The 288358-nt window shown below is 42.7% G+C and overlaps 7 protein-coding genes, 2 long non-coding RNA genes, 1 other non-coding gene and 2 pseudogenes across 18 annotated transcripts in view; 6 read left to right on the top strand and 6 right to left on the bottom strand.

The window, feature by feature from the left end:
* Nucleotides 1-933: 933 nt before the first annotated feature.
* SLC25A28 (solute carrier family 25 member 28) lies at nt 934-10588 on the bottom strand. The gene is given in 5 exon segments (XM_028512278.2): nt 934-1783; nt 2916-2972; nt 4060-4288; nt 10202-10384; nt 10387-10588. Coding segments are annotated over 5 exon segments (1098 nt in total). The 5' UTR covers nt 10498-10588; the 3' UTR covers nt 934-1265.
* A 4494-nt stretch (nt 10589-15082) lies between these two features.
* LOC118500887 lies at nt 15083-29029 on the top strand. The gene is made up of 3 exons (XR_004903468.1): nt 15083-18141; nt 22598-22600; nt 28885-29029. It is a non-coding gene; the product is annotated as an uncharacterized LOC118500887 (long non-coding RNA).
* A 177-nt stretch (nt 29030-29206) lies between these two features.
* On the top strand, nt 29207-81845 carry ENTPD7 (ectonucleoside triphosphate diphosphohydrolase 7). Of its 2 annotated transcripts, none has more exons than XM_036027135.1 (13): nt 29207-29322; nt 29601-29693; nt 30775-30957; nt 52626-52831; nt 53096-53246; nt 56162-56265; nt 60459-60515; nt 63554-63687; nt 66400-66566; nt 69136-69460; nt 71338-71423; nt 73449-73610; nt 75048-78974. In XM_036027135.1, exons 2-13 carry the CDS (start codon nt 29686-29688, stop codon nt 75277-75279), a joined length of 1815 nt encoding a protein of 604 aa, XP_035883028.1. In that variant the 5' UTR covers nt 29207-29322; nt 29601-29685; the 3' UTR covers nt 75280-78974. The 2 variants fall into 2 exon arrangements, with proteins under 2 accessions (XP_035883028.1, XP_028367696.1); XM_028511895.2 differs by having other exon boundaries at nt 29209-29328; nt 75048-81845.
* Nucleotides 68020-69113, bottom strand: LOC114496191 (annotated as a pseudogene).
* Nucleotides 81846-83152: 1307 nt separating the features above from the next.
* LOC114497930 (cytochrome c oxidase assembly protein COX15 homolog) lies at nt 83153-99003 on the bottom strand. 2 transcript variants are annotated; one of them, XM_036027136.1, is made up of 10 exons: nt 98793-99003; nt 96915-96944; nt 96225-96415; nt 94550-94672; nt 94073-94259; nt 91533-91700; nt 89342-89423; nt 87366-87520; nt 85697-85810; nt 84323-84531 (listed from the first exon to the last, which is right to left on the bottom strand). In XM_036027136.1, the coding sequence occupies exons 1-10, from the start codon at nt 98880-98882 to the stop codon at nt 84400-84402; spliced, it is 1272 nt and encodes a 423-aa protein (XP_035883029.1). In that variant the 5' UTR covers nt 98883-99003; the 3' UTR covers nt 84323-84399. The 2 variants fall into 2 exon arrangements, with proteins under 2 accessions (XP_028369736.1, XP_035883029.1); XM_028513935.2 differs by lacking the exon at nt 96915-96944 and having other exon boundaries at nt 83153-84531; nt 98793-98997.
* Nucleotides 84121-84257, bottom strand: LOC114498310. The gene has a single exon (XR_003684741.1). It is a non-coding gene; the product is annotated as a small nucleolar RNA SNORA2/SNORA34 family (small nucleolar RNA).
* Nucleotides 99004-99040: 37 nt separating the features above from the next.
* On the top strand, nt 99041-119509 carry CUTC (cutC copper transporter). The gene is made up of 9 exons (XM_028512496.2): nt 99041-99239; nt 102006-102077; nt 103171-103230; nt 105936-106145; nt 106798-106833; nt 108813-108946; nt 114777-114804; nt 118155-118260; nt 119001-119509. Exons 1-9 carry the CDS (start codon nt 99179-99181, stop codon nt 119113-119115), a joined length of 822 nt encoding a protein of 273 aa, XP_028368297.1. The 5' UTR covers nt 99041-99178; the 3' UTR covers nt 119116-119509.
* Nucleotides 112305-113065, bottom strand: LOC114496190 (adenylate kinase isoenzyme 6-like). The gene is given in 2 exon segments (XM_028511489.2): nt 112305-112768; nt 112771-113065. Coding segments are annotated over 2 exon segments (525 nt in total). The 3' UTR covers nt 112305-112538.
* A 5872-nt stretch (nt 119510-125381) lies between the features above and the next one.
* On the top strand, nt 125382-126288 carry LOC114497051 (annotated as a pseudogene).
* Nucleotides 126289-132791: 6503 nt separating this feature from the next.
* Nucleotides 132792-194825, top strand: ABCC2 (ATP binding cassette subfamily C member 2). Of its 4 annotated transcripts, none has more exons than XM_028512915.2 (32): nt 132792-132960; nt 134749-134922; nt 150772-150897; nt 152817-152951; nt 153176-153283; nt 153733-153788; nt 155249-155483; nt 155958-156121; nt 156928-157105; nt 160085-160339; nt 161424-161489; nt 163826-163963; nt 164496-164642; nt 166240-166324; nt 167021-167087; nt 168564-168690; nt 170491-170667; nt 172145-172312; nt 175365-175545; nt 177924-178047; nt 178321-178456; nt 179152-179371; nt 179524-179678; nt 182344-182499; nt 183991-184190; nt 185879-186005; nt 187764-187865; nt 188291-188434; nt 189580-189738; nt 190640-190806; nt 193259-193453; nt 194134-194825. In XM_028512915.2, the coding sequence occupies exons 1-32, from the start codon at nt 132928-132930 to the stop codon at nt 194261-194263; spliced, it is 4635 nt and encodes a 1544-aa protein (XP_028368716.1). In that variant the 5' UTR covers nt 132792-132927; the 3' UTR covers nt 194264-194825. The 4 variants fall into 4 exon arrangements, with proteins under 4 accessions (XP_028368716.1, XP_035883030.1, XP_035883032.1 ...); XM_036027139.1 differs by lacking the exon at nt 132792-132960 and adding an exon at nt 135015-135189 and having other exon boundaries at nt 134797-134922; nt 152783-152951; XM_036027138.1 differs by lacking the exon at nt 132792-132960 and adding an exon at nt 135015-135189 and having other exon boundaries at nt 134797-134922.
* Nucleotides 194826-201819: 6994 nt separating this feature from the next.
* The window catches only part of LOC114496468 (dynamin binding protein), a 97118-nt gene continuing 10579 nt past the window's right edge, over nt 201820-288358 (bottom strand). For 2 of the 4 annotated variants that reach the window (XM_028511910.2, XM_036027140.1), the window contains exons 2-17: nt 272017-272170; nt 268999-269121; nt 260614-262602; nt 224691-224884; nt 223775-223874; nt 218833-218980; nt 218019-218036; nt 217448-217647; nt 216144-216274; nt 215035-215139; nt 210844-210972; nt 209896-210228; nt 209230-209409; nt 207526-207724; nt 205010-205563; nt 201820-203476 (exon numbers count right to left, since the gene is read on the bottom strand). In XM_028511910.2, the coding sequence (XP_028367711.1) occupies nt 203291-203476; nt 205010-205563; nt 207526-207724; nt 209230-209409; nt 209896-210228; nt 210844-210972; nt 215035-215139; nt 216144-216274; nt 217448-217647; nt 218019-218036; nt 218833-218980; nt 223775-223874; nt 224691-224884; nt 260614-262602; nt 268999-269121; nt 272017-272161 (4734 nt within the window). In that variant the 5' untranslated portion in view covers nt 272162-272170 and the 3' untranslated portion in view covers nt 201820-203290. Of the gene's footprint in view, nt 203477-205009; nt 205564-207525; nt 207725-209229; nt 209410-209895; nt 210229-210843; nt 210973-215034; nt 215140-216143; nt 216275-217447; nt 217648-218018; nt 218037-218832; nt 218981-223774; nt 223875-224690; nt 224885-242042; nt 243818-260613; nt 262603-268998; nt 269122-272016; nt 272171-288358 lie in introns of those variants that run through there. The other 2 variants (XM_036027141.1, XM_028511911.2) reach the window with 2 other exon arrangements.
* On the top strand, nt 207722-221176 carry LOC118500888. Its single transcript, XR_004903469.1, has 2 exons — nt 207722-208582; nt 214943-221176. It is a non-coding gene; the product is annotated as an uncharacterized LOC118500888 (long non-coding RNA).

The raw sequence follows: 288358 nt of genomic DNA on the forward strand, positions 1-288358 counted from the left end.
TCTCCAGACAATAAGCTCCCTGAGGGCTGAGAAGGTTTTGTGTATCATCACACCCCCACAGAGACACTAAATGGTTAATGAATGACTTAAGGATAATAGATGCAAGTTTCATAAATTCAGATTTCTAATCTGTGCACTGAAGAAGTTGCTAATAACTACTGGTATCTCCAAAAAGGAACAGGCTGACCCACAAAGCACAGCTAAAGCCACTTCCCTGAAAATCTCTGAGCACAGCCTAAGTGCTTACCAGGCAGGGAGCTTCCTTAGGAAATGCAGGTTGGAGTACATGCCCTCTGCCCCTTTCCTATCTGCAGGATGGCACACTTAGCTTCATTCCTGGGGACAGGAGACCTGGGCTGGGGTCCCAGTTTTACACTTACTGTGACACCCTGAGCAAATCATAGCTTCTATAAGCTTTGCTTACCTATAGAATAGGTACCCTCATTGCTGAGAACAGGCGAGATCATGGATGCTAAAGTACTTGTAAGAGCCTTCCAACCAAATGAGAGTTATTCTTTACTGCATAATTTTCGGGACTTGCAGCTTTGCTAAATAACTGTAGCTTTGCAATGACATCAGAAAACAAAGTGCCACCTGGGAAATTTCACAGCTGCAGGCAGAGCTGAGAATTAGAAGGGAGATTGACCTTTCCGGTGCTGCCTCAGGGAAAAGGCGGCAGTGGGACAGGAGCACCTCTTTGGCCAGGATCTGTCAGAGGCCCGCTGTTGCTGCCATCAGGGAGTCCTTAGAGCCTAATTACCAAAACAAGGGGAGTAGGGCCCCAATGTCTTAAATCACCACGAGAACGGCAGAAACAAAAACCACAGACATATGCAGTAGACCTCCCCCTTGGGCCCCTTGATTTATGCTTAAAGTCAAGAATAGTCAACAGCATTTTACTTCCCCTTTGGCAAGACAAACCCAATGAAACCATTTAATTTAAAGGCTTTTTATTAGGAACCAGGGGAATGAGCTGCTTATCCCTCTATAACAGTCTAGAGCAGGTCATCAGGCCCAGGATGGACAGAGGTTGTCAAAGGTGCTGTGGTGTGCTTTGCTGCATTTGCTTAGGGCCTGGAAGGAAAGGTGGCAGCAACGGAGGTTGGCAGGAACCGGTGTTAGCCAAAACACCAATAGCCTGGGGAGAGCCCTCTACCTTCCTTCCAACTCCACTCCAGGCTGGTGCATGCCAGGAGAGAGAATGTGGTTGGAGTGGGTGGGGCACAGCAGTATCATCTGAGCCCCTGGTTTCATTCAGTGCTACTTCACTTGCCTGCCCTCCACTCCTCTTGCCGTTTAGTGATTACGTATTTGAAGAACTCATACACAGACCATGCAATGGCTGTGGAGGGGATCTGGTAAATTACTCTAGCTTGCACCCCTCGGAAGTAGGCGGTCACCCCGCCTACTTGATATACCGTCCTGAAGGCACTAGCCATGCCTGTAATATGTCCTGTGAAGTTTGAGTTCAAAGCCAGGGATTCCTGGGTGTTGAGCAGTGTTTTGCAAACGTCCAGTGGGGTTGTGACAGCGGCAGCTACAGCTCCTGCACAGGCTCCGGAGAAGACGTGGGAGCTGGGGTTGTACCGTCTCTGGGGGTTAAAGTGCTCCTGCAGGAATTCGTAGGTCATGAAGTGAATGGCTTGGAAGGGAACGTTCATGGTCAGCTGGGTGGTGTAGCTGCGGTAGAAGGCCCCGGCCCCTTCATTTTGCCACACTGCCCGCACACAGTCTGTCACCCGGTGGTAAGGTGAGTTGTACATCTGCATCCTTTGCTTGACCACTGCCAATGCCATCAACGAGAAGGGAGACGTGGAGATAGCAACGGACCGATGAACAAGTGTCCAGTTCAGAGTCCCAAGTCAGCGGATCAGCCAATGGAATGGAGACAGAAAAAAATATGAGTGAGCTGTCAGCCTGATAAGTCAAGGTTTCTCCTTTTTGACACAAGGGGATCAGAGAGGGTTGGTAAAAAGCCAAGAAATAATGGACTGCTTTAGTTCATTTTAAAGAGACCCTACTGGATTTCTTTAAAATAAACTAAATATCACAGAAGATAGAGGATTTCCTTGAAGTACCTATGATTAAATAATTATTATGTTAACTTTCTGTAACTCCCAAAACAAAAAAAGAACTCAGTGGCAGTGAACACAACAGTGGACACAGAGCCCTAACATACCAATCCCCAGGCACTAAGAGCGCATGACTCTTACAACACAAGGATGGTTACAGGACTGCTACCAAAAAGAAAACAAAATTCTTAACCAAGGAGAGTGTGGCTTTCGCTTCCAAATATCTCCTACTCCCTCAAGTGGATGGCCAGGTGTGGGCTCTGCGGATCCTCATTGTAGCGCTGGCCCTTTCTACTCCACGGCCTTGCCCAGACATGCAAAGAGCTGGAAGTTAAGGATCGCTGCCATTATGCTATCTCTTCATATTTGTTTGAGTACCTCATTATCCAACTAAACTGCCAACATCCAAGCCGCAATGCAGGGACTGAGCTCCACAATTTACCCTTTCATTCCTATCTCAACTACCTTCATTCCAACAAGGCAGTATTTTCAAATGTTAAAATCCATCTTCATCTATTTGAAGTGAAATAATCTGCTAATATTTCAGGTGAGATCAATTCCACTGCAAAGGGGACTTCCAAGAAGGTCCAGGAACAAGCCAAGTAGAGCATATCTTTTCCAGGGAAGCCACAAAGATGAATGAAATCTCAGTGAATATGCTATCTGTCCAAGGGGCTCCTCCTATATTCGAACATGGGCGGAGCGCCATCTAGTGGTAAGACAAGGTAACGTGGCAGCGATTTCCCACTGAAACTCGGCTTTCTTCTGCAAACCAGAAATAAAGGAAAAGCCCGGACAGGGAGGTGCAGCTGCCTGCAGAGGGAAAGGTTGAGGAATCATTACCTTCAGCTGGATTCATGGCTGCATCATGAAGTAATGTTGCTACACACCCAGCTGCACCTGCAAAGGAGAAAACAACTGCCACATGTAAGGCCTGGAGAGGGTGACATTCACTGAGGCCCCACACTGAAGGGAAGTGGCCGTGCTAAACCACAGCGGATGAGGGGTGCTAAGAGCCAGCTCAAAACTTGGGAACCCACTACTCCTAAACTCCTGGTCTGAGAAATGAAGATATTTGTTCCCAACAACATAGTAGGGTCACCAAAGTGCATTCCACATCTGCAATACTATGAGCAGGAAGAACCAGACAGTCCAGGCTTTATCAGTAAATTCAGTTCATGCAGATACACTGCGGCCAAGGGATGCCTGCACGTCCACTGCCTTCAATGGAGGGAGAACAGCAGGGGCCGGTGGCCACATCTGCACAGAACCTCACCTTCTATCCTGATGCCCCTCGGCTGCCCAATCCACCTCCAAACCCTAACATCTGTCCACCTAGACTTTTCCTCAGGTCCGAACTACCATATTTCTCACCCTCTGCTCTCTACTTTCACTTTGGTTTTCAGACAATCCTCAGTCTCCAGGCTGCTAGTCACTCCCTTACGTCCACACAACTTCCAACCCTCTGTTTTTCCATTCTGAAGTCCCTTGGCTCCACCCCCATTCACTCGGAGGCCTTGTCATGTCCTCAGTGACAAACACTAGTCAGCTGGGGTCCTGAAAAAGTGAGGCAAAGAGCTGGGTTTCCATTAGTGTCTCTCTTGGGTGGCTGGGTCACCTCCAATCCTGCCCTGAGGAGCAAGACAGCAGCCAACTCTCAAGAAATACACCACAGGGCTAGTGCAAAGTGTCTCTACATTACCAGGGTGCTAGGGTGCTAGAAGTTGAGACCAGTGAGAAAATGAAAGAGTTAAACAGGTAAGTTAAGGGAGGATATTATAACCCTTTGCTGAGGTGCCCCAAAGCAAGGGTGGGGTTGAAATGGCCTGTTTTCTGAGAACATCAGGTTTGGAAGTCCCTACCCTGAAATCTGGCCAACCCAGCCCAAAGCTTCAGCTCCGAACTGTGCTAAAACCGCAAAGCATTGACAACAGCAAAGCCCAAAGAGTTGGGAAAATGGGGGAACCAGCACAGGAAGGCTCAATACCATTGGCAATATGGCTATTGCCCCCAGGATGGATTATATCACTCAATGTCTTTTTTAACTTTTCGTAGCAGGCAAAATAGAGGGCATGGGCAGGCCCTGCGCCTGTTGCTGTGACATTCAGCCCCCGCATGGGCCTCCACAGGCCCTCCGTTCTTATAATCCTCCAGAGGGCCTCCAACACATTGCGATAGCGGGCTGCTGGGTCGGGCTGTAGGCTCTGCATTCGGGTCTGAAATCACAGAAAGGAGAAGTGCAATGTCAGTGATGCCAATTTCTCACTCACCCTTAACACTTGGGATTTGGGCACTGGGCAGACCTTCTTCGTGGAGTCAAGCCAGTGTGCAGGAGTGATGGCTGGCATCCAGTTTTACCTCCTCCCAAATCTATATCCGATCTAAGACTTGAGCCTTTCTTTTTTTAGTCATTTATGTCTCTAAGAACAGAATACCATTATTTTCTTGAGAATATCACCCCTTGGTAAGTGTCCTTGAACTCCAAAATGATTCATAGCTTCAGCAATAAATATGAAGCCTATGTTTCAGAAGTCTCTTTTTTGCCTTAACTCGGGCTAAGAATTCTGTACATATGGATTCTAAAGTCAAGTATTTATTGTCTACACATACTTGATGCGTTTCTGAAGACTGACCCTGGGCCTGCTTCCTAACCAAATACTACACTGACTAATGAGATGATAATGGCTCATCCTTTGATAAAACAGATGCAATCTGACTTTTTCACAGAATTTGGCATTGGCAGCTGGGTCTGTAAGATAGTCTTGGCTGAAGTAGCATTCCAAATAGATGCTGCTCTAACTTCCTGGGAAGAAAGTTTACCCTGAAACTATGAAGGTGGATCTAGTCTCTCAAACTGAAGGGGCTTCCAGATTTCTAGACTGCATTGACAGAATCCCAAAATTGTATCAGTGAATAAAATCAGTCTTGGTGAAATATAATCCTTAGAATCTCTAGAGGGTTCACAGATTGAAATAAAAGTTTATGGTCGATACTTCTGTTACATGTAATACCATAAGTGAATCTCACAGGCATAATGTTAAATGAAGTAAGACACAGGAGTATACACTGTATGATTCCATTTATATGAGTTTGTCAATGTAAGAAGTGTCCAAGCCTGTAGAGAATTTTTATGACTTTATTTGAGCCAAAGTGACAGCATATGCCAGGCACAAGATCTCAAATGCTTTCGGTACACATTTTGTATGATATTCCTTGACAAAGTTTTATTAAAATTTGGGACGTGAATCTTATTGGAACACTACCACAAGGGGGTAGTATCTCTGAAGGTGTGTCTCCCAATGAAGATCTCTTGTCTATCGATCTACTTCAAGGCTATGGTGGCATGGGACTAACAGAATATAAAATCAATATCCAGTGCCTGGAACACAGTAGGCACTCAAGATATGTTTGTTGAATGAATAAATGAAGGAATGAATGAAACTTAGCTGTGTCTGCACCAGTTCAAAAAGCAGCAAATCAGCCATTAGTGACCAGTAGGGGGTGACCGATATCCAAATACAGTTTAAATTTGTGCTTCATTCTAATCACTGATTGAATCTGCACTTAAAAGCTTGAACCTTCTTGTTGGCCATCTGGAACCCAAGAGTAACACCTTTTCTCAAGGGCATGGGAGAAAGAAAATTAACTGGACTAATAGAAACTAACCAGATTAACAGGTCCTAGTTAGACATAAGCAATCCACATTCCTCTATATGTTTTCCTGCCTGCTACCAACAAAGAATTGGAAGCTTGAAAGATTACTGGAAGTTCAATCAGAAATAAACAGAATCACTTAACACAGTGTAACACATTTGTCTACACTTCTCAAAAAAAAAAAAACCACCCTCATAAATATCCAATAAAGGATGTGCTTGCTGATCTTTCACATCACCCAGGAGGTATAAAATCCATCAGATGAGTTATTCAAAGAGACTGCCTTTGTTGGCTATGGCTACTGATAGATAAATTGGGCCTAGTGGCTTAATAATTACGTGTTTCTGTAAGTTTGTTCGAAACTGATCTTGTATAGGGGCAATGTTCAGAAATTACATTGCTTTGGCAGATCAGGATGATGCTCTAACACACTGAGCTACCAGGCCAGGGCCACTGCTTCGCTGGAGTCAATGGTATATTTAGCTAACCAGTCTTGAAAGGTCTGGCCTCAGAAGCCTGAAACCCTGCACCCCCAAGAGAAACCTGGACTAGGTATGTTCCTCTGACCATTGTACACACATCTAAATCTAACTCACTGAAAATAAACCCTGAGAGGACCTAGGCATAAGCCATGCCAAATATAAAAATATGGCTCCCCATATGTGTGGGTCAATAAATCTATATTTTGGAAAAGGTGAAATCTAAGAATTAATAGCCTTTAATATAAAAATCCTGGCTTTGAAGAAAAGCCAGATGAACAAGTAGGGAGATAAGTGGTTTGGTAAAAGACAAGCCACCTTTGAGTCAGAAAGCCTGAGTTTAAGCCCCAGCTTAGCTAGGTGTGTGGTCCTGGGATGTCGGCCTCTCTGAGCTTCAGTGTTACCATCAATAGCATAAGGTTTAGAATGGCTGGCTCACAGGGCAGTTGTGAGGGTTCAAGGAGTTTAGGCATGTAAAAGCCACTGGTAATTTATAAGGTGCTAGAAACAGAAGGCTTTTTATTGTATTCAAATACTATTCTCAAAAATACTAGTTCATATCTTAGAATTTACAGATCACGGCAGTGTTGTCTGTCGTATGAGTCATTTCACAAATGTGCGTGGGCAGCTAACTAGTCTTTAACCACTAATAGATCAGGTTTAATTTAGTATTTTTTGTTTTAATTTTAAAATTTCTTTGTGGTTTAATTATTTATATGTCCAACTATTAATCTGAAGGTCATGTTAGTAATAACACTATTGTGAGATTCTGTGCCTTGCTTGGTTCTGGGAATGTTTTGGGGGAGGCTGAGTGGAAGGCTTGGGAGTCAGACTGGGTTCAAATCATGACTCTTAACACTTAAATTATGTGACTTAGTGACTTAGTAACTTGGACAAGTTACTTAATTTGCCTCCTTTTCTTCATCTGTAAAATACTAAAAATGGTGTCTATTTTGTGAAGTTGTTCCTAGGATTAAATGAATAAATAAATATAAGGCACGTGAGATAGTACTGGGAAAGTAAGAACAATTGCAATTTATTTATTATTAGCTGCAAGACAATAAACCGACGTTTCCATTTCACAACCTTTCATCAAATGTGTATAGATAGCAATTTACATCTAGAATTTGGAAAAAAATTCCCCTCTTTAACTTATGCTGGGAGCAGATTATTTACTTTACCACTACAGAGCCAAAAAGCAGCACCTTGGTGACAGGTGGGTATTTCACCAGATGATTCTGGAAAGAGTTGCAGAATGTGTGTATCTTTATAGATAAAGTCTGGTGCTTGCCTCCAAGGCCCAGAAAAGGAAAACTGGGGTTTATTTGGGTTCTCAAATCGCCCTATGACCATGGACATAGCAAGGCTATGTTGACTTCCCATGGTCCCTCCCAAGGATATTTTAAGTCGACCTGACCCTGGTAAGTGGCTGGGGGTACACAGGCTTGCCAGCTGAGAAGCAATGTCAGCTTTCACTTGCTAACACTGTGACTGCCTAGAGGCTCCAGCGCAGACACCTGCCTCTAGTCCTTAGGGGACAGTTGGGCTGCTCTTCCCTCTCTACCACTCATTTATGGAAAGAGGAAGAAGAGCTGCCCAGGGACAGTTAACTGTGAAGACTTTTCTGAAGGAAGAGATCTGAATTTTACTCTCATGTCTGTACAACATACTTACTAACATTAAATCCTACTGGTCTCATCTAGTTTTTCCCTTGTCATTTAAACCCCAGCATTAATGGCACATGAAAATGATTCTTCTAAAATAGCTTTTTATTTAAAGACACCTGAGCACTTTTTCCTCCAAATCAAAAAATTGTTTCTTTAAGGTAGGGTGTTGAGGCATAAATAAGTTTTAAAAAATTCCAAAGTTTATCTAAATGAGTAAGAACTGTTCTTCAAAAATACTGTAGTTAACTTGGAAAACTAGAAGTGACTCGCAGCAATGATGTGGTCATGCAAAACATTTCTGGAACTCTTGTTCAGAAATGGTTCCCTTAGTGGATTTATCAGTCTCTTTGCTTTTGGCCCCACCTTATCTTTGACCCTGATTCTGAGTAGTGTCAGGTATTAAAAAATCAATTTTATCTTGTCACATGACAAAGATTTGTCCCAGTAAGGATATATACCCAAATATTCTAGAGGCATTCCTAACAGAGGAATTTGTAAAATGTTTACAGCAACAATAGCACTATGTAAATACATGGAGTAAGGAAACAATCTCCCAAGGTAATGAGACACACTTAGAGGGTTAAGTTGTAGGGATATTTCTAAGTCAGTTGCATTATATTTCTCAAGTTATTAAATAATTGTCATTGTGTTCCTGATCTAGTTTTCATTTGATACCTATCCTGAAATATAGCACTCTCCACCCTGCTCTTCACTCACAGTCTAAGTATAGTGTCTTTATTTTGCAGTTAGATCATATTAACTTTTGGATATTTAGCATTAACAATTCAGTCATTTAACCTAGACCCTATTACATAAATGTCTGAAACTTTTTCACTTGTAGTTATCCACTTTACATTTCAGTATTGTTAGAGCATTAACCATCGTCTTACCTCTCTCTGATGGATTTTACTGTTTATTTCTATTCCTCCCAGTTGACGAGGGCATTTAAAATTCTAATGTCCACTTTAGCCAAGGGCATTTACCACCCTTTCAAAGCATATGGTCCTTGTTAGGAGTTACCTTGCAATGTACTCCTGCCAACTCAAATGTCATCCACAAAGCTTAATGAGCCCTTTCCCTATTTCCTCATCCACATTACCAATGAAAACATGAGATGGTACTGGAACCAGGGAAAAGCAGAAGAGGCAGGCTTTGCATTTCCCAAGTTGATACACTCCTCCTTTCGAATATAGTATCTCCCTACTTTGAGGAGAAAAAACATGCATCAAGGAGCTGACAGGATTTATTTAACTATACCCTTAACATGTAAAGGTGCCATGAGTCTCTGTCATTATATTTATTTCAAGAGACCCCTCGAGGTTACTTCAGTTTAGTTCTTTTTTTTTTTAGTGGTTGGTACCTTAGCTCACGCACAACAACAAGAACTGTCAGGAATAATCTGTTCCCCTCTTCACCCAGCTTTCTTCAGAAGCACCTGACTTCTGTACCCACTAATCGGCCTGCCTGACTGTGGATGCAATTACTTACTAGAGGTACCTTCATCAGAATCATGCCCTCACATTGAGCCCATTTCATCTTCTTTCACACTTGCATCTACTTTCTCACCATACTGCTTCCCTTCCAGGCAACTTTTTCCTTTCTGTCAACTTCAGGTGGCTGAAGAAAAAAATACGCTATCAGTTCCATCTCTTGGTTGGGAACTGATGTGCTCCCTACATATACGCAACCCTAATCCCAGCTCAAATTTCATGATCAGGAAATAGGTGGGGTGTCACGCTTACTGAAGAGAAACCGAAAGCTTTTCCTGGACAAATCTTTCCCACATTATTCTCAGTCTGGTACTCTGAATTATAACTGCACAATGATTTCCAATCACTCATGGGTTTATTAAGTAAATCTTTTATCTGAGAGAGCATAGATTCTGGTTCCTGCCCCGCCACTTTTAAGGGAAGACACAGCAAGGAACTTGTAAAAGCACTCGCCCAGAGGACATCTCAAGCCCCTGAGGGTCTGATTCATGCCAGTTGGCTTCATCTTAATCAAGTTGGTAGCACTTACCTGTTCTCATCCCATCCCACCCTATTCCTGTTTAGTCCCAGCTGAGATCCAGAGCTTGGGCTGACAGATTTTCGTTCCAGAGTCCCGATTCAGATCTCACTGACGGTTACAAATGGGTCCTGGTTCCTGACTGGGATCAACTCCCTGCCGGGACCTTGCTTGCATGGAGTATCGGTCGAATTGTGTAGTGATGGCAGGAGCCAGGAAGGAACTCATGTCGGCTCCGGCTCTCGGCCGGGATCCTGGCTCCGGACTGGACCCAGGGGTCGGGTCAGCCCCAGGTCGGGTTCGGAGCCGGTCCAAGTCTCACCTTGACGCAGTCGATGGGGTACATCACGCAGTGCTCCAGAATCCCTGCCACGGCGCCTGCCACCATGTGCGTGGTGACAGTGGCTCCAGCCGGTAGCGCCTCGTAGTCCGGGCCGGAGTCCGGATCCTGTCGTACCGGGGGCCTGCAGGCCCCGGCCTCCCCGCCGCCGGCCCCCGGCCCCACGGCCCCGCTGCAGGCCACCCGTCCAGCAGCGCCAGACTCCCCGGGGCTTCCGCCCCGGCCCAGCCGCCGGCCCCCCCGCCACAACCGCCAGCACCCCGACCCTCTAACTCCATCCCCCGGGCCAGCTGCGGCGCCCACCCTCGCCGGCCGCTGCCGCCGCTGCCGCCGCCGCCCCCCGGCCCCGTTTGCGTCTGCCTCAGGCACGGCCCAGAGAGCCCGGGCCTCCTGCTCCCGCTGGGCCCCCGCGTACACGCCCCCCAGCCAGCCATTGGTGCCGCCGCCAAATTAGCCCAGCCCCCTTGGTTACGTAAAAAAATGTGTCTACGGTATTAGTGAAGCTGTCTGTCATTCTTCCGCCCCGCGGTGCTGCTACCACTGAGATCCCACCCCTTCCCCTTTGATCTTGGAAGCTTCTTGTTTATTGGCCACTGATTGGCCCGACCCGTAAAACTTAAGGCTGAACTTTGATAGGCTCAACCACCCTTGATACTCGACCGCGGCCACGTCGGGATCCTATTGGCTACTGAAAAGAGAGCGAAGCGCCGCGGCAAGATAGAGGCTGGATTTGGGCCTCGGAGTGGCGCCTTGTGGAAATCTCGGCGCTGAGCGTCGGCTCGCTTTGGGGAGTGGTGCCAGGCCTCAAGGTCGAACTGCTGACTGCTACCGTTAGGACCCACACTCGAGCGCCCTCCCCAAACCCGAGGACGCGCGGGTCTCTAGACCGAGAGCTCTGTTCCCGCGGTGATCTCGGGCCAGTGTGAGGTGGAGCCAGCCTGAGCCCCGCTTCCACTGGCATGGCCTGCAGATCTGTTCCGGAACCTGTTGCGACATGCGGCCGGCGGCCCATTAGACTCCGGTCGGTTCTGGAGTGTTGCCCCCCCCCCACCCCCCACGTCCCAGTCGCGCGTGAGCTGACTCCAGAGGGCCCGGTAGCCCTCAGGATCCCAGCGCCCCGCACTGAGCTTGCGTCTGAAGCCCCGCAGTTGAATGAATGAGTTCCCCGGGTGCCCGCTATCAATAGGCCCTGCGCCCGCGGAGAGCTGGAGGCGGGGAAGGGAGATGTTGAAATCGGGCAGTATGATTCTGAGATGTCAGCAGGTGGAAAGGCCGGACTGGAGGCAGCTGCTCAAACAGCGGGGGAAGTACCGCAACTTGAGGAAGCTCGGAAGTACAGCTAGTCCCTGACCTGACGCTCTGCTGCGAACTCCATTGCCTGGTGGTGATGGTCTTTAAAGACCGCTCCCTGCCTGGCGGTTCGGCTGGAGTCAGAGTGGTGCTCAATGGTTTAAAGAACAATGCCCCAAATTCCCAGTTTTGAGCAACACCTCCTAAGCCGAGACGGTGCACAGGACCTCGCAGGCTCGGTTGAGTAACACAGGCACTTTCCCCACTCAGATCTTCCGGCATCCATTCACTGGAGCGTGTTTGCGCAAGCCTCCACACTGCTTCCCGCTGTCTTCACTACCTAATTTTACTATGACGATGATGCAATTGTGAACTTCTCATTTTGGTTATAACTTTTCCTTAGGTAAATAAGAGGTTTTCCTTTTTCTCTAAACCTTAACCCTTCTCTGGGCTTCTAGATTTTTGTATTGTTTCTAATTTATTTTTAACTCATCCATTATCTTCCTCTTCAGCAGTGGTTATATTAACCTTTGAGTCTCGACCTTTTGGAAAATAATGAAGCTGCAAATCCTTGTCTCCCCTCCACTTCCCTCCTGCTATGCACACACAAAATTTCACATGTAATTTCTGAGTTTGCAGAGTCTCTGAAAGTGACTTGTGGAGCCTTAAAGGTCTCTTAATCTCAGATTAAGAATCCTCCTCCAGATCATGTCCAGTCTTCCCTCTTCTCTAGCTCATTTCCCTTGGACATGAATAGGTCTCGAAATGAAACCCCCTCAGCCTGCTAGAGAATACTAATTCTCTTTATTCAACTATAAATGATTTATACCTGCTATGTCCTTTCTCTTCTAAAGCCCTACATTGTTATACCTTTCCTCAGTGATCACAAATGACCTTTCCAAATCTGATGGTCTTTTTCTTATTCCCATCTTTCTTGACAAAGAGATAACACTTGACCCCTATTGACCCACCCCCCAGTGAAACTTTTTCCTAGTGTCGGGAACCACTCTGTCCCACTTGTCAGACATCTCAGTCTCCTACACTTCTCTACCCACTGAGGGGAGCATTCCCAAAGGTTTAATGCTCCTTGTTCATCTTTAATATCTTAGAGAATTTTACCATTCCAAATCTGTTTTCTTCATTACAGCCCTATATGTACTTCTTTTATTGCATACTTTTTAACTGAAATTTCCACATGAACATTCAGTTAGTATTTACTGAGTACTAACTTTGTGCCTGACAATACTTGAGGTTGGTAGTATGGGATAGACTCCATGCTTTCATGGAGGGTTTTTTTTTCTTGGCTGGTTGCTTGTCATTTGTTTTCCACTTGGTGCAAGGCACAAGGTTATGGGTTGTTGGGAAGACTGTGTGTGGCTTGGATAGTAAAGAGTAGGGCTCTCTCAACTTCCTTTTTTGTGTTTGGTTGTTTTTGCTATACAAGAACCCAACTGCTTTGGCTTGTGGCAGCCTGCCTAGTCTATGGAATGTGGTGGGGCTGGGAGAAGGAGTAAGGGGGGTTGGAAGAGGGAGGGGCTGAAAAGAGCCTAGGGCCTCTGGAAATCTGGTGGCTGGTGGAGGCCACTCAGGATGGGGCCCCAGCATTGGCTTTGCTGTGCTCCCTGCCAGGCTGCTTCCTTGTGGCTTTTTGAGGCAGGTCACAGGTGATCGCACTGCTGCTAAGTGCTCTGGGCACTCCAGCACTGGCCATGAACAGGAAAGTAGACTTCCCCAAAAAGAAGCTTGCCCACCAGTGACCTGGGGTGGCATTGGGGTGGTGGGGAATAGCTTCCCAGGGCACTAGTGCCTACACAGGAACCGTCACTGGAAGTGGAACAAACAGCGCTGGTAGTAAGCCGTGGGTGGCACAAGCAAGCCGCTGAGGGATGGCTGCCCTGCTCTTGTGGCCTGGTGGAAAACCTGGGCATCAACCCCTTGAGGGCCTTGGCACATTTTCAAGAATGGCAGGGACCAGCCTCGAGCCCATTCTCAGAGAGATACACCAAAGGCCGCTTCACGACTGATACAGGTGGGGTCATGGAGCTTATTTTTTAATGGGGGGAAGGAGATAGGCAAATAAGAAAAATATCAGGTACTAAGCCCATAACTGAAATAGGGAGATGTGATAAAATGTGACTGGTTGGCTACATTCGTATGACCAGGAAAGGTCTTTCTGAGGCGATGACACTTAGTGTCAAGTTCTGAGTGACAGGTAGGAGCTCATGATGGACCCAGAAGAGAGCATTCCAGAAGAATCAGTGGCTATAACAACCCAAAGGTGAAAACAGGCTTGTGTGTGAAAGGACAGAAAGAAGGCCAATGTGGCTGGAGCTCAGTGAGTGGGGGGAGGTGATACAAGACGAGGCTGGAAAGCTAGGCAGAGGTGAATACCCACCTTAATTCCTGACTCAGCATGTCCATTCCGACCTCAGTCTTTCCACTCCCACCCCTACCAATTCCTCCAAAAATTTTCCTTTTCTACAAAAGTCTTTCCGATTTGTCTACTAAATCAGACTCTAAAGCTGAGAACCTTTTTTGACTGCTTCAGAATAATTGGTCTGAAATGTTCCTTTTTTCATGCCCTCCTTTTCCTTCCTATTGATATACTTTCTCAGTATCTGATCACTTTACATCTATATTGTAATAACTCTGTGAAAGGCCTCCCTACCTCGAGAGTCTTTTAGCTTTGCCAGAATTATGATTCCCTTCGAAGCTTCCAGGTACATGGTAAGATTATTCTTCCCACCTCCCTGAAGATAGGCATGGTCACGGGATTTGCTTTGGCCAATGAAACATAAGACAAACATGAGAGCAACACAGTAACTTCCCCTGCCACATGAGTGTTGATGTTCAAATGGTGGAGGCTCCATCAGCCAACTGAGGATGACGAGCAGAGCCCCTACTTGCCACCTACTTGCCAGTCCATTCCAGATGGACTTTTAGTATGCACAAGAAATAAATCTTTGTTGTTTTTAAGACAGGAAGATTTTAGGATCACTCCACCCATAGCATAATCTAGTCTACTGCTGCTCAAACTTTAATGTGATATTAGTTACCTGAAGAATTTGTTAAAATGCAGATTATAATTCTGTAGGTCTGGCTGGAGACTGAGATTCTACATTTCTGACAAGCCCCCAAATGATGCTGATGCTGCGAGACCTGGACCACACTTTGAATAGCAAGGACCTAATCCATTCTGACTCTCTGGTATACCCCTCTCAGTACATCTACACACACTCTATCCTGCATCTTAAAAGCAGTAAACCTTCCTAAAAAAAACAAATTAGCAAGCAAAGAAACAACTTTCTTGGTGATTCCTTCCTTCTCTTCTTTTCCTTTCCTTCCTTTCCTTTCCTTTCCTTTCCTTTCCTTCCTTTCCTTTCCTTTCCTTTTCCTTTCCTTTCCTTTCCCTTCCCTTCCCTTCCTTCTCCTTCTTCCTTTCCTTTCCTTTCCCTTTCCCTTTCTTTCTTTCTCCCTTCCCTTCCCTCCCCTCCCCTCCCCTCCCCTCCCTCCTCCCCTCCCCTCCTCTCCCCTCCCCTCCCCTCCCCTTCCCTTCCCTTCCTTCTCTAATATTCTTTCTAAAGCCTAAATAGCTTCCCTCACTTTGCAACTCCTCAGTCAGGCACTGTCAAATCTTTTTTCCAGTATTCGTAGGACAGTTGTTTTCTACATTCTCCCTTCTAGATCCTGTCATTTTCATTTTTTCATCTATCCATGAGATTACTAGTGGTCTCAATCTCAAGTCCCATTTATTTTCTTTAGTAATCAAAACCCCAAGTTTTAGCTTGGGCCCATGGCTTCCCAGCTGAAGTCTACATTATCCCCAGCTTCCCTTGCAGCTAGCATTGACTGTGTGATTAAGCTTTGGCTAGTGAGTGTAAGTGACATGAAACCTCTGGGTTCTGCCTTTAAAAGGAAAGATTGTGTCTTCTGAATATTTTTCTCATTTTCTCCCTTGTCATCTAGAACGCATACCCACAAGATGCCAACCATTTAGCAAAAGGTAGAAGAAACCTGTTGCCTTTGGATAACAATAGTACCATTGAACTGCTCATGTCCTAGTACATGAGAGGACTTGTTCAAGTGATTGCTATTAGTCTGAATCTTTGTTATAGCTGCTAGCTGCTGATTTAGTATATCCTAACTGATACATGTTCTTCCCCAGAATGCATTTCTCTCTTTGTTCTTAACAAAATTTTCATTGTTGAAGATTCAGAAAAGTTCCTACTGTTCTTTCCAGCTTATATTACTCTCTTTCCATCAACTGCCATTGTTCATGACCAGGCATGAGGTCTGATTATAGTGTGGACTGATATGATTCCAGCAACCACACATAAAAATAAGACTGGTTTCTTTACAGTCGCTTAAAGAAAAATTGCTTCTGAAATTATGAAGAATAGATCATAAAAGCTGTAGGAATTCAGAGATGGGGCAATTGGTGAGGACTGAAGGATGAGAAGATGCTGTATATTGAAGCAGTGTCAAACTGAAGAACGGATACAGGATGGCTTCCCAAGGAGTCTGTGGGGAAAAATTTCAAGGGAACCAATTTGCTATTACTCATCTCCTGCATCTTTCCTAAAACTCCTCTTCCTGAAAAAGCAGTTGAAGCAGTTCTCCTTTCCTTCCTCCCATTTCTCAGTCTGTTCTTCCACCTTACAAAAGAAAAGTGTGCTTTTACCCATACTTCACCTAGTTCATTGCTCTCTCTAACCCAAGTACAACTGTAGACTTCATGTCTTCTCTGACTTACATATATTTCTCTTAGGGCAAAACATGGCTTTGGGAATGGGTATTTTAGTCTTTGTGGAATATTCAGTGCATGTATATATATATAGTACAGTGGAGCAGTGGGTTTTTAATTTACATTACCTATTCTAACCCCTGACTTTTATCAAAGAATACACTGTTTCTTAGGAAGATTCCCCTTAGAACAAAGCAAAAGAAATAATTAGCTATTAAAAGTGGTACAGCCTTATTTCATTCAGGTGACACATTCATGGCAAAGTCTATATCATCTATCTTGGGACCAGGATACTCAAGATTTTTAGAAATGCATCCCGGGAAGTAATAATGTGCTACAAAGTACAATGCTCCTTCCCTGGTCAGGAATAAGAAAGAGCTGAGGGGTATACTCTTCATTTACTAATGTCTCACTTGGATGTCAATTTTATATCGCGCATTATTGCTAGAAGTATAGGGTAAGTATGTGTTAATTTTCACAGATTAACATCTTTAAAATGGTTAATTTTATGTTCTGTGACTTTCACCTCAATTTAAAAAAACAAAAGATTAACTAGCATCTAGCAGATGAACTAAATAATCTGATTATCCTCTCAAAAGTCTATGTCCAGGCTGCCCACAGAAACTTGAAGAAGATCTGCTTTGGGCCAAAGCAAAAGATCTGGGAAGTGACTGCTACTGGCTACCAAGTTTCCTTCTGGTTGATGCAAGTGTTTCAGAATGATATTGTGATGACGGTGGCACAACACTGCGAATATACTAAAAACCATTTAATTTGGTGAATTTTACTGTACAAGAGTTATATCTCAGTGAAGCTATTTAAAACAATAAAACATCTAAGTGAGGTACATTGAAGACTATCTTCTTTTGGAACTTCAGTTTCATCAACCTTGAAGCAATAAACGGTTTCCCTTTGTACAACTTTTTTGCAGATGTGGTTACTGTAATCACACCATGCTTTTTTTAATTAAATTTTCTCCTAAAGGGTCTTATTTCTAAAAGGAAAAACAAAGTAAAATACTAATTTTCATTTACCTAAGAAACAAACATAATGTCATCTTTGGATCATGGGCAAAAATCCAGAAAAATTACTTTAGCTTCACTGGTTCTTGTCTAGTAGGAAGTTTCAGTTCATTTCACATTCAAATTAAGTTGAAACAGATATAGTTAGAAAAAAAAATATTCAATATGCTAAGTACAAATTCATTCTTATTTGGGCACAAATCTCACTGCTATCCATTCTCCACCCCCGTCATTGATTAATTTCTATCATATCTTCATTATCTAGGCAAAAATGTGTAAATTCTGTAAATAATGCCCCCAAGTAATTATTTTTACACTGCACTTACTAGTCATATAAAACCTTCTCTTCTTTTTTCCTATTTATTCCCACTCTTAAAAGCTTCTACTTATGTACCTGGTAAAAAAATTTCCCCAAAATGTAATCTAGGATACAATGTCCTGAACTTTTAGGAAACTGTTTCATTTAATTAAAATTAATTTCTCCAGATGATGACATGTTCTTTTAATGATGTCAAGTGCATAATTTTAAACTTGTATAAATCTTGAAATGAAATTACAAACCTGTATGTAATATTTTTACAATACCAATTTCTGCCCATCTTTAATGTCTTAAGGGATTTGAACATAGCCTAAATAATTGAAATAGGTCTTTGTTTACAGTCAACAAACTTTGTCTTACTGGATGATGAGCCACCAAAGAGACTTAACTAAAATGATAAAAAGGAAGAAACAGACAGCCTTATGTCTGACTCATCCTGCCTTTCTTCACCCTGGTCAGGACTCTATCAGAAAAACATCAGAACAAAGAGGGAAACAGAGGGTCGCTGAAGCTCCATGACTTGATCTAAGTTCCTGTTACCCAATCTGTGAAACGTAATAGTCACGACATACATTTCATTGGATTGTTTGAGGATTAAATCAGAACAAGAGTCAGTTCTCACGACACTAGCAGGCATATAGCTAGAACTCGGTAAATGTTGATTATTGTTACTATTGTTATCATTATTATTAACTATTTTTCCTTGATGACTGTCTGTCCACCCATTACAGAAATGGATCCCATCGTGTTACCTAACCACCAAGCTGGAAACCAAGATGACCAAGCCTACTCCCCGTCACTCGTTTGCACAAGCAACGTGTTGATCAGCTAGAGCACCAAATTCGGGCTGTCTCACAAATAAGCCTTCTTTCCTCTGAACAATAACATCCTTACTCCAGGTATGTCAGAGTGACTCAGTTATTGGACGAGCGTTGTATCATAAAGAGTAGATTTAAATATTTTTAATACCTTAAGTAGAATGACTAGAATTACAAAACTTTCCTTGAATCTTAATAATGTAATGTCTGTTGTCCTTGACATACAAATAAGATAAGCTGTCAGCAGGGGATGAGGTTTGGCTTATTTATCTAAGTACTTGTCATGTATTTTTAATGCTTTGTGGTATGGAATTCTTTATAAATGTAGGATGTATTCTCAAAGCAACTATCCAGGGTTATGGAGGCAGCAAACATTATCAACAACAGCATTGACAAAAAACTAATGATGGCAACAAATGTGGACCTGAAACCCATGAACCTTGAAACCCTGAGTTAGCTGTGTGATCTTCCTGGCTTTTCTTCAGGCCCTAATCCCATTTTCCACTCTGTTTACTACGGGTGTATTGTTGACCCTTTTACCAGGTCTTCTGCCTTATCCAGTGCTCATTTCTTCATTACCTCCTTTTCTTTCTTGCCTTTGCAGCTTACTCATTACAAACTAGCATGTCAGAGCCAAGGCAGTTACATGGGCTCCAACAAAGGAGATAATCAGATACTTTACAAAATGGAAAGTTATCCTCACAGAGACAAAGATAAATTGTTTCACCTTTGGATTTAAATCCCTCCCTTTGAGAGTTACTTGCAGGACTCCTACTACACGTGTGCCTGGCAGTGCGCTAAAGGGCAGAGCAGGATGAGGAGAGGCAGAGAGTGCCAAAAAAGGGAATGAGCTGTACTTCTCCTTTTTAAGAAAGTTGCAATCGCTGGTAAAAAAGGACATGCATGCACTATACAACAACGATTACAGCTAACTTTTATGAAGGGCTTATATTACATGCCCGCCGATGTATATATTATTTCTTTTACTCCTATGTGGCTCTGTATTAGTTATCCACTGCTCCAGGATACACGACTAGAAAACATTCTGGATTAAACAGCAATAAACATTCATTCATCACCAGTTTCTATGGGTGAGGAATTTGATAGTGGCTTAGATGAGTGGTTACAGCTTTGGGTACCTCATAAAGTTTTAGTCAAGATGTTGGCTGGGGCTACAGTTATCTGAAGGCATGACCAGGGCTGGAGAATCCACTTCCACAGCAACTCACTCATACGGCTGTCAAGTTGATGCTGGCTGTTGGCAGGAGGCCTCAGGTCCTCTCCAGAGAGCTGCTTAAGGGTCCTCATGACCTGTAGCACATGGCACCACATTCTTGGCAAATTATTGCCTGTCTTCTTTATTATAGCCGTTCTAGTGAGTATTAGTGGTAAGTCACTGTTGTTTTAGTTTGCGTTTCCCTGGTGACTAACGATGTTGAACATCTCCTGTGCTTATTTGCCATCTGTGTATCTTTTTTGGTGAGGTATCTAAATCTTTTGTCCAATTTATAATTGTGTTGATTTTTTCTTATGACTCAGTTTTGACGAGTCTGTTTATAGTCTAGACACAAGTTCTTTGATTTGTGATTTGCAAATATTTTTCTCTCCCGATGTGTGGCTCATCTTTTCATTCTCTTAGCAGAGTCTCTTGAAGAACAGATCTTCGTTTGTTTTATTTTTAAGATTTTATTTATTTAAGAAAAGGATTTTATTTGAGTGAGGGGAAGGGAGGAAGGAAAAGAGGGAGAGAAACATCAGTGTGTGAGGGATACATTGATTGGTTGCCTCTCGTGTGCCCCCAACTGGGGACCTGGCCCACAACCCAAGTAATGTGCCCTGATTGGGAATTGAAGGAGCAACCATTCGGTTTGCAGGCCGGTACCCAATCCACTGAGCCACACCAGCCAGGGCCCCTGGGTTAGTTTTAATAGAAATCAAGTTATTACATTTTTCTTTTGTGAATCTTGCTTTTGAGCCTAAGAAATCTTTGTTAAACCCAAGGTCACTAAGATCTTCTCCTATTTTTCTCTTTTACAACTTATATAGTTTTAGCCCTTACATTTAGGGCTATGATTTATTTTGTGTTCATTTTTATATGTGATATGAAGTTTTTCATTAGCTATCAGTTTTTATTTAACAATATTTTTTGAGATATTGTCATATATGAAGAACTTCCTTATTCATTTTTAGAGCCAAATTCCTGCTCTGATGGAGAGTAAATTCTAGTTGCAGGGAGACAGACAATAAACCAAATAAGTAAAACATTGTATGTAAAATGGTGTTTGGGCAAGGAAAATGGTGATACAGGAAGTGTGAGTGGGAAGGACAGTTATAATTTTAAATAGGGTGGTCAGGGTGGGTAAAGAGGGGTTCCTGGACCCAATTCCAGTGTGTGTGTGTGTGTGTGTGTGTGTGTGTGTAGGTGTAGGCTTCCCCACACCGACAAGCAATGCTCAGGACACCAGCAGGGTGTATAGGAATCCAACTCCATTCTGGCACAATTTACCCAGAGGTAGCATCAAATTCCACAGGGAAAGGGCTCAGTTCCACAAGACCACCCTCCACTTCAGACAGCAGTCGCAAACTCGGGCTGTTGTCTGTGCTTCTGACCGACTGGCTACAAATCAGAGCTTCCAATGCCCCCCTCCAGCTCAGGATGCCAACCACAAGTTCAGGTTGTTACCTGTACTACAAGTATAAGTCAGAGTTTCCCAAGACCCCCTCCCTGGGTTTGATTAATTCCCTAAAATAGCTCACAGAACTCAAGAGAACCCATTTGATTACTAGATTACTGATTTATTACAAAGATTATCGAAGGGTATGAATCAACAGCCAGATGAAGAGATATATAGGGAGGGGTCCTGCACGAAGGAGCTTCTGTCCTCATGGCACTTGGGGCCTCGCATGGTGGCACACAAAGCATTTTGTTTCCCCGATGTGAAAACTCTCAGAAGAAGGACCAATGAGTGGTCCTTTTGCCTTTTTATGTGTTGAGATTGACTAAGTCATTGGCCATTGGTGATGATTCAGCCTCCAGCCCCACCCGCATCCTTTGATGTCAGGGGTAGGACGGGCTGTCCCAATCCTCTTACCTAATGGTTGACGCCTACTGGCAACCAGCTCCCAGCCTGGGGTGGGGTCCAAAAGTCACCTCGTTAACAGAAGAGACACTCCAGTTGCTCTCATCAGGAAATTCCAAGGGGTCTGGGAGCTGTGAGCCAACAACTGTGTGTGAAAACAAAATATATCTGAGAAATATATTTGGGTCATCTGAATGACTGTATTTCTTATAAATCACAATATTACAGTGGGTCTCACTGAGAAGCTGATATTTTACTAAAGACTGAAGGAGGTAGGAGAGCAAGGTTTTAGGGAGGGAGAGCAGGTGTATAAAGTCTCTGGAGAAGAGAGCACTAATCACAAAGATGTAAAGCGAGAGAGGACCAGTCATGTTCCGTAAACAGTAAGGAGGCCATGTGGCTGAAGTAAAGTGAGCAAAGGGAAGAATAATGAGAAATGAGGTTGGAGAGTTAAGAGGTGTGTATGTTGTAAGTTGTTATGAGGACTAGGGCTTTGACTCTGAAATGAGAAGCGACTAGACTAGAGTTTGGAGTAACACCATCTGGCTTACCCTTGAAAGGATCCTGCAGATTGTAGTGTTCAGAATGGACTGTAAGGCGTAAAGGTAGCCGCAGAAAGACCAGGTAGGAGGCTGCTGCTATACTTCCGTGAGAAACGGTAGTAGTTTGGCCCAGGGTGGTAGCAGTGAGGTTAGTGAGAAATGACTGGATTCTGGATACATTTTTAAGGTGGTACCAACAGAATTTGCTCATGGAATGGAGGTGGGGTTGGGAGCAAGAGAGGGATTAAGGAGAACTCCCACAATCTTGGTCCTGAGCATCTGGAAGAATGGAGTGCTTTTTATCTCTTTACTAACATAGTACATTATCCAACAGTTTAATTTTTCCAGCCTGGTAGTTGAAAGATAGTATTAAATGTTAGTTTTCCCCTCCTACATTTTGATTGTGAAAATTGCCAAACATATAAACAGTCAAAAGACTAGTACTCATTTCATATGTACTTAATAAAAGATATTAGCTCAAATAATTGGATGCCCAGACATAAAATGAAATTCAGGTTTGGTCTGACTCAGTGGCTTGCTTAATCATGTTGTTAAGAATCTAGGGAGTGGAGGGGGGAAGAGAGAGGAAGTTGCTCCCTAATACACTCTCTAACGAAAGCAAATGAACTTCTCATTTGCCCTAGCAAATGCCTCTTTATTTGGAATTGAGCTATACGTGTGCTCCTAGAAAACCAGATGTGGCCACTGGATGGAGGTTTGTCTGTGTGGGGCCTGGCTTCTGTGTCTCACTCCTGGAGGTGGGGCGGAGTCGGAATCCTCAAATGCACAGGAGCACTCATGGGGACAGTGTCCACACCCAAATAAAATGAGAATGGACGCTAGGAGAAGGGGTCAACATCTTTCTCCCATGCCTGCGTCTCCGTACTACGAGCATTTTAGAGTTCCCCGTACTGCACCTTGCCTCCCCTGCTGGCACCCCCAAAGCATGGCCTTTCACTTCTCTGAACGACTACTGATTTCCTGTGATTGTCAAATTTTCCATCATGCTACTTGTTAATTCACTTCCCACAGCTGTTGTCATCTTTTTGTGCTGCTACCCTTCATTTCTCAATGTTCTCTAGCACACGGCTGTAGTGTTATCAGACTTTTTAAAAAATTCTGGGGTCATGGAAAGGATTATGACATAGCACAGAACTCAGAATTAAACCCTAGATGTCAACACTATTATTTGAAATTTCTTTGACCATTTTGTCTTGGCGACTGTGGTGCCTGTAAAATGTCTACAAATTGTTTTGATACTTCTCCCTTCAAAAGGTAGAGCCTAACTGCCCTCCCCTTAAATATGGGCTAAGAGTTAGTGACTAGCTTTTAACAAATAATATGTGGCAGAAGTAAAGACATGTGACTTTTTTTCCACTGAGGCATTTTATTTGCATGTATGTATTACATCCCTAGAAAAAGAATCCGGGATTTTCCCTCCTGTGTGTTTTTGTTTTGCTTCCTTGTAGTCCATCGTGCCCACTTAGGTTGTCAGTATAACGAAACCAAACAGACAGGATGACCTAATGAGATTCTGGCATTTTCCTCTCTTTTTGGTATTGTTGGTGCCCTGGAGAGCATCAGCCAGGACTTAAATGTGCACCATTATGACGACAGAAAGAGCAATATGTGACTTCTGAGGCTAGGTCATAAAAAGGATAGAACTTTCCACCAGGTTCTCGTTCTCCCCCCCCTCCCCCATATCACTCTGGGAGAACCACGTGCCACGTCATGAAGACACTCAGACATCCCTGGAAGTGTCCCACGCAAAAAGGAACTGAGGCCTCCCCTGACAGCCAGCATCAACTTGCGAGCCGTGCAGTATGCCACCTTGGAAGTACGAGTATGTCTTTGAGTCCCAGTTAAGACTTCAGACAATTATAGTGCTAGCTGACATTTTGACTGCAGCCTATAAGAGACTGTGAGCCAGCTGCTCCCAAATTCCTGACCCAGGAAAACTGTGAGAGATAACGGTGCTTGTTTGTGCAGGCCACCATGTGTTGGTGTAATATGCGACACAGCTATAGACAGATAATACAGGGAATCTGTCATAGGCCCTTCTCTTCAGTTCTGCCTGCCACTGCTTTGCACAGGTCCCTTTTCTTTTCCTTTATCTTTTTTTCTCTTTTGTTTACCAGAGCTCCCCAAATCCAGCCTCTAGAGGGAATGCTCAGAGTTATTGTATTTTACTATGCAGAGTAATTTAAGTACCTTAGTCTAAACCTCTCTCCTTTTGGCTAAGCCCAAGGGATGCTGCTTTCTCTGACCAGACATACTGACTGAGGTCTAAAATCTAGATGTTCTGTCCTCCTACTAGGCCAACTGGTAGCAGGTCCACTCACACAGCTGACAGCTTATGAAACAATTATTCTTGCCCTGATGGAAGTATACGTGAGCAAAGTGCTGCAAGAGCAAAGGCGGCAAAGTGCCTAAGCTGCCTGGGGGAGCTCACCGAAGAGGTGTCTCTGAGCTGAGTTGTGAAGCATAAGCAGGAGTTCATTCGGTAGATAAATGAAAGAAAGTCTTCTATGCAGAAATAACAGCAATTACAAGGGCTCAGAGGTGAGAAGAGGCATAATTCTGAGAACTGTAAACATATCAGGGATGTGGTAAGAATACCTGTTGGGGTGCTTGGAAGATATTGGGGACTAGGTTATATCAGGCATTGTAAGCCACATGTATCAGTTAGAAGACCACAGACAACAATTCCCTGAATCCAGTGACTTAAAAATAAGAACAATAATGAGTTTAGTATCTCAGATAGTAAGTGATCTTACTATCTGAGTACAGATAGTAAGTGAATCTTACTATCTGTCCAGTTTTTTTTTTAGTCCAGTGACTTTTAGTCCAATTTTTAAGTCCAGTGACTTAAAAATAAGAACAATAATGAGTTTAGTATCTCAGATAGTAAGTGAATCACAGGGTATTAATCAAAGTTGGTAATGTGTATAGAAGAGGTTTGGGTAGATAAGGTGAAAGTAAAGAGAAAATGAGGCTGGTCTTGGACAATGAGGTGCCTTTAAGACACACATAGATAGGAGTGCTCCCACGTTGGTTAACTTAGCAGCTTAATGACGTTCTCAAAGACCCAGGTTTCTCCTGTATTTCTCTTGTTATTCCCAGGCTGGTCCCCCCACTGTAGTTGTCAGAGGCTGTAGCAGCTCCAGGCATCATATCTTTAACAATCACTTGTGGAGGAAGAAAAGGGGTCTTCTGTTCTCTCTCGTATGTAAACTTTTTATTGACTTATACTCTTTTCCGGATGGAGAAATCCCTTCCCAGAAATGTCTTCTCTCCTCCTCTCATTCATCCCAACAGCTGACTTCCCTTCAGTATCATTGCCTAGAATTGCATGCTATGTCCAGGCTTAATATTAGGTGAGGGAATGGGCCACCATGGTTGACTCAGACCAACCATAGTTTGGGGCTGGGGTTGGAGCCTAGCACTCTTTAAGCACATGGCCAAGTGTAGGAGTATAGTTACTCAAGTGAAACTGGGATTATGTTAACAAGGTGGAAGAGAGATTGTTGGCTTTTTGGGTTGGTAGTCAGCAGAATCTGCCATGCCACACCAAGGAATTTGGCCTATATCCCATTGGGATGGAGAACCATAGAAAGATTTTAAAACGGGAAGCTGTATAATTACATTTCACTAGTGTTATCAGAATGGAGGGGCACTTAGGCGGGGCATGGGTCTGGAGGCAGGACTGCAAGTTAACAGGCTTCATCAGAAGATATTAACAAGGATTTTAGAAACTTGAATTAAGAACACCTAGTGACTAATCGGATAGAATGGTGAAAGGAAATAGAAGGAGGAGATTCTAGAATGACTTGCAGATTCCCGCGTGAGTGAATCACAGGGTATTAATCAAAGTTGGTAATGTGTATAGAAGAGGTTTGGGTAGATAAGGTGAAAGTAAAGAGAAAATGAGGTTGGTCTTGAACAATGAGGTGCCTTTAAGACACACGAAGAGAGACGAGTAAACTTGCAAGGGACAGTGAAGTCCACATGACTTAAACTCCTTCAGAGGTAAGGGCTTGATGGAGTGTGGAAAGAAGGAAAATTAATGACAGAAATAAAGCAATGCAGACGAGTGACTTCTAGTGTAGGACTGGTTTGGCAGATTTTGTTCAGGGCTAGGTAGAATCAAGGACTTGCAGAGAAAATTGCAAATGTGATTGTAGACAAGCCTTTAAAAAGCAGTTAAAAACCTGTTTTGAAATATGGATTTCTGTAATTTGTTTCAACATGTTGAGTTACAGCAAATGAGATGGAGAAATGATCTCAGCCCATTTATATATATATTTTTAGCCATCTGACTAGAAATGTCAGAACTTAGCCCTGTGAGCCGTTAATCAGATAAACACTGCAGGCTTTTGTAAAGAATTATGTTTTACAAATACCTGCGGGCATGTGGACTTTTCGAAGGAAGCATTGTCCAAACCAGGCTGACAAAAAAAGCATGAGGACAAAGTGCCGAGCTCTGGGCACAGTGGCTCAGGGGGTAGGGCACCCTCTTGTGAACCAGAGGGTCACCAGTTTGATTCCCAGTTGGGGCACATGCCTGGGTTGAGGGTTCGGTCCCTTGGGGGCACATATGGAAGGTAGCTAATTGATGTTTTTCACATTTTTCTCTCACATCAATGTTTCTTGTCCTCTTTTCTCCCTCCTGTACCCTCTCTCTAAAATCCAAAATGAAATATTTAAAGAACACAGTATTAAAAAAGAAAGTGTTGATATTAAAATGTAGGCTCCTGTGTAAATTAGAAGATGTTTCAATGTACCTTCAAGTTCTAAGTTAATATAGTTCATAAACCATCTGAATTAAGTACTGTTTAAAACATAAATAGGAATTCTATTTCCATTAAAAAATCTCCCATGTGGTGGAACACTGGAGTTTGAAATACACATAGGTTAGACTTAGAACTACACAGTTGGCAGACAACTACAAGAATTTTTTTTTAAAGCTAAAACATCTGTTGAGTGTTTTTCATGTCTATGTGTTCCAGGTACTACGTTGGGCTCTGGAATAATAAAAATACTTGATATTTGTATCATTTTGTGGTTCATCCTAACTTTATGCAACTGTTTTACTCAATGTGGCTTTTGGGGGTCCAGATAAAATGTACCCCTTGAAGAACAGGAGGGACTGAGGAACAAAGAAGAACACTGACACTGAGAATTGAGGGAGAAAGGCAAGTTGGAGAGCCAGTTAGGTTGGGAGGATCAGGGAAGGAAAAGACAATACAGGAGATCCTTGAGTAACACGGGCTTTAGGGACATGACCCTGCTGTGTCAGAAATTTGCATATAACTTTTGACTCCCTCAAAACTTAACAACTAATAGCCTACTGTTGACCAGAAGTCTTACAGATAACATAAATAGTCCATTAATAATTTTTTTGTATGCTATATGAATAAATACTGTTTTCTTACAATAAAGTAACTAGAGGAAAGGAAACTACTTAACAAATTGTAAGAGAAAATACATTTACAATATGGCACATATCTGTTGAAAAAAATCCATGTATGGGTGGACTCATGCAGTTCAACCCATGTTGTTCAAGGGTCAGCTGTGGTCATGAGACAGTGAATGTAGAAACCAGACAATGGCCAGACCGTATGTGATGATTAGAACTCCGACCCACAAACTCTGCAGCTATCAGCCCAGAATTGTCGACTGGTTAATAACTGTCTGCTTCCTTATTTTTTGCCCCTCCCCTTCCGACACAGGACCAACTAGACAGAGCCAAATATGCTCCCCCAACACAATTACAAAAGATGCTCTGCTCCTGGTTAGCCCGCCTCTAGTTTCCTCAAGCTCATTCTCTCAAATCAGAGCACACATTAAAACCCCCTCCCTCCCCCATTTTTTTTTTCATTTTTAGTTTTTCCACTCCCCTAACACCCTTTGAGTCTGCCGGACACAAGTGATAGCAGCTGACTGCCTTGTTATAGCAGGCATGGAATAAATAGCCTCTTTTTCTCATTCAGCTTGTCTTCATTTAATTCCGCAGTTATTGGTTCACATATATTAATGGTTTTATGTGCCAGGTGGTGCCCAGCATTGATATGGAAGCAGACAGTCCCTGCCCTCAAGGATATTCTGTCATTTGGACAGACAGGCACATAAATATACTTGTAATTTAATGTGGTGAACAAAACAATAGGCATGTATAAAGGGGGTGTAGGTCAAGTAAGGCTTTTTAGAAGAGGCGACGCTTAAACGGAGTGCTCAGGGATGAATTGTGAGTTGGCCTGGCTAAAAGTTAGGGAAGGATATCCAAGGCAGTTGGAGGGGTTGGGGAGGTCGACGGACACAATGAGCAAAACCTAGGGGGGTGGAAACCAGAGGTGCGGTGCTGGAGAAAATAACGTAGGTAAGGAGCAGGCAAAATATGCTGCACTGACGGCTCGGCTCGTATATGGCCACGTATGTGCCACGTTTGTAGGGACTTGGACTTGACCCTTTCCAGCTGGCTCCCTCCTGGAAATGAAACAGCTTGTGTAAGCAAGAAAATAGCATTAAAGAAGTACTACGGTTGTATGTATTACTGTAAGGTCCGGGTGGGGAAGAACAGCTGCTCACAATGTCTGGAACACAGTAGACATTCAATTAATGTTGAATAAATGGATCTAAGCGCTTTGGTGTAGACGTCATTGTGCCGAATTTTATGTTTTTCTCACGGGACAAGACAATGAGGCCGAGATATCAGTTTGGGAGGCAATAGGAAAGGTTTGAGGCGGTAGAACTGCCATTCTGCCGGGCAGGGTTGGTGGACACAAAACCTCCGATAGGTTCTGGACAAGGTTGCACTATTGACGCAGACACCCCAAGACCCACCCACCAGGGCAGCCACGGAGAAAACAGCCAGTGGAGAATTCGCACAGCAGAGAGGGGCAGCGCACCCCGAGGCCCGCCCCTCTCCCGTGGACCCCAGAGTGTCACCGCACCACTCACCTGTACGCTCTCTGCCAGCTCCTCCAGGCGGGGCCAATGCACGACGCCCTTCCGGATTGGGTGCACTCGAGATCTTGGGGCGGGCAATCCCCTCTTGGGGATTGGTCACCCTGGTTGACAGACGTGCAACCAACGAAACTGGTTTGATAGTCGATGGAGGACGGGTTCCTATCCGCGGGTCCCCTGTCAGTCATTGGCTACTAGCGGTTTCCTTGGGGACGTGGCGCCGCCGTGGGCGCAGGCCTTTTTCCGGCAGAGCTAGAGACTGCGGGGTTTTGCGGTGGACCGAGCCCAGAGGTGGCGGAGGGGCCAGTGGGCCGCTCAACCGGTGAGTGTAAGTGCTGGAGGGCTGTGGAGCCAGGAGGGACGGGAAGGGAAGGGGGTACCTCATCCCCGCCACCTGGGTACTGCCTTTCCCTCAGGACATCGCTGGCCCTCGAGAACCCCTCTCTCAAGGGAAGCCGGGTTAGAGTCCTCTGGGCGCCAGGAATGACAGCGGGCGCACCTGGAATGGGAGTTTGGGGAGTGTGTGGCCACCGTGGCCTTCTCGAGGTCTGTTCTCATGGGTATTGAAGGTGAGCCTGAAACCCAACCAACTCTTTTCAGGCTCAGGAAATGCGTGGGACAAGGAGACCACCTTCTCAGGGCAAAAGGAAAAGGAGGTGACAGGCGGGACCGCTGAAGGGACCCCATGGCTAGGTAAGGCTATATACTTTCTTTTCAGCTGGCGCTCAGTGGGGGTGGCAGGCAGGTTGAGGGGCCTTGAGAGGTGAGTGAAGATAGGACTGCATCTGGACTTTGCATCTGAACATATGGTTGCAAAGATCAAAGTTGCATTCTTTTGAGGGCAGAGACAAAAGTTTCCAGCCCATAACCCCGGGCTCAGGTCGCAAAGGGCTAGATTGCAATGTTCTTGACGTATTTCCACTTGAGTGGAGGCTGTTTGATCTCCTTGAGATTAAACAAAGATTTTTTCTTTTTTGCAATGAACTTTGAAAACAGACTGCGGTCCTTATGAATAAATATAGAAAGTGAACTTCACAATTGAATACACTTATCCATACATTGTGGTAATACTCTGAAGCTTTCAGAAACTATTAATGTGGTTCTGTGGATATGGGACAGTTGTCAAATAGAGTAAGTGGGGAAAGGCACAGAGCAATATGTGTGGTGTAAAACCAAAGGAATGGAGAGACACACACACATGGATCTGTTACCACATGTGACATATCTCTGTGATTGTGTATATATAAAATATCCCTGGAAAAACACACAAACTGGGTAGTAATGGTTGCCTCTAAGAGGGAAATAGTTGCATTAAGGCAAAAGACGCACTTCCCACTATATATCCTTTTAAACTGATTTTTTAAAACAATGTGCATATATTACCATTAAAGTATTTTAAAAATCAGTTGAATAAACTTTCTAACTATCCAGTTTTTTGACAGCATTCTTGATGGCACTGTTGTAGTACTCTGATTCCTCAGTGTTAGGAGGTTGCTCAGGGAGACTGGTGATCCTTTCATTAAAATAAGATTAATTTTTTGATTGCACCTCAAAGTACAGACTTGAAAAAAAGATTTTCCAAGCTTTTCTGATTTATATAGTAGAAGCGCCATGAACTATATAGGTCTTTTTTTTTAACTTGAGACTAAAAGAACATTTGAATTTCTGGTGGCATGAATTTTTGCCTTTATTAGGAAGGCTGTACTCAAGTTTAAAAGCTGTTTTTTATACTCAGTTGTAGAGGCTTTCCTTACTAATGTTTGTATCATTTCAGGATCAGTTTTTCCTACCTCTGCCCAGCCTCCTGGTACTTTACTGTGCCCACAGTGAGCCCATTTCCCCGTCAGCGGGCGGCATTCCTAGGACTCTTCTGCATATCCTGTCTCCTTTTACTTATGTTAATCATGGACTTTCGACATTGGGGTGCTTCATTACCTCGAGATAGGCAATATGAAAGGTGAGTCAGCTTTAGATAATTTTGATTAGCTTTTCATTGAAGTCATAAGTATTTTGACAAGCTGTTTATTAACACCTTACTACCTTTGACCCTTTTGGGGAATACTGCACTTCTATTAGTAAAATTGCATGCTACTTATTACATAAACATCTTGACAATTTTCAGTTTTGAATCAGGAATGACGATGCTGTGTTTTGCATCTTTCTTTTTTCTTGTTTTGGTGGGCTAACTTATTGGGTACATAAATGTTAGGATTGTTATGTACTCTTGATGAATTGGCCCTTTTTGTCATTATTAAACTACTATCTTTATCTTTGATTATATTCTTTACTCTAACATCTAACTGGTCTGGTATTCATATAGGAACTTGAGCTTTCTTCCGGTGAATGTTAGCATGACAGATCGTTTTCCATCCGTTTAGTTTAAGCCTATTTGTGTCTTTACATTCAAAGTGGGCTTGTTGTAGGCATCATTTAGTTGAGTCTTGCTTTTTATCCCATCTGACAATGTCTGCCTTTTATCTGGGGTGCTTAAGCCATTTGTATTTAATGTGATTATCAGTTATGTTTATATTTAAATCTCTTGCTATTTCTTTTCTGCTTGTCACATCTGTTCTTTTTTTTCCTTTCTTTTTTTTTTGAATTGAGTATGTATTTTATGATTCCATCTTGTCTCTTTTGTGGCTTATTAGATATAACTTTGTTTTCACTTTTATAGTGATTGTTTTAGGATTTAGCCTTTATACTACACATCTGTAACCGATCATAGTCTACATTCAAGTGATATCATACCTCTTCACACACAGTGTGAGAACCTGTGCCTTTGCCCTTGGCCTTTGTGCTGTTGCAGTCATACACTTTACTTCTCTGTATGTTATAATGCCACTATACATTGTTTTTTATTTTCCCTTTAAATGTTCAATTATCTTTTAAAGAAATTTTAAAAATAAGAAAAGAAGGGTTATATATTTACTATGTCTGGGACTCTTCATCCCTTTGTGTAGATTCATATTTCCATGTGGTACCATTTTTCTTTTACCTAAAGGACTTCCTTTAATGTGTCTAGTAGTGTGAGTCTGTGATTGGTGAATTCTTTCAATTTTGTATTATTGAAAAAGTATTTATTTTGCTTTCCTTTTAAAATAAATGCTCACTGGGTTGATTAGTTTTCTTTTATTACTTTAAAGATGCTGCTGCCCTGTCTTTTGGCTCGAATTCTTTCTGAGGAGAAGTCTGCTATCATTTTTATCTTTGTTCTCTCCGTACATGTGTCCTTTTCCCCTGGCTCTTAAGATTTTCTCTTGTCACAGGCTTTAAGCAATTTGCTTTTGCTGTTCATTTGTAGAGTTTTCTTCATGATTCATGGGCTTGTGATTTGTTGAATCTTAAATATACGGATTTATAGTTTTTAATCAAATTTGGACAAATTTTGACCACTATTTTTTTAGAAACTTTTTCTGTGCTCTCCCACTTCATCTTTGACATCTCCAAACACATATATATTGAGCCATGTCGAAGGTTTTTTTTTTTTTAATTTTACTTATTTAGAGAGAGGGGAAGGTGATGTAGACCCTGGCCAGCAGGAGCCATGTGTTGTGGCCATGAGAGACAAATTCACACAGACTACAGAAGTCCTGTGGAGAAAAAGGGACGGCATGGCCGCTCTCTAAGAGAGAGAGAGGGGGGGGGCCCCGACCCCGGCCTGGACAGGCTTTTATTGCTTTTCTGGGTACATTACATCGAGGATGGCCCTCATTTACTGTACACAGGCTCACTGTAGGTGGTTGCCTTTTACAGATAACAAAGGAAAATGTTGCTTATTACTTCAAAGAGAAGGATGTTACAGATCAAGGGGAAAAGTGGTTGAACTGGTTACACTCCATACTTGGGAGGTTTAGCACAGACTTTAGGAAGTTAAAGACATATAGTAAACATTTGCTGCCTCAGTCCAGGGTGAGGGAGTTTTAGCAAAAGTAAGTCTCATAGGAGCCTAAGTACAATGCAGGCCTGATTCCCCACGGAAGAACCTATCTGTGGGTATGGCTCCTGTGTGCTGAACCTCGCTCCTCACTGGCCTTTCCGAGTGGGAGCTGGGCTACATTCCCATGCCACGTAAAAACAGTTCCCTATAGGAAGGGAGGGAGAAAGAGGGAGAGAAGTGCTAATGTGTGAGAGATACATGGATCAGTTGCCTCTTGCAAGCCTCCAACTGTCCTGGCCCACAACCCAGGCATCTGCCCTGACTACAAATTGGACCAGTGACCTTTTGGTTCTCAGGCTGGCACTCTGTCCACTAAGCCACACCAGCCAGGACGAGCCATGTTGAAGTTTTTTCACAGCATACCAATGCTCTATTCATTTTTTTTCAGTCTTCTTTTCTGTGTTTCTTTCTTGATATTTTATGTTGCTGTGTCTTCTAGTTAATTATTTTCTTCTCTAAAGTCCATCCACTGAGATCTGAATAATACCTTTTTTCACAGAAAATACATCTGAATTATTTGATATAGTTTTAATGTCTTGCCTTAGAACATCTATATTCCTTTATAACGATGATTCATTTTGCTATTTTTTAAGCTTAGTTTCTGATTAGACTATAAATGAAACAATGACATGTCGTGCTCCTCATCTGCAACATGATTTTTTCTCTGTTGCTTCTCAGATATATATCAGTTAGGAGGCCTTGGGCTGCAAGTAACAGTCAAACTGACTTAAATAACAAGAAAGTTTATTGGCTTACATAACTAGAAGTCTAGAGGTAGCAGAACCATAAGTTCAACACTTCGTGGCAGGATGGGAGTTTCTGTCTCGATTGTCCATACTGTCAGCTTACTTAATTGTTGCAAAATAGCAGCCAGTAGCAACAGGGGCTGCGTGCATCCTTATTCGTGTCCTGTAGGAGTGACACAGGTATTCCCTACTCACTTATAAGAATGAAGACGACCCTTCCAGAAACCTTTAGTCACTTTTTCCTTGAGTCTTTTTCGGTTAGAATTGGGACACATGCCTACTCCCCTTAATATTTCTGGGTTGTTTTGTCTCCATACTTTTCTATTTCCTATTTACTTGGTTGTTCATCCATTCATTGGACAAATATTTATTGAGTAGCCACTATGTGCCAGGTGATAATAGCATGAGGACATGGTGACTTTGGTACCTTTTCTCAAGAAGTTTATGTTTTTAACGTTTACTTCTCTAGCAGTGCTGTCGTATTTTTGAATCTGCCTTTCCATAAGAAGTAATACTTGTTTAGATAACCACAGTTGTCAATAATTGGCCTTAAGCTTGTTGGCTTTGGAGAACTAAATCCATAATTTGAGTTTTCTTAATGCTTACTGGGATTTTTTTTTTGACAGACCTGAGCATAGTTTCCCACTGGAAGACAGTGTGGTCTACTTATTGTATGCTATGTAGGTTGATATGGCTAGAGTGAAGACTATTAGGGAGTTAGCAGTGAGCCATATAACTGGAAAGGCAGATCAGGCTGAGGTTGCTAAGCCATTTTAGGGAGTTTAGACATTAAGGCTTTGAAGAAGACATGGTCTGAAATGCTTTTTAAGGGAAGCTTATTTTGGTGGCATTGTAGAGAATAAAACAGAGGGGAATAAAAATGAAAGGGAGATGAATTGGAATACTCCAATAGAGAGATGATGGTGGCCTGAACTTGGGAGGCAGCAATGACAATGTAGAGCAGTAAATAGATTTCAGGGATACCTGGAAGTAATCCAACAGCTCTTGTCTGTCACTGTACCCCAAGTGGGCAGATCTAATAAATACTTGTTAAGTTGAATTAATTGACACAAGTTAGCTATAGTGCTAAGGAACACACAGACTGTGCTGCTGTGGTGACCTTACCAAAGTCTTGACACTGTATAATACTTTCACTGAGCAGCCAGCAGCCATGTAGCCTAAAGTTTCCTATTCTTTTTTTTTTTACAGATTTTATTTATTTATTTATTTATTATTTTTAAGATTTTATTTATTTATTTTTAGAGAGGGAAGGGAGGGAGAAAGAGAGAGAGAGATAGAAACATCAATGTGCAGTTGCTGGGGGCAGTGGCCTGCAACCCCGGTATGTGGCCTGACTGGAAATCGAACCTGCGACACTTTGGTTCTCAGCCTGTGCTCAATCCACTGAGCTACACCAGCCAGGGCTATTTGTTTATGTTTAAAAGAGGGGGAAGGGAAGGAGAAAGAGAGGGAGAGAAGTATCAATGTATGGTTGCCTCTCCCATGCCTCCCACTGGAGACCTGACCCACCACCCAGGCATGTGCCCTGACTGGGAATCAAACTGGCAACCCTTTGGTTTGCAGACTGGCACTCAATCCACTGAGCCACAGCAGCCAGGGCTCTTCTTTTTTACTCATTTATTCTATTACGGTTGTCCCAATTCTACCCCCCGCCCTTTGCCTTCCTCATTCCAGCCCACCCCCACTCCCACAGTCAATCCCCACACAGTTGTCCATGTCCATGGGTCATTCATACATGTTCATTGTCTAATCCCTTCCCCTTATTTCCAACATTCCCCTCTCCCCACTTTCCTCTGGTAAGCTGTCAGTCTGTTCCATGTTTCCATGCTTGTGGTTCTGTTTTGCTCATTAGTTTATTTTGATCATTAGTTCCTCTTATAAGTGAGGTCATATGGTATTTGTTTTTCACTGACTGGCTTATTTCACTTAGCATAATGCTCTCTAGATCCTTCCATGCTATCCCCAAAGGTAGGAATTCCTTCTTTCTTTCTGCTGTGTAGTATTCCATTGTGTAAATATACCAAAGTTTTCTAATCCATTTATCTATTGATGGGCACTTAGGCTGTTTCTAGCACTTGGCTATTGTAAATTGTGCTGCTATGAATACAGGGGTGCAAAGTTCTTCTGAATTAGTGTTTGGGGATTCTTAAGGTATTCCCATCAATGGAATTGCTGGGTCAAAAGGCACATCCATTTTTAATTTTTTGAGGAGATTCCATACTGTTTTCCACTTGGCTGCACCAGTCTGCATTCCCACCAACTTTGCATTAGGGTTCCCTTCTCTCCACATCCTCACCAGCACTTGTTGTTTGTTGATTTATTAAAGATAGACATTCTGAGAAGTATGAGGTGATATCTCATTGTGGTTTTAGTTTGCATTTCTCTGATGGCTAGTGATGTTGTTCATTCTTTCATATGCCTATGGGCCCTCTGTATGGCCTCCTTAGAAAAATGTCTATTCAGGTCCTTTGCCCATTTTTTCAATTGGGTTGTTTGTCTTCCTGGTGTTGACTTGTATGAGTTCTATATATATGTTGGAGATTAAACCCTTGTCTGATGTATTGTTGGCAAATATATTCTCCCATATGGTTGGTTCCCTTTTCTTTTTGATGATGGTTTCTTTAGCTGTACAGAAGCTTTTTAATTTGATGTAGTCCCATTTGTTTATTTTTTTTGCCTTTATTTTCCTTGCCCTAGGTGATATATTGGCAACAAAATTGCTACGTGGGATATCTGAAAATTTTCTGCCTATGTTTTCCCCTAGGACTTTTATGGTATCATGACTTATATTTAAGTCTTTTATCCATTTTGAATTTATTCTGGTGTATGGTATAAGTTGGTGGTCTAGTTTCATTTTTTCACATGTACCAGTACAGTTCTCTTAACACGATTTATTGAAGAAGCTGTTTTTACTCCATTGTATGCTCATGCCCCCTTGTCAAATATTAACTGACCGTAGAGACATGGGTTTGTTTCTGGGCTCTGTTCCATTGATCTCTGTTGTATTCTGTTCCATTGATCTATGTGTCTTTTTTATGCCAGTACCAGACTGTTTTGATTTCAATGGCCTTATAGTGTAGTTTGATATCAGGTATTGTGCTCCCCCAACTTTGTTCTTTTTTTCTCAAGATTTTTGTGTCTATTTGGGGTCTTTTTTGGTTCCATATAAATTTTTGAAATATTTGTTCTAGGCCTGTGAAATATGCCATTGATATTTTAATAGGAATTGCATTGAATCTATAAATTAAATTAGGTAGTAGGGCCATTTTAATGGTGCTAATAAATCTTATTCTTTAATAAAAATGTTTGTGTATATTGCTAAAAATTACCATATATTGTTAAACTACTCATGGTAGCCTCCATGAGCCACTTAGGAAGCAAATGTTTGTTCAGAGCTTGCTGTGTTTGTGACTTTGCTAGACACTGGGGTATAAAGGTGAATAAAATGTGGCCCCTGAACTCATGGAGTTCATAATTTCCCAATGAGAAAACAGTTTATGTATAGCTGAGAACCAGGATTTCTACTGTCAAGAATCAGGAACAAAGTTTAGAATCAGAAATAATCAGGCGAAGCCCATGAGCAACCAAATTTGATATCGCTAATTTCATGTACCTGAAGTTCATGTACTTTACAGATAAGATAGCCTCTCGTCTAGAGCCTGTTCACTTTTATTTACATACAGTTTTAATTAGCTGGGTTCTCTTATCTCAGTGCACAGCAGGTAACAGCAGATTAGAATGGTGGTGGTAGAGAGTGTGTGTTGGTCGTGAGCTGTATGCACACTGATAACAATGATTAATAATATCTGGCATCTTGCCCTGGCCAGGTTGGTTGGAATGTTGTCTGTTCACCAAAACATTACAGGTTTGATCCTCGGTCAGATCACATACCGAGTTGGGACACATACAGGAGGCAACCGATTGATGTTTCTCCCTCTCACTCTCTCACCCTCTCACCCTCACCCCCTCATCCCCTTCTGCCACCCTCCCACTCACTCCCCTTCCCCTCTCTCTCTAATCAATACATATATCCTCTGGTAAGGATTAAAAAATATGCATATTTGGCATCTTGATGGCAAGGCGAAAGAGGAAATTTATTAAATGTGGACTTACTCAAAATTTCTATAGATCATTTTTTTAGTGGTGAACAAGTCTACGTATTTCTGTTAAAACTTTTATTACACAGCCTAACAGTTATGTAACAATGACCTGAAATCAGTGGTTTTCAGCTTCTGTGCATCTGAATCACTTGGGGACCTTTAAAAATGCAAATCATTGGGCCTTTTCACAAGGTGAGAGCATGCAGCCTGAGTTGAGAGCCATTGCTCTAAGGAAGTGATTTTCACTGGTGCCCCGCAAGAGTTTTTAAAATGTGCGATACCTGACTATTCAGGGGCATTTCCCTGAGATTGTCATATAAAGAAATGACAACAGCCAATACACCATAGCTGTCAGATCGGCAAAAATACATTTTTTGGTGTGCCCTAGAATTTTGGTAGTCAGTTGATGTGTGCCATGAGATGAAAAAAGTTGAAAATCACTGCTCTAGTGTTTACCTCTTTGGGGAGGAGATGTTATGGTGCAGGGAAAAAGGGATTGATTTTAGAGTTAATCAGCCCATCACTTGCTGGTTAGGTGCCTTAGGCAGGTGTTGGATTGTGGAATGCCATTTTTTTTAAGGTATTATTTATTTATCTTTAGAGAGGGAAGGGAGGGAGATAGAGAGAAAGAAACATCAATGTGTGGTTGCTGGGGGTTATGGCCTGCAACCCAGGCATGTGCCCTGGCTGGGAATCAAACCTGGGACACTCTGGTTTGCAGCCCGTGCTCAATCCACTGAGCTACGCCAGCCAGGGGTGCCATTTTCTTTATGTATAAAGTGAGGTAGTCTTGTCCTTTGGATTAAAAGAGAAAAAGCCTGTTGCATCATGGATGTTAGTCTTATAATATTATTTGACACTTTGGGGTTTTTTTTTTTGTTGTTCTCTAATTCCCTTTCCTGCCCTGCAAATATACACTGAAGACAATAGGTAGCATTTTCTCCATTTAAAATTTTCCTTGCAGAATTCCTTTTTTTGTGGCAGCAGCTACTGCTTAAACACATGTGACCACTAGCTGATGATAAAATCATTAAGCAAATAACTAGGAATTGATGGCAACACCTATCATTTTAGTTCAACAGCTTATAAAAAATGTTTAAGATCATGCTTGCGGTTGTGGTTTTTTTATTACAGACATGTAATATAGTCATATTTATTCTTATTTAAATTGTTCCTAATTTGTACGATGAATTGTCAGTACTTTGTGGTGTTCCACAGGCGTGTACAGTGTACAACAGGTCCTCGAATAACGTTGTTTTATTCCAACGTTTATTTACCCAACGCTTGTGGGGGTGGGTGCGTGTTACAGCTTTCTGAGACCAGGCAGGGCAGACCCCAACACCTCCCCCTTTTTGTTATTAAAAACCGAATTGTTGTTGTTAAGCCTGTGAAACCTACTATTTGCTGTTTTTGAATGCAAATCACAAGAAGAGCAATATCTATATATCATCATAAGTCACAAGTAAAGATTAAAGCAGAAGAGGGGGCCTAGGGGTTGTCAAAACCCAGGCTCCTAAATTCAGTCTAAGAAAACATATTACAGATACAAGGGAATAACAAGAGTAACAGGTCTGATTACGTTTCAATCTTTGGGAGAAATTACATAGATTTCAGGAAGGGCAAATCACAAGGCAGCCTGAGTATAATGCAGGCCTGATTTCCTACGGGAGGATTTCTTTACCCGTGCAGTTCTGCGCACCGACTCATCCATCCCCCACTGGTTTCTTACGTGGGTGTTGAGTTACATTTCCACGTCTGGCAGAGTGGTTTTTCATATCTCCTCCCTTGTTCTTAGTTAGGACTGCTAAAGGTTCCGTAAAGGTTGCTGCTTGCTGGTCTCTTATATGACCCTGGGAAAACAATTTGCAGATACACCGAAGTACACAAAGCAATATAATCAGTAAACAACCAGCTGCTCCGAAAACCCAAATTCTCAATTCAGGTCCATCAAACCATGTTCTGGGATTCAGCCAACTAATATTTTCATTAAGGGCCCAAAAAACATCCTGTTTGGTTAAACGTTGAATGTCCTGCAGCTGCTGATGCAACGCTAGCTGCAATTTATCAATTTGTCCCTTTAAGTTGGTAGAAAAAGTCTCTCTTAGGTGATAAATATCGCTCCAGGAGTGCTGGCTAGAATTCTGTCCCAGGGGGATGACACATAGCTTGGAGAAGTCTGGATGGGGAGACTCCAATGGGTGGAGGTGGGTCACAGCCGGGGAAGCCTTTTCTGTGATATGGTCTCACTGTCTTTGCCGGCAGTTCCCAAGGTCATCCTGGAGAGTAAACACAAGCATACCCTCTTCCCCAAGTTAAGAGGTGAGCCCATTCTACAATTGGCTGACCTATTGGATTGTAAGGTATTCCTGTTAAAGCAGATGCATGTAGGGCACCAGAGTAAGTATTAATAGAAATATGGATATATTTGAATCTTCCAAAAGGAATATAAAGGGTGACATCTGTTTGCTAAATTGTATGAGAATTTAGTCCTTGAGGATTAACTCCTGTAAATGGGAGTCCCTTGCTAAGGGCTTAGCAATCAGGACATACTTTAATAATTTGCTTAGTTTGGAAAGACAGGCCCCCTGCTGTTTCTGAAAGCCGCAATGAGTTTTAAGAAGCAAGTTGTTCTCAAGACTTGGGGGCTCCTAGGTTTAGAGTTTTCAAGGAAGATGAGGGGAGGGAGGTGCCTGCTTAAATATGTTTTAGACCAAAAAGGTTATGTGCCAAGGGCCTTTTGTGACATGATTAACTAACTGTTTTCTTTGGGGGGTAGCCAGCTCTCCCCAAGAAAACGATCAGCGTTCACAGGTATTGAGTTAAAAAGTGGTATTTTTTTCTTCCGTGGAGAAGGACTAATTCTCTCCAGGAGACAGTGTACCTACATTTCATTTTTATAATAAAAGATCACAGCTCTGGCATAAACAAAGATGATTCTTAATATATTTTTAACACATCACACCCTTCATCTCACTTATAGCATGCTTTAGATTGATAAATTTATGAACACATACACAACTTTCAGAAAGTTTTTTCTCTACTGGCAAATGCATTTTAAGTAGTAGTTTTGACCTGCTCCGTTTCCGATCTGGGCTGGTTCACCTCTTTTTAGGCAACTTGGCAATGCAGCCACGCAGGCCTAGGCCTCTTTATCCATGCTGCGCTCAGCCTCCGGCAGCGGCAGGCAACGCAGACTGAACATGGGGGCCACTGGGCCTCTTGGCACTCCTGTTTCGGGGGGGGGGGGGGGGGGGGGGGGAGTGCAGGAGCCCTATGGATATAGCGTACTGTAGCCCAGAACTCCCAGGAGTGCTGCCTTCCTGCCTTAGCCTCCCAAGCAGCTGGGGCTACAAGTGGGTGCCATCACGACTGGCACGTGGTGAGTCTGGGACTGCACCCAGTGCACGCCGGGGAGTGGCGAGGGAAACTAATCTCCCCTCGGTGCCACCACCCATTCCAGGCAGAGAGGCGCAGCCCCCACTCGACTTCTTGAGGGAGGGTGCTTGAGTGAGCGCGCGCCCATACCTGCACCGCTGCTGAGTACACCGGGGTGGGCCATGAGACTGACGGCAGTAGGTGCTAACCACGAAAAAGATCCGAGTTGGTGTGTTGTCTGCGCCTGCCCGCTCCCTCCATTCCTCGACTGCCTCCATTCTTTCCACCCTGGAGTCGACAGCGCATGGGGTCCCCAGCAGCCGCTGGGGCCTTATACTTACGTAGCCAGAAGCTTGCGAAATCCACTATCTGGGTTGGTGTGTTGTCTGCAGCCATGGCTCAGAGTCACTGGGTTAAAATGCCCTATGTTGGGCGCCAGCTGTGGCGGATACCAGCCAGCAGTATCCATCCCCGCTGCAGATGCTTGAGATATGAGGAAAATACACACACACTACCAAGTCCTGTGGAGGAATAGTAACGGCATGGCCACACTCTCTAGTGGAGAGCGCCAGCCGAGTCGCTGCCTGAGTAGGCTTTTTATTAGGCAGTATTGGGTAGGGGTACGGATACAGTCTGTGGATTATAGTCTGGCAGGGAAGATCAAACGAGTAGGTATCTGTCAAAAGAGTTGACAGAGCTGACTTTGAGTTTGGGGCTTTATCACCTAAGAGCTACAAGGTAGTTTCGTTTCTTGCCCGTGCCTTCATATTCAAGGGCATCCTCAGCAAGCAGGTCTCCCAGGATCTTGCATATCTTCTGCCTCAGGTCTAATTACCCTGGGGTCCTCAGACTTTAGTCTGGACTGCACCGCCCCTGTTATTTCCGGAGGCCTGAGTCAGGCAGAGGAGACAAAGGCAGCCGGGAGACTTGGATTTCTCACAGGCAGAACAAGGACTCAGGCTTTGTCAAAGCTGAGGGGGCAGGGGTCAGTGTTGATCACCCCCTCATTTCCACAGCCCCCTGAGTCTCTTCCCTGGGGCATCCACATGATCATGCCTGTCTTAGATTATTCCCCCTGGGGGAATCTTACCCCTCATTGGCTAACTGATCAAACATTGAGGGCCAGGCAAGGAGCAGAAGCAGTGCTCCTGCCAGGGAGATAAGCTTGTCTCCTTAATGGCTCCAGGTCCAGAGGTCTCTCACTCAGCATTAGCCACGGGGGCATGGTTGGGGGAGGGGGTTACAGCTTCCTGACACCAGGCAGGGCGGACCCCAACAAACGCTGATGGGAGAAATGACTGAATCCCGGCCGGAGCCACTGTCTGTGTGGGGTTCGTGCGTCCTCCCACGTCCCTGTGGGTTTTCTCCTAGTACTGCGGTTTCCCCCACATCCCAAAGACACGCACACGAGGTGAACTGGCATCTCTCAGTGGTCCCAGTCCGAGTGAGTGTGGGCGTGTGCCCGCGTACCCTGCATGGGGCGTGTCCTGAGCAGGTGGGTTCCTGCCTTGTGCCCTGAGCTGCCAGGTGGATTCCAGCCACCTGGGACCCTGAACCGGAATCAGCAGGTTGGAAAGCGATCATCTTTCACTTGTTTTTATTAATTTTTCTTAAATGTGTGTATAGTTCACATTTATTTCAGTGTTTAATATTAGAACTGTTTTGGGACTTATTTAGAAGTTGATGATGGTTTGGTGACCAGAAATATGCATCAGGAACTTAACTCTTGTTTATATCATGAGCCTATGGTAAAGTTGGTTTTGTTCTATGTCGTTTTGCTTAAAGTCTCAGTTTCCGAGAACCTGCTGATGACGTTAAGTGAGGACTTCCTGGGCTGTGTTGCCAGGAGCACACTGACTTACAGGTGCCTTTTTGGGAGCAAGTCTGGAAGCCCTCGATCAGGGACCTGTGCCCACCAGAGCACTGAACTCATCCTGTGGTCTTGGTCAATGAGGCATTGCTGTAGTTAGAAGTCATAATGTGGCTTACATTGCGTCTTTGTGTTTTAATACATGTATGTATGAAAGTGTCTAATGTTTAAAAACTATTTTCATTTGTTTTTATGTTGAAAAACATTGTAAGTCTAGTTTTTCCAGCCATTCATGGGACTTAGATGATCGCTTCGGAAGTGATAATGTCCCAGAACTTCAGAAGCCTGTGTGGGGGCTTTTCCCTCAGTAGTTTCAAAACTAAAGAGTCACATTTTTTGTTTTCTTATTATGGACACGCACCCACACTGCTTCTGAAGGGAGAGAAGAAGAAGGTTTGCGTTACAACTAGAATTTAGGGAAAGGTAAATTTAGAGAGTGATGGAATGTCAGTAAGGATTGAATCCAGAGCTATTTTGTTTTGTTTTAATAGATGTTACTTTTTTAGCAGTTTTAGACTCATAGCTAATGGAGCAGAAAGTACAGAGATCCCCCATGTAGCCCCTATATACCACCTTCCTCATGCACAGCAAAACTGTTTTTAAGAATAATTTTGGTTAGATGTGTGTTTTCATTAACTTATCTGGCATGTGCCATATGTTATAAGAGGTGCACCAGCGACTTCTCCAGACTTAATAAATATTTTACATTCATTGATTCATTCACCTACTCACTCACTCAACAAATAATATTGAGTGACCACAATGTGGTATCGAAATAAGGTAGCCACTACACACAGGTGGCTATTTTAAACTTAAACAGTAATAAAATAAATTTCATTCCTCACTTGTACCAGTCACATTTCAAGTGCTCGCTGGCCACATGTAGGCCAGAGCTGGCCTTCCTTAGGAGTTTGAATTCTGTTTAAAGCAAGTCATAAAGATGTATTATTTGGGGTTAGAAAAAATTATTAACTTTAGGCTATATGTATAAGTTAAGTGTTATGACATACAATAGAATAATTCAGAGATTTTTGTTGGTGAAATTGAAGACATTTGTTCTTATTTATTCATTTATTCCCTTACTTGTCCTTACTAGTACTTATAAGCAGAACTTTAGCTCATAAATGTTCCTCACTGCTCTGATTAATCTTGTTAGGAGATGCAGAGTAACCTTATGAGACGCTTTTCTGGGCATGTGTTACTAAGATCAGTCATGCACAGCTGCTTTGGCTATAATGTGATTATATTTGGTTCTGAGTCTCGAATGGAGTAGAAGAGTATGTGACATTCAGCACAGAGCTGGCAGCCCCGTGCTGATGAGGGCCACTTTAATTGACCTGCGCATTATTGAGTTCTAGTTGAACTCTAGAAGTGGTATAATTAGTTTTGATTCTGTAAGCTAAGTAATGGTTTGGTCAGTTACCGCTCTAATGCTGTTACTGTTTTCAGAATAATGGCAGTGAAAAGTGGCTTTCACTTCTACCTTGGGTGATGTTGTGGGTAACTTTCTTTTCGTTGACCCAGCAGTGACCAGAGGGAAATCATGTGTCTCAGATAGAGAGACAATGTTTGTGTGAGGGGGAGGGAGGTAAGTGTGTGGTGGTGAATCAGATCTCTCCTAGGAAGGTGAATGTGAGGGATTCCAAGGCTTTCAGAATTTTTCTCTTGGGCTTTAAGTTCCTCTCTAGGGATTAATTTAGTGCAGCATCAGCAAAGCAGGAGGGTCCATCCATGTAAGTAATTGACCACGATGGTGAAGGTCAGGACTGCAAATTACAAACGAAGACATCCAAGAAGGACCAGTGATCCATGCATGTTAGGAGCCTTGCCAGAGGAAGACCTTCAGGTTGTAGATAAGTGTAAGGAGCCTGATTAGGTCACAGGGTGTCAGAGTTCCAGAAAGAGGTGACATTATTACTTACCAGGGTAGAAAATCGTTCTTCAGTTTCTTATTTGTATGCCAGAGGAGAAAAATGGAGACTGTCTGCTGCCTGCAGCACTGACCAAAGGCTCAAATGGGAAGTGTAACCACCTCTGGTCCTGTCTTTCTCCCCTGTGTTCTGGTGCCAGCTGACATTTTCTGCCAATGTGTACAGGAAGACTTCTGAGGGAAGAGAAAGAGAAGTTGCGTTGCACCCAAATTAGAGCTATAAAGTTGTTTATCTTGACAGGAACCAAAGAGGATGACAGAATGCTTTGGGAAGCCATTGGAACTGTCTAAGGAGACCAATCGATTCTGAATATAGCAATAGGAAGACATTGAGGAGTTAGTAACAAACCAACAGTTCCACATGGTGAGCTCTAGGGCCAGACTAATCAGGATCGATTGATACGTATCAGAGAAATGTGAGGAACACTGTGACAATATCGAGGTACTGCAGCTAAGACACCTGCTCTTGAGACCCCGATGGCCTAAACGGAGAGGTGGAAGAACACGCGTGAAAGATGGCTGAGGGTTCACAACGAGATCTCATTGATCACAGGGAGTAACGCCACGCCATGGGTTACAGCGGAAGGAGGAGGAGGCCTTTTCAGGTCACTGTGGCTGCTAGGACTCAGCGCCATGGGCGGAGGCTCCTTAAGGAACACAACGCCATGTCAAAGAAGGGAAAGGGGAGTGAACAGGAAGAGAAGCAAATGGATGTTAAGAAAAGGAGGTCTTGTTGGAGCCTTGGTTCTCAAAGTGTTCACTGACCCTTTAGAGTGTCTGAGGCCCTTTCAGTGGGTCTGGGAGGCCAAAACTGTTTTCATAATAATATTAAGATATTTGCCCCTTTAAAAATTGTGTTAAAAACATGTAAAATTTACCATCTTAACCATTTTTAAATGTCCGGTGAAGTATATTCACATTCACACAAATAATCTCCGAAAGTTTTTCATTTTGCAAATCTGAAACTTTGTATCCACTAAATAACTCCCCCTGTTTTCCTCCCTACCCCACCCCTGGTAACCATTATTCACTTTTCTGTTTCTACAAGTTTGACTACTTCACATACCTCATAGAAGTGGAATTATATAGTATTTATCTTAATGACTGGCTTATTTCACTTAGCATAGTTTTCAAGGTTCATCCACGTTGTAGCATGTGGCAGGATTTGAATAATTTCCCATTGTGTGTACATACCACATTTTGTTTATCTCTTCATCTGTCAACTGACCTTTGAGTTGCTTCTACCTCTTGGCTGTTGTGATGTTACTTGACCTTTCCACTGAGTTGATGTTTACATAGACAATGTACAAGCAATGTTCAGGAAGACTGGGACACCTTAAGGCAAATCATGATTAGAAGTCCCAGATTGTACTAGTCAGTGTAGTTGTCATTGCAATGGGGGAGAAAGTATAGTTTCACTTAAGAATATCAATATTCTGTGTGACAAAATGGGAAATGTACATTAAGCATTTCTGTTGAATACTTAAGTTGTCTTGAGGAAAAGGTCTTAGGTGATTGTTTGAGTGATGAGCTAAACCTAGCTACTTCATCATGCAATGTTATTTTTATTTAAAAGAATGACTGCCAGAAAAACTGTGGTTTTCACTATTCGGTATTTCATAGACACTTTCTTGAAAATCAATGAAGTAAAAGCCTGTCATTTTAAAGAAAGCAACTGTTAGTATTTATTGCCAATGATAAGATTTGAGTTTTCAAGTGAAAATTGGAAGCTTGAAAAATGTGTATCTGCCACTGTGAATTTGATAGCTTCCCAATATATAAAACACTTTTTTTGATAAGATTGGTGGTGATGTTGATGTGTTTTTTAAATACTGTATAATGAAATGTGTGGACATTAGGAAAATTTGCATAGCTCATTGAACCAGTATTTTCCAATACATGATTTTACAAAATTATGCATGGGTAAAAGCCATTCAAAGCTCAAGATAACCAATGGATTTTTATGTTACAGAGCATGAAAAGCCCCTAGATAGGGTTTTAGATTCCATATTGTAGCTAACCTTTAAGAAAGTCCACTTGTTGAGTTTTAGTGTGGTATCAAAGAAGATCCACAATGATCTAAAAAGTTGTTGAAACACTCTTCTCTTTTCCAGCAACATGTCTATGGGAGGCTTTATTTTCTTCATAAACTTCAACCGGAACATATCATAACAGATTGAGTAGTGAAGCAAATAGGAGAATCTAGCTGTCTTCTACTAGTCCAGACACTAGAGGGATTTGCAGAACTATAAAATATCACCACTCTTTTTTTGTTTATGATAGTTATCTTTCATAAAATATGTTAATATAGACTTACTATTATTATTTCTAAGTTAATAAATATTTAAAATTTTCTGTTTTATTTTCTAATAAGGTAAATATAGATAGATGTAACCCAAGTACACACATGCTCTTTGGGGTTCATTAATTTTTAAGAAAATAAAGGAGTCCTTGGCCCCAAAAGTTTGAAAACCAGTGTACTAGAGAAAAGTTATTCATTCAGCGGGAGGTGATGGGATCCAGAATGTTGTCTGAGAGAAGTAGAAAGGGTGGCTTTCAGAGAAGCAGAGAAAGATCTGTGAAGCACTGAAGTACAAAGGTTACTCAGATGGGAAATGAAAAGTCACTTTGGGTTGGAGATGGATTATCTTGCTTATATCTTTTCTATCTATGGTACCTTTCAAGGTGAGTATTTGCACGTGTTCTGTAGTGAACCCAGGCCCCTGCCCAGGTTTCATGTGATAAAAGTGAGCTGTCTTGAGTTGATTGGTGGATTATGAGCCCGGTTCAGCAGTAATTTGACTGGCATGGGAAAGGATGTAGTGCAACGGAATCTTTAGGACTGTAGACTTTCTGTTGTGTGGTAGACTTTTACCACCTGTTTCATTTCCCATAACTTGCTTTCATATCAAATCCAGAAAAAAGTTCTATCTGACCGTATGCTATGCAATAATTTACAGCATTATAGTGAAGCTCAAATATATGTTCTTTTTTTTTTCAAACTATATGAGATAGTTTATTTAGGAAGTTACAGAGGTGGAAGAAGTGAGTCACAGGAGAAATGGGCTCAGGAAACAAGTTACAGAGGCAAAGGAAAGGCCCTTGGAGCTTAGGGGAGACAGAGACAAGGAAAACGCACCCAGGGGTGGGGTGGGGAAGGGCGCAGATACACTCCCTAGAGACGTTGCTATCTCCTCTTTTTATGAAATGCACATTGCATTGGAGAATAGGAAAGGTACTTACCTTTTGATTTTAGAACAGTTTCTACATGTTCTTCTTTTAACAGGTTTGCTTTTCTGTCCAAAGTAAGGACAGAAAACCTCTGTGGTCTGTATAGCAATGTGAAGTCACCAGTAAACACAGTCCTGAGGGGCACAGCACGTGGCTTAGTGCCCTGAACAAAGGTGGACTCACTACAAGCTACTGATGCCTCCATTTTAAGGCCCCTCACTTGCATAGGCCCCTTTTGTATTTGTAATGTTGAGTCTTTTTTTAAAAGACTTCCCCCCGCCCCACCCATTGTATTAGCTTCAGGCTTCATAAAACTTAGTCCTGAGGAGTTCTGTGTAAGGGTCTTGGAGGTGAGTAGAACACATATCTATAAGGAAGGGAGCTTACTTACCCATAATACCTGAAATAATCCACAGCACTGCTTTCGGGGCATTTATTCAATTATTAGCTCATTTACTTAGAAGACAACATTTTAATCTGTTTGACATGCAGTACACAAGGTCCGTCTGGAAAAAAGTGCAGCCATCGTTAATATAATGAGAACAGTTTGTGCGACCGTTATGTAACCTGGCAGCCAAGAAGAGTGGACTGGAATGCACATGTGTGAACAATGACAACTTCATTTTACTAGTCAGTGGGGGCAATAGACACCGTTGAGTGAGCATGTGTACTGTGTGGCCATCACATTCAAAATGATTGAGCAAGTAGAGCAAGGAATCTGCATCAAATTTTGCGTTAAGCTTGAACATTCCTCCACGGAAACTATTCAGGATGATTCAGAAGGCCATGGCTATGGGCACTGGTGATTGGCAGGTTCATCACACCAATGAGCCCACTCCTGCATTTCATCTCGTGCACTTTTCTTGGTGAAACATCAAATCACCCAGGTGACTCAGCCCCCCTACAACCCAGATTTGGTATCCTGTGGCTTCTGGCTTTTCCCAAAACTAAAATCACCTTTGAAAGGGAAGAAATTTCAGACCATTGATGAAATTCAGGAAGATACGGAGGGAGAACTGCGTGAGGTCCCACAATGCCTACTTTGAAGGGGACTGAGGTGTTGTCCTATGTACAGTGTCACTTGTATCTTGTGTCTTCTTCAGTAAATGTCTCTATTTTCCATATTATATGGCTGGATACCTTCTGGACAGACCTCATATATCCTGTTATATGTATATAATAGATATAAAATACACATAATATAATACATATTTATATATAAATATATAAAATATAATATATATTTTATTGATTCTGCTATTACAGTTGTCCCATTTCCCCTCCTTCACTCCCCTCTGCCCTGCATACCCCTCCCACCCACATTCCTCCTCTTTAGTTCATGTCCATGGGTCATACATATACGTTCTTTGGCTTCTACATTTCCTAGACTGTTCTTACCCTACCCCTGTCTATTTTCTACCTACCATTTATGCTACTTATTCTCTGTACCTTTTCCCCCTCTCTCCCCCTCCCACTCCCCTGTTGCTAAACCTCCATGTGATCTCCATTTCTGTGGTTCTATTCCTGTCCTAGTTGTTTGCTTTTGTTTTTGTTTTAAGTGTGGTTGTTAATAACTGAGTTTGTTGTCATTTTACTATACATGTTTTTATCTTCTTTTTCTTAGATAAAGTCCCTTTAACATTTCATATAATAAGGGCTTGGTGAGGTGAACTTCTTTAACTTGATCTTATCTGAGAAGCACTTATCTGCCCTTCCATTCTAAATGAAAGCTTTGCTGGATGGAACAATCTTGGATGTAGATCCTGACCTTTTGTGACTTCAAATACTTTTTTCCAGCCCCTTCTTGCCTGCAAGGTTTCTTTTGAGAAATCAGCTGACAGTCTTATGGGCACTCCTTTGTAGGTAACTGTCTCCTTTTCTCTTGCTGCTTCCAAGATTCTCTTCTTCATTTTAATCTTGGGTAATGTAATTATGATGTGCCTTGGGATGTTCCTCCATGGGTCCAACTTCTTTGGTACTATCTGAACTTCCTGGACTTCCTGGAAGTCTATTTCCTTTACCAGATTAGGGAAGTTCTCCTTCATTATTTTTTCAAATAAGTTTTCAATTTGTTGATCTTCTTCTTCTCCTTCTGATATTTCTATAATTTAGATGTTGGAACATTTAAAGTTATCCTTAAGGTTCCTAAGCCTCTCCTCATTTTTTTGAATTCTTGTTTCTTCATTCTTTTTTGGTTGGATGTTTCTTTCTTCCTTCTGGCCTACACTGTTGATTTGAGTCCCAGTTTCCTTCCCATCACTATTGGTTCCCTGTGCATTTTCCTTTATTTCACTTAGGGTAGCCTTCATTTTTTCATCTAATTTGCAACCAAATTCACCCAATTTTGTGAGCATCCTGATAACCACTGTTTTAAACTGTGCATCTGATAGGTTGGCTGTTTGTCACTTAGTTGTATTTTTTCTGGACCTTTGATCTGTTCTTTCATTTGGGCCATTTTTTTTTTGTCTTGGCGCACCTGTTACATGCACAGTAAGGGGCAGAACCTTAGGTGTTCACCAGGGCAGGGCAATCTACATGGCTGCGTTGTGATGCTGTCTGTGGGGGAGGAGTTCAAGAGGGAACAATGCCCCTTGCTCTGCTCTCTGATGGTTTTCAGTCACCTCCCACACTGCCCACAAGCAAATTGGACCCTTCTGGTGCTGATTCCCTGGGTGGGTGGGTTTGTGTGTGTTCTAGGACCCTGTGAGTCTCTCCAGCAAACTCTCCTGTGAGGCTGGGAGTTTCTCCCGCTGCCACCTCAACCCCCATAGGTGTTTTCAATCAGAGATTTGAGGCTTTATTTCCCCACTGGAACCCTGGGTTGTGAGGTTTGTCTCGCCCCCCAGTTGTTCCTCCCGGTTTATCTGCCTGCAAAGGTGGGACCGCCTACTCCATCAGTTGCCATCTTGCCAGGTCCACCAGCCACCGCCTTGCCGCGAGTCCTCTCCACCGGCTGCCCTTCTCAACCCCTCCTCCTGGTCTGGATAAATACGTTGTCTTTAACTCCTTGGTTGTTCGACTTCCATACAGTTCAGTTTTCTGTCAGTCCTGGTTGTTTTTTGTTTTTAAATTTGTTGTCCTTCTTTTGGTTGGGTGAGGAGGCACAGTGTGTCCATCTATGCCTCCATCTTGGTCGGAAGGCCTCAGACCTCATATATTCTCAGCACCAAGGAAAAGCTCTTCTTTTCTGAATAACAAGCTAAAAGCCATTCTCACAGGGCTCCTTTTCAAGTGAAACTTTGAGGAGGAGGCAGTGTTTGTACTCTTCAGACCCTCAGGCTCTGAGGGAATTTTGATATTATTTAAAGCCTCAGGGCTCAGAAGTATTTACCAACTCTTAACCTTTTCTTTCTGGATTTTTCAGCCCCTTTCTCCAGAGAGTCTTCTGTTATTTTCTCCCCAGTCTATCATGTGGTCAGAGCAGGGCCACAGCGGCACAGCACTGTGCTGACTGCTGGGCAGGCACAGTCTCCCTGAGGGCGGAGGCTCCGCTCTCCTAGCGCCGCCGATGAGGACACAGTCCGAGAAGTTGAGTAACTTGTTGAGGTCCACAGCATGGAGAGTACTGGAGCTGACACTCAGACTTCGGTGTTGCTGGCAACATCTTCCACTTGTTTCATCTTCCTGCTGTCAGTCACATGTCTTGGGATGAGAATCTAAGGAAACTCAACACAAAGTACCTCCTTACGGCCTAGAAGCTCTTATTGTGTTACAGTGTAATGTTTTATTTTTAATCTGGGTGTTAGGCACGCAGGCATTGTTTCATTAGTCTTCTTTATACCCTATACTACATATTTTATGAACATTCTTTTTACAGTTACAAAACTTCTAAAAGACTGTAGAAAATAATAATTATTCTTTTCATGAAATACATGTGTAACGATGCAATTGTAGCAATTTAAAATGCAAACCAAAAAGCCCCATAAAAATGTGGCCACACAGAAATATATATTAAGTGTGATATATCATTCCATAGTATTCTTATGTTTATATAGAAACAGGATAAATAGATAGAAAAGAAATTACTAGGATTGTTTTAGTTATTTAGTGCATATAACAAACCACCCCAGAAGTTAGTGGCTTATAACAACAAAAACCAGTTATTTCCCCAGGCCTAGAAGATCTTTAATGCTTGGTAAAAGATTTGTTACCACAGCCAGTTCCAGAACTTCCCCCAAATTTGGAGGAGTCTTAGTTATCTAACTTCATTGTCCTCTAGGCAAATAGACCTGCAGTTGCCTCGTATACATCAGTGCATGAGGTCACAGTTGTTTCACTCCTTTGTCAGGGCCCGTGGTCCCAGGTGCCTGGCACATTAGTCGCTGAATGAAGATTCATAAACAATGGATTCAATGGCTGTGCCTTTTGTGGACCTGGTGTTTTCTTCATGCTGAATTTTTTCCTTTCTGGCTTAGGTATCTGGCTCGAGTAGGGGATCTTGAAGCTACCAACACCGAAGACCCAAATCTGAATTACGGGCTTGTTGTGGACTGTGGCAGCAGTGGCTCCCGGATTTTTGTTTATTTTTGGCCGAGACATAATGGGAACCCCCACGACTTGCTGGACATCAAACAGATGAGAGACCGCAACAGCCAACCAGTGGTTAAAAAAATCAAGCCAGGTATGAACTGGAATTTGTTCCTTTTTGATCTCTTTTATTAGCTATAGGCATGAGAGAGGAGAGGAGAAGGGAGGAGAGAAGGGGGTAGGGGGAAGGCAAGCTGCCCTTTTCTCTGGAGATTCTGGATAATGGGGGGGTCTCTCATTCATTGCCTCCCTCTCTCAAATAAATAAATGTTTAGGACCTTAAGCAGAGCCTCGTGGGTATCAGTCTTCTAAGTGTATGTGATCTATTTTTTAAAGAAGGTACTTTATCTTTTTTAAGGAATCTCTGCAATGGCAGATACTCCTGAACATGCCAGCGATTACCTTCGCCCTCTGCTGAGCTTTGCTGCTGCTCATGTGCCTGTGAAGAAGCACAAGGAGACCCCCCTTTACATTCTTTGCACAGCGGGCATGAGGCTCCTTCCTGAGAGGTGAGATGCGGGGTCTGAGAAACACAGGGGAGTGGCTGGCATAAGAGTTGGGAGACCGATTCCATGCATGTCCTCTGTGGTCCCCTGGTCTGAAGACGGGATGTGGGTTCACCACAGAGCAGACAGGTGGCACTGAAAGACTCTTTGCTCAAAAATAGAGCAGATCCTACCCCTACACCCAGTGATTTCACAATCAGTTGTTGTCACAGTCAGGGGGTGGAGAGAAAGAGGGGGAGAAAATCAGTGTGTGGTTGCCTTTCACATGCCCCGGCCTGGGGATCTGGCCTGCAACCCAGGCATGTGCCCTAAACTGAGAATTGAACCGGTGACCCCTTGGTTTGCAGGCTGGCAATCAATTCGCTGAGCCACACCAGCCAGGGCTTTAAAGGAAATCTTATAAGTGAAAAACAAAACAAAAAAAAGCAAAAAAAACTCAAATAAAAAATTTATAATCCTACTACTCTACCAAAACTACTTCATTTTGCCATATCCCCTTTCTCTCTGTACATCTGTGCGCAATTTCTACAATGTTGCAATCATACCCCACATGCGGTTTAGAATTTTTGCTTTTGACATAAGTAATATTTACATTGTTCAAATTTTTAGAAAGCCAGGGAGGAGTATAGATGACACAGGTAGTGCCACATCACAAGTCTGTGAGTATCCTGATGACTCGCAGTGAAGGAGGGGCAGGGTAGGAGGGACTGTAGACAAGATGTCGGAGGTCAAAAATCAGTCCAGCAGGGTGATGGTTTGGCCAGCCTTTGTGTGTTGGGAGCAAAGGAGAGGTTTGCCTCATCTCCTAGCACTGCTTGCTCAGCACCGCCTCTGTCTGTCAGAGAAATCCTCTTCAAACCAATCCCACTGGTGTAGCTCCACCCCATTTGTCTGAATGTTCATTGTTAGCCTGGAAGCTCTGAATATTAATATTTATTTTGTCTTAAGGATTTGTAAAGAACTCTCCTTTTCTTTTACCTTGTTTTCTGATCACCTGTCTAATGCCCAGCTCTATCTATCCTAGGCTTATGAAACCATTGCTACCTCTATGGCAACTGTGGTTGTTGACATTAGTGTAACTATCACTGCAAAAACCTGTTTTGTAGAAATAATATTTTGCTAATGTATTAGCATTTGTGAGCAATATTCAAAATGGATTTAAATCAGCTGGAATGTATTTTGAATTTATTGGCACTAGGTTTTGTTTCTTGGACAATGACTTGAATTAACAAAATTTGTTCTACCTCTTTTTTATTTTGTAATGGAAGAACCCTTAATGAAATACAAAAAAATACCAAATACATTGTGATATTTAAGGGGAAAAAAACCCTTTTTATTATGGAAATTTCAAATGCATATAAAAGTAGAGAGAACAGTGTACTGAATCCCCATTCACCCACCACCCAGCCTCAGTAGTTAATGTTTTGCCATTAAAAAACAACAGTATTGTTTTGCCATAAAAAAAACAGTATTTTACAAAATGAAAGTTAGTGTTTTTTAACATAAATTGGGATCATAATATATGTTGTTTTGTAACCTATTAGACTCAAAAATATATTGGATACATTTGCATGTCAATACATATAGATATAAATTGTCCTCATTTTTTAAAACATATTTATAGTATTACATTGTGAGGATGTACCGCCATAAATTATTTAACCAGTGCCTATTTATGTGTTTTAGGCTATTTCTAGTTTTTCATTGTTATAAATAATGCTGCAGTATCCTTCCTCTTTGTATTTTTATTAGATGATTTCCTTGCAGTAAATTTCCAAAAGCATAATAGCTGGGTCAAAGGTTAACCACATTAAAATTTTTGATGCATAGTTCTGGGTTGTGTGTTAGAAAGATTGCACGAGTAATTTACATTCCAAACAGCAGTGTATGATGATGCCCATTCTTCCATATTGTAACTAAAACCAGCAAAGCCCTCTTGTTTGGGAAGTTAAGCAGATCCACTAGGAAGGGAAAAATAGCTGCTCCTGTTCCCCACGTGAAACTCATACTGCATGAATTCTACATGTATAACAATGAACTTTTTTAGTGACTGTACGTGACATTAAATTGGAAGTTATTTCATTAAATGTAATTCTTCACTTTGAAGTGCCAGCCGCCTTCCTCACTGAGTCACGCTGACAACTGTCTGAACTGGTCAAGTATTTTTGTGATCAGTAATGTTAAAAATTCAAGCTCGTTGGTCTTGTTTTTAACCAACATTTTCTCTAGATTCATCGTATTACTTCTAGCTTTGTTTCTTTGCTTTTCTTTGTCTGATAATACTGACAACATAAAACTTTAGAGGAAGAAACAACCCTGTAGACACTAAGCTTCCAACGTTATTCCCAAATTGTTCTGACCTTTGGATTTTGATCTGGATCTGGGATTTTCAAATGATAAGATTTTTATGAGAAAATTTAACTGTGGAATATGGAAAAGGAGATTAAAGAGTTTATTGTAAGCTTACGTAAAGGATTATGAAACACCTGTGAACCTGACAGCGCTTCTTGGGTGGTGGAGTGAGGCGTTGTTTCTGAGGATTGTGCTCCTCAATTTAGCAGCTGACTTTCACAGCAGTTAGGAAAAATGTAATTAAACCTATTTTAATAGGTTGCGAAACTGTGCTTCAACTTCCTGTGGCTTATGCAGCCTGTGAGAGGCACAGAACCATAGTCTTGTCTTTTAACACCATTTGAATTGTAACATCATAGAAAGGAAAAGTATTACTATTACCATAGTGCCTTTTAAGTAGGAGGCTATATTTTGAAGGCAGTTTAAACCTTTGGAATGAAAGGAGGAAGAAAAGCAGGGCTTGACAAGGGATGAGGTAGATGAACAGTGAGGTCATATAACAAGGCTAAGTAGAAGGTCAAGTTGAGAAGAGAATTTAACAATTAACTTTTGGTTCTTTCTTGCAGGAAGCAGTTGGCTATCTTGTCTGATCTAGTGAAAGATTTACCACTGGAGTTTGACTTCCTCTTTTCACAGTCTCAGGCCGAAGTGATCTCTGGGAAGCAGGAAGGTACTGGACCTTGCGGGGGCGCGCTGGTTCCCCTCCCAGCCAGTCCTGTCACAGTCTCTCCAACGGTGTCTAGATTACTTTATAGATCTGATTTTTGTTTTTCTCACAATAATTTTCTTGATTCTGCTGTCTAGTTTATTTGATTATTTGCATATTATGCATTGGTATCTGCTTTAGAATGCTGCTTCTAGAAGACATAAATTTATGTTTTTAACTTTATGCTAAGGACTGTGTTTCTAAGAATATATTAGTATTTAATGGTGATTCCAAATGGATCTTTGGTTAGCTAATGATAGTTTTGAAAACATACATACATTCAGGAATTGTACTGAGTTTGTCAAATTCAAATGTAAAGCAAATAATTACAGCAAGGGGAAACTTTAATTTCAGGGGCTGATCAGGCAGGATGAGTTCCTTCTGTTGGGCTCTCCCATTTTCACACTTTCTAGTATTGGTGCTTCCCTGAAACCCCACACTGTTGGGTTTGTAGTTTTGGGGTGGAGGAGAGTGAGTGTCCTCAGGTAGCCCAAACGTGGCCTGCGTGATGAATTATGTTCTCATTTCTTGGAAAAGAGGATCTTTTATGTCTTCTAGTTGCCATCTACATAGAGGAAAAGATTTGCCTTTTTTCAATTTTAACATTGCATTTTTCAGTCCCCAAATTTTCATTTAATTCTTTTTATTTTCAATTTCTTTATTGAGACTTTCTGTCTTTCCATTCACTATAAGACTGATTTTATTTCTTGGTTATGTAGCTGCTTTAATATCTTTGCCTAAAAATTCTGACATCACTGTCACATCAGGGTCAACATCTTTTGACCGTCTTTTCCCTTATGAGTTGAGATTTTCCTAGTTCTTTGTACACCAAGTAAATTTATATTGCAATCTGGACATTTTGAATATTACGTTATGAGACTTTGTGTCTTGTTTCAATCATAAGAAGAATATTGATGTTTGTCTGTTTGTTTGTTTGTTTGTTTGTGCAGACAGTTGACCTGGCTAGGTTCAGGCCTCAAGTTCTGTCCTGCCTTCTATGGGCTGTGATTCTATTCATTCATTTTTTTCTTTTTTTTCTTTTTTTTAATATATTTTATTGATTATGCTATTATAGTTGTCTGATTCCCCCCTTTACTCCCCTCCACCCTGCACACCCTCTCCCACCCACATTCCCCCCCTTTAGTTCATGTCCATGTGTCATAATTTCTTTGGCTTCTACATTTCCCATACTATTTTTGCCTTCCCCTTGTCCATTTTCTGCCTACCATCTATGCTACTTATTCTCCATACCTTTTCCCCCTCTCTCCTTCTCCCATTCCCTTGTTGCTAACCCTCCATGTGATCTCCATTTCTGTGGTTCTATTCCTGTTCTAGTTGTTTGCTTAGTTTTTTTGGTTTTGTTTTAGGTGTGGTTGTTAATAATTGTGAGTTTGCTATCATTTTACTATACTATACATGTTTTTTTTTATCTTCTTTTTCTTAGATAAGTCCCTTTAACATTTCATATAATAAGGGCTTGGTGATGATAAACTCCTTTAACTTGACCTTATCTGGGAAGCACTTTATCTGCCCCTCCATTCTAAATGAAAGCTTTGCTGGATAGAGCAATCTTGGATGTAGGTCCTTCCTTGCCTTTCAGGACTTGGAATACTTCTTTCCAGCCCCTTCTGGCTTATAAGGTCTCTTTTGAGAAATCAGCTGACAGTCTGATGGGAACTCCTTTGTAGGTAACTGCTTCCTTATCTCTTGCTGCTTCTAGGATTCTCTCCTTCATTTTTACCTTGGTTTATGTAATTATTATGTGCCTTGGTGTGTTCCTCCTTGGGTCCAACTTCTTTGGGACTCTCTGAGCTTTCTGAACTTCTTGGAAGTCCATTTCCTTTGCCAGATTGGGGAAGTTCTCCTTTATTATTTGTTCGAATAACTTTTCTACATGTTGCTCTTCCTCTTCTCCTTCTGGCACCCCTATAATTCGGATGTTGGAATGTTTAAGATGTTCTGGGGGTTCCTAAGCCTCTCCTCATTTTTTTGAATTCTTGTTTGTTCATTCTTTTCTGTGTGGTTGTATCTTTCTTCCTTTTGGTCCACTCCATTGATGTGAGACCCAGCTTTCTCTCCATCACTATTGGTTCCCTTTGTATTTTTCTTCATTTCACTTATTGTAGCCTGCATTTGTTCATCTAATTTGTGACCAAAATCAACCAATTCTGTGAGCTTCCTGATCACCAGTGTTTTGAACTGTGCATCTGATAGGTTGACTATCTCTCGGTCGCTTTAAAGGATGGGTTTTGGGGCTTTTATTTGGTCTTCTGTTTGAGCCATCTCTCTCTCTCTCTCTCTCTCTCTCTTTTTTTTGGTCTGGTTGTGCCTGTTACGGTGAGGGGCTGAGCCTTAGGTGTTAACCAGGGCTGGGCACCCCAGTTGCTGGGTTGTGATGTTGTATGTGGGGGCGGGGTCAAGAGGGAACAATGGCTCTTGCTCTGTTCTCCGTGGGACCTCAGTCCCTTCTGCAGCTTCCCCCAAGCAAACTGGTCCCCTCTGGTGCCAATTCCCATGTGGGTGGGCTTGTGCACACTGTGAGACCCTCTAAGAACCTCTCTTGTGAGACTGGGTGTCTCTCCATGTGCCTCAAATCCTATAGGTATCCTCAATCAGTGTCCTGAGGCTCTATTTCCCAGCACTGGGATCCTGGATTGCACGCAGTGCTTTGCTTCACTTCGAAATCGTGGCTTCACTGGGACTGCCAGTTGCCACCCCTCGGCCGGGGTCTGCCAGCTGCTGGTTACACACTCAGGATCCACCTGCTTCAGTCTTGCACGCCTCGGATGCCTTATGTGCCGGTCCCCGCGCTTTCTGCTCTCCGTGCCGTGCCCAACGCCGGCTGCCCAACTCCGCCCCTCCTACCGGTCTGGATGAACGGGTCAATTTCAACTTCTTGGTTGTCCGACTTCCATTCAGATCAATTTTCTGCCAGTTCTGGTTGTTATTCTGTTTCTAAATTGTTGTCATCCCTATCTTGGGTGTGTGAGGAGGCACAATGCATCCACCTATGCCTCCATCTTGGGTGGAAGTCCCTATTCATTCATTTTTTAAAAGCCATGGCACTGCTATTTGGACTTGTCTCCTGCATGTCCCAGCCATTGGCCAATAGCCCATACAAACTGGTTGTCTGGCCCCTACCTCAGTTCTCAAAACCTTCGATATATTGCTTACAGTCAGATCCATGCATGTATCACTTGGAGATGAGCCCAGGAGTTCGTACACCACTTTATTCCCTTCTTTCCATGATCTCCCGACACTCTCTTGTTCCCCAGGGCTTACTTTTATGGTCTTCCATAAAAGTCAGAGAGCTAGAGTTTTAATTTGTGCACTCTGTCATGCATTGGCGTGATTGTATCTGCATCCAGGGCCAAGTGGGAGAGGACAGAGGGGAGAAAAATTAAGCATTAGGGATTCGCTGCAACCCTTGAGGCACAGCTCCACTGGTCAGAGAGGCGGATTCGCATCCCTCCGAGTTTTAGGTGCCTGCCCAGTGTTCACTTCTGCTGCTGCAGGACTGCCAGGCAGGAGAGAACAAAACAAAGAAAAAAGAGCAGGGGATTTTCCCCACTCTCACCAAACCTTTGGAGTCCTCTTTCCGGCTGCTTGGAACAGAAGGCAAGCAAGTTCCTTCTGTCTACACCCCGTGTGTACTTTTGTTCCAATCAAGCTGCTTTAGGGTCCAGGCCAGGCAGTATAAGTGGGGAAAAAATGGAAAGCTCATTACCTCATTACCAGTTTTGTGGTCCTTTAAATTCTGATGTCTGTCTCAGCGTGTCTACTATCACTTACTCTCCGAGTTCTCAGAAAGCTGTGCCCTTACACTTACACTTACATTCAGTGGAGAGGCTGGGTAGGATGTGTTTACTCCGTCTCATCCAGGATGAGAACTCCAAGATTTACCTCATTTAACATTTGTTTCTACATAATAATTCCTACTCATTGTAGGAAATTTAGAAAGGCAGGTGGTTTTAAAAGGAAAAATATCACAAGATAAAAAATTTTAAATTCATATGCTGAGCGTGTGGAGTAAAAAACTGTTAGCACCTTTTCCAAGCAAAAGGAAAAGAAGAGCAGTCCCGTGGAGAGAGAGGTGTGCGTGTGGTGTAGCAGTAGAGAATTAAGTGAGGACTTTTACTCATGTATTTCTTTCTTAGGGGTTTATGCGTGGATTGGAATCAACTTTGTTTTGGGAAGATTTGACCATGAGGATGGTGAGTGATGTGGTCTTCTTATGAAGTTCTTTAATTAAGAGCTGAAAGGTTAAGTCATACCCTATTAGTAGCATTTTATTTCGTTCTTTTTTAAAACTTAACTTGCTTCGTTTTCTAGCCTGATGTCTTTTATTTCTTTTTCACTTTTTAGTATGGAAAGTGTCAAACTATCATAAAAGTAGAGCAAATAATAAAATGAACCTCTAGGAATCTGTTACCCAGACTCAACACTTACTAACATTTTGCCATTTTTCAGTCCCTACACTCCCTCCACACAAGGATTTTTTTCCTATTGGATTTTTTTTAGGACAACAAACACCTTTATTACATGAGCTAAGATGGGAGGGAGGAGCATATGTTTGCCTTTCTGGGCCTTGATCTTCCTCAGAACCCCAGCTCCCTGCCCTCCAGCGCACAGCCACCTGCTCGGCCACACCGGCCACACCAGCCACACCGGCCTGGCCATGGAGGATGCATGCGGGAAGCTTGCCCTGCGGGGATTACCCCTTTAGAAGACTCCCGATTTTGGTATTCTTTTTCCTTTCATTGCACTTCTGAATTTTCTTTAGTCGTTTTTGTTTAAAATGTCTTCCTCCTCAGGAGTCAGCTTGGGCCACTTCTTGTGGCCCAGAGGCAGTGCCCAGCAGGGCTCAGATCACTTCAGTGGGTGCCGTGTACTGTCAGTGGACACAGTGCAGTTCTTTTTTTTTTTTAATTTATTTTTATTGTATTTTTCCAACAATGCTGCTCTTTACCGGGTTCTTAGGGAGAATCATTGTTGGATGCACTGTAGACAGCATCAATGCTCCTTGTTCTGTGTGTACAACGCTCTGAGCCCCAGGAGCAGTTAGTTGCCCACGTCCGGCCTAGGGCCCGGCACACAGGCAGACGGTGTGTATGCGGTGGGGGGGCTTCCCAGCTCTTGTGTTCGCTTATGGCTGGGCTTTCTCTTGCCTGTCTTGTGGGGCTTACACCATTTGTTCTGAGAGATGACCATAGCTCAGCACCAGCTGAGAAGAGCTCTCCTATAGGATTTTAAAAAGCAAACTCCGGACATATTTTACCTTCACATACTTTTGTATATATCTCTAACAGATAAGGAGTTTCAAAACAAACATGTACCCACTGTGCCATTTTTATATTTAACAAAATTAACAATTCCTAATAGGTAATACCCATCTGGTACCCAAGTAGAGACTTCCCTGATTGTCTCAAGAATATTTATTTGTATCTATCTTCTTAAATCAGAACCTGAACAAAGATCACAAATTTCATTTGATTGATATGTCTCTTTTAATTTATAACAGTTGACTTTCTCCCTATCTCTTTTTTCCAAATCATTCATTAAAAAAAAAAAACCCAAAAACTAGTTGCTTGATAGAATGAATGAATGTGCCATGTTCTAAATTTGGTTGACCGCATCTTTGTGGGGCCTTTAACGTGTTTCTCATCCCCGTATACATCCTACAAACTGGAGATGAGATACAGAGGCTTTATTAGACTCCAATTCAATTCTTTTCCCAAGAATAAAGCATAGGTGGTGCTAAGTGTTTCTTCCTCCATCACATCAAGAGTCTGGCTGTGACGTATGGTTGTCTCACTTGTGGCCATGTTAAGACTGATCAGGTATTCATGGTTCAGGTATTGTCAGCCTGATCTAATCTATTCTAAAAATTCCCCATTCACTTTTCACCTAATGGTTTAGTAGCCAATTATGATCTGTTGCTTGGATCTGTTTTACTGGAAGTTGCAAAATGATGATTTTGCTAATTCTGTCATTCCTTCTGCTTTTAACAGCTGGAATTTTTAAAAAAGATTTTATTTATTTATGTTTTGAGAGAGGGGTAGAGAGGGAGAAGAAAGGGAAAGAAACATGTGTGAGAGATACATCTGTTGGTTGCCTCTCTCATGCCTCCAACTGGGGAACCTAGCTCGCAACCCAGGCCTGTGCTCCTACTGGGAATTGAACCCATGACCCTTTGTTTCACAGGATGGCACCCAATCCACTGAGCCACAACAGCCAGGGCTGGAGTTTTTATAAAATGAAATCTTCTTCATCAACTATTTGGTTATCCTGAAATACCAAATTCTGAGAAATTCTGTCTTTATGGGAAAGACAGAATAAATTTTTGATTCTTTCCCTTTATTTATCAAAATAATGAGTCTGTGTCCTAGCAGCTTCCAAAGGTAACCAGTGAAGTTTATTTTCAGTATTATTATGAACTTATAGATTTTTAAAGTAGTTGATGCATTACTGTCCACCATGTCACTATTTTTTTGGTGCTTTGGTACCCAAAATACACCATCATTGATGAGTAGGAGCACATTTAAGTTCGCTCTTTTTAACATGATCTCAGTAGTTTTGTATTTCCTATGCTGTCGGCACACCAGGGGATTCCATGCTCACCTTGTTTACCCTAGACCTGGTTATCAGGCCTTTTTTTTAAAGGAGCCCTGGTTTGTTTTAGTGGAAAATGGTATCTAGAGGCTGTGGTCTAAATACCAGGGATGCTCATTGCTCCTGGATTATCATTTCTAGGCCGAGGAAATATGTATTTTTTAGAAAGTAAAAAAAATAAACCATGAGTTCAGAGTGACATCGCCAATTCATATTTAAGGTTATAAAGTTATTATTTAATTTCTTTGATTTTATACTTTTATCCTTTTTCTCTTATGCTGAATATTTGTTCCTAAAGATGTTAACATAAATATTTATTTGCTTTATTCCATAATATATGTTTAATGGTTTTAAAATTATATCAATAATATGAATAATATTACCAATAAGACTACTAGACTGGTTTAAGATATTTACTTGTTTCTTTTGTCATTAAATATATTCTACAAGGAATATTATCAAAATACCATGTTTTAAGTCACTTGAAATAATTCTCAGTGTAATACACAGTTAATACAGTTCATTTCTTTCAGTTTGCTTTCAATTTTTTAAGGTGTTGCTGTTTTTTGTATTTTTTTCCTTTTTGACCTAATCTTGGTTTTAAATGACTGGACCCCTTCTGTTCCCTTGTTTATTTCAGAATCAGATGCTGGAGCTCCCCAGGAACTGGCAACAGGGCGCAGAAGGACAGTGGGGATACTGGACATGGGAGGAGCCTCTCTTCAAATTGCTTATGAAGTTCCTACCTCAACCTCTGCCCTTCCTCCAAAAGAGGTATTTCACCCTTTAGGGAAAATCGCTAGGGATGCCAGTATTTGAAAAAGAAGGGCACTGTCTTTGGGTACAGACCAACTTGCCTGGGGACAAATACTTGTTCAGTACTTGCTAGCTTATGCTATCTCTCTGAGCATCAGTTTCCTTGTATGTGGAAAGAGAATAATAACAGTATTTATGTCCCAAAGTTGTGAGGATGAAATACCACCAAGTGTGTAAAGTGCTAAGCAAACTACCAAGCATATAATAAATGTTTAATACATTTTAGCAATTATAAATATACTACCTATATCCCTGGGTTGCCTGAGATTTAAACATGGTAATACATATAAATCCCAGAGCATAGTATACTTGATGCATACTTGTTCATTAAGTTTATTCCCTTTTCCTTACCAAATATTCCATTCTTACAATACCCCTTACCTGACTAGAATGTAAAGAATGCACTTTGAGGGAGATATTTTATCATAGAGAGGGAAAAAATATACTTGTGAGCACCTATTATGTGTCGGGAATGAGACGTATTACACTGGCCCCCAAAGCTTGTAATCCGTCAGCGGAGACACCTGCAATAATGGGCCAGCCATGACAGTGCTGTGATATGAGGTAAGCCAGGTTTTCTCGGCACTGTTGACATGTCGGCCTGGATGAATCGTTGTTGTGAGGACTGTCCTGTACCTCGTATGATGTTTAGCAGCATCCCTGGCCTCTGCTAGATGCTAGTAACACTGCCCACCCCCAACTCTCAGTTTTAACAATCAAAAGTATCTCCACATGTTGCCAAATGTCCCTTGGGGTTACAAAATCACCCTGGCTGAGAACCTCTGGTCTAAATAAAGCTGTGGCAGTGTGTGCACTGGCAGGGTGGACTGCATTTGCAAGGCTTGAATAGGAGTCATGCCAGCTTCCACCACTTCCCGTTTACCTGGGCCTTGGATGATGGTAGGGTTTTGCATAGTGGAGGTTGGAGGAAGGCCATCTGCATGGAGTGAACAAAGTGCACAAAGGCACAGACAAAGCAAAGCACCCAGAATATCCAGGGACTGGTGAATAGCCTGTTGAAGCACAGGATTTGCAATTATGGTAAAAGGTGAGGCCAGGGAGAGAAGATGAAGTTAAATCATGAGGAGTCTTGGGTGCCATGTTGGGGTTTGGCTTTCATATCTACAGGTAGTGGGGAACCAGCAAAGGTTTTCAGCAGGGCATTTGTATGGGCCTCAGTTTCATCATCTATGAAATAATTAGGCCCTGAAGGCCCTTCCCAGCTCTGAACTTTATGGCTATGTTAATTGTATGGCTGTGATCCAATCAATGTATTTTTTAGGAAAATAATTTTGGTGTTAGAGAGAGAAATGTAGGTCAGGGAACCTTGGTTGAGAAGTAATAAGGGGCTGAACTAGACAATGTAAGTGGAAATGGAAGGAAAGAGACAAATTCGGGACATTTTGGAGTGAAAAACCAGTGTAATGTGGTGGTATGGGTAGGGCAGGGGGGTTGGCCAGTAATTCCGAGGGTCCAGCTCAGAGAGTAACTGGCAGTGGGAGGAGCCCAGTCACTGAGACAGACCACGGGGGAAAGGGCAGGCTTGATGCTGAGCAAACCAGGATGTCCAGGTGGTTTGGGTGAGGGCGTCTGTTTGGTTTCTGGCTGAACTCCTACAACCACTGAGTTCAGTTTTGGGTGTGTGGAGTTTGAAATATCTGATGAGCACATGTGTCTGCATGTCCCACGGGGCATTTTGTGTGTGAGGTTTAGAAAGCAGCACTGATACAGAAATGGACTCAAACAACAAATGGTCGTACATATAACAGTATAATGGATTGTAAAGATGGATCTTAGTGTGTGATAAAAAAAAAGGTAAAAACAATGAGGCATCACACAATAGCACTTCTAAAACTTAAATAATCCTAAACGTCTGATGTACTTTTGTACAATTCATAAAATTGTGCACATTCATAAAATTACGCAACCACCATTGTTGAATTCCAGAATGTTTTCATCACTCCAAAAAGAAACCTCTTACTCATTACCAGTTAAAAATAAAAAAAAGAGAGAAAGAGAGAGAGAGAAAGAAAGAGGAAGAAAGAAAGAAAGAAAGAAAGAAAGAAAGAAAGAAAGAAAGAAAGAAAGAAAGAAAGAAAGAAAGAAGGAAAGAAAGAAGGAAAGAAAGAGAGAAGGAAAGAAAGAAGGAAAGAAAGAAAGAAAGAAAAAATTTTCATTGGAGGTACAATAAAATTGAACTTTTTCAATTCCAGATCTGTCACAGGGAACATTAGGACTTTTTGAATAGTTTTAGAAAAGGTCATAGAATAGATCTCATGATGATCTCCCAAATTCTTTTAGTTCATTTTTATCAAAGATTTTTTTATTCTAATTATAAAAACAGTACATTCCCATTTTGGCGAACTGGGCAATGAGAAAAGTACCACACGTGTGAGAAAATGCAACACCTGTAACGATTCTACCTTCTGTAAATCTACAAACAGTGTTTTAGTCTTCACCTTGGTGTCCAGCTTCTGATTTGTGCTTTTTTTGTATAGTCTTGTCATTTTAGGTGTTTGTTTAAAATAATGCTATGAAGATGAAAGAATGCCACAAGATATGTTAAAGAGTAGTCATTATGAATGAAGCCTGGTGTATTAGCAATGTCATAGCTTTCTAGAAATCAACCTAAACTGAAATTCCCTTTTTTCTCTTTGCATGGTGTGACAGGAAGAAGCTGCAAAGGTCCTGCTGGCGGAGTTCAACCTGGGTTGTGATGTGCAGCACACTGAACACGTGTATAGGGTTTACGTCACCACCTTCCTGGGTTTTGGGGGCAACTTTGCCCGACAGCGCTATGAAGACCTTGTGCTGAATGAAACTCTTAACAAAAACAGGTATGTTTGACATGGGATCTGTGCTTCTGAAATAGAATGTTGTCAGGTTGTGGATATTGGAAATATTCATGTTCTACTGAGGCACATCCTTGCTTTCTTCTTCCTGACCAGCCCTGCCAATGGGGGAGCATCTCTCAGAGACCCTCCATTAGCTGACTGAGATGAGAGTGTGTTCTAATCTTTGTTATGAGGATTCATAAAAAAGTATAGCGGCTCACTGTGGTGACTGCTTGCTGGGTCCCACTTGAGACATCACAGCATAAGGTGAGATTAGTTAATTAGATTATTAATTGTCATTTTTAAATGTGCAGTATAATGTAGACTCAAGAAGTTCCTTCTACATGGAAGTGCTCGTGACAGGCTTGTTGAGTTATTAGTAGAGCAGAATTGCATTTTATGCAGGAGTTATGTTCCATAGTGCACTTAAAGGGTAAAAAGCATGTAGTCAAAATTACCCTTTTTTTTTTTAATCCTCACCCAAGGACATGCTTATTGATTTAGAGGGAGGGGATAGGAGGGGAAGAGAATGGGAGAGGAACATTGATGTGAGAGAGAAACATCAGTTGGTTGCTTCTTGTACATATCCTGACTAGGGACCGAACCTACAACCTGGAATCAAACCTGCGACCTTTCAGTTTATGGGATGATGCTCCAACCAACTGAGCTATAATTGGCCAGGGCAAAATTAATTTTTAAATTGTTCTATCATTACTTTCAGAATCACCAGTTTTTCCTCCAGCATGGACCAGATCACTGATTTTTTTTTAAAGATTTTTAAAATTTATTTATTTTAGAGAGATGGGGAAGGGAGGGAGAAAGAGAGGGAGTGAAACATTAGTGTGTGGTTGCCTCTAACACACCCCATACTGGGAATGTGGCCTGCAACCCAGGCATGTGCCCTGGCTGGGAATCAAACTGGTGATGCTTTGGTTCACAGGCCTGCGCTCAATCCACTGAGCTACACCAGCCAGGGCCAGATCACTGATTTTTTTATTTGAGTGTCAGATAAAGCAGACCATAATATACAAACAGTCGTGGGGTTTTTTTAGTATTTAAAATTATTTTATCATCATGTATATTGAAGGAAAGCATAATAGATGGTAGAGTTCTTTCCACCCTACAATTATTTACCCCTATTTGTTTAGCTACAAACACTAGTTTGAAAAGGTATTGCTATATGCCATTGGTAGGGGTGATGGTATATCCCAGTTCTCTACAGAACTCAATTATCATATGTTGGGACCATGTTAAAAAATACTGGCTCATAAGTCTTTTTTGTTTTTGTAAGTAAGAGTTTAAGAAATTTTGGGAGAATCCTGTTATCCTGGATAATTGATAAATGAATTAAAATTGGGCCGTGTGTTTGTATTTGAAAATGCTCTCAAATCCATACAAGTGTTGCTTGGGCGGTGGGGCTCCGATCCCTCCTGCTGACACTGTGACATCCAAACAGTTATTGTGACCGTTTCACACCAACTTTGTTACTTCTTCATTAGCCACTCTGTTCCCTTTTCCATTTTCTTCCTTTGTCGTTCTGCTGTTCTTTTTTCTCCAGCTGCTGTTTTCTGCAGCCTCAGTCAGACCTTGCCAGGCTGTGCCATCTTCTTCCCGGGCATTAGCATTTTCTTGCCATGTATGTAAGTCACATAATTCAGAGAAGTGACTGCTCATCTTGTGTAGTTGCTGACCTACTAGAGAAACCTGTGCCTCCTGAGATGTCAAAACTGGTTCTCTCTTAATGATGACTTTCTAAGTTTTCCTTGTAGCCGCTGTTGCCTCCTTCAAACAGGTCCTGGTGTGCCCCAGCATTTTGTCGTGTTGCCATCCCCTCTTCCGTCTCTGTCCTCGTGTGTGCAGCCTCATCCCAGGAGTCCACTCTTCAATGTCTGTCTCTTTAGGAACTGAGGCATGGTTAACTGCAGTGGGCAAAGCTACTTGACCTCCAGTTAACTTTCGTTCTTGGCAAGGTCTGCACATGGGTCTCTTTAGGAATGGGAGTCCTGCTGCTAGGCTAGTGCAGACCTGCACTCCCAGAGCTGTGTGATGGCCGTGGTGGGACTCACTCAAATCTGTCCCTTCCCTCGCACCTCAGAGCCAGGTGCGTGCACCTTCCTGTGCCTTTGATACTGCACTACAGCCAGGGCCTTGGCACCCTCCTCAGGAAACGCCCCCAGCCCCTCCCACTTCACCCCCTCCCAGTGGTTATTTTAAACATTAACCACACTCAGCAGGGTGAGATCTTTGCACTTTTAAGAGGCAAGTGTGAATGAAGCCCTGACACAGAATAGCTGATTCACATCTCCAGTTGTACCTTACACTGAGAAATACACACGTTGACTAAGAGGTTGAACAAAATTGATCACTGCCATATTTCTCTCTTTTTCTGTTTTGCTAAATTGAATTTGCTTAACAATATGGTCATTCTCCACCCTTGTTTCTAGGGGCATCATGTAAGACAGTAACAAGGTGTCTGTGAAGCACATTCTTAGACGGGGTTGCTTCCATCAGGTGTTTCTTAGAGTAGATGGAGCACAGTAGTTGATGCATTTTGTTCTCGACACCGTGATAGGTTGCTGGGCGAGAAGACAGGTCTGAGTACTGACAATCCGTTTCTGGATCCTTGCCTGCCCGTGGGACTCACCGATGTGTTGGAGAGGAACAACCAGGTCCTGCATGTCCGCGGAAAGGGAGACTGGGAGACTTGTGGGGCAAGGCTGAGCCCCCTGCTTGCACGCTCCAACACCAGCCAGGCCTCACTGAATGGCATCTACCAATCTCCAATCGACTTCAACAACAGCGAGTTCTATGGTTTCTCCGAGTTTTTTTACTGTACAGAGGATGTGTTGCGCATCGGTGGCCGCTACCACGGGCCAACATTTGCCAAGGCTGCGCAGGTAAATTATTAATAAAAAGGACGACTCATACCATCAGTGGCTATTTATGAGATGCCTAACAAGGCACAGTGCACAGAGCTCTGCATGCACGGTTTCACTTGACTCTTTTCAAGAGCTATATCAGCTCATGTTTTATAGACGAGGAAGTATAGTATTTAGAGAACTTAAGGACCTGCTATGCTATACTGCCTTCAGTGGATTAAGCTTAGCTTTCCAGGGTGTCTTGTCACCCACGTCTAACATTGTTGTGGCAGCTAGTAGTTTTTCCTCCAGCTTACCAACAGTCCTGTTTCATGTTTGTGGCCAAGTAGTGTCACCTGCAGGGGCTTTTCCCCTTGCTGGTGTCCCCAGTTGTACTGTGCTTTTGGAGATGATGTCACATACGTGGGCGAATCCATTTTCATTTTCTTGGTTTGAGCTGTTTAAAAAGTTGGAGTAGTAGAGGATCACTCAGAATATTAGAAAGATGCAAAAATGTGCAATGATGGTGGAAGAATTTTTTAAATTTAAAATGCAGAAGAAGTAAAAATTCATTTTGAACATCTATAAGACTTAAGCATCCTATAGTCTTAAATCATTAGTTACCTGGACAGGTGAAAGTTCAGTTAGCTTTCTATAGATCCTCCTTCAATTTGGATTCATCACTTTGAACTTTTGTGTGTATCTCTCTGATCTCTCTCTTTTATCAGAGAAACTTCCAGGAAGAATCTGTTCTCTTATATTTTTTATTCTTTGCTTTGTTATAATTCTCTAGGGCTCTCTTGGTGGAAGACTTCCAGTAGAATAATATCTGCAGTATGTGTACTACTGTGTTCCCTGAAGGCAGTCCCTAAGGAATATTGAGGAAAACCGGGTTTGTGTTTGCTTTTTCCTCTCCAGCCTCCAGGAATACCCTCATATTCCCTTTCCTTTTCCTGTGTCCCAGGCTCCCTGACTGTTCATGGCTTGAATCTTTCTCTCATTTTAAAACTGTTTCAAGTTCTACTCCTTTGAATACCAAAGAGCTCAAATTATTCTTTGCCTGAGTTGGTCACTACCAACTTAATATGGCTTAATATGTTCTCTTTCCCATGTAAATTATTTCCTTCCTCTACTTTTTTTTTGTCAGTTTGACTCTTATTTTATCTTTCCAGGGGCTCCTTCCCTGGCCATGCTACCCAAAATTGCAGCCCTCCCCATTTTTACATCTTTCCCTTTCCTGCTTTATTTTTCTGTGAGCATTTAGGTCATTTAACACATACTACATGTGTATGTATGTATGTATATTTGGTTATCCTCTGCCCCCACCACTAGAGCATAAGCTTCCGAGAAATGGAGAAAACTCAATAGAAATCTTTGTTGTATTTACTGCTGGTGTCCCCGGCATGTGGAACAGCACCTGGCACATAGTGAACATTCAGGAAGTGCTAGTTTACCGAACACACTGAGAGGAATGCTTCCTTTGGTGAGAATTACCACTTGGAGGCAGGCCAGTGCCAGGTTTTGAGCCATTCTGTTCCATCTGCCTCACCTGCTTGTGTCGGCCTTTGTAGAGTGGCGTGAAGTTGTCTTTGGATTTTGATGTTGATATTCCTGGTCCTAAACTTACCCGTTTCTATAGCCTGAGAGGCTCAGGCTGGCTTTGTGCTGGACCTGGAGGTGCTAGGAGTAAAAAGCAGTATTTCCAGTCCACTCAATGCTCGCAGAAGCCCGAGGTCTGGGGCTTGCCTTGCACAGCACATGACACAGTACTGAGTGAATGAATATGCCATTTCTGTTTTCCTTTGTCAACTAGTAGCCCTCAGCTCACTGTAGAAATGGAACAGTCGTGACTGTGGAGGGAGTTATAGAGTTTGCGTCCAATCTCATGTTGCACCTTTTCTCTGTGGTTTTCTCAGGATTACTGTGGCATGTCTTGGTCAGTACTGACGCAGAGATTCAAGAATGGCCTTTACTCACCACATGCAGATGAGCATCGACTCAAGTAAGTTACTTCCTTCTGCCCCTCAGACGTGACCTTAAAATGTGGGTGGAGTATAAGCAGAGGGAACAAGCAGCAGCACTGACTGGATTTCACGTGGAATGAGAATTTGATTATATCAGACTTTGATTTTTCTAAGTGATAGGGGCCAAATAATGTGCTAGTTTTAGTGAAGGCAAAGAAAACCAGTGGTTACAGAGTTCTCCCCAAGTGGCTTGAAACCAAAAGTGGTGGCACTTAAAAAAAAAAACAAAAAAACCTTTTCATTAAAATATCAAACATGCAGAAAAGTAGAAGTAACATAAACACTCATGTAGCTATCACTCAGCTTCAACAGGTATCAGTATTTTGTCAGTTTGGTTCATTGGTCCTATTTTATAAACATTTTAGTTTAAAAATTTGAAAACATAAAAATAATGAACTTCTGTGTACCTATCAGCCAGCTTCTCTGGTGACAGTTGTCAACTCTTGGCCAGTCATGTCTCATCTATTTTCCCACCCACAACTCCCCTCTGATCATGACTGGGTTATTTTGAAACAAATCCTAGACTTCACCTAAAGGAGAACATAGGCAGGGAAATCTCAGATATTCCATGCAGCAGTATTTTCACCGGTATGTCTCTTAGAACAAGGGACATAAAGAAAAGAATAAACAAATGGGACTTCCTCAAAATAAAAAGCTTCTGCACAGCTAAAGAAAACATCAGCAAAATGAAAAGGGAACCAACTGAATGGGAAAATATATTTGCAAATGATACCTCAGACAAGGATTTGATCTCCAAATTATATAAAGAACTCACGCAACTCCATTGCAGGGAGACAAAAAACCCAATTAAAAAATAGGCAAAGAACCTGAACAGACACTTCTCCAAGGAGGAGATACAGAGGGCCCAGAGGCATGCTTAGCATCACTAGCCATCAGAGAGATGAAAATTAAAACCACAATGAGATACCATTTCACATGGGTCAGAGTGGCCATCATAACCAAATCAACAAACAAGTGCTGAAGAGGTTGTGGAGAAAAGGGAACCCTAGTGCACTGTTGGTGGGAATGCAGACTGGTGCAGCCACTGTGGAAAACAGTATGGAATTTCCTCAGAAAACTAAAAATGGAACTGCCTTTTGACCTGGCAAGTCCACTGCTGGAATTATATCCTAAGAACCCTGAAACACCAATTCAAAAGAACCTGTGCACCCCAATGTTCATAGCAGCACAGTTTACAATAGTCAAGTGCTGGAAGCAGCCTAAGTGCCCATCAGTAAATGAATGGATGAAAAACTATGGTACATTTACACAATGGAATTCTATGCAGCAGAAAGAAAGAAGGAGCTCCTACCCTTTGCAAGAGCGTAGATGGAACTGGAGAGCATTATGCTAAGTGAAATAAGTCAGTAGGTGAAAGACACATACCATATGATCTCACCTATAAGTGGAACCTAATCAACAAAACAAATAAGCAAGCAAAATATAACCAGGAACATTGAAATAAAGAACAAAATGACAGTAACCAGAGGGGAGGGGGAGGGGGAGAGTGAGGGGATAACAGGGGAAAAGGGGAATGGTCATCAAAGAACATGTATAAAGGACATGTGGACAAAGCCAAAGGTGGTAGGACTGAGGGTGGGAGGTGGGGGTGGCTGGGGTAGAGGGGAGTGGGGGGCAGGTGGAAATGGAGACAACTGTACTTAATTTAAAAGACAACAATTTTTTAAAAACCTGAAAAAAAAGTCCCAGACTTCATAATTACATATATAGATATTCCAGCATATTCTCTGAAAATAAGATCTCTTTTAAAAAAAGAAAAGAAAACATAGCCATAATATTATCACTGCATAAAGGTACTCTTCCCGTATGTAGTAAATGTTAAGATAAAGTAGACTCAAAAGTAGACACCTCCACCTAGAGGTGAGGAAGGGAAAGCTGGTAGAGAATTTTTTGACATCCAGTGGGAGTATGCAAAGGAAAGCATTAAAAGATTTTTTCTAAATCTTTAAAATTTTTTAAATTATTTATTTTTTGTCACATAGATACCAGTGTTTTAAATCGGCTTGGATGTACCAAGTTCTTCATGAAGGATTCCACTTCCCTTACGACTACTCAAACCTACAGACAGCCCAGCTGGTGTATGACCGAGAGGTTCAGTGGACACTGGGGGCCATTCTGTATAAGACACGATTCCTACCACTCAGGTGAGGTGGACTGACCAAGCTGGCATCTTGAGCTCAGAAGACGATAGTGTCTCAGAATAGGTTTTTTAAGCGATAACCCGAAAACAAACAAGCAAGCAAATTCCCTTTATTACTACCAGGTGAACTGTTGTTCCTAACCAGGCATGTTGAAACAGAAAGAAGGTTAAGCATTATGGGTCTGGAGTCTGTTCCTTAGGTTTGAAATTTCATAAATTCAGTTTTATTTGTTGATCCACAACGAATAAACCTTTAGGATTGAGCTCTAACTACTTCCAAGATACTGACTGATAAACTAAAATGTCATTCATTCTTAATTTACCCTGGAAAACCTATCTGACTAGAGAAATGCGGTAGGCTGTCTGTGTGGAGCCATCTCTCCTGATGGGAAGCCCCCCTCCAGAGGTGGTGTCATTGCCTTGGAGGGCTTCTTGTGGGCCCAAATGGGCAAAGGATGTGAGGTGCTCCTAGTGGGGTATTTTCATCAAGCGATGGTAGCCTGATGTCTTGCTGTGAGAATCATAAGATGTTTAGGATTATCTTTAGGTATTCTCTCCCCTGGATTATTTCCGGTAAAGTAAAATGAATTCTTATTTGGGGGGTGGGGTTGGGGGTACTACACTCAGTACTGTCAGAAGCCTGCAGGTGATAGAAGTCAGAGAAGTGGGGAAGTGGAGCGTGTGTGCCCCCCCACGGGCCGACAGCTGCCATGCAGAAGTGCTGTCCCAGCATTTGCCCATTCTCATTTGCCAAGAAAAGCCAGGAGTCCATATTTCATCCGCAGTCTTTGTTTGGAGAGTCACATTAAAAACACAACAAAACATCTGCAGGTCAAACCAAACAGACACCGATCTGGTATCTAGACCACCAGAGAGTGGCTTCTGTTCTAGACAGGCAGACCACTGCACTTAGCTTTACATGCCTCTTCATTTTTGTGTGGGTTACAATAGAATTGATCAGGTGTCAGCTTTCTTAAGCCATAACCTAAATCCTCAAAAAGCATAGCAACTTTTTTTTAAAGATTTAGACATGCTCTGATTTTTTTTATTGGATTCAGGGGCCACCTATTCTCACTAGTACTATATTTAGTACTAAACTGTATATAGGCCAGAGTGTTATGGGGCCACTCTTAAGACTAATGTGACAGATGACCAGCCTTGCCTAACTGTTCAGTTTTTTGGCATCTGATTTGTCCCCAGATTCCAGAGGGTGTAAGTCTGTGAGGCTTCCTCTTCAGGCTTGGAAAGAAGGGTTCAGGAAGAATCACACAGCAGCCCTGGGGCTGGGGACATGCTTCAGCTTTGCTTGCTCTATGGAGCTGGTGTCATAGAATGTTTGCATGAATGGAATAAATGGACTAACATCACTGGGCCTTTTAAATCAGCTTAAAGTGTTCTCTCTGAAACTAACATTTCTTTTCACCTTCAAACTGTTCCCTAGGGATCTACGGCAGGAAGGCGTCCGGCAGGCCCATAGTAGCTGGTTCCGTCTCTCTTTTGTCTACAACCACTATCTCTTCTTTGCCTGTATCCTGGTGGTGCTATTGGCCATCATCCTGTACCTTCTGCGGCTGCGCCGAATTCACCATCGACAAACTCGAGCCTCAGCTCCATTGAACTTTCTGTGGATTGAAGAGGTGGTGCCCATGATGGGGGTACAGGTGGAGCCATGAGTTGGGCAACGGCTACGGAAGCTTGACTACCCCAAAGCTGCTGCTCATCGGATTCCACCACTTTCTTGTACTGGCTTCAGATGCTGCTTTGCCTGACCTTGTGGATTTTTGCCCTTGGAATTTCTATTTTAATATCTTCTTTAATTCCTTCTCAATCTCCAGGTCCTCTTATCTACAAGAAGCTGTAACTTAGTCTGTGAAGAACTAATGAGAGATTGGTGCTAACAAAGATGACCAACCTTAGTCCAATCGATCTGCTCCTTTATCTGGGAGATCTGGTGTGTTCCCGGGATTTAGACTTTCCTCCCGTTGCTAAAGCATGAAGTTTGGCATTGGGCACACTAGAAGCCAGGCTGAAACCAAACTTGGAGCATCTGATACAAAGTCGAAGACATTCTAGCAAGTGCAGCATCCCCTTCTTTCTCTGTAACAGAGATATCGTTTATGTGGAGATCCACAACCTTTACAAGAGATCCAAGATAATTTGCAATTCAGTGGAACAGATATGAATTTCCAAGCAACCAAAATAACACAACTTTCTTGCTTCCTTGACAAAGCCATTTTGAACATGGTCCAAGGTTCCTGACTTACTGTTGCTCATGTTAGTATGTGATTTTAAAGGGTTAGAACCCCTTCTAAATGGATGGTCCATTGAAGATTTGACTCAATCTTATCTGATATCTTGTATGATCAGGATAGAAAATTTTTCCGTGTCTACGTGCCTCAGAGCCTGGGCATTAATTTTTCTTTTTGAGCCTTGTAGGGTGGAGAGACTGATGGGGACTGGAGCCCTGGGTCTGGCTCCAGGTCATTGTCCTCTAGGCCTGTTTTTATTTTTTATTGAATTTATTAGGGTGATATTGGTTAATAAAATTATATAGGTTTCAGGTGCACATCATCTGTATATTGTATTGTGTGTTCACCAGCCCTAGTCTCTAGGCCTGTTTCTATGAGTCCATATACAGGAAGATTCAGGAGTTTCTTTATTTCACTGCTAAGATCAATATATACTTTGGGAAGGGATATATTTGGGTTATCTTTCAAGGAAGGAACAATTCTAGGATAGTAGGCAAAATGAAATCCAAACTCTTATTTATTAAGTCTTTCTGAGAAATAGAAAAATGTTCAATTTGACTCTTAGAATGTCTTAGACGAAGCAAATTCTAAACTTTGCAATAAATAGATAAATCTGTTAATAAGCCACTTGGAAACTTTCAGAACCTTTGTTAAGAGATTTCTTAGTCCCAAACAGCATTTCCATTAATAAGGAGAGGAAAAGTCATAATAATTACATTTCCATCCACGACACTCCAGGAGCTTTGCTCCTCCTTCTCACTTAGCCTTTAAACTGCACGAGCATTTCTGATTCACCGACTTCCACCTTCCCTCACGGAATCTTCTTTATACTCTACCCCCTCCTGTGTGTCGCCTGGAGCGTCCTGCCCAGGAACACGCTCCCCGAGTTGGGAGAGCTTGCTTTTCTTTTTTTGTCATCTGTGATTTCTAAAATTAGATAAATAGGGTTATGGGCCCTGACTTTAAAGGGGGAAAAAAAGTAAAATTCTTAAAATGTAAATTTCATATTGGGAGCAAAAGGAATAAAAGAAATCAAGATCCTCTTAGAAATAAACAGAGGAAATTGAGTATGCGGACTCTTGGTTGGTAGGTGAAAATGAACAAATCTTGAATTGTTTCCAAATTAGTTAATGATGGGTCTAACAAAATGTCTTATAGTGCCCTTTTGAAATTTTTTTAAAACTCATCACAGCAATTTCCACAAATTTTTAAGACTTCTAAATTGCCTTGATTTTCTTTGACTTATCTTTCTGTCACTGTGAGTGAGCCTCACCTTATGAATGCTGGTTATAAATGATATCAAAATATGGTTTTTTTTGCCAGCCATTGCCCACTTGGGTGACTCTTTTCCCCTCACCTTGATTTCCAAATACTGTTTGTGTTTTTACTGTAGATCTAGTCAGTGGTCTAGCCAAAAGCTTCGCGGTTGGCTAACCGTTACACCTTTCATGTCTCGAAATGAAGTTGGAGCAGACAGCAGGTGGTGATCAGTCCAACTTGACAGCTCCTATGAAGTCATTCTTCGTCCTGGTCGTAACAGCACAGCCACCGTTCGTTAAGCACTTGTGTGCCAGACACTCCGCTAAGAACCTTATGTGTCAATCATTATGATTGCCTTTCAGATTGATATTACTGTGTTCTCTTCATAGTTGAGAGACTCAGGATACCTCTAGTCATCATTTTTTCACTGTAAATGTTTTTCATATTCTTAATTTGATTAGTCTGATTTTTTGTTTAGTGTGCTATATCCTGAATATTATTTTACTATTATAGGATGTAGGCATGTCTTTGTTACCACGAGTAAAATTTCTCAGAGTTCCATGGTTTAAAAATATGGAAAATTTTTATCACACCCCTCAGACAAACTGAATAGATGCTCTTAGTATTGGTTCCAGTGCTTCTCCATTACTCCCAATTAATGATCTTAAATGCAATCTCATTAGCTAGAAACAGAAGCAATTTATTCCTTGCTGAGGGTGAGGGGCAACTACTTATATACAGTTGTCAGCTTCAGAACTCATCAAATCCCACGCTTGTTGCTTTTTGATCAAAAAAAAAAAGTGTCCTCATTCCTCACTTACTTGGCACTCGTCAGTTTCAGCACTCATCAGGAGTTCTGGAATGAATTCACGATGAGTACTGAGGCGCCACTGTATACGGTTTTCTGTTAATGAAATATTCTTGCTTACAGAGTCAATTTGTCTTGCTTTTAACTCTCTTTTAGCCCTCATTTTCTAAAGATTTTAAAATATTTCTATTTGCATTTCTGCATTTTGAGCGGTTCTCCTGTGAATAGAATCCTAGTTTTTGTAAAATTCACATTCCACCAGTTCCTCTGAATCCTACGAACCAGACTTTTTGATGATAGTGACAATGAACCTGAACTGGTTTAGTACTTTCATTATTACTGAAACAGGTCACAGATGTCAGAACCAGAGTCAGTGGCTTTAAGGGTAGTGTTTCATGAGTCTCACGATGGCACAGCCCCTCACTTTTCTCTAAATTCTTGTCACTAGGACGTAAGGAAAATATGTGTAATATTTATATGGCATTACATTCACTTAAGTTGCAACTAATTCTAAGCAAAATTATACCATTTCCGTTACTTAGCTCCTTGAATTGATTTTCTCTGGTCAAGGAAATTTTAATCACTTTCCACTAGCCTTGTATTTATTCTTCTACTGTCATCTGAAGTATTTTGACTTTCCCCTCCACAACCTAAGAGCTTCCTTTAACTCCAAAGGCAGTGCTTATTAAAAGGTGGTTGGAATCTGCCACCCATTGCTAAGCTAGTTTTTTAGGCATTAACATTTTCACATCCATATTTACTTTTTTGAAATAAAATAACTTACACTTCTTGCTGGTGTTACCTAAATAGGTGCCCCTCCATCCCTGTTCTCACAGTTGTGTGTTTTGCTTTTTGTCAGGAGTGAGACGGGTGGGTGGTACGATTTAGGGGAAGGAACATCAGACTTCATGCACAGCAGACTTGGGTTCTAGTCCTGGTTTTGCCATTAACTAGCTCTGGTTCTCCAGGCAAGTCACTTGTCCACTCTGCTTCATTTTTCATCTATAAAACAGGGTGGCTAGACAAGACGATCTGAAGTTCTTTTTTTTTTCCCAACATTTCAAAAATTGTTACTCTATTACAGTTATCCCAATTTCCCCCCTTTGCCCTCCTCTGCCCATCTTACCCCCCACTGTCAGTCAATTCCTACCCTGTTGTCCATGTCCATGGGTCATTCATACATGGTATTTGACTAGTCCTTTCCCCTTCTTTACACATTATCCCCTCCCACCTCCCCTCTGGTCATTGTCAGTCTATTCCATGTTTCCATGCATGTGGTTCTATATTGTTCGTTTATTTTGTTTATTAGATTTCTCTAATAGGTGAGATCATATGGTATTTGTCTTTCACTGACTGGCTGATTTCACTTAGCATGATACTCTCCAGTTCCATCCATGCTGTCACAAGGGGTAGGAATTCCTTCTTCTTTCTGCTGCATAGTATTCCATTGCATAAATGTACCAGTTTCTTGATTCACTCATTTACTGATGGGCACTTAGGCTGTTTCTAGCGGAGGTTAATTCTAAAGGGAGACCCATTGACCTATGGCACTAAAAGCAGGAGAGAAGCTAGAAAAGGGATATGGTTTCAGGAAGATTTTAGTCTTTGGTTTAGAAGACCAGGCTGTCCAAGAGCCACGGTCATCTTCTACTTTACCCATGACCCCTGACATTCCCTGATGGGAAGGGCATCTCCAATAGCGATTGTTATACATGCATTTCAGACATGAGATTTTAAAAGGAACTTTAGAGGTCCCTTGAAAGTGAGTCCCAGAGCAGTAGTAACATGTACTGTTGCTACACCAGCAGTAGTGACAGCTGCCATGAAATGCTCATGGACAGCTCTTCCCACAAACTGTGTATTTTGATAGAATCAACTCTGTATAATTCGCTGGCTGCAACTAATCATACCCAGTCTTTGTAACTGCTTCTGATATTCATTTGTGATTGATTTGCTCGTATTTAGGAATAAATATGACTTTGCCAGAAGCAGTACCAAGTCTTCACTACATCTATTTTAGCTTCTGTATTTAATACTTCAAAACTTTAGATGTCTTTTACACAATTTGCTTAATTTTATACAATTTCCGTAAGCACAGCATCCAAGCAGTTCACGTGATGGTTACAATCCAGATTATTTAAGGTAAATTGCCTATTAGATCTACCTCATTAAGGACCTTGGTTGTAATTCTTGGGCAGTGTCCAGACTCCCTTCTAGAAACAGTGCTGTTTCTCTTTGCTGTCTTTAAACTAAACTTCTTCTCAAGTTAATTCAGAACTGGTATCTAATTTCTCTTTTTGCTGTGTGACGTCACTTCAGTTGGGATCAAGAATTGAGGTAAAAGTAGCAGTGGATGTTTCAAATTCTCCCCAGTCTTTTCAGCTAGGCCAGCTTCAGAGTCCTGCTACAGGGCCGTATGCTCTCTCAGACTGGTGAGGATTTCTTTGGTGTTACAAATCATATTTGTTGAAAAATGAGGACTTAAAAAATATTGTAATAGACTTCCTTTGTAGTGTTATCCAAGTGCTTCCTTTGCTCTAATATTATTTCTCAGGACTTTTATTGGAAGGACAGGAGAAACACATCTGTTGACTATTTTGTTTCTCTGGAAGTCTGAGCAATAAGGAGATCCTTTTATTTGTAAAATCAAATTATTACTCATACTATAAGGGCTTTCTACTTTTAAAATTCAATCATTGCTTGCCATTTTTTAAAAAGACCAAAGTTGAAACACAGTTATGAATCACAGGATGTTTATAGCCACGCATGTATGACTCAGGCAAGCCTGAAGACAGGTCTGCATCTGAGCCTCTTCTTTGTAGGCCATTCAGCCACTCGCACACCCTCCGGCGGCCTGCCCCACTCCTCCACGCTGCCCCACTGCACTGCGGGCTCGCCCTGATGCGTTCCTAAGCAGCCCCTCCCGCAGAGCACTTGCCAGAGTCTGGCCTGTTATGACTACCGGTGCTGAAGGCTCTGCCTTTTATTAGCTTCATGTAAGTCTTTCTCTGCAAGGATCCCAAATACTTTGCTCTCTGGTATTTCTATTATTATGTTGTGTTTGACATTTTTACCATACGATTCTTCTTTAGTTGACGCCATGAAGTGTATGCCTTGTGTCCTTCATTGTTTCTGCTATGAGAGATGGACTGCAGTGTTGAAGGGCAGCTTTTCTGTATGATCCACAATAGACACTCCCTTCTTGCTTTATAAAACCAAAGGCTGCCTGTATTGCATCATTTTTGGGGTTACTAAGACTGTTAAGTTGTTCTAAAGCTACAGATTAATAATTTTGATGAACAGGTCTTGTAATTCTCACTGATAAATACTGTTAAATCGTTGAGCAAAATACGTAAGGCATGTCAGAGAGGGGGGCACTCTCCCTTACGCCAGGCCGTGGGTATATGCGTTACACATGCTAATATATAACCCACCAGAAGGACCGGAAGGACTGCTGCAGGTACACTGGTTATCCTAGTATCGTGATCATCACTGTTGTCTTTGCAATGGTAGCAAATGGTTCCCCGTGCCATGTGTGCATCATTTGTCACTGTATGTTAAAGATAAAACTATTCCAGGTCGATTAAGAAGAAAGGCAGGTGCTTTAATTGCCTTTGATGTTTTAAAAACAATTGACAGAATTGTTGAGGGACTTTTGAAAATATTATGGGAAATTCATTTAATCTTCTAGGTATGTAATGACATTTTGAAAGCGGTGTCTGTGGTATCTGTAATCATCTTGCCCTCATTCTGCATGTTTCGTATGTCTGATGCTGGGAATAATGCAAACAAAAAAACATTTCAGATAATCTCCACGCACCAGGAGCTGGTGGATAGGCATTGAATGCAGTTACATTGCTAAATGTAACCTGATCTGTTTTTCCAAGCGTATCATCTTTAATAAAATAAAAATAAAGTAAAACATCTGAAACTTGACCTTACTCATTTGTTGCTTTGTTGGAGGGAACTGGAGAAGCATTAGCACATGGTTCTTTGGCTTGGATTGTACTGCCCTCTGCTGACTTCTCAACTAAGGACACCCTTAGTTTGGGGATGAGGAGGTAACGTAACGGTATGGGAACCTACCCTGGTGACCAAAGTTCCCCTTACAAAAGAATGTCTAGAAGAGGTGATATCCCATTAACAGGATCAACAAAGCAGATTTAATGAGATATGGTGGGGATGGAGATTCAGAGGGAATGGGAATAAGTGGTCAGAACTTTTTCTAAGGTAATTAGGTTATTAGAGCCCAGGCCTGTGGTTCCCAAACTTGTCTGTAACTGGAATCATTTGTGGACCTTAAAAATCTGCCTATTACTGCATCCAGAGATTATACTTTGATTTGGTCTTGGGTGGCCTGGGCTGTAGAATTTTTAAAGATTCTAACGTGAGAGAAGTTGGGCTGGCCATAGCATTAAGTCTCAGGGTCTGAGATCTTCTAAAAATCAAAGACAAACTGTCCATTTCTGTCTTGCTAAGAACCACTTAAGAATGGTACACTGAGGTCACTGAAACTCTCAGAATATTGAAGTTGAAAGGAAACCGAGACCATCTAGTGTAGAGACCGTAAATGGGCAAAACTTAGGTTATGTATGGCTCCCAAATGTGTTCCACCTGCATAATGTTCTAAAGAATTTGAAATTAGTTGCCAGCACTTAATTGAGAGTTTTCACACAAAAATCTAGATGTTTGGCTTCTTTAAAAAAATCAGATCTGACAACCCTGGACATGCAGAACAGCAATAGGGCGGAGCTCAGAGGTGGTTTAACCTGTTAGCTGGGGCACTTGCTCAACGGTCCGCCACTGTTTCAGCCAGACTGGCCTTAGTGGGCATTGGATTTGGTCCAACTTTCTTTTGCCTTCTACAAAACTAAAAACTAGCTTTCTGCAATTTCCCCCCACAGCTCCAGTTTTGCAGCACAAAGGGAGCTCGTTGCTTCTGCAAGAGAAGGCTTCAACTTGTCAAGGACAGAACTTTGGTTCTCTCCAGATATTCTTTCTCCTCCAGTCAAATACCCAGAGTTCCTTCAAGTATTTCCAGTGGTATGGGTTCTGGACTCCTCACCATCCTGGCCCCTTCCTCTTGATACACACTTCATGGTCAATGTCCTTAAATTTGGTACCCCTAGTGAAATGCGGCCCTTGCATTGAAGTGTTCTGACCTCAGTCAGAATATATCATCTTACCAATATAAATGTCTACAGCTATGACATTTATATTGATAAAATCTAAACCAGCACTAATTTTTATTGGAGTCATCACATTGTTGGTTCACGCTGAGTATGTGGCCAAATAAAATCCCTGTCTTTTCAATGTGAAATCATCATGAAGCTAGGTTTCTCCACCCCAAACCTACACAACCTATTTAATGGAAATGAGGTTATTATATTTATAATTAATTTCAACTTTACATGTCACTCTTGGAAGCTTTGAGCTGTGACTGTCATCTATTACATTAGCAATGTTAGGTTGCTCTACACTCAAATCTGATCTGATGCCTTCATCCAGACCCTGATTTAAAAAATAAGGTTGAACAGGACAGAGAGCCCTGTGAAATATTAATAGAGACCAAAATCACAGCAATTCATTAGTCAGCATTTGTTTAAATTGTGCATGCCCCCCATTAAGGCCACATTTTTTTTTCGTCCATGAGGAAACCCTTTCAGGAACTGATTTACGCAATCTAATCCATTCACCTGAGCTAGCAATGCAACGGCACTATGCACGTTTGAGCTTGGTGAAGCCAAGGGGGTTACTAGTGACTACCTCCTGTTCTCTAAGTACCTCTACACCACTCTGCTGCACGTAGATATGAAGCTTGTCAAAATCTACCTCATTGATAAAAGTCAGGACACTAGAAGACAGTAGCTATTTCTTGTTGAAGGCTATCTGGCTACTTCCAGGGGTGCCGATCTCTCCCTTTGAATCTTCACCGGGTAGAAGTGAAGATCGTAAAGCATTTCTATGTAGGCAGAATGCAGGACTCAGGAGGCTGAGGGAGATGATGCATGTAGAATCCAGAGCTTGCCAACATTCCAAACCTGAGACAGAAACCTACCAGGAAGCAGCAAATATTTCTTCTACACTAAACCCAATTTCAACGTTAAAAGTAACAGATTTAAAAAGGAACCTTTAATGACATTCTCCATCCAGTGACTATTTTAAAAACAGGCAAAAACTTTTGTTTTCCTTTTTCCAGATGCTTCTTTGTAATGAATTGACCATTACATTTCCTAAGTTCTAAAATGGCCAACAGACCACAGAAAGACAATGCTTTAGGCTCCTGCTTGAAACCAGCAGCTTCAGCAAACTGCTGGCCTTAATTCAGGGCCAACAAAAACATTTTTAATACTTAACAAATTTGGAAACCACTTGATAAGCCAAGGTCATCCCTCTTAGCAAAACCCAGGTTCCTGTGCTCTCTCATGAGCTTTCAAGAACACAGTTTCAGTCCTGTGCAGCTGCTCCTCTTAGAGTTATTTTGGGACTCTTCGGAGTTCGTTCATGAGCCAAAGGGCAACACTGAGCAGAGCCAAGGAGCCCGACTGGTGAGTGGCGGCCAGAGGAGTCGGCACGTACATCAGCAGCGTGCTGATGCCCAAGCCCACCTGTTACGGAGGAAAGACAGCAGTGAACAAAGGAGGAATCACAAATTCAGGGCTGCAACGAGCGGCACCAACAACCAGACACACAAACCTCTATATTCTTCCATCAGAACATTAAAAATATATTTTTAATTTCACAAGTATACTTACAACGAAGTAAATTCTAACAAAACAAAAAAAATAAAATTTCCCTTAATTATCCTTTACCCCATCCCAGTTCCCCTCACCAAAAGTAGTCACTATTACCAGCTACTGCACACTTGTACTTTTGTATAAATGTTTTTAGAAAAACAGTTTTGTGCTTTAAAAAATACATTGTTCTGTCCCTTGCTTTTTTTCACTTAATACAGACCATGAGATCTTATTATTTTAAACTCTTGTAAGTGTTCCACAGTATAAATTTACCAGAGTTGTTTATTTAACTACTTAAATTGTTTCCAATTTTTCACAGCAATTCTTTCAATTTTTTTAAGATTTTATTTACTTATTTTAAAGAGATGGAAAGGGAGGGAGAGAGGGAGAGAAACATTAATGTGTGATTGCCTCTTGCACACCTCCTACTGAGGACCTGGCTGCAACACAGGCATGTATGTGCCCTGTCTGGGAATCGAACCAGCGACTCTTCTGTTCACAGGCTGGCCACTCAATCCACTGAGCCACACCAGTCAGGGCATCACAGCAATTCTATAATGAATTTCTTTATAGACATAGCTCTTTGTACATTAGAATATCTCTAGGGCAGGCATTGATAAGTAAGTCAATTTGCTGGGCCAAGGACATACACATTTAACATTTTAAATGCCCTCTGAAAAATGCCAAACTCACGCTCTCACCAAAAATATAGGAAGCATCCATTTTCCTATGCCTGTGACAATACCTGGTCATCTTTTTACTTCTTTATTATTCTCCAATCTGACAAGCACAAAATGACATGCATTGTTTTAATTCACTCCTCTGTGATCATAAGTGAGACTAAACAGCTTCTCATATTTATTGGCCATTCATCATTCCTCTTGTGAGAATTGTAATTGATAACTCTTACTTTATTCTCTGGTTATTAATTTTCTGGTCTATTTTAAGTATTGAAAATATTTTCTCCTAGCCTGTTACCTTTCCTTTTTAACCTTGTTTTGGGGACACCCTCAGGCCAAAAAGAAGTGGTTTGTACCTGTGTATACGCCAAAGCCAGCAGAGTCGCTGCTGCCATCTTGGTCCTTCGAGGCAGGGGAATTCTCCGGGACAGGAAGTAGAGCGCTGTGACGGCAGTAACTGAAGTGATTCCCTGCGAGGGGGAAAGAGTCTCATCAAGTGCCAGGAAGAAACATTCCACCCTCCTGATTTCCGCTCACTTCCCACATACCCCCTCCAGAACCGTACCCCCTCCAGAACCGGTGAGTTACCACTAGGCATTTCCCTGTCCCAGGCAGAGACCACCTGCAGTTCCAGCTCTGATGACTGCCCCTCGGCCCCTTTCCTGCTCCTCTTCTGCTTGCCACTTGAATGTCAATGTTCCCTGGGGCGCTTCCCGAAGTTTCTGTGCCTATCACTTTATATCACAGTTGTACACACTCCCACTGATCTCATCCACCTTCCACTGCAGGTATCCCCCAGGCATGGCCCTAACATTTCAAATCATTCTTTGCACCCTTTCCCCTCTATTCTAATCCTCTATTGTTACAGCAGGGATAACCCCAGCCCCTGAGGGTTATTATTTTCCTGGGCTGTGAGCAGAGGAGGTGATAGTGTTGCCAGCTAGTGCTAAAAAAATTCAAAGTCTCGTTTTCATTCTCGTCCCTCATAGAACGAGGGTCTGGAACTGACAATAAGGTCTCCATGCCCCTTCTCTGATATCAAGGAGAATGTTTTTCTATCATATTCGCACACCTATTTCACTTCTTTTCCGCTTCAGAGCTGTCCGTGACAATTTCAACCAGACTTTGCTAATTCTAAAGTGTGCGGTGGTGGGGACTGAGCCCACCGCCCGGTAACGGGTGCAGCCCCAGCATCACCTTCGGATGTCTGAGTCCTCTGGGCCCCTCTGTTTGGTGTCCTCTGTCCTCTCACATTCAACACACCCAACCTGACGACATCCTCCCACCTCTAGTTCAGCACACACTCCAGCAGTCCCGTTCTTGTCGGTCGTGTCTGAAGCATGCCCAAGAAGAAACTTCAGGATCTCCCTGTATCTTTCCTCACCTTCCCTTCTACAGCCGATCCCCTGCTCCTTACAACTCTCTCAGATTCATCATTCTTCTTAAACCCACTCCCACCTTGAACCCCCTCACTCTCACTTGTGTTACTGCGATGGCAATATTGCTTCTCACTGGTCTCCTTGCTGCTGATCTCTCCTTGCTCCAATTTATCATGCCCAGGCTACCAGGCCAGTCTTAACACAACCCATGGCAGGCCCTTAAACATTAACTTAAATCAAATAAAAAGTAAGTATGGTGCTCCTGGCCCCTTGGAGTTGCGGTTTAGCTCCAGCAGCCATGTGCTCAGCTACTACTGTCTTTGCACTGTCTTTTCTCCTCAGCCTTCTACCTGCTAAAATGTGTGTGCAACATTGAGAGAGGTTGTCCTTTGCTACCTGGTAAAAGCAGATGCAAACTTTTGAGAAGCTGGCAGTATCCTGAAAGCTAGAATCTGGATGGAGGGTGTATGGGCAAGTGGAAAAAAAAAAAAAAAACGACAGAGAGCTGGTACTCAATTTCTTCTAAAAGGAGAAAGAAACCTAGTGCCCATTCTACCCTCACTGTTCCCATCAGTGCTTCCAACACCCCAAAACCTGTGAGAGGCTCCCTGTTGCTTAGTAGCCAGTAACCGCCAGCCGGACTTACCAGAACCCGGTGATCAAACTGCACCATAGTGGGATTCTCAAAAACGTTCCTCAGGACAGGGGAGAAGGTGAAGAGGTCCTCTGGGATCCAGGATTCTCCCATCTTGGGGAAGGAGTTGTAAACAAGCCCGGCATCCAGTCCTGCTACAAAAGCCCCTGTAGGCCGAGGTAAATGGTATTCATTAAGATGAGAAAAAGAAGAGGCCACATACTGTCCTGCCACAGAAAAAGTTTATTGTCCAGAGTTACGTAAAAGGAAGTGCCAGAGAAGAACAAATATTTACAGTCAGGGTTCTCAAACAGGGAACATACATCACAATCACCACAATAACTTAAACGAAAAACAACTGTATCCTCACTTGCTCCCACCCCAAGGTTCTGGCACGCCTCCCCTGGAGAAGTGAGCTGGGAGTTCCGAGAGAAGCACACCAGTCTGGAAAACCTCCCTCAGTGATTCCTCCACTGAGAACTGCCGATCTGTTCTGGAAGTGTTCTTCCCCCAGACTCGGCGTAATTTATTCCCTCTTCCTCAGGCCAAAAAATGTTCGTTGAATGCACAAAAAAAAATGAAAAACCTTATAAACTAAATCCTGGATAAACACATAAACAGGGTATTTACAAATAATTATTATTATGATCAAATTGTTATTCTGATTCCATTATTTATGGATGTTTCAGGGAATTCAGGGATGTTTAGGTCACATTCTTTATTTTGTAAATGCCATTTATCAAGTCAAAATCCATTTTCTTTCACCATAAAAGGGGAAGAGTGAGGGTTGCATAGGTCACTGGTTTGATGGTTTTATTTAAAAACAACTTTAATTGATTCTAGAGAGAGGGGAAGGGAGGAGGAGAGGGAGAGAAACTCGATGTGAGACAGAAACATCAATCAGTTGCCTCTAGCACAGGCCCCAGCTGGGGACGGAAGCTGCAACTGGGGCAATGTGTGCCGAATCAAACCTGCAACCTTCAGTTTGTGGGATGGTGCCCAGCCTCACGAGCCAGGGCTGATGGTTATAGATTAAAGCAATGCTGTCCAGCCCTGACCAGTGTTGGCTAGGTGTCATTCTGCATAGTGAAGGTCACCAGTTCAATTCCTAGTTAGGGCACATGCCTGGGTTGCATGTTTAGTCCCAGGTTGGGGCATGTACGAGAGGTAACTGATCAAGTAAATAATTAAAGCAGTTCTGCTTGAGAAGTTTCTGGGATGATAAAAATGTTCTGTATCTGCCACTCAATACAACAAGTGCTAGCCACATGTGGCTACTGAGCCCTTTAAATGTGGCTAGCATGACTGAGAAACTAAGTTTTAATTTTTATTTCATTTTAAATAATTTAAATTTAAGTAAGTCACATGTGACTAGTGACTATTGTACTGGGTAGCAGAGTTTTAGATTAAGAGAGGTAGAGGTATGATTTAAAGAATGAGAAAGATCTGTGTGGGTCTCTTTGCCCAAAAGAACTCCCTACATTGGACCATTTTTGAAGGAAGGCCTTCTGTCTGACCCATCTTGGTATATGTAATAATAACAATAATGAAAAAATAATAATAACAATAATGCCTACATAATAACAGCTAACACACAGTTTTTGCTACACACTAAGCACTACTGTAAGCACTTCATGTATTCTACTCATACTATGATCATTATCCCTGTTTCACAGAAGAGGCCACTGAGGCCCAAAGAGGGTCCCTAGCATGTCCAAGGTCATAGCATGTCCAAGGTCATAGAGCTCACAGGTGGTAAATCTGGGATTTGAGCCTAGATAGTTTGGATCCAGGAAGATGCTCAATATTTTTGTTCACTGACTAGAAAGCAGGACTGGTGGAAGGGAGGAAGGAACAGTAAAGATGATGGGTACGAGAGAGGCAGGTGTGAAAGGGAAATACGAAGACACAGGAAGAAAGGGAAAAGCACTAGGCAAGAGGTCCTACCTGAGAGCGAGATGAAAATAGGCCATCTTCAGGAGTCCTACCTGAGAGAGCTGTAAGGAACACTAGGCCTGTTGTTCCGTGAGCACATCGTCTCAGCCACAGGAGCTGACGGGTTTCAGGCAACTAAAGAAGAAAATGGCTCAGGTTAACTGTACTTCAGAAACTACAAGAGGCAGCGAAGATCTCCAAGACTAAATCTAAGGCACAATTTGAGGTCAGATCTTGTCCGACCCCAAAACTAGGTTAGGTACTCCCAGTGATATTCTGTTCTGACGAATGCATCACATCTTATTAAAAGAATACATTTACTGTCTGTCTCTGCTGCTATCCTGTAAGCACTGTGAAGGCAGGAACTGCCATCTGTCCAGCAGTAGTACCAGCCCAGGGCTTGGCGTTTGCTGTGTTCAGGGGAAACCGCCTCACCATGGCTGAAATGGTGTGGCCTAAGATACAGGACTGGATTATCATTTCGTGTGAGATGTTCAGTGCTTAACAAATATAGTCAGGATCAAAACTGCATAAAATGCCTAACATGGAGATTCTTGCATTTAGTGTTTTTGGTAAAGTCAAAATTTGTTTTTATCTTCACTATAGCCCACTTCTGCTACTAACCAATGAATCAACAAATATGTATTAAGAACTTCATGAACAGATAACCGTAAAGATACAAAAATGCTTTACAGTCTAGTACGTGCAGAATCGGGTGCCGTCGCTGAGATTCTGCAACGCACCACGTCAGAGCTGTCAAATAGAACTTCCTGTGCTGCCCAGCGTGTGGGTAATGAGGACTTAATGCAATGCTGGGGCAACTGAAAACTAAACAAAAAGTTAATTTTATTTACAGTTGAAGTAAATCACAAATTTTTACATTAATTTTATTTAATATTAATTAATTAAAATTTAAATAGCTGCATGTAGTCAGTGAGCAGCTGTGTTGGACAGCACAGTCCACTATGTGTGACGATCACCTCAAAGCCTTTCTGTAGTTAGTGGAACATAGATACATTTTAAAAAGACAGAAACAATCAACTGGTAAGTAAAATCTCATTGCTAACCTTTAAGAGTACCACTCCAGTGGAGTGGGAATGTGTGTGTGCACATGTGTGGCGTGGGTGGGGAAATCAATGACAAGAACTGAAGAGGGGCAATGATTTGTCAGGATGAACATCTATAGACACAGGCAATTCATCTCAGAATTTCGGCTCTGAAAGTCGGGAGAACTATTCAGATGCGGACTTGTCTAACCACACTAACATTTCAGCTCCGTCTGGCTTCCCTGTGGGGTGACCGTCAAGTCAACATCTCCTGTCCTTACTGGGACCCAGGCCACTGGCTCCAAGTACCTATTGGATAATTCTACTTAAAAGTCCTATTATCAGCCCCGGCTGGTGTGGCTCAGTGGATTGAGTGCGGACCTACGAACCAAAGGGTTGCCAGTTCAATTCCCAGTCAGGGCACATGCTTTGGTTGTAAGCTGGGTCCCCAGTTGGGGGCGTATGAGAGGCAACCCATTGATGTTCCTCTCTTTCTCCCTACCTTCTACTCTCTAAAATAAATAAATAAAATCTTAAAAAAAAAAGTCTTATTATCATATCAAAAACCACTCCATGAACAGGTTATTCAGGCCTACCATGACTTCAGTATCTAAAATATTATTAAGAAAAAAACTAGAAAAACCTTTAACCAGCCTACTGAGAAAATACTCTCAGGCAAGATCACTCAGGTCTACTGTATTGTTCGACCTGATGAACGGGAGGTCCCCCTCCACAGGACAAACCAACCAGCATGCTCCGTGCGCTGCCACAGGGCCCGAAATCGCTCTCCCGAAATCGCTCTGGTTCCAGCCTTCCTCACCCCACCACCCACCATCCCTCTGGGAGCCAGGAGTAGGGTGGTTGGGGTATCTCTTGTTGTTTGTACACTTTCCTACTTTTTCTAAAATTCATGTTTTCACCTTTCCCAACAGGCAACGCTGACAAATTACTTGGCTCCTATACTATTTCTCCTTTGAATGAATTGCTCCAGCTCAAAAGAGTAACTACACATTTTACTCTGCAGTCCCGAAGTTCAATGTTCCTCTAAACTTTGGTTATATCTAGTTTCTGGCAAATTGGCAGGTGTCACTAAGGGAATGTGCATTCTGACCCAACTTCCTATCAGAACCAGAATTACTGTGTCTCTGGCCTTGTCAGCCTCCGTGCAGGTGTGGTAAGAACAGAGACTGGCTTTTACCTTGTGCTGAGGAAGCAGCAGGGAGAGCGAGGTCCACAGGCTGGCGCAATAAAGAACAAGGGCTGACCCCAGGTGGGCAGCCAGGCGGTACTGACTGACCCGAGGGATGTCATGAGAATCCGGTTTTTCTTCCAATCCACTTTTCACCATGTACCATCCCAACAGACCCTAGAACCCAAAAGATGAGAGGCAAATAAAACAAGGCTGAAACTGTCTGTTGAACTTTATTCAACAGAGAAAGTAAGTTACCAATCATCAGACACACTCTCTGCCTGACCCCTCCTGCCCTTACCCCTCTGTATCCTCCTTAGTGTCCCAGAACCCGGGCCTCTCCGCATTTCCACACACAGCACCATGAACGTTTAACCACTGATTAGATTAACATTTATTGAAATGAGTCAAATAAGGTATACAAAAGTTTATCTGTGGGCAAAACCTTACCTATTCCTGATCTGACTTAACATTATGTAAACCAGTGAAATAAGGGAAAAAGAGAGCTGTTTCTATAAAAACCAGACTGGATGTTTTGGAAAGCTTGAGAAAGCTTAGAGACAACCACTGTCAAGTTAGATGGAAACAGAAAATAAGGAAAGTTTTGTGGGGGAAAGTCATTAAAATCTGTAAGGCTCTGCAGTCAGATTGCTTTACAAGTATTTAAGTTCTCACTCCGCTTTGAGGAGAATGTGAAACAAAATGATAGTCTATGGGGGTGCAGGAGATCTGAGGTTGAGCTACAATCAGAGGACTAAAGAACAGGCCTTGGCTCTTCATTAAAAAAAAAAAGATAATAAAACTACATGTTTAAAAGTTGAAGGTATGTATTATTATTCTATGAATCCCTGCTTTTACCAACTTTCTCAAGTAACCCAAAGAAACCTCAGTTCCGATCATATCAGATGAGATATGGACCTTTCATCCCCTACCCCGCCAATCTAACACGATCCTGTCAAAAAGAGGGATTTTCCCCACCTGCTCCTCTTCTTTTCATTTTTTAATCATCACCTGAGGACATGTGTTTCACTGCTTTCAGAGAGAGGAAAACATCAATGTAAGAGAGAAGCATGAATTTGCTGCCTCCCAGATCAAACCCCGCCACCTAGGTTTGTGGCCCGACTGAGAATGAAACCCACGACCTTTCTGGTAAGAGATGACTCTCCAAGCAACTGAGCCACACTGGCCACAGCTTAAAAAAATTTGTTTTAAATTTATGTATTGATTTTGGAGAGACAGAGGAAGGGAGAGGTAGAGAGGGAGAAGAGAGAGAAAGACAGACTTTAATGTATTATTCCACTTATTTATGCATTCACTGGTTGCTTTTTGTTTGTGCCCTGACTGGGGACTGAACCCACAACCTTGGCATATGGGGCAACTCTCCAACCAGCTGAGCTACCTTGGCCAGGGCTCCACCTCTTAAATACATGCTCCTCAGGAACCTTTTCTGGGCATTTTCTCCCTTCATGACTGTCGTGGAAGTTCTAACCATCTTGACTTCATCTGCTAGGACACTGGAAGATGAAGGAGTATACAGTGCCATCTACCAGCCCCGACTTCCTTCCTTCCATAGCCTATCTGCCATCTTTCATCTTCTGCCTCCCCGGCGGTCTGTCTTTAGTGGTCTGATTTTACTTTCCACTCTAAAACAAACTTTCATTTTGTTTTTCCCCCTGCCCCCAATTTCTATCAGACTTTTATTAATGTCTAATTCCTTATTATCTGTTTCTATTGCCTCTGTTACATCTCTTCCATCTCTCTTCTTAATTCCTTCTATTTGGTTCAGAGTCTCCCCACTTATAGGCTAAATTAACCACCTCACTTCCTCCTGATTGAATTTTGATATTTCTCTGATGCTCTGATTTTCTTCCCTTAGGGTTTGTACATTTGGACCCAAACACTCATGTGTCTTCTCTAATATTCCTTTTCTTGGCTCTCAGCCTTACCTAACTCCTTAACTGCGAGAGTCATTCCATGCTCTTTTCCTTAATAGGAGTTCAACTTACGTGATTTGAGCCACCATTTATACAGTACTTGACTATCTCTCAGCTATATCTATATTTTAAGATACCTCATCCCAAAAACTGTTTCTCTCCTTTGGAATTTTCCCATTCGCTTCAGTAACCATTCTACCACAGCAATCCCAGTTTCACACTGAACAGTCGAGTTAGAAAAAGGGAGGACATGAGAATGCAGGAGGAGAGCCACGGTGGGGAAAGAACTCTAATTCCTGTGACACAAGAATATATTTACTGAGCGCTTACTGATTCCAGGCACTAACCTAAGAACTTTACATGCATGATCTCATGTAATATTCATGCAAGGTAAGTAGCAGGCAGTCTTATCATCTCTGTTTACGGGTAAGGAAAGCGGAGTCTACTTAGGTTAGAACTTGCCCTCCTAAGAGGTAGAGCTGGGCCTTGAAGCCAGGCATGTGACACCAAAATCCACATTCTCCCCTACTCTGTTATAAAATTAGTTCCTTAAAAACAATACCAATTAGGAAACATGGGAGCATCTCTGGTTTCCCATACTTGAACAAATCTCACCTGGAAGCACACTAACCCACAGAGGGCAAGAACACGTCCTTTCATGCCGCGGCTGAGCCAGCCCTTTCTCCAAAAGTAGGCAGCAGGCAGGATGTACGCGAGGCCTACCAGGCGACCCCACATTCGGTGTGAGTACTCCATGTACCAGATGAACTTGAATTCTGCCAATGTCATATCATGATTCAATCTGGGTGAAAAGGGAAGTCAAAAAATAAGAAAGCAGAAATGTCCACCTGATTTTAATTTCTCAGTGGAATGCAGGGACATTCTGTGTCTTGAAGCTTGACAGGTCTGCCCTCTTCCTCATCAGGTGACCTTAGGATCGCTTGGGATTGGACGTTTAGAGTAGGAAGCTCACTGAAGATAATTGAGCCACATATCAAGAAATGATGGAATCTAATCATTCTGACATGTTTAAATAAGCAAAACACTGAGTGGACCTTGTGGGGTGTTGGCCTGATTTTCTCTAATACTTACATTTTAAATTCTGGAAATTGCTGGTATTTTTGGAATTCTGCTTCCCACTCCTCTTGGCTGGTCGGTGGCTTCATCTCCTTTATTAAATGCCAGTCTACCATCGAGAGGCCAGACTCTGTCAACCTGAGGGAAGGAAAGAAATCTGAGTGAGAGAGTGAGTGTGTGTGTGTGTGTGTGTGTGCACGCAGTGCTGGGTTACTCATAAATGGTTTACAGCAACCAGTAGATCTAAACATCACGCCTCCAAAGGCAAACACACCATTTCACTATTTCCTCTCTGACCCGTTCCTCTTCTCCTACTGCTTAGAATTTTGATGGAAACAGCAAAATCAACCCTTAGACCAAAGAAGTTTACCCTAAATGCATAAACAACATTATACAAGGAAAAGATATTTGATATGGGTATAGAACATTTTAGGTTCTTGAATGAATTTAAAGACAGTGAAACTCAAATTTGTCAGTTTCCCATAACAGCCTATGTACGCACAGTATTTTGAAATAAGGGCACAGGAAATGTGGAGAGAATCTGAGAATACATACTTTATTAAAACTAAAAGTGTTTTCACGAAAACGAGTTAGGATTCCTACAGTAAAAGGTTTATTTTTGGCCTGAGGCAAGAAATGTACAAGAGCCTGGAATATCTTACCAACCAGAAAGCAAGGATTAAAGGTTACTAGGGTCTTGTCCAGAACAACTCTGGAGCCAATTTGAGAAGGTTTTCACTGACTGAAGATGGGACAATTTGAGCAAAACACCAAGTATGATGGACTGAAACACACCAAGTACATTTAAACCCATGAGCTCAGAATGATACTTAAAAACTCAAGCACTTTACTGGTTACTTTTGGAGGATGCTTGGGAACCAATTTATTATTTTTAAAATTGGTAAATAAAGGGAAAGAATCAAGTATTTACCCTGTCTTTCCTGTATACACTGTATCTTAGGATAACCTAATTATTGATGAGGAAGCCTTTCTCTTTAGAGCTGAGCTAACAAAATGTTACACATTTGCAACTCTAATGGAATAATGAATGTAGGCAATGATCATGATTGGTGGCTGACATCTGTACTAGACATCAGATACCTATAAACCTATAAACGTTACAGTCACCTATGAAGCATTTTGCTCCCCTCCCCCCATCACCCCAACCAGAATCTGATCAAGCAACAACCAGTTTCCAGGAAATACAGGGGACAGCGGCACTTGTTGAACACCACCACAGAATGCAATCAGGACAATCCAGACTGGGAAACTCTGCAGGACAAATGATTTGGGTTTCTTCAACAAAACCCCCTGCAAATATGGGGGTGGGAGGAGGTTTAAGAGACCTAAGAGGCATATGAACTGTGATATATGGAATTTATCTGGGTTTACTTCTAAGTAACTATATAGCAAATGTTGAGACAAATTTGAACTCTGGCTGTAGGGGAATATACACAAAGCATGTATAGCTAACAGTTAAGATCTAAACCAGTGTTTGTGAAGGGCTCCTACTAAAAAAGCCCGAAACTGTTCTATGTCAGGCAAACCATCAGACATGTCCCCTCTCTGGGCCTCAGTTTCTGCGTTTGTAAAATCAGGGAGCCAGACTACATGATTCCTGGGGTCCCTTCCCCCCTTGGTCATCCTGTGCCTCTACTGATGACCCAAACACTATGAGCCAATTACTCACCTAGTCACTCCACCGAGAATAACTGCTCCAGCCACTGTTCCGCTGCAGACCAGGAGCCATCGGCCCACCACCCGCTCAGCAGCCTTTGAGGGAAGGGACACTGTACCCCTTCCAGACTGTAAAGCTACTTCAGAGATGGTGCTGTACTGCCCTGGCCTCAAGGGGCGCCTGATCCCACAGCTGCAACCACACTAAGGATCAAGACAGATAAATTACAGCTAAAGAAAGAGGATAAGACATCAGTCTGCTGCTACTCACACTGTCCCTCTGGAGTCTGAGTGCCCTTCCCTATATGGCATGTTCCCTACATGGCAACATCTCCACTGCTCCAGCAAATCTTCTCTTCATTGGATCACTGCATCCACCTTCCAACTACTTTTCCTGCCGCTAGTCTTGGCCTCATCCCAATCCATTTCCACACGAAAAGAACCTTCTGGTCTCTGCCTACTTCCCCAGGCTTAAGTCCATACCTACATATGGGTCATTTTCTTCTTCTGTGGGTCTTCCAACCAAGATTTCTCTCTGGTTGGGATACTACCTGTCCTCTGATGTAAAACACAGGCATACCTCATTTTATTGTGCTTCAATTATTATGCTTTGCAGATATTGCATTGTTTTGTTTGTTTTTTAATTGAAGGTTTGTGGCAACCCTGCATTGAGCACATAGAAAACCTCCTGGAAAGGATTCACCTTTCTAGATGCTATCAACATTCCTGATTCCTGGGAAGAGGTGAAGATATCAACATTAAACAGGAATTTGGAAGAAGTTGACTCCAACCTTCATGGATGACATTGAAGAACTCAAGCCTCTAGTGAAAGAAATAACTACAGACGTGGCAGCAAGTGGAGCCTGAAAATATGACTAAGTTGCTGTAACCTCATGATAAAACTTTAACAGATGAGGAATTGCTTCTCATGGATGAGTAAAGAAAGTGGTTTCTTGAGGTGGAATCTACTGCTGAAGATACTGTGAAGATTGTAACAAAGCCTGGCTGGTGTAGCTCAGTGGATTGAGCACAGGCCTACGAACCCAAGAGTTACTGGTTCAATTTCCAGTCAGGGCACATGCCTGGGTTGTGGGCAAGGTCCTCAGTAAGAGGCACGCAAGAGGCAACCACACACTGATGTTTCTCTCCCTCTTTCTCCTTCCCTTCCCCTCTCTGCAAAAATGAATAAATAAGTAAAATCTTTTTTAAAAAGACTGTAACAAAGGATTTAGAATATTATGTAAACTTACTTGGAAAAGCAGTGGCAGGGTTTTGGTGGACTGACTCCAATTTTGAAAGAAGTTCCGCTGTGGGCAAAATGCTACCAAACAGCATGCCACAGAGAATCATTCTCACGAAAGAAAGTCAATCAATGGAGTGAATTTCATTGTTATCTTATTTTAAATAATTGCTGTAGCCACCCCAGCCTCCAGTAACCACCACCCTGATCAGTCAGCAGCCTTCAATAAATACCAAGGCAAGACTCTCCATCAGCAAAAAGATTATGACTCACTAAAGGCTCAGATTATGGTCACTGTATTTTTAGCAATAAAGTATTTTTAAATTAAGGTATGTACATTGTTTTTTTAGACATAATGCTATTGCACACTTAATTCACGCAACTTGCTTTTTTGCAATATTCGCTTTATTGAAGCACTCTGGAACCCGACCTACGATATCTTTGAGGTATGCCTGTAGTACCTACTTGCAGACCTCGGCTTAGATGTCACCTCCTCTGGGAAGTGTTCCCAGACTATTCTAGGTGTGCAACAGGTCACTTTCAGTACACTTTACCTCCCCTGTCAATCCTTACTATACTTCTGGTTCCTCTCCATCTCCCACTGAACTATGAGCTGTGGGACAAGGGTGTCTGGTTAGCCGGGTTCTTTCCCTCCTGCTTCCTTTGTTTCAAACACAGTTCCTTTACATAAGAGCTTAATAAAGATTTAATAAATGAATTATAAATAAATAAACTGTGGTTTCCTCCAGGGCAGTAACCTTTTGGTGCTTAACTTTCGCTTCCCAGTTCCTAACACATAATCATTCAATAATAATCATTCAATACAGTTATTCGTTGAGTGGATACACACCCTCTTCTCACCCTAGCCCTAAAATTCAGAAGACCCATTTTGGTTTCCTGCTTCTAATTAAGTAATTTTAGACAACTTAAGCCTCATTTTCCTTCTTTGTAGAAGGGAATTATAGTAACTAATCTGACTACCTGGGGATTTCTGGCAAAAAATAAATATTTGGGTAAAATTTACTGAGCATTTACTTTGTGCTAAGTCCTTGATGTATATTACATTTAATCCTTCCAGCAATCTTATGAACTAAGTGTTGCTGTCATCCCCATTTTTACAGATGGGGAAATTGAGGCACAGAAAGGTTAGCTAACTTGGCTAACACCACACAGCTAGTAACTGACAGGTCCAGTTCAGGAGTCAGAGGCTCTGGAAACAAGGAAATGCGTTTTGAACTCTTAAGGAGCTACGGAATCGTGAAGTGGGTTATCTATTAGCTTCCTCCAAGCTCTTTCCCCTACGCCCGCTTCCGCGACACGGAGTCCGCTGCGGTGCGGTACCTGCGTTCTAGGCGCCGCCCTCGGAACCAGGAGTCGGAAGCAAGGGCTCCCCATCAAGGCCTTCAAGGGCGGAAACAGTAATCGCTGCATTCTGAGCACAGCGAACAGCCGCCAACTCCAAACCCCAGCAATCTCTGCAATCTCCTGTTCTTGCAGCGGAAAGAAGCACTTCCGAGTCACAGAGCAAGCCCCTCCTCCTCAAACGGCCGGGGTGAGCCGCGACTGCGCCTGCGCTGGCGACTAGGTTTTCGCCAGGGCTGCTGGGGTGTGCAGGTCCGGGTGCGCAGGGGCGCGCGCAGCAGTGAGAACGCGCTTTTCTGGTCCTGCGCGCCGAACCGGGACTCTTAGTGGAAACCGAAGACGCGCGTGGGAGGAGTGCCTGGAAGATGAAGAGGCAGGGGTCCTTCTCGGAGCGGAAACTGGCTCGGACTGCGTCTGGGAAGGCCGGTGCGGAAGAGGGAGGGGAGGGGAGGGGACCGCAGACCCCGCGGACCCAACCGCTCCCAGGGGCGGGCCGGCGTGGGTTCTGACCCGAGGATTAATCGCGATTTGCCTAAAAGCTCCCTGCGAGACACGTTCTGTCATTCGGCTTTAAACGCGTGGGAACGGGTAGCCTGAGCAGGGGCATGTAGCGAAAGTGGCCCAGCACTGGAGCCAGATGTGTGGGTTTGAACCCCGGCGCCAGCGTGTGTCGTCATGCCGCCGTGTTCAAGTTGGTTAACCTCTCTTAGCCTCACGTTTCCAGTCGCCACACGGGGATCCCTGTCCTCTCTTCGCGGCTTCGCTGTGATAGTTAAACGTCGAGTGCGGAGCACAGTGCCTAACCTGTGGTGACCGCTCAGTAGCGAGGGGGATTGTTCCCAAAGACACACAACTACCAAGTGGCAAAGCTTGTGGCTGCCACCAAGTCCCGAGTTCTTCCGTCACGCCGGGGTAGGATATCATGGCAGGTGCTAGGGATTTGGCAGATCCCTCCCCCACGAACCAGTGGTCCTCAATTTTGAGGAGCCCTTTACACTCCTAAAAATTGAGAACCTCCAAGACCTCTTGTTTATATAGGTTAAGTCTATTGATAACTGACTGTATTCGAAATTAAAACATTTTAAAAATATTAACTAGAAGGTGACCATAATAAACCTATTACATGTTAACGCAAGTAACATTTTTTATGAAAAATATTCTCCTAAACAAAATAGTATAGTGCCAATGTTTTGTATTTTTGTAGATCTCTTTACTATCTGGCTTAATGGAATTCTTCTCATACCTGTTTTCTTATACCTGCTTCTGCATTCAATCTGACACATCAGGTGGCCTACCCAAAACTCCACTTGTTTTGAAATAATGACAGTAAAAAAAGCAAATAAAGTTTTAATGTCATTATGAAAATTTTCATTGCACAGATTGAAAAGGATCTTAGACAATCCTAAGATTCCTAAGGTCCCCAGAGCCAACTGACCTACCACACTTCGAGAACTGCTGCTCCAAAGAAGTATCTTTGTCTTGGTTTTCTACAAGTAACTTCTTTTTTAGGACAATTGCCTTATTCTGCCTTCTCTCCTAGTCTTGCGTGTGCATCCCCACTCTCTGCTGTCCAAGGCTCTTTCTTGCACGAGAGGCAAATGGTCCCCCTGCAGCACCGTCCAATTGGATTAGTCTGACGGCTGGTGCGGATGGCTCTGTCAGGGAGCTCACGGAGTTAATGCAGCACTGTTGGGTGAGAGCAAAGGGCGGCACTTAACTCCCTCAGAGTTTGAGGCTGATAGTCTTCTCTTAAATAAATGAGGCAGTTGCAACTTGACATTCGTAAGTGATAGATTTTTGCTTTTCAAATTAAAAATTGCTTTTTAAAAAATAATAAAAGCAGTATTGGGTAGAAAAAAAGCAATGTAGGGAAGTAAAAAAGGAGAATAAAGGCGTTCCAAATCCCAGCACCTAGTTATAAATCATTATCAGTATGTGCTAACCATTCTTGTGGGTATTACTACATTAGGTGTGCATTCAAAAATCTTTTTTAAGCTCTGGCTGCTGTGGCTCAGTGGATTGAGTGCCAGCCTGCGAACCAAGAGGTTGCTGTTTGGATTCCCTGTGAGAGCACATGCCTGGGTTGATGGCCAGGTTCCCCTTGGGGGCCATACAAGAGGCAACCAACTGATGTTTCTCTCCCTGTCTTCCTCCCTCCTTCCCCCCTCTATGAAAATAAATTTAAAAATGCTTTAAAAATTTTATGAATTTGTAATTATTCAGTCTTTAATAAATCTTTGCCTGACTGTTGTGTACCATGGTAGACACTGTGCTTTGCTGTGAGTGATAAAGATCTCACATACAGGCCTTGAGAACTTTAAAACAAGTAAGAGTGATCAGACACCTATCTGCAGAAATAAAAATAATAGCTAGAAAATAATTAGTATTTTGAATAGATACAAGTAGTGTTTTAAAGAAGAACATATAACATATAAAGAGTTAATGAGTTCAAAAAAAGGAGATACAATGTCCTACTTTGGGAGTGGAAGTATGGAAATACTGTATGACTTAACATGAATCTTGGAAGAGTTTAGAAGTCAAAGATGAAGCTGGAAGGACTTTGTGGATTGAGGAGGTGGCATCGGCAAGAACAGGGATGGGGATTAGGGAGAACAAGGCATACAGAGAAAATACTGTGTGGTCAATGAAACTAACACTTCTTATACATTTAGTTAATAGTATCCACTTCCCATGAATGATCTCTATGCTTACTGCTCTGAGGTAGATAGTAAAACCCCCTCTGTTTCATAGGAAATTTAGGCTAAGTAATTTGTCTAGAATCAAACAAGTATGTGGTTCAGGGCTAGGATTTGAAGTCCATCCCAGCTCTCATACATTCCTTGTAAAGAAGTTTAAATGCAGTCTGCAGGCATTCATTGAGGAGCATTGAAAGAATCGTGACCTGGAATGGGATGATGAGGTCTGTGTTTTAGGAAGATTGGCTTGGCATTCAGTGTTTATTTTTCTCAGTATAATTTCTTATACATATGTGTGTGTTCTTATTTTGTAGTCCACAGACATCAGTTTTATAATTAATATGTTATTTTATTGCACTCATGGGCCCTAGTGTACTTACCTACTTTCCTATTATTGGACATTTGGATTTTGGCAGCCAACTATAAAATGTTAGTGATAGATTGGTCTGGATGAATAGTCCTATTATGGTATTGCATTGTTTTTCATGTATTTTAGGAACAACAAATGGATGTCTCATGGAAGTGTGTGTTGATTCAGTGGAGTCAGCTATAAATGCGGAAAGAGGAGGTAAGAGAAATGAGAGAACGAATGACAGTTTATAGTCCTTTTGAGAGTCCGAAAATGAATCCTGTGAACTGATCTTGCGAGCCTTCGTGATTTGGAAGGATCCTAGTAATCCTGCTGAAAACAACCGACCAACTAGAAAACCTACTTGAAAATTATGATCTTCTAGTCATACTCCCCTAGTAGGTCACATTTTGAGTCAGTGTCCACAATAGTGCTTACTCACCAACTTCATATTTTTATTGAACTTAGCAAAGATTTAATGTTTTTCAAACCATTGACTTAAAGATGATTTTAGGGATTTTTATTATTAGGACTTCTATCTTATTTTTTTTTACATTATTTTTATGTCAAGGTTACTTTTGCACTGTGAACCTGCTGTAATAAAAATTCCCATCATCCCAGGATCAGAAAAATTTTTTAACTTTTTATTATGGAAAAATTCAAACATGTACAAAAATAGAATAGTATGATGAATCCCCATGTACCCATTACTCATTTTCACTCATTTTCAGTACATGGCCAATCTTTCCTCCATGTTGGGGATATCAGCAAACTTCTTTGTAAAGAGCAACATAATATACAATATATTTTCAGCTTTCCTGGACATGTTTGGTCTTTGTTGCATCTTCATTTTTTTTTAAATCCTTTGAAAATGTAAATGCCATTCTTAGTTTGGCAATAAAAAACAATGAAGTACTGATACATGCTCCATCATAGATGAATCTTGAAAGATTATTCTAAGTGGGACAAAACAGTAAAAAGTATATATTGTATGATTCCACTTGTATGAAGTATCCAGAATAGGCCAATTTATGGAGACAGAAAATAGATTAGTAGTTGCCTAGGGCTTAGGAACCTGGGGACGGGGAAGTGGCTGCTGGAAGGATGCCAGGTTTTCTAGGGGGTTGATGAAAATGTTCTAAAAATGGTCATGGAAATGGTTGCAGAACCCTGTGAGTATACCGAAAGTCATTGAATTAAACACTTTAAGTGGGTGCATTTTATGGTATGTGAATTATACGTGTTAATTTATTTTTCTTCGTTTAAAAAAATTTGTGCTGAGCAATGCTTTTTGTTTTTTTTTTAATCACAGGTGCTGGTCGGATTGAATTATGTTCAGGTTTATTGGAAGGAGGAACCACACCCAGCATGGGTAAACAACCATTTTTTGGATTGCCAAGAGACAGTTGATCATCTGTTTCATTGGAATACTTTACTGATGCTACTACCACATTAACTATGCTATGGATATTGTATCAGAAGTGCTTATGGTTGTAAATAAGCTTGTCTATCAAAGATGTGATCAAGTTGATTTTTTTTCCTTATGCATCAAAAAGTTGAGAGATAGGTAATTGCTCTTAATATTGGTTTAGTTGCTGTGCAGTAATTTATCTTTCCATTTTGGCATCCTTGGTTTATTGATTTTTGTCTTCATTTCTCCCCTTCTGGTCTTTGTGTTGTTGTCTTATGTTTTACTTCTACATATGTTAAAAACTCTACACTGTGTTGTTTGTTGTTATTTCCACTGAGGCATTTTATTTGCACATTTATGCATCACATCCCTAGACAAGGAGTCCCAGGATTTTCCCTCCCATGTGTTTTGGTTTTGCTTCTTCATGGCCCGTAATGCCTGCCGACGTCAGTGCAGTGAAACCAGACTGACAGGCCGGGAGCAGGTTGGTCTGCCACTTTGTACGTCTTTGAGTTGCACGTCAGATCTGAGGCCACTCCACGCTTGTTTAACTTGCCCATGGGGTTCACAACAGTTTTACAGCTGTGGTTTTTGTTTCAAGAGTCTGAAATAATAAGAGAACAATCACATTTATGCATACATAGTTACCATTTCTGGTGTTCTTAATTCCTTTGTGTAGATCTATATCTCTGGTTTTATTTTCCTTCTGCCTGAAGTAATTCTTCTATCACTTTTTTATAATGCAAGTGTGCTGGTGATGAATTCAGTTTTTGAATGTCTGAAAACATCTTTTCTTATTTTTTAAAAGATATTTTTGCTGAGAGTAGAATGCTAGGTTGACAGTTTTTTTCTCTCAGTACTTTGAAGACGTTTCTTCACTCTCTTCTTGCTTGTATTGTCTCTGATAAGAAACCCGCTGTCATCCATACCTTCGTACTTTTCTGTGTAATGTGTCACTTTTCTCTGGTTTCTTTTAAGGTTTTTTTGGTTGTTGTTCTTTATTTTTGGCTTGTTCTTTATTCTTAGTATGATGTACCTGAGTGTAGTTTTCTTCATGGTTTTTAGACCTGTGCATTTATATTTTTTATCCCATTTGGAAAATTTTCAGCATTCAATGTCCTCTACTCCCTCCTTCAGAGACTTCAATTCAAGTTACTCAGTTACGATAATTCAATTATTCTTGTAATTGATTATTTTCAATTGAATATTTGATTATATTTGTTCTACAATTCACTGATGAACTACTTGTTTTTTTTACGTCTCCTTTTTCTTTGTGTTTCATTTTGCACAGATCCTATTGCTTTGATTTCAAGTTTATTAATATTTTCTCTGCAATGTCTAATCACTGTTAATCCCACCTCATGTGTTTTTCATCTCACACACAGTTTTCATCTCTAGAAGTTTGAGTCTGTTGTTATATCTCCCAAGTACCTTGTTAACTTTTTTGAACAAATGGAATAAATAATAGCTTGTTTAGTGACTCGGCTGCTAATTCTAACATCTATCAGTTCTAGGTTGGTTTTGTTTGATTCATTTATCACCTCATGATGCATCTTATTTTCCTGCCTGATGATTTTTTATCGAATACGATATGTTACTTTGAGGTTGATGATAGTATTTTTTAGTGTAAATATATATGCAATAGCCCTTTGAAATCTCACTGAAGGAGGGTATTCCACAGCCATCTTATGAAATCTCTAGAACGTATCTGTAACTTTGACTGCAGTCTGTTTTTTGCAACAGCTATCATAAATCAGTGCTTGGTGTTGGGCATGTTGACATCCCGTGCAAAGTTGGGGTTCTTTTAGCAGAGAAAGAAGTCAATTCATGTTGGGTAAACTCTAATGGTGCTAGCCAGAAATCATAACTGTTGAAGAGTTCTGAATTGTGTCATCCTTAGGTACTTTTATTCATAGATCTCTGCGTAAAATCACACATAAGTAGAATTTTGTTCCCTCTTACATATCTCTCTCTCAAAAAGGGTTTTGCTAAAATTAGAGGGTCATAAACTTTAACCCTGTGACCATGTCTGGAGGAGGTTTTAAATAAGGCTGTCATCGGTTAGGAAGGAGAAACGGATCTTAGGGAGCACACCGGCAGAGCACTGCGCTCTGGCTGGTTATTACATTTTCAGACGTTCCGTACCAGTGAAAGGGTTTTTGTGGCGTCAACTGACAAGTGCTTTTAAAAGGCAGTAACTTCTTTCTGTTTTCCAAGTTGCTTCTTTTTTACCTTTGATTTTTTTTAATTTACTTTTTTTTAAAGATTTTATTTATTTATTTTTAGAGAGGGAAGGGAGGGGGAGAGAGAGAGAGAAACATCAATGTGCGGTTGCTGGGGGTCATGACCTGCAACCCAGGCATGTACCCTGACTGGGAATCAAACCTGCGACACTTTGGTTCGCAGCCTGTCCTCAATCAACTGAGCTACGCCAGCCAAGGCTACCTTTGATTTTTTACTTAGCTTATTCTGTGTATACTTTTTTCTTCTCAGTATCCTCCTTCCTTTTAGGTCCACTTTTCTCTGGTTTTCTGTCAACTCTTCCTTTTCCTACAGAAGTGATACTATCATAAGAGCATACCTAAAAGACCAATAATATTTTACTGACTTCCTTGAGCTTTTAGCTCATATTTGCATCTTAATTAGTCTGGTTCCCATTCCTGTAGGTGTCCTTCAAGTAGTGAAGCAATGTGTCCAGATCCCAGTTTTTGTGATGATTCGGCCACGCGGAGGTGATTTTTTGTATTCAGATCGCGAAGTTGAGGTGATGAAAGCTGACATTCGTCTTGCCAAGCTTTATGGTGCTGATGGTTTGGTGTTAGGGGCACTGACCGAAGATGGACACGTTGACAAAGAACTGTGCACGTCCCTCGTGGGTAAGAATTTGTGTCTGAGACCAAACAGCTTTGAATGATGATTGCATTTAATATTCCTGACGCAGAAAACCACAGTCACAAAACTGACTTTTCAGTCACGTCTGCAGGCACTTACAGTCACCTACACATAACACACAATAGTTACTGAGACGTTTGGGCAGAGGGCGTGTGTGGCATAGCCTTCCTGACTCTGTTCAGTTGCTGTAGATCCGGTTTTGCTACTACTATTCCTGATCTGTTAAAGGAGAGTTTACCTTGATTCCTTTAATTATTGCACCCAAAACCACAAAAGCTGTTGCATTGGGTGAGGATGGGGAGATATGGAGAAGACAGAAGTAAACTACCTGTTACTAGGTCAAAGTATTGAAGATTCTCAGAAGAAGAGTAATAAATATAATGAATGCTGCCCTTATAGTTGCCAGATTTTATAACTTTAATTTGGTGCTTCTAAGGAGAGGGTGATCCTTTGTTAAAATATAATAATTAGATTAGTGGAAACATAGGACTTCTGAATTTAGAGGGCTGCCGTTTTGTTATTATTTTGGTTCACTTGGGACAGGAAGCTGTATGAGTCCCATGTAATGTGCAGAATGCTGTATGTAGCGGTCAGTGATGATCTCTTCATTCATGTTGTTCTGTGACTCTTCCATAGCTATGTGCCGTCCTCTGCCAGTCACTTTCCACCGAGGTGAGTCATTTCCATTTCAGAAGTTCTCTTGAATAGTGTCACTTATCTGATTTCACCAAATGCCACAACCTTTTTTTGGAATGAAATTCTATAGTGTTACAGTGTTACCAATTGGTTTCTTTATACTGATCTTGGGACTAACAGTTGTAAATTTAGAAATGCACAACTTCTAGATGTATGAAGTCTTAGTTGTGAAAAGTTGTTCAAAATACATGGTGGTGAAAAAATAGATGGTTGTGGTGGGGGGTATAAATAATAGAGGGAGAGAGAAAGCATGGCCTACAAGTATATGTACTTGTCACAGCATTCCAAGCAAGAATCCTGGACTCATTTTTATTAGATTGCCTTAGGTCATACGCAACCCCCAAAGGAATAAATTTACTGTGGCCAGTGAAGTGAAATTTACTGCCTGGCTTAAGCTAACAACACCATTCCTGAAGCTAGAAGTGAGGTCAGCTTTTCCAGGAGAATATATGGTTCACGGGCAGAGAGGGCATGGATATCTGAAGAATGAGATTCTGTTAGGAAGGAAGAAAGAGGATACAGATGCAGGACAGTCAGTGAACAGGTGGATGTAAAGCAATTTTAAGCTTACATTATAAGCTTCTGATGGAGCTCATCTTCATCAGAGTAATTTCGGAAACGAATCTAATTTCATATGAAAATACTTCCTGTCTATAAATCAGATAGTTATAATTTCCATACACTTGCCAAATATTGGTAAAATGAAGGAACAAGCGTCAGTTTTGCCTTCAGAGGGCACTGCTACTGCACAAGAAAAGAAGGAAGTCTTCAGTCAATTTTTTTTTTATTTGATAGTATGCTTGAGAAATTGTCGAATGTTTTTCTGACCTTTGAGTAAGGATTCAGAGATTAGGATATGAGTAGACACCAGCACTTGCATCTATTTATATAAACTAGAGACAAAGCATTTATTACCCTGTTTTTCTTTAAATGAGTAATACCACCAGAAAACTGTTTTCTTGACTTGCTATTTAGCTGTGCTTCTCTCATTGACTAACAATAACTAAAAGATGTTAGGATGCTTAAAAGTCAGAACCTTGAGGCTAGTCAAAAAATTTTTGAAATACGATGAGTAATTTAAATGAATAAACATCTGAAAAACACAGTTTAAAATTTGACATGCTAAATAATTCAAAATAAACCCATCATATTGAATGTATTTTTGTTCTAAAACTAAGAAAATCATCCCAAATTTCTGTTCTTTTCTTTTGCAATCACAAAACTGACTTTTCAGTCACACCTGCAGATACTAACTTATTTTATATAAGTTTATTAAATTTTTCAGTAAGTTCAACAAAAATATTTTCATGTTCTCAAAATTTTATGTTGGCCTGGGTTCACTCATGTATTTAAATGAGACAGTGTGTGAACCAATGCCTTGTCTAGAATTGGTGAGTAATGTTTAATTCTACTTGTTTTGTTTGTCTGAGCCTTAAGGTAGACTTGACCAATTTTGTGTCACTTGCCTATTATATTTACAATTTTATCATACCTGATTGCTACCTGTGCAAATTTATTTAGTAATTTTCTTAAAGTAAATCCTAAATAAATTTATTTTAAAGAGAAATTTTTATAATTAATGAAAACTGGAAACTTCTCACTCATCTGCACTTCATTTAATAAATGCATCTATTCAAATGTGTACCACCTAAATGATCGTGCACACCACCAGTGGTGTGCACACTGTGGTGTGCTGGTAAACTGGCTCTTGGGGAAAAAAGAGCCCCAATCAGTGGCATTTGTTCATTGTCGTGGTTTAAATACTTTCACCTTCAGTGATTTCAGGCTGCCAATGGATTAATGATCATGTTTGCAAAATTTCTGAGTATTTAACAATTGGCTCTTGCAAGCCAGCACAAGCCAAGTCCAGCTCACCACTGTGTATATACTGCATTTTAGAAAGCACTGTGTCAGTGAGGTCTGTTCAGAATGCAAATCAGTTTTATTTATTTCAGCCTTTGACATGGTTCACGATCCAATGGCAGCTCTAGAGACTCTTTTAACCCTGGGATTTGAACGAGTACTGACCAGTGGATGTGACAGTTCGGCTCTAGAAGGGCTACCTCTAATAAAGCGGCTCATTGATGAGGTACATAAATTTCTTTCTTTTTTCCTGAGACTATTGTGGTTACTCCTGATATTCTGTTGTTCAGCTAGGTTGTGAAACTAGATATTACTGACTTCATGTGTACTATCTGGAAAAAGCAAACATGTAGTAATATATTTATATAATTCTTATTTCTTTTGTGTGAGCATTTTTAGTAACTAAAGCTCTTAAGATCAGATTATAGACAGTGCCTAAGGATCTTATCTAATTTGGGTAAGCAGAGCAAATTTTACTTTTTCTCTGCCATCAGGATTGTATAGTTTTAATCCACATCTTCTCACTGGTAGTCTATGTATACTCAGGGGATCCCATATAAAATTTGAGATAATTATCGTTTTTAGGTGAATTCTAAAACTAAAACTATATTCTTCTCCCATCTCTTTCTATGTATCAAGATAGGAGGAAATATAATATTTTTCTCTTGTACACCTTGGTGTGTTAGCATCACTGTAGAGCAGTTGGAAGATGGTTTTGTATTGGGGTGTGTTTGTGTTTTTCTGACATCAGTCCAGAGGCGTTCTAAGTTAGTGAGTATGGACTTCGAGAAGAAAGGGTTTTGGATTTGAGACTCCAGTTTGAAATTTATTTGCTGTGTAATATTGAATAGATTACTAGCCTTTAAACCTCTGCCCTTATTATATGAACTGTTAAAAGGACTTATCTAAGAAATAGAAGATCAAAAACTATGAACAGTAAAATGACAACAAACTCACAACTATCAACACCTGAACCTAAAAAACAAAAACAAAAACTAAGCAAACAACTAGAACAGGAACAGAATCACAGAAATGAAGATCACATGGAGGGTTATCAGTGGGGAGGGAGAGGGGGACAATGGGGGGAAAAGGTACAGGGAATAAGAAGCAGAATAGATAGGCATAAAATAGTCAGTGGGAAGTTAAGAATAGTGTAGGAAATGGAGAAGCCAAAGAATTTATATGTACCACCCATGGACGTGAACTGTGGGGGGGGGGGGAGGTAGTGGGGGAGGAGGGGGACAAGGGGAGGAAAAAAATGGGACAACTGTAATAGCATAATCAATACAATATACTTAAAAAAGAGTAAATAACCAAAATAATAAAAAAGCATAGAAAAATTTATTTAAAAACAATAAACCTCTGTTTCCTCAAGTGTGAAATTGAGATAAGTTTAATTCTTCCTGTGTAGGGTTGCTCTAAGGATTGGTAGAGACAAGCTATCTAAGAGCCTTAGCACGGGGCTTGACATATAATACATTTTAATACATGTTAGTTTCTATTTTTACTACTACTGGTATTATTAGTAATATTATTTAGTGTTCCTGGGTAGACATTTGTTTATGTTTGCTTTTCTATAGCCATGAAAACAAGTTTTGGAAATTTCACATAACGATCTGATATGACTTTGCTAATCTGGAACTTGCTGATTTTACAAATATTAAGTATATAGTGGGAGCAGGGCATTTGATTATGGTGATGACAAAGGGTGTGTGTGTGTGTGACCACTGCTGTTACAATCTAGTGCACAACAGGCACTTTTAATAGAGCAAACAATTGTCATGGAATGCTATAAAAAAAGGTACTGTGGGAACACATGAGACAGGAATTAACTCCAGATCTGAGGGATGGGAGTTGGCAGTAGTTAGCTTCCCAGAAGAAAAGACGTCTGCACTGTGAGGTCTTGCTCATTTGAAAGACGATTAGGAGTTACCCATGTGAACGGGGGTGGAGGCGAGGGAGAGTGGGGCAATGCTCCGCGTGGAATAAGTAGTTTATGCAAGGAAGTGGAAACAAAAGTGAAGATAACTTAAGACATTGAAGAATTACTATAATATTGAATATGAGGAGAAGAAACTGTCCAGAGTCTTGAAAACTATTTAAGAGTTTGTATTTTATCCCTTGTGTACTGGGGAAGCCTGCAGGGTTTTAAAATAGAAGAGTTGATGTATCAGGTTTCCATTTTTAAATTGTTGCTTAGCATGGAGTAGAGAATTATTGCCATAGCACCATACTGCATTTTAAATCTCTCTGGGTATATAAGAGATTTATAGATTAATCATGGCTTGGCAGGAAGAGTTGAGTTAACTTTTCTTATACACTAACTTTAAAAAAAATAAAAATTGTGCGATTTAAGGTATGTAACATACTTTGATATACATTATATAAGGATTACAGTCAAGCTCTTATCTGTTTATATAGTTACTGTGTGTGTGTGTGTGAAGCACACCTGAAATCTGTCAGTAAATTTTCAGTGCTATTAAATATGGCATTATTATTATTATTATTATTATTATTATTATTATTATTATTACTGAAACCAGAAAAGTCAGCATTTGGGCTGCCTGTCACTACCAGAATCAGTGGAGACGAGGATTGAATCTTTCTGGGTGCTTTATTCATATGCTGGCGATCTGAGAAGAGGCAGGCTATGTGCCCTCACTTACTGTCTTAACATCTCATCTCAAGCTGACCATTTTATAGGGAGAAGAAAGGGTAGGTAAGGGGTTTAGGGAAAAGGTTACCATATTTTGCTCTGTATAATGCCCACTGATGTCTTTGGCCCAAGCTTTCAGGAAAAAAACCTCTCGCTTTAATTTTTTAATTCAATTATTTATTTATTTATATTTAAGTACTCATTTTTTATATTATAAAGGAATTTTAGCATTTATTTGTGAACATATGGTACAAGAAATTTATATAACAAATAATTACAAAACACAAGAACAGACTCAAGGTATTCCAGGCACCACCCATTTATAATGTGCATCCTTATTTTTCCTTCAAAAATTTGCACAAAAAAGTACACATTATAGATGGCAAAATACAGTAATTAGATGAGTTGTAGGCCAGCAGTGATTTTTTCCTAGTACTTCTTTGTCTGTTGGTCGACAATTCTTTATCTGCTTCACAGCAGTTCCCTCCCTGGAACACAATGGGTACCATCTCCATCACTTGCAGACGCCTGGGGTGTGAAGGCTGAATTGCTGGTCAGCCTCCTAGAGTCGTGCAGGTCATGCGTTCCAGTTCCTGGAATAACAGCTTTGCACATGCATTAATCATTTAAGGCTATCAGCTATATCTGAAACTAAAATCTTTAACTCTTGGGTTCCCCTATCAGTCTCTGTTACTTAAATACTAGTCTTGGGGTTCTGTTTTTGCATGGTGTAGAATATAATTTGTTGTTGGCTCATACTCTACAAAAGAATGGGGTTTTTAGTACTTTAATATTGTAATATGCAACTAAAACAATTTTGCAGCAATTCATCATTTTTTTCTATGACCACTCTTTCCAAGTCATTTACTGGTTTCTGTTTCTCCTTTTGCACCCACATAGCATTTCTTACCCTCACTTTTTTGGGGGGTCAGATTTATTTATTCTTTAGCAATTGAAGTATTAAATGATGACAGTTTTTGTTCTATCTTTAATAATGTTATATTCATTATACTTGAAATTGTTTAGCTTTCTCATAGAAAAAAGAAACCCAAACATAAACATTTATACTATCCACCTACTAGTTCTGCAGCACAATTTTAATCGAAGTTTTTACTAATTGGACAATTTATATGACATGGGCAGAGAAATATTAAGAATGATTCTAAAGTGGCCAGTCTTGTAAGTCAAGAGCTCTGATCTGTTGCTCAGTCCATATCAGTATCTGAGTGCTGTTATGCTCTAGATCTTCTGGTTTATTGCCGGGCAGCTGATGCACTGTTTCTTTCTTATAGGATGCTGATACTTCATAAAGAACTTGAAAAGTTTCACGCTCAACATTATCTTTTAGTTTCTTCCTATTATAACCCCTTGTTTCAAGTCTTGTGTACAAACACTGTTTTCTGTTTTCAGCACAAAAACGATATGAAACCAGCATTCAGGGAAGAAATCACAACCATGATAATGAACAGTAACGCCTTCACTCACTTGGTTTTCTAACGCATCAACTGCTCTATCTTCATCCAAAATGAGACAATCATACTCTTCCTCATAGCCATCATATAACTGCCCTTCTCGAGCTAAATCACCCACATTAATGTATATCCGTCCTGATCTTGACACAAGTTCTTTGCCTCGCGTGGTTTTTCCTACCCCTGGTGTACCAGTGAGCAGGGTGTTCGGAAGCAACATGGTCCTCACCATGATGGCTCCTTACCCTCACTTCTTTAAACTAAAAAAACTTGGAATCCTTTTCATAGGCTTCTACAGTATATCCAGCTCTCTAGAATTTGTTGCCTTGCTATGTAAAATCCCTCAAGGAACAGTCATATTGAATGTGCACCTTAACTGTACACTGCTAGTTACTTAAAGCTCATTCAAGTATGTGTTGTCTTGAAAGTAAGGAGAAAGTTGTTCTCCCTCTCCTCACGACCATCACTGGACTCTTCCTGCAGGTCTCCCCTTCCCTCTTCAGCGCTTCCATGCCCTCACTGCTTTTGAGACGACTTTATGCTGCTCCTCCTTGTTTTGGTGGTTGTGATTGCGGGTGTTGGTCAGTTTTTACTTTATTCCCTTCTTTTGGTTTCTGTTCTCTTCTGTTCCCAAGTATCCTCTTTCTTCTTTTCCCTTCTGCCCCCTTCTCATACCAGACATGAGACCTCTTCTCCCCATTCGTCTCCCACACACTAACCCCATCTTTCAGTTTTCTCATTTGTCCTGACTGGACATGACATAGAATTAAGTACATTTTCAACATTAATCATATTGAATACAGTAGTTGAATGTTTCATTGTTTTATGGAAAAAGAAACTCAGTTATGGGTGGTTCCTGATGGAATTTTTTCCACTGTTCCGCAGCACTCAGTGGAAGATTGTCTGCCTAACCCTGAGTTGGGTAGGGTGTAGGATGAGTGCATGCACAGGCTGAACAGTGGGGCAGATGACTTGGGATTGTGTCGGCTTGGCTGTTTGGCTGTCCAGTGTTAAAAACCCATCTCAGGGAATCCACATGTGAAAAATTTCAATTTATGTATAATGTAAAGATTTTATTCTGCAAATTATTATAAGCCTGACATAGTACATACTTTTTTTTCTGTTCTTTTTCTGAACAGGTATCTACCTGTTCCTAATAGTTAACTAGTTAGTGGTTAACTACTAGTTGTAGTTAACTAGTTGGAATTAACTACTACTAGTTAGTAGTAGGAATTAACTACTAGTAGTTAATTCCACTACTAGTAGTTCCACTAAGCATGCATTTGTAATGGGGTAATTTCCTTTTGACTTTCAGTGATATATCACCAAAATTTATTTAGGAAATGTGATGGAGATTGGAATAAAAGTAAGGAAATTTCAATACTTCTAGAATTATCATTAATGAAATCAATCCATATAGTCCAGTATTATTACTTAAAACCTAGCTAAGTGGACCTATGGTTTTATTTAATTGGTATAATAAGCTAGGGAATTTAGTTGAGGATTCAAAGTGTGAGTAGATTTTTTCTAGTAATTTACAGTAAGGCTATGCTCTTTCTCTCCTGCCGAAATCTTGTTTAAGTTCAGCTGCTTCTGTCCCATCATATACCAAGAACTCAGATTAGTGTTATTTTTCAGTAATGGCTTTTCTTAAGGTGGTGAGATTATTCAGTATTTATATTGTATTCTCCTATTCTTTGTGTTTATAATAGTACACATTGTTAATGTAATGCAATAAAATAACTGGATAGAAAGAGTTACTATGTTGAACATCTTAGTTATCCAAGATCCCAAAGAAACAGAAAAGATCTATTGAAAATTAAACACTTAATAGTAATTTTTAAAAGTTAACTTATGTTTCTGTTCTCACTGCCTTATTATCTCATTTAGAGAAAGATATTAAAATTTACTTGTTTATTTTTTTTTTTCAGGCAAAAGACAGGATTGTGGTAATGCCAGGTATTTATTTATCCATCCGTTCCCCAGTGTACCACTGAACTGTAGTGGAGAGAGAGCAAGGAGGCAGGGCGGTATGGGAGAGAGTATTGTTAGTGTGGTGTTCAGAAAGAACATATCATTCGATTAACATGCTTAAGATTGGAAGATCTCTGCTGGAATGTAAAGCTTTAGATAAAGAGGAGAACACTCTAGAAGGGATAAACTCAGAGAAAAACAAGAGAAGAACTACATTAGGATTGGGCTTTCTCCATGTTTGCTCTCCCACGGTGTAGAATTTTGTGAATGTGGGTATTCATCCCTGGTAAGGCACACTCATTTTGCTGCTGCACTATGCTAGGGCCAAATGTCCAAGCTGTTAACAAGGTGTGTGCAGATAATACCCTGGGTAAATATAATACTCAGGTCCTAAAAGTCTCTGATTGCCAAATTCTTCTTGTAGTCGGAACACTCAGATCACACGCTCCTGATGATAACTGAGGTCAATGAAGTAAACACTGGCTCATAAGAAATGAAGTTTCTAAAGAATTAAATAGGCAACCTAGAATCAGAGGGAAACAAATATAAAGAGCGTCTTAATTTTTTATTATTAATTTCTCAAACATATAAGAGAGTATAAAATAGCATATATTCATTTCATAGATTTAACATTTTGTAACATTGGTCTCATCATCTTGAGGTGTTTTAAAGTTCAGCTAAAGGCACCATGACACTCTGTCTTTGTGCATCTTTAAAAATCAGAGCATTTTACTGTGACCACAATACCGTGATCATGTTTATCAGAATAAACGCTGATTCTTTAATGCTGTTTAATACTCAGCAGTACTCTCCTTTCTCTAGTTGTCCCCAGAGTGTTCTTTAAAACTGGTATGTTCAGGTCAGGAGCCCATTGGGGAATCAGTATTGCACTTGGTTGTTATCCTACTATTTTTTAATATAGAAGTTTTCCTTTTCTTTTTCTTTTTTTTTTAAATGACATTTAAAAAGTTTGGGCATTTACTCTGTAAAATGTCCTACTTTCTGGATTTATCAGATTGTTTCCTTTTGATATCGTTTAGCTTGTATATCCTAGCCTCTGCTTTTCCTATAGACTGGTAGCTAGATCATAAGGCTTGGTTGGATTCTGGTTAAATACTTTGGCAAGGCTGCTTCATGGACGTTCTGTGTATATCATGTTACATCACATCAGAAGGATGTGATTCGGTGTCTGGTTGTCTCACCACCAGTGATGCCAAGACTGCCCAGGACTGCCCACCAGTGATGCCAAGACTGCCCAGGGGTCAGAATGGTAATAGCTAAACAAAGGCCAGCTTTAAAAAGAGGCCATGTAAAGGGATAGTGTCAGAAATTTAGGAAAATTTGTCCTTGTAGCAAGTCCCTGAAACATGAGCACATAGAAAGTGTATGTTATCTGTCAAATTTGAGACCTTTTGTTAATTAATCCGGGAATGTTAAAGAGACTTAACTGAGTGTGATGTGTCTCCATTTAAGACTAAATATTTAGTCTTGATAACTCATAACCAACTTAGATAATTGTTAATATTAAGATTGCCTTTGCTTATTATATAATTATTAAGTTGCCTGCTATGTGCAAGGCATTACTTGGGATGCAAAGTTACACAAGAAGCTACTTCCTCAAGAGGCTTAACAGTCCTAGGTGAGAAGACGCTGTATATGAAAATATTTGTGGCCATTTAACAAACTTTACCAAGCAAATGATAATTATATGCCAAGTTCTTTGGAGATATGAAAAAAGAGGAATGAATAAAAAGTAATCCTTCTACTTGAGGAGCTCACAGAATAGATCTATAAATTATTACTGTCTCATAAAAATAAATACCAAAAAGTAAAAAATTCCTAGGTAAGTGAAACTGAATGCCTGATGAGTATTCATTATTGAGAAATATAAAGAGAAGTAAAACACAGTAGTTTTCCTGCAGGGGTGTCCAACCTGCAGCCTGTGGGCTGCATGAGCCCAGGATGGCTGTGAATGTGGCCTGACACAAAATCCTAAACTTACTTAAAACATTATGAGATTATTTTTGTAATTACATGTCTCAATGTATTTAATGTGTGGCCCAAGACAACTCTTCTTCCAGTGTGGCGTAGAGACGCCAAAAAGTTGGATACCCTTGCATCTAGGGACTTTCATAATGAAGCTTCCAACAAATTTAGGCACCAGTTTTCCCATCTGTGAAGGGAGGATGTTCAACTAATTGTCCTCTCAGGTTCTGACTGTAAAGATGTGTCACTCTGTGTTTGGAAAATGCTTTATCTATGTCCTAAAATTGCTGATAACTGGAGCAACATGATTTCAGTGGCCAGATATCTTGTTGTCTGTTAGAAGGAAATAACATGTTTGTATTTAACCCTTATAATGAGCTCTGGGGTAGGCAATTATCCCTCTTTTATTGGGGGAAAAAATTGAGGCTCAGTGGTTTAAAGTTATTTATCTGAGATCATATAACTGAAGAGTTAAAGTGGTGAAGCTGGAATTCAAATCTAAATCTGACTTCTCAGTCTGTATTCTCTTTACTTCTTAGAGCTCAGTGATGTTACTGTACCACTAAGAAAATAAAGTTTATGAGTCCGAAAAGTGTGTGAAGTCAAGTTACTTCAGCAACCTGAGCAGCTTGAGATACAAAGTACATATTTTATCAGTCATTAAAAATATTTATTGACTATTCCTATACATTAGGAGATAAGGATAAAAGATGAATAAACTAATTTTATATTTATAGTCTGGTATCAGTTGAGAATATGATTATATATAAATATTTAAGAGATTGTTCATCAAAACAAATGAATGATCATAAAGTATTTGAATGTACAGTTTTAATAAAGAAGAGGTAGATTTGTGAAATGAAACAAAAATCGATATTATAATAATCAACTGTATGACACTTGGCATTGTTCCCATGTCTGATGACATCAGTGTGGTCTTTGAATTCTGGTCACAGACAGAGTCTTGGAGGTTCTCTTTCAGACGCATTTCTGAGGCTGTGCTTTTGTAGCTCTGTCCTCAAGTCTATCCTTCCTTTGTTTTAATTTGATTTTTTCTTTAGCTGAGGGGGAGCAGGGATAGAATTCTTGATGATTTTCCTTGCCCTAGAGTAACCTTCTTAGATTTAAAATCTGTAGCATTTGACATTGTTATGTAAACCAGTGGGCATAGAAGATTCCATCATATGTTCAATGACCTTACCAGTTGTTCTTTAGAATTTGTAGTTTGTCTTTCATCGTTCTTTTCTAACTTTATTCTAGCTTAGTAGGTAGAGCAAGCAGTTGTTATTATTCATTAAATTGTATGCAAAATTCTATTCAACTTAATGTATTACTTATTTTTCCAACAGGGGGTGGTATAACAGACAGAAATCTACAAAGAATCCTTGAGGGTTCGGGTGCTACAGAATTCCACTGTTCTGCGCGGTCTGCTCGAGATTCAGGAATGACGTTTCGGTAAAAGTGTATTCCTCGATGCGCACAAGAAGGGATGAGATTAATCTTTACTTCCCCACGTAGGAAACCGTAGTTAATAGCATAATGAATGAATGGAATGTGGTGATTAGTACATAAGTCTTGCAGTCATTCTTACCCTGCTCTGAATAAGCAGGCTCTTCTGAACATAGGTGAACCATTTAATCCTTAAGTCACTGTCCAGCTTAGACCAGTTAATAGTCAACTGATTTAACAGCTAAGCTTCACATGAGTTAGATAGGTGTGTGTTCCTCCTCCGGGGCTTTCCTTTAGCAAATGTAATAGCTGTGGGGTGAGGATGGAGAGTCATAGTTATTTTCATCCCGCCTGCCTTTAATATTTAGTCTTCCCTTACCCTTGCTCTATTTTCAGTAATTTTGAAATTTTATTACCATTAAGGAATTGAAACTGTTATGTGACTTGAGAGGACTCTTATAATTTAATGGTTAGCAGTTGATTATAAGCTGGGGGAAAATGTGATGTAAAAGAAGCAAGAGTCTTAGAACTTACATTTCTAGATACAAAATCAATTGCACTGTTTGGTAGATTTGGCTACTAGATGTTTCAAGTAATTAATTAATAAAAATTATGAATTATAGCAGCCCGGGGTCCTTGATTTACCCTTCTTCTAGGCCATGAAGTAGCCAATAAAATGAAGTGCCAGTAGGAGGGCCTATTTAACAACTCTATAATTATCTGTGCCTTTATTGTTTCTGTTGCAGAAATTCCTCTGTTGCCATGGGAGCCTCTCTTTCTAGCTCAGAGTATTCTCTGAAGGTAACAGATGTGACTCTAGTAAGGACTTTGAATGCTATAGCAAAGAATATTGTGGTTTAGCTGGACCTCCTGAGAGACCTGGCTATCACAGGATGAAGACAGAAGAGTCCTTTACAGTTGTCTGCAACACAACTGTAGCCTGCTTCTCTGGCCAGGACAGTCACAGTCTGTAAGTTTCACATGGCTATGGGGAACGTTTCCAAGAAGAAAAAGAACTTGAAGCAGAGCTACAATCATTGCTTTGGCTTAGTCTGGCCACCCATCTTCATCGCCATGACTAATCTGGTCTGTGCTTCTTCTGTAGACAGAGGCTTAGTCTGTTTTCATTGGATTAATTGATGAACTGAGAAAATTCAACTGCAAGATGTGAATTTAGAGTGTGACTTCAGGGTCAATTTCATAGGAGTATTTTGCTTTTTTTTTTTTTGTAAAATAAAAATGTCCGTGCTATTAATGGCAGAGTCTCTTATTTTTTTACCCTGAATACAGTCTAGCCAAGTATGAAAGGGAAGGTTTTTGTTTTGTTTTTTCCTCCATTTTCTCTTTATTATGTATTCATTGGATATGGTACCCCAGGCAAGATGCTAAGGATACACAGCAAAATGGTACATCATAAAAATCCCCAGACTTGGGAAGCAGGGTGTAAAAGCTCCCTGACTTGAAAAGGCAGAAGTGATGTATTCACCAGGTTACCTCTACCTCTGTTTCCAGGTAGAGGAGTGGCTTAACCATAACGTTCATCTGACAGCTGACAAAGACCTATAGTCTTTCAATTGAGGCTACAGATCAGGAGAATGTAGTCTAATGATGAGCAGGTGCCGAATGCTGAAGTTCATTACTAGCTTTATCTGTCACTTTGATATTTGTAATATCATTTTATACTAACACACTAATAATAGAACTGTTGTTTCTATATTAGGGGAGTAACTGAAGCTTAATATAAAGAGCCTGCCTTTCATTAGGAAGCTAGTTAATGGAGCCTCTATGATAGCATGCAAAGATCTGGGTACTTATGAATGTATACACTAAGAGCCTTGCCTTCATTTAAATGTGTCCCTTCCCTCACCTTCAATTCTTAGTGCCTTTCCTCACTTTTTCAGGTACAATTTCAACGTAGAATATTTGTTAAGTAAGTTATGAAAAATGAGAGGCAAACTATTTAAAAATCAACAATAACTTCACTGGGATTTTTTTCTTGCTTATTCAGACTACTACTAAAGATAATAAATATTTCAAAAACAGTCTTCATGATTGGCTCTGGAATATAGAGGCAGAGGTGTAAGTATCGTACACACATGCACATACACTCATGTTTAGTATTTTGGCCTAACCCTCCCCTCTGCTTGGACCTCACTGCACTCTAAAGAAAAGAGCAGACCATCTCTATTTTATTAAAACAGGTTAGCTAGGGATTTGAGAAGTGGTGGAAATTGCTCAAAGTTTAACAGCAAATTAACATTGTTTGAATACTAGGCTACTAACCGCAAGTCCTCTGCATTAAGGTGCTTCTGGAACATTGATGTGGTACAGAGAGCGACACTACTGGGCAAGTCAGACACACCTGTGCTAACCTGGCTCCAAGGTTTAAGCATGAGAAAGTTAACTTAATTCCTTGAACTTGGATTTTCTCATTTGTAAATCAGGAATAATAACTAAACCATGGCTTCTGGTTAAATGATATATTAAAGCACCAAGTACATAGCACCAATTAAACGTTAGTTCTTTTCTTCTACATTAACTTTCTAGTATCAGTCTCTGATAGTTTAAAAGCCCTTCCCAGGAAGCCAGGAATTGAGTATTGAAACTAATACTTTGTGCCTTCTACTGTATAAATTAAAAGCAACATAAGGGCATCCCTACCTTGATTTTATTTTTCTACACCTTAGTCCTGTTTTAAAATATTTACTGATTATTTCATGTGTATAAGTTTCTTCTCAAGAGTACTGTAAGTATTTTGAGGCTAGAGGACAATGTCTTCATATTTTTATATGTGCCTCATTATACCCATCAAATTTTATACTCAAATTGATTATGATGCCAGTGGGAAAAGAGCATTGTCTTTGGTAATTATGCTAAATATCTTCTGTTTGCCCCTCCAGATCCATTCTTCACTTTGCTCTGTAAACTGAGTCCAGCAACATTAAAGAAATTATACACTGTGACCAAGTAGGATTTATACTGTACCAGTAATGCAAAGCTGGTTTAACATCAAATAATCAGTGTAACACTATATTGATAAAGTACAAAAATCCCGTGATCATCTCAACACAGAAAAAGCATTTGACGGGATCCAGTACCCTTTCTTAATGAAAACAAACTCAACAAAGTTGGAATAGAAAGGAACTTCCTCAACCTAATAAAGAGCATCTATCAAAAACAAAAATAAATCCTACACAGCTAACATCATACTTAATACTTTCTCTCTAATATTAGACACAAAACAAGATATCCACTCTCACCGCTTGTACTCAACGTTGTACTGGAGGTTCTAGCCAAAGGTATTAGTAAAGAAAAAGACATAAAAAGCACACATATTGGGATGGCTGGGGTGGGGTGAGTGGTTGGGGGGGGGGAAATGGAGACAACTGTACTTGAACAACAATAAAAAAATAAGGGAAAAAAGTACACAGATTGGAAAGAAAAGTAAAGTGCTCCATTTACAGGTGACATGACCTTATACATAGAAAATCCTAAGGAATAGACACACACGAATAAATGAGTTCAGCAAGTTTGCAGATTATAAAATGAATATACAGTATTGATTATATTGTTATATACTAGCAATTAGCAACCTAAAATGCAATTAAGAAAACAATTCCATTTATAGTAGCATCAAAAGGATAAACTACTTAAAGAGTAAATTTAACGAAAGAAGTATAAGACGGTACACTGAAGACTATAAAGCATCGCTGAAAGAAATTTTAAAAGATAACAATTAGTAGTCATCCCATGTTTGTAGATTGAAAGAGTATTGTTCAGATAGCAATACTCTGCAATTGATCTTCAGAATCAATGCGACTCCTATCAAAATCCCAACTACCTTTTTAAGTAGAAATGGACAAGCTTATCTAAAATAATCTGGAAATACAAGGGACCCAGAATAGCCAAACAATCTGGAAAAGAACAACAAAGTTGAAGGACTCACACTTTGTGATTTCAAAGCTGACCACAAAGTGCAGTAATTAAGACAATGTCATAGTGGCATAAAGATGAATGTATAGCTCAATGCAGTAGAATTGAGAATCCAGAAATACTTACATTATGTCAATCAATTAATATGTCAGTTGATTCCTGACAAGAATGCCAAGACAACTCTTGGGGCAAGAATGGTATTTTTAACAAATGACTCTGGGAAAACTTGACATCCACATGCAAGAGAATGAAGTTGAAGCTTAATGTCATGTACAAAAATTAACTCAAATGGATGATAGATCTAAAAAAAAAGCTAAAACATTTCAGAAGAAAACAGGAATAAAATATGTGACCTTGGGTTAGATAAAGCCTCAGATATGACACTGAAGCACAAGTGAAAAAAGAAAACATTGGACTTTATCAAAATTGAAAAGTTGTGCTCTAGAGGATAACATCAAGAAAGTGAAACTACAACCCAGAAAATTGGAGAAAATTTGCAAATCACACATTTGAGAGGGGGCTTGTATTCAGAATACGTGGAGATGACTTGCAACTCAACAATAAAAAGACAATCCAATTGCAAAGGATTTAAATAGGTGTTTCTCCAAAGAAGGTACACATTTGGCCATGAAAAGATGCTCAACGTTAGTTATTAGGAAATGTAAGTCAATGAGATACCACTTTATACCCACAAGGATGAGACTATAACCTGAAAGCCTGACCATACCAAGGATGTGGAGCAAGTAAAACCTTCTTATACCGCTGGTGAGAATGTAAATGGTGGAGCTGCTCTGTAAAATGGTCCGGGAGCTTCTGAAAAAGTTAAACAGTTGTTACTTGACCCAGCAATTCCACTTGTATGTCTATACCCAAGAGAATCGAAACATGCCCATATAAAAACTTATACATGAACATACATAGTAACATTATTCATCCCTTAGAGAATAACCATTTTGCACTCTAATGCTAAAACTATTAGGTAAAAGGTAGGAGCTGAATATCCACATGGTGCCAAAACATTGGCCTCTAGTTTATTTGCTAGTCATAAAAGTAGGAACTTAACCTCATAAGGGAACTATCTTGTTAACACCTGAACACAGTAACATATTGCTAGCGGTGGAAGACCACACTGCTGAAGGACAGGATTTGAGAGGGGAAGAGGTCATCCGGAGTACATAACCTGTGTTAGGAAATTGCAGTTTGGAGGTCTCCAATGTTAGAAAAGCTAAGGGTTGGGAAGGAGCTGTAACAGAGTGTGAGGGTTAGCCATTGATTAAGCAAGAGTGAAATACAAATGGCGCCAGCTCAGAGCGACCAGCCATCCAGTTTGCTTGGGACTCTTCTGATGTTAGCCTTGAAATTCCCACATGCTGGGAAACTGCTCAGTGCCAGGTAAACTGGGGAAATTTGGCCACCCTACCAGCTCAATGATATTATCTTTGCCTCTTGGTCCTCACCTCCTTGCCCTAATCATGGAATTAGGAATTGGGAGGAGAGGCTGGAATAACAAGGAAAATCATAAAAATGACACTTTTCTCCCTAAGCCAAGAAAGGGGAGGGACTTTAAATTAGATGCGAGTTTGTTTTGTGGGTGATAAAAATATTCCAAAATTATACAACTATGAATATGCTATAAACCATTGAATTATACACTTTAAATTGGTGGATTGTATGGAATTCATATCAATAAAGCTTTTTTTTAATGAATGTGTTTTAGGTTAGATTAGCCTGGACCTTTTAATACCTGAAAGATGAAAAAGAGTGTGGGATCTGCCTGAGATGTGGGTGAGGTCAACGAAAGAGGTTTGATATAGCATGATTGAAGACAATGATGGAAGCAAAGCATTTCTTGTTTTCTGTTTAGTTTACATGCTTCAATAAATTGTCTACACTAATTTGAATGGATTTCTGTTCCCTGCAACCAAGAATTATGACCTGAAGAATAACAGGATGGAGCAAAAGTAGGTTTATAGTTGTACGTGAAAGTTTGTTCTTGTATTACTATTTATTTATTGTGTTATTTTCCATACAAACAACTATAAACCTACTTTTGCCCCATGCTGTATAGATACTAAATATCCTTGGATAAAATAATAAATAGTTGTATGTTTGTATTGCATTGCTTTGGTCCCTCAAAGCATTGGGGATTTTTGTTTGTTTTTAAATCAAATTACCTTGGTATTATGTGCCACTGGTCTATATTGGAGATGTAATAGAAAAGAGTTATATAAAATATTTATAGAGGTGTGTTATTGAGGACCTAGGGGAGACATTTAAAAAAATATTTTAATTCTCACCTGAGGATATGTTTATTGATTTTTTTAAGAGAGAGGAAGGGGGAGAGAAAAAAACATCAGCTGCCTTCTGTATGCATCCCAACCAGGGATCGAACCTGCAACAGTGGTATGTGCCCCCACTAAGGATCAGACCTGCAGTCTTTCAGTGTATGAGGTGATGCTCCAACCCACTGAGCCACTCTGCCAGGATAACATATTTTTTCTTAAGTGTCAGCCTGAGGAGTAACTGGGCTTCTAAACAATTGATTTGTCTATTTTATGTACATAGAATTACGTCAGTATCAAGACTTTCTTTATTAAATTTCTTGGGGGTGACATAAGACTTTTTTTTTTAAGTCTGCCTCTTTTTTTCTACAGTTTCCTGGAAGATGATACTTTCCTGGTGGGATTGTCAGTCACTGAGCTTCACTTCCCTGCCCATGGGAGAGAGCACATAACCCAGGCTAGGCGGTCAGAATGCCTCATTCTTTTGTCCACATTTGATTGGTCCAGAGATGGGAACACAGCACAGACAGGGGCATTCAGAATCCTACCAAGGATTTTTTTCTGGAACTCTCAGAAAATAGACTCTGTGCTTACATTAGAATTATTGGCCATGAGAACCCTGTAAGCCTAGAGCTTCTGGGGCTCTCCGCCAGCAGGTGAAAAGAGCGTACTTGAGAATGAAATCAACACAAAGGTAACTGTTCTGAGGACATTATTTGAGTCTCTGGACCATCTGTGCCTAAAGCTAATTCCATTCATAGTCTTTTCTATTAAATGAGTCAATTAATTTCCCCTTTTTGCTTAGGTCATTTTGATTTGGATCTCGGTCACTTGCAACCAAAAGAGGGCTGGCTAATACAGTCACTGATGGGAAGCCCAATTAACATTAATTATTATTAATGAGACTTATTAATGAGACTCATTAACATTCACGTCACTGGACATGTAGATTTGGACAAGTCTACCACTACTGGAGAGCTGATCTACAAATGCAGTGGGACTGACAGAGGAACAATCAAAAAAGTCATGAAGGAATCTAGTGAGATGGGAAAGGGCTCCTTCCAGTAAGCCTGGGTCTTGGGTAAACTGAAAGCTGAATGTGAGTGTGGTATCACCATTGACAGCTCCCTGTGGAAATTCAAGACCAGCAAGTATTATGAGACCATCACTGATGCCCCAGGACACAGAGACTTCAGCAACAACGTGATTACAGGCACATCTCAGGCTGACTGTGCTGTCCTGACTGTTGCTGTCAGTGTTGGTGAGTTTGCAGCAGGCATCCCCAAGAATGGGCAGACCGGTAAGCACGCCCTTCTGACGTTCACACTGGGCGTAAACAACTAGCTGTTGGATTCCACTGGGCTGCCCTACGGTCAGAAGAGATATGAGGAAATGATTAAGGAAGTCAGCACCTACATTGAGAAAATTGGCTACAACCCCAACACAGTAGCACTTGTGCCAAGTTCTGGTTGGAATGGCGGCAACATGCTGGAGCCAAGTACTAACGTGGCTTGGTTCAAGGAATGGAAATCCAGCCTAAAGATGGCAATGCCAGTGGAACCCCGCTGCTTGAAGCTCAGGATTGCATCCTGTCACCAACTCGTCCAATTGACAAGCCCCTGCGTCTGTCCCTCCAGGATGTCTGCAAAGTATTGGTATTGTTCCTGTGGGCTGAAAGGAGACAGGTGTTCTCACACCTGGCATGGTTAGTAAAATCTGCTGAAATGCACCATGAAGCTTAGAGCAAAGCACTTCCTGGGGACAGTGTGGGCTTCACTGTCAAAAACATGTCTGTCAAAGATGTTCATCTTGGCAATGTAGCTGGTGATCACAAAAATGACCCACCAATGGAAGAAGCTGGCTTCACAGCTCAGGTAATTACACTGAAGCCTCCAGGCCAAAACGGTGCTTGATACGCACCTGTGCTGACTTGTCTCGCAGCTCACACTGCTTGCAAGTTTGCTGAACTGAAGGAGACTGATCATTGCAAAGAAGCTGGAGCATAGCCCAAAGTTTTTTGAAATAGAATCACTGCTGTGGTTTCTGGAGAGCCTCTGTGTGTGAAGAGCTTTGCTGACTGTCCTCCCCTGGGCCATTTTGCTGTTCCCAATACGCGGCAAACAGTTGGTGTCGTCAGAGCCATGGAGAAGGAGGCAGCTGGAGCTGGCAAAGTCACCAAGCCTGCCCAGAAATCTCAAAGACTAAATCAATACTATCCCCAATACCTGCCCCCCCCCCTCAGTATTAATCAGGGGTGAAAGAACGGTCTCAGAAATATTTGTCTCAATTGGCCATTTAGGTTAAAGAGCAAAAGGCCGATTAATTATAACGATGTACTGTGACATCTTCAGAAGGGAAGGAGAGTGTTTGTGGACCACGGGGGACTTTCTGTGTGGCAGTTTCTAAGTTAGTAGTTTTTAGAATCATTACTTTTTAAGAGAAACAACTTGACCAAAAATCTTTCACAGAATTTTGATACCCATTAAAGCAAAGTTGAGTGAGAAAAAATGTAAAGAAAAAAAACACAATCTTTTTATTGTTAGAGCATAAATTTGGACATCTGCTTTAAGATATTGCACAAGAGAGGAAACTTTTTAAGTCTACTTGTAATCATTAACTAAAAGTGTACAACTCTGGTTTTTGTGAACATTGAACTTTTGTAGATTTTTCAAAGCTGTGCTTACTAAGTACAAATGATACAGTAGACGTTCTCCCTGAGTCATTGTGATCAAGCATTCCTTCCCACTGACTCATCTTTCTGCAGTCAGTTGTTTATGGCATGCACACGTGGAATCATTCAGAAGAGATTTGTGGAGACCACTGCGAAGAGAAGAAGAAAACATTTTACACAAGACCAGCAGAGCTAAGGCCAGAATCCAGGTTTTCTGGCTCCTGTACATCTTGCAGTCTTTCTTAGTGCCGTCTGTAAATATCGATAATATTTTGAAGCAGGGAAATCACAGAACGCTTCCTCTGACAGAACAGGACCATCCCTGAAAACTTGCATGTATTTGGCACACTCAGATCACATTTTCAGGGCGCTAGAAGAGCTTGTGATTGAAAGAAATCTGTGGTACATCCTTTTTTTCTTCTTTTTTAAACTCTTCACCCAAGGACATGCTTATTGATTTCAGAGAGAGAGATGAAGGGAGAGAGGGAGGAAGAGAAGCATCAGTGTAGGAGGGAAACATCTGACCAGGGACCAAACCCCCAACCCGGCATGTGCCCTGACTGGGACTCGAACCCGTAACATTTCGGTTTATGGGATGACTCTCCAACCAAACAAGCCACACCAGCCAGGGTCCTATGGCGTATTCTTGGTAAATGGAATCATCATAGTATTTTGTCTTTTGTGTAAGTATTACATACATTAAATCATAAAATCTTCAAGTTTTTCTAACTAGATCTTCCCTGCAGAGCATAGGTACTCTTTCTTCAATGTTCAATTTTCTTAACCTTCCTGAGCCTCAGTTTCCAACTGGGAAAATTGCAATAAAAATACCTACCTCATAAAATTATTGTAAGGATTAAATGAGATGAAAATTTTAGAATGCCTGATGCAGGAATATATTCATTATTTAAGAAACCTATGTGAGATTTCAATTGATATGTAATAGATGTTCATTAAATGTGAGTTCCCTTAAGGCCCATCAGTCACTGACACAAATGTTGAAGGCGCTGGAGCTCCTGCTGACCCTTGTGGAATGTGGGTAGAGGTCTTTCTAGGGTTAAATCGTTCTTTTAGTTTCTTTAGATACATACAGGGTCTGGCACAAATAATGCCCCTTTTATTACAAACTCTTTTATTACAAATCATAAATATGGAATTTTCTAACATAACAATAGCATACTCAAGCACATCTTATGACATTTTAGGTGAAATGTTCAAATTAAAACCATAAACTATCACACCCATGTTATTACCCTACCAACCACACTCAAGCAGGCCTTACTTCTGCCAGACCCTGTATAATTATTCAAACAACTAAAGACCTTGCTGAGCTCAGGATACACTATACCAGCTGCCAATGTAATAATCACATCAAAAGAGGAAATTAAATTAGGTTGCCTAGTTTTTTTCTTGAAGTATTCATTCTGGTTCTTAATGATCATCTTCCTTCCAAAATTCCAAAAATGTTTGTTCTTTAGCAAAACTGTCTAGAAACTTCCAGTGGTTAACGTCAGGCTTTGTCTGATTTTCAGCACCTTCCTACTAAAAAAATCAAGGCATTTGCCCCATCCAGTCTTTTTTTTAAGATTTTATATTTATTTATTCTTAGAAAGAGGGGAAGGGAGGGAGGAAGAGGGGGAGAGAAATAGCGATGTGTGGTTGCTTTTCATGTGGCCTCCACTGGGGACCTGTCCCGCAACCCAGGCATGTGCCTTGACTGGGAATTGAACCAGCGACCCCTTGGTTCACAGCCTGCACTCAATCCATTGAGCTACACCAGCCAGGGCAACCATCTAGTCTTTTGATACTTTTCTTACTCTCAGTGATTTAAAGAGATTTCAGATAATGGTCCTGCAGTTATCTCCATAAGTTCTCCCTGGGCCTACGCTGGCCTGCAGAAACTTCTTTGACGTTGACTCTACCCTTGCCAATGTATGATGTAAACAGTGAGGTCTGCAAAGCCCCTGCTGTCCCTTGCTCCAGGAAAAATCAATATTGATAGTTCATTTGAATTAATACATAGTATTTGAATGTATACATACAAGTATACAAATTTTATGTCAAAATGGAATCACACATACTATGCTGCCAGTTGCTTTTGAATTTTTTGCTTTTTAAAAAATAGTCTATATTTTAGAGCAGTTGTAGGTTCACAGGAAAATTAAACATAGAGCTTTCTCATATATTCCCATACCCACACATGCAGAGCCTCTCCTATTATCAACTTAGTTAACAGTCCCCGACAGAGTGGTGCATTTGTTACAGTTGTACCTACGCGGACACAACATTATCACCCGTGGCCACACTTTATATTTGGACTCACTCTTAGCATTGTACATTCATTGGCTTTGGGCAAATTTATAATGACAGGAACTCATCAGTGTCATGTGGAGTTGTTTAACTGCCCTAAAAAATCCTCCCTCCTCTCTAACCCTGAGCGACCACTGACCCTTTTATTGTCTCCATAGTTTTCTTCCAGAATGTCATAAAGTTTGAATCATACAGTATATAGCCTTTTCTGATTGGCTGCTTTCATTTAGCAATATGCATTTAAGTTATCTGAGGGAGGAGGGGACTTGTTATGTCTTCATGAATAATTGACCCTTCACCATTATGTAATGTCATTTTTATCCCTGATCATTTTCCTTGGTCTGAGATCTGTTTTGCCTGAAATTACATAGCTATTTTCCCTTTCTTTTCACAAGTGTCAGCCCTTTATAATGTTCCTTCTCTTTAAAAAAAAAACTTTTTAAAAACAATTCTTGCATGGCAGGTATACTGGCAACAAATTTTCTCAATATTTTTTGTCTGAGAAAGTTTTTATTTATCCTTCACTTTTGAAGGATAGTTTTGCAGGGTACAGAGTTCTAGGGTTTTTTTTTTCTCTCAACATTTTAAATACTTTACTCTCTTCTTGCTTGTATGGTCTCTAAGGACAAATCAGGTGTAATTCTTACCTTTGCTTCTCTATAGGTAAGATATTTTTTCCTCTGGCATCTTTCAGGATTTTTTCTTTACCTTGATTTTCTGAAATTTAAACATAATATGGCTAGGTATGATTTTTGTTTGTTTGTTTGTTTGTTTTGCATTTATCCTGCTTGGTGTGCTTGGAGGTTCCTGAATTTGTACTTTGGTGTCTGCCATTAATTTAGGGCACATTTTTAGTCACTATCCATGTCAGTAGATATTCTGTAACCAAAACATCTGTTTTAATGACTATTCAGATGCTTCACCTTCTCCTTTTTTTGGCTACTCAAAATGTTTGAAGCACAAACAAGTACAAATCCTGCTTGTTTTAAAACGTGATTATAGTTCCTATCAGTCACCTTTTGCTCCTCTTATTTGCCGTAGATGTCACAGGGGACTTACACTTCATTTTTAGAAAATGACCCCAGCTCACACCATACCACTCGCAGGTCTTCTGTTCAGGCCCAATGAACATTTCCAAGCATAGCCAGTTTGTTCTTACAACTACTTGCTATACAAGCCCAGTCAATACATCCTCTTTTATCTGCCGATTAGCAAGGCAGAGGACCCACATCTTGTCAAAGAACAGCTCAGATACTTAGTTAGATATCTGTATGCAAGTTCTTTTATACACGAGGGAGATTGTTATTGCACTGTTGTCAACACACAAAGGCAAAACCAGGATTTATAAAAGAGACGGGGAGGGAAAAAACATAGAGTTTGGGACAATTAAGGGTTTTTCTTGACTAAGCAGATCAGCTGGAGGGCATTAAAGAGGCAAAATATGGAAGGCCAGTGTGGAGTGCGCTGACTGAGTCATCACGGAAAACAATTTGAGATATTTGTGAATTTTCTGAAAAGCCTTCGGAGTTTGGCTTTGAAGCATGTCTGACAAGCTGTCTGGTGCTTTCTGTGAGCCACTCGCATGCCCACTTCAGGTAAGCCAGGTTAGTCCCATTAATTTCTCTCAGCAGAATTTCTCATTCTCCCTTTTGGTCAAAATAAGCTCCCAAAGGAATGGATTCAGGTGTGAGGATTTCATTCTTTTTTTGAGCAAATATCATCAGTTGGATAGGACATGATACTAATGTCTCAAACTTACTATTATAAATACCAGGAAATACCAGAATCTTCAAGACAGAAATAAACAAATAAGATTATCAAACTCATTTTTCCTGTTGTCTGCCACCTGCCACAGAACAGATCCCACTGGTAGAAATCACTGCCAATGGTCAGACAACCAAAATCCCACATCACTGACACCAGAGGGCAAAAATACTCACTAAATGCACATCTGAAAAAGGACTTGGCTTGTAAGAGCCAAAAAACTCAATCACTATCTGCAGCGCTCACCACAGGAGCCAGGGAAAGTGAGCTGCGGACCAGAGGGATCCAGGCTGGGACAAGGTGCACCTTCAGGCTACATGTTTCTCTTGGGGTAGGACTCGGGTGAGGAAAATCTTGATAAAATTGTCTGGGTAGTTGTGGAGCTCTCTTTGTCCTGAGTCCTGCCTCCTGCTTTCTATTTTCTTGGGGGATTTCATTCAGCCCTTTGCCACTGCTTCCCAAGGTAATTCCAAGAATGATTGGGGCTGCCATACTCTCTGTGAAGGTCCGGATTGCACTGGAAGGCTTCCTGTCAGCTCTTTTTAAGTCTTCCATAGGTGAAAGCTCAGGGTACGTAGGGGTTTTCTCTCAACTCTCCTGACTGCTCCCTCCCATTCTGCAGTATTGCAACACTAACTTCAGCAGCAGCAGCAGTTGGTGAAGACCAGTGTGGCAAAGAGCCGGGGACAGTGCAGTCTGACTACTTCTGAGGCTCTTCTAGATTCTGTTAGGCCAGCCCCACACATGGCCCGGAAAGTCAGTAGAAGCTGCACCAGTGAAGGCTAGATGACCCGTTTTAATTAAATTAATTGATTCATTGATTGATTAGTTAATTTTAAAAGAACATTTGCTTTACTAAGGGAAGTGGGTAATGAGGAGTTGTTGTCTAATGGTTATTGAGTTTCAGTTTTGCAAGATGAGAAAGTTCTGGAGAGGGGTCATACAGCAAGGAGAGTATATTTAGCACTACTGAACTGTATACGTAGAAATGGTGTAAATTTTACATCGCGGTTTTTTTTACCACAATACAAAAATTTGCTTTAAAATATGATTACATAAATAATACCTGATAATTATGGAAAAACCAGAAAATATAGACAAGCAAAATGGAAATTAAAAATTACCTATAATTCTACAGCTAAGGTTAACATTTTGTGCATAAATATGTAAATTATACATGTGTAGGTTCACACTGAATATGCTATTTCATAACCTCACTTTTGCAAAGTTTACACTACTTTAAACCATATTTTAAGTTCTGTGTTCTAGGATGTTTCACTTAAACAGAAGTGAAACTGCACGTTTAAGGGTACACACCCCTCCACAGAGGCTTCTCCCTTTAGATCCTGTGTCCTCAGCAGAAGGAAAGGTTTCTCTACGCCTGACCTGTCAGTCAGCTCTGCTGACACCTTTCGGTTGTTCCTTTTAGATATTACCACAGCTAGATGGGCTTCTGGTCCTTGGGGACCTGGTGCATGGACTTGTCCCGAGTATCCTCAGTCACATGTCTCACCACTGGGATCATGTAAACACACCTTTCAGCGAGGTTAACAATTAAATTGTTGAGATGAAAGGTCAGGAGACCTGCCTTGAATTGAACATCAGAATGGGAGATGACACATCGCTACTCACCTTCCACCTTCTCTGAGGAAAAGAGTCAATAAGAAACAACAGCCATACGGGAGTCCGCATTTCAGAAGACCTCCAGGAATCATGCTGGAGAAGTTCTGCAACTCTACTTTTTGGGTGAGAAATTACACTTATCCTCTTCTCAGACTCAGAACAAGTAGTGGATTAGCCTAGAGCAGCCACTAATAAGAACTAGAGAAGTTATATATGCCGTTGCTCTAAAGTAACTCTCTCTCTCTCCCTTCAGGGTAAAGCTTAGGGTATTTTTTAAATAAAAGAAGGTCATAATATCTCCAGAAGCCATTCTACATGGGAGAAGTAATGTATTTATTTTATAACATATATTTATGGTATCCCTGACTCTTTTCTTGGACAAGCTATCTACAAAATTGCCTCACTAAATAAAAATAGGGAGATGCCTTCCAGTTTCATCCATGTTAGGAGTGGGAACTGAGTAATTTGTGGGGTAGGAGGGAGAAGAGAAGGTCCGTGATTGAGCCCTGCTGAGATATGTTCATGCTGAAGCGGTAATGCTTTGTTCTAGAGGAGCTGGTGGTCAGTGATATGGACTGGAAGGTGAGTCCAGGGATGCACATGTGGGCATCATGAGCACTGAGACAAAATCAAATGGTTTAGTGGAAGAGAATGAGAAGGGACCTTGCATTTAGTGATCTTGTGAAAGTGTGGTCTACAAACTCTTAGCATCAGCATCAGAGTTACCCAGATTGTTAAACAGTTTGAATATCTTAGGTAAGAAGTCTTAATCCTAAAGTTGGATAACCTCAAGGAGAGTTAAGAAGAGCAGGAATGAGAGAGCAGAGCACATGGGCAGCACTGCCCAATCTTAGAAAGACCCTGGGCCCCCAGGCCCTCAAGGCCAGGAAATGTGCACCCCAGGAAGGTAGGGCTTAATGGGCCAACCCTTGAGAATTCTCTGAGAATTCTCCGGCAGATCATCTCAGTCAGAGCACCTCAACCTTTTCCTTGAAGAGTCTGTGCAAACAGTCATACAAAACAATTCAAAAGTATTTATTAGGAGGAAAAATCTACCCACATGACTCAGATATAAAAACTAGTGCCCCCACCTCCACTCACAAGGCCCTTCTCTTTATTGTGGAATGCAGACTAGTACAGGACTTGCTAGGAATGAACCTTCTGGCCATTAGCGTCACTGCCGCTTCTGTGCCGAAGGCCCCCTGGGGTTCTGACATAAGCCTTTGGGAGTCTAAATGTCATAGTATGACTAAGCATGCCTCCTGCCCTCTTTTTTACCCTCACTGGAGGATATATTTATTGATTTGAGAGAGAGAGAGAGGAAGGAAAGGAAAGGAGAAAGAGAGAGAGGGAAGAGAGAGAGAGAGCTTGAGAGAGAAATATGGATGTGAGAGAGAAACATGTGCCCTGACCAGGGATCAAACCTGCAAAATTTTGGTGTGTGGGACGATGCTCCAATCAACTGAGCCACCTGGCCAGGGCTGCCTGTATGTTTGAATGCCTTCTAGCAAGTTCATTCAGTGCTAAAAACTAGAATAAGAAATTTTTACATCCCAAGGAACTATTTTCTTCTTTGGATTAAGGAACTGTCCCTCTTCTTCCCACAACTTGGCAAACGCAATGGTGAAGTTTAGTCAGAACACCTGGTGGGGAAATTTGCTTAGAATCACAGGAAGAAAAGGTCTTTAGAAGTTGAATTGGTCAAAAAGTCACTAAATGTCATGAAATGGTCAATTTATATCAACGGATATGAATAGAAAAATATGGCTAACTAAAGGGTCAGGCTGGATATAGACATAGAACTGAGTTAAAATTGTTTTGAAATGGGTTGGGTGTGGAGGGTATGGGCTATGGCTGGTCTTCTGTCTTCAAAAACTTGTAACCACCAATCACCACATTTTGGTCTCCTAGAATGCCTCACTGCTGGATAGCCCGGAGGCAGACCTGCCGATTTGTTTTGAGCAAACTGTTCTGGTCTGGATTCCCTTGGGCTTCCTCTGGCTCCTGGCCCCTTGGCAGCTTCTCCATGTGTACAGATCCAGGACCAAGAAATCTCCTGTAACCAAGCTCTACCTTGCTAAGCAGGTATGGAAACCCCACTGTTTTCTGACTGATTCCGTGGTGCACCGTAGAGACATCTTCCTGGTGGTTAGAGTGTCTTCTCTGTCCTTAACCAGCTTTTCCAGGGCCTGTTGTCTCAGGTAGAGCCATGTTCTGAGTGTCCCTCCTCCACCTGCCCTACGCTTCTCTGGTCCCTTGCTATATTTCCTACTTAGGGTGACTTTGATTTTTGCAAAAGAATAATGACTCAGAGATCTTATGGATAGTGGACACCCTAAACACCAGTAATGGGTACTTAATCAGTCAAATACGTAGGTATTACCTTTTCAGTATCTGAGAAGCTAACACTGGTTTTCCTATCTCTAAGCTGTTTCAATGTATCAGGAGACTGTAAATCAGTTGGCACTGACCACGAGGTGAAAATGAACTATGTAGTGTGCCCTCTGCACCGTTCAGGCGATCCAGCCATCACCGTCTGCCTGTCCGAACTTGGGTCTGAAATGTGGCTTTCATTCTCCCACAGTCTTCCATAAGTCTAGGTGATCACTCACAGTAGAGGGAGGATCTAGGGCATGCTCACAATGACATGCCTGAGTAAGGAAACAATGGGAAGAGTAGGGCCCACAGGAGAGAGCCCAGCAGGAATGAGGGGAGGAGCCCCTCAGCCAACTGCACCGATTAATGTAGAGAGTCTTGTAGGAAATGAAGGACCCTCATTTGAGGTTGCTACCTCAGAAGATTAACCATCTGCTTCCTTTCACTAGGTTCCCCCACCACCACACCCCCCCATCTGATCTTTACACAGGATTAGAAAGGCAAGTTAGACTCAGAGTTCTGTGAGCACACACATCTGTGACCTCAGGCTACCTGCACTGAGAAAGGAAGGAAGAAAGGAACTTGGCCAAAGGAAGTGGGATTTGTGTTGACACACTGAGATGGGGCTGGTGGGGCTCTGGATGGGGAGAGAACCGTGTCTGAGAGCTGGGGGCAGGGTCACCTAACTGCACAGCACAGGGCCTAGCACTTAGTAGGCATCGTTGAATGTTGGCATTAAATGCACTCTAGAAATAAGGGTCGAGACAAGAATGTTTTAGACTCTGAACATTGAACATGCTTCAATACCCTTGGGAATGAGTCAGAGCTTTTGGTCAGAGTCAGTGTGTGAGCCAGGGAGCAACCCAAAAGGAGTCACTCAGACATATTTGTGTCTTCCCACAATGCTGGGTTTATTAGATGAGTCCTCCCTAATAAGCCAATAAAGTCACATGCAGATTGCACACAGAGAGGGGGAGCTTATGTGTTAGAAGTGAGCAGAGTAACCACCTAGCATGAAGCCCCTGTCACTGGTGGTGTCTACAGGTGGAGAGGTAGGTGTTTGTCTCAAGCCAAGTGGCTGCAGTGGCGACACATGTCTAGTGGAGTTGAAGTCTGGCTGGGCTCTGGGCATGACCCATGGCACAGCCAACTTTGATCGTTGGTGGGGTGGTGGGAGCTCTGAGTTCTTATAACCCATGACGGGTGGAGGTCCCACTGATATTGGTGTGCAGATGGGGTCCTTACCCAAGTGTCCAAACTTGTGGTTTGGGGCATTCTGGGTCCCTGCTAAGGATGTTCCTGTTATAGCCTGTTACTTCAGTCTTGACATAGCACTTGACATAACTGTCATGGCTGACCGTGACGCCACACTGGACTGTTGAAGGTGTCTGAAAGGTACACCCTGTTCTTGTTCTATACGGTCAGTCAAGTCTGCGGTGCCCAAGAAAAGCCCAGGTAATGAGTAGATCAGTATTCCATCATAATCACAGCTATTAGTTAACTTTTAAAAAACACCTTTCTTGAGATGTAATTCAATACAATTCTCCCATTTAAAAACAATTCTATTTTTCCAAGTATATTTACAGATAGGAGCAACCATCACCCCAGTCAATTTTAGAACACCTTCGTTCCCCCATAAAGAAATCCTATCTCCTCGTCCCCCTTAGCTCCATGTAACCATCAATCGACTTTCCGTCTCTACAGTTTCCCTACCCTAGACTTTTCATATGAGTGGAATCATATGTAGTCTTTTATGATTGGCTTCTTCCACTTAGCATAAGGCTTTCAAGGTTCGTCTATATTGTAATATTTATCTGGACTTCATTCATTTCTTTTTAAAAATATTTTATTTATTTATTTTTAGAGAGAGGGGAAGGGAGGGAGAAGGAGAGGGAGAGAAACATTGATGTAAGAGACAAACATTGATCGGTTGCCTCTCCTATGTGCCCTGCCTGACCAGGGATGAACCTGTGACCCAGGCATGTGCCCCTGACCGGGAATAGAACCAGCAACCTTTCACTTTGCAGGATGACGCCCAAACAACTGAGCCATGCTGGTCAGGGCTCCTTTTTTTTTTTTAAATCCTCACCCAAGGACACATTTGTTGATTTTAGATAGAGAGGAAGGGAGAGAGAGAAACATCGCTATGAGAGAGAAACATTGATTGGTTGTTGCCTCCCACACGCACCCCAAGCAGAAATGGAACCTAGGTGTGGGCCCTGACCGGGGACTGAACACATAATCTTTTGCTGTATGGGGTGACACTGTCCGGCTGAGCCCCCTGGCCGGGGCAGTACGCCATTCGTTTTTATGGCTGAATAATAGTCCACTGCATGAACATATCACATTTTGTTTAACTTTCATAAACACAAGTCTCTAGAGAGAAAAAGAAAAGCAATGTATTAGGGGTTTTTTTCCACAGAGAATAATCCATTCACCATTGCTCAAAGTCTCAGGAGCTCCATTTATAATTCATACTTTACTTTTTGCCCTCTACCATGACAGTGACAAACACAGATTAGCTTTCTCTTAAAAATAAAAATAACTAGTCTCTTTTCTGAAAAAGTCAGAAGTCAGAATTCCCCACAAAGCAAAACTATGCCTTGCTGCAAGAACCTTCTTCTTAACACCTCAACGTGATTGTGTTTTTTTATTTCTCTGCTTCTTCTTCTACCTGCCTGTGGGCTGTTTGCTCCTCTCACTCTCCTGAACAGTTGTTACTGCCATTCTTGTTTAGTCACTAATGCAGCATTCCCCTCATCTGAACTTGGTCCATTTGCTTGACCAAGCTGGTGAGAGACTCTGCAAATTTATTTGTTTAAAGGTACATCTTGCCCTGGCCGCTGTGGTTCAGTTTGTTGGAGCGTCATCCAGTAACTGAAAAGCTGTGGGTTCTATTCCTGGTCTGGGCATGTGTAGGAGGCAACCAATCAATGCTTCTCTCTCACATGGGTGTTCTCTCTCTCCCTTTCCCTCTCTCTGAATTAAAAAAAAAAAAGTGCATCCTTACTGAAAGGACCTGATGCACAGTAGGTAACTGAATGTATTGAATTACAAAATGAGTGAATGAATGAATAAATGAATGAATGAGTGGATAGTCTAGCAGAACAGAAGAGGAATCTGGTTCTGGAGGATGTGGAAGTGCTGAGGTGTGAGAAACATGTGCGGCACAAATGAACGTGATGTATAGCCAGCGAGACGTGGGAATCACCTTCAGATATTTGCAGAAGTATAGAAGATTGCCTGGCTAGTGCTGAAGTCTCAGAGAGCAAGGTCAAGGTAAATGGGTGGAGGTTGTTCTAGGGGAGTGGACTTTGGCTAATATACAAAAGAACTTGCTAATAATAATAACCGATAATAGAAGGGACTACTGGGGATATGGTCCCTGAAACATCTGTCTGCCAGGGAAGGGGTGGAAGCTGACGCTCTGCAGTGGGTGGAAGATTCTGCCAGAGCACCGTGTCATTCAGAAAGTGCGGGTGAGAGGAGGACTGGGAAGAGAGGGGGCAGTGTTAAATTCGGCCAAACCACTCCTTTCTTTTTTAGTACCAATGTGATTGTATCTCCTTAGGAAGTGGAGTTTAGTAAACAACATGGGAGCTTGAAATTCTTCCAATAAATCAGAGATCAAGGGCAAAGACTGTTAAGGACTTGATAATCATTAACCACAAGATACCACTGATGCTATGTAAGCAAAGTGTGTATATGATTAGCAAAGTGTTTCTGATTATAAAAATAATGCATGGTTATTGTAGACAGTTTGGGAAATAGGAAGAAAATTAAATCTATTGATAATTGCGTCACTCTGATATACTCTTGTTAACATTTTGGTATGTCCCCTTCTGTTCTCTTAAAAAAGAAAAGAAAAAGTCTCTCACCCTAGCACCTCCCAAGTCCCACTGTCCAGACTGCCATTTAAAATTATTTTGATGGCTACCTCCATATTTGCAAATAATGCATTTATACCTGTATTTCTTGATCTATCGATTTAAAAAATCTATTGCTGCTCTCATTAACACACCTCCGAGCTTCCTTTTTCTCTCTTCCTCTTTCTCTTGGCCCTTTAATTCTGTACGATTATGTTTCGTTCTTCTGGTGGTTGCCTTTACACCTAAAAATAATCTGCCATCAATTTTAGACTCTACATCCTGATGCTTCTTTGTGTAAGACGACAGAATCAGTGCCCGCACATTTCTTGGATTCCTCCACTAAAAATTTCAGGAAGCGCAGTGATAAAGAAAGTCTCCAAGGATTCACTTTCTGAAAATGTTCGTCTGCATATGGAATGCTTACCTCTGAAGATGTCACTATATTGTTCCCCAGAATCCTGAGCTACCAAACTAGAGTTTTTCTCATTCCTTGTTATCCTCTCTAGAATCTTTTATTCTACTTATTCTTGATGTCCTGAAACTTTACAGTCTGTTTACATGGGTCCCTTTTTATTCAGTGTGTTCTACGCTCTCTTCCTAAGGACCCATGTCTCCCTAACTTCTGGGAAATTTGCATACGTTACTCCTTTCATTTTCTTCCCTCCAATTTTGAAATTCTGTTTCTGCATCTAAACTTCTTTTAAGTGGGTATCGGACTCTGAATTGATCCTCCTTCTCAAATCTTGTCCCCTACATTCTGAGAGATTTATCCACTTTTCTCTTCCTGTCATCCTAAAGAGCTTTTATTTAGTTAATTAATCACAGGTTTCACTTCTAAGAATTCTTCTTAACTTTTGAATAAACCTTTAAAAACTCAGCAACCTATTAATGGACACAATGTCTTCTCAAATCTCCCATTGGACATTAATTTTAAAATAGTTAAAAATTCTTTTCTGTTCAGTTAATAATTTGTTTTTTCCCAGAGTCAGTTGTTCAGGTTAATTATGTTGGTTATCTTCTTTGATAGTATTGGCTTTTCTCAACTTTCTGGTGGTTATCGGTGTTCTGTTTTCTAAACATGCTTACATGTTAATGAGTACATGTGGCTGGAGTGGGTCCCTCTGCCATTGTTTAAGTCTGCTTCCCCGTCTGGCCTCTTGTCGGTGGGAGGGCTGCCTGTGAGCCCCGAGTCCCAGATGGCTGTCTGCGCTTCTGGGCTTCCCCGAAGAGCAGGGTCCTGGGCTGTGCCTCTCTACGCCTACTTGTGCCAAGTGGATTTACTCTGGATGAAGTTACTCTGGGGCACCATTATCCACACCACACGCTGGGCCTTTTTCAGGGAAAGAATTCAATTTCTTTAGAGAGTACTTCTGTTTTAGACTTTCTGGGGGTGCTGATGGTAAATATAATTGTTGTCAGTTTGCACTTCTTGTTCTTACTCACCGCCAGGGCTGACTACAGCTAATAGATTTCTATCTGCTGAGACTCTCTCACCTGCAAGGCATACCTGTTGGTTTAAACAATAAAGAATTTATTATCTTATATAACAAACAGTCCAGAGGTAGTACAAGTCCAGGATTTGTTAATGTAGCAGTTCAGCAACATCAACAAGTAGCTGACTATTTTCATCTTTTTTCTGACAACCTCAGCACATCAAGCCAATTGTCAAGCTAGCACATGGTTGCAAGATGGTTGCAGCAGCTCCAGGCATCACACCCTTATGTCAGTGTCCAGAGGTGGATAAAGAGGCCACCAGGTGCCCTTACATATCACTTTAAAAAGTAGCTTTACTGAGATGTAATGTGCAAACCATAAAAGTCAGCTGTTTAAAGTGTATAATTCAGTGGCTTTTAGTATAGTCACTATGACCACTAGTTCCAGAATATTTCCCTCACTCCAAAATGAAACTCTGTGCCTATAGTGTGTTAAGCAGTAACACACTATTCCCCGCCCCCACACTCCAGTCCCTGGCAGCTATAAATCTACTTTCTGCCTCTATGAATTTGCCTATCCAGGGCATGTCATAGACCTGGAATTATGCAACATGTAACCATTAATGTCTCACTTACTTCACTTAGCATATGGTTTTTCAAGGTTTATACATGTTGTAGCATGAATCGGTTCAATTTTTGAAAGTTATTTTTATTGTAGTAGAATACACATAAGATAAAATTAGCCATTTTAAAGTACATAGTTCAGCGGCATTAAATGCATTCATAATGTCGTCACCACTATCCACTCCCAGGACTTTCTAGTGCCCTGCATGGGAATCCCGTGCCCGTTAAACAGTCATTTCTCCTTCCCCCCTTCCCCGTCCCCTGGGACAGCAACTCCGCTTCTGGGCTCTATGCCTAATATGCTTGTTTCACACATGAACTAAATTGGCCTTTTGTGTCTGGCTGTTTTTCATTTACCATTATGTTTTTAAGGTTCATCCAGGTTGTAGCTTGTATCAATATTTCATTTCTTTTTATGACTGAATAATTCACCATTGTATGGGTACACCATATTTTGTGTATCTATTCATTGGTTGGTGGACATTTGGGTTGTTTCTGTTTTTTGTCTGTTTTGAATAATGATGTTGGGAACATTTGTGTAAAAGTTTTTGGATGGACACCGGTTTTCAGTTTTCTTGGGTATACATAACACTTAGGAGTAGAATTGCTGATTCATTTGGTAATTCTATGGAAAGTCTACATTTTGAGGAACTGCCACACTTTTTTCCGAAGTGGCTGCACCCTTTTATATTCCTGCCAGCAGTGTATGAGTTTCCAACACAGGAGTCCCTCCAGTCCAACGATGGAAAATTCCAGAAGTAAACAATTCATAAGTTTTCAATTGTGTGCAGTTCTGAGCAGTGTGATGAAATCCCACCATCCAGCTCCACTCCACCTGGATGGGAATCATCATTTGTCTCCGTGTGTATACACTATGTATAACATGTATGGGTTAGTCACTTGGCAGCTGTCTGGGTTCTCAGATCGGCTGTCTCAGTGTTGGAGCCCTGTGTAGAGCAATGCTTAGTTTGCTTCATAATGGCCCCGAAGTGCAAGAGCAGTGGTGCTGGCAGTTCAGGTCTGCCAAAGATAAACCATAAGGTTATGCATGTGTACGAAAAAACATGGCATATACAGCATTCAGTACTGTCTGCCATCTTAGGCATCCACTGGGGGTCTTGGAACGCATTCCCCTGAGGATAAGGGGGACTACTGTGTCATCCACACCAATACTTGCTATGGCCCATCCTTGTGATTGTCACTGTCCTAGGTGTGAAGTGGTATCTCATTGTGGGCTTGATTTGCATTTCCCAAATGACTAATAATGTTGAGCATCTTCTCATATGCTTCTGGCCATTTGTACACCCTCTTTGGAAAAATGTATTCTTTGAATGAATCCTTTGCCCATTTTTTTCACTGGGTTATTGTGTCTTTTTATTTTTGAGTTGTAAAGAGTTCTTTATCCTCTAGATCTATGTATTACTTTGAATGGTAAAGAAAACTTCTCCCAGAAGCCCCCACAAGCTAGTTCCTACAAGCTGTCCCCCACTTTTCTTTGGCCAGAATTGTGTCACATGTCCATGGCAAAAGCAGTCACAGGCCAGGGAAATGGGGCCAGCATGACTGGTTTTATTTCACTTCATGGGGCTGGAAATGGGCCCAGCTTGCATCCAAATACATGACCAAGCTGAGCAGGGTAGATATTTTACAAAAGGGGGAGTTCTGTTAGGAAGAGGAGAATGGCTTTGAGGAGGCAACACTACCAGTCGGTTCCCAACAGGAAACACAGCTGAAGCAAAACAGGATCATGGGAAGCGGCTGTATTTGCAGACGGACCTGGGGCCTTTAAGCTGCCAACTTACCCATCTGGGCTCAAAGGAACAAGAGTGGAGAGTGAATCTGGCGGGGCAGACAGAGGATGTAAGCATAGCAGCCAGCAGTGTCGATCTCAGCCACCCTTCAGTGTTGCCTTTTCTTGTGTGTGCTTTGGGCCGTGGTTTTCTCTGCTTTTACCTGTAAGTACTGGCAGGTTTGCTTTTTGTCTTCTAAAACTCAACTGGTCTCCCGAGCTCAGCCTTCTTCATTCATATTCTCAGTGCTACCGTGGATTATTTCTTGGGTAGTCCGCTGTCATTTCAATGGATTGGGGAAGGATGGGAGATAAATGTCCTAAACCTGGCATCTTGGACAGGAAACTCTTATCTTTTTCTGTACATGTTTTTAAAATATAATTGAACCCATTGTATATGCAATTTTGATGTCCACTTTTTTCACTTCACATGATGTAAAAAGCATTTCCCTCTGTTAACACTACTCTTAAATATAATTTTGATGACCAAAATCATTAATCACATGAGTATACCGTAACTTGTTTTAACAACTCTTGCAGCATTAAGTTCTCCCAAAAAACCTCTCCACCACTGTTTTCAGGTGATTATAGGTTTTGTAAGTTCTTCACCATTAAAAATGAGACTCTAGTTAACATTCTTGTGCATAAATATTTGCATTCAATTCAGGTTACTTTCTCAGAATAGATTCCTAGAAGTAGAATTATTATGTCAAAATATATGAGCAGTTTAAGGCTTTTGAAACACAAGGGAAACTTTTTATACTCTAGGAAGATTTTTGTCAGGTTATCGTCTCACCAAAATTGCGTTAAAGCGCATTTCTCTGCACCCTTGCTAGCACTATGTAAACATATTTTTCTTTACTTTTTTATGCAAAGTGGCATCCTATTATTTTACTTTTCATTTCTATATATATTAATGCAATTTATTTTTTAAAATGTGTTAAGAATATCTTTGCATTTGTGAATTGTCTACTTATATCACTTGCTCATTGAATAAAATGGGAGGTTAATATACTTAACTTTTTATCTTTTTCTGAAAGAGTTTTTTAAAGAGATTTTATTTATTTATTTTTAGAGAGAGAGGAAGGGAGGAAGACAGGGAGAGAAACATCAGTGTGTGGTTGCCTCTTGCGTGCCCCCAACTGGGGACCTGTCCCACAGGCATGTGCCCTCGACTGGGCATATAACTGGTGACCCTTTGGTTCTCGGGCCAGCACTCAATCCACTGAGCCACACCAGCCAGGGCTAACTTTTTGTATTTTTAAGAGATAATTTACAGAGGTTTACAAAATTTAACAGGTACAAAATAGTACATGATACTCTAGCCACTCATTCTGGTTTGAGTTGGCAACCATCAATACCAGTTCCAGAGATAATGCATCCTTATGCAGATAACTACCTACATATACTTTTAACACAAATGTTAATGTCACATCTGTGTCTTGAAGATTTTTTCATTTGACACATAAAATCTGCTTTTTATTTATTATTATTATTCCTCACCTGAGAAAATGCTTATTGATTTCTTTAGAGAGAGGGGAAGGGAGGGTATCAGTGAGGGAGAGAAACATCAGTGTGAGAAAGATACATCAATTGGTTGCCTCCATTTTTTGCTTTTTAAAATGTATTTTATTGATTATGCTATTACAGTAGTCCCATATTTTCCCCCCTTTATTCCTCTCCGCCTTGCAACTCCCGACTTCCACCCAGCATTCCCACACCTTAGTTCATGTCCATGGGTTGTATATATGAGTTCTTTGGCTTCTCCATTTTCTATACTATTTTTGTACCTACCATTTATGCTTCTTATTCCCTGTACCTTTTCTCCATTCTTCCCACTCCCTTTCCTGGTTGATAACCCTCCATGTGATCTCCATTTCAGTGATTCTGTTCTAGTACTTCTGCTTTTGTTATTTTTTTAGGTTCAGTTGTTGATATTTATGAGTTTGTTACCATTTTACTGTTTGTATTTTTTATCATCTTCTTTTTCTTAGGTAATTCCTTTTAACATTTCATCTAATAAGGGCTTGGTGTTGACGAACTCCTTTAACTTGACCTTATCTGTGAAGCACTTTATCTGCCCTTCCATTCTAAATGAGAGCTTTGCTGGATAGGGTCATCTTGAATGTAGGTCCTTGCCTTTTGTGACTTCAAATACTTTTTTCCAGCCCTTTCTTACCTGCAAGGTTTTTTCTGAGAAATCAGCTGACAGTCTTATGGGAACTCCTTTGTAGATAACTGTCTCCTTTTCTCTTTCTGCTTTTAAGATGCTCTCCTTATCTTTAATCTTGGGTAATGTAATTATGATGTGCCTTGGTGTGTGCTTCCTTGAGTCCAACTTCTTTGGGACTCTCTGAGCTTCCTGAACTTCCTGGAAGTCTATTTCTTTTGCCAGATTGGGGAAGTTCTCCTTCATTATTTGTTCAAATAAGTTTTCAATTTCTTGCTCTTCCTTTTCTCCTTCTGGCTTCACTATGATTCAGATGTTGGAACATTTAAAGTTGTCCCAGAGGTTCCTAAGCCTCTCCTCATTTTCTTGAAATCTTGTTTCTTCATTCTGTTCTGGTTGAATATTTATTTCTCCCTTCTGGTCCAAACTGTTGATTTGAGTCCCGGTTTCATTGCCTTCACTGTTGGTTCCCTGCATATTTTTCTTTATTTGACTTTGCATAGCCTTCACTTTTTCCTCTATTTTGTGACCATACTCAACCATTTCTGTGAGTATCTTGATTACCAGTGTTTTGAACTGTGCATCTGATAGGTTGACTATCTCTTCATCACTTAGTTCTATTTTTGGAGCTTTGATCTGTTCTTTCATTTAGGCCATATTTTTGTGTGTGTGTCAGCTCACCTGTTACGTTGTAAGGGGCAGAGCCTTAGGTATTCGCCAGGGCAGGGCAACCCACATTGCAGCCTTGTGGTGCTGTATGTGGGAGAGGAGTCCGAGAGGGAACAGTGCCGCTTGCTCGGCTCTCTGCTAGCTTTCAGTCACTTCCCCCACTACCCACAAGCAAATTGGGCCCTTCTGATGCTGATTGCCAGGTGGGTGTGTTTGTGTACATTCTAGGACCCCATGGGTCTCTCCAACAAACTCTCCTGTGAGGCTGGGAATTTCTCCCACTCCTGCAACCCCCCACAGATTTTTACAGCCAGAGATTTTGAAGCTTTATTTCACTTCTGACACTGGAATCCTGTGCTGCACAGTCTGTCTCACTCCCCAGTTGTTCCTCCTGGTTTATCTGCATGCAAATGTGGGACCTCTGGGTCCACCAGCTGCTGCCTTGACACACTTCCTCTCTACCCTGGCTGCCTGTCTCCACTCCTCCTACCAGTCTGAATGAATATTTCTTCTTTAACTCCTTGGTTATTGGACTTCATACAGTTTGATTTTCTGGCCATTCTGATTATTTTTTGTTTCTAAATTTGTTGTTATCCTTCTTTTGGTTGTGTGAGGAGGCAAAGAGTATCTACCTATGCCTATATCTTGGCCAGAAGTCCTTAGTTGGTTGCCTCTTGCTCATGCCCTGAACCTGCAACCTAGATATGTTCCCTGACCAGGAATTGATCCCACAACATTTGGTTTATGAAATGATGTTCCAACCAACTGAGCCACACTTCAGGGCTGCTTCTTTCTTTATATTGGCTACCTGAGATGCTTCTTTTGGAATATGCTATAATTTATGTGCCATAACAGTAGAAATTGAGGGGGTTTCTAACCTTCCACCATTATAGGCAATGCTGCAATGAATAGCTTTGTACACATAAATATGTCTATAGAATAAACTCTTAGAAATGAAATTACTGAGTTAAGGGTATGTGAAATGAAAATTTTTATAGATAGTGTAAATTTCTCTCAATTGAGATTTTTTCTTAGTCTAACCAACTTTTTATTATCAAATTTTTTGATATTTGCTAATCAGTTAAGTGGAAAATGGTATGTCACAATTTGAAATTACACTCATTATTAGTGAGATTAAACATTTTTTCATATGCTTAAAAGCCCTTTGTGGCCCTGGCTGGTGTAGCTCAGTGGATTGAGCACAGGCCTGTGAACCAAAGGGTTGCTGGTTTGATTCCCAGTCAGGGCACATGCCTAGGTTGCAGGCCAGGTCCCCAATAGGGGATGCATGAGAGGCAATTACACATTAATGTTTCTCTCCCTCTCTTTCTTCCCCTTTCCCTTCTCTCTAAATAAATAAATAAATAAATAAATAAAATCTTAAGGAAAACAACAAAAACTGTTCTAAAAAAAGATATCTTTTTAAAAACCCCTTTGTGTTTCTTCTTCTTTATTTTTTAAATTTTATTTATTTTTAGTCTTATAGAGAGGGGAAGGGAAGGGGAGAGGGTCATGCATATAAATTCTTTGGCTTCTCCATTTCCTATACTATTCTTAACCTCCCCATGTCTATTTTGTACCTACCAATTATGCTTCTTAATCCCTGCACCTTTTCCCCCATTCTCCCCCCTCCCCCTCCCAGGTGATAACCCTCCAAATGATCTCCATGTCTATGGTTCTGTTCCTGTTCTGCTAGTTTGCTTAGTTTGTTTTTTTTCTTAGATTTAGTTATTGATAGTTGTGAATTTGTTGCCTTTTTAATTTTCATGCTTTTTATCTTCTTTTTCTTAAATAAGTCCACTTAACGTTTCATGTAATAATGTCTTAGTGATGAACTCTTTTAGCTTTACTTTGTCTGGGAAGCACCAACTGTCCTTCCATTCTAAAAAATAGCTTTGCTGAATAGAGCAATCTAGGTTGTATGTCCATGCTTTTCACCACTTTGAATACTTCTTGCCAGTCCCTTCTTGCCTATAAAGTTTCTTTTGAGAAATCAGCTGACAGTCTTATGGGAACTCCTGTGTAGGTAACTCTCTGCTTTTCCCTTGTTGCTTTTAAGATTCTCTCTTTATCGTTAACCTTTGGCATTTTAATTATGATATGTCTTGGTGTGGACCTGTTTATGTCCATCATGTTTGGTACTCTCTGTGCTTCCTGGACATGTATGTCTATTTCCTTTACCAAATTAGGGAAGTTTTCTTTCATTATTTTTTCAAATAAGTTTTCAGGGTTTTTTTTGTTTGTTTTTGTTTTTTTTGCTCTTCTCTTCCTGGCATCCCTACAATTCAGATGTTGTTACATTTGGAGATGTCCCAGAAGCACCTTATACTACCCTCATTTTTTAAAATTCTTTTTTCTTCTTGCTGTTCCAGTCAAATGCTTATTTCTTCCTTATGTTCCAAATTGTTGATTTGAACCCTGGCTTCATCCCCTCCACTGTTGGTTCTCTGTAGATTTTCTTTATTTCACTTGGTGTAACCTTCATTTTTTCCTGGATCTTTTTTATGTTGTTGCCATACCCAATGAGTTCTTTGAGCATCCTGATAACCAGTGTTTTGAACTCTACATCTGATAGGTTGGTTATCTCCATTTTGTTTAGTTCTTTTTCTGGGTTTTTGTTCTGTTCTTTCATTTAGACCATATTTCTTTGTCTCCTCAATTCAGCAGGTTCTCTGTGTTTGTTTCTGTGTATTAGGTAGAGCTGCTTTGACTCCCTGTCTTAGTAGTCTATTATAGAAAAGTCACCTGTAAATTGTGTGGGGCAGAGACTTAGGTAATTGCCAGGGTGGGGGCAGCCTGCTTCACTGTTTTGTGGCTCTGTGTCGGGGAAGGGCTCAGAGAGGGGACAATATCACTGCTTGGCTTCTGGAGGTTTGCCAGGTGCTTGCCCCATGTGATTGGTGCCTTTCCAGCTATTGCTCTAGTGCTGAATCCCAGAGGGGGTGGGTCTACATATGTTTTCCTGAAAATCTGGCAGTTTCTTCTGTGGTTCCAACCCCCATTGGTTTTTACAGCCAGAAATTATGGGTATTTATCTTTCTAGTACTAGAACCCTGGCATGTGTGGTCTGGCCTGGGGCTGGGATTGCTTGCTCCCAAGGTATCCCTCACAATTTTTATCTACCACGTGTGAATGTGGGATTGCCTGTTTTGCTGCTGCCTCTCTGTGCCACACCAGGTCTCTCCACCTCTCTACTTGCCTCTGCTGCATCTCCACCCCTCCTACCCACCTGGATGAATGTGGCTTCTTTAAATCCTCTGTTGTTGGACTTCCCATACAGCTCAATTTTCTGACAGTTCTGGGTGTTGTTTTGAGGTCTAGTTGTAATTCCTTCTTTGGTTGCTTGAGGAGGTGAAGCATGTTTATGTATGCCTCCAATGGGACCAGAAGTCCCCTTCTTTAAATTATCCATTTATATTCTTCTTTTTTTGTGTTGGTTGTTAGTTTGTTGGTTTTTAAAAATTGCTTTTAGGAGTTCTTTATAATGTAAATTGGTCCTTTTTGATATGGTCTGCTTCATGTGTTTCTAATCAATTTGTATGAGTTTAACATACATAAGCTTGTGGCAAGGCCTCCTCCTTTTTCTTACCCTAGGGTATATTGTGCTGGTTGGTATTCTCTTTACCTAGTTATCCTCAAGGGTGTGTGCTTTAGCTCCAGCTTGCTCTATTTTATCTCCTAATTTACCTAAAGTCAAACATTACTGACCACTTCAAAAGCAAGTATTTTTTCTTCCCCAAAATTCAATCTCATGTGAGGAAAGCATAATATTGTGTAGCACCTTATGTACTTGAGAAACAGACATTCCCTCATTAATGTGTTTTTTATGCTAGCCTTCTGAAATAATAGCACTAGTCCTATAGCTAAAAGTGATTCATCTCTCTCTTTGGCTGGTTTTCATTACAAAGGGCCCAGTTTTTTTGCCTGAGTCATTCTGAATGAATGAGACATGGGAATGAAGAGGGATAGATGGGTGGGGTGTAGAAAGGGTAGGTGAGATAGTACTAAAGATCTCCATTTTGAGAGCTAAGATGCTGGTAGACCTCCTCAGCAGAGGTAGCAATTTTTCATCCTGATGGGTGGGGATGGTCTTTTATAACAGTACAATGTGTATCATGTCTCATGAGCTCATAGGACAAACATTGAATGGCTTGGAGTCATCTTAGGATGACAGAAATAGCAGCTGTTTGAAATATTAACTTTGAAGATTATATGGGGAAAATGTTGGGACTAGTAACTAAAGAAAGGTAATAGTGCTACCCCAACTAGGGTGAAGGATCCTCCCTTTAAATGTATTGTCTTAGTTATCTATCGCTGTATAACTAATTACACCAAAACTTAGCAGCTTAAAAATAAACAGTTTTGATCACACAGTTTCCTTGCACCAAGAATTTGCTAGCAGCTTATCTGGGTCCTGCTTCAGTGTCTCCCACGAAGTTATCATTAATATGCTGGGACTAAGGTGAGCTGAAGTATGGTTGTGGCTAGAGGATCTGATTCTCAGATAACTCACTCACATGGCTGTTGGCAGGAGGTCTCAGTTCCTTGTCAAGTGAATCTCTCCATAGAGCTACTTGAGTGTCCTCACGATGGGGCTGGCAGCTTTCCCCGCAGTGATCTAAGAGAGAGAACAAGGAGGAAGCAAACTGTGTTCTGGGACCCAGTTTTGAAAGTCACACAGTCACTTCTACCATATTCTATTCCTTAGAAGCACGTCACTAGGTTCAGCTCACACTCAAAGAAAAGAAAGCTTCTTTGAAGGGAGGAACATCAAAGAATTTGCGGACTTATTTTAAAACCATCACACTCAGAATTCTTCAAAAAAGCTTATGAGAGCATACTTTGAACTTTATTCCATTGCTTGAACTACATGTCTCCATTCATGCCAGAAATATTTATTGTGTTATATGAATTACTGCATACCATTTTCACCATCTATTACTGGAACCATTTTATTCTAAAGAATGATATCCTCCTAACAGTGGTCTTTTTTTTTCTTCTCAGGTGCTTGTTGGGTTTCTTTTTATTCTTGCAGCCATAGAGCTAGTCCTTGTATTCACAGAAGATTCTGGACAAGCCACCATCCCTGCCATCAGATATACCAATCCAAGCCTCTACCTGGGCACATGGGTAAGGGCCATCACCACTTCTGTCCTGTTTATCTAATCTCCGTTCATAGTTGTAGCATCCAGCACACGCGAGAACCAATATCGGAGACTTTCAGGGGTTCAAAGATGTTATTTTATTGGCCAAGTTTAACCTGCGCAGGGGCGAACTCTCAAAGTGTCCAGCGACACAGTGCCCACAAGGAGCTGCAAACGAGAGCCGCGCGCGAGTGCGTACAACTACTTTCTTATATGGGGGGGGCAAGCAAGTGTTATACAGAAGCAGACGTGGCAGTCAGCAATTCGCTTGCAGAGACCGTGCGCAGGAATTTCAAACCAAGCATTTTTGCATAAGGTGGGAAGGCAGGCTGTTTGTTCATTAACCTAGTAATCTCCTGGCTCTAGCTAGCTAGTTTTCTATTTTCTCATTAAAAACTACAAAGCATTGCTTATCTAGCCTACTCAGGGGAGAGCGTCTGCTAGACACAGGATGTTTGCTTAACTGCCCTGTGTCTCCCTTATCATTTCCTTTTAGCTACAATGTGGTTCTTGTCTATTAGAGGAAATTTAGCTCTTAATTTCCTTATTCCCAACAATAGTCATATAGTTGAAATTTACTCTTTGGAATGAAACAGAGTCCAATTTCATCTACCTTTTTCAAGGGACCTGTGATGAGGCAAAGCTTAATTACAATGGGGTGAAACAGATTTTAGCTCTTCCTCTTTTAGCTCTTTTGAACACTAGTTTATATTATAGACCCCACTCCTTAGGATGAGTACTAGCTTTAATGACTAAGATATGTATCTTATGCTCTCATATCTTGCCATCTAAGAATCATATGTAAAGTCAGATTTATTGATAAAAAAATTCTCTTAAATGCTATAAATATTACTTTTAAATTGATTGTAGAGTGTAATCAATGGATCACTGTGTCTAGAGTTATTTTATAAACTTGATGACAGAAATTAATGTTTCCTCTAGAAGCATGTTTGAGGGGGGCTGCCTATCTGGTGTTTTAAAGGCAATTGAACTAGATGTCTTTATTTTTAAAGAGGAAGATGCCTCATACTTATTTGGATTTCCAGTCTTTCTTGAAAAATCAGAATGTCTGGCAACTATGGGCCTACATTCCCAGAGGGCAATGGTCAACTAGGACTGAGTAATAGCTGCCCCCATTAGACCAGGCACATGCTCAGTGCACTCTCCTGAACTTCACTCAGAAACATGCTATGTGTGGCCCCTGCAGGCATATTGCTTGATAATGCTGTTTAAAATAACAAAGAAGAGTCTATGCAGTGCTATGCTGTATCTAGCAACATCATGCTGGAACCTGAAACCCACTACAGTGGGAGTATTTACACCATGGAAGTTGGCAATTGCTACAAATCATGGTTTTCCACCCCTATTCTCAGAATATTGACTTGCTGAGTTTAGGAAACCAACATTTAATTAATTATATCTAAGTGAGATATTATAAGGGAAGTTTTTATTAATTGCTTAGTCTAGGATATAATTAGAAAATCATGATACAGACACCTTGCACCTATCCCGCAGAATCTGCCTGCACCACCTGACTACTGTAGTGCCTGAAGTTGATTTCCTCATCTCTTGAAAAGATTTTTCTGGCTCCCAAAGTAAAGCAATTCAAATGCAGATGGTGACCCTCTGCCTTCTTTGCTAACTCCCCACCCAAATGTGGTGACTAGAGATAGGGTGGGAAGGAGGGTCCCAGGGAGAGCATGGAGGACCTGAAAAGAGGAAGTTGGGTGGTATCAGGGAGGAAATCTACAATTTGGCTTGTGCGTGCTTTCTGCCTGGTGAGATTAAGGGCAACAATCTCCTCCTGTAGCCCTCCTTTCTTCCTCTCTTTTCTGGCATTCTTTTTGCCTCTTATTCTTGGCTAGTGCCAGTATTTTTCAGAACTTGACGTGAATTTCTCTCTAGCTCCTGGTTCTGCTGATCCAATATAGCAGGCGATGGTGTGTGCAGAAGGACTCTTGGTTCCTGTCCCTGTTCTGGATTCTCTCAATACTTTGTGGCACTTTCCAGTTTCAGACTCTGATCCGGATGCTCTTAAAGGTAAGGAGGAATGAGAGGGTGTGATGAGGGGAACCTGCTGGGCAGCTTCTTGGTTGGAGCCAATGGCATGAAATAAGTTGAGCTCCAGGATAGAATTGTATTTAGGGGATTTGATATAGGCTTTCATCACAAATATTGACATATGTGGGCTGCTTAGACTTAATTTGGATAAAAGGCTCATTTTCTATTTCTTTTTATTTGTTGTTGTTGTTGTTTTGCCATAGGGCAGCACTTCCAGTCTAGCCTACTCCTGCCTGTTCTTCATCAGCTATGCATTCCAGATCCTTATCCTGATCCTTTCAGCGTTTTCAGAAAGAGATGGCTCATCAGAGGTGAGACTCAAAATAGACCCACCTCATAGATTATTTCATTGGCTGACACCTTGACAAATGTAAGGTGTCAAAGTCTAGGTGGCTAGGTGCCATACAGGTCCCCTGAGATGTCTAGGTCTCATGGAGGTCCCTGAGACTGGAATACAATAATATAGACCATTTTATGACATAAGGAAACAGAAGGTGACGAGAGTATAGAGATAATGACCTTGACATTGACCCACCAATCTTTAACATAGACAATTAATTCATATATCTATGCCAGAAGGTCTGATTATCATTCAACTGGTGACCTTAGCATCTCTGAATAAATACATATTGACCAACCTGCTTTAGTAGCATATGCAGTTTCTAGCACAATATTACATTAGTTTCTGGCTTTAGAGTCTTGTGAAGTTCCTGTTTCCAACTGATTTATTTTCTGATTGGTGTGCGTGTGTGTTTTGCAGAATCCATCAGTCACAGCTTCATTTCTGAGTAGAATCACCTTTAGTTGGTATGACAGGTAAGAAATGCCTGGAAATTGGGTTGTCTCTATTCTCACCCCCTCAGTCTTCTGAAAGTAATGGAAATCTTAATTTTTCAAAATGTCTCCTGTGGCCTCCATTTCTCCTCTCCTTAAAGTCAGAGGATGTTAGTTCAGTCTCTTTATTGAGCAGACTGGGACACTAAAGAGACGATGGAGGGAGATTTGCTCTTGGTAGCCTGGGGGTTCCCTGGAGAAAAGGAAGGGCTGTAAGAAAAGGAGGCAGCAGAACATGAACGGGAGCCGTGGGGACCGGCGGCACGACACAAACTTGGAGGGTAAGGGCTGAATTTGTTGGACGTGGAACAGGCATTCTTGTCCTTTGTGGTTCCACAAGACCTTTTGTCTGGTAATGCCCACAAATCCCTTCTTAGATACTGTTTTCAATGCATAACATAAAAGACATAGGATTATAAAGGAAAACAAATAACTGAAGTCTAGTTACCTAAATATTTTTTACTTTTATTTATTTATGTTTAAAAGCCAACACAAGGTTCTTTTTTAAAAAAAGAAAGATTTTATTTATTTATTTTTAGGGAGAGGAGTAGGGAGGGAGAAAGAGAGAGAGGGAGAGAAATATGAATGTGTGGTTGCCTCTCAAGTGTCCCCTATGGGGACCTGGTCTGCAACCCAGGCACGTGCTCTGACTGGGAATCAAACCAGCAATCCTTTGGTTCACAGGCCAGGACTCAGTCCTCTGAGCCACACCAGCCAGGGATACATATTAAAAAAAACAAAAACAAAAAAAACAAATGTGTGGTGTAGTAATACAAGTGCTTCTTTTTGAATGCATTAAATAAAAAGATCTAGTGATGGGCCTAATAATGACCATAATTTCAAAGTAGTGATGAGTGTAAATGGGCCTTGGAAACATCTGTGATTTCTCCTAGACACAAAGGCACAGGTAGTCCCTTAGACAACTCTGGTTGGTTGCCTTTGCCTCTATTAGAAGGAAAAGCTAAATATCGGTAAGAAGCTGTTAAAAATAAAGACTTGATTTTTTTTCCATCCATTTTTTCAAATCCTAGGTTGAGAAGCTCTAATCTAGAAAGACAATATGGAGGTGGCCTCCAGGTCTGCTCAGTTCCTTAAGAGCACTGTGAAGGCCCCCAGGGAGTAGCCAGAACAGCTAGCGTTTGAAAAGGAAGGATCAGGGGGAGGGGGAGATGATGCCTTTTTGTCTCTTAATTCTGTAGGGCCCCTCCCCTTCTTTCTTCTTGTCTTCTACCACCTTCTGTTCCCCCTACAGGGTCCCTTCCTGCTCCCCCCACTCTTCTGTCCAGATCAAAGGGTCAGGGGGTAGGCCAGTGAGTAAGGGGGAAGTCTCATTCTCCTGTCCCTCCATCCCAGAAGTGGGCTGTGGGTTTGACAGAGGCATCCAGGAGACAGCCTCCGACCCAGCCGGCAGGGCCTCAACCTCTGGGTCCCTCTTATTCCAGCATTGTTCTGAAAGGCTACAAGCGACCTCTGACACTTGAAGATATCTGGGATGTCGATGAACAGGGCAAAACCGAGACACTAGCCAACAAATTTGAAACGCACATGGCAAGAGAGCTGCTGAAGGCCCGGCGGGCACTGCAGAAACGGCAGCAGAAGAACACCTGGAGGGACTCTGGAGCCAGGCTGCCTGGCCTAAGCAAGAACCAGAGTCAAAGCCAAGATATCATCATCCTGGTAACTCTCCCATGAGGGTCTGTGCAAGTGTACTGTGTGACTCAGGCGAGAGGACATCGGGGTCATGGTGACTCTGTCCTCACATTTTTATATCACTTTATACTTTGCAGTGTAGTTTATATTATTATTAGTATTCACAATACTAATAACACCTTAGTGGCGGATACATGGGGGTGGAATGTACTATTTGCTCTCCTTTTGGGGTATATTTGAAATCTTCTATAACAAAGTGGCTTTAAAATAGAAGGATAAAATAAAATAATGCCTTAGCATGACTAGAACGTGTGCCTTGGCGGATTTAAGCATTAGCAGTTAAGTCATTTACTTTTTCACTTAAAAATATCTATTGAGTGCCACCGCATGTCACCAAAGCCTGCACAAAGGAGGCAGCAGGGCTCAGGGGCTCAACGGGACAGGACAAAGTCGTACCCTCCGCAGCTCTGTGGACACTGCTGTTGTTGGTTTTGTACTTAGGAAGAAGCTAAAAAGAAGAAAAAGAAGTCGGGGACCACGGAAGACTTCCCTAAGTCCTGGCTGATCAAGGCCCTCTTCAAAACTTTCTACACCATCATCCTGAAGTCGTTCCTGCTGAAGGTGGTGTACGACCTGCTCACGTTTCTGAATCCTCAGCTGCTGAAGTGAGTCTGCGCCCGGGCCCTCTCGGGGCCTCCCCTGCCACTCTCCTTTCTGCCCTGTGTCTGCGGGAAGGAGCTTATCATTCAATTTTCATTTTTTAAATGCTCACGATTGTCATCCACCGTACAGTGAGTGTGTGTGAAGGGTGCAAGGCAGCTCTCAAAATCTAAGATGATGTGTTCTTCAGCCGTCCTCTGTTCCACATTTCTCCCCACCCCCCACTGCACAGAACGCCAGATACACGTTAGGAACTCTTCCTTGTTAAACAAACCTGCTGTGGGCTGAGCCACGCCCGAGAGGTGGGCAGCAGACCCCAGGAAAACCTCGTGCCTTGCGTCTGTACCCTCCTGGCTCCACAGTCACAGCCTTCCACCGCAGGTTCAGGTTGGCCATGACAAGACGCCCGCCTGGACCTTTGGCATGAACTGTCCTCCAGGGGGAGCCCTTCTAAGTCATTCTGGACACCTGTCCTAACTCCTCTCTAGGCCTGCGTTGTCCAGGAATTAGGCAGCTTGTCCCACAGAGCCTCTCTATCAGGGACAAAGCGTGGCAGTGGCAGCTCCACAGATCATTCACCATCCCGTCTCACAAACGAAGGTCATCAGCCTCCAGCACTTCCCGCTTGTCTTCTCACCAGAGCAAGACAGCTGGCACATCTGTGGCTCTCAGTCTTCCAAGAGCACTGACAACCCGGTCACTGTGTTACCTACAGGGTAGGGTAGGTAGGGTAGTGCAGCTGGCTGCGCACGAGGAGCGTGGAGCCCTGGGAGGCTTGGTGGCCGCCACTTACTCGGTTTTGCTCTGGCAGGTGGCTGATCGCCTTCGCAAATGATCGGGACAGTTATGTGTGGATGGGATACCTCTGTTCGATCCTCTTCTTCGCTGTGGCCCTCATCCAGTCTTTGTGCCTTCAGTATTACTTTGAACTTTGCTTCATGCTGGGTGTAAAAGTGCGGACAACCATCATGGCCTCTGTGTACAAAAAGGTAAGTGAACTGTGTCAGGCTTCACGGGAGAAATCCCCCTTTGCAAGCGTGAGCGCTTAGTCCGAGGCTGAGGAAAGTCTGATGAAAATGATAACTGACCTTAACACTTGATTTTGACTAACCACACAACCTTCTTTAGATGTTTCTTTGGGAAGTAAAATGTGAAAAATGTGAATATAGACATAGGTGTGTGTGTTGAGGGGAGAGGGATACCTTCCAGGGAAAAACAGGCCGGCTGTTCTCTGCCAAGTATCTGCCTTTCAGCCTCAAAGGCTTCCTTATCCGTCCTTCTTTCCACCTGTCCCGACAAGGTGGGAAGTCAGAAAAGCAGCTGGCCAAGCGCAGACCCTTAAAACCACCAGCATTTCAGTCCAATGCTACGTGAAGCAGCATTCATGAGGCCTGGCGCGCCCCTATGAAATCACAATTTTGCCCTAGACTAGAACGCTCAGTGAACCCGGGCTCCACCTCCCCAGACCGCTTCTCCTTAGTGACTTCATTTTGTAGTAAGTCTTTAGTGGCCGACCAACCTCTCCACTGCCTGAGTCCTCTTTTTTTTCTTTTTTTCTTTGTAAATACATTCACTCTGCCTTCTGGGCTCTGCAGACTTGGGAGCTTTTTCATCTCCTTAAGATGGTTTGGCCATCTTCCCTCTGAGATGTTGGCTTTTAACATTTAACTTTCTCAGAGCAACGGTGTTTTTCTTATATCCTAGACACCAAGGTAAAGTCTTATGTTGTCCTTTAAGAAATGAAAACAGAGTTCTGGTATCTCAATAAAGAAGAAATAAATTTTAAAAAGAAATGAAAATAGAATAGTTATGATCGGTGACTGGAAACCTGTGGGGAAATTTTTTGCATGAGGAGATAGGACTTTTTATAGGTCAGAATACAAAACAGGTGCCCTTTCTTCCTGGTTTTCCTCTGCCACTGGAGAGCTCCATCGCCGTGACTTCTCTTGGACAGTTCCTGGGTTTCTCCTTCGCTCTCCTCTCCTGCAACATTCCCGGGCCTTTGTCTCCCCTGAGTAGATGTTGCCTCTTCAAGAGACCCAGACAGGTACCCCAGACATCTTTAGGTCGGAAGTCTGAAACCTCCCACAAACCTTCACACTGGTGCCTGGCTCCTCCTAAATTAGTGTTTTAATCCCTTTATTCCTTCTGAAGATATTGAATTTCTGCTGGTTTGCAAGTTATGAGGTTGCCAACTAGGCTGTCTCTGTGATTTCTACGCATGTACACTTTTTACTATTGTAGTGATTCATTCCCTCTGTTTTTTAACACATTCTTAATCATTTTATTAGTTAGAACTTCTCACATTGATAGCACAAGGATAAACTTTCTCTAATTTGTGAATTGTAGGAAGATGTTTTTATTGTTGTTCTATTATAGTTGTCCCAATTTTCTCCCATTGCTCTCCCCTACCCCACCCATCCTCATTCTGTCTATTTTGATTATTAATATATCCCAGGTTTTACAACTGTTACAATTCATGAGGAATTTATAAAATAGAGCTTTTAATAAGAGAAATAAGTGCTGCTACTAAAATAGAATTTTCAGTTGGCTAATTTCTTATGTTTAGACAATGCTTCTTTATGAAATGTTATGAAGCATTTTTCACATCCATTATCAATCCATAGCCCTATGAAATAATCGCATTATCCCTATTTTGCAGAGAAATAAGGCTTAGGGCAATTCAATGCCTACAGTCACATAGTCAAGACCTGTCCCTGCACAAAGGCTATTCAGACTAAATCAACGACTTTTCTACTTCATTGAAATTTATTGAGAAAAGGGGAGTGTAGCGATAACCATGAAGGGTAATCAGATGTTACTTTTTTTCCTTTTCCATACCAAAAGGGAGGCATAGAAATGGACTGGTTTCTCTAGAACCTTGGTAGCCTAACATCTTAGGAAATTTCCCTCTTTCTGCTGTATGACAAAGAATCCTGGTATGTTCCAAAGAAGAATGTATTGGTGGATTAACATGACAATAGAACTTCTAGGAGAAGCATCAAAGTGAATATCTAGGGCCACTTGTAGCCCATACACTATCTTTGTGGGAATTAGAAGAAGGCTCTCCTTCCTCCAGGAAGATGGTGAGCATAGTGCAAGCTGGTTTTAGTAGCCCCGCCCCTCACCCTAGCTCCTTAGCCGGTGCATTGGTGCCAGGCATTGTTTGTCGTAAGTGATAGACCTGTGGGTATCAGCCTTCTGACCCCTTTAACATGAGGACTGGGGGGCCATACTACAAGATTTAGAGATCTACACATTGCCTGCAAATTTCTGGCACTAAGGCATTTTGTTTCACCTCTGTGAGCTCTGCAGCTTTTCTGTCCATTTTAAGGTCTCTGTCCTTCTTGGGAATGGTTGCAACCTCCTCATAAGAGTACGGCTCCAAATAACATTGCCATGTCAGAAGTCTGCAAGGCCAGACTCCATACATGCCCCCCCTCTTCACCCCTCCTGTTTGTTCCCTCTTTCAGTGTTTGACTCCGTGCCGTGTGCCTTGTGATAGAGTAGTGAAATGCACAGATGTAGCCCTGGTCCTCACAGAGTTTACATCTGGCGGGGAAGTAGAAAAGTGACAAAATTTCAGCTCAGTGTGATGAATGCAATGACAGAGGTAAGCACAGGATGTTGTGGGAGTACACAGGACGGGTACCCAGCCCAGGCTTGAAAGTTAGGGAAGTCTTTTCAGAATACGTTCTATGTAAGCTGACACTAAAGAATAAAAAAGAACTTTCTGAGCAAAGAAGTGTGTGTAGGGGGAGGAGGAGTGGGGTTGGAGAAGGTAAGACTAGCAGGAAAGAATGAGAGAACACTGGGTAAAATTTGGAGGCAAGAACGCACAGCCCCTTGAAAAAGTGTGTCCAATGGAGCCCATGCTTCTGCTGTGTTCTCACTCCCCGAGTTTCCCCTTTTACTTCCCAGGCTCGTTGGCCTGGTCCCTGAGTCCCAATCCCAATATTTGCCTTCAGGCACTGAGTCTGTCCAACCGAGCGAAGAAGCAGTACACCGTTGGAGAAACAGTGAACCTGATGTCCGTGGATGCCCAGAAGCTCTTGGACGTGACCAACTTCATCCACCTGCTGTGGTCAAATGTTCTACAGATCACCTTGTCCATCTACTTCCTATGGGTCGAGCTGGGACCCTCAGTCTTAGCAGGTGTTGGGGTGATGTTGCTTCTAATCCCAGTTAATGGGATAATCGCCATCAAGAATAAGACTATTCAGGTAAATAGAGGCACCCTAGGGATGCACACACCTTCAAAGTCTAAGGATGTTTGTTTGTTTTACTCTAACTCTTGGTGGGAGTGTGGGCAAGGCGAGACTGGTGGAAGACTTTCCACCATCCCGAATGACGGCTTTCTCTGCCTTCCCTTTTCGTGTTCTGACTACTTTCAGGGTTTATATACTCTATCTTCATTCATGTTAGAGGGAAGAGCTTGACTGGGGAGAAAAGAGCTACATGGGGGCCATGAACATAACTCTTCCACCCTGCTCCACCCGGCCCTTCTTAGAATAGTGATTACTGGCCCTGTTTCTTCATCATAGCAATACAAACCCACCACACAGAGCAGCCACATGAGTGACTCAAAACTTGAAGCCTAAACCCTAGCAATCAACCCTGCTACCACTAGGCGGCAGGGTTCCATGTGGATGGTCCTTAGCTCTGCCAGAAATCATAGGTTGGATGGGTGAACTCAACGGTGTACATGATTCATTCATTCATCCTGCATTTATTTAGTTACAAATTATTTTGGAAATATGTATTGTGCATCCTACTTTTCTGGAAACACAGCAGCAAGTTAGACAAGGCTCTTGTTCTAGGGGAGCTTACATTCTACTTGGGCCATAAACAAACAAAAACAAAGAACAAAACATCAGGGCATGGTAAGTTCTATGCAGAGAATTAAACTGGGTGATGAGATAGCAAGTGAGTGGTGGTGGTTTTAGATTGCAGGGCCAGGAAAGGCTCCTGTGAGGAGGGGCTACGTGAGCTGGGCTCTGAACAACACAAGCCTGACCACCAAGGAGCGAGTGAGCCTGGAGAAAAACAACCCGGGAGGAGGGCATAGTCAGGCCAATGCTGTGGGGGCAGAAACGAACCTGGCACACTCAGGGGTCAGAAAGAAGGTGGGTGTGGCAGGGGCAGAGCGGGAAAAGAGGAGAGTGGAAGAGACACATCCCACCACTGGGCAGCTCAAGGTCTTACCAAGTGACGGCCCCAAGTGCCACCGCGACCTATGGTCTGCAGTACATCTGGACCCTCTCACATGGACGTGTGTTTTGTTTTTGTTTTACTTTTTTCTGGCAGGTAAAATATATGAAGAAGAAAGACCAGCGTTTGAAGATAATGAACGAGATGCTCAATGGAATCAAGGTGAGAAGCCGGCTGTAGGTGGCCCTCCTCTGCGCTCAAAGATAGCAGCTGCGGGGGTGGGGGTCGGGTGCCTTAGCAACCCTGGTAGGGACTGTGCACTCCTGCTTCTAGGCCTGTGGGGTGTCACGTGACTCCTGATTCATCTACCCACAAGTCTCCTGTTTCTCTTCCTCCTCCCCCTCTCAGGCCCTCTTTTCAACCCTGATTTCTATTTATTTACCCTAAAAGATTTGTTTTGCTTTTTATGTTACCTTATAAATTTCCACGCGCGCACAGAAGTAGACAGAGTGATGCCATCGACCCCATGGACATCGCCCCGCTCCAGCAGGGGTCAGCCGGACCTGACTGGTTTCATCCACACCCTCTGCTCCCACTTCACTCCCTGCTCAGTTGCTTTAAAGCAAACCTCAGACGGTCTCGCCATTTCACTAGCAAATACTTTGCATATATTTCTAAAGGGAAGACTTGGTTTTTAAATATAACCACAATATTATCACACCTAAACACCTAAACATTATCACACCTAAAAAGTATAAATCATTTTTTTGGTACCATTAAACTTCCCCAATTGCCTCATGCATCTCTTTAAAAAAACTGTTGGTTAGTTTGAATGAGGATCCAAAGAATATCTACACACGGCATTTAGTTGATGGTGCTTTTAATCTACAATTGTACCTCCCCTTTTGGGGGCCCTATTGGAGAAACCAAGTTGCCTTGTTTCCTGTATTTCTTGTAAATTGGTAGTTAGATCTAAAACTTGATTAGATTCAGGTGTGATTTGGGGGCGGGGGTGGGAAGGATGCTTTCGGGTTGTGCTGTGTCCTTCCCAAATCAGAGGTGATGATCGTGCTGGGGTCCAGGTGCTGCCGGCCTAGGTCCCTCCCTCATTAAATGTCCTGCCGTCCCGGCACCTAGAGGGCTGATCTGGGGCCCTGGCAGCGCGTTTTGGTCCCTTGGTACGTGAGTAAAGCCCACTGATGCTTGGGCCTGACTTCAAACCGTTTAAACTGGACTCTCTAGGGGTAAGCTGCAGGCATATATTATATTTTACAATCTCCCTAAGAAATTCTAATATGCAGCTAAAGTTGAAAAGCCACTGTCATTGCCTTGATCTATTATATCATTAGGAGTTACAAAGGGTAGTATTTTAATTCTATTATTCCTTTGACATTGATTAGCTAGAATTCTATAAAAAAGAATTATCTTATTCAACTAGTTGACTACCTTAAAATAAGATTTGTACAGGATAGGAAGGATAAATGCTTTCTTCTTTTCTCTGCTTACCAGTTTTCAAAATAATGTGTTCCCTCCTCCAAAGGAAACCAATGAGACCTCTGGAAACGCATATGTTGTTTGAATTCATGGATTTCACATCACCACAGAGTTCCTGAGGGTGAAACAGAGGCCCCTGTCAATGCCCTCGCGTTTCTCCACACGGCGCTCTGCGGGGCCTCCCTGCTCGTATGGCACAGTGAACAGGCCTGGTTTTGAGTCTCAGCTCTACTGCTAGCTAGCTTGTGCCTGGGAACAAGTTACTTAGCCTCTCTCAGCCTGTTTCCTTGTCATTACAATGAATACAATAATTCTACAAGAGAAGGAGACTAATCCGCCTGGCTTTGCCCAGAATTTCACAGGTTTCTCATTGAAAGGCCTGTGTCCTGGGCAGCCCTTAGTCTCGGGCAGGCTGGAAGAGTTGGTCACCCTCAGATTGTCATAAGGATTAAGTAAAATAATGTGTATAAATTGTTCGTATAGCCCTGGCTGGCATGGCTCAGTGGATTGAGCACCAGCCTGCAAACCAAAGGGTCACTAGTTTGATTCCCGGTCAGGACAGGTGCCTGGGTTGCGGTCCCCAGTGGGGGGCGCACAACGGGCAACCAGACATTGATGTTTCTCTCCCTTTTTTCCCTCCCTTCCTCTCTGTCTAAAATAAATAAATAAAATCTGTTTTTAAGATTTTATTTATTTATTTTTAGAGAGGGAATGGAGGGAGAAAGAGAGAGAGAAACATCAATGTGCGGTTGCTGGGGGTCATGGCCTGCAACCCAGGCATGTACCCTGACTGGGAATAGAACCTGCGACACTTTAGTTCGCAGCCCGCGCTCAATCCACTGAGCTATGCCAGCCAGGGCTTGAATAAAATCTTTTTTAAAAAGTTTGTACATAGTAACTTGTCAACAAATACAAGCTACCTTTCTGTAATCACACTTGATAATCTGTATTTCTCCTCACCTCCCCAAATTTGAGGGACCATATCCTAAAACCTGGGCAGATGAGACACACCTGGTGTCCTCTGAGGGCAACGGTGTGAGCTGTGCTCTTTTCTATCTTATTAGATCCTGAAATATTTTGCCTGGGAACCTTCATTCAGAAACCAAGTCCATGACATTCGGAAGAAAGAGCTCAAGAACCTGCTCCAGTTCGGGCAGATGCAGTCAATGATGATGTTTATCTTGTACTTGACCCCGGTCCTGGTAAGTGACGCGTCTGCAGGCTGGGTGGGCTTCCCGAAGGAGAAGGTCCGTCCTGGACAGACTGCCCAGAACCTGTAGGCCTGGCCCAGAAACCCAGGGAGCTCTGCCCTCCTCTGCTCCCCATGCCACCCTCGCTGCCTCGTGCCCCCAAGCCTAGTTTCCCCCGTGTGTGCAATTCGGCGGGCAGGGAGCCCCGAGCAAGTTACCAGGGTGTTCAGCAGGAATGTGGTATCCAGGGATGGTTTGCAAAGGGGGGCCTCTTGTCTTCTTGGGGAGGCCGTGGGGGTCGATAGTGGAAGAAACGCCAATATGGGAGCCGGGAGACCCGAACTCTGGTCCCAGCAACGCCGTTCAGTGACGTTATGACTCAGGCTGGATGTCTCCTCCACTTCTGGGCTCAGCGTTCTCATCTGTAGCGTGGAGAAGGTTGAGATATTCCTTGTGATTCCATCAACGATTGTGTTCCTGAGACTTAGCACAAAGCTGCTTGAGCCCTTTTAGGACTAAATGGTTCGTGACCTTGCTCTTCCAGGTGTCTGTGACCACATTTTCAGTCTACGTCCTGGTGGATAGCAATAACATTTTGGATGCTCAGAAGGCCTTCACCTCCATCACCCTCTTCAATATCCTGCGCTTTCCCTTGAGCATGTTTCCCATGGTCATCTCCTCCGTGCTCCAGGTAGGCGGGGACTCCCACTGCTAACTGACTGTCTCTGACTAAAGCCTGAGACTCTAGAATGACTGGCCTGTCCCACCTCATGTCTAGCTTCCGCTGGTGAACTTTCAGCTAGAGGGACTTGTTTGGTCTCTGAAGAATGGTTTGATCTTAGTGAGATCACAAGCTCTCTCAGCTCATTTATCTAACTGTAAATCAAGGATTCTCATCTACCTCACAGGGAAGACATGCTTGTGAAAGCATTTGTGATTAACCCTGGTGCCTGGAACATGTCTAAGCCCTTTCCCCAGCCTCATCTTCCCCACATTTTCCCAAGGCTCTCGGGGTATTTAGTCAGCATTAGGGAACTGCGGAGTGCAGGGAGAGAGAAGGGCCTCTCTCTGCCTGAAGCCATGAGGTGGTAACACCAAAGGCAACTCAGGAGCCTTTGAGCTGTCAGAAAGTGAGCTTGGGGTTCGGGAGGCCTTGGGTGGGCCCAAGGGGGCATCTAGGTCCTGCAAACTGAGAGGGACCAGACCTCGGGGGAAGACCACAGGGCAGGTGGCAGAGTGGTGAGGCAGCCAGGGTGACCTGCAGCCATCTCGGAGGTGGCTGGCTGCAGACAGCTCAGGCCACAGGAAGGGTTGGGGTTTGGGAGAAGGCCTCCCTGTCCTGGGGGTGGGGAGAGGTGTTAAGAAAAGCTGACAGGTGAGGCCGATAAAGGAACAACATGTTCTTTTTAAGGGATTCAGTTTATTACATGGACAGTAGGAGCAAGATCAGCAGAAGTGTCAGCTCCCTAAGGCTCCCTGTCCCACAAGATGACACAAAACAAAACGGGCCCGAGGGCGATGCAGCGGGGCAGTGGGCCGCTCTTTTTCCGAGGAGTCGGTGCCGGCAGCAGCCGAGCAGGTTTACAGTCTGTGGCTGTGCCCTCAGGAGAGGGCAAGGCAGAAGGCCCCGGGCTTCATCAGAGCCAGACTGCGTCGGGAAACTAGCTCACGGCCGCCTCCCTGGGGCGACAGGAGAGAAACGTCCTGGAGAAGCCCATGGAAATCCTCCCAAGTTCCCATGTTCCAGGGGGACCACAGGGTGTTCTGCCGACATGTGGACCAGCTGTGATATAAGCTGGACCTACGTGGCCTGTGTCCAAGTGTGCCACGGCCAGTTCCTCTGCAGAATCCAGTAGGGGCTCACTTAGGACGCTGCATGGGTCATCAAGAAAAAGAGCACACGAAGGGCGTAGTTGTCAGACCAGATAGGAGTTAGTGTTTTTTTCTCAGAGAGGGGCAACAGACAGTTTCTGGAACTAGGTACAAAGATCAGGGAGAGAGCAGGCGTTACCTTCCCTCTCCCTCTCCTGGAGTTTCTGAAGGGTTGGCACAGAGCATCTTCCTTTGCCCCTGTGCACCGGGGTGGGCCAGCCCCCAGGGCTGAGGTGAGGCTGAGTCTGTAGTGGGGCTCAGGAGGTTCCAGCAGCAGGTGGCAAATCATAGGCGAGAAGTCTGGCAGATTGATGGTCTCCTTCCACCCCCGAGGCTGAAGACGACATCAAAATCCTCTCCCTTCTTGTGTTTGTCATTGGATTTTTGGTCTTGAGATCCTCTGTGTTCTCCTCCAGGCCACGGTTTCCACGGAGCGGCTGGAGAAGTACTTGGGAGCGGATGACTTGGACACATCTGCCATTCGACACGACTGCGATGTTGGTAAGTGAATTTGGAAGCTGTTTCCCCAACTTGCTCACAGTGCTGGCACCAGAGCTTTGAATTACAGGGGCTTGGCAGCAGCAAATCAATCAAAAGGGAGAGTGAGGGGCCCTATCTTGAACCTGCATTTGCATATAAGCATACTATTTTTACTTAAATTATGTTTTCACTTGGAACAGAGTGCCTGGCCACACTGCTAAACGAAGCTAAGTCAGCTGTTCTGAGGATAAGCAGGGAATCCTGCGAAGGATCTAGAGAGTGGAATCAGGGTAGAGCTGAGCCTATGGAGTTGGGAAAGCAGGCTGGAGCAACGGAAAATGCAGGTTGTGGAGGTTCGAGGGTTGGGGGGCCTCCACAGCCAGGGTCAGCCAGGGTAGGGAGTCACTGGGTGTACACATGCAGGTGAAACCTGACCTGGAGACTAAGCTATGGGGCCTGGGAATGTACCCAGAGGGTCTATAGGACTGAAATCTAGGCTCATCACAGGCCTTGGACTCCTGAGCCAAAAAGGACTTCATACACAGGCAACGTCTGGTCTCCCCCAAGAGATTTCACTAGCGCGGGAGCCAGCACCTGACAGAGGTGATCTCAGGGTTTGCTGGAGGAAGCGGAGAGGGACATGTGAGGGCTGAGAAAGGGCAGACAGGCAGGTGGGGACCTACGTCTGACTAAAAAGAGGAGTTTTCTTGTCAACAGACAAAGTCGTGCAGTTTTCTGAGGCCTCCTTCACCTGGGACCAGGATTCGGAAGCCACAATTCGAGAGTGAGTTGCCTCCTCTCCATCCTGCTGTTCTTTAGGGTTCTCCTTGCCCGACCTGTGATTGAAAAATTCCATGTAGTAGAACACACGGGGAGACGAGCTGTGTGCGCACCTTCAGTTAGACACCAGGGCAGGCTCAGCCGCCAAAGGGGTGAGCTGACAGCGAAGATCTTGAGCCTCTTTTCTCCTAAATGCATCTGCCACCTGCTTTCCTACCGCGGGGCCACACATGTCTGGCTAAGACCCCATAAAGACATTTGTTCTCCAGATTGTGCCTGGTGGCAGTGCACAGTGGGCAGTGGCCCGGGTGTCCAGGTATGGTAGAGGATACACACAAGAACCTAAACTCAGTTTAATTTCATTCATTCATTCATTTAAGAATGTGATTAAGAACATTGGAGCTTCTTCCCCAAAGTGGGCAATGGGAGCTACCTCCATAAGACTCAATTTCAGGTCTGGAGTTTTACATCTAAATAACCCATCCCTACCTTCCACCACCCTGGAGGCCGCCCTAAGCCAACCCTTTCTTGCCATGGCGTTGCACATAACGTAACAGAAATCCAGCTCATCCACTGAGCACAGCACATGCACACCACACCAGATCTTTCTTCTTCACAACTGAGCACACCTTATCACCTCCCTGCTACAGCCAGGCCTTTCCACCCTTTCTGCTGTTTCTGTGGCCCTGAACATGGACTCTGGAGCTTGCCCCAGGATGTGTCAGGCCAGAACCTCCTCCTCTGAACCCGCCCAACCGAAAAGCCTGTCGTTGCAGAGAGAAGACTGGACGTAGCTCCCCCTTTGCTAATATAAGTTCAGCTCAATGGGCAGGTTCAGAAAGACTACGAATGAGTTCCTGGGGTTCCTAATGTCCCAGGAACGCCAACACTAGGGCTCACACACGGAGGTTCCAGGAGTCGAGCCCAATGCGGACCCTCCCCAGACAGACACAGCCAAATAAATCTCCAGGGGAGGAGGCAGGACTCTGTACTTGCAGCAAGTGGTCCATTGAGTGGCTAGTCTCGTTGAAGAGCCAAGCTTGGGAAACATTGATCTAGTCCAAGACCATTAGTTTAGAATGAGAGTCCAGAGGACGAGACATTTCAAGACCACACAGCTCAGCACTGACAAAGTTGGGACTTGAACTCAGGTCTCCAAGCTCTTGTTCAATAGAACCATGTTGGTTCTAAGAGAATTTGTACAGTGAACCCAAGTTTGGCACAAACAGCTTATAGATGCCTTGAATACGTTGGGGTCACTTTGTATTCAAGTTCCAACTTTGTATTAGGGTCACTAGGCTCTGAGAGCTTAAAAATAAATCATTAAAGAAGCACTTTGGAGTCTTGTATATCCAAGCCAAATTTTCCAGTCCTGAGAGATAATCTCCAAACACCAGACTTCCCAGAGAGTCTGGGAAGTGGCTCGAACGCCTCTTGAATAAGTCCCCTCCTCTCCTTCAAACATACTTCTCTCTTTCAGCGTGAACCTGGACATTATGCCGGGCCAGCTGGTGGCTGTGGTGGGCACGGTGGGCTCTGGGAAGTCCTCCTTGATGTCAGCCATGCTGGGGGAAATGGAACACGTTCATGGGCACATCTCCATCAAGGTGAGAGGGAATGCCAAGGAGAAGGCCCTGACACTCGCAAGCGGGCCACTTCGTGCTGCCTCTCCATGTGGCAGAACGCACTGGGGGCTAGAATCTGACCGTCGCTGCCACCGTGTTGCTGTATGGGTGGAAGGTCTTGCAGACATCTGGTAGACCTGTGACCTACAGAGTCTTTGCCCCATCTCGCATGTAGAATCAGACTCAAGGGGGAGATTCTAAGCATCCGCATGTTTAATGAGCTACCCGGGTGATTCCCACATGCACACCAAAGTTTGAAAACCATTGAAAAGAGAGATGTTTTCCTTCAGAGCACAGGCAAATCCTGCTGCAATGATGTATGTGTTTCTGAAAACTTCATGTTCCACAAAATTATGCAATAAAAATAACCAGACCTGGGAGAAGAGTTGGCACAGATTACAAACTTATATCACTTTGTAACCAGGGCACCAAAAAAACCCTAATAACCAATAACAATAAAAACTGTGGTGTCGTAAGAACCCTGCTGGCAATTATACCCAGCATCCCAATTAGTCCTGAGCCTCCCACCCCCTCCTTTGGGTGCACTTGCTTCCAATACAAAACTTTGGTGTAAGGTGGAGACATCTTTCTCAATTATGTTGTTAACAGACAGAAAACGTCTTCACGGCATCTTCATCAGCATTCACAGCTTCCCCGGAGAGCTGCATTTAGGGGAAACTATAGGTACTTTGAGTCATTTAACCAGCCATTAATTACACCAAAAAGAGGCATGTGTATAGATTTTTAGCTATTTTCCTTAAGATCTTTGTTATTGCTAAGCCTTCTTTTAATTATGAGAAAGCTCACCCCCGATTGCTTTTCATGGATGTGCTTGGATCATTTGTAAGAACTTCTGCTTCATACTGACATTATTCCCTGGTTTACCAATCACTAATGAGGTAATTTGCATTAAATCAACACGTAGTGTAGCAGAGCAGCCTCTACGGACTTTTTTTCAATTACAGTTTACATTCACTATTATTTCATGTTAGTTTCAGGTGTAGAGCATAGTGGCTAGACCATCATATACTTTATAAAGTGGTCCCCTGATATTTCCAGTACCTACCTGGTACCATACACAGTTATCACAGTATTATGACTATATCCCCTGTGCTGTACTTTCCATCCCTGGGACTATTCTGTGACCACCAATGTGTACTTCTGAATCCCTTCACCCTCCTCACCATGCCCCCGACACCCCTCCACTCTGACAACCACCATAAACACAGTCTGATCTGTGCATCTGTGCAGAGTCTACAGATTTAACTCTGTCTCTTAACTCCTTTGAGGAAGCTTTTTCTCCCACCCCATAACTGAGTTTTTCCTCAAACACAGGCATCTGTCAGGCTCATCTTCGGACATGATCTGCTTCATGCATCAGCCGGCCCCTGTTTTCAATCTCTTGGTTCCTGCTTCCCCATGTCCTCTGAGCCATTCCCCCATCAGTGCCAGCTTCTGCTGGCCCTAGGAGATGCACTGGGGTCCAACTAGGACCCTGTTCTAGCAGCAGCATGTGCATTCATCCTCCAGTTTTCAGGATCAGGGCTGGAAGGTGAGTGTCAAACAAACGGGGCTTTACATGGCGAGTAGGACTTTGAATTCTTCCTCACTGGTTGGTGTGATAAATACAAGCACGTTTATAAGTATCAGATGTTCAGTCAACCTGACATACATTTCTTCAAATCTAAGTTTCGCTCGATCCTCCCGGCTCCCGCCCCCCTTCTTTCAACCCTGCATTTCTGGAGGTACAGCTGTCGTGTGGTCTGATCCTCTCCCACGCAGGGCTCTATAGCCTACGTCCCCCAGCAGTCCTGGATCCAGAATGGCACCATAAAGGACAACATCCTTTTTGGATCCGAGTTCGATAAAAAGAGATACCAGCAAGTCCTAGAGGCCTGCGCCCTCCTCCAAGACTTGGAAGTGCTGCCCGGAGGAGACCTGGCTGAGATTGGAGAGAAGGTACTTAGAACCTGGAAGGGTGAGAAATAGTGAAGAAAAATGTAAGGATGGTGAAGAAATACATGGGAATACAATAATTGACCAATTTTGGTGGTCATGTTTGGATCAAATACCAAAAAACATGAGTTTGCCCAATATCATATACAAATAACTCAGAAATTTAAAATTTTGTACCTGGAAGCAAATACGGGAGTTATGTCGTCTCAAGGAAACATGATGAGGTGGGGACCCGGGAGGTTACGTAACCAGGACTGGCCCAAGGTTGAGGGCGCGGTGGGGGGACAGCAGCAGGGCCTGAGCCTGGCTGTTCTCTGCTCTGTGTGTTCATGCGAGTCAGAGAAGGGTCCTCATGCTCTGCTGTGAACAGTTAGATGTTGAGTGTGACTTATTTCCTCATGTTATTAAATGCCTTCCTTAAAAATGGATTTTTGATGACTACTGTAGATCATTTCTGTTATGTGAATTTGGCATAATTTGCTTAGAAACCCCTATCACATATTTAGGTTGTTTTCACCCTCCCTCCTGTTAAAAAAAAAACAACAAAATTTAACCAAGTGAATTTGTAGATCTGATTGGTTTTATTGAGTGATCTGTGAATGGGGCAGCATCCCATCGGACAATGCCAAGGACGCCCCAAAGGTTGGACGGAAATAGAAAAGAAGGGTGGGGAAGGGAAGCTATTAGGGAAAAAAAGAAATTATTTTGGAGGGCACCTGGACGTCTGTTTTGTTTGTTTGTTTGTTTCTGTTTTGAGGGAAAGAGACCAGGGAAGGGTTTGTCCTGCCGACTGTCTCTTCCTTCTGGGGCGGGGCGGGGCGGGGTGGGGGGGGGAGGACGGGGAAGGCCCGCCCCCCCGGACAGCCTCACTGGCCTCACCCGGAAAATTTCACACCGGTCGGTGAAGACTGTGTGACTGGGAGAGTTTGAAACGGAAATTAGCTCAGGCATCAAATCTAGGTTTGGTGTCCTGGGCTTTAGCACAAGTGACACCATGTTGGGCCTGTGGTTTTCTCTTTCATTGTCCCCATTGCACAAACTACCTCCAGCAGTCCTTGGGGACAGTGATCTTGAAGTGTTAGAAGGCTCGTGGAGAAGATACAGCTCTAGAGTGATTTTGTTCATTAATTCCACACACGTTTATGGAGGACCTCTGTGCCAGGCACGATTTTAGGTGCTGGAGTTCCATCCATGAGTGACACAGAGAAAAATCTGCCTGGCACGGTACATTCTCACGGGACAGGAAGCAACAAAAACAAATATGTTGCATAGTAGAAAATGGTACGGTGGGCCCACCTTTAGTAATAGGGCCTGAAGTGATTTAGCTGAATCTAAGTTATTTATTTGTATAAAGGAACTTGTAAGATGTTTAAGCCCTTGATACCTTCTTGAGGCAAATTGCTTTCTCACCCTTCCTCAGTCACCTCTGTGAAGGCAGGACTATGGCGAAGTGCTGAGTAAAAACGATTTTCCTCCCCAGGGTATAAACCTCAGTGGGGGTCAGAAGCAGCGGATCAGCCTGGCAAGAGCTACCTACCAGAATTCAGACATCTACATTCTGGATGACCCCCTGTCGGCCGTGGATGCTCACGTGGGAAAACACATTTTTGATAAGGTCTTGGGCCCCAATGGCCTATTGAAAGGCAAGGTAAGAAACCATTTAAAGTGACAGGGACGTGAGGTGTGTGTGGGGGAGAGGGGCAGAGGGGGTCACACACACCTGCTAGGACAGCTGCTGTCCCGAAGCAGAGTCCCTCGTGGGCCTGCCTCCCCGGGCTGCTGTGGAGAGAGCGTCAGGCCGGTCTTCCAGGAGTGGACCCCGTGAGGGCTTCCATCGTGAGGTCATGGCTAAGTTCAGCCTTCCTCTGTGGCTTGGACATTGAGCCTGTTAGGATGATTGATTATAATAAATAATACTTTGAGACCTGTGGTATAATGAGAAATATATGTGGTCTTTGTCTCCAGTTCCTGGCACAGAACTGCTAACCCTTGGAATTTCCTGAGCAATACTAGGGGTGCCTTTTATTATTCATAACGAGCCCTTTACACACCACAGGAGCCTGTGTTATTAAGTGAGTTAGGGTGGAGCCCTCAGATAGGACAAGGCCGTGCACCAGAAGAGCCATGTGGTGGGAGGGTTGGAACTTTAGTCCCCCAAATAGCCTCTGGGGACCGGGGGGGGGGGGGGGGGGGGGGGACTGGAGATTGGGCTACAAAGGAGATTCGGACGCCTCTGGGCTGGTGAACCCTTTAAAGTGCTAGGAGGGCGGTGCACCCGGTGAGAGCATGGAAGTCCCAACACGGACCCCTCACTCCTTGCCCTGTGCATCTCCTCCATTTCACTGCTCTTGAGTAGTGTCCTTTATAATAAGTTGATAAACATAAGTAAAGTGGTTTTCTAACATCTCTGGGCCATTCTAGCATATTATCACCTGAGGGGGGTCTGGGGGACCCCTGATTTATAGCTAGTGGGCCAGAAGTATGGGGGGCTCAAGCCTTGTGAGTAGCATCTGAAGTCAGGGCGTCCTGTAGGGCTGAGCTCTGAAACTGTGGTGTTTGTGCTCATCCCCGGTTGTCAGTGTCAGAACTGAATCGGATTGTCGAACACCCAGCAGAGTCCGAGAACTGGTGTCAGGAAACCCCCAGCAGCAAACCTCCCCAGAGGACCTGACAGCTCACCTTTGCGACGGGACACGGGTCACCCTGCAGGTGTTAGAGCTGTGCTCTAAAAAGACACTTTCCCGGAACCTTTGCGGGATGTAGGAACACTATGCCTGAAAAGGATGACTCATCCTGAACATGGAAATAAAGCTGATATTTTTTGTAACTATTTTTTAACATTTTTTTAAAAGTATTTATTTACTTATTTATTTTTAGACAGAGGGGAAGGGAGGGAGAAAAAGAGGGAGAAACAACAATGTGTGGCTACCTCTCACATGCCCCATACTGGGGGCCTGGCCCTTGCCCTGACTGGGAATCGAACTGGCAACCCTCTGGTACACATGCCAGCTCTCAATCCTGAGCCACACCAGCCAGGGCTTTCTTTTTTCATAACTATTATATCCCAGGCCTGTGCTAATCACTTTGATTGCATAGTCTCACTTGATTCTCACAATGCCACTGTGACATAGCACAGATAAAGTGGCCAGGACAAGTCATTAGAGCTGGCGGTAAATGGAGACCAGCCTTTTCTCACCATGGACAAGTTAGCACATTCGTCCTCATACAGTGGACCAAGTGGGGGAGGGGCCAACAGAGCCCCTGGAGGGTCTGAATATGCTCCTCACCAGCAGCAAGTACAGAGTGGGGGCTGTCACTGGCAACATCTCCCTCAGCACCAAGTAAGCTTCGATCTGTATTTGGCCTGTTCCCGTCAAGATTTCTTGAACGTGGCCGGTCAGGATGGCAGGGTTGACTGGGCTGCTGTTCTACTGAGATCTTTTGCTTCTCTGCTGGATCAGTGAGTCAACAGGAACTCACTCTCCCTCCTGCTCCTGCTCCCGACTTTGGTCCTTAAGGTCTCTTGGCTCCATTTATTAATGAACTGAATACCCACCCTGTTCCTGGTTTGTTTCAAAGACTGGGCACACATAGGTAAACATCTGGTCCCTGAACTCAAGGAACTTACAATCTAATGGGAAGATATACAGAGAAACAAACACAATATAATAATACAAGAATTATTTTTTAAGTTAAATCTTTTTTTAAAGATTTTATTTATTTATTTTTAGAAAGGGAAAGGAGGGAAAAAGAGAGAGAGAGAGAAACATCAATGTGCGGTTGCTGGGGGTCATGGCCTGCAACCCAGGCATGTACCCTGGCTGGGAATTGAACCTGCGACACTTTGGTTCACAGCCCACGCTCAATCCACTGAGCTATGCCAGCCAGGGCTTAGAATTATTTTAATGGCATTCTACACTATAACGGAAACATTGGAGGAAGACCCAAGTTTTGCCTGGGGACTAGAAAGTCTCCCAGAAGAGCTGGCTTTGAGCTGACATTTGAAGAATGAGCATCTCCTGGGTCTTCCTGATAAGAGGGACCTAGTGCCTGCAGGTCTGTGGAGTAGACAGAGGCAGTGGCTTGGGTTGTCTCTTCAGAAGCCCTTCTTAGCCCCGTGGCTTCTATCTGAGCCTCATTACTGACCCACAAGTGCTTGTCTTTCTGAGTGGAGTCCCTGTTTCAGTGGTCAGTACGGTTCATCAATAGACAGGAATACAAAGAAGGTGTATCCCACACCAGGAAAGGCCTGGGCCAAAGACAAAGTTTCTTGCCCTACAATGTCACTAGTATGCTGAAAGAACCTGGGTAGTTCTTATTGGCTCAGATCATTAGCTGGTTAGTGAAAGGGGCAGTTGGTGAGCTAGTTATTTCGTTCGTTATGTCAAGTGACATTCCTAAGCCTGACTCCTGGCTACCCAAGAAGCTGAAGAAGAGTGTGCACAGGGCGCACCTCATTGTCACTATAAAAAATAACTTTGAGTACATCCGCAATGACAATAATCTCATCTTACTCGTGGGTCAGGTTTCAGGATGAGGTGCTAGGAAGGAAAGAGGAAGTGAAAGAGGCCAGGCGTCAGGGCCACATTTTGAAGCAAAACCCCACAGTGAGTTGAGGCATCGGCTCTTCCTTCTTCAGAGTAGAACGAGGAAGGTGGTGGGCACAGGGTTCCCAGCACAACTTACTGTTATCTTTACAGACTCGACTCTTGGTTACACACAGCATTCACTTTCTCCCCCAAGTGGATGAGATTGTGGTTCTGGAGAATGGCACCATCTCGGAGAAGGGGTCCTACAGAGCTCTGCTAGCCAAGAAGGGATTGTTTGCTAAAAATCTGAAGACATTTAATAAAGAGACGGGGCCTGAAGGAGACGCCACAGGTACGTAAGGATGATTGGAACGGGATAGAATGTGGATGGGGCAAGGCATGCGGGCGTGGTAAACCGGTATTTACCTCCTGGGCTGCTCAGTGTCCAGTGAACTAGACTTGAGTTGTGAATTACCCAGAGATCCGAAATCTGCTCCTCCTGTGTTTTGTGTCTCTGTAAAGAAACCCGGACATCGAAACTCTATGCCTGAGTGAAGCTGGAGGTTCATCCTGCTTGTCTGGCCTTTGCCACGTAATCACAGGGCACTCTTTAGAAGGGTCCGACTGGAGGTTTGGTGTGATTAGCCCTCCCCTCCAGCCTTGGGTCCCGATCTCTGGAGCTGAGAAGCAGCCAACCCCTGAATTGCCTTCAGAGACAGTTTCCCCTTTTCTTGAAGGATAACACATGTTCGTGACTGGGTGGCTCTACTGACCTATTTTCTTCCCGCAGAATCCCAGAATTCCGGGAGTGCCCCTTCAGTTTTTCTCGCCTCTGTCCCCCACAGTCCCAGCTGGCAGCGCTTTGTTAAGATGGTTGATTGGATCAAGTCACATGCCTCAAGTCTTTAGCAAATCTGCTGTTGAGCTTTTCTAGTAAACTTTTTATTCAGTTATTATAATTTTCAACTCTAGAATTTGTATTTTCTTCTCTTTAAATAATTTCTGTTTCTTTATTGATGGTCTCTGCTTGGTGAGAACTTATTCTCAGACTTCCCAGGAGCTCTTTAGACATGATTTTCTTTTGTTCTTTGAACACATTTATAATAGCTGATTTAGAGTCTTTGTTTGATAAGTTCAATGTCCATGCTCCCTCAGGTACAGTTTCTGCAGAGTGCTTTTCCCCCGCATATGGTCCCATAATTTCCTGCTTCTTTGTACGTCTCATAATTTTTTTGTTGAAAACTGATCATTTGAAATAACGTAACACTCCGGAAGTAAGATTTCTCCCTCTTCTGCCAGGGTTTGTTTTGTTGTTCCACCTGTTTAGTTTCTTGAACTCTTCTGTTAAATCTGTATTCTTTGTCACCGGTGGCAACTGAGGTCTATGCTTGGTTGACTGAGGGGTCAGGTAATAACTGAACATTATTTCCTGGAGTGCCGGGAACCAGTAAGTCATTCTGCCTTTTCTAAGAGGCTGGGAGAAGAGGTGAGGGCATGTCTTTAACACTCCACCGGGCAATTTACAATTCTGCCTCAGCTGGGGGGTTTTATTTTTGCTTTTGTTTTTTTTTTTTCTGCTTCTACAGAGCCTGATGGTTAGCCAGAGGTGAGAAAATAGGGTCTTGTCAAGTTTTCTTGGGTATGTGAGTAGCCCTACACATCTATGTGGCATTTTAGATGATCAAGAATATGTATTAAGGCTCATTATGAATATCTCATTCCCAGCTTTTCCTTTGAAGTTTTTGGTCAGCTTGTTATATACCCCACTGCCATGACAACCTCAGGCAGCAGTGATGTTGAACAATTGCTGCTAACTGTCTGAGCTAGCTAGCTCTGAGTCAGGTCCAATATAAAGAAAACAGAGACCAGCCCTGTGAATGAGGTTTTCCTGGGAATGGCCAGACAAGTCAGATGAGGAAAATTCTCCAGGGGCGAGGCATGGAGAGTGGGGGATCCAAACCAGTTTGTTGCCTCCAGCAGCTGCTAGGCTGCTGGTTTTTATCATTAATATGATTGTGAGGCTGTTGGTTCTCCAGGCTGCAGCAGGTCTGAGGAGAGGGGGGTGGGAGTAGAGTAAACTAAATGATCATAAAGCTTACTATTATTACTACTATTTAGTCATTTTTGTTAAATTAATGTTCCTTGGATTGTTGAAAGCTTTTGACAGACTTCAGGGTTATGAAAAAGTTGTTTTTTACAATTTTCTGCTATTCTCATCGACTCTATGGAGGTACCAATTTCTGGATGTCCTTACTTTACCATTCTGATGCCAATGTTATGTTTGCATTTTATTTTATTTTCAGAGCATGTTTTTAAATACTTTAAATTTATAAAAAAAAAGTTTGTCAAATTATTGGAATTTCAAGAAGGGGATTTTAAATTTACGCTTACCTCTTTAGTCAGTTCTAAGGTATGACTCTTGTGTTTGTCTACCATAACCCTTAAAATTCTTCCCTGCTCCAAAGCAACTTAGAAGATTCTGGGAATATTTTTCTCCTTTGACCATTTTATCTTCCAGTGGAATATTAACTCATTTCTCCTTTATCCTGGTATTTCTCAATGAGAAAATGTACCAATACATAGTACTTCCGGAGTAAAAGATCCCAGCCTGTGTGGACATCCGGGATCTCTAGCGAGCCCGGCAATGCCAGAAAAGACATCTCACTCCTTGTCCTCGGGGCCGTGAGAGCTCTGTGCAGCTGTCTCTCTAACCTTTGATGTGTCTCCTAGTCAATGAGGACAGTGAAGAAGAAGATGACTATGGGCTGGTGTCCAGTGTGGAGGAAATCCCTGAGGATGTGGCCTCCTTGACCATGAATAGAGAAAACAGCCTTCGTCGGACACTTAGCCACAGGTTGGTCATCTCTTCAGCTGGCAGCCCCCATTCCTCCCATATTTCCTCTTGGTCATTCTCTTTTTCTATGTGCATAGCGGACCCCATGAACACTCCCTACTCTTCCTTTGTTTCCTTGTATGGGGACAAGGGTTGGGGTAGTTTGTTTCCCCAAGGCTACCTGCTTTGAAATGAACTTGGATGCGGTCAGAGAGACTGTGCCATCTGCTTGTGAAAAGCCCCTCGGGATGCATCTGCATGCTCAGGAAAGCCTCCCCCTTTTCAATTTCTCAGATCTAGGTCAAATAGCAGGCCTCTGAAGCCCCTGAAAAACTCCTTGAAAACTCGGAATGTGAATGCCCAGAAGGAGGGGGAAGAACTGGTGAAAGGACAAAAATTAACTAAGAAGGAATTCGTACAAACCGGAAAGGTGAACACAGCAGTACAATGTGCCATTAGAGGTGATACAAGGCTCGGAATCCCAACATTTTAAAGTTTCGTGACTTGAAAACACATTTCTGGCAGTGCTGTGTCTTATGCTTGCCTTGTAAATCTTTAAATTCATTATTGAAATGTTGGTAGAGACTCTGGGCTTTCTATCAAATCATATTTCCACAAAGAATGATGTTTCCTGCAAATGTCTGCATAGCACACTTCCTGGGTGTTGGATTCTGTGCTGATCCGTGGGGCAAACACCAAAGCTGCTTTGAGAGGCAGTTCTGGAAGCCAGACGTCACTAGTCCGTCTCAGAGTACACAATTCAGATGAACAAGACTTAACTTAAAACCAAGGTCTTAAATTTAAGGTCTTCAATCCAAATCGATGAAATAGATTCCAGGGTATACAGTATAACCCCATTTGTCACACTCCATTTGTCTATCTTCTCCCTTTTAATTGCTTCTAGAAGGTCATTAATAATCTGATGGTCGTTTACCTTGCATTGTATTTAAGCATTGATTATTATCCTGGCCCAATGCAGAAATGATAACCACAGACTACCAAAGTCTTCTACTTGTGATCCATTTTTTTTCGGGGACCACTCTCCTCCTTGTGATTGGAATTTTAGGTAATTCTCCACCAAAAGCCATTATGAATTCTACTAACATTGAGATGTGGACTTTGCAGGTCAAGTTCTCCATCTACCTGAAATACCTGGGAGCAGTAGGATGGTATTCAATCTTCTTCATCACCCTTGCTTATGTAATTAATTTTGTGGCTCTGATTGGATCCAATCTCTGGCTCAGTGCTTGGACCAATGACTCTAAAACCTACAATGCCACCAACTATCCAGCTTCTCAGAGGGACATGAGAGTTGGCGTCTATGGAGCTCTGGGATTAGCACAAGGTACGTCTGATGGCTACAACAACCTTTTCTTACATAATCTGTCTGGTCACTGTGCTTTGCCTGGACTCAAACAAAGAATTGCCATTGTGTCTTTGGCATAAGACTTCGGGGATCCCCGTGCATGGTGCTGACTGCCCTGTTTCCATTTCTAGGGATATTTGTGGTCACAGCAAATCTCTGGAGCGTCCATGGCTTCGCCCACGCATCAAACCTCCTTCACAAGCAACTGCTGAACAGTATCATTCGAGCACCCATGAGTTTCTTTGATACGACACCCATAGGCCGGATTGTGAACAGGTTTGCTGGTGTAAGTATCTTGAGGGCTTTGAGATTATGTGTTTTTATGCTGAGGATCTTTCTATTTCTGACAGGGAAAGAATGCTCACATCCCCCTGGGCAACACTGTGTAGTTCTTTTGTCCTACAGCATACAAATGATTTCTTGAGTACTTTGGGTGAGGTTGCAAGGATCTTGGGGATATAAAACTGAACAGTTCTGACCCTTTAAGTAGCTCACCATCTAGTGAGTAAGATGGCCATGGAAATAAAAGATTGTAATATAATATGGTAAAACCAAAATAACAATAATGTGTACAATGGTGTTCTGGGAGTACAAAAGAGTGACAGAGAAAAGAGGGACTAGCTCAGCCTGGGTGATTTAGGGTGGGAAATGTGAGAAAGGGTGAGACTTAACTTCTAGAAGTTAACTAGGGAGATGGTGGGGGTGGGGTGGGCAGGTGGCAATAGAAGCAGGGCGAGGAGAATTGGTGTGCAGAGGGAAAACACAAGTAACAGCATTATCACTGGCTGTGACAATGAATCAAAGGAATAGCAGGGTAACCCTCTGCTTGGTCTCCACCTCCATTCCTGAAACCTCTGCCTTTTATGCTTTAAGAATAAGTAAATTAGATCTGGATCGTGGAATATAGGCACCTCTGGCTTTAAGGAGGTTCTAAAACATTGTCTCTATCTACTGTAGATCATTCATTCATTTATTCATTTGATGACATTTGCTGAGCACCTTCTACGAGCCAAGGACTGCCCTAGTCATTGGAATGCCCAATAAATGTTAAGATTATATAGATGGCGCTCTTCCATGGGCTGGACCAGACTTATTGATTCTTTTTTTTTTTTCATATCCTCACCCAAAGATACACTTATTGATTTTAGAAAGAGTGGAAGGGAGGGAGGGAAGAGGGAGAAAAACATCAGTGTGAGAGGGAAACATTGATAGGTTGTCTCTCATAGGTGCTCCAACCTGAGACCAAACCTGTAACCTAGGTATGTTCCCTGACTGGGAATCGAACTTGCAGCCTTTCAGTGTATGGGACAACATTCCAACCAACTGAGCTACCTGGCTAGGGCCAACCTCATTGAATCTTAATGCATATGAGATGGAACTTTTAGGAACAGAGGCAAAAACTAGGCAATTCTGAATAGTATTCAATGATCACCAGCACAGTTTTCAGTCCTTTGCAGAAGAGTGAGTACATATTTTAAAACGTCTGAACGGCTCTGGACCCTTTTTTGTGTGATCTTGGAGCAGACACAGAAAGGCTAGCTCATAGCCCACTGCCAGGTTTGGGGACACACTGACTGCTTCATGAGTGGGCATTTACCACCTTCCTCTGGGACAAAAATGGTGGTCCTGATGTCATTGGAGACAACTTTAATGGGCTCTCTGCTCTTTAACAGAACCTTAAATGGCACACCATTTTCAACAGGGAGATTTCACACAGGTGCAAAAATTGCAACCTGTTCCTGACATTGTAATACATAATTAATCTTCTGAAAAAGAGAACACAGAGATCTTACTGTGAGTTACTTAGGCAACAGTTGTATTTGGCTGCTTTTGCAGGAAAAAAGAAGCTGTCATTAATTATATAGTGAATTTTACGGGGCAAGTGGCTCAGGCCCATAAAGGACAGTTTGATCTAGGGTCCTCTAGAACTAAAGGCTGGGCCCTTAAGAGGAGATGGATGAGGAGGTGGAGGAAAGAAGGAGAATCTGTGCCAGGTTAGAGTCAAAAGCAGTGTGCAGAGAACTGAGAGCTGGTGAGATTTCTTTTTCCTGCCAACCCTGGACATATTATTATTCACATCCTGATGTATACTCAGGAGTCATCCACTCTTCAGGACTCTGTTAGGAAACTGCTCTCCCTTGCCCAGTTTGGGACACCTCAGAGATAATATGGACTCAGTTTGATACTTATATATTACTAATCTTTGAATCAACAGATTCTAAGAAATATAGGCAAGGGAAATCCAAAAATATAATCTATGCTTTCTGTGTATACTCAACCATCCATCCATCTATCCTTCCATCCACTCATTTGTTCATTTAGTCAACATGATGGTGATACCACAAAGGTGATATGGTAGTGAGACCCCTTCATTATCTCTGGTTAGAGCACCAGCCAGGATAGGACCCACCTCCCTATCCCCTTGCAGTTCTATGCTTGACAGAGGAAATAACTTTCCAGGTTCCTCAGTCAAGGTCAGGGGTGGTGGGTGGCAGGGCTGCTTGCCTGGAGCCACCAAACACATGTTTATTGAATGCCTGGGATACGCCAGGCTCTGTTCAAGGTACTCATTGGGACTGGGGCCTGTGTAAAGTTAGAACAATTGAATTGACTTGGCTGGAGGAGGGTTTACCTTGTAAGGCTTTATTAGCTTAGGGTGGTTATGAATGGTTTAATAAATTTCACAAATGGGAATTTCACCGAAAAGCATAAATCTGTTGAAGGGTGACTGCCATATCTGTTCGGAGTGATTTAGAAAAATAAAGACATTACAGAAATGACATTGCTTTTCAGGGTGAGCAGAACAGTCTATTGCAAATGAATATCGTGAAGTGATTAAATGAAGGAGTGACAGAGAACTCAGAATTGAACACATTCCCCGCTGGAATCAGGAAACTCTAGAATGCCGTAGGAAGTCATCAATATACCATCTTTCCTAACTGTGTTCCTAGGATATTTCCATGGTGGACGACACCCTCCCCACGTCCTTGCGCAGCTGGATTTTGTGCTTCCTGGGGATCATCAGCACCCTTGTCATGATCTGCATGGCCACTCCAGTCTTTGTCATCATCATCATTCCCCTTGGTGTCATTTACGTGTCTGTCCAGGTAGGCTCAGAAATGGCTACGTCTCCTTTCCTCTCTGTTTATAAGGCCCAGCTTCCTTCCTGGGAATCTTCTCCATTGTTTATTGCTCATCACTCGCTCCTCTTCAGCATCTTTGTTATTCACTCATATCAGAAGCTGAGGAGCCCACAGGCCACTATCTGGAGCTGAAGTGGCAGCACCAATTGGTGCGTGGCCCACAGCAAATCTCACCTTAACTGCTGTCCCCCAAGAAGCTTAAGTGGGGTAATCTCATGTTCACATCCAAGACTGCCATGAGGGGGTCCCTGGACCAAGTTGTGAAGCTCTATAAGACCCCCCACAAGGGTTAGGTCATTGGTTGCTATGGCTTCTTCCTTGGCTGATCCACTTGCAGTTCCGCTTGGAGTTCTCTCCACAGGAACTCCATCTCTTTTCCCTTCAGGGCAGGTCCAGTTTCACTGGGTCCTTTGGATGGCTCAGGCTCAGTTCCAGTGTGCTCTTGAGGGAACAGGTAACTTGAGAACCAAGCTCCACAGAAAAACTGGAGCAAGTGGAAGGGACTCCATGCCCATAATAAAAACTGATGCAGGGAGAGAGCGGTGGAGAGAACTCATGTCCTGCCAGTTACCTTCAGGATAAACAGGAAAACTATTCTGACCTTGCAAGTCAAGGGCGGGCAGTGAGGGGCCTCCCCTCAGTGTCTGTACTGAGTTCCTCCTCGGGTACATGGTCATCTTGGTAACAGCCTTCTGACTGTTCACAACAAACCAATAAATAAGATGCAGGATATTAGAGAAAACCTTCAGGCATCATGCTTTGAGTTCTGGCTCTCAGATGCTGAGCTCTTTCCTAGTTTCAACGAACCCTCATGGAATCCAGCTGCACCACTAACCCTCTCCACCAGACCTCACCCTTCAGCCCTCGGGGCTCAGAGAGTCGGCCTCCACTCTCTGTCACGCCCAGTTCTGGCTCTCAGACCCTCAGTGGTCCACACACCTCCAGACCACCTCTCACCACAGCTCCGAGGCACGGTTTGGGCCACCACCTGTCTCCACTCAACAGTTATCCATGCCTCCCTCCCGAATGCCCTTCTCTGGCCTCTTCCTGACCACCCCCACTTTTCGCAGCCCTTGGGTCCCATCTGCATTTACACAGTCATTTTGGAGACCATTTTTTTCTGTTACAAAAAACCCTGTCATTTGGACAATATGTGCAGATCCTTGGGGAGAGCATGGACTAGGCTGACAGAACTGCTCACGTGGATTGGAAGTTCAGACCACAAAGGCTGTGGGAGAGCCTCCTCCCTGCCCTCTTCTTCTGTTCCCCACCAACCTCAGCTCTTCCCGCCACCCTCTTCCTCTGAGCCCCTCTCGTCACTCTTCCGGCCGGGGGCGAGACTGGAGGCTTCCGTCCTGTTCATTGTGGGCCGTGACCAGTGAGGTGAAAAAGGAAGAGGTGCAGCCAACGTGACACGATTGTGTGACTAACTGACTCCCTACTTTTGGCGTCTAGATGTTCTATGTGGCCACTTCCCGCCAGCTGAGACGCCTGGACTCCGTCACCAGGTCCCCACTCTACTCTTTCTTCAGCGAGACTGTGTCGGGCTTGCCTGTCATCCGCGCGTTTCAGCACCAGCAGCGATTCCTGAAACACAATGAGGTGTTGATTGACACCAATCAGAAATGTGTCTTTTCCTGGATCATCTCCAACAGGTGAGGCTTCCCTGGGCGTTCACCCAAACGTGTGCTTTGTGGTGCTGCGCGCGTGACATTAGCTATGGGACAATGGACATGGCCAGTGGTAAGAAAGTCACTCTAGCCAAATGCACCCGCAATGGAAGGAGAGAGGAGATAGCAGGAGCTGCGATGTCAGAGACCCAGGCCCAGTGCCCGCTCTGCCATTCCCCACTCGAGGGGAGCTGCCTCCGCCTCGCTAAGAAAACCTCGCTCTGTTCCGACAACGGACAGGGCCCAGGCTTACGGCGCAAGTCAGATAACGTCTGTGAGCACAGTGCGACCCCGGTCCTGCACAGGTGTTGGGGGACCTGGGTATCCTCTGTCTGCTTCCCCAGGAGTGTGCGTGAGATTCTGCACAGGCAGGACAACCCTCCGTGGGTGGCGAGAGAAGCAGAGGCTGCAGGGAGGGGATGTGGGAGTTGTTAGGGAAAGCCAGTGATGACATTGGAAAGCTCACATCCTGGGGGGCGGGGGGAGTCGCTGAGGGGGGTGAGCATTCTTCACTTCTCCAGCATCACTAGACCCTGGCAAGAAGCGGTGGGTGCTTGAAGGAGAAAGGCCTTGTAGAGGAAGGGAAACTCTGGAGCGCCTTCCACACGGTCTGGAGGCGCTAAGGGCAGGCCAGCGGTCTCAGTGTTATCTGGAACGTGGAGAGGCCAGGAATGTGACGGTGAAGATGTTTGACTTCTTAGGTACTTTTCATGAGGGAAACAGGTATATAAATCAGCCCTATTGGATGCCCATTGTAAACATGTATCATATTTATTTGTACAATGCTTGAATTATTGGTACAAATTTATTTAAACACACCTTACTTGGGGAAGTCAATGTTTGTAAACTATGTCTGTCTATATCCTACTTGCTTCTCTACAGTTGACCTCCCTGTGGTCACGTCACACTGAACTTCTCCTCACCCCCAGACTCCTCTCTGCCTCTTCAAAACCGTGAGCTCAGACAGGACACACTGCACTCTGCCCTGACGCTCCCACGCAGGTTCTCCTGGGGCATCCGGCCTGCGGCCCATGGGCCGAGAGTGACTCAGGATGGCCATGCACATGGCCCAACACAACATCGGAAATTTACTTAAAACATTATGACACTTTTTTGTTATTACATGTTGCAATGTATTTAATGCATGGCCCATGACAAGTCCTCTTCTTCCAGGATGGCCCAGAGACACTGGAAGCTTGGACGCCACTGAGAGTGTGGCACGATTTCCCTGTCTAATCAGAAGGAATCACCTGGAACATTTGTTTAAATGCAGGTTCCTGAACCTCACCCTAGGCCCCCTGAGTCATAATCTCCATAATCTCCTGGAGAAGAGTCCAAACTTTTTTTTTTTTTGCATGATTTTGTATATTTTTAACAATTGCCCCTAACTGGATGATCCTTATGATTCGGCAACTTTGGGAGACACTGAACCAGCGGGACTCCCTTAGTCCAGCCAACTCCGCTGGTGTCCTTAAGGTGCAGGGTTTTTCTAAAATCCAACGTGGAAGACTAGGAGCACATGGTAGGGTCAGACTGAAGCTCCTGCTGGGAACACATTCTCCCAGCTCAAGCCCCTGGAATGTTCTACGAACACGTCTTCTCTCCGCTGCCGGGTCAGGTGAGGAGGCGGGTACCTCCCCGTGACGCCTCACTCTGGTTCTGTCGTCCTACAGGTGGCTTGCCGTGCGTCTGGAGCTGGTTGGGAACTTGATTATCTTCTTTTCGTCCTTGATGATGGTGATTTATAGAGACACGCTGAGTGGGGACATCGTGGGCTTTGTGCTGTCCAATGCGCTCAATGTGAGTCTGAAGGGTGGGGGTGCGGTTAAATTACTGTGCTCATTCTTGAACTGTGCCCAGAGTGTGCCCTGAGCCCATGCTCTTGAGTCTTTTCAAGATCCAGAGGCACTGGGGAGACTGAGGTTCAAACCCTGGCTCCATCTCTTACAGTTGTGTAACCCATGGACACGTTCCATCTTCTTTCTAAATAGGTACCAGTGTCACCTGGACACAAATGTTGTTGCTCTTGGGAGTTAAGAAAGGAATTTTTTAAAAGATTTTATTTATTTATTTTCAGGGAAGTGGGAGGGAAGGGAGAAATATTGATCAATGTCTTCTCGCATACCCCCAGTGGGGACCCGGCCCACAACTCAGCCACGTGCCCTGACCAGGCACTGAACCAGCAACCTTTAGGTTTGCAGGACAACGCCCAACCCACTGAGCCACACCAGTCAGGGCAAGAAAGCAATTTCAGATGAGTCGGTCTAATAATTCCGTGTCCCATTGCCTTTTTGCTTGATTCTAGTCAAAGGAGGGAAAATATTAGTTTCTTTTCCATAATACAGCAGTAACCAGAAAGTCTTTTAAACAAATAACTTCTATGTTTGTTTTTCTTAGATTACAGAATAATGGGAGATAATTCTGATAAAGAACACAGAGTTCAATAAGACTATACTGCATCCTTAGAGTGACGAGGGGCTAAAGGTTAGACATTATTTCCCAGCACTGAAGACAGTGGCTGGCACTATAGTAAATGTTCAATAAATGATACCCATTTAATGGGTCCTTCAGTCATCTTTCCCAGTGTCTTTCTGCACTAATACTGGGGTTTGCATAGCTGCCAGCACCCTCTAGCTGGTGCTGTCTTCAGTGGACATTAATGAGGCCCAAGGTGATCGTGGCAACACCCAGAAGGATGCTGTTGTTCACCAGAGTGCCATACCGTTCCCTGTGTCACTGGTTCTTTGTCCACCCTTTTCCAGGCTTATTAACGTAGGAGAGAGGGGACAAAGAATTAGAGAACTATTAGAGTGAACCAAAACAAAAACATTCAATATCAACAATTTCATGTGGTTTCCACCTACACAAAATGCTTAACTCTTCGTCCCCTCTATCCTGTGCTCTCCCTCTTTCTAACCATTCGCGTGACAAAAACTGGTCTGAGTCTCTGCCTGGAAGAAGCTTCCCGAGGCTCCAGATCATGACCACCCCCTGCTGGTGGTGAGAGGCATCTCTGTGACGGCAGCAAGGCACTGGGAGTTTACTGGGTAAAGGAGGACAAGGATCCACCCTGAGGGCTGGGTTCTCAAAAGAGCTGTTGCTAATTGAGAGCAGAGAGAAGAGGCAGCCTTTTGGAAGGGGTTTTCCCGCCTGGTGCCTTTCCTTATGTTTTCCCCATTTGTAGAAGGCCACCCACCACCCCTTCCACAAAGAACTCGAGGCTCACAGGCAGGAGAGCCACGTTCTGGTTCCCCTCCACCACCTGCCAGCCTCTGCAGCCCCAGCTCTAGCCCCAAGACACTCCAGGTCCATATCGTCGTTCATGGGAGTACCACGCAGTCCAACATTTGGTTGTCCTCCAGCTATTCGATGCCCTCGCCTCACGCACTTCCCCCTTCAAGGGGGCGAACATTACGCTTATGCTTTCCTTGCTCCCCGGTAGAGGAGAGCTTGGCATGATGCTGAGTCCCGGGCAGGCACCGGATTGATTTTGTGGTTTGATGAGTTGCATTGGTTCCTGAGCCCAAAACGATCTTTAGTCTTCTGGTTTTTCTGTAGATCACACAAACGCTGAACTGGCTGGTGAGGATGACGTCAGAAACTGAGACCAACATTGTGGCCGTTGAGCGGATAACTGAGTACATAAACCTGGAAAGTGAGGTAAGACGTACCAGAGAGACTCAGGGACCAGGCAAAGACAAGGATGGGACTCCTCTGACAGGACATTCTCACCTTGCCCAGGGGTCACACGTGGGGGCTTATAAAGGTCTCCTAAGAGTTCCCCTTGCTGTAACTCAAATGACCCGATTTCTTCAGACTTAGAATAGGAAATGGTTTGGGGAAAGTCACATCTTCGAGTGTACTAAGTTAAATTGTGGCTCCGTCTGGAGGCCTTGTGAGATGGGGTTTTTTCGACTGAATAAGGCAGGAAGCTCTGGAAGTTCTAGTCTAGTTCGGCCTGTTAAACGTAGATGCCCACAGGCGTCTGACACACTGCTACCCCTCTACTGGTCTGCGACTCGAGTCCCACAGAGACTGTTCAGCGAGTTGACTCCATGTAAAAACATTTCCCGTCTCCTTGCCAGGCACCCTGGGTGACCGATAAGAGGCCTCCGGCAGGCTGGCCCAGCAAAGGGGAGATTCAGTTTAACAACTACCAAGTGCGGTACCGGCCTGAACTGGATCTGGTACTGAAAGGGATCACTTGTGACATCAAGAGCCAGGAGAAGGTAGGTGGGGCTGAAGAAAGGCCGGGATGTGGGTCCTTGTGATGGGAGGGCAGCTGGACACAGAGGTGGTGAGCAACTAAGCCCCAGGCTTTCATCTCTCCTGTGGAGTGACAGGATCCGGGCACTTCCCCGGCTGGGAAATGTAATAACACAGCACCACCACCAGAGGGCAGGATAGCCACATGGGGTCCATCGGACTTATTGGGGCCATGAGGCCTTTCTGCTCAGCCTTGCCCTGCCTCCTTGCCCTCATTTCCCTGTAGCTGACCGGGGCTCATTTCCCGAGAGGGCCAGAGAATGTAAAGAGGAAGTCAGGAAGCACCTCGTTTGGGGAAAGAACCAGTGAGAACAGTAGTGTGGAGCTTCTCCCTGCAGAGAGAATGGCCTAGTTTTCCTTCAAGTTTTGCAAAGTCCTGCACCCTCGTTTGGTGTCCTTGCTCTCTGAGGACTTGGGGTCTGATGCAGGACCAGAAACTGTGTCTGAGGAAGGATGCTGAGGTCCAGGTCAGGGTCTGGTTCTCAGCTGATGGTGTTACAGAAAAGACAACTCAAAAGGCTTCAGGGTTTGCAAAGTGGAGTTTTATTCACACATGCGGACCCAGAGGAGACAGATTCCAAATTCTGGGCTCCCAGTTCAGGCTGGGGCTGGCTTATATTCTTGTTACAAAGGCAGAAGGAGGAGGGGGAAGGAGTGCAGCTGCTGAAAGCGGGCATACAGAAGCAGAAAGCGAGGGTTAGCGTACGACCTTGAGATAACTGCTTATGGAAACGGCTGCTGTCTGAGAATGGCTGCTGTCCAGCTATGTCCTGTCACAATGGTAGGCCTGATCATTCCTTTCTCCTCACTTCTAATCAAGGATTTAAAAAAATCTATAGTTTCCAATAATTATAACAACAGTTGCTGATGTGTCCATTTCCAACAGTCACTGTGGTTCTCGGCAAGCCACAGTTTAGGGGCGGGATGGGACAGTGGTCTTGTTCTGACATCTGAGCCATTTTTCCCCACCAAACCTCAAATCAGTTTAACATCTTAGAGATCAAGAGGCTAATCACTGCCTCTTTCCTCCTGTGATTCTGACTGCCCCAGGCTGCATTTTTCTCCACCAACAATTGCATGGCAACCTAACCTGGGGACCTCTTTACAGATTGGTGTGGTGGGCAGGACCGGAGCCGGGAAGTCATCCCTGACAAACTGCCTCTTCAGAATCCTGGAGGCTGCAGGCGGCCAGATCATCATTGATGGGGTAGATATTGCTTCCATGGGGCTCCACGACCTCCGAGAGAAACTGACCATCATCCCCCAGGTGAGCTCTCGCACTTGCTCTGTCGCACACGGCAGGGGACAGATGCAGGAAACGTGTGCATCTTCCTCTTGATGCAGATTCCATGAGCAGTGTTATTTCTGCAGTCTACCAGGGCGCCTGGGCTAGTTCCCTCCCTGACACACTGTTTCTGAATTTCCAAAAAATAAGGTCTTGTCTTGTCTCTTTTTTTCTTTTCTTTTCTTTTTCTTTTCTTCTTTTCTTTCTCTCTCTCTCTTTTTTTTTTTTTTTTTTGGCAATATGCTCATGTGACTGCCTGTATCTAGCCAGTAGGTGGCAGCAACACAACAGAAGTCAAATAAAGCAGATGATTATTTAGCATTTCTATAGCCCAGCATGGTTTGCGAAACCTTTTGCAATCAGCATTAGCAGTTTCGCCGCTGAAGCTTGAAACCATTAAGCTTTATATTCCTCATTTGATAAGGTTAAAAGGCAGAGTAGGGAGTTTGCTGCAGGTTTCTGCCAGCAAGCCAACACTCAGTGCGTGGGCAAGAAAGGCTTCCCTTCAGCTTCCTGTCTGGACCCCACCGAGTAAGGACTGCCCTGGAGGCTTCTGGGTGGCGTGTATGTGGGTCCTCATTAAAACCGCCCTTCCTCTGCTCCCTGCAGCCAAATCTCTGGGGGTGGGTTTGGTTTGTCGAGGGTTTGTTCAGTTTGATGCGCTCTTTTCTCCAGCCTCTTCAAAGGCGTAATACATTCTCCTGTGACTGTAGCACCCATGACCCTTCCATCTCCACACCATGAGTTTTCCTGTGGGAGTGTGGGGCTTTCCACCCAGCTTTCCCTCTCGGGCCAGTCCGACTTGCTGTCTCCCAGCCACCCAGCACCGCGAGCCCCTTTTCTGCCATTAGCCCCAACAGCCCCTTCGTCCCTTGACACGCAGGACCCCATCCTGTTCTCTGGAAGCCTGAGGATGAATCTGGACCCTTTCAACAACTACTCAGATGAGGAGATCTGGAAGGCCCTGGAGCTGGCTCACCTCAAACCCTTTGTGGACAGCCTGCCACTTGGTTTGTCCCACGAGCTGGCAGAGGCCGGAGACAACCTCAGGTAATGTTTCCAAACCCACCGACCAACCCCCAGGCAGTGAGAGGCAGCAAGGGGGACCACTGCGTGGCTCCGTGTGCTGGCGGGCGCCTGGCACGGTCCAGGCATGACCCCTCATGTGTCAAGGGGACCTGCTGTGGAGATGACATGAGAGGACAGATGAAAATGTGCATGGGAACTGCTGATTGTTGGTGCGTGAGCCCTCATGAGATTTTAGATGGAGTTCCCAGGTCCACCTTTGTGCAGTTTTCCTCTTAGCTGCTCCCCGCAGTCAGGACAAAACAATCATGATGCCTAGTCCGAGCCCAGAAAGTCTAATCTCACCGGTATGAGGGAGAGCCATGGGATCCCAGGGGTCGCTGTGGGCATCCCAGGCAGGCAGCACAGGTCTACAGGACATGCGGTGACGGGGACGTGGCCTCCACCCAGTCCTCGGGCACCTGAGACACCTGAAACCAGCAGACTCTCCGTTTCCCAGTGCTTTCTGCCTTTCCGAAGGCTTTCTGTGAATGTTGACAATTCACATTTACTTACAGCCCTCATTCGCTACGTGCTTAGCTGTCAGTCAGCAAGTTGACCTGGCAATTTCCCTTTGACAGCTGGGTGTTTCCCTCCACGCGCTGACGTTCAGCCCTCAGCCAGAGCCCACTGCTCTGACGCGGGCCTTCCCGCAGCCCCAGGGGCCCTCAGCGTGGCGAGCAGGGCCAGGGCCACTAGCAGGTGAGGCTCATCAACGAAGGGAGGCCCAGTAGCTCAACTAGTGGAGCAGCAGCTCTGTTCACCCACGGACTTGTAAATGGAGAGGCTTAGGCTCTTGAGCAGAATCTGCAGTTTAGTAAGATTCCTCGGTGATTTTCAGGTATATTACAGTTTGAGAAGCACAGCCCAGAACACTGGTTCTTAACTAGGCTGCGCACTAGAATCACTTAGGAATCTTTTAAAAAAAAAATCTCAATGCCCAGGCTGTACCCCAGACCAGCTGACTCAGGGGCCCAGGCGACTTCAGTGTGCGGCTTTGGGATAGAAGGCTGCCCCGTTTGTTTTCCCCCAGAAATGGGTGTGGGAACCAGCAGGACTTAAGTGGGCCTGTAGCCTACGAAATAGACCATTTGAACATTCAGTCGACAGATACACCTTGAGCATCCACCATATGCAGGCACTGGAGATAGAGCGGGAGAGGACACAGACCCAACTGCTGGCCGCGCAGCACCGGCGGCACAATGGGGAAGACAGGCCTTGTGCGAGGAGATGTCAGGCAGCAAATGCTGCAGATGCCAGGGACTGTGTGTGACCCTCCGTCAGGATGTGATGGGGGGCCTTGGTACTTCTGGTTTGTAAGAATGAAAAATCACACCATCCTTCTCTCTCTGTGCTGGGAAACACCTTGACGGCATCCCCAGTGCCTTGATCTCAGACCTGGTTTGGCGGTGTTGAAACGTACATTTCCCAGAGATCCATCAGCTGGGGGAGAGAGAGAGGCAGCAGCTGAGAGCCAAACTGGCGCCTCGGCAGCAGCCTGTGGTGTGAGGCCCAACAGAACCAGCAGCAGTTGGGTGTAAATTCAGGAACTAGTTTTGCAGTCGCCTCCATTTTTACAGTACAGAGAGAAACTGGCAGTTCATCTTGGGTGACTTCTCATCTGCAGAAATTTTCTCCCAGAGAATTACAGAACTTTTAGTCTAGCCACCCTCTGTTTAATATGTTCCCTAATGGCCACAGCAGGCAAGAGCAATCAGCTAATTACGGAATATTTCCTCCACATCATTTCCCAAAGCTTCTCTGTGTAAGTAAGAGGTCCAGCCTTCATTACCAGCTCTTCGCAAATTAAAGTGATTTGCATTTCACAAGCATATTCAAGTTCCACGTATATTGCATCTCACACCAAGACGTCGTGTTCATTAAGATAGCTACATCTCTAATAGAGGCAGAAGGCCTCAAACAAATAATTAGCCTTGAGACTAGAATTACACATTAAAATAACAGATGGATTTGCTAAGGCCACTAAGAAATGCCACTGAGGCACTCTGAGGCAGCGTTGCCCTGTCTTAATGGTGTCAGGTCAGACACTGCAGAAATGAGCTTGGGGCATCCATCTTGCTTTGGAGTTGCTGCTGTGCCAGGATGGCGCCGTAGCCAAGTGCAAAGCGTTATTGCTGCTCCAGTGCTTCCCAAACTTGCTACACAGGAAAATCCCTGGGGTGCTTGTTACAAATACACATTCCTTGGCTCCTTCCTTTTCTGACTGAGTACTGGGGGGCCCACAAGTGTGAATTTTTTAAATTAAGTACTTGGGTCTTCTGATTCGCTGGGGAAGTTTGGCAAACATTGCCTGTGGCAACAAGGAACAGCTGGTGGAAGAGGCTGAAGCCTTCTGGAGGGGGGTGGGTGCCAACCTCCCAGCCCAGGTCCTTCCTTGGGCCCTGGGCTAAGGCGTGGTTTCTTCCCCTGTCTGCAGCATCGGGCAGAGGCAGCTACTGTGCCTGGCCAGGGCTCTGCTGCGGAAATCCAAGATTCTGATCATGGATGAGGCCACGGCTGCTGTGGACCTGGAGACCGATCGCCTCATCCAAATAACCATCCAAAAGGAGTTCTCCCACTGCACGACCATCACCATCGCCCACAGGCTGCACACCATCATGGACAGCGACCAGTGAGTGGGGTGGGGCGGGGCGGGGCAGGGCGGGGAGGCTTAACCGTGTGTCCACGGCAGCAGCATCTGCGGTGAGGTAGGTCACTGGGGATGGGTTAACCGCCGTCATTTTACTGATGAAGAAATGGACAGTGAGCGATTTCAAGTCATTTGCCCACAATGATATACATCAAACTAATGACAGCCAACAGGGTTAAGGAAACCGCCTCATGGGGGCGGGGGTGGGGGGTGGAAAACTGGGTGTCTCTGTAGCCGTAACTGAGCCTGGGGAGGTGGAGGCTCGGGCTGTGAGTGGCAGACGCTGACTGCGGTCCTGCCACCCACGGTCTCAGCTGCTGCCCTGTAACCTGCTTTCTGTTCCTTGGACGGATCACACTGAACACGGGGGTAAGGTCAGCGATCCTAGAAACAGGCTGCCCTAAACAACGTGTATCTTAAAAAAAAAAAAAAAAAAGCTTATGTAAATGGACTCAGCTGGCAAATATTCTGCCACTTGATTCTCTTGCTCAACATTTCATATGGATTTCATCCGTGTCGATGCAAACAGCTGTGGTTCATTCACTGCGCTGCGTTGTAGCCTCGTGTAAATGCCTGCACCACGATGTAGCACTGGCTGTTACAGATGCCGCAGTCCGAGGTGCTGCTTTCTAAGGCTGGCGTCTCCCTCTCCTGCGTTTCAGGGTGATGGTGCTAGACAACGGGAAGATTGTGGAGTATGGCAGCCCCGAAGAACTGCTGGAAAAATCTGGCCCCTTTTATTTTATGGCCAAAGAAGCTGGCATTGAACGTGGGAACAGCACAGCCTTGTGACAGCAGGTCCCGCGGCTCAGAAAGGACTAGAAGGATCATTCCTTATTTAATTTTTGAGAACTATATCATACATAGAGAAATGTGTGTAAAATGTGAATTATAAAGAACGATCAGCCGTGTCCCCACTGCCCAGGTGAAGGAAATGGAAGCAGCCGCTCCATCAGAATCCCCGGCCAGCCTGCTCTGACCCTCCCTCCTTGCTCCCCCCGGAGACAGCCACAGTGCCGAGTGATAATTATCCCTTTGCTTTCCGTTTTAGTTTTACCACTTTGTATGTATCTTTAAACGATGTGTAGCTTTTTTAAAAAAAAACTTATGCAAATGGCCTGGCTCATACGCACGCATTCTTCTACAACTTTCGACTTTGGCTCAATACTACCTTGGAGACGTATCCGGTCCACGGATATATAGTGGGGTGAGTTCGTGCTCACTGCTCTGCAGTACGGCAGAGGGGGAACCCGCCACAGTGTGCTTGTTTTAATGTTGGTCAGCAGCAGGGTTATTTTTTTCTATGATGAACTGTACTGCTATGAGCATTCTGATATGTAATTCCTGAGATGTATGTGCAAGACTTTCTTAGGGTGTAATGTGGGAGTGGGGGTGTGCACGTTTCCATGAATATATTCGGTAATGCCAAAGCCAAACTGGCAATGCTGACATAAAGCACTTTGTCTGTCTGATGGGTATGAATTGGTACCTCAGTGAGGGTTTCATTTATATTTACCCAGTTCCTGTTGAGGTTTCACAGAGTAGAATACAAACCACTACATGATCACAGCCTGAGGTTTCAATAGGAGGTTCCTGCTGGTTCTCACTCATGGTGCTTTATGTCCTTGTGTGCTTTGTGAATTCTTGCAAGAAGCTGTTCACTCTCCTTAGCACTCTCTCTGTGGACATTCTCGGAGGCCGAGTGAACCTGAGCTGTCCTAAGAATCCCTGCTTCCTCTGTGGGTTTCCTCAGATCCCACCACCTACAACTACTAGGGATCAAATATGTAAAACTCTCCTTCTTTAAAGATCATTTTTATTGTTGTTCTATTACAGTTGTCTCAATTTTCCCCCTCTGCCCTCCTCCCCTCTCCCAGAGTCAGTCCCCACCCTGTTGTCCATGTCCGTGGGTCATTCATACATGGTCTTTGTCTTCTGCTTCCACCCTTCATCCAACGGCCATCCAGAGGAAAGTTAAAACTCCTTAGTACGGTATAATGAAGCTCCCAACATCTGATCCAATCTCATTGCTCCTAACTCCCATAAGTTCCAGCAGCAGTAAAATGCTTTTAGGTTCACACACACTCACCTCTTGCTTCTAGCCTTTTACTTCTCTATCCCTTCTGCTTGGAACACCCTGGCTACCTCTAACATTCTGACTCAACCAAGAGGTTCCCTTCTCAGACAAGCCTTCCCTGGTCCCCTCTCCTCTTACACCCCAAGCTAGTTTCAGTGCCGTCGTGGATTTCAGTCTTTTGCAGCATCGGAACCACAGTTCTGTTTGGGGACTTCCCAAACTCAGGATTCTTGGTGGGAGGCGAGGGAGCAGCCATGTGACCAGGTCCCGTTAATCAGCCGTGCCAGCGCCAGACTTTAATTCAGATACCGGTGACACAGAGAGGCAGGGAAATCTGTCCTGGGAGAGGTGATGGCAGTCGTGAAAGGCATGCTCTTGTCCACGGGTAGCTGTGTGGTGGTTCCAGCTACGAGGCCCAGCGATAGTGCAGTGACTTCATCGGATGTTTCTGTGTGGGTCTCCCTCAGTAAGCTGCGAACCTCTTGAAAATAGGAATAATTTCTTACTCATTTTTTTTCTATCTTTCAGTGGCTAGAATATAGCAAGTATACACATACTTTTGTTCAACAAAATCTTTAAAAAACTGAACAGGAAAAGTGAATGCCAAGAATGCAGCAATAGAGTTGAATAAAAGTAACTCCACGCTGACACATTGGCACAAACAGGAAAAATAAACGTACCAGTCGGACCTCAGTTTTTTGCAGGCCGGTTCTGTATGCGTGCCTTTCGCATACCCTCTGAGGAAATTCATTTCACTCAGGTAACAGGATGAGAATACATTGAATCACAAGTGCTAACCGGTCGTATCTTTATTTAAAATTAGCAAACAATATTGTGTGAAACACATTTAAATCTCTAAACTTTTACAATTTAGATTTAGTTAGCAAAGACCACATTCAATTGTAAGCATGAACTTAGTCTTCTACATAGATTAGACACTAAACAGTGTTTTTAAAGGCTTCACACTGAAGACACAAGCAAAAGATTATGAAATTGCATAAAAAATTAGAAGCACTCCATTTTCATAGTGTTCCTTTTTTGCTTTATATGCAAGTAATTGGTTATGCTGTAGAATTTAACTAGTGTAAAAAGCAATTAGGGGAAAAGTAGAAAAAAAGATCATATATAAGGCACTATTTTCTTTAAGGTAAAATAAGCATAAAAATAAGAATCATGGGAAGAAAAGAAAAACAACTTAAAACTAGTTTGGTCCTTACAGAATTTAAAAGTGGACTAACACACAGCTCCTCTTCAACTCGAACCACGAAGGCCTGGGTCGCCATGTCGATAATCTCTCGGATGGACGCCTTGGCACTCGCCACACGGCCCATCGCCTGTTCTGCTCCAGAGCGTCCACTGGGAACCACGGGCTCTGCGGCGCAGCCCTCGGGACGCTCACCTGCCGCTAAGCTCATACCTGCATGCTCTCCCTGGGCAGCCACTCCGCTGGTATCCATCCGCGGAGACTGTCGAGTGGTCCGCCGGTTGTACCTCTGGACGCACGTCTCTCCCCACAGGTGGGGCTAACACCCTTGCCTGCTGGCTTCGTTAATTAGCACCCGCGCGCCGCTGCATCGTAGTCTGGTTTGTTAGTTGCACCATAAAGACAGAAACTAGTCCCATAAATATTTGCCTGATACATTTTCTAGCGAACCAATTACACAGTTTTATTTACAACTATCTGTAAACCAATTACACTTTGGCAAGCTCTTCATTTTCCTTCATCAAAAGGTTTAGTTCTCTGCATAATTGACGTCAGTGGTGATGGCTGACCAGGATACTTTCATGTTAGCTGGACCTGGGGGAGCGGTAAGGCTCAAGGGCCAAACCTGTCCTGCTGTTTTTGTAAATAAAGGTTTTTTTGGAACACAGCCATGCTCACTTGTTTCTGCATTATCTTTGCCGGCTTTTGTGCTACACGGTGGAGCTGAGGGGTGGTGGCGGCGGACTGAGAGGCCCGCAGAACCTGGACTGTGCACTATCCGGCCTTTTACAGAGAAGGTCTGCGGACCCCTGCTCCGGCAACGCTGGTATGGCGTAGGTGCATCGTTTCCACTCCCAGACAGACAACTGGCCTAAGGAGTGCCGTGACTCTGTCCCTGTGGCTGATAGATAAAATGGTTCTGGAAGATGTCTAGGCCCTAATCCCCAGAATCCACGAGGCTTACCTTCCATGGTGAAAGGGACTTGGAGGCGTGAGTAAGGATATTGTGGTGGGGAGACCATGCAGCTGGGCCCAGTGCAGTCACAAGGACCCTATGAGAGTCAGGAGGGTCAGAATTGGAATGAAGACGGTGTGATGAGAAGCAGAGATGTGAAGATGCTGTTGCTGGCTTTGAAGGTGGAGGAAGAGGCCACGAGCCAAGGGGTACAGGCAGCTTCTAGAAGCTGGAAAAGGACACAGATTCTCGCCTGGAGCCTCCAGAAGGAACCAGCCATACTGACACCTTGGCTTTTGCCCAGCGAAACAGATTTTGAACTTCTGACCTCCAGAACTGTGAGACAGTAAATTTGTGTTGTTTTAGGCCACGCATTTGTGGTAATTCGTTACAGCAGCAAGAGGACACTAACACAATACCATAAGCCTGAATCGCTGATAAAATTGCTGATATTCTACTGAAGTCAGTAGGACAATGAATGAGCTTCACTAAATCCCCCTGCAGTTTGAATTTGTAGAGGACTACACCGTCTTTTAAGCCCAGCTAAAAGTGGCTTTCAACTCTCCTGTCACTATTCTCTCAAGTTGCAGAGGCCTTAGTCAGCTTGGTCCTGTTTCAGTCTTTTTGGTGATCTCATCTGAGAGGCTGTAGGAAGGTCCCTGGTTAAAAGTACGTCATGGTGACTCCTACGATTGGAGGAGGCTGTGACAGACAGGGGTCTGTCACTGTTAGCTTCCCTGAGCCTGGACCTGAGGAGTGGCTGCCGTGGGAAAGGCTCAGAGCCAGACTCCCCTGGAGTCCCAGGGCTGGCCGGGCGCGCTGGTGCACAGGCAGCTCCGCCACACGGTCCTGCCGAGTCAGCTGCTGGGCCCACACGTGCCTCTGCCCACATCCAGTGAATTTCTCCCACATGACTGTTACCGAACCCAACCAGCAGGTGGGGCCTACCGCTGGCCACCTACCAGGCAAATCTCCAAAGATGGAGTTTGGTGGAAAAGAACCTTTTGTTTAATGGCAAGTTTCTGCCTAAAATACCTGGGTAACAAAAGTAAGGAGAAAGGAAAAGTCAGAATATGACATCAAAACTAGCTGTTTAAATATCTGTCATCACAACTGTTACGTAGGTTCAGGAACTGGAAATAATACAAGAAAAATCTGTTCACAGTGCTGTTATCACCAAGGTCTTTGGAAATAAGCAGGTTTTTTTGCCTCAAAGCCCGTTCCCTCTAAGACACACAAAGAAAAATCACACCATCATCCTCTGCCAGCTCAGGTCAAGGTTGAGCCAGGAACCCCTTCTCCCACCCAAAGGCATCATAGACGTCGGTGGCTCAGCTGGTCTCCAGTCGCTGTCCAGCATCAGACATCATTTGGAGCCTGTGCCCCCAGGCTTCTGCTCCCAGGCCCACACTGGCCACCACTGGCAGGCTTGCTGGGGACCACTGATACGCCCTCCACTAGGGGAGGGGAAAGAACCAACAGATGTTTTGCTTTCTGGGATGCCCCATTTCAAAGTCCTTTCCCAGAATCCCACGTGTGCCGAAAGTCAGTGGGAGCACCCAGCCTTCCAACCAGTGAGGGCGTGTGGGCCACGTTCGTCTTTGCCCTTCTTCCGGCCACTGTGTTGAGCAAGGGGCGGCCTCCAGTCACACCTGCGCAGCCCAACCCCCTCCCCCATTTCCTGGGGGGTGCCCCCCCCCATTCCACAAACACACTGCTGCTGCCCTACGGCACCCTCGCTCCCTCCCACCACCTCCCCACCACAGCTTGCCTCTGGGGAAGCACGAAGTCCTCTCCTTCCTCCCAGAGGGTCACCTCCGAGTGGTGGTAAGAAATGGAGAGCCCTCAGTAGCTTGCTAAGTCTGCCGTTTGTTGTGGAAAACTCCCTTCTCGATGCATGCAAAACACTAATACCGATCTTCACACATAATCACAAGAAACTCCCATGGGCCCCGATCGGAGATGACTCCCCTGCGCTGCGGCTCTGAGAGGCTGCCACACTGGCCAAGGTGGGAACAGGAAAAATGCCGACACGACGTGCTAGCAGATGGGAGAATTTAAAACCCTGTGAGCAGTGTTCGGTGACTGGAGGATCTGGAATGCTGTATATAAACCTCAAGTTTTCTTGGCCTGAGGTTCTGCAAATGAAACAGAATTCCGAGCACGATGGTGTTCTTCCGGGGCCTGTTTATATTCCCGACCCTGAAACGAGACCCACTAAACAGACTCAGCTTTGCAACTAATTGAAACAGCGTGACACAGCATTCAGCTCTTATTAAAACCGTGTACTTCTAGAGCTCACAGCACACGAAAATTCGCAGACCTCATCTTATTTTGACTGTCACAATAATCTCAAGGGGCCAGAAGTTGACGCTTGCAGATGACAATGGATTCCAACCCCCGTCCTCCTGGACTGGGATGAAAACACAACTGAAGAGCTACTGCTGGTCAGAAAGGGCAGAACACATGAGAGGAAGCAAGCAAGCACGCCAGATTGGGGCATTTGCTTCAGTCACATTTCCTTCTGTTGTGTCTGAAACATCTGGCACCCTTTCCCTCCTTGGTTTTCGTAATTCTTACCTTTTGATAGTAGAAGTGGTGATGGCCAGAGGGAGTGGGGAGCAGGGTCTGGGAGGAGGGGAGCAAAGCAGGGAAAAACGGGGACATCTGCAATAGTGTCAACAATACAAATAAAGAAAAAAATTTACAGCACATTTTAAGAGTTCTGGGAAGTCCCACAGAAATCTATTTAGCTTTCCCTCAATTCTGCAACAAGAAATGTTCTTATTGAGCAAATACATCTGTGAACTCAAAACAAAATTACATAGACAGATGCTTCTCAAACTTTAATGACACACAGACCACCCAGGGACCTGGCTCCACTGGTGGGGCCTGCATCCCAGCAAGCCCCCAGGACATGTACCCGGCTGAAGACCACACTTGAAAGACTTCTGGTGTTTTGAAACAAAACTCACCTTTTCATACACTTGCTCTCATCTCAATGACGCCCTCTCGCCAGGAAGTCCATCACATCTTCAGTTTCGTATTCTTTACAGGATGCTGCCTTTTTTCCATTCCCAAGCCACCTTCTGCCCACATCTGTCACCCTTCCCTCAAGTTAATTTTCTTGCCTTTGCTCTTCCCTCCAAATCACCCTGTTGCCATTTAGCTTTCCTACAATGGGCAAGCTGCTGAAGAAGCTACGGGAGTTTATTACAAGACTCATTAAATCTGTACCCTTGACCCAGACCTCACTGCCCGATCGGACAGACCCAGCTGCCCGATTTATTGCAGAGTATATGTCGGGTGATGTGCCGGCGGTCTCCACGCACCGACCTGCTCCCTCCTCCCAACACCACGAGCTGGGCAGGACTGCCATCTCCACTTGGGCTGAGGAAACTGAGGCATGGGGTCAGGTAGGTTGCCAAGGTCACGAAGCTCTTAAGTGAAGGAAGTCAGATAGTCTGGCTCCAGAATAAGTCATAAAGACTCAGCTTGACAGCCAGAGGCCCAAATTTAAATTCAGGGTCTGTCAGAAACTTAATGTGAGCAAGTCGCTGGACCCCAGTTTCCTCATCCACAAAACGAAAGAGTTGATCTGTAACTTTCTTTCCCCCGGAGTCTACGTGGTCAACCATGATTTCTGTCCCTTAGCAATACATGCGATTGCTTGAGTCACCCACACGTGGTCCTCAGTGCCACCTTTGCTGTGCTCCTGCTACATCCCACCCCCAAACCCCCCATCTTGCCCCAGCTACGGCCATATGGCCTTGCTAACCTCTAGGGCATTCGTTTCCGGAACTGTAACATCAGGAAAATACTAACTCTTAGGAATTCCAGCTTAGAGAATTCAGCCCTTCCGTTCTGCCAGGATTTTATAACGTAAAATGCCTTAAAATGAAGAGGCGATCACCTGCAGTGTGGACATCTCTTTAGTATACCGTAATGCCACTGATATTATATTTGACAAATGGTGTCTGATTCGAATTTCTTCCGTTATCCTCTCCCATCTCCTGGAATTTGGGCATCACTTAATTGTCAGGAAAGTACCCCTCAGAAATCCAAGAAGGTTCAGGCAAGATGTGGAGGCAAATCAAGAAAACATACTCATGGCCCTTAGAAATGCTTTTATTTATAAAATAACTACTTCAGTAGAAACATCTCTAACTATAAACACTATTCACAAGAGGCTCACATCGCTGCCTTCTGACCGACCCACAGGCGCGTGGGGGCTCAGGGTCCGCAGGTGTCTCCTGGTCATCAGGATGTTCCGGCCAAAGGCCCACTTGGAGGAACAGGGGCTGTAAGGCTGTTCTTAACTCCCTTTAAGAAATTATGAATTGTTTCATAGTGTCCCGTTCCAGCGTAGGCTTCATATGCGGGCAGCCCTCAAGTGAGAGCACTGATCAAGGAAAACTTGCAGGGGGCGAGTCTCCGTCTGAAAATTAGCCAGCATGTTCCTGAGGCCGGAGAGAGGTGCTATCAGGCACTTTAGAATCTTTTTGGCTTAGACTGTGTGCTCTCTGAATCATGGGGGTTAAAGGTAAGACAGAAAATGCTTATTTCCAAGTCTAGGATAAGCTACTTTCCGGGCTGCTTATCTGAATTTAAATAAGACACATGTGTTCGTTTTCTGCACCTGTGCATAGTAGTGTGCTTGGACGAAGGACACAGGTTTCCAGTCTCCCACCAGGCTGGACTGGTTTCGGCTCACTGCAGAGCGAGCACTGCAGTGGCCTGGCTGGAGCCAGATCCCGTCCTAAGGAAATCCGTCAGTTGCTGGGCTGCAGAAAACAGCGCAGGAGAGACTGTCACACGCAGACTGTACGAAGTACAGGTGACTGTCAGAAAGGCGCAGATGTCTGCACCTAAAAGAAATGAGAGCCTTTCAGATAAAAGTTGAAGGAAAATAAAGACGCTCGATGCTTTTCCAAAGGGCAAGGCAAGCAGTTGAATGATGCACACCCAATCTGGAAATGCAGTGAAATAAGAAAGTTTTCACATGGTAGTGTTTGAAGGACTTTCAGAAATCGGGGCAGGCACATATGTGTGCATGTGTGCAAGGCACTTAAGTTCTGAAACACCAGAAACGGTACAATCTCAGCAAACCCCTTGCCACAGGCAGAGGCGCAGCCTAAAAAGGGCTTCCGGAGAGTTCTTTTCATCCACGCTGGTTTCAGTCAGGTGGTCGTGGAGCTCGAGGCCACCCCAAACTCAGTATGGTACAACCAACACCAACGCCTCCTAATGCCGCTGCGTAGCTCCCAGCATACGTAGGATACCGGTCTTCTGATTGGAAATTTCTCATTTCCATGGGCCGACCCCAGGACTTGCCGCTCTCCTTGCGGTCACAGAATTATTTTCAAGCCCCAGGGTTCATTGCAAATTCTAGCAATTCTAGTAAACATCAAGGTTGAGAACCCAATCGAGGAGAATGAGATGCATCTTGCGCCCCGTTGTGGCATGGGTAAGCAATGCAGACAGGGCCAGTGTCTCCGGAGCAGATGCCCTCTCAGTGGGCCATGAGAGCCTTTCAGCAGAAGGAAGCGAGGGCAGTGACGATGAGTGGGAAGCAGAACAGGTTCAGGTGTACTCCGTTTTGCGAATATAATTGGATGGAACATAGCCCTTCTTCCCATTAACTTCGGCTAACCACCATTCCGTATTTCCTGTAACATCTTTAAAGTCCAGGATCTTGAGTCTCTGATTGGCCGACACACTCAGCTCATTTGGGTTCCGCGCTTTGAAGGTATAGACAGCAAAATAGACCTGCGTGAGGGAGAAAAAACGAGTCAGGCGATGGGAGACTGCTGGGAGCGACGCCGTCCCACAGCGCATGCCGCAGTGAAGTGGGCGGTCTATGGCCACACCGTCCAGTATGGCGGCCCCTGGACACACGTGGCTACTGAGCACTTGGAACATAGCCAGTAAGCCAGAGGAACTTAACTTTTAAATTTTATTTAATTTTAACTAACGTAAATTTAAATTATATTGTTGTTAGCTACATACAGCTCGTGGTTACCACAATGGCCAGGACAAATTCAGAGAAAACCAAAATGCACATCCGAGTTGCCTCAAACAGCGCCAAGAGGAAACCTTCAATCAGTACATAAGATGGATGGGATATAAGGATACACTTCTGTACCCAAACATATGAATTCTGAATTTCAAAAAAAAAAAAACAAAAAACCCAAAACCACACAACTAACTTCAAAGCTGAAAAGGATGACCTCCAGGTGACAATGACAAAGGTATAAGGCAAAGAGAGGGCAGCGCTCGTGAGCAGGAGAAGCCGTGAGGCCACCAGGGCACGAGGGTGAGCTCACGGCCGAGGGCTGGCGTTCGGGACTTGGTCAGGGGAGGGAGTTAAGGAGGCTAGGACTGAGCTCCCCACACAAATTCAGAGTCTAAGGAAGGGCCATTTTCTTCCCCAGCGTGTCTAGAAAAACTGTCCACTGATGGGTCCAGAACTGGGACGTCGGTCCTGGGCCGTGGGGAGTCACAGACCCGTCAGAGAGAAACGGGCAGGCACTGTGGCCATCTGCAGACTGAGGAATGTGGCGAGGAGCGTCTGAGCTGAGAAACTCGTGTGAAAACTGGAGTTTCGGCATCCAGAGCTCGACAAAGGCAAACGCTCCCACAGCCCAGGACGTGACCGAGTCTCTCAACAACGGCAACCCCCCACGGGAGATAAGCTCGCGGACAAACGTTGTAGAACAGACGTGCAACTCACTGCTGCAGGGCTGAGCAGAGAAAACAAGCGGGTGAGCCAGGGACGTCTCAGCTGTGAATCTGAACATGGCTTTAAAATACGCAGGTTTAAATGTTCAAAATACAAAGGCTGTATTCAAATCCCCAAGACAGTAGCAAGCCATGACAAAAGGAATAGGAAAAACTGAAACAGAGCCAGAATTGTATTTCTAAATTCTAGGATGAAAAACAGTATTTGAATAAAAAACTAAGTAATGGGTTAAACAGCAGACTTGGTACAACTAAGGAATGTAGTGGCCTGGAAGAGTGGGAACAGTTTTCATCATAACACCTTGTAAATGCCCAACGACAAACAGAAGGGGCTCAGAAATCATCTATGAGGAGTCGGCCAGAGAAAGGGCCCAGGGTGCCAAGGTCACTCTCAGGGCACCGAGTTTCTGTGTGTGCTTCACAGCATGTGTCTGTGAGCCCATCTCCAGACCACGCCCCGGGCCCTGCAAGCCTCTGACTCCGCCCCACTCCTGGAAAAGCATCGGCTACACCCACAACACACCTGCCACCTGTTCCGAACGGTGAGCAGAGAGCACTCACCTGGTTGCCTTCTGCCTCACTGCTTTCTGGCTCTTCGTTTCTGTCTTCCAGAGACTGGGCTGTTCTCGCACACCCCTTCGCCAGGTCTTTACCCTGCCCGTTTCGCCCTGGCACAGAGTAACCAGCCATTTCTGGATGCCGAGAGTTTCGGTAGCTCCTCAGGGTGAGGGTGGGGGCGGGCTGGTCGGCGTCTCGGGCCGCATCTGCGGAGTCCCAGGGCCTGGGCTGGGAGGTGGAGTGTGGGTCCGAAGGGCAGCTGGAGGGACTGGTCTCTGAGCTGCCCACGTTTAAGGGAGCATTGAGAGTTCCTTGGTCGAGTTCCTTCGATGAAGATGTATCCTGAGGCTGTTTCTGGCAAGGCCCCGAGGTAAAGGACACGGCCATGCTGCTGGGGTTGAGGGTCAAGGCGCTGTTGCTGTTCTGCCGAGGGAACCTGGGGGAAGAACCACTGTGCTCGGACTCGGTGGAGGAGTGGCTGCCCACGGAGACGTCCGAGTGGCTGCGCCGGGCGTTGTAGGGCTTCAGGAAGGAGCTGTACACAAAGCCTTTGGTGACTGCGAGAAAGAAAAACACTCGTGAGGGGCCCTAGTAGGAGGAAGGAGGGAGAGGGGGGTCAACAGAGAAGAAACCGTGGTTTAAAAGCCGGGTTAAGAGCGAGAGACACAAACTACGATGCCCAGTGACAAAGCAGGCTAGACGTCAGTCCCAGGACACAGTGTGGGTAGGGGACGTGGGTAGGGGACGAGACGCCGTGCCTGCTGCCAGCTCATTCCTGTTACGGCCTCAGGATAGATGAGGCATCGGAGGCCTCGTGCTGAGTCGAGGGGGAGCGACAGAAAGGACAAGCTGGACAGTGAGCACGTGGGGACAACTTAACATGACTTTTAGACCTTAGGAAAAAAAGACTAAGGGACAGCTTAACAAAGGACGGGCTCGAATACGACAGTATGGTAAAGAGAAATCTGAAAAACCGTTGTCATCGAGGCAGAGCCCTCAGAAATGCCTCCTCCCGGCCCTCTTTCTGCCCCCAACACTCGGATCCCCGTCTCTGGTTTGGAAATGCGGTGGGAGCTCCGTGAGAGCAGCCCGAAGTGGTGAGCTGTTTGTGCTCCTTAGAACACACGCACACCATGTGTGCGGCACATGTTCACTTTGATAAATTGCCTAAGACACTGCAGCTAAAACTTTGAAGCATAAATTAGGAATTGAGATCCCTAATCAACAGGAAAATGTTTTATAATATTAAGAAAGAAATATCTGCCCAGGCAGGGACCCAGAGTATGTAACCCCTACTCGAGGCAACAGCCACTTCTGTCTAGATCTTCAGTGTGTTCCCCATTGCTAAACAATGCCGGCACCCATGGGTCTGCTGGCAATGGGGAGGGGTCCCCTGGGCGGGCCGCGAGGGGCAGAGGGTCCCACAGCTGACCCCGATACTGCAGCCTTCTTGTTGCCACTTTACAAACCCCGAGGACGGTGGAGCACTTTCAACAGCCTGGATCTTTACAAGGAGTTTATCTGTCCACGAAGCCATCAGGGCCTCTTGCCTGCCCATCACCCTGGAAGGCCCCGGCCTTTGTCCCTTCCATTCCCATTTAAATCTCTATTTTTGGGTAAGCAGGAGTAGGGGGGTAAAAAAATCCACAAGTACTTTTAACAAAACTGAGAAATGTTAAAATTTTCAGTTTGGGGCAATGTGAACGTAGATGTTTGTTATATGTGCCCACAATCCATACCTAAAGCGTGTAAGATCTGTTTTGGTAAGCGACTGCACACACTACAGATTTCGGAACGTCCCGGCAGCCTCTGGGTCAGCGCCCGGGTTCAAACCCAGAGGCGTGAGGGACGGTTATGAAGAGCCCCACGTCACTTTGGTCACTTTTTCCACCAAATGAGTCCAGGTCAGGCGGGTTTTGGCAAATGATCTCTGAGAAACAAAAACCTTTGATTTTTCAAAGAGTTTCAGATTTTGAGATTGTGGGGAAAGGATTATGGATTAGTATTATTCTTTAATTCTGTACTCTTTCCCCACCCCACCCCAGGCAGGAAAAAAAGCTGTGAGCCATTTTTAGAGTCATTCCACAAACAGTCATGAGGTGGGACTGTTCCCGGGAAAAACTCAAAAGGCAAACAAAACCTCCTTCTCACAGGCTTTGAACTCGCGCACTCATACAACACATTCACGGAACCGGGAGGGAGGCAGCCCAGGCTGCAGTCTGCTCGGAACAGGCTGCCAGGCTCGGGCCCGTCAACTGTGAAACAGGGCAAGGCCCTGCAGGGGGGGCCAGAATCTCTTCTGGAATTTGTAAAATAACAAAACCAAAACTGAGGACAGGTTTTGTTTCAGTGATGACTTGGGCATTATACTCTCTAGAGATGGACAGAACTTTTAAGGTTATTTTTCCCTCTCATCAAAGACTCTCCTATTTTGTCCTGGCCTGGCCAGGATTCAGGTACAGCCCGAATCACTCCATCCTCATTCAGAGTTACAGTAATCTGCCGTCCAACCTTCTCACCTCCGTTGTCAATCAGCCAGCGGTTCTGACTGCCCATGGGGTCCTTTTTCTTGATCACGCCCACCAGGTCACCTTCCAGAAGTGAGACGTCCAGGTCCTGGGCAGCGTTGAAGTTCCTGTCTGCTTGATAGAGCTTTTCGGGGGGGTATCTCACCAGGAGGGAGGCCCGGAGCTCCTCCGACTGCATTATGTAACTTGGCTGGAAGGCAACACAAGAAACACCATCAGCAAAGCTCTCCCTGGTCGTTCTTCAATGCCGAGTCTCGGACACAGGGGCGGATGAGAGCCAGCCGCTCACCACCCTGTCAGCTGTGCTTGGGCCCGAGTCGGTCCCGTGACCGGGTAAAAACTGTGCTCTCCTGTCATGCTCCCGTGCCTCTGCAGCTATCACGGAAATTTAACACAGTTTTATACTCTGTTATCTTGCGACAAAAACGATGTGATTAGAATGCCACCTAAGGACTCAAGATACATAATATTCCTAGGTCTTCTTACAGTTTGCTCTACGAAGCTAAACAACTGAGACTTTCCTCATGCTGACTTCCCCGTATATAAAAACAAATAATATCCATAAAAACAAGATAAAGTAAAAGTAGTAATGCATTGCATTCCCCTTTTAAGTTAACATAAATTAATGTTTATGAGATGGTATGGGGCGAACACATAAACAAAGACAGATGTCCAGTCTTCAGATTATGACCTGATGTAATCTGGGATATCGTAACCAAAGCTTTCAAAATATGGAGGAACTGAGTTTAAAAAAGAAAATAATTCCAGGTAAAACAGCAGTCTACCACAAACTGTTTGGCAGTAAATTAAATAATTATTTTTTCTAATACATGATCAAAGTTAAGGAGGCCTGGCAGAATTAGCATACTCTTTGATCAGTCCCCTTCGTTAACTGATCAAAGAAATAACACTTTACTAGCTTTTTCTCTGCACAGACTGAAATCCAAGGGTGCTTTCCGGAGGGCATTTGGCAGTACGCATCAAGGGTGAGAAGACTACAGGTATCACTATCAAGTACCAGCAGGCACACCTGTGATGTTCGGCAATGGTGAGTAAATGAATGGATGAGCCTTGATAAATGAGAACTCAGTAACATTTATTCTCCATTTGTTATAAAGTATTTAAACTCCTATTAAATTGCTAACCTGTAGAGAGAGAGCTGGGTCCATCAATATTAAATATAATAACAATGGCCCTGGCTGGTGTGGCTCAGTGGATTGAGTGCTGGCCTGCGAACTGAAAGGTCGCCAGTTTGATTCCAAGTCAGGGCACACGCCTGGGTTGCTGACCATGTCCCCAGATGGGGGCGTGCGAAAAGCAACTGACTGATGTCTCTCTCACATATCAATGTTTCTCTCCTTCTTTTTCTCTCCCTCCCCCTCTCTAGAGAGAAATAAATAAAATCTAAAAAAATAATAATAACAATCACATACTGCTTATTTATTGCCAGGCAATTTCTAAATGCTTTACCTATACTAACTCATTTAAACCTCATAATGACTCTATGATGCAGCTGCAGTTATTACCTGTGTTTTACAGATGAAGAAACCAAGGCACAGAAGTTAAGGTGCTTACTTGCTCGTGGACATACAGTGAGCTGAGTGTCTGTACCGGGATCTGAACCCAGGGGGTCTAGTTCCAGAGTTCACATTCTTTTAACTGAGCTGCACATCCCTGTTCTAGTTCTCCACTCACCAGGCCCTGGAGCGGCTTTCGAGCAGACTGGCGGTCCACAGTCTTCCTCTCAAACGGCCTCTTGGCAGATGGAAGAGTCTCTGGGAAGAAGGTGAAAACCTGGAGTTGCTGCAGAACTCTGCTGTGCTCTTCGTGGAAGATGGCGATGAGGTTTCCCTCTCTGCCGGCAACTTTGAGTAACTGGAGTCCGTGGGCAGAGCAGACAGAGACAGAGGAAAGAAGAGAACATGGATGAACGATCCCAGGAATGGCAGTCTCATTGAACCCAACTGGAAGCTAGAGCTCAACTGCATTCACTCCGTGTAAGCTATCAGCACTGCGGCCCGATGCCAGGGACAAGGCAGGTAGCTGGCTGCCCTGGGGATTGCGCAAGGTGGAAAGAGAGCCATTTAAAAGCCATGGCTTTTATCAGCACCATCAAACAATCAAGAACTCCAATTCCTAACGGCCTTGACTTAACAGCGCGCAAAACACGAGAAGACTAGTGAGCGGTCCTTAACAGATGGCGTGGGAAACACGAGTAAACTCGTGAGCGGTACGCAATGTGTTAATAACATATTTAATCTACGTAGTTTGAGTAAGGTCTCAAACAACCCCATTGTGCAGGTCCAGAAAAACACCAGAACTTCCGAGGTGACTTCTGCATGGCAGGGGTACGGGACTCACCGAAAGCAGTGGCTTCAACTGCTCCAGCGCCTGGCGCACGAAGTCGCAGTGGGCCTCAGCGTAGCCGTGGATGCAGTTGGTGAAGAGGCCCTGGGCGTACTGGTGGAACTTGGGCAGCTCGTCCAGCAGCTGCGCATTCAGGGCCTCGTAGTTGTTCCGGGCCGACTGCAGCTCCTCCAGGGTCTTCTTGTCCTTGAGCTTCTCCGCCCGCTCTGTGCAGTTATAGAAGTCCAGCAGCTTGTCAAAGCGCTTCTGTACCAGCTTGTGGGGCCCTGCAAACATGCTCAGCAACTGGTTTAGGGGCGAGATGACGAGCCGCTCTGTCCTCTCCTTCTGTAGGGACAAGAAAGGCATGTGGCTCAATATTCCACACTTCCTATTTTCCAAAATACTCTTCAGGCTGATTTTGTTATGTCCTGTAACATCTGCTTCACTCCTAGTGCACAAGCTACACCCATGCAGATCCAAGTGTCCTACTTACCCGACACCCTATGTACATACATACACACCCCACAAAAATCTGTGTGAGTACATACAGGTGCTACCTGTCCATTTAACTTATTGAAAATCATTTTTAAAAAAGATTTTATTTCTTTATTATTAGAAAGAGGGGAAGGGAGAGAGAGAGAAACATCAATGTGCCGTTGCCTCTCACACACGCCTCACTGGGGACCTGGCCTGCAACCCAGGCATGTGCCCTGACTCGGAATTGAACCAGCGACCCTTTACTTCGCAATCCAACTCTCAATCCACTGAGCCACACCGGCCAGGGCTGAAAATCATGTTTTGAATATAAAATCCTGATACAATTACCCTGGAGGATGGCCGGAACTCCTAATGCACAGGGAACCACAATTTGTGGAATTAACGTTTCCATGAGTGAGAAGTTGGAAAAGAACCCAGGAAGGGGCCCAACCCATGAAAAGTGTGTTGAAGACAGTCACTTACAAAATTTGTGAAGAGCTGGTCACTGATGAAACGATGCACCTTCTCGAACTGCTCCAAGTCCTTGTGTCCCTTCTCCATGCACACGTCCCACATGCTCGCGGCAGCCACCACTTTCACACAGGCCGATTCCTGGGGCCGGTTCGAAACAGACACAAATAAGATCAAACAGCTTTCTAGCCTTCATCCTTCACCCTCCATAAGCAGCCTGGGGCAAAGGGTTCCAGAATTAAACTATTTCTCTACAGTGTAACATTGTAGTTTTGAAACAAGCATACTCTCATAAACTATGGTTTATGGGCACAGAGAAAAAAGTCTGAGACTTCTAATCATGGAAACATTGGTGAGGGCTTTTATCATGTCTTTAGCATTTCCCTGTGTCCCTAATTTGAGGGTTTCTTAATGCATCAAGAAGTAAATTATTAAACGAGAGTCAGCCCCTGCAGGGTTCTTTATGATCACCATCAGTCATCTCTCCTCCCTGAGTCTTGGCTCCTGCTGCCACCTCCCAACCGACCGCGCACTGCCCTGGGGGAAGTGTGGCCTTGCTCCTCGCACTCAGACTCTGGCGCTCCTGATTGCGCTTGCTCTGCTCTTTCCTTGCAAAAATACCTCCTTACACATAATATCACTTATGTGAAGGCAGGACTCAATTATAGCGATGCTGGGGGAAAAAAAAATGAAAGAAATAAGTGACTGTACATGAGCACTTACTAACTGATCCCAACAGTTTTTAAAGCCCAGGCTGGTTTTCTTTGGCTGCATGAAACTATGATGGGCTTCTGCCTTCTTTATTTAAGTTAGAGAAGGCTTGTTATTTTGATGCTAACCCGAATGAAATCTAAAACTCCATTAATGTATTTCAAGGGTAAATGAAATCCCTAAGGCAAAAACATCAGTGCCTCATACATTGGTTTGACATTTTATTTTACCACATTTTTAGACCTCTTATCTTTAAGTCCTCTATCTGTACAAATAAATAAAGCCTGTGTTTGTAGGGAAGATAAAGGTAGGGAATCCTTCTAATTCCACCTGAGTGGGAGAAGAAATGGAAAACATGATTTCTTCTTACATTCTTTTAAAGGAATGTCGTGAAGTTGCAAAGTATCAGTCCACACACCGATGTGGAGACCAAATCATTCAGTCACGGCCCCTCCGCTTATGTCCTTGCTGGCTCTCTCTATCTCCAGCCTAGCCTATTATCTGACGTTATTGTCACCAGGGCTTTTTCATTTGGTGTCAGTGACAAAACCACCATTGAACATTTTTTCCCTTAACTTCTGCTGTTAGCAATCAGAACCAATCAACCTGCCCATCAAGTGGCTGTCAGTGTTCCACGTGTCCCGCCTCAGAATGCTTCCAGCTGTTGCTATGGAGATGAATCTTTCAAGAGTTGGGGGCTCAGGTGTTCACTTGCTACATATTTAGAAAACATGGAGAAAAACAGCCAAATAGAGGAACTGTAAGGTAAAGCCCTCAGACAAAGTGGCTGGCCCAATATTTTTTTGCTCAAATCTCTCACTGGAAGCCAATGTGCTCCTTAAAAGTTTCATAAACCCTAATTTTTACCTAATTACATTTTCAAACATGAACAGGGAGAGTTCAATATTGAAAGGAGCTCTAGGGGGCATTTCACACCCGTGGGGATTACTCAGTGAATGATGACAATCAGGTAAGCAGGTATGAAAAATAAAAGTTAAATCCCTACCTCAAATCTTATGTATACTAAAGTAAATTCCAGCTAAATCAATAACTTTAATATTAAAAAAGTGAAATTATAATTGTACCAAAACATGGGAGATACTTGTCTTTTTTATCTCAGAACAGGAAAGGTCTTTTTTAAGTGTGTCACAGAACTAAGAAGCCATAAAAGACTAATTAGATTCAACAAAAATGAAATTTTTCTACACACAGAAAACACTTCAGGCAAACTTAAAAGTAACAAAGTGGGGTGGAAATTTGTAAATTTCTGACACAGGGCTGTTTTCTCCGATATATACAGAGGCTCCACAAATCAACAAGAGAAAGACAAATAATAAATAAGTGCCCCAGAACATAAATAAACCACAGAAAAAATTTATCCTCAACTTTTTTCACAGAAGTGAAAATTTAAATTGTATTAAAATAGCATGTTTTACCTACCTTTTAGATAAAGATAAGGCAGTTTAATTTTGGTAACACTGTGTTAGCAAGGGATGGGGAAATCATTTCATACATTAACATGCATTTTACATGCACATTAACAGAATCTAGCAAAATTTACACCATCAGGATTTGGCTCGGAGAATCTAGCACACTGGGCTTTCAGATACACTCACACAGATCAGAAAAGTATGTATCTTCAAGGGTATCCCTGTGCCAATGTTTCCAATCTTTTGTAACTACAAAGAATTTAAATGACTGTCAGCAGTGGACTAGTTAAATATATCCTGGCATCCCATACAATTAAATATTATTCACTTAAAAATAAGAGCAAGGAGCTCTGTGTGTACAGGTACGAACTGACTTCCAAAATGATGCTATTAAGTGCAAAACCTAAGATGTTCAACAACATGTAACTCTCTCTCTCTCTCTCACACACACACACACACACACACACACACACGAGGAGAGAATAATGTCATAAATGGTGCCTACCTCTGTAGAAGATGACCAGGAGACAGGGAGAGGCAGGGAGAATCATTATTTTTACTGTTTACTTATCCCTTTGGTGCCTTTTGAAAGTTATGCATTTTACTTAGTTAAAAGAAAGTTGTTATTTTTTAAAGCAAAGGACATCATTTTAAGAAAACTGTTTTGTAAGACAGGATTTTCACATGTGAAGGAAAGGGGTGTGTCATATATGTAGGTAAACACCATCCTACGAAATCAACAGAGAACCTAGAAATACGGATGGGAGGGGCCTAGTCCTGGTCCCGGCTCCATGGAGGACATGCTGCCTGGGGACGGGGCGGGCTGCCCCGGGCCCAGCAACTCTGCTCCGCCAGCTCTCCAGACCCAGCTGAGGCTCTGACAACCTCAGACGCCTTCTGTATGGCAACTGAATGAGTTGAAAGTGAATATTATTATTAGAAAGACCTCTCTAGGGACTATTCTCTTACTATTCTATCTTTAAAATGACGTGACAAAATGGACCGTGGTAAGTGCTCCTTACATAACTAGATACTGGGGACAGTGAAAACAGTGGTAGGGAAGACTGAGAGGGAGGGAGAGCTGGACCACTTAAAATCAACACAAGTGCTGATCTTCTAAAGGTTATTTAACTCTTCTTTTAAAGATTTCATTTATTTCTTTTTAGACAGAGGGGAAGGGAGGGGATAAGAGGGGGAGAGAAACATCACTGTGTGGTTGCCTCTCGCGTGCCCCACACCGGGGAACCTGGCCCAGAACCCAGGCATGTGCCCCGACTGGGAATCGAAATGGCAACCCTTTGACTCGCAGGCCAGCACTCAATCCACTGAGCCACACCAGTCAGGGCTAAAGGTTATTTAACTTTTAAATAACCTATGGGGTTGGCCAAAAAGTCTGTTTAGTTTTTTCTGTACAATGGTTCTAGTAGTGCTTAGTTGTCTTTAACTTCATTCAAAACAATTTTGTGAGATTGTATTGTGACAGCTATCATATCAGTGTGCATTTAAAAAAATGCTTATGAAATTGGTGAATTTTTGTGCAGCCATTTTAATATTGAAGATGGAAGAAAACACACAACATTTTGGCATATTACACTTTATTATTTCAAGAAAGGTAATAATGCAATTGACACGCAAAGAAAAAAGATTTGTGCAGTGTTTGGAGAAGGTGCTGTGACTGATCGAACATGTCAAAAGTGGTTTGCAAAACTTCTTGGTACCATGGACATGTTAGCCAAATAATTCTTTGCTGTGGGGCTGTCTCATGCATCGGAAAATGTTCAGCAGCAGCCCTGGACTCCACCCACTAGAAACCAATAGTGGGAGGCAGCCGACAGTCAAAATATCCAAATCAATAAAGTTATTAGTGAAAATGAAAAACGTGTCTTTAATTTAATGGAAAAACTAAATGGAATTTTTGGCCAACCCAACATAATTAAAAATGTCATGACATAACGTTCATTTGAATCCAGATTATTCAACATTCAACAATATGCTGGATGAACAGGAAAGTGGACCAAGTGACACTGTGTGTGACCTGAACTACAGCGGTGTCTTCACTCACCCGGATGTGCTGGAGGTAGAGAGACAGATCTCGGATGAAAGATTTGATCAGTCTTTCTTGCATTCGGAAGTTCTTTTCTGTTTCTTCAAAGGCTTCATCTTTTATCTGTTCAAAATGAACAAGCGCTGTTAGCAGATCGGAACTCTCCCTCGATCTATCTGATTGACACAAGTATCTTTCTCAAGAACATCTTTTGTTTAAATTTTAATCCTCTGATATATCCCTGAATCATACTAAGTTGAATTTAAACACCTCTACGTGGCTTTGAAAGGTCTCCCAACTATATAAGCCACCCCCACCCCACCCCTTCAGACCTCACCTCCTCCGCCCCCAACGGGAACCCTTGCTCTGGTCGGTCAGGCCGCTCCCTCCCCCAGTCTCGCTGGCACCTGCCACATGTGTTGATTCTGGGCCTTTGCCCGGTGCTGTTCCCTTGCATGGTGTGTCCTCTGCTTTCCCTGTGCCCAACCTGCCCCTTCCTTTAAAGGCTCAGATTAAGTCTCTCGGCAACATGAAGCTTATGCTCATTGAGCTTGTTTTCTTCAGTACTCTACAGCATGTAGAGGACAAACTGCAAAACTTAGCCACCGACTTTTTTCTAGCTTGCATTTCCCCTTACTGGTACCGTGTATATATAGTACAGTGCGTGAAGGTCGAAGACCTTGGACCTACCCTCAGGACTGCCCACAAATTGGTTTTCAAATCACTCCATCCCTCAGATTTTATATTTCCTTATGTGTGACACATGGTGTTGAACTTGGGTGAACTCTTAAATCCCTTCTAGGTTAATAGGTCTGCAATTTTAATTTTGTCCCCTAAATAAATTGTACGCATCTCATGGGTGTCTAAAGCCACAATTATTATAAGGTGATTGAGTTTGGCCTTCTGATTTGCCTTTGTGCACACTGGCAGCTCACCAAGGCAACCAGAGAGGGCTGGGTGGGTGGACTGACGTCACCAGTAGCTGCAGGGTCCTGTATCCACCAGCCAGCAAACACCAGGGGAGGTACTAAGGGGGGAGTCATCCCAGTTGACGCCATGCAGGCTGCCCCATGGAGCCCTGAAAAGCTGCCACAGACAAGCTGAACCTTCAAGCGCAGGACCCTCACCTGTGGGGCAAAGCCAGTGAGGTGCTTCAGGTGGCTGCTCACTCGGTTGGACTTCTTGATGATGGAGTGGATGTTCAGTTTCGAAATCTTCTCCATGAGGCTATCTTCATCGCCCTTCCGATACTTGAGGACTAGGGAGTGAGTCACGTTGAGTTAGGGAAGCTCTTTCCTGAGCACAGACTACAAAACCAGCCCAAAGCAAGGCCAACGACCCAAACTAGAGCTACTGCCTGATTTCAATGAGCTTATAATGAGTAAAGATAAATTATTAATCCAAATCACCATTTATGGACAGTTATCCAGTTATCTCGCACGGTGAAAATGCCGTACGGGAGTTATGTGGCTGACCACTGGGTCACACATTAGGCACAACCTGCAGAAAAGACGGGAGATCACAGCAGGTGGGCTGCCGGGGGAAGGCTGGAGGGCAGCAAAAAGACAATTCATCTTTGAGGAAGACGAGCTTACATCAGGAGAGAGGAGCCCAGACGGAGGGCTCGATGGCCAGAAAGCTTCTGCAGCCACGAGCAACATGACTTATGGATGTGGGTGACATGGTAGGCAGAGAAAAGTTTTAGGGAAAGCGGGGAGAAGAGTGGAGTGACGGGAAAAGAGGTCATACTACGTCACAGATTCTCCAAGGATGCATCAGTTTAGCATGTTCACTGTACTACTGCAGTGTTCTAATTAGAACCTCGACAAAACGCTGATGAGAAAGAAAAGAAATGGTTCAGTTCAGTCTCCATTATAAAGGAAGAGCGGGTGGGCTGGCAACGGACTGCGCAGCGTTGGGAGGGGACGGAAGGAGCTCAGACAGGAGAGGCAGGTCACTGGGCGGAGGCGGGACTGATGGGGTCCAGAGATGTGGTCATATCAGACTTTTCTAAAAGAAGAGCAGAAGTCCTAACTGACGTGGAGATGGTAAAACAGCCAACCAGATGTGCCAAGCGAACAAATGTAAGTGCGGATTGAGAAGGACTGCCTTCCACAGGCTGAGAAGGCAATCATCTGTGCCCGAAGGAATCCCTGATGAGCCACTTTCCAATGTCTTCGTTGTGTCCTGGGAAAGACTCTTGCTGCCATAAGCTTTAGCAGAGACGTCTGTTTCCAATATTCCATGGTTGTACTTTTATTACTGCTGTCCCTTTTTTCCTATCACATTTCCCCCCAATTCTACTACTGTTTCTTCATCACAGTCCTATAAACTAAAATCTGCCTTGCCCATCTCCAGTAAAATAATTTCTGTTGAGAAGGGGAACATTCTCAAGGGCATGCCTCCTTTGAAGCAAATTTGCTTTTCTTACCCAGATCCTTCCGACGTTTGTACTCGTTAATGTTGACGTTGATCTCCTTGACAGCCAGGACTGCGCTGGTCAAAGGCACTTTATCTGGGTGGGACTCGGGGGTGGAATTCAGCAACTCCATTAGCAGCAGTGGGTAACGCATTACTCTCTGCACTGGTTTGATGAGGAAGGAGCCCAGATTAATATAATTTGTGCACCCCCTATAAAAGAAGGAAAAAAAGAAACTTTAGTCCACCGTCAATAAATAACACAGGGCCTGCAGACAGTATTTGTTACACCTGGATATAGCCCTGTCTTTCACCCTACTTCTGCTTTCATTCATTCACATTTACCGGACACCTGGTAAATACCAGGGACTGTGCCAGGTCTGGGGATTTAATAGACCATAAAAAAGTCCCCGCCCTGATGGAAGGAGACTGGCGATAAACAAACAAATAGCATTTAAATCGTCACTTGGTGTTCAGTGCTATGGAGAAAAATATAGCAAGGTAAATCCACAATACTTCTAGGTTTCTGTCTATAAAGGAAGAAAATAGAGAAATGAGTTTGTGCAAGTGGAGAGGAAACTTACCATTCGTTGTACAGGCTCCTACAGGGCGGCGAGCATGAAAAGAAAAGAGAGCTGATTAGAGACAATGCTGATTTTCACAGTCTTCTCAGAGCATGTCAGTTGAACGTTAATGCCTAGTAGTTGAGTGGACAAAAGATCACATGGGATAAAAAAGAAATTATGAATGTCCATGGTAGCACACATAGTCTATTTTTAAAAATTAGTAAGTGCCTAACTTCACTTTGATCTACTTAGATATATACATTAACCTACCTCCTTAAGACCAGGAGAATCTCACCTGATGGTCAAGAATAAATGAATTTGCTCTTCTTACCTATATTCTTGTTTATTTGGACCAAACTACCTTCGTGGTTACTTCTTACCTGAAAATGCTCACTTAATACTTTGTATGCATAGATAATAGTGACTAAAATGGACAAGACTACGAGCAGGAAGCCACTTAAGGTTTCCATGATATATGATGGGAAAAGGCAAGTTACCACATTTTGCTACATATAATGCACTCCCGTGTATAAAGCATACCAATGTTTCGTGTGCATTTTACACAGGATTATTATGCCCATTATTATACCATGGTATGTAATCATTATACCCATGTATAATGTGCATCCTTATTTACCCATCAAAAATTTAGGCAAAAAGTGTTCATTATACATGGCAAAGTACAGTACCTAATAGGACCTATAATGACATATCATTTATGTTTAAAATAAGATGGATGGGCATCATAAGAAGTCTAGACCCGCACATGGGAGTGATGTTCAGAAGGCAGAACTAGAGAGCTATGACAGAAACGAAGTGGTGAAACTCCTACTTAAGATCTGCCAGGGAGTCCTGAAGATGCCTCTGGATCCGCTCATCCTTCTCGTAGATTTCCAGCAGAGAGATGGCCTCGTCGTGGTTCTGGCAGTAAACCTTGTACGTCCCCTCGAGCTCATCCCGGTGGTCAAGAAATGCAGCACCTTTGAAACACACACAGATATACAGTATTTTCAGACTGTCTTCTCAGCATCCTAAATGTAAGGTATGTAAGCCAACTTGAAGATCAGCTAAATCCTATCACAAGAAATGATAGTAAGACTATACATCAAATTAGTAAGAAATTTCCATGTAATGGCTTAAAATTCTACTTATTTAAAGCAAAACTGAAGAGAACTATGTCTTCCATGTATTTATTTTTCAGTGTACAAACGCAGCTGGTCCTGCAACAGTCTCCAGTCCCTTTCCAGCCAGGGACAGTAAGGGGTCTGCAAATATTCTCCATGTTGTATGTGACCAGGACCCCCCTTTCTGAGCCCCCCCAAGGTCTCCACATCAATGAAGAGGTCCTACTATGGCAGCAGTTTCCAACCTCTTCTTCATGCATAAATTAAATATGCATGACTTTACATGAAATTTATATTAAAATATCTATCATATACGCCCCTAAACATAACATGTACTTGTTATAGAGTATTAAACAGCAAAATGTAGCAATGACTCTAACAATAGTCACTGTAATTTCAAAGTAAGATGAGTGACACACGAAACTGGTCATCGTGGCTGCTTCTGGTTGACATTCGCAACAATCTAATTGACGTAAGCACGTGACCAGCTGACGGTAAAGTCACAGGTACTGCTAACAGTGTGTGGTTTGTTCCCTATATGCATACCTTACAACATGCTAAATTTCACTTAGAAATTACTGAAAATGAAGACGTAATTATTTTTTTGACCCAAGTTCATGGGCTCCTTGAGAGACATCCACAGACCCCCTGGCCCACAGCCTAGTGGGCACAGGTGCAGCTCCCGTTTCATCTGGAGCTGTGGCCTGACTGTGCCGACTCCCTGACTCGTTTGTTAAACAACTGCTCTTCCTCTCGCCCTTCTTTCCTCCTCACAGCACACTTGGTCCTTCCTCCTTCAGCCTGTACTGCTCTCCCCCAAACAGTGCTCCTCTCTCAAAATACAATCCTGCTCAGTGCTCCCCCGTGACTATTTCTACCAGCTGCTCTGGGCATAAGCCCCTCCCGCAGGGAACCCCAGCCCTTGCTCTACAATGTCACCTCTGTTCCTTCTATGTTGTGTCCCATGGAATTCCTTAGTCTTGTGAAGATCAGTTTCTGTTTAAATTAAATGTCTTCCCTTAATCATAGCCCCTGCCTATACAGAAACTTGATTGTGTTCATAACCGCAACACCCATGCTGCCCTGATTCTGTGGCAGCCTCACGTCTGTCTAACTCTGCAACTCCAAGGGCCCAGCAGCGGGAGTGGGGCTGATTCCTTCCAACCTTCAGGGCCACCCTGGAATCCCAGGGCCACAGATTCGTCATCTGGTTTCACATCTGATCGTTGCCTGCCTCCTCCTCCTCCTCACTACTCCTTTGTATCCATTCCCTACCAGCATCCCTAGAACCTCAGCTCTCACACAGCTGATTGATTATTCACACTCTTCCCCTCCCCTTCGCTGTTCTCCAGCCTTCCCGATAGTGACTGTTCTATAGCGACTACAGACTAGCAAAGCTACACCTTCATTTCCACAGTCTTTCAAACTGTGGGTCACAACCCATACGTGGGTCATGAAGTCTACTTCACAGGTTGTGATCAGCACTCTTTTGGGAAAATAAAACAGAGTAGTAAAGAACATATCAGAAAACGTTGCTCACAGTAAATGTAAGTACAAACATATACATACAAACATGTATCCTTATGTAAAATGTATTTTTCTGTGGGACATGTTTAAAACAAGTTAAAAGCCAGTCCCGTAATGTATTACTCCACACACAGTCTCCCGGTACTTCTTTCCCCCTCCACCTCCTCATCCGAGCCCTGGACACCTGCCGTCCTTCCTTCCCCGCCGGACCCTGTCCCGGCTGCACTGGGATCCTTCTCCACTCAGGGTGAGTGAGTTAACTCAGTGCTGCTCTCTCTCTCCAGCACCCTGGGTTCCCTCGACTTTTTGCTGAGTTATCCCGCTTCCCTGGGTTATAAAAACTGCTTGGAAGGTACAGTGTTGAGAGGGGAAAAAGGCTTAGTGCAGGACAGTCTGAAGTACGCCGCCACTGGTATAATTTTTAAAAATGGGGTGGTGGACTGAAGTGAAAAATACATATGTAAGCGCTGATACATGATAAACTATCTCTGGAAGGAGATACAAGAAAAGTGGTGACACTGGTTGCTTCTGGTTAAGAAGAGCTGGGTAGCTGGGGGACGTGTAACATACTTTTCATTAGTTCTTTGTACTTTCCTAACTTCGAGACATGTGAATGTATTAAAATAAACTTAAAAGACAGGGTCTGGCAGAAATAACGCCTGCTGGAGGGTGGTTGGTGGAGTAATAATATGGGTGCAATAATTTAGTTTTAATTTGAACATTTCACCTAAAATGTCATATGGTGTGCTTGAGTGTGATATTGTTATGTTACAGAATTATGTGCTTATGATTTCGTAATAAAAGATTTTGTAATAAAAAAGAGGCATTATTTGTGATGGACCCTGTATATTAAAGTAATGCACTTAAACAAAATAAAAAAATTGCTTATGCAATTCCTGACAATCTGCCATTTGCTAATGGCTCAATAAAGCTTTAATTTCCCTTTCTCTGACTTCTCAGCACCTTCCCTTATCAGATGTTCCAAATCTAGTCATTTATTAATTCCCCACTGAATCCCCACCACCACCACCCGGCATAGTGCTCACACAGTCTCGGCTCCACCTCGGGCACATGGGGCCACTGCGTGTTGCCCCTCACTTGTAAGGCTAACACTCCTGCCAGGGTCCTGAACCCTCCAGCTCCCAGGCCCATCCTCTGTGTACCTTCCACACCTCAGTCTGCTACCCAACTCCTGTTTGTCTTGGGAAAAGAAGTGCAAGGGAAGAAGTAAAAAATAAACAGAGTTGACATGTTTTGGGGGTGAGATTATGGATATTGTTTACTTTCCTATTTTATTGTTGTTATAATATATGGGTAATAAAATAACTTAGAAGAAAAAAAGAATTGATTAACAATTAATCTGTTTTAGATATCAATTTCTCTCATTTCTTTTATAATTTAAATAAAGGATCTACAGATACTTATTTCAAATGCCTTATAAAATCTTATAATTTGGCTGTGTTGCACTCTAACAACACAAGACCACCGTGGCTTGCTTCTAGTCAGTCAGTGTGTGCTTTCCGTCCTCAATCCTCAACCTCTGACCTCTCCAGTTAAAGCAAGACCCCGGGCTTTAGTTTCTCTTACTTTCTGCAAAGTATCACACATTCAGCTACTCTGTATAGAAGTGAATGGCATGCATAGGACAACAAAAAGACATGAGCTTGAATGGCAGTCCCATCAGTCACCAGCCAGGCGACCTTGGGCAACCTCCTTTCCCCTCTAAGTCTCAGGGTTCCTGATCTGGAAAGCAGGATTAATAGTAGCGCCTACACCTCAGAGCGCTGTTGTGAGGAACACCTGAGGTCAAGCCTGACCGATCTCTGAAGGGTGTGTGGTGTACGGCAAACACTCAGGACACGTTAGCAATGTTGCGCTGTCCCCTAATGTCCCAGAGCCCTTACTCCTTCCTTCCAGGGTCAGAGCCCTGACTCCGCTCCCCAATTTCTCTCCAGGGCGAGTCACATAAATATTGCCCAACCTAAACCAAATCATGGTCCCATTCCCATTTCTAGTGATCAGTTCACGTGTATGCACGTGACCCAGTTCCGGCCCATGAGAAATAAAGAGAAATCTGCCTGGGAAACTCTGGAAAAGGCGTGCTCACTCTTAAGTAACACAGGGTCACTTTTATTCCTGATGGATGCTTAGTGGGACAGCAAGAACTGTATTAGCACAGTGTGACTATGATTCCAATAAAACAGCAAAATGGTAGGATACTCCCTCCCACATTGTACCAGGGCTGCTCTGTGACCAATGGAATGTGGCAGAAGTGATGGTATGTCATATCCAAGGTCAGACTTAGAAAGACACTGTGGCTCCCATCTTGAGATTTCTGTCTTCCTCAGATCACTCACTTTGGGGAAAGCCAGCTGACACGTCGGGAGGACAGCCATGGAGAGGAGCGGAGGCCTGGAGAGCGCAGTGAGCTTCCTTGGAAGGGGTCCTCAAGCCCCAGACGATGATGGTAGTAGCCCAGGCCAGCAGCCTGACTCTTGACCCCAAGCTCATGAAAGACCCTGAGCCAGCACCACCCCGCTAAGCTACTCCTGGATTCCCAGCACAGAGAAACTCTGACATAGTGCATGTTTCCTGTTTGAAGTTGCTAAGTTTAGATATAACTTGTTACTTAGAAATAGATAACTAATATAGTTCCCTTGTTTAAAAGAAACAGATAATTGTTTTTCAAAACATTTTTGACAATGACCCACATGAATAAACACATTTTACATCATGACTCACTACACATGTATGTAGGAACTGAAATAAGAGTTTCAAGAAACTGTAGTTATTTTTATTATTTACAGTACATTCTGATATTTTCTATCTTATTAAAATACACATATCCTGGGTGCGGCCCCTGAGCGGACTGCACCGTCAGTCTGGAAAACACCACACCGATAGCTAAAATTTCTTCTACTGTGATCACCCAATATCACCTCAAAGGCGGCTGTAAAGAGAAGCTGATGCACAAATAACCTCTAAACTAAGTAACTAAAACTTCATTTCTTAGTAGAACTACTCAGTACCAGCAAGGCCCTGCTCCTGCATCCTATCTATGAAGTTTAAAAAAAAAAAAAAAAAAAAAAAAGCTGCGTCTGAAACAACAGCAGGAGCGCATACCTACAGCGTCGCTGATTTCCAGATCCGCCAGTAATTGCTTTGAGACTTTTATCACCATCTGCATGTTTCCAAAAAGTCCCTCAAAATCAATGTTTGGTATCTGAGAGAGAGAAACAAAATGTAAAGATGCACGAAAGTGAAATCAATAGCGTTATAATTCATATTAGAAACACCTCTTAGGGGACGATCAAGCCATTCAAGGTCATCTTCACTCGCTCTCACGAAGTTTCCAGAATAGAAACATCCACCATCAGCTTTAGTGTCACCTTTGTCCTTGATCTAACTATTGTCCCCATGACCTTAGTAAAATGACGGTGAAAACGATTTGGTCTGTAATTACACTGGGATACATATTCCCACCCAGCACCCAGAGTCTGATGGCACCACCCACTTCCTATAGAAGTTCTCAGAAGTGACTGTCGGGATAAGAACCCACCCCCATCCAGGTGGTCAAGTAACAGGCAGTGAGGACTGCAGATCCCCAAGAACTGTTAACCTCTTTTTCCAGCTCCAGCATCTAGAAAACACCTAACATATGCACATAAGAGTGTTCTAACTAAACCTTATACAATCAGGTGCTAGAGCCAGCAACCTGTCACCCTTTGTTACGTTATCACACAGCCTTTCCAGTGAAGTGACAATCCAGACTCCCTAGCACTGTTTTCAAGAGCCAAAACGTGCTGAGTGTTATGGCAGTAAGTCCGAAGTCCAGTAAGTTAACAATGGACTTGAGAAGTGACAGGATGCCGATGGCTTAAGTTAACACACATATGTTGAGACCCTTGAATTAAGAGCAGCAACCACAGCCTTTACTTCAAACACAATAAATCCGTGTGGTGAAAGCTCCCGTGTCCTGATACTTGAGGCTTGGAGAACGGTGCTCAAAGTGGAGCTAACTTGCTCCCACAGTTCCCACCTGTGCCTGCTGCAGGGGTACCATGATCCGCTCAATACACATCTCCAGGTCCCGAATGTAGTCTCGTTCTGTCTGATGAAGTTCTTCTACCACCTTGGCTCTCTTCTCCAGCATCCTCTGCTCTGGGTTTTCTGTGGACACAGACCCAGAAGAGGCCACTGGTGAGGAAGACTGAGAGGAGAGGAGTGTCATTTCTAGAAGGGAAAAGAAAACTGGTCAGTATCTCTCTGTGTGCTACAGCGGGACTCTTCACCAGTTTGATGTGAAAGGAACACAGTCCTTGAGGACCAAAGGCCTCACAGTTGTCAACTATCAGGAAATCTGATCCCACAGGCCAGTTCTACACATGAACTGATGAAGAGCTTAGAAGGCCATCACTGCAGAAAGAGCCTCTCCCATCTGTGTGATACCATTTTTAGAATTTGTCCTAAAAAAAAAAAAAAACAGAGTAGCTGGCCCATTTTATGAGGACAAATCAGTGTCCCCAACTTCCTTAGCAAAGAGGTCGAAAAAGCTGTTGTTCCCATCAAGAATTGCTTTCATTTAATTAGGTGTAAAATCCATTCCATGATCTCAACAGCAAAAATACAAAGCTGTCGATTAAAAACACTGATATATGCGCGCCTGAGAACCAAGGGGTCACCGGTTCGATTCCCAGTCAGGTCCCCAGTAGGTGGCACATGAGAGGCAACCAGACACTGATGTTTCTCTCTGTCTCTTTCTCCTTCCCTTCCCCTCTAAAAAATAAATAAATAAAATCTTAAAAAAAAAACACATTGATATAGCACAGCAATTTTCACCCTTTTCATCTCATGGCATCTCATTATTAGTTTATATTAGTAATAGAAACTAATTAGCAAAATTCTGTTGTACACCAAAAAATATATTTTTTACAATCTAACAAAAAAAAGTAAGTATAATTTTCATTCATTCACACCAGATGGCTATTGTTGTGTTGGCTGTTATCACTTTTTTAAAGGATATTTTTAAAAGATTTTATTTATTTATTTTTAGAGAGGGAAGGGAGGGAGAAAGAGAGAGAGAGAAACATCAATGTGCAGTTGCTGGGGGCCGTGGCCTGCAACCCAGGCATGTACCCTGACTGGGAATCGAACCTGTAATGCTTTGGTTCGAAGCCCGCGCTCAATCCACTGAGCTATGCCAGCCAGGATGGCTGTTATCACTTTTTTATCTGACATGCTAAGGGAAAAGAAGTCAGCACCCTGACCACTTTAAAAATTTTTGCAGCACACCAGTTGAAAATTGTTGATATAGCACATTAAAGAGAATACTATGGGGAACATAATAATACCAAGTAAGTGCAAGACAAGCATTAGGTATAAATTATCCATCTGAGATCTGGGGTGACTGCAGAACCCACTATTTTCCAGTCATGTGATGGTGAATTAACACCAATACAAAATAAAATATGCAAAAATTACTTAGATTCTCCCTATCAAAACATTAGTAAAGCCTCACAAGCAGGTTTTGTCACTTCAAATGTCCTAGAAGATACAAATGGACTATGAACATGAAGTTCCTTAATGGTATTTCCAATTAAAAAATCCTCTGCAGAACCACACTGCATGACCTAAAAATGAAAACAAACAAGTCATCTTGTTATTAGCTTTTTACTTACCCTTTACTTAGATACATATGATGAGAGTTACTTATGTAGAAGAGATGGCATTTGTTCATTAAAATGAACATTAAATACCCAAATAAACAACTGAAAAAATTTCAACAGTGAAGCAATCTCTGCTGTTTATTTCAAATTCCTTAAGAACCACTTCACTCCAGATTTGGTAAGTAAAAATATTAGTAAGTCTGAGTATAGTTACAAGAATTTTTTCTCCAGCCCGAAGATGCAAAAATACAAGTATTCAAACTACTTTCGAAAACTAGGCTTTCACAGCAGATTTTAGTTGCCAAAAATCTGCTTCCCCACTGCCCCTTCTCTAAGAATTTAAGAACGCCTATGTTTAAAAAGTGCAATCCAGATTCTGATTCCTAAAACCCATTCTCCACTAAAAAGCACCAGAGTTCTACGGAGAAAGGGCTAGTTCCAGGGCTGGGCGGGGAAGGTGCAAATGAGCCTAAGATGTTTCCTGGCAGAAGGTACGGAAGTGCTCAGCAAAACGAGGGGCTGTGTCCAAAGGGGATCCCACTGGCCAAATCTGGTACAATTTAGGTATCGAAATAAAGAAATAAATAAGCACTGGATTATTCCAGTGAATAAAATAAGAATCCATGAGCTCATATTGGTAATAGGTAAGTACATAAATAAATGAGAGAGGAGAGAACGCTCTTGTGGTAAAATAAACATAGAAAAATAATGGAGTTTTTAAAAAATCATCATTTTGTAACCATCAGAATAAACTCTGGTTCAGGCACAAGTCGTCAGAGTGATTACAGTGCTGCCAGTCGGGTTTGATGGTGATCAGGGTATTTGTATAGTTTCAGTTAATTATCACAAATTACTTATTAATCACAAAAGTGAAAGTAGTAGCTATGTGGTGGAGAAATGGATACTACCATAGCTGAGTAATCAAAATTCAAATCACCAGTAAGGGACCAAGAGCCATCATGTGTTTCCATGTGACATGTGGAAACAAACACAATGTCCCCGATGAAGTAGCCCAGGCAAAAATGCATAATCTGAACGGAACCTTGAGGAAACACCAGACGGACCCAAATTGAGGATCTGCATTCTTCACAATATCACATCATGGAAGAGAGAAAGCCTGAGGGGTAGTTCCCAACAGAGACAACGGAAGAGAAGACGAACTGATGCAAGGTGTGATTCTGAGCTGGATCCTGATCAGAGCGAAAAACTGTTACAAAGGATGATACTAGGGCAACCGATGAAACTGTGATATAAACTCTTAGATCATATTAATGATTAAATCAATAAAAATGTCCCCAAACAGCAAATCTATGCGGTCATGTATGAGAATATCCATTTTCGTACAAAATATACACTGTACCTTAGTAAGAGGCATGATATACATAACATACTCTCAAACAGTTCAAAGATTAAAACAACTGTGTGCATGTACAGGAGGAGAGAGAATGAAAACAAAAACACGGCAAGTGGTAAACACTGGTAGATTTGAATAAAGGACATACAGGAGGTTCTTTGTACTACTGCAATTTTCTGTAAACCTGCCATTACTCAAAATGAGGCTTAAAGAGATATAAAGAAAAATACCTTTCTTGAACTTATTTTTGGTAGAAAGAATGACAAAATTTCAAACACAACTCTTATTTCATCAGAGCGCTAAATTATAATTCTAAATTAATTGTTAGTGTATGAAAACTTATTTTCAATAAGCTTGTTTTAAATTTGCTTTGCAATTTCAAAGCAATAACAGATTCTCAGTCCCAAATATGATTTCATAACTGGCAAGTTGAGAAGAAATCATTTATTTATTTTATTTTTCTGAGGTATAAGTGACATAAAAATTGTGTTAGTTTCAGGTGTACGACATAGTGGTTCAGCATCTGTAAAAGAAACTCATTTTTAACACAGGGCTGAAAAGCTCTGCAAAGGGAGACCAGGTGCCATGCGCTTTACATATCTCCTCCCTGAACTCACTCCATATTCACGCCGGATCTCTGAAGTAGAATTACCATTCCCATTGAACAGATAAGCAAATCTAGGCTTTGAGAAACCGACCACCTCACCCCAGGTATGCAGTCAGTAAAATGGCAGTCTGGAATTTGAAGCTAATAATATTTAAATCCAAATCCTATGTAGTTAAGCATGTACCATTTTGCCTCCCTAGCCTGGTATCTCAACTAGAAAAAGTCAAGGGCTTATTTGCTTCGAATTTTAAAAATTCCCTAGAAACTCCATACCTGCTCCTCCAAGGTCTTTCCCTTTCCCTAGAGCTGGAATTGCCTGTACCCAGCTTCAACCATGCCGATGAGGAAACACCACAGGGGATGGCAGAACAACAGGGCAGAAGGAGCCTGGGTGCCTAAGTGGCCTGGAGCATTCTCCTTGGACTATTACATGAGAGAGAAACAAACTTTTGTCTTTTTAAGCCATTGAAAAAAAAAATTCCCTGGAAGCTATTATCTCCCAGAAATCAAAGTTCTATTAAGTATAGTGGTTGAAAGCATAAAACACCAGCAAGTACTTGCCAGTCAGAAGCCAGCAACTTACATTAAGAGACCAAATCAGATTTTTATTTATATTAAAAGAAAAAATATGTTAACAATTCTTTTAAACTACCAGCATGCCCTTTTTATTTTGCAGATGAATTTACAAACTCTTATATAGACTTTAAAATACAAAACCAAACACACTTTAGCATGGTTAAAATCCGCAGTGGGATGCTTTTGTGAAACCGCAGTTTCCCCGGGCACCAGCCCCGAGAGTCTGAGTCAGCAGATCTGAGTGGGGCCCAGGTATCTGCAGTTTTAACAAAATCCTAGGTGTTTCTGGGAATGCAGGTGACCTGCAGGCCCCACGCATGTGTTAATTAATACTTAGAGATTAAGTCGAACTAGAAATATCTGACTTGAAAAGACTCCAGATGTAAGACTGTTTTTCCATTACTGCAAATACATTCTAAGAAAAAAGCTTGATCTAAAATTTTAGTATCTGGGACGACCAAGTACGAGGAGGCAGCCTCTACCCTCAGCCAGCTGCAGGGGAGATAAGCAGCTTTGAATCTTACACTTCCCCACTCTTTAGCTGGGAAGCCCCCAAGAAAGTCCATTTTTACCTCTGGCCCAGTTTTCTCATCTGTAAAATGCAGTAATAACATCAGTCTTGTAGAATTGCTGAGGGAACCGAATAAGGTAATAACTCAGCGCCAACTTAGTCCTTTTCCCTCGATGGGCCAGAAAATGCCATCTGCACCAGGTTAGGGTAAAATGCGCCACGTAGAAATGCTCTGTTCAGATGCCATAAAATTGCACTTCTCTTTAAGAACAATAAAGCCTGGGGAGGAGGAAGCACAGGAGGAAGCTGTGGCCCGGCACCAGCCTATCAATAAAACGTGCAGAGCAGTCAGAACCGCTTTCTTCTCAGGGGGGCCCTGCAGGTGTTGGGGGGCTGGGGCTGACGGCACAAGTTTACTTGTGGTGATAAAACAATTCTTGGTGGGGGGTTTTTCCCTTTTGTTCCCCTTTCCAGCTCCTTCTCCACCCACCCCCAGTCCAACTCCACTCCTTCTGAAGACGCTCCCGCCTTCCCAGGTTAGTCCTTTCTCACCAGGCTCATTCCTCGGTGTGCTAAGGAAGGAATCCGGTCACCCCTCAGCTTCCCACAGCCCTCACAACCACACTTTAAAGTAGAGTTAAAAAGGAAAGCCACTCACTTCTCCCCTTGCTCTGAAAGTTGGCTCTGTCTTTGATAAGGAAAATCTTGGAATTCCCAGCGTGGTCCCACGCTGCACTTGAGCGAGAAGGAGGCTGACTGTTCTACCTGCTTTTGGGTGGACTCCAGCAACCCCGGGAGACAACTACAGTGCCAAACTCTAGCGCACTGTTCGGTGGTACAGTGCATTGAAGAGTTAGCAGGCAGAGTAGAATCTTCCCAGAGCTCAGGAATGCCCTCCCAGACCCTAAAATTCCCCTAGGCTTTCCCGTATTTACATATGAATCGGTCTGAGTCCCCCAGGCTATCAGGGCAGGGCAGACTCTAAAGGATGGAGCTGGACTCCTCTGCTAACTGGACTGAGATGCAGAAGAGGGGCCTTGCTTTTTGCTCGGGCTCAACACCTTTGCCCTATTAGCTCTCCTTTCCTCATCGTCAGCAGTCACAATTCCCCTTCGGGAGTTTTTAATCTGCAAGTCTTATCTCTTACTTTTCCAAACTCTGCTAAATGTTGCTTTTGGGGGTGGTTTTTTAGGGGAGAACTCTAAAGGCTCATTCATCTCTTATGATACCAGAGAGGCAGAGCTGGACAGCGGGCAGCACACGTCTACTTTGTCTGTACTAGCACCTCTCTGCGTCCCGCCCCCAGGCCAGGCCTGGCCTGGCTCTGCCAAGGGAACTGTACCCCCTGCTTTAGGTGCCTCACCCTACAGCCTTCGGAATGCAGATTCGGCTGGCTGGTCCCAGGGCAGCAGGGACAGCACAGAGGATTCACAGGGGCTGGGAGCCATGCTCACAGCTCACGAACAGATTTTATAAGAAACTGAAGAAAAGAAAGTTGCAGGATAATATGCCATTTTTGGAGAGAAAAAGAGAACAAAAGAGAGAAAAAAAGAAAATCTGCAACCCCCACCTCTCCCCGAAATTTCCATACACTGAATATATAGGGGCGAGCAAAAGTAGGTTCACAGTTGTAGTACAAATAAGTAATACCATCATTAACAAATAATAACACAAGACTAAACTCTGTGTCTCAGGTACTCATAACTGCAAACCCACTTTTGCCCACCCCCCTCTCCCATACCTACACTATGTAAGTGCACAGAAAAAGGACCGGGAGGAGAACACACCCAGCTCATCAGAGAGGGCCTCAGGGAGGGAACTGGGATTTGGGGCTGAAGGGCCATAGGGGACTTGAGCTGAATTATTATTTTTAACCTCATAAAAACCTGTTAATGTATTGCCAGTCATGTAACACAAACTGCCAGGCTAAGATACACCTCTGTGGGTGAAATTCTAAGCAGTCTGACAGAGGGCCACTTGTGGTGAGGAGCCCCTTCCCACTGCTTCTAAAATCGCAGCATTAACTTGTGAGGCTTTCTTGGCTGGATGGTAAGCCCCCGAGCCGTGGCTTCCCTCCCTCCTTTTAGCTTCAAATCTTACATGGCACTGGCGGTGTGTCAGGACTGTTCTAAGCACTTTACAGACATTAGCTACTTAATCCTACTAACATCTCCATTTTACTGACGAGAGATGAAGAGGAGTTCAGTGACTGGACCGGTAAGTGGAAGACCAGGACTTGAGTCCTGTGCTGCTGACCAATAACAAGTCTGTCTCCAGGCAAATCCCAGCAGTTGTAACCTGGAATTCCACTAGTTTGGGGGGTGGGGGGCGTTGTGGCCAGCTGGTAGCTAATGGTAACACAGTATGAGTCCAAAGCACACCTTAACCTCTGTAGAGCTACAGTTCGCCCACCATTAAGACTGTGAACAAGGACGTATTTAAACATATATGCATATGTTCATAGTATCATAGCTATAAAGCCCCACTCGGTATAATGTAAATAATCCCTCAGCGGAATTGAATCTGTGTAAGTACCAGGCACAGTAGTTAATAGTTTTCTAGATAACTGATGGCAGAAATGATGTGAAATAAAGGGAAAGGCCTTCTTTTAGAATCATGTCCTTTGAAAGAGCTTTTTTACTCAGGGACAAGGAGAGCCCCCTTCACAAAACCTTTCTCCTTCTTGGTAACCTTGAGAAACTTGGTACCCAAAGGGATAGGGCAGTAAGAAAAATCCTTTAGTACTTTTTCTACTTTTTAGAAAATAAAGGTAAGCCTTTTAAACAAGAAGTCTACTTCTAGGAATTCAGTCTATGTAAATAATTGGAAAGGTACACAAAGACATACATACAGGAATGTCCTTCAATGTATAAAACATTTATAAACAACCCGACCAGAAACAAGCAAAATTTCTTGTTTAAATTTTAAACAAAAGGGGCCTGGTTAAAGAAATTATGGCATATCTGTGTAATAGAATACTATTACAGCCATTGAGATACAGATTTACATTTATTAATAGGGAACATTATCCACTATTAAGTGAAAAGCAGATTACAAAATAGTTTATGAAATAAAATCAGTTTTGTTAAAAAGGGAAAATATTTTCAATGCAAATGTCTGAAAATGAAGAAGTCTTGAAGATGATAGAAATTTGGATATTTTTCCTTTCTTCTCATTTACTGTATCCTAGTTTTTTTATAGTGAACATGTAATGCTGAAATAACAAAGAATACTCAAGTAAAAAAAGAACACTTGCTGTAAGTGAGAATGTTCTGCTACTTACAGCTTCCAATTACCCAGGTAATCCATTTCAAATTCTTTCTTCACTTTTTAATAATCTGAGGTTTCTTTCCTGACCTAATCCCTTCACAATGCTGGAGAAAATGAGTAATAAAATGCTGTTGAAATGACAATTTGCTAGTCTTATGAGAAAAGCCAAACGCAACTGCCTGCTGAACAATCTGTCCAGAAAACCCTGAGAGAAGGCGATCTGAAAATGTGCTCTCTCCCCAGGCCCAACTGCAGGAATTGTAAATCCTGGTTTTCCATTTCACCACATCACTCCGGCCAGCCCACCCAGCCCCCACCACCCCTTTTCCCATAGCACCTACACAGCTTCTCTTTGGAGAAAGTTTGCTCAAGGTAAGACTTTCAGCACTGTGGTCCCTGGCTTGCCTGTGCCTGCCTGCGAGGCTCACAGACGGCTCACAGTGACTGTTCTAGGATCACCAAACCAGGTCCTGAATCTCAGCAGCAACTGAAAAAACTTTCCCTGTGGCTTTTGCTCAGGAACTGCCCTGCCTCTTTTGGCACGTAGCTTGGAGTCTGATCCCTGTGGGGAGGGTGTCCACCTCAGGGAAGCCTAGCTCAAAGCCTCTCAATGTCCCTCTTCCTTTTCCAGGCGCTAGTCAGCAGAGCAAACGAGAGTCAAGTGCCCAGAGCACACAAGAGTCTGCAATTTCTTATGCTGCTGCGACAACAAGTTTAAAACTAGCACCAACTGCAACAGCATTTTTGAACACTTATCACATACACATAAATCCTAGAGAGGTGTGCTGTTGGTGTCCTTAGAACTGTGAAGTTATTATTTCATCTTTAGACAGCAGAAGTGATGTTATCAAGGCAGGCAGTCTTTGTAAAATAATTAATTAGAAAAAAATTATCACTGCTTAATAAGCAAAATTTGATTATAATCAATCAATAAAACTTTACATAAAAAGCTTTATTTTCTAAACACATACATATACCCCTGATGCTCTATATAACAAATCTCTTGAGGGAAACTATTATTACTATTCTCATTTTACAAATGAGGAAACAGGCACAAAACAATGAAATGACTTGCCTGAGACCACATAGCTAATAATGCTGCATATTAAAAATGAGCATCCCTAGCCAGTGCCTTCCATGAAATGCCAAGTCCTGTTCTGGGTTATATGCCTCCTCCATACCAGCATGACCATTTCCCGTGTTATATTTTCCTATTTAATAACAACACCACAGTGGCCTTGGCTGGTGTGGCTCAGTGGATTGAGCGCTGGTCTGTGAACCAAAAGGCTGCTGGTTGGATTCCCAGTCAGGGCACATGCCTGGGTTGTGGGCCAGGTCCCCAGTATGGGGCATGTGAGAGGCAACCACACATTGATGTTTCCCTCTCTTTCTCCTTCCCTTCCCCTTTGTCTAAAAATAAATAAATAAAATATACTTTTGAAAAAGAACAACACCACAGTGATGTTTTAAAATTTGTTCATCTTCATGGCCCTCTGGCTGTTTGTCTATCCTAATCTATAAAACCAGATTTCCTTCAGCTTCTATTAGGTGGTTTACTTTTATTACTTTCATTTGCTCTCAAATTATTTTATATATGTTCTATAACTGTGCACCAAAAAAATCAGCTTGATCTGAATTACAATCCTCTTTGAAGTTTTAATTACAAATATGTATAAATGCTAAAGAGAGAGCTACTAACAGATGCAGAATTCAAAATACTGGTTATAAGGATGCTCAATGAAGTTAGGGGGAAAACTGATTATCTCAGTGAGAACTACAACAGAGAGACAGGAAAAATTAAAAAGGAGACAGAAAACATAAAAAAGAACCTGTCAGAAATGAAGACTACAATAGCTGAAATAAAGAATACATTAGATGAAATCAACATCAGACTACAGGAAGCAGAGGATAGCATTAGTGATTTAGAAGAAAAGCTAGTGGAAAATACCCAATTAGAACAGAAAAAAGAAAAAAAAGAATTTTTAAAAAGGAGGTTAGTTTAAGGGACCCCTGGGACAACATTAAGCATAACAACAGTCGCATCATAGGGGTACCTCAAGTAGAAGAGCAAGGAACTAAAAATTGATTTGAAGAAATAATGACTGAAAACTTCCCTAATCTGGCAAAGGAAATAGACATACAAGCCCAGGAAGTGCAGAGAGTCCTGAACAAGAGGAACCCAAAGAGGCCCATACCAAGACACATCATAATTAAAATGCCAAATGTTACAGACAAAGAGAGAATCTTAAAAGCAGCAAGAGAAGAGCAGTTAGTTACCTACAAGGGAGCTCCCATTAGACTATTGGCTGACTGATTTCTCAACAGAACTTTGCAGGCCAGAAACTTCAAAGTGATAAAAATCAAGGACCCACAACCAAGATTACTCCACCCAGCAAATCTATCATTTAGAATTGAAGGACAGATAAAAAGGTTCCCAGACAAAAGAAAGCTGAAGGAGTCCAAGGGAGTCCTTGAAGAAGAAGAAAAAAAGGTAGGAGAGAAGGAGGAAATAAAAATACAAATAAGAAAATATCACAAAGAAAAAAATTCTCATTGACAAGGGCAAACATAATAAAAACAGTAGATCAACCAACATTAAACCTAATACAAAGGTTAAAAGGCAAAAGGATAATTATGTGTAATTACAACAGGAAATTAAGGGATGCAAACAAATGCACATATACAATAAATTAAAAAATGACAAAAACATAAAGATGGAGAGGGAGAGTAAAAATGGTAGTGATTATACAACGTGTTCAAACGTGAGTGACCATCAACTTAAAACAGACTGCTAGAAACGTAGCTTGGTGTATATCGAGCCCATGATAACCGCAAACCAAAAATATACAAGAGATACACAAGAAATAAAGTGAAAGGAATCCAAAAGCAACACAACAGAGTGTCGACATGTAAGAGAAGAGAGCAACATAATAATGAACAGAGAATCACAAAAACAATCAGAAAACAATTCATAAAATGGCAGTAACTACATACCTATCAAGGATCACTTTAAATGTAAATAGATCAAATGCTCCAATCAAAAGACAAATGGATAGAGAAGTGGCGCGCACACACACACACACACACACAGCAGAACATTGCTTGGCCATAAAAGTGAGTCTTACCATTTGTGACAGCATGGAAGGAACTACAGGGTATTATGCTAGTGAAGTAAGTCTGAGAGAGACAAATGCCATATGATTTCACTTACACGTGGAATCTAAAGAACAATATAAATGAACAAACAAACCAGAAACAGACTCATAGATACAGAGAACATTTTGATGGTTGCCATATGGTGGGAAGGGTGGAGGGCTGGATGAAAAGATGAAGGAATTAAGAAGTTGTTCTCCTGCTTCTCTCTGCCTACGTCAACCCCCCATTACTCCTTTAAGCTTTAGCTTAAGTTCAAACACCTTCCTAAACTCTTCCAATAGCTCAGGTAAAAACTGGGCTTTCCCCCACGATTGCCCATAGCATTCACTGTCTATGTTATATACTTGTGTACTCTCTTTAATTGTTCATATTTTTATATTTTGTCTCTTCGATTGATCTGTAAACTACTGTGAGGGGGGACAAGTGTCCTTTTCAGGAAACCCCATGCTTCGCACAGTACGAGTTAATAAATACCTAGTGAACTGAACTCAGAGGGGACATGGCATCTGAGTGCCAGTCTGCTGATGATGACGATCACCACGGCAGCTCACGTTTACTCAGCATTCACTGTGTGTGAGACTCCAGCTCACTATTCCCAGTACTTGTTTTCCTATAAACTCACTTAAGTCTCATAATGATACTGTCATGTAGGCACATTATCTGGTTTTACTGATGTGGAAACTACAGCACAGAGAGATTAAATAACTTAAACAGGATTACACAGGTGATAGGGCCAAGTTGGGGAAAGTTATCTAACTGTTCCCCTTGTAGCATTTATAAAATTGTATTTTAATTACTAATTACATGTCATTTCTGTTGAAAACTGTGGGTTCCTGAAGTCAGGCACAAGTCTTACTCATCTTCTGCAGTGTCCCCATGAGGACACAACTGGCATTTGGGGCAAGACAATTCTTCAGTGTGCAGGATGGTCCGAAACACCTACGACACTTAGTGTTCCTGGTTCTTGCCTTCTAAACACAAGTAGTCCCCTGTACCCTGCCATTGTGACAACCAGAGACACCTTCTTCACCCACTTAAAATGCTGGGGCTGATGTGGGCTGGCCAAGTGTCGGAACACCTGCCCCTCCCCCCACACACATACCCCGGAGTCCACCACGTACCGAGTGGGCTCCGTCAGTTAGTAGTCCCTATAGCTATGATTTGAATTAAAGGACCCCTATCCTAGACTTCACAACTTCCATTGACCATGGATGCGTACCTTATCAATGAATGGTCAATCATTTATTTTTTTAATTAATTAATTTATTTTTAGAGAGGGGAGTGAAGGAGAAAGAGACAGAGAGAAACATCAATGTGTGGTTGCCTCTCACTCTCCCCCAACTGGGGACCTGGCCCACAACCCAAACATGTATGGTTAATTCTTATGGTGAAGCCTAAGTAAGAAATTCTTGCTTCCCTGGGAATTTGAATTAAAAACTATCAGGCATATCAGATAGGAAGAGAGGCAGAAGCAGCAAGAATCACCCAACATATTAATGGGACAACTAGGGTTGTGTGTAATCTAAAGTGAAACGGGAGTAGAAACTATGAGTAAACAGAAAGTGGTGGTCTGTAGTAAGAGGAAACGAAAGCAGAAGCTCAGGGAAAAGCAAAAATGTCAAGAGAAAGCCCACGAAAGAGAAAATGAACAGCTACTCTGTAGGATACCTGGTTTCAGTCCACTTGCACTGGAACAATGGCCTCATCCCTCCTCAGGCTAGTAAGGTAATCTTTGTCTAGAATGTAACCTAGTGTTTGGCACTCAATAACTCTGTTAGATAAAAACACATGAATGGCTCATATTTATTAGAACAGAATTAGATAAGAGCTGCAAAAAGTGCTCTGAAAACAGTAAAGCATGTAAATTAAGTCAGTACTACTACCACCACCACCACTGATGATGATGATGATGATGATGATGATGATGATGATGAAATTCCACAGTTGTTTTGCTGGCCATTTGTCACTGCCCAGTTAAAGCCTATGAATATGCCCCCCTTGTCTCTACAGGGCAGAGACCTTGTGGCGTCTGCTATACCCATGGCTAGTAATCAGCATATGAAATTACGCAGGATAAAAGGCTAATGTCTTGGATTGACTAGAAGGTATTTTATTGCAGTAGTTTGAATACACACAGCAGATACAGAGCTACCACGTTCACATGCTCACAAAGAGAAGAAACCTTGACTACCGGCCTAAAAACTCTGAACTATTTGTGTAACTCTGGCAGAAGTGCCTTCCCATCTATTTGGGGTTTTCTTATCTTGGGAGAACAGCAAAGCAGATTTCCTTGGATTCTGCTGCCCCACTGCGATTACCGTCTAAGCATTGAAGAAATTGCTTTTACAGCATCATCACCACTTCCCTTCTGAACTCCCTGTAATATACTTTGTGTGTCTGTTACTCGTTCCTCACCCCACCTACCAAATGCAAAGCTCTTTCCTCAGTCCACACCCTCTCTGTAGCTCTGCTGCCTATGACACAGTTGCGTCCCCTCCACTTGAACCCCTTCCTCTGGTTCCCCTATACAATACTTAGCTGCCCTTCCAAGCTCTGTGCAGAATGAACTCACAGCTGCACTTCTGGCTTCAGCTCTGGGATGTACTAAATCAAGAGACACAGATTCTATTTCTGATCTAAGGATTGACTGGTTACCTTGGACACACATTTCAATTTCTCTTGAGCTCTGTTTCTTCATTTATAAAGTAAATGGGTTGGATTTAAGTGCTTTTTTCAAACATTTTTTTTACCATGACCCACAAATTACACTGTGACTCTGTGTATGCATTTATATAACACATGTATGTGTACATACACACATACACACACAAGTATTACATGCTTACTTTTACTACTTGAGATGTGCTTCAAATTTTCCATTCAGCTCTATTTTATTTTTCAAAAATGCTAGTCATAACCCACTAAATAGACTTTGAGACCCAATCATGGGTGGCTATCCATTGTTTATACCACACTGGTCTTGGTGATATATAAAGCCCTTCTGGCAATAATACAAAAGGGTTCTGTGAGGAGGCCGCCCAACCCTGAATCACTAGCCTTAACTCTCATGTGAATTCCAGTTTCACATTTCTGTCTGTAAGAGTTCTTCATTTTGATATCCTAACATCACTTTCAACCCAGTTAACATGGAATTTGAAGCAGCAGGTTCCCTTCCCGTCATACCTGTTTATGTTATTAGCAAGTGCGAAACCTTAGTGCCGACTTTTGGTCTGGCCATGGAGAATAGTAGCTTACATTGTACTAACCTCTATTGGCAACTCTGGACAAGGTGTTTTTAGAAATAACTGTATAAAGGAACAACCAAAAGCAGGCAGAAACTGGAGGAGGCTGGAAACGAGGGAAGCAGACTAGGTGAGACCCATATTTTTCTGATTTCCTCCCCCACCACTGGCAATCCCTCATCTTTTAGCGTGATCAGGAATAAAGAGAAAACCACCAGCAGTCTTCTTGGGCTGAGAAGTCAAAGGCTCAAGTCTGGAGCTCCAAAGTGGCTAGATATTGAGAGAAATCCTGGAAAAGAGGAAGCCAAAGGAAGAACAGCCTCAAAATATGTGTAGAAGCTCACCTTAAATCCTTGAATCGTGCAGGGGATAAGGCTTGGGGAACTGGGCAGAAAGCAGTAACAGCTGGAGGCCAGAGGGGCCTGGCAGTCATCCACAACTGTTAGGGCTGGGAGACAGTGTGAAATCTGAGTCCCTCCAAGTTAGGAGGTTCAACAATCCCTGCCAACTTTCCACTGAGACCCCAGGAGAGCAGCCCCTAGGAGTAAGGATCTCTGCCCAGGGCTAGGGGTCACATCCCAGGAGGAAGGGCAAACCCCAGCAGATCTGTTCTAACAGTGTCTAAGAAGGATTCCCAGGGGGAATGAACTGATGAGACACGGGAGGAAAAAGGCAAATTCTGGTAGAACAGACCTGGTTGCTAGTCTGGAGTCAGGCTGGGGGCAGCCACAAAACAGCCCTTTGTTTCTCAGATGGAGTGAGAGGGAGAATGAGAGAGAAGAAAGGGACAGGCCACTCCACCTGGATAATTACACCTGCAAACAGAGTCAGAGGGCAGATGGCCAGTCGGGGCTCCGTGAAGATCTGAGGACAGACTGGTGGGGCAACTTGTAAGTGGAGAGGAAAGTGGGTCATAAAAGATGAAGAAATATAATTTATGAGCTCCTACTATGTTCCAGATGTGATTTGTTGTTTTCAGATGATTTCACCATGAGATAGTATTATTTTTTTTTTTTTACTTTACAAATAAGGAATACAAAGCTCGGAGAGGTTCAGTAGTTCGTCTAACGTTACGCTGTCAGTACACGGTGGAGCTGAGATCTGAACACCAGGCAGACAACCAACTCCAACACTTACTTCTGCTCTGTAATGACAGGTTGTGACTGCGTAAGGTTCAGGACCAGCAGTGGCGCATGTGCTGTACTACAGCTAGCAGAGAACGTGAGAGGGCACAGAGATTCTGGTAAAAGTCAAGATTTCCTTACAGGTTAAGGAAGGTATCAGAGATATAAAAAGGGGTGTCAATTGAGCTAAATATGAACATAGTGCCAAAAGTTAAGCCCTCAAGTAGAGAGCAAGTTGTAAAATAGAAGTGATATAGGTGGAACTGGGCTGGTTTCAGCGAGATCATAGGGCACCTTGCGACACTCTGGAGAGAAGGGCTTGACTCCTGTTAAGTCAAACAGAATAAACACACTGTGGTTACAATTTGGAGGCTTAATACAATAAGGAAATAAAGATGGGACACAAAGTTCATCTAAGAAACAGCCGTGGGGGAAGGGAATCGGAACAATACAAAAACCAACACCAGGAATCACAGAATCAGACTTTCTCTGAGCTGGAAGCAATTTGGAAATCATCCAGTACCTATCATTTCAGAGCAAAAATGTACCTTGAAAAAAAAAAGTGGCCAGCTGCTAAATACCTGGCCTCCCAACTAAAGCCGGTTTGGTTTCATTTTTATCTGTATAAATGAAGATAGAGAGCCTGCTTTGTCTACAACGGTGCCCTGGAAATGCAAGTGCAGTCAAGCCTGTGTTGGAAGACCATAGGGTAAACCATGGGCAGTTACAGGATCACACCAGGACTTAGCTTTTTGGTCTTCCATGGCCCCTACCACCAGCCTAACCAGTGAGCCCATTCTGCAGGAGACCCAGATGAGAAACCTTCTGTGTAGGAGGAGGGTGTGAGATGGTTTTTTCAGATGGTTCACTCTTTCTGACCCTAACCCTTATCCCCTGGTCGTAAACTAGACAACCCCAAATTGGCCAGGACCAGAAAGTCTGCTTGGCATGAGGGTAACATATATTTTAAAAAGTAAAGGTTTAACAATGAGTCCAGTAATTACAAAACCAATGACAGCAAAAACAAACAAACAAACAAACAAGTGAAATAAACATAATTCATTTCAGAGAACTGGAAGAAAGAAGACAAACTGATAAGAGAGAAATAACCTCTACATAATGAAAGACTCTCAATGTCCCCATTTTACAGATAATGCAGTTAAGGCTCAGTGAGAGAAAATAATTTGAATACCTAACTTGTACAAAGCACCAAGAAGAATATAATCTTCTGGATTCCACAAGAGTTTCCAGTGCTCATCATTCACTTAATATTCCTGAATGTCAAGGAATGAGCAATCCATAAAACAAGGTGAAGGGGGAGAAGGGTGGGGGTTGGGGGGAAGGGGAGAGATCTGTAATAGTGTCAACAATTAAAACAACAACAGCAACAACAAAAGCAAGTCTTCTTTTCCACCAATGCCTAAAGAAGCATAAGGATTCAGAGAAAGAACATGCCAGAAAAGTGAATTTTGCTCGGTGCCTGCTAACGAATTTGCCATCCCCCACAAAACAGAAACCGTACAGTAAGAATGGAAAGATACTTGGGATGAGAGGTGCCTGATGGAATCAAGAAAGGAGAAGGAACGCTCCTGTGAGAACACTGTCTGGTTCTGAGAGCCACGTTACGTGTGTATAGCACCACGTATGTTTTTGCTCTACCAAGTGCCTCCCAAAGGAAGTAAATCTCTAAGGTTGTTGCCACTCAAGATTCACTTAATAAGAACTCTGGGAGCCCAGGGTCCTTAAGTATACAGGTGTTCCTGGTACCTGGTATAAACACGCTTTTAATCTGTTTTCATGATTTATACTTTTAAGAAAAGTAACTGCATTGTTTCTTGGGTTTTTTTGTTTTGATTTGCTTTGTTTTGGCTAACGGCATTCTTACCTTGAGTTCTCTTTCTGTTTTGGACAAATTCTGAGCGTCTCAGGGTGCTGGGTGCTGTGCGACGTAAGCAACTATTCCTTTTCCAAGTCTCTGGGCCATTTACTGTTCTCTCTCCCTCCGAACGCCGGGCATTACTCTCTAACGAGGAGCCCTGAGGAATGCCGCAGTGATCTTCTCCTTGGCCTCCCACGGTCCGCTGATTCCATGGCACATCCGGGGTGACCCCTCTGCTTCCAGGTGCTGTCATTCTGGGTTTGTCAATGCCATTATACTCCAAATTCTTCATCTGATGGAGAGAATCTGTCCTCCTGTAATTCTGAGCTTCATGCTCACAGTTTGCAGATAAAGTATCACAGACTTTATTTTCTGTCTCAAAATTATTCTGTTCCACGGCATGAGTCTTTGCTTTGGGACAGATTTTATCATTTTGATAAATACTTCTGTCCCCTTCATAGTATACAACTAATTCCTTACCTTCATTGACACCATTCAAATCCACAGGCTGGCCGTTAGTATAATTCCCAGGAACAAGATATAAATTGCTGAGGTCATTGTAATACATATTAGTTTCTTTATAATCCCCAAGATTATAATTAAAATTCCTGTGGTCTTTATGCCACATTTGAGGTTGACCAAAATTCCCTGGAGAGTCATCCAAGCCCCTGTAGCCAGTCCATTGTTCAGTTTCTGTACGGTCCTCAGGAATGTCATTCAGATTGCCACAGTCTGCGGGGCCATTCGTCTCCCCAGTCCCTCCAGCTTTCCAGGTTACACCCGGGCTTCCGGTAAGCCAATTATCCTTGGTTCTAGGGCTCGAGGTCCCCAAATCTACGTTTTCTGAGTTCCAATAACCATCATAGCCTCGAGTCCCACTTGGGTGGTGCATCCAGTCCCTTCCATTTTCCTTCGTGTCCTCATAGCCCATACTGCTTAGTTCACTCTGCTCAAAATCCCAGTAGCCACAATGCCTTTTTCTGTAGGGCCGATTCCGCCTTGCAACTTGGCACCTGGAATCCAAGTCATCTTCTCCGTAAAGTCCATCCGGCACTGCAAGGCCCCTTCTCTGCAGACTCCCGCAGTCTTCGTACTCCCAGCTGGGGCCCCAGTGCCCCTTTTTCTCAGCTCCTCTTTCTTTTCTAATCTCATGGGTTTCACACATATTCTGTGTGTTTAAAGATGCAAGTTTTACTTCTCTCTTCCATGGGCCTGGGTTGGGCTGAAGTGTGGCCAGGGAGTTTAGCCCAAGGCTGTATCTGTCCTCCTTAAAATGTCTCCCAGAGCGTTGGAGTCACCCTTCTTGCTGCTCTGGTTGGAGGACGGATACGTGTGGAGTTATTTCAACCTCAGGATCCAATCACTGAGCACCTATATCTTTCCCCACAGAGACCGGGAGATAATTAGTAACTAGTGTTCATGTGATCGGAGTAGGCAGCCTTGTCTGGTGTTTCCCTCAGGCTGGTCAAACTGGCTTGGCTGCTTTATGAACTGAAGGTAGAAACATCCTGCTGCTCTAAAGGTTTTGCAGAAAAAGCAGTGGGAAAGAGAAACAGCCCCCTGTAACAGCCCGAGGTGAGATCATGTATCAGTCTCATCTGCCTCTTTAATCCTTTAGTAATCAACCAGAGGTAGAAACAAATGCTTTCACGGGCAGCTCAAAATGGACTATCAATCCTTGTCCTCCCAGTTCAGCTTTCTAATCCTCGGACACCTGAAACCCTGGGGCTCCCTTCCCTTTCGCTAGAGGCAGAGCCCTTCCTCCTTGAGAGCTCTGTTGTACAGGGTTCAAATTGCCAGTTAATATACACTCAAGTCACAGGTTGTTCCAGCTCCTGCCCGCAGACATGCTGGACACCCCACTGAAGGATCCAGTGAAACTCTATAGCGTGGAATTCTCTGCCTGAAGAATAGTTATGTATGCTCACACTTCCCTTGATACTCGTCACGCCAGAGAAGCATCAAGACCATTCATTGCCTAAATCTCTTTTCCAACTACTTCATACAGCATATTTAGGACTTGGATGGTCCTAGAGGCCAGGAATCGGAAAAGGGTATAAAAATACCTATTTGAACTTAACTAACATTAGCAAGATAATTAGTATGTGTGAGGCACTGCGGAAGAGAAAACGATAACCGAGTTGGTCCTTGCCTCTTACACTGCAGGAGCAACACACTATAAAGTAAGATTGAGTGTGATAAGTACTATAATAAACACCAACTGGCAAAGGCAACAAAGCAAAGTCCTGGGGTAACTGGAGGGTTCTCGGAAGTGGTGGCCTTTGCACAGTGCCTTCCACAGACTTCCTACACATGGAGAACAGTTTCAAGGATATAACATGTGGGAAAAGAAATGAGGTAAGGATGGAAAGGTAAGTTAGAGTGGATCCCAAGGGACCTGAAGTAAATGAATCACATTTACTTCATTCAACGGGTAATGAATGGAGAGCCTTTGAAGGTTTCTGAATAGGAGAGTAACATGCCAAGCAAGGCACAGCCTTTAGTAAGACCACCCTTTTAGCTATCCGGTCATCATGTCCAGGAATGATTCCTTGAACTTTTACCTAATCCTCATTTGTCAAATAATATAAAGAAACTTGAGGAGACCAGGGTTATGTACTTTGTCGGTAATTAGATGTTCACTCGTGGGTAAACCACTCATTCTCTCTGGGACTCAACTGCCCACCTATAAAATGAGGCAGTGGTTTCAACGATGTCCCTCATTTCTTCAGTTTTAAAAATCTGTGGTTCATGTTCCTCAAATACCTAATGTGCTATTATGCACACCTATTGGATTCTCTACTAACAGTTAATGAATGACCTATAGGTGGTCAGATCTGATTTTCATTCAGTTTTTGTTCTTTTGTCCTGTTCCCTTACAACTTCCAAACTAACAGCAGTAGCAGCAACAGCCTCCATGCTGTGAGTGCCTGTTACATGCTAAGGCCAGGGTGAGGGCTAGGAAGTTAACATACATTTCCTTTGCTCTTCACTATCCTGCAAGAAGGGTCTTACATTATCCTTATTTTATCACAGATGAAGAATCTTGGAGAGTTTGAATAACCTGCCCAAGATCACAAAAGCTAGTAAAAGGTAGGGCCACAATTTGAACCCAGATCTGTTTGATTTTGTAGCAATAAACTATCTCAAAATATAGCAAAACCATAATTTCCCTCAAGCAAGTAAACAAATACACTCTCAAATGCACTCTATCATGGTCTAACTCAGAGGCGGGCCGCCTGCTGAGGCAAGCTCACCACACCCCTACCCTTCTCCATTGCTCACCACCTGGACCTGCACTGTAACTGAAAGACTGTCCAGGACCAACTGACTCAAACATCTGTAACCTATTGCCTATTGCCTGTAACCTAAACCCAATAAAGATTTTTATTTCGTTCACCAAACCAACTGGATGGCAACATCATTTGGAGGACAGCTTTCACCATTTATTATACAGAGTGACACTGTAAGCTTAATTTCTGCCAATAAACAATTTGTAGCTACAGTTAACTTCTCTGGCTGTCAGTTTTCTTATGTGTAAAACGAGGCAGCTAATGGTTTCTCTGCCATTTTAAATCTAAAATTCTGTGGTCTTACTTATTTCTAAGTAAAGATTAAAAGTAGAGAATAATCCTTCCCTGTTAGAGAAAACAAAGTTTCCTTAGAAACTTAGAAACACACTTAGCAAATCAATAATCGGAAGAGACCAAAAAAAAAGAGGATAAATTACAGGCAAGAAGGATGCTCCTTATAGAATGATCCAGTAGAAGAAGTTACATGAAGCTAGAAGAAATGATCTTTGGCCCTGGCTGTCATGACTCAGTGGACTGATCACCGGACTGTGAAGCAAAAGGTCGCTGGTTCGATTCCCAGTCAGCACACATGTCTGGATTATGAGCCAGGTCCCCAGTAGGGGTTGTGTGAGAGACGACCACACATTGATATTTCTCTCCTTCTCTTTCTTCCTCCCTTCCCCTCTCTCTAAAAATAAATAAAATAAAATCTTTAAAAAAAAAGAAATGACCTTTGAATAAGTGAAGAATGAACACCTGGTTATAATATGAGATTCACCCTGCCATCCTGTTCTTTTTTTTTTTTTCTTCAAATCCTCACCCAAGGATATATTTATTGATTTGTGAGAGAGAGAGAGAGATTATGGGGGGGGGGGGGGGGGAGGGAGACAGAGAGAAAAAGAGAAACAGCGATGTTAGAAACATCAATCGGTTGCCTACAGCATGTGCTCCAACCCCCAGCTAGGGATCAAACACGGAACCCAGGTATATGCCCTGATCGGGAATTGAACCTGCAACCTTTTGGTGTATGAGACACCATTCCAACCAACTGAGCCACTGAACCACAGTGCCGTGCCCCCCTTCTCCTTTTCTAAGTCCTACTTCCTTTAGCGCATTAAAGATAGAGTTTGCATAAAGATGTAAACTCCCTCAGCTTTGCCTCCACATTACTACAACCCAGAACTAATCAAAAGCTATGACTGGGTTGCTCTTTTCATGTGATAAATCTGTGAGAAAAGAAATGAGGCCCAAGAGAAGAGAATAACTTTTCTACTTTTCTCAATACCAGAATTACTGGTGAAATTCAGCCTTATAGACCTTCAGCTCTCCCGTTCACCTGACACACAGTAACCTCCTCCCCTCTTTCAAAAGCCCCAAAGCAGCACTCCGCCCTTGATGTTTGTGATTTGTCACTAGAGGGTGGGTGCCCAGTGATAAAGAGTATCTATGAGACTCCCAGAGTAGATAGAAACCCTGCTGTAGATAACACCAGAAGTGAAGACAGGGAGGCAGGATTTGGAGGGAGAGAGAAAAGAAGGTAAAGGAAAAGTTAAGGAAGAAAAGGCAGGAGACAATAAAACCAGCAGGACAAGTAATTCCCTAAATTCTTGTTAATGTCTCTGTAATTGCCTGGGCAGGGGGCGGTTCAGAGCTAGACACCCCAAGCTGTGCTCCTGTGGATTGTTCTGAGCTAAAGGCAACTTTAGCTGCGGGTTCCGGAGAAACACTTCTGCCCCTCCCTTGGCTGCCTGGAAGAACCTGAATGAGGGGCCTTGCCCATGACAGGAGATATCAGAGATACCCTCTTTTAACAAGTCTACAGAGAGGGACAAACTTCCATTCACTAAACACCTGCCCTTCCTAATGTCCTTTAATGACCTTTTGAAGCCCCCAAGGCACCTTACCTCATTCCTAGCTCAGAATGTCTTCTGTGCCCACGTTTCCTTTCTGTCTCTGGACCTTTCATGCAAACAGGGTCTCTGACTCTCTTACGTACATGGGGTTCCCATACACACTATATATGCATTAAATTTGGTTATTTTCTCTTGCTAATCTGTCTCATGTCTACTTGATTATTACACCAGACAAAAGAACCTTGAAAGTAAGGAAAGTTTCTCCTCCCCACACGTCCACGTTCTTCCTCCAGTCTGATGATCCATCCTCCTCACTTTCTAAGACTGACCAATGACACTCTGTGATTCCTAGACTTTCTGCCATTTTCCAGAGAAAATGCAAATCTCTCTCTTACCTTATCTGTTCTACTTTACAGCCATGGGCTTCTTAAGTATGGGGATACGTTCTGAGACATATATCACAGGGCTATTTTGTCCTGGGGCAAACATCCTAGACAGCACTTTCACACACCTAGGTGGCACTACTGTAATTGTATGCGCTATGCTTTTTATTCAAGACTGGCAGCCCAGAAGGTTGCTTTACACCAGCATTACCACAAACATGTGAGGAAATGTAGTGGAAACCCTGACAGTGGGTTATTCTTTTTACGATGTACTGTAAGTGCCTGACTTAAGCTTTGATTGCTGGGGCATCCACTTCAAAGACAGCTATCTGGAATAAACCCATGGCCAGCCACGGGACCAGATAAAGCCCAGGCCACCTCCCCCACTGAGACCCCTTTGTTTTAGAGATATTTGTTGATACACGTTGGGCCACTTTTTTTCCCTCCCTTCACTTTACATTCCTACTCATTTTAAATTCACCATAAAGAGTGAGCCTAAGGCTCCCACCTCCGACACCAATAAAGGCAGAACCCTAGGCCAGCTCTCTGTCTCTCTCTGCCCTCCACCTCTCTGTGTGCCCACTGGCATGCCTCGTACCCTGCAGGGCCTATAATAAACCCTTCTTTTTCCTTCAAAGTTTCCATTCGTTATTGCTGAACAGCATCATGCAATCATAATGAAAGAACCACAGAGTTGGTCATGACATTGGTTTAGAAAGGGGAGGTGTCTGTGGGAAGTTCATCAGGTCCCAGGTGTGTGCCCCTGACATTTCTGAGCCAGCAGCATTACTATGGATAGGCTGAGACAGTAATGCTTGGCACTGTGACGTTACCATAGCTACCACCTCACTAGGCGACAGGAATTTTCCAGCTCCATTATAATCTTATGAGACCACCGACATATATGTGGTCTGTCACTGACTGAAACACCACTTATGTGGCACGGAACTGCATTACTCTTGTTTATATCCTTTTATTATAGTGAAAACTCTTTGAGGGCAAGGGTCATTTCTAACTTATCTTCCAACCTCCAACATAGCTCTGTACATGAGGTACACAGGAGGTTCTTTCATGTTCAGTGAGTTGATGCTTGCAGCACTTACTGGGCACGTGCTAGATGTGAGGCAGAGCTTTGCTAGCCTTGGTTTTGAATCCTGACTTTGACACAAAACTGTATAATCTCGAGGAAGTCACAAACTCTCTAAGCCTGTTTCTTCATCTTGTCATTATCAAATCTCCCATCTGATCCCAATCTGTATCCGTATGCGCTGCCTTTCCTCCTGTTAAAATGGAGGGAGTCCTATAAGGCATTTTAGTCTCTTCTTCATTACTTTACTGAAACTGCTTTTCACAAGGTCACTGAGTCCCATGGTCATTTAGATGACCACGGAGGTCACTGAGGATAGAGAGAGGTGGGCCTGGGGTTCTGCTGTTATTGGGGGTGAGGGTGGAGGCCTTAAGGTCCTGCAGGCTCACTCTTTATTGGTGAATTTAAAACACAGCAGTGGGAATTGAAAGTGCAGGAAGAGCACTGTGCAAATCTCTCTCTTCAAGTAAGACTTTGTCTTACTCGGCCTCTCAGCAGTTTTGACACCATCATTTTCTTGAAACTCTTCCTTCCCTTGACTGGCTGCTCCTTCTCCTTTCTTAGTTCATCTCCCTTGCCAGTCACACTCCTAAACATTGGCGGCCCCAGGGCTTCTCCTATATACCAATCAGCGAGCGCACAGTAGGGGTCTAAGAAATATTCATAAAACTGCCACTCAGCCGAAGGGTTAATGAGATGTTATAAAGAAGACCAGTCTTGGTGGCTAAATTTACTCATAGGTGTAGATGCTGTTATAGCCTCTCGTTGTGTAGAAAGAGGGTCTGGAAATAAGGAAGAAGAAAGGCACCTAAGATGTAAAGGTGGGTGCCCCAAATGAGGAAGAGACCAAGCAGTGATGAGTGAGTAGGAGAAGGGAAGGCAGAAACACAGAGAAAAGAATATGGGAGTATTGCAAAATAAATAAATAAATAAATAAATAAATAAAGAGTGGAATACAGAAATATAAGAGATATTTGGGGGAAATCTGATACACTCTTAACAGTATAAATGTTCTAAATGAAACAGCGCTATATGAAGCATTTAGGATGTTTTAGAGTTTATACCTTAAGATGAATTTAAATGGTTAGAAATATGAGTTAAGTGAGGGTTCAAACAAAGAAATTGAAACTGTGAGCAGCTTGGGGAGGTTACTAGCTTGAGTGGCTAAACATTTTGGAAAAATTGAGTAACTTCATGAGCAGCTAGCAGTTAAAAGTACATCTGTGAAGAAGGATTGAATAGTTTAAAAATATAACAATGCATACATATATGCTCTTGAATTCATGGATATTTGTAATCTAGCAAATAGTTTCAACAGATGAGAGTACTAAAAACAAAATAAATACTATGATTGGCGTAAGGTTTTGGAAGCTGGCCAAGAGTCAGTTGGGGTTCCTCCTCCTTGAGCACTAATAGATCTGGTTTTTTTCAAGTGCTGTTTCCTACAGCCCAGGCTCAGAGAGCAAGCAGTCCCTCTTTAATCAGCACTAACATTACAGGGTGGCACAGTGAAAAAGTACGTAAGGCCATGTGACAAAACAGACCTGCATCTGAATCACTTACTAACTGAGACTTTGGGCCAATCTCAGTTTTCTCATCTGTCAAATGTGGACATTTTGGGGGATAAGAAAGAGTATATAAAAGCACCAAGCACACTGTTTGACAATAATAATTGCTCAATTAGTCATAATTACCGTCACTACCCTACCCTTTCAGCCCCTATCTTCCAGACTCATAGGTGTGGCTCAGTCCTCACTCTGTATACTCTTTTTTCATTAAAGTAATCTCAGTAAGTGTTGGGGCTTTAAATAATGCCTGTCTATATGCTGTCAAAATCTATTTGTCCCAAATTTATGTCACCAGCCCTAACCTCTTCCCTCCTGAACTCTAGGCCTGCATATCAAACTGCTAGAACAGTCTGTCTGCTAAATAGCTAACTGCTATCTGCCTGGTACAATTACCCACCATCCCCAAAACAGCGTGGCTGGCTGCCTGCAATCATTCAGATCTTCACTCCAATGTCACTTTTTGTCAGGTCTTCCCTGAGTCTGTAGATTCTTTTGCCTTCTGATATATACCCACTTTTACTTCTTGTTTCCCTCTTCCCGTGAGGGCAGAGATCACTGCAGTAACTTCAGAACACCGTCCGGAACATAGTAGGAGCTTAATAATATCTGCTGAATAAATGGCTGCCCAGAGTTTTTAGTCTTTTGGGTCGCTGCATCTAGGAACACAAACGGTGGAAGGAGGCAGCACACTCAGATACGGGCCTGGTGGCAGGAATGCTTGTGACTGAGGAGTCAGTGCTAGCAAGACACCAGTCCCACTGCAGAGCCTCAGTGAAATATGAAACCGATACTTGAAGTCCTGGACCTGGTCCAGTCTCTCCACCCCGTGGCCTGGGGCTGAGAGCAAGAAAATGTTCTGAAGCCATACTACAAACTGCAAAGACTAGTGCTTCACAGGTTAATTATAACTGAGCTAACTATTCCAAGTTACATTTCTTGACATACATTAAATGATCTGTCCTAAAATAAAAACTAGTTTCTGTCCTGAATTAACACTCCACTAATGGTTTCTGACTTTGGTTGCAGTTTTATACCAAGATAAAGCCCATCAGACATAACTGAGCTAATTTTTTATGAGGCCACACCCCAAACCAGCTGTTATACAGTCGAGGATACTTGTTTTGTTCTTTTATTCTTATGTACTGACAAACTAGAAAGAAAGGTTATTTCTTTTACATAAACCTTTATCTTGAAAGACATAAAATTACCTAGTCATTTAAACCTATTATTATCTTTTACTAGTTTAAGAAAGAATTCTTATACCCAAAGCATTTTAGTCTTTAGAATAACAACTTGCTTCTATATGTAGAAAAACCATACTTCCATACTTTCAAATTTTAAAAATGTTTAGAATATTATACATCACTTTAGTATAAAAATATCATTATTCCATATCATTAATTCTCCAATTTGTTAACCTAATGGCTCTTTAATGGGCCTAAGGTCCAACCCAGTATCTTGCTGAAAAAGTTAATTTCCTGAAAAACATATTCTGATGTGATTTGCAATAGTCACTCAAAATTAAAATTAAAAATTGTCTCTGGAGTCTCTGGTCATGCTTCCTCTTGGCATTACTTTAAAAGAAAGAGAGAAGTTTAAGGGCAAGTTTCCTGATGCAGAAGAGGCTGACTCAGTCCACCGTTTACTGTGCACTGATTCATAACCGTGGGTCGTCGCCCACACCAAAAGTAACTACGGCCATGATTCAAAGGCAGCAAGACAGACAGTGATTGAATGTAGAGGTCAGTATCAGTGTAACCACTAGAGTTCCAAAGACACACAAATACGAATGATACTATGACTGTGCCTACTTTATTAATCAATGTACAGCTAGTGGCTGGCTCACAGTATATACTCAAACAAACATTTGCTGAGTAGAGAAATGAACACACAACCTTATTTGTCAGATTCAGGCATGTGAACCTCTCCTACAGACAGAAAAGGACTATGATATGCTAAAATGAGATTCCCCCAGTACAGTATGTAGTCCTAGTCAGGGCTTCCAAAAGCAACATGTGCTGAGAAATCTGAGTGTGTGGCCTAACCCTGATAAGTTTCCAGTGCTTCAGAAGTCAATCTGTTTATCAGATTTGAAGGTATTGTATTTTAGATATGGACGTAATTTATTAACTAGCAATTCATTTGACCAGAAGCTCCTTGGAAGCAGAGAGCACATCCACGTTTATCACTGTGGGAGAGACCCGACAGTGCCTGGCGCGTGGTAAAGACTCAACGAGCACTTGCTGGATGAATGAGTGGTGGAACCAAGTACTACCCTGAAGCCAACAAAGGGATGTTTCATTACCCAACACACTATCATCATAAATGCCTCCTGATAATCTACACTGACTCTACATAATGATTCCACATTTAAAATTCCCAATTCTCAGAGCCAAACACTGGTTTATCTAAAGCTAATACTGGGCTTTCTATTTCCAGTAAGTGAAGTTGGTTATTTGAACCAACCATCTCACCAAGGAATAGCTTAAAAAATCGGAGAAAATAGAAAAAAATCTTAAAACTATCAACACACTGATAAGATGATAATGTACAGGCCAAAACCAAAAGAAAAACTAGAATCCAGAGAGGCAAATAACCACAGAAATTGCATTGCCCCCGGGTGCTTCCCAATCCCGAAAAGGGAACTTTTGGTTCAGTGGCTCTCGGGGGAGAGCCTAAAGCTAGAGCTGCAAGGTAAGGAGTCCTTTAATGTAACAAGCTAATATTCCAAAGGACTAGCTCTCTTGCAAAATTACAGCTGGGGTCCCTAGTCCTCCAAGGTACTTTAAGGCTTGAAGCCAATTTAAGGTGGAGCTGGACTGAGGATGCCTGGTGTTTCCATGTGGGAATTCCTTCTCAGCATTTCTTGGGAAATTTACGTCTTTTTGAATCCTAAGAAGAATCAGCTGAGAAATCTGGAAACCCAGAGAACAAGCTATAATATTCCTGTGAGAATAAAGCTTAACAGTAAGTATAGAAGCATTACTAGTTTGAAGTAATCCACAGTTGTCAAGTTGAAAGCAAGGGCAGAAAATACTGAGACAAACTAAAAGGTCAAGGTTCACTGGGATAAGGGTACATAGGGGAGAAGTAATCAAAATCTAATCAGTTAGTTTTGCTTGTAGCTGTTGCTATGTTATGTGTGTGTGCACTAGCACTGAGTCATTCTTGCAAATAAAGTAAATATTAATAAGCTCATTTCCACAGTATATTTTACACAAACCTTATAAGCGATGGTCTAAGAATATCAAGTTTGAGAAGCAAAATAAGCCCTTAAATGGGCAGTTCTGACACATGATTCTATGTAACGTTGCTAAATCTTGCTCAGAGAGGCGTATGTTCCATTATTTTAATAGTACCTGCAAATGTTTGCCCAGTGTTTTCTGGTGTTTATTTGCTGTAGGTTATAGTTCTCTGTAAATATTTTAACAGAAGAGATGCAAAGAGTAGATATGAATATTGTCACAAGTTTATTGTCTAAAATTTGAATCCGCAAAAACAATATCCATTTCAATGGCAAAGCCAAAATCAGAGCAAGTAGACAAAATATTTTCTTTGTTTAAAAAGAAAATGAGCTTATATGAAGCAGCATGCACCCTAATGGTCCCACCTGAAAATGCTTTCGGATACACTCAGCAATCCAACCAACATCCACGCAAAATGGAAACTTTTTTCTATTATCTGGAATATTAGTCACAAATCAAAGAGCAACACCATCAGATGTGACAACTCATGCCCTGTGTATTTAACATTTTATTTTAAGGATAACTTTTTAACCAACCACAAAAAAAAAAAAAAACAACCTCTCAAAAACATTCAATCACAGGGAGGCTGAATAACATGTTATTAAATAATGAATGGGTTAACAATGAGATCAAGGAAGAAATCAAAAAGTATCTGGAAACAAATGAAAATGAGCACACAACAACCCAAAACCCATGCATGACACACAGTGAAGGCAGTCCTGAGAGGGAAGTTCATAACAATACAGGCTTACCTAAAGAAGACAGAAAAATTTGAAATAAACAACCTAACCCTACATCTAAAAGAACTAGAGCAACAACAACAAATAAAGCCCAAGGCAAGCAGAAGGAAGGAAATAATCAAGATCAGGGCAGAATTAAATGACATAGAGACTAAAAAAAACAATTCAAAGGATCAATGAATCCAGGAGCTGATTCTTTGAAGAGATAAACAAAACTGACAAACCATTAACCAGACTGATTAAGGAAAAAAGAGAGAGGACCCAAATAAATAAAATCAGAAATGAAAGGAGAAGTAACAACACCCTGGGCAAAATGGATAAATTCCAAAACTGAATGAGGAAGAGGCAGAAAGCCTGAACAGACCAATAACAACTAGCAAAATTGAAGCAGTAATCAAAAAACTACCTATACACAAAAGCCTGGACCAGATAGCTTCACAGGCAAATTTTACCAAACATTCAAAGAAGAAGTAACACCTATCGTTCTCAAACTATTTCAAAAAATTCAAGAAACGGGAAGACTCCCAAACTCTTTTTATAAGGCCAGCATTATCCTAATCCCAAACCAGGTAAACACAAGAAAGGAAATTATAGGCCACTATCTCTGATGACCACAGATGCAAAAATTCTCAACAAAATACTAGCAGTCCAGATCCAGCAATACATTAAAAAAATCATACACCATGATCAAGTGGGATTTATCCCAGGGATGGTACAATATTCACAAATCAGTAAATGTGATATATCATATAAATGAAGTGAAAGACAAAAATCACATGATTGTATCAGCAGATGTGTTGGGAACCGCCCTGCCTGGTATCAGAAGCTGTAACCCCCATCAAAGCTACGGCTGAGGGAGTGACCTTGGACCATAAGCCAAGGAGACAAAAGCTTGCCTCCCTGGCAGGAGCGCTGCCTCTGCTGCTTCATTCATAACTGACCCCCAATGCTTGGTCGGTTAGCCAATGATGGGTAAGATTCCCCAAGGGGGTAACAACCTAAGACAGGAACAATCACATGGGAGGCCCCCAAGAAAGGACTTTGGGGGCTACAGCAAAAGGGGGTGATGGACCCTCGCCCCTCGGCTTTGACATAGCCAGAGTCCTCATTGTCTGGGAGAAAATCTCCTAATCTCTTGGTTGCCTTACTTCCCTTGCTCCACCTAAGCCTGAAACAATGAGGAGGGTGGTGCAGCCCTGTCCTGGAAAGGGCGGGTTCCCCAGGTGATCAGGCTTAAGAAAGAATATGTAAAATCCTGTGAAACCTGCTTTGTTTAGAATGCTCTCAGTTGAATGATGAGGGTCCAGGGAAGAAGTAAGTTTGTTCCTTAAAGTTTTTTACAGCTCTTTGACCCTGACTCAAAATAGGCCCTCAGACTTCCTTGTTACCTATTGTTTGAACCTTACTTTCTAGCAATGAGTAATGAGCTTTACCTGAATTCTTATGCAAATGAAACCAATAAAAACCCTCTCCGGAAGGGGGGCAGGGCCCACTCCCCACCAGAGAGAGTGGCCATTCTGTTCCTACTTCCCCACAGGACCTGGTTGTCTCTGTATGTTTTTCTCGTGTGTTGATGAGCCATCCACAGCGTTCTGCAGTCACTGCCGGTCGGTGATCGCTTCAGCGATGCAAAAAAACCACTTGATAAAATCCAGCACCCATTATTAATAAAAACACTCAGCAAAATGGGAATAGAACCAAAACACCAATTCAAAAGAAATTATGCACCCCTGTATTCACAGCAGCACTATATATAATAGCCATGTGTTGGAAACAGCCTAAATATCCATCAATACATGAATGGATTATAAAACAATGGTACATTTACGTCCTGGCTGGCATAGCTCAGTGGATTGAGCACGGGTTGCAAACCAAAGGGTTGCCAGTTCGATTGCCAGTTAGGGCACATGCCAGGGTTGCAGGCCAGGTCCCCAGTGGGGGCCACGTGAGAGGCAACCACACACTGATGTTTCTCTTTCTCCTTCCACTCCCCTCTCTAAAAATAAACAAAATCTTTAAAAATAAAGTAAAACAAAAGTATGATACATTTACACAACTGAATACTACTCAGCAGAAAGAGAGAAGGAATTCCTACCCTTTGCAAACTGCATGGATGGAACTGGAGACTATTATGCTAAGTGAAATAAGGCAGTCAGTGAAAAACAAATACCATATGATCTCACTTACAAGAGGAATCTAACAAACAAAATAAACTAATGAGCAAAACAGAACCACAGGCATGGAAACATGAAGCAGACTGACAGCTGCCCGATGAAAGGGGGGAGAGAATAGTGGAAATAAGGGGGAGGGACTAGTCAAAGAACATGTATGGATGACCCATGGACATGGACAACTGTGTGGGAATTAAATGTGGGGGTGGGCTGGGATGAGGAGGGTAAAAGGGGAAAAACTGGGACAACTGTAATAGAATAAACAATGTTTTAAAAAGTATAACTTTCAAATACCAAATATTTCTGATATTATTTTATAATTTAAAAATAATTTTATTAACAATTATTGTATGCTCATTTTCCCTTCTTTTAAATGTTTTATATTATCAAGTATCTATTATGTTAATTTTTTATTTTGATAAATATTTTATAGTTATGCAAGATGTCAGGGTTAGTGGAAGCTCAGTGAAGGGTATATGGAAACTACTATTTTTGTAACTTTTCTGTAAATTTAAATTTTTTTAATATGTGGTTTTTTTTTTAAAGATTTTATTTATTTTTAGAGAAGAAAGGGAGGTAGATAGAGAGAGAGAGAGAAACATCAATGTGCAGTTGCTTGGGGTCATGGCCTGCAACCTAGGCATGTGCCCTGACTGGGAATTGAACCTGCGACACTTTGGTTCGCAGCCTGCGCTCAATCCACTGAGCTACGCCAGCCAGGGCAATTTAAAATTATTTTGAAATCAAAAGTAAAAAATATTTTAAAAGCCTATTATCAGAAAGAGAACACTTTCACATATAATAAAATATATAATCTTGTCATAATATTTTGGTTCATAATAATAGTAACTGCATTTATTTCACATATATTTCTCATATATACATGTATAAAAATCTCTGAAATTTTTAGTATGTTCCTAACACAGGAAAATTATTCACCATTAATTATTATGGTCACTACTATTATCATTTAAGAACATGTAAATAAAGACTTTTTAAAAATACAGACCAATTTATAATTTTAGGAATTACCAGGAATTCCAATTTCTTGTTCCTGAACTCCAAAGATTACTATCCTTCAAGAATTTGGAAACAGCTGACCACAAACAACTGAAAGAAGCAAACAAATGCAAATCCCCTTTGGAGTCAGGTGCCTTCCTCTCAGGTCTTAAAATTTTCCAAATACTATGATTAACACACAGTACAAGACAGCAGACACACAGGGAGTACAGACTACACTAACAGTCCCACTAAGACTTAGTATGTTGGAACTATCATACACATACTATAAAACAACTATTCTTACCTTATGTAAAGAAAATTTAAAAAAGAAAAAGCTGAAAGGTATCTGCAGCCAACAGGAAACTATAGAAGGTAACACATCAGATTGGGGTGGGGGGGAGCTTCTAGGAAATGAATCCTCATGACTTCCTGATTCCATAGTCTGAAGAAGGAGCACTATGAAGATGGTACGAATGCTATGTAGATTTAGGCGTGAAGTATTATGACAATCTGCATATCACGCCATACTTAAATTTAATTCATTCAGTGTATTTACTCCCTGATGATGTAGCTAGTTTCATACTTAAGTCTTGAAATTAGAAGTGCTTCTTAATACTATGTTATTCTAATTTCTCAAACTCCTATTAAGTGCCTATCATGTGCTGAGCATAGTTAAGAATTTGCCCACACATTTTCTTATTTGAAGAAGGAGAAGGAGGAGGAAGAGGTGAAAGAGGAGGAGGAAGAATAGCTACCATAAAGAACTTCATTTTGGGTCTGGCACAGAACTGGACTATATTGCTACCCATTAACTATATCTTACTGACATCTCTGCACTGACAGTCCGCAGCCCCTTAGTAGTCCAAGTTCACAATCACAACAAAGGTAGGAAATCTTTGACAGCTCTGGGATGTAGAGCAGGCAACGTCAATTTCATTCCATTCAGTTAAACTAAATTCATTTCATCAGGTATTTAATGGGTGTACTACCTGTACAACACGATGCCGGTGTGTGGGAAATGACACACTGACTACTACACAGTATCCATCTTCTCAGTATGCTTAAAATTTTCATTGGGAGGCATAGAAACAACTAAATATAATACCAATCAGAATTAGATAAATGCTATACCAAAAGTTCTTTAAATCTTAGGCCTTGAATTTCAAGATTAGAAATTGTACAAGATTGCATTCAAGGGATAAAGCCTGGTATTTAAACTGATTAATTTCCTCTTCTTGCAAGGGACTAATTTTATGGTTGAATAGACTTTTTATTCAGAAAAAGATGACCTTAAGTGGCACTGTCAGTGATTGATTGCAAGGAATAAGTAATTTCATCATATTAGCAATTGATATAAAAATATACCTATTGACAATGAACAATAATTAAAGTCAGCATTAATACACTGAGTGTGGTACTTGGTGTATTCAAATAAAGAAAAGTCTTTCTGATTAAGACCCTACCCAACTACTGTTGGTCTTTAACAGTATTAATCTTTTATAATAAAAAAAAACACATAGTAAGAACACTAATGGAGTTATTAAATTAGTCCTGAAAAAGAAGGCCAGTTGAAATTACACCAATTTCATCACTTAGTACCAGTCCGTTAATCCACAATTCCATCAAAAAACATTACACAGTGTTCTTAAGGAATGCAGACATAACATTTCTGTGGAACACTATTAATTCTCAAAAGTATCACTATTGAAAAATTCCTGCTACCTGGAATGTGAGAGATTTTTGTTCTGCCACCTGTATATCTGATGCAAGAATAATTTACAAGTATATCTCAAAACTTGTAAGTATGGAAGGCACTAGAGAATCCCAGGGCTTGCTTTGGGTTGTAGTGCTGAGTCAAAGTTCGGAAATCATAGAGGTATCTGGCATTCCTCCAGCAGTTCAGGCATTCATATTAAATAAGCACCTTTCCGAGGACTCATCCTCGTGCTTTACCTTGAGGGCAAATGCCACTGCCCGTTTAGTGCACGTGACCCAGGGGCCTGGCAGCTTAGCCATTCGCCAGTTCATCACACTGAACTTGCTCCAGGACACCCTCCCACTTCCTGCCTCTCTCAGAGTTTGGAGTTCCCTCAGAAGGGTGCCCACACGCATAGTAGTCCTCTCCTGAGCCTATTTTAGCTAGAAGTTTCCTCTCTCTGTGTAACACCATCTGCTTTTCATCTTTCAGAAAATTACTCAATTTCCAGCCTTCCAACAATACTTCCTTCTTGAAATTTTTAATTACGTTTTTAGAGATCTAAAGGAGAGGGGGAGTAGGTACCTGTGCCATCTTGATCCAGTCTCTGGGCCACCAGTCTCATGCTTTTATCTCTTATTAGTACCCTGCAATTTCCGGACCCACGGATTACTTTTTTATGAATCACGCTGCTGATGGCATGCCAGTGCAGAGCTCTCAGGCACACGTGCCAATGGGGCGTGAGGTCATGTTCTCCCTGGGGCTTCCACCAACTGCTGTTGTCTCACTCTCTTACTCTTCCTACTTTTCAAATTCTTTCTCCTGGTAGCCTGGCAAATACGAAGTCTCCAGAGGCTGGTCGCCCCTAATTAAGGGACAGCATTTGAACTTCTGAATGTGCAAGATGGGAAGCAGTAAACTGGAGTGGTTAAAAACATGAGCTCAAATCCTCGCTCTCTCAGCAAGTGACTTAATCTCTATAGCTTTTATTTCCCCCATCTATAAAATAGCCATATGAATTATCCCAGTACCTTCAGGGTGGCCGTGAAGTTTCTTTGTATAATTAAATGGTAACAAATGCTTATTAATAAGCTAATAAATATTAGCCATTTATTATTGTTATTATTATTATTGGAATCTAGTCCCTAGACTACAAAGACACAGATGTAGTTTTCTCATGTGTCTTAGCCTGAACACCTTCAGTCCTTGGCAGAGCCTGGTTAAGGAAAGTTACATTTGGGGGCTTCCCATCTGCATGGCTGCTATGGACGTCGTAGCAATATAGGAAGTATAAATGCCACTGAGGTCTGAGCTTCTTTACCTGACCCTCCAACAAAGTCAGGGGGCCACAGTGGTCACAGGATGCATAGAGGCTGAGAAGTCTGATTGTGGTGAGAGAAGAAATTAGGTAATAAAAAAGCAAATCATTCTTTAATTGCCAATCAAAGATGGTAACATATCCCTAAAAAACATGGGTAGGCTGCTACTTAGATTTATGGGTGCCAAGAAACAAGTATATATTATTTCCCCATCACTTACCTCTAAGTTGCTGGAGTTCCATATTCAAACTTTCGATGTTGCTCTCATACAGCTCAAGATTCTCAAGGGTCTCTGCCCTTAAGGATTCCTCTTGCTTCTCTTCCAGCATTGACTTCAGCTCTTCCCGAGCCCTGCTATACATATCCAAGTCCTGCTGCATTTCCTGAATCCTCACCAATACCAGGGGACACTGGGAAGTTTGGTCCAAAGTCTTTTCCATAGTCTCAGGGGCCTCTTTTTCTGGGGTCTCACAGCTAGGACGGTTACAGGTTAGGAGCTTGGGGGGCACCGGAGTCATTCTCTGTTGTGCTGAGGGAGGCAGAGGAGCTGGGCGAGAGGGCCGCACTGCCAAGGGTAGGTCAGGTTTCAGGTTCTGGTCCACCAGCAAATGGGGAGAAGTGGACAGTGGAGTACAGGGACGGGGTGGCGGTGGCCTTAGCGCCTTTCTCCTCTCAGGTCGCTCCTGCTGGGTGATTAGCTTTGAGGAACCTCGAACAATGTCCTTCTCAGAGTTAAAGTCCATGATTGAAAAGTGGCGCAAACTTTTATCTGGTTCTGTGCCGGACCCTGACAAGCTCTTCTCAAACTCTAGCAGCTGTTGTGTCAACTTAGAATCCAGGTCAATGTTGCCATCTCCCTGTGGGGAGGCCAATGCTTCCACAGCGGGCACCCTGTCCTGCAGACCAGGCTTCATCTCAGAACAAAAGCAGGAAGCGTTGTTTTCTTTGGGTGTGTGGTGCTTTTTGGCAAACTTTGCCATGCCCTGGAGTTGAGGGCTCAGCTGGCTAGGTCTGACCACCCTAGAGGCTGAAAGAGAAGAGCCGCTGTGAAGAGGGGACACTGGCCTCGTAAGGGTTTTCTGTTGGGAGTATGTTTTTCTGGAAGGCAGGCTGGAATAGTCTCTAGTCCTTGCCTCTAGAGGAAAAGGGTCCGAGAACTGCTCTGAGCTTGGGTGGCTCCCTTCTACTCTCGAATAATACTGGTTTTTCGGCAGCTGGGGATGAAAAGGTATGTGCGGCTGGCAGGAAACACCGTTGACTCCCTCCGAAGGACCCCTCGTGGAGGAGTCTTTGACAAAAGGCTGTTCATGCCCTGCACCTGGGCTTCTCAGGGGCCCCCTGGAGGTGCCCTCGTCCCAGGGAGAGATTTTGTTCACTTCATACTCGGAGGTCAGATGATCTGGGGGAGATGTTTCAGAAATACAGTTGGACTTCTCTGCTTCATACTCATGAGATTCATGCTGTCCCTTTTCCTCCACTACTAAGGAATTCTCCAAGCAACCCAGAGACGTTTCGGGGGCCCCAGTAAGGCTGCTTTCCTGCAGCAGGTCCACGGTTTCCTCCACCCTTGTTTCAGGACATAACTTTACAAACCGGTAGGGAAAGATGCCTGTCCTGCCCTTCAGGGATCCTTCTAGCCAGCCATCTTCCAGGGTCCCCAGAATTCGGATCCTATCGCCGACATCGAAATCCAACTCATTTGGCTCCAAGGCTTGGAATCTGTAGAGGGCGATCCCATAGGTCCCCGGCTGCTCCTCCTCCTCTTCTGGCCCTCTCTCTTCCCCTTTTGTAGGGGTCTCTACTTCACCATTTACAATGCAGTCACCATGATTTCCAGAACTTACTGACTCATCCACAGTCCTTAGGGGCCCCAAAAGCTCTACGAAACCTTCTGGAAAAATGCCTCGTCGACCCTCTAGTTCCCCTTCAAACCAGCCTGGTTCAGGAACTCCGATAATAGTGATCACATCCCCTTCTCTGAAGTCCAGCTCCTCATCCAGTTGGGCAGAGAGCCCCATCAGCGCCCGGGCCTGGCCCATGGAGTAGTCCGGAATCTGGAGCAGAGCACTCTGCGAGTGCCACTGCCGGCTCTGCGAGGAGAGGCAGAGCTCCCGTACACACGAGGACGGGAAGAAGCCGCGGGCACCCCAGCAGCTTTGGCCCTGCAGCCAGCTGCCAGTGGGAGTGCCATCGAGAATCACTAGGTCACCTAAAGAAAAAGAAGCAAAGAGAGTGACCCCAGTCATCACCCCAGAAGAATATTACTATAACTGATAGTGCAAATCATCCTTTTAAATATCTACCAAATTCAAGGATATATATACCTAGAGTTTTAAGGAATAAACAAACACTTTTGACAACTTACTGAATTTTGACAATTTACTGACAATATACTAACGATTCCTGTAAACCAGTGGTTCTTGAGGTGTGGTCCATGTGACCCAGGAGGGGGTGGGGGTGCCTTTCAGAGGGTCTGTAAGGTCAAAACTATCACATCTGCTTCATACACTTCAGTCAAAACAATGTATTGCAGCAGACTGAAAGCAGAGACAAATATGAGAATCCAGCTTTCTTTCATTAAACCAAATATTAAAGAGATTTACAAAAGTATAAAGCAATATTGTGAGAACCAAATGTTCATTGTTTATAAAACTAGTTATTTTCCATAAAATATGCTATTTATGTTAACATGCCATGGGGTTTAAAAAATGAACTGATAAATATTTTAAATTTCTCCGTTTTTATAGCTAATATGGTAAAATATCAATAGACCCACATAAGCAAGAGCTTTTTAGGTTCTCAATAACTTTTAAGAGTAAAGGGATCCCGGTATCAAAAAGTTTGAGAAATGCTAACATAAACAATGTTCTCGGTCTGTAACACTAGATTAATTTATAAATGATAAAGAATATATTCATGTTCAGTACAGTCCTTTGAACAGAGGGATCTAATTTCTTAGACTAAATTATATTCAACACCAAATATGGAACAAAGAAAGAAATCTCCAGAAAAGGGTTCTTTGTTGGAGGCACAGAGTATAGGCAATAAACTCTTCATTTATTTTCTCCAGGGGCCTTCTTGAACTATATGTATCTTGATAATACATCATAATGAAATATTACAAGAATGTTCTAATAAACAGAATTTTTGTTTTGGAAAATAACCTATAGTACCAATATTGGTGTTTCAGGTTACCTTCATAAAATCTAAGCTAAAACATTAGCATCTATCTTACAGTTGAAAAAATTAAAGTCAAGGAAGAATAGGGGCAGTTTTTGTTTCTGGAGAAAAAATGAAAGTCAAGCCCTGGCTGGTATGGCTCAGTGGGTTGAACTCTGGCCTACAAACCAAAGGGTCACAGGTTCAATTCCCAGTTAGGGCATATGCCTCAGTTGCGGACCAGGTCAGGTCCCCAGTAGGGGGTGTGTGAGAGGCAACCACACATTGATGTTTCTCTCCCTCTCTTTCTCCCTACCTTCCCTCTGTCTAAAATAAATAAATAAAATCTTTAAAAGAAAAAGATAATAAGTTTGTAATGATTTAAGAAAAATGAAAGTCAAGTTCAGTTTTAAAAGATTTACCCCAGTTAAAAAATTAGTTTGTTATAACTGTTTTATAGCAAACTTGTAATGATCTATGAACTATTCATTTTATAGATTATCAGCTTTAATCTTGTTTTAACATTCCTCCTACTCAACACCTAAATCAACTTTACTTTCATGACGAGAGGTCATCAAGGAGTGCAATGCACTGGCTCAAATAAAATAAGACCAAAAGCACAAAGCACCTAGTAAAACCATACAAGTCATTTTAGAGTCAAGCAATCACTCCCATCGTTCATTCTGACACCTGTATTTTTATATACTACACAACACCTAATGTAAAATTTGTGTACTTAGTGGTGGACACCCAATACATTTTCACCGATTTATACTGTTTTCATAGATATTCCTGAAAAATAGGGTCTTGGTCTTATATTTCTATATTCCTTTAATTTATGATTCAGCATCCATTGGTCAGAGCTTGCGGTCCTGAGAATTATAAGTGATTCTCCCCCCCGCCCCCACTAGCTCTGAGGCCATTCCACCAAGACCACAAAGGGAACTCAGTGGAGATGTGACTACTGTTCATACACAATAGGCCTTTTGGCGAATAAGGATAAAAGCGTGCCATACCTCCTACTCTACTGGCTTTGAAATGAACCAGATTTCTTAAAGCTGTAGAGTTACAATACTGAATTTTTTGCATGAGTCTCTCATTTCATCTGAAAGAGTCACACAGCTATTCCCCTGGTGTCCCAGGTGATTCCTTAGGAATGGAGGCTTCCTGGTGGTCATTTCTAGACTTCGGAAACAACAACATGAGAAACTCCCGGAAACAGTGACCAGATTTCGAGAACAGAGAAATAGGAAATGTGGTGACTCTTAAGTCAGCCTGCGCCTTTCACTCATGCATAATTAATCCCAGCCGCCGCCACACTGCGTGTTTCTTCTGGTTGGAATGTTTCATTTGAACAAGAAATGCATTAGGAATAAGATGATAAGAACGAATGCATATCTTCTCGGAACCCGAATATAAGTACTCTGAGTATTAGGTCCCTCAATGAATCCTAATGCCAGGGACTATGCGCTTTACGGGGATTAAGCATATTTTACTCAGGTTTATAAATGAGCCACAATGGAACCTTAATCCTGATAGCTCACATCGCAGATTTGGCTGATAAATATCATCTATCAATTTATTTGTTGTAAATAAACTGATCAGTTTATAAATAAATTGATCAGTCCATTTTTCTACTGGTCCTTTTTGCGGGGGGTGAGGAGGTGGCCTAGAAACATGAGGTTATAGGTAAGGGACAAGCATTCTGTGTCATGTAGTGCAATGATAAGTAATATTTCATCACTCCCATTAGTTATTTTTCTCTTCTTTCTCTTTCTTTTCCTTGTCATACTCTTGTTTTATTGGTGGGGGGTGGTGGTGTCTTGCCCCCCCCACCCCGCTCTATTTTTCAGAACCATCAGTGGCCCTGGCTGCACTGATCCTTCTGAGAGAGAGCCTGTTGCTGTCTCTGGAGTTAAATGTAACTTAAAACACAGGGAACAGTCCAGGTCAGTGGGATCCCTTCCGGAAAGGGAGAAAGGGTGCCACCTGCTGGAAGAACCACTGGGGTTCTGATTCCAGTTAGACTCTCCCAGGGAGATGAACGTGCACACAGAACTTCACCTAATTACTGGGACACCAGATCCCCTCAAGCACATCTATGAACTGCAGGAATCCCTCGTTAAGAATAATAGAAATAGCTAATCTTTATTACGTGCTTACCTTGTGCCAGATGCTTTACATGTATAAACTCATTTAATCATCACAACTACCCCAGGGTAGGGTATCATTATCCTCATTTTATAGATAAGGAAACAGGTCCAGAGAACTCCAGTATGTAGCCTGAAGTCACAGCTATTTAGTTGTGGAGTTGGATTTAAATTTATGGATATCAGAATTTTCATCCCCTGAGCTATAATGTCTGCTTTAAATACATATTTATAATTCTATGTAGATATAACTTTTATATAATTTTAGAATTAAAAATATGTATGTAAAAATACATAATTTTTTCTCTTATGAATTCCAATGATATTTCTGAAATATAAGTAAATAACAACTCAAGGCAGTATGATAAAATGAAACAGATCTCAAACGTTATCACACATGCTCTTAAAGATTCCAAATCTCCTCCTGACATGTATTAAATCACCAAAGGTTTACTTTCCTAGAACAGGAGGAGCTTCACTGATGGAACTACGGAAACAAGAAACAACAGGATTAACAACACCACAGCACAGAGATAAAGGAATGTTTACTACTCATGAGCTGAGACTCTGATCTAACCGGAAATTTTCAGTCTAAGAAGTAAAAGGGCCATTCCAAGCACTAAACTTGAAAGTCAGGAAGTCGAGACTTGAATCTTATAAACCAAATGTGGTATAAAACAATACTTTCACTTTTAGTAATTTCATTTCCAACTAGTAAAATTAGTACCTGTTTTTAAAAAAGGTTTTATTTATTTATTTTTAGACAGAGGGGATGGGAGGGAGAAAGGGAGGGAGAGAAACATCAATATGTGGTTGCTCTTGCATGCCCCCTACTGGGGACCTGGCCCACAACCCAGGCATTGTGCCCTGACTAGGAATCGAACCAGTGACCCTTTGGTTCACAGGTTGGCACTCAATACACTGAGTCACACCAGCCAGGGCTCAAATTAATACCTGTTAATGTGGACCATCATGTATAGAAAACAAGAATTAAAAGCATTCCTGTGCCTCATGCTAAACTTCCCAGAGGAAGATAAATTACACAGGCACATGTAACTTCCCCATCCTCAAAGGCTTCTGCATTCCGGTTCGGAGACAAGTAGAGCCAAAAGAGACATGAAAATCTCAGAAGGAAAGAGGGCTGAATAGTCAGTGTATTTTGCAGCAACAGAGTATCAGAGAAGACAAGATAAAGCCACTGATAACCAGTATACATCTTTCAACTCTTTTCCTATGTATCCTCCTCCCAACATGCCCCCCATCCCCAATCTTCTTCCCTTGGGCTCCACTTATATCTTTAAACTGACCAGGCTTAATTGGTTAAAAGCTAGTCAAGATAAGATCTACAGATTCCAGGACCCAACACAACCTTAGTACAAATGACTCACACCAGGGTCTTCCTGAGAATCTGGGAATCCCCTAAGGTGCAAAACACATTCAGAACACATGAGACTAGTCTTCCAATAGAAGGCATTCAGCAGAAAATTTCTCTCTTTCTAATACCCAAGGCTTGATTGCATAAGATATTATGAAGCAAAAAGCTACTTCTACAAGCCACATCCTCAAATTCCTCAAATGTTGTAGACATACTGTATATATTTTTTAATTCTTGTATTATTGATTTAATTGAATGTATTAGGGTGACATCGATTAATAAAATTATATAGGCTCCTGGTGTACAATTCTGTGATACATCATCTATATATTTTATTGTGTGTTCACCACCCCAAGTCCATACAGCATACTTTTTTTTAAAGATTTTGTTTATTTATTTTTAGAGAAAGGGGAAGGGAAGGAGAAAGAGAGGAAGAGAAACATCAATATGTGGTCACCTCTCCCATGCCCCCCAACCAGGGACCTGGCCTACAACCCAGGCATGTGCCCTGACTAGGAATCGAACTAGCGACCCTTTGGTTCATAGGCTGGTGTTCAATCCACTGAGCCACACTAGCCAGGGCAACACATAGCATATTCTTAGACCCATGATTTGTTCCAGGAGCCAGGTGTGGGAAAGGACAAGTCCATGCCATCTACATCCTCTGCACAGCTCTGGGGGAAGCCCTTTCTTCACACCCTGTGACCGGCCTGATGTAGCCACAGCCCTCCAATGCAAGGTGAGTAGGCACAGATAAGGTTCCCTGCTATAACATCTTGATCTATTTCTGCCTGCCTTCCCAACACTGAATAGCAAGGAAGTATACAGACCACAGGCAGAGTCTCAGTGTAGAAGGAAGTGCAAGAAACTCTCAAAATAGATTTTGAAATTAAGGTCAAAATCCAATATTCCTTTCTTCTCACTGACCAAAGGCTAAGGAGGTTTGTGAGGTTTCTCCCTTTTATCTCTCCCTCCCTCTCCCTCTCTCTCTCTCTCTCTCAGATGTCTCTCATATGAGCACAGAGTTTAAGAAACTAAGCCTATCCCTTTCGTGCATTACTCAGAAGAGCAAGTAACAATATCAATAACATATCCAATAAATTCTACCATTTTGATGACTGTTCTCTGAGTCATCACAAAATTGCATTGATTGTTAAGCATCACTGTGAAACACTCCTGGTGTCTGTGCTTATGCAGAAGTGCACGCCCTTCATCAAGCACACTTGTTGGAACAGCTCACAGGCCATCTTTAGAAGTTCACATGTCTATCAGAGCACAAGAAGTGGGAAATACTTGGAACATCATTAAGACCTGGTTATGACTATTCGTTTTAAACTGTTTCCAATTAAAGTGGTTCTGATGAGAACTTTAATAACATTATCTACTGCAGAGTAGTAAGATGGGGCTATTTTGCCTCTGTCTCTCTATTTCCATACCACAGTTCCCGCCCTACTATTATGCATTAGTAAATAGTAATGTGGTTAGCAAAGCCATACCAGTTTTTATGAGAAAAAAGATAAATATAGTCTGAAGTGTGACCACAGCATGGGGCAGTGGAAAAAGAATACTGGATTTGTAATCAGGTGATAGGATCCACATTCTGAGGTCAAAACTCATCTGCGGGTAACACTGTTTGAATCTTATTTTCATCATTTGTTAAATGCAGCTAATAATGCCTACTCTGCTACCTCCCAGGTCTGTGTTGTGGACCAAATGAGAATATATCTGTGAGAAAATACTGTGAAAATTATAAAATGCTACTAAAATATAAGACAATGTCATTGTCAGCACTATCTTGGTGTTGCTGAAGACCCTCCAAAGGTTAGACACTTTAAAAAAAAATTCCAAAAAAGATCTAGTTGTCAGAATGCACCAACCTCATCAATCTTATTTTAAAGTCTATTCCTGAGGATCAGCTTACCTCGATGAAGGGAGAGACTGTTGAATTCTTGAGATGTAAATTCACAGATGCAGACAAACAGCCTCTCTCCCTCTTTTAGGCTGGGAATGGTCACAATTTCCACAAAACTACTGGGGAACTGTCCTGAAAATAAAAGCAAACATTACCAACACTGAAGTTTCTTTTTATGTCTGTGTACCAGAACAAAAAACATGTTTTCTGGGCCCATTTATAAGGCTCAATTAAAAAGTCAGTGAGAACACAGAGAATGCAATTCAGTCCAATAAGCATTTATTGAGAGTAACTCTATGCAGAGGGAAAATGAGTAAGTCTTGGTTCTCAAAGATCTGAAAATCTAGTTCAGAATAAACAAAAATGCAACTCTGACACCCAGTGTCCCAACATAGGTATATAAATTGCTATGGGATCTCAGAGAAAGGAGAGAATGGGTCAGGAAGAACATGAAAAAATTTATGAAAAAGATAGCATTTGAGCCCTGGCTGATGTGACTCAGTGGGTTGGGCACCGGTCTATAAACTGAAAGGTCGCTGGTTCGATTCCAGGTCAGGGCACATGCCTGGTTGCTGGTCAGGACTCAGACAGGGTGCAAGGCAGCTGATCAATGTTTCTCTCACACATCGATGTTTCTCTTTCTCCTTCTCCCTCCCTTCCTCTCTCTAAAAAAATAAATAAAATCTTCAAAAAAATTTTTTAAAGAATGCCAAAAAATTAGCATTTAAGTCTAAAGACAGATAGGGTTTTAATAGGTAGTAGTAAAGAGACAGTGCCTGCCATTAGGAAAGCATCAGAAGGTTTAATTGATTCCACCTTCTAAACACCTCTGCTGCCTGTGCTCTACTTACCTCCAGACCCACTACCCTGGTCCAAGCCATCAGCATCTCTCACCTAGATCACTGCGGCAACCTCCCACCCCGCCTCCTGGCCCTTGGTTTTGCTCCTTCCTACCATCCTTCAATCTGCAGCTGTGAGCTTTCTAAAAATCTGATAAAAATATTTTTTAATCACTATAACTTTTTATTTACATATTCCAAGGATCCCAAACAAACACCATTTAAAAATTAAAACGGCAAAGCACTCCACTGAATAAAACTCTCATAGGGTATCACAATTCACAATACAGCTTTTACTCTGACAGAGTTTATTTTACCCTTTATTACAAAGGCACAGAAGTCATCTGAGACCTCAGATATTTACCCCACCACTGCATATTAATGTCGCACTGCTACTGTACAACTTGTTACAATTATCAAAGCTCATAGGACAGTTTTCCAACAACTCATCAGGAAATATAGACTCTTTCTATAAATAATTAAAAGAAATACTGGATTTTAAAAGCAATATAAGGCATAACAATAGGGACCTGAAAATTTCTGCAAGGGCAGTTATATTTCTTGATGGAAGTTAAGGCTTTAACTGTGAATGTGTACTTCCTGCAACAGGCAGAATGGACACAGCTTTGCCAAAGAACAAAATAAATGAGCAACTTCTTTTTTGGGGAGAGGGTTCAGATAATTTTATTTTATGTTTTATTAAATTAATTGGGGTGACATTGGTTAATACAATTATATATAGGTTCAGGTGTACAACTGTATAATACATCACCTGTATATTGTTTCTCTATTTGCATATTGTATTGTGTGTTCACTACCACAAGTCAAGTCTCCTTCCATCATCATTCACCCCCACTACACTCTCTTCTACCTCCAAGGTACTTCTAACAAGCTAAAAAAATACTTTTGTAAGCTCCATGTGAATGCAGTACTGAGGTCATTCATAGATACTTCTATCATTCTGTCAGTTTCCAGTCTTTCAGAATATGTACTTTACAGGTCAAGAGTTCTGAATTTGGTTGTAGACATCAAGGTGGAGGCCTCTACAGTGCCGCCTGCCCCAAGGTTTCCTGGGTCTCCTCACCAGGGCAGGGCGGCCCCTAAAAATCTGATAAAAATCTTAAAGCACTTTAATGGTTTCCCTTTCCCATAACTCCTTACATGGCATACTCCATCCTCCACGATCTAGCTTCTGCGCATCTCCCGAGAACCATCCCCCCCTCAACCACGCACACTCCATGCGGTACTGCACATTTCTCAGTCCCTCTGTGTTCTCTCTTGCTCCAGGGACTCTGAGCAAGCAATTCTCTCTGCTTATCCTCTTTGCCTTGCTAATTCCTACTCATCATTTCTGTATCAGCTTAGATATCATTTGCACTGGGAAATAACCGATTATCTACCAAATATGGGTTAAGTGACAACAAAGTCTGTTCTAAGGGCTGTATAACATACATACTCCAACCCAGACTTACATAAACATATGCAAGTTAAGGATTGGATTTAACATAGGGGCATAGGGTGGGGAAAGACTTCCACCCTTCCTTAAGCTAATTAATGAAAGAAATTCGTGCTAATGTGTGTTTTAAAGAACAGAAGAAAGGAAACCAGGTGCATGGAAAACAGGAGACAGGTGCACAAGGGAAAAGACAGCTTTAATAAATTTAGGTCAACCATGGATCTAGGGAGAAGTGAACAGGATGCATCATGTTCCTTTAACAGAATGAAAGAAAGGGTGGAAAATGTTAAAAGAAGACAGCCCGATAAAACAAGGTGGAGAACATCTTATGTTCCATAAATCACAGATAAAAACTAGCAGGGAAAAGCAACAGCAAATGACAGAGGGGTTCTGAAAATGTACTGCATGTTTTCAGAAAAGAAGTAACAATGCTGAATACGAAGGATAAAAACCTGGGAAGGGATGGGAAAGAAATGAATAGAAAACTAGGCTGGGGGCAGCTGGTATCTAACCATTTGAACCTTTTGAGGGAACCAATCAGGAGGGATGGACTGATAATAGACATTCTCTCCTTGCCGGCAGAAGTCACAGTAAATATATACGGAAATCAGGAAAGGATTCCGAAGTTTTTATTGACTTGAGTTTCCCATTTAAGCTTTATTTTTTAACAGGGAAGGAAGGGAGGGAGGGCTTGTGGTCCATTTTGTACATGAAGAGTTATGAGCTTCTTACCTGAAACATCTTCCTTTTTTCCTAGAAGCCAAAATTCATCCACCACTGCCAACACCTCAATAATATCTCCCACAAAGAGTGGCAGTTCTTCTGATACGCTAGGGCAGAAGTCAAAGATGGCTCGGACCACTGAGCCGACCTCCATGTCTTACACCTGGAGAAAAAGGTCACAAGACATGGAAAGCATAAGACACTGTAATATAGATCTATATTCTGAAATTTATAAGACTTAAGATATAAAGATACTTATAATAAAGTCAAAGCTAGCAAGTAAAAAAATCTATGCTTAAAAATATCAAAGTAGGCTGTTGCTGGTATGGCTCAGTGGGTTGGAGCATCATCCCATAAACCAAAAGGTTTCTGATTTGGTCCCTGGTCAGGGCATATACCGAGGTGGCGAGCTCGATCCCCAGCTGGGGAGTGCACAAGAGGCAGCCAATATATGTTTTTCTCACATATGGATGTTCTCTCTCTCTCCCAGTTTCTCTCTAAAAGCAATGGAAAAAAAAAAGGCCTCAGGTGAGGATAAAAAATATCAAAGTAGTCTCATTTACTCTTTTTTTTTAAGATTTTATTTATTTTTTAGAGAGAGGGGAAGGGTGGGAGACAGAAAGGGAGAGAAACATCAATGTGTGGTTGCCTCTCGCTCACCTCCTACTGGGGACCTTGCCTGCAACCCAGGTTATGTGCTGTGACTGGGAATCGAACCAGTGACCCTTTGGTTCACAGGCCAGCACTCAATCCACTGAGCCACACCAGCCAGGGCTCATTTACTTCTTTTAAAATAATAATTTCCTCATACATTTTTCATGTGATTCTTAAAGTCATTCTGGAACTAGAAAAAAAAGTGATATACCTGTGAGCAATATAGAAAAGATATAAGTTATGAAATACTGACGTCAAATATGCTTCAAGTGGGCAAGACGGAAATTAACATTTTTCAAGTACCAGGCAACAGGGTATTTTAAAAATACAGTATTTGAAAAGTAGGAATTTTAAATATGGCACTTCATTTATTCCCCATAACCATTTTAAAAATTAGTATACAGAGGCTCAGTAAGTTAGAATACTTAATTTGTCCAAGCTCACAGAGTTAGTTCATAGCAGCAGGGCCAAGAGTCAGACTGAGGGTATTCTGGCTCCTACTACTGAGACTGTGTTTGTAAGAAAAGTTTAATGAGACGTGAAGAACGGCAGCAGGACCACACCTCAATGGCTGAGATTTCAAATGTACTGAAAAAGTAAAAATTCATAAAAAGGACAAAGATGGGCTATGTAGATGGTATCGCCAAGCAAGACTTTATACACTACACCAGCTCAAGAATATGGTTTTTTTTTTTTAGATTTTATTTATTTACTTTCAGAGAAAGGGGAAGGGAGGGAGAAAAAGATGAAGAGAAACATCGGCATGCCTCTCGCATGCCCCCAACTGGGGACCTGGCCTGCAGTCCAGGTATGTGCAACCCAGGTTATGTACCCTGACTGGGAATTGAATCAGTGACCACTTTGTTAGCAGGTCAGTGCTCAATCCACTGAGTCACACCAACCAGGCCCTTAAGTACATGTTTAAGCAACAGAAATTGAAGAAATAAACAGCGGACATATGCCCACATGTAAACAATCAGCCATGATTAGCTACATTTCTTCCTAGGTCTTTTATAAGGAGTAGTCAAGGGTCCAAGACCCAAGTCTATTTTTCTTTCTTTCTTTTCTTTATTTATCAAGTATTTATTTGGTTTTGGTAGAGATGAGGATTCTAACTTCCATCTCATATATAACTATAATCACATCAAAAAGCACTAAGTGCCTAATTACAAAAAAGTAAGAGATGGTTATAGCTCTACTAAGTTTATAATCTAAGAAAACAATGATACGGACAAACATGTCAGGCATATGATAAATGGTTCAGTATACTAATGCAGAGTACCAATGAGATTTTAATGAATCTTATATAGTACATATTTGGCAAAGACAATTAAACATTACATGTTTAATTTGTACTGCTGAGTAAAAACTTAACATCTTTATGTCACTAGAACTTTTTTCTATAATGAGATGATTTGAGTCTACAGTGGAAAAGTGGCTAGTAACATCTCCCACATCCTCTGCCCTCCCCTACCACACATTTTCTTTAAATATTAAAAAAAATCTAACTACAATCATACACAGAGGAACCAGCATAATGTGAATGCAAAGTATGAGGCTTCTGGAGTCAGAGAGACCAATGTTCAAATCCCAGGTCCACGGCTTATTAGCTATTTCACCTTGGACATATTCCTTAAATAAACCCTCTGGGCTTTAGTTTCCTTGTTCAGAAAAATGGAGGTAATCATACTGTCATAACCATCATTAAGAGGATGATGATAATGTAAAATAATTATAACCATGCCTAATATTCAATGAGCACTACTACTACATGCCATGCATTGTACTACATACGTCCTTCGCTGAGTCTTCACAACAACCCCATCATATATTATTGGTTCCCATTTTACACGTGAGGACGCAGGCTCAAAGAGGTGATGTAATCTGTCCAAGGTCTCACAGTAAGTCAGAGATGAAACTGGGAACCCAGATCTGTCTGTCTCCAAAGCCTAGGACAGGGCTGGTACAGTAGGTGCTCCATAAATGTTAGCAATTGTTACTAAACATCATTTCCACAATCAGCTACAAGCTCAAATCTGTGTCACTGATATGGCATCACTAAAGAATGTGCTACTTCAAGTGTAAACACTACAGAATTTACCATTTCAGCATGTCAAAACTTGGTTAACTTTGGACCATGTTTAAAAATAGACACACTATGTATCTCTCTGCCTTTTTCAAAAGAAGACACTGCACATGACCTATTCTGTGGCTGATGGATGCAAGTTCATTATGAAAAGCACACATTACTGTGCTGTGTTGTAACATATAGTATCCGTGCTGTTTAGCTTCTAAGTCTTTCTCTTTTATTGTCAGCCTCCCCTCTGCTATCGGTTTATCTCCTCTGTCAGCTTTTCCAACCTCTTCCTAGATTGTTGCTTATAATCCACCAGGGGCGGGGGACCACACAGACACTGCCGAAATTATTAAACATTCCCAGATAAATAAAAAGTAAACAAACTCCAAATGAGAGGTTAACAAACTCTTCTGTGGTGGTAAAATATGTGTTAGTGCTGGAGTTTTTCAGCGGTTATTTTTTATGTGCTCGGAGGCCCTGTTCTTAGTTTCTGGCTGTCTTCCAAAGGGCTGAAGTTGCCAGATGTCAGATTTCCACACAAGGGTGGTGTCATAAATATTTTTTTCTAAAACAAACATAGTATTTCGCAAACCTCTTAGCCATCTATACGTTATTAAACCCACTCCTCAGGATTGAGACAAGGTGGATATTATTTTCCTTCTACTACATTTTCTCAAATTCTGTCTCACTATCTGACTAAATATATACCCCATTATCTAAAATAGTCAATACCAAGTGAAGAATTAGTATAAGCCCTTCAGGATGACTTAGAGAGCTGCCCTGTCACACAGAGGAGTAACCTCTGCCATCTGAAAGAGTTAAGGCTTCTCCCTGAGAACTTCTTTGCTCTACCAGAAAATGACTCAGAGGCAGAGGAGGGTCTGGCTCCACAAATACGTTTACTGACTGACCTCCTACCCTATTGGAATGAGTGCGTAATCGCTGATGCATACACACCCTGAAAGGGCGCTGAAGTCAGAGCCTGGCTAAGTCACAGGATTCGGGCATCTGATCAGGAAGGAGATCTTACTGTCCTCTGTTTCAAGTGAAATGTCAGGAATTTCACCTCAGTCTTCTCTATACATAGAATACACTATGAAAAGCAACTATAATTGTTCCTATCTGGCCCATTTTAGAAGCCTGAACATATAATTTGAAACAACCAGAAATAGCTTATATAAGCTATTCCGCCAACTCCAGATGGAGGTCAAAGGAACTGCAGGGGAAATCAGAACACAGATGTGCTTGAGAGGCAGCAGAGGAAATAACCGCTCGCACGGCACGGGTCAGGGACGTCAGAAACCTGCCGTGAAAACTCCCCTCCTCGTGCTGGTGGACGCCTGCACGTCCACGTTTGCAGAGTCATTCTGCACTGGACACATAAACATCCTTAATTCTCCAAACCCTTGTCGAATGTAAAACTCCAACGGGAGACAGATCGTTGTCTGTTTCGTTCACTGGTCTGGGCAGTGCTTGGCACATATGACACTCAAATATTTGGTGAGCAAATGATTTATTCAACTTTAGGAAAATACATGAAACCATTCATATCAAAATCTCGACTTCCACTTACCTAAACCTAAACCATCTCTTCTCCACAAATGGTTTTACCTTCCCACTTACAGAACAGTGTCATATAAATCTTCCAGATCAGCCATTAAAATCTGAGGCTTCTTCACTTCCTCCTCTGCAACCCACAGACGGCACGCTAATGGCAACTGCTACCATCTGAGAACCTACTGTTCCCGACACTGAGCTGGGCGCTTGTATCATCGCGGCACTGCAAGGCAGGGACAGGGCAGTGGGGCCAGGGTGCATGGCTCAAATCCCAGGGCCACCTCTGAGCAATTCGCTGAACTCTCTAGCGAACAGCTAAGCCAGAACCAGAATTCTGGTCTGTTTGACTCCAATGCCCATGTTCTTTTCACTGTAAACATTGCTTCTCTTAAATCTCACTGATTCCTCCTTCAAAAGCTTCTTAGCTTTCATTCTCCTCTCTCTGGTTCTCCAACATTTTATTATGAAAAGTTTCGGTGATGTTAAAAAAATGTTACACCCACCTCCTAGATTCTACCATTAATATCTTACTGCAGTCACTTTCTTACTTATCATCTCTTTATCCATTTATCACTCTGCATTATTTCTGATGCATTGCAAACATTTTTAATTTTATTTTTGATGCAATGAAAAATAAACCACAGACATTTCCACATTTATCTTAACTAGAGCTTATTATTTGTTTATAGGGTTTTTTTTTTTTGAAGTACTGTTTTCCTCTCTTCTTGGCCAAAGATATAATTCTTTTCCCCTGACTAATCTGTCAGTGAAACTGGTTAATCTTTTAAACTGCCCATTTTTACTCAGTTGCTTAAGAATTTACAAGGTCTTCCTATTTTCACATATTCAACATATTCATCAAGCCAAATGGAGTCAAACTCCCAGGCAGGCTAAAAATTTGGCACTACTGAGTAGGCTAATCATCTGATGACCCTTTAACTCAGCATTCTTTAAATATTTATTCTCTAGTCCTGTTGGTGGCTGACGAGAGCATTTACATTCTCTCCTCCATTGTCCTAAGCAACTGGACTCCTATCCCAAAGTATCGTATCTATTCCACATAGGAAAAAGTAAAACCCTGCAGATAACCTGACCGCTGACCACTCATCTCAGAAGGAGACTTAAAGAGGGAGCCTGACTTGAGGAAGGTCACATTCTGTCTTGGAGGGGCATAAAATATACTAGTATATCAAAGACTGAGACAAGCTAGCCTAGAACCCTTTTTAATACAGCGTGTCTAAACTTGTCTGGCACAGTACACTTTTTTTAGGCCAAACTTCAACTTTTTTAAACTGTATCCCACCGTATTTATCCATAAATAGTCCTTAGTGCAGTCCTACCCCCAAAAGACAAATACTGTATAATGTCACTGACAGGAGGTATCAAGGGTGGTTGCCAGAGGGTGTGGGAGGGGGAAATGGGTACGACAGTTTCAGTTTGAGAAGATGAAACAAGTTCTGCAGACAGATGCTGGTAATGGCTGCACTTAATGTGAGTGTACTTAATGCCACAGAAATGTGCCCTTAAAATGGGAAATTCTATGTTATGTACGAATATATATTTACCACAATAAAAAGATTTTTTAAAAAATGTATGTCATAAAAGGTGTGAGAGTGTGAAAGAAGGCCTGGGAAACTTCAGTAATTTTTAGTAAACAGCATATCTACCAGTCTGGAAGTACTTTACCAAAAAACCTGAGATCACAAACTATAAATGTTTCCCCTAACAGATACTGATTATCAAACAACACGAGGACTAATTTCCCAGGCAGCCTTCTGAGGAAAGATCTGAACCCCGGACAGACTGAGGACGCTAAACAATAAGCATGTGCTATGTCTCCCACTTCCCTTCCCAGGTCTGTCCTACGCCCTCCACCCTACCTGTTCTGTGCTCCCTGAGGCTGACCGTTGGTAAGAACTGCACCCAGGGGTTCCCTTGCCTCTGGCTTCCAGTTGGGTTCAGCCAATGGGTAATACCAGCAGGAGAACTAAAGGTAGAGGGTGGTGAGATTGGGGTATTTAGTCCCCTGGCTCCCTCCCTGCTGGGCTGTGAATTGGCAACGTTCACAGAAGGCCCCCACAAAATAGCTCCTCCTCTCGAGTCAGGCACAGTCCCCCACCCCTCAGGCCTGGGGTGGCTCTCCTGCTAGCCAGTGCAATTCTTTGTTACTTTCCCTGAACCTGCCCATTCCATGTTAAGTAGGACCACCTCAAAGTAACCAATGTTGGTATGCCTTCTACATTCTGCCGGGTCCCTGATGGATACATGCCCAAAAGGATTCTTAGGATTTATGAGAACTATACATTAAAAAAATGAGGAGAATATAGGAAACTACAAAATTAGTTCCCTAAATCTACCAATCTAAATCCAGGTGAGCGATAAGAGCTACAGATAAAAATTTCAAAGGCTCTAAAAAGTATGTAGAGCCCTGGCTGGTGTGGCTCAGTGGATTGAGTGCTAGCTAGCCTGCAGGCCAAAGGGTTGCTGGTTTGATTCCCAGTCAGGGCACATGCCTGGGTTGCCAGCCAGATCCCCACTGATGGGCGCATGGGAGGCAACCACACATTGATGTTTCTCTTCCTCTACTTCTCCTCTCTGTAAAAATAAATAAATAAAGTATTTCAAAAAAAATAAATAAAATAAAATAAAAATGTAGAAAGATATTGAAACATGGGTTTCCCCAGCCCTCACCCCAATCCCCCAAAAGTTAGCCCATTTTTGATGAATTTGGTGCACAGGACCCAGACTCTAGATTCTTAGTTTGAAATGCTGAGCAATCCATTTTACTACTAGGAAAGTAGGACACAATGTGTGAGAATTCTGCAAATTTATTACACTCTCAGAAAGCAGTAACAACACCTTCTGCATTCTTCCTAATGTCACCCGGTTCGCAGCACAAGTGTAAATTCTGGACTCCCAGAAGAACGACATATCCAAACGGGTTTCCTTAACTGGAAGACGACACACTGCGGCCTCTGCTTTCTCATTTGCTCCTACAGAACAGGGCAGAAGCACACAAGAACATCTCTACCCACCGGAGGAGGGCAGGGGAGGAGGGTGCTCTTTGTGGGGACTCTGCAGTACAGGTTCCTTCAGAGGAATGTGCTTTCTCCAGCATCTGGAAATTTCCGTGTCTTGGAATTGAAATCTCCAGAAAACATTATCTTTTGGGAATGGGAATCCATTTTTAAAATGTCAAGGCCTAGCAATGAGTATATTTAACCTCAAAAGCAACAGTGTAGTTTTCTTATTCTTGACAATACCGGACTAAAAAGAACAGTCTTTTTCCTTTGTGTGAAAGGATAAGAGGTGTCAGAAAATGAAGTCTAAATCTGTTTCAGGAAGGAAATGAGAAAAGCGAGGAAAACAGCATTTCCTCCTCTAGTTTATGTCACTGGAACTCATTTTGCACAGAAGGTCAGCAGTCACCAGCAACAGGGAAGGAGGGAAAGTAGAACCCATCTAGGTCCTGCCCCCCCCACCCACCCCAGAGGCTGAGGGGTGCAGCCTGGGCCCAGGGGTCCTCCAGCAGCCTCTTCTGCCCACTTGTGCTCTGCTGATGCCAGCAGCACTGACTCACACATGCACTTAGGTGACAGGCTATGGAATGTAGGACTGTCAGGAAAAATGAGAAGCCTGTTCTGACTTAGGTGGGGCAATCAGAGAAACGAGGGAAGAAAAGGAAAGGAATCTGCTGTCATAAACTGTGTTAGAACTTACATTACATTTTGCTTCTTCCAAACACGCCAAGTTGGAAGGCAGTAATTTCAGCAGAGGAAACAAAATCTACATCAGAGTTTCTGCCATTCATGGAAAGGCCTTCAAGTCCTTTCCAGGATTTAGTCTAAACAACTCTTATCTAAAACATTCAAATACATATGCATTTAAATGAAGGAAGTTTCAGGACTGGCTTTTATGGTATAGTTGTTTTAACTTACCTAAGGATTCCACACTCACCTCCCATCCCTACATTAAGCTGATGTTTTTAAGCTACTTTTTGTTTATAAATCTCTACATCGCTTTTGACTTTTCTGACAAAACTGCACATTGGAGGAAAGTCCCAAGACTAAGTTTCCAAGACCTGCCAAGTTTGAAGAAATTTACATTAAAGAAACATTTTCAAATAGGTCAACCTAACAGTTCCTCAACTCCCCTCTCAGATTCACATTTCTTATACACAAATCTCAATTATGGGAAGAAATTTAGAATCGCTGACTCGTAAGTAAATGCACTGGGCATGTCTAAGCTAAGTAGCTTAGTGACACATTAAAATTAACAGCTCCCTTGTGCTGTGCATGAAATAAATGCCCAGATGACACATACAATAGCAGCTGCAGAAGTGCAGATTAAGGTGAAACTCTAAAATGAAACATTAGGGTGAGGCTGCATACAGCAAGAGGCACAACGAACATGTGAAAACAGGCAGTGTTTAGGGCAGTTTCCAGGAAAGGCCAAGGACATTCATTAACCCAGTGTCCAAGCTATAAAGATAAATGTTACAGAGAGCAGGGAGATAGACATCTTGTTTCTTCTCCTTATCTGTTTGAAGTACAACCTAGTCTTTCTGCTCAAGAAGGTTGTAAAGGACACAAGGAGTTTCTCTACACTTTGGCCTATCTTCCAGTGTTTTAGAAGGATCACAAAAGGAATTCAGAAAAAACTAAAGATTCAGAGGAAGAAAAATAGGGAGGAGGAAAAAACAACTGCAGTTGGAGTTTAAAATAACTTCATCCTCAGGGTGGGTGATTTAGGTCATTTTAAGGAGCACCAACATCCAAGTGCCATGGAACACAGGCACCGCAGCTTATACAAACAACCGACATAGACTGAAACTCGCCATGTAGAGAAACTAGGAAAGAACTTGGAAAGAAAATGTATATTCAGCATCTTCCAGTTTCTATTAGAATGAACAAGAGAGTTATGCTAAGACAAGGCAAATCTAATGAATTGTGGATTCCTTAGTGTCATGAGAAGGATTTAATGTCCTAAATCAGGATGTTCATCACTAACATTCAACAATAAAAACGTTCACCCGATATAAAAGATATGTCTGGCAGAGAGGAGTGCTGACAGTATGATGTGAAGCCAATAATATATGTATGTGGATGTCAGATGTAGGCCTATTCAAATTTCCCATTTCTTCTTGTCTTAGTTTTGATAAGTTGTATTTTTTTTTTGAGAAATTTGTACATTTAGTCCAAGCTTAAATTTGCTGGCATAACATCGTTCACAATATTCTTTATTCACCCTTTCAAATCTATAATATCAGAAATGTGTATTTTCTCTTCTTTTGTCTTAGTCTTGCTAGGGGGTTATCAATTTTGTAATCTTTTCCAAGAACCAACTTACAGTTTTCTGAAATGCCTATTGTCTGTTTCTATTTCACTGATTTCTTCTTCTATTATTTTTTATTATTTCTTCTTTCAACATTAGGTTTGATTTTTCTTTTTTTCAGTCCTGTAAATATTTATTAACAGATTTTTAAACCCTTCTTCTTTTCTGATAGAAGCATCTGAAGTTATGAATTTCCTTCTAAACACTGCTTTCGCTGTATCCCACAGACTTTTATGTAGTACCTTCTATCTCATTCAACTAAAAATATTTTCTAATTTCTCACATGATTTCTTCTTTTTAATTCTGGGTTATTTAGAAATGTGTTACTCTGCAAATATTCCAAATATCCAGAGCTCTTTCTGTTATTAATTCCCAGTTTAATTCTGCTGTGGTCAGAAAACATACCTTACATTACTTTAATTTTGTATTGCACTGTCTGTGCTCTTAGTGAGTGCTTTATGTGCATTTGAAAAGAATGTATATTGTGCAGTTGTTGAAAACAGTGTTTTATAATTATCAGTTAGGTTAAGGTGATTGATGGCATCATTCAGATCATATATATCCTTGCTGATTTTTAAATCTATGTAAGTACTAAGAAAGAGGTGTTGAGCCCTGGCTGGTGTGGCTCAGTGGGTTGACCACGGGCCTGTGAGCTAAAAGGTCACTTGTTCAATTCACAGCCAAGGCATATGCCTGAGTTGCAGGCCAGGTCCCCGGTTGGGGGTATGCGAGAGGCAACCAATCTATGTATGTTTCTCTCACATATCAATGTTTCTCTCCCTCTCTTTCTCTCCTCCTTCCCCTCTTTTTAAAAACAAATACATAAAATCTTAAAAGAAAAAAAAAGCAGTGTTGAAATAGGGATCTGTGTGTTTTTGTCTTTAATTCTGTCAGTTTTTGCTTCATGTATTTTGAAGTTGTTATTAGGTTAAACAAATATTTAGAATTTTTTTAAATTAGATAATTTTTTTTAAATCTAATTTTTTTAAAGATTTTATTTATTTTTAGAGAGGGAAGGGAAGGAGGGAGAGAGAGAGAGAGAGAGAGAGAGAAACATCAATGTGCGGTTGCTGGGGGTTATGCCCTGCAACCCAGGCATGTACCCTGGCTGGGAATCGAACCTGGGATACTTTGGTTCCCAGCCTGCGCTCAATCCACTGAGCTACGCCAGCCAGGGCTTAAATTAGATAATTTTTTTAATTTACTTTGCAGAGAGAGGGGAAGGGAGTGAGAAAGGGAGAAAAACATCCATGTGTGAAAGAAACATCATTGATTGGCTGCCTCTTGCATGTGGCCAGCAACTCAGCATGTGCCTCGACCAGGAATTGAACAAGTGATCTTTTGGTTTGCAGGGTGGCACTCAACCCACTGAGCAACACCAGCCAGGGCTAGAATTTTTATATAATTCTGATGAATTAACCCTTTTATCATAAAAAAAATTCCCTCTTTATTTCTGCTAATGCTCCTTACCTTGAAGTCTACTTTTTCTGACATTAATATAGGCATGCCAGCTTTTTTTGCTTACTGTTAACATGGTATATCTTTTTCTATTTTTTTAACTTTCAACATATCTATGCCTTTAAAGTTGCATCTCTTTTTTTTTCTATATTGGGCATATGACACTGTGTCATTTTAAGGTGTACAATGTGATGACTCAATACCCTTCTACACTGTGAAATAATGACCACATTAAAGTTAGTTACCATACCCATTACCTCACATAATTACAATTTTTTTGGTGGCAAGAACATTTAAGATCTATTCTCTTAGCACCTTTCAAGAATATAATATCATATTGTTAACTATAGTCGCCATGCCTATGTTAGAACCCCAGGACTCACTCATCCTGTAACTGAAGGTTGGACCCTTTGACTAACATCTCCCCACTTCTCTTAGATTTCCGGCAGGTGTCTACAAGGTGCTCTGGTGTGGTTGTCTTCATATTTCTACCCTGTTGGAGGTTCACTAACTTTTCTGTGGGCTGACGTTTTTCACCAAATTTGGGGATCTTTGGTCATTATTTCTTTCAACGTTATTTCTTCCTCTCTCTATGCTACTCCAACGAGACGTAGGTTACACTACTGGATATGGTCTCGAGGTCACTACAGGGTGGCTCTGCTCGGCCCTCAATCTGTTTTCTCTCTGCTTTTCATGTTGAATAACTTCTCGTTACCTGTCTTCTAGTTCACTGGCCCCTTTCTTCTGCAGTGTCCCTCCTGCTCTGTTAAGGTCCTCCAGTTATTTTTATTTCCAGCTATTGTACTTTTGAGTCCTAGAATTTCCATTCAGCTCCTTTGATTACAATGGTTCCATTTCTCTACTGACGTTCCCATCTACTTGTTCCTTATGTTCATCTCTTCTTTTAAATATCTAAATATATTTACATCAGTTGTTTTAAATTCCTTGTGTGTTAAATCCATCACCTGGGCCATCGCATCATGTGTTGTAGCTTTTCTACTATAGTATGGGCCACATGTTAGCTTATTTGCCATATCTTCAGTTTTCTGTATTCTAGTAATTTTTATTGTATGTTAAACAAGTGGATACTATGTTGTAGAAGGTCTGGATTATGCTGGTTCCTTTAATGAGTGTTGAATTTTTGGTTTGACAGGCCATTAAATTACTGGAAGATCCTCTTGATCCTGTGAGGCTCGATTCTAGCCATGTAGGGTGGGTCTATTTTAGTTTTATCTTAGGGTGTGGCCTTTATTCCAGGATGTTATTACTATTCCTAAAGTTGTTCTATCTGGAGTCTCAGATAAGGGCCTTAAGAGCCCATCAAGGTCTCTCACTCTGGCTGGCCTGGAACTCCATTTTTGAGCACCGTGCACCCTCAGCCATCTCTGCTCAGCTCTCAGCTCCACAGCAGCCACTCTGTGTCAGCCTCACAGTCTGCAGGCCTATGCAGGCCTGGCCCAGCCGTAGGCCAAGGACCTGAGGCAAATCCCCAAGCAAATCCCTGACCTTATGTCCATTTGCTGCTCCTTTACGCTGTCCTACAAATCTCAGCTGTCTCAGTAGCCCAAACTCTGACATCTGCCTCCTAGGTGCATTGAGATGGTTGCTTTGACTTGCTTGCTCCACATCCCTGGGCTCTGGTTGGGAAAGCGCCTCCAGGCAGAGACAGGATGAAAGGAGGGCTCATCGGGATTCCCTCTCTCTCTCCGGGTCACACCCCTGTGCTGCCTGTTGTTCAATGCCTGAAGAAAGCTGCCTCATACTTTTCCCAGTTTCTCAGCTGTCTAGTTTACACTGAGAGTGTAGTAAATCTGATACCATTACTCCATCAGAGACAGAGCATCTCATAGCATTTTTTATTTGCAAATGTTTCATATAAAAGTTCTTGGGTACATAGATTAAAACTTTTGTATACGTGAATCATTGGTTTTTTCATAACATTAGGGTGCAGCCACTGTGGCCTAAAAACACAGCTCTTTCCCCAGTTTTCTAGAACCCTGTAAATCTAGGACTCTCTCTGATTCCACTGTGTGCAGGGAAGGAAGAAGGATTCCTACGATGTCTAAAATTAAACTTTCCAACAGCCAGGTGGAAGAGAGCTTTAAATAGGTAAAATATGATTTATACAAATCAAGACATATTTATGGTTTTATACAGTGAATTCAAATTCATACCAGCAACACTGAATTAAAATAAGACGAGAATCAGTGAATCACCGTAATTCACAATTTTCCCCCAATCCTCTAATATTCTTGACATACCCTGACAATTTTTAGTCATTCCTATACCTGTGTTCATTCACATCCATGTTCATGCCAGGTTTAGCTATTTCTTGTGCTTATAATATATACTCTACGTCAAATTGCTATTCAAAATCTTCACCTTCATGTAATGGAATTATATATCCATACCCTTCACTGTATAGTTATGTAGTGCCTCCCACTGTGGGCAGAGTGAAGTTCCCTGAGACATTTTGGTTGGACTTGGCCATGTGACATGAGAAAGTGTCAGTGGAAATGACATGAGCAGGAACTTCAAACCACATTTTATGGTTTAGCCTGTCCCCTTGTGCTTCTATAACCCACCATAAGAGGGGCATGCCATGGGAAGTCACTGGCCCCACAGCCTGAAGAATGAAGACAAGGGGAAACAGACTTGAACTTGAATGGAAGCCTATAAAGTTCTGCCTAGCCCAGACGAGATCAACCAAACTGTAGCTAGCAAGTTTTCAGAACTATAAAAATGAAAGTAAGTGATTGTAGTAATAAGCTATTGAGATTTTATAGTTATTTGTTGTATAGCCAAAAAAAATTTAAAAAATAAAAAGAACAATATAGGTATTGGATGTTTTGACTGGAGCAGCTGAGCACCTGACTTGTCCATCAAACACGTAATTCATCTGGATAAACTTCTACTACCTTTTAACATCCAGTTCGAATGATACCTCTTCTATGAAACCTACAGGAGTCGTCCTTATCCCCTGTATGCCCTACAGAGCAGGGATTCTTTTGCCTATTTTATTCACGGATGTACATCAAGCACCTAAAGAACTGCCTAGTACATAGGAGGCCGTCCATAAATATTTGCAGAATGAATGATTTAACACACTGAACTACTTTAAGTTATATATCAAAATACATATATATATAGTCACATTCCTAATGATCATGCTACTTTTTCTGACAAGGCTGTACAGGGTCTCACAGGCCTAACTTCCAGGTTAAAAATGTCGGGCTTTGACTTTTAGGCACTTTGGAAGCACCTGAAATATTTAAGTATGAAAGTATAATGATTAGAATTAGAACTGGTTGCAGTGACTGAGCACCCTAAATAAAAAGGGAAAAAGGGAAGTGTGTTTATATGTATGTATACACATACAACTTTTTTCAAATGAAGATAAAGATAGTCTTAAAAAATCATCCTGATTGTTACTGTTCATATTATATTTTAAGAACAGGTTTCTTGAGTTATAATGCACATATTATACAATTCACTTAACGTGTACAATTCATAGGGTTTTAGTATATTCACAACCTTCAGTATTATCAACTCTAGAATATTTTCATCATCTTGAAAGGTGGGAGGGGATAATGGGGGGGAGGGGGAAGGGTTTTCAGGAACAACTATAAAGGACTCATGGACAAAACCAAGGGGGGTTGGAATCAGGGGAGGGAGGTGGGGATGGCTGGGGTTTGGGGGGAGTAGAGGGAGGTAAATGCAGACAACTGTATTTGAACAACAATAATACAACTTAAAAAAAAAGAAAGAAAGAAACTCCATCTCCATTAGCAGTCACTTCCTATTTCCTCTAATAGTCCCCCACCCACCTCCAGGTCTAGGCAACCACTAATCTACTTTCTGTCTCTATAGATTCACCTTTTCTGGACATTTCATATAAATGAAACCATACACTATGTCGTCTTTTGTGACTGGCTACTCTCACTTGGCATACTGTTTTCAAGGTCTTCACACCACTCTGAAATATGAATATGATCAGCTTAAAACATATGTACTGACTGAGAGCGCACACTGCCAAGCCAGACTGCTCAGATGTATGCATATGTGCTAGCTCCATCTTTTTTGAAGTTAAGTGATTTGAGGAAACTTACTTATCTGTGCCGTAATTTCCCCATCTGTAAAATAGGCTCAATAACAGAACCTGCCTCATAAGATCATAGTGAAATTTAAATGAGTAAATATGTGCAAAGTACTTAGAACAGTACCTGCACATAGTAATATATACACAGATGCTGTTATTGTTGTTATTATCTACACTAAAGAGAGGGGGACTGTGGACGGATATCCTGAAAATATTTTTCATAGTCTGGGATTGTGTATTGGTACACAAGAGGTTTGAAAATGAGTGTCTCAGCAGGGAGAGATGGGGAGTGACTGTTAATGAACATGGGTTTCCTTTGAGGGTGATGCAAATGTTCTAGATTCAGCTAGAGGTGGTGATGGTTGCACAACTTTGTGAGTAAGCTAAAAAAAACCTCAATCATACTCTTTAAAAGGGTGAATTTTATGCTATGTGAATTGCATCAATTTTTAGAAAGGAGTTTCTCTATTTCAGACATTGCTATACTCCAAGCAAAACAGTAAAGGCATACATGAATATTTTGCCTCAAAAAAAAGCTAGAAATCTAAATAGCTTCCCTATTCTACCCTTCCCCATGTGACGTTTTCCTGCACTTCACGTTTTAAAAATGTCCCACACTTGTGTTTTATACTGCTATGAGCTGGGAATGGGGGTAGGTAACACAGTGTGGGGTTACATGGACTTTCACTGGGCAGGTCTATGTAAAAAGGCAAACTTAAAAAAAAGAGATCATATTTGCTATTAAAATGTACTAAGTAATAACTATATAACAGTTCAGAGCTCAGACTCTAAAGTCAGAGAGAATTAGGTGCAGTTGCTGGCTCTGCCTTTTCTCAAGCTTTGTGACCTTGGGCAGGTTACTTAAACCCTTCTGAACCTTAGTTTCCTCACCTATAAACTGAAGAAAATAATAGTAATTTACTTCATAGACAGTTATGAGGATTCAATGTGATAATGTCAGTGAAGCATTTAATACAGTTCCTGGCAAAGAGTAAGCCCTCAGTAAATGTTGGTTATGAGAAAGGTCTGAGGATGATGGAGGAGGAGGAGGGGGAGGCCTGTCTTCGTCACCCAGACTCATTGTAACACAAATAATGCAGATGAGGCAGCGACTTCTGGGTCCAGGCTAACTGCTCAAAACTGCTATTGTCTTCTTGAGAGGAAGGGGGAGG

The sequence above is a fragment of the Phyllostomus discolor genome, chromosome 5 (assembly GCF_004126475.2).
Source record: "Phyllostomus discolor isolate MPI-MPIP mPhyDis1 chromosome 5, mPhyDis1.pri.v3, whole genome shotgun sequence".
Classification (NCBI taxonomy): Eukaryota; Metazoa; Chordata; class Mammalia; order Chiroptera; family Phyllostomidae; genus Phyllostomus; species Phyllostomus discolor.

What these genes read in the sequence shown, in the direction of transcription:
- ENTPD7 (XM_036027135.1), top strand. An exon ending in GATCTCTGGGAAGCAGGAAG is followed by an intron (nt 56,266 to 60,458) that starts GTACTGGACCTT and finishes TTTCTTTCTTAG; the next exon opens with GGGTTTATGCGTGGATTGGA. An exon ending in GAAACTCTTAACAAAAACAG is followed by an intron (nt 66,567 to 69,135) that starts GTATGTTTGACA and finishes ACACCGTGATAG; the next exon opens with GTTGCTGGGCGAGAAGACAG.
- LOC114497930 (XM_036027136.1), bottom strand. Translation starts at nt 98,882, where the DNA reads ATGCAGCGATTACTGTTTCCGCCCTTGAAGGCCTTGATGGGGAGCCCT. An exon ending in CAATTTCCAGAATTTAAAAT is followed by an intron (nt 94,260 to 94,549) that starts GTAAGTATTAGA and finishes CTTTTCACCCAG; the next exon opens with ATTGAATCATGATATGACAT. An exon ending in AGTTTGATCACCGGGTTCTG is followed by an intron (nt 85,811 to 87,365) that starts GTAAGTCCGGCT and finishes TCCCCCTCGCAG; the next exon opens with GGAATCACTTCAGTTACTGC.
- CUTC (XM_028512496.2), top strand. Translation starts at nt 99,179, where the DNA reads ATGAAGAGGCAGGGGTCCTTCTCGGAGCGGAAACTGGCTCGGACTGCG. An exon ending in TAAAGCGGCTCATTGATGAG is followed by an intron (nt 108,947 to 114,776) that starts GTACATAAATTT and finishes TTTTTTTTTCAG; the next exon opens with GCAAAAGACAGGATTGTGGT. An exon ending in CAGGATTGTGGTAATGCCAG is followed by an intron (nt 114,805 to 118,154) that starts GTATTTATTTAT and finishes TTTTTCCAACAG; the next exon opens with GGGGTGGTATAACAGACAGA.
- ABCC2 (XM_028512915.2), top strand. Translation starts at nt 132,928, where the DNA reads ATGCTGGAGAAGTTCTGCAACTCTACTTTTTGG. An exon ending in TGATCCGGATGCTCTTAAAG is followed by an intron (nt 152,952 to 153,175) that starts GTAAGGAGGAAT and finishes GTTTTGCCATAG; the next exon opens with GGCAGCACTTCCAGTCTAGC. An exon ending in CGTCGGACACTTAGCCACAG is followed by an intron (nt 178,048 to 178,320) that starts GTTGGTCATCTC and finishes TCAATTTCTCAG; the next exon opens with ATCTAGGTCAAATAGCAGGC.